General features: G+C 41.6%; 2 protein-coding genes and 1 pseudogene across 11 annotated transcripts; 1 reads left to right on the top strand and 2 right to left on the bottom strand.

Moving 5' to 3' along the window:
- Positions 1-16,136: 16,136 nt before the first annotated feature.
- Positions 16,137-107,183, bottom strand: EXD2 (exonuclease 3'-5' domain containing 2). Of its 6 annotated transcripts, none has more exons than XM_063651728.1 (10): positions 106,841-107,183; positions 67,157-67,378; positions 49,013-49,392; positions 29,430-29,686; positions 27,900-28,026; positions 23,479-23,810; positions 22,361-22,467; positions 21,971-22,106; positions 20,585-20,941; positions 16,137-17,616 (listed from the first exon to the last, which is right to left on the bottom strand). In XM_063651728.1, exons 3-10 carry the CDS (start codon positions 49,343-49,345, stop codon positions 17,400-17,402), a joined length of 1,866 nt encoding a protein of 621 aa, XP_063507798.1. In that variant the 5' UTR covers positions 49,346-49,392; positions 67,157-67,378; positions 106,841-107,183; the 3' UTR covers positions 16,137-17,399. The 6 variants fall into 6 exon arrangements, with proteins under 6 accessions (XP_063507798.1, XP_054303391.2, XP_063507799.1 ...); XM_054447416.2 differs by having other exon boundaries at positions 106,883-107,082; XM_063651729.1 differs by lacking the exon at positions 67,157-67,378 and having other exon boundaries at positions 106,883-107,155.
- Positions 107,184-107,371: 188 nt separating this feature from the next.
- Positions 107,372-210,599, top strand: DCAF5 (DDB1 and CUL4 associated factor 5). Of its 5 annotated transcripts, none has more exons than XM_054447411.2 (9): positions 107,372-107,444; positions 138,055-138,198; positions 141,197-141,233; positions 142,150-142,289; positions 143,941-144,070; positions 168,536-168,749; positions 184,992-185,058; positions 199,000-199,127; positions 205,895-210,599. In XM_054447411.2, exons 2-9 carry the CDS (start codon positions 138,087-138,089, stop codon positions 207,647-207,649), a joined length of 2,583 nt encoding a protein of 860 aa, XP_054303386.2. In that variant the 5' UTR covers positions 107,372-107,444; positions 138,055-138,086; the 3' UTR covers positions 207,650-210,599. The 5 variants fall into 5 exon arrangements, with proteins under 5 accessions (XP_054303386.2, XP_054303382.2, XP_054303383.2 ...); XM_054447407.2 differs by having other exon boundaries at positions 107,372-107,623; XM_054447408.2 differs by having other exon boundaries at positions 107,409-107,623; positions 142,153-142,289.
- LOC129012093 (ATP-dependent RNA helicase DDX18-like) lies at positions 174,992-177,017 on the bottom strand (annotated as a pseudogene).
- Positions 210,600-231,655: the final 21,056 nt, after the last annotated feature.

The raw sequence follows: 231,655 nt of genomic DNA, 5'->3' as shown, positions 1-231,655 counted from the left end.
ACGACACTTAGACAAGTCCAAAAGTGACCCAAGCAGCAATGGGACCTAGAAAGAAGAGAATGCACAAAAGAGGGCCTCACAAAGGGTCTACACAAGTAGCAGGGAATTTCAGGCATAAGGTGTGGCAGTCACAAACAACAGGGGCAGGAGTGTGGAGACGCCAGATGCTCTTCCAGGTCTCTCTCCCCTGGGGAGTTTAATAAGACTGCGCCAGGGGCCAGGGCTTGTTTGCATAGATGGAGAAAACCACGGCCAAGCCACCATCTGGTTTCCACAGGAATCACGGGGCAGATCCAGTGGTCATGCCATTTGTGGGAGGCCAGGAAAGACCTTGCTCCTTGGGAATCAGGCTCCACAGGCCTCTCAGGTCAACCAAGAAAATGTAAGGGAACTACCCTCCTGGTGCCCCCATTTTCACACATCTCTCAGGTGAGCCAGGTGAAAACTTGGGGAGTAGCCCTGTTGTCATAGGCTGCTCCCCTCATCCCAGCCTGGTCTGTGCATATCTAGTTGCCTTTGGATGTGGAATCCAAAGACATCACATCACCTATCACCTCCTGGTAAAAGGCTCCAAACTCACCCCTCGGCACAGGGATGAAGCTGGACCATGCTGACTGAAACCAGGCAGATGGGGCTTCTGGTGACTCCAAAAGGAAGGCTCCATGGGGGGAAGGAGGGAGGGGTGGGATGGGCTGGAATGTGGCAGGGTTTCTCACATCTCACCACTTACTGCCCAGGGCTCAGTGGTGAGGATGCTATATATCTGCCCCAAATGGTCACTCCTGGTAGTTCTGTCCCTGAGAGAAGGTTTGCTTGGCCCCCACCACCAGAAAGACTGCACAGAAGTGAAGTGTAGCCTCTCTAGATGACTTCACCACAACTATTCCTTAGTTGGGCACTTCCCTGGGGGATGATGGGGGTGGGGTGGGGGTAAGACAGCAAGTAATTACCATGCTTATTTGACTGACAGGAATTCCACATAGACAGAGGTGGAGTAATGTGCCTGAAGCCATAGGCACTCTGGCAGAGCTAAAGACCAGGAATTGCCACCTTGGCTACAGTCTGTGGTCTTTGTTTCAGATTGTAATCCCAAGTGGGTGCAGAACTGGCCCTCCCTGGGATAGGTTTCAATGCTCAGAAACGACAATGAGTGTTGTTTCCTCTCTGGTACTAGGAATGGACTCCAGCAGCATCATAGAATCAAAGCAACACCTAAGGAATTCACTGTTTCTTCATATACTTTGAACTTTGAAAACAAGAGTCATCATAATAGCTACAGTTTACTCAGTACCTACCAGGTGCCAGCCACTGTGCCACCACCACTTCACCTATACTGTCTCTAAAGCCCCTACAACCCTGAGCTAAGGATGATCATATCCCCAACTGCAGATGATGACACTGAAGCTCAAAGGCTACTCAACTTGCCTGGAATCCTACAGCAAGTAAGTGATGAAGCTCGGTTTAAGTCCTGTGCCATTTTCAACGCTTGTGTCTGGGTATGAGTACAGGGCTTCTGAGGCCACTGGGAAATCTGCAGTGTGGTCTGAATTTCTGTATGCAGGAGCCTCACTTCCCCTGCCCACAGTTCTCCATTTTCTCATCCATAAAAGGAGGGATACAAGATGTCCTGGGGGGGGGGTCTCACCAACTGTGCCACTTCGAACTTGCATTTCCTCCTTTTCAGGATTTATCTTAGGCACAGTTCACATTGTTTTAAAGCTGTCAAAGCCAGCACTCAGGGTAAGCTGGGCAAAGTTCCACATGCCCCTGGGGCTCCCAGATGCCCCAGGGAGCTCTCCGCCTCTGGGCCTTTGGTGTGGGGGTTGTGGAGGAGTGGATAACTGAGGGGGAAAGGGTACAGCTCAGTGTAAGGCCCTGGCTCTGGAGTTAGACAGCCTGAACTTGAATGCTGATCCTGTCACAAATTAAGAGAGTGGCTTGGGCAAATTCTTAACCTCAGTTTCCTCAACTGCAAAATGGGGCACTGACAGCTCTTACCACACAACTTTGTTGGGAAAGATAGGATGAAATAAAGTCATGTAAAATCCAGTGCCTCGTAAGCACCCCCAAGGGGCTCTCTCCTGCAGGCTGTTGCTGGCTGCTGGAGGTGAAAGTGGCCTCCTGAAAGGGATTGCTCACTATTGCTGCCAAGAACAGACCTGATGCCAGCCTCTTTGGCCATGGCTAATGTCCAGCAGTCATAGACTGTCCTGCCCGTGGGTGGGTGGCTGCCTCTTCCAGAGCCTCTGCTGAGCAGGCAGGAGGCAAGGCAGGGGAGAGGCACAGAGCAGGGCCCCAGCCTCCCATTTGAGGTGCTGGGCCAGCTCAGAAGCTCTTGCTCTGTCCGCAGCAGCAGGGCCCAGAAGGTAGGGAAGGGACCTGATTGGATACCCTTACTGGTCCATGTCTGCTCTAAGCAGGAAAGAAGGCAGGGATGGTGGACAGAATGTATGTTACCAAGCAACAGGCAATGTGCTGATACACGATCTCAGAATACTCACAACGACCCTGTGAGGAAGGCGCAATCATCCCCCTTCCACAGGGGAGGAGACTGATGCCCACGGAGGTGCCAGCATAAAGTGGAGCATGCGCTGCCCACTGCCAGCTGAGCGCACTCAATGCACCAATCGTCTCTAAGGAAAAGATATTTATAAGGTAGTTTCTATAAACCATTATAGATGGAGGAAAGGACTTAGCTCTTTGAAAGGAACTTGGCAGTTTTCTTATTGTCAATCCTCCTCCTCCTATTTGTCTGATAACCCTGGTTTATTACTTATTAGTTTCTGCCACTGGAGTTTAAATTCCAAGAGGACTGGGGTTCTTGTATATTTTCTTTACCACTGTTTCCCCGGTGCTTATAGTAGTGGCAAATAGTACATGCTTGTTAGTGTATAGTATTTGTTTTTTTGTTTGTTTGTCTGAAGCCCTTGGAATGCGATCGCATAGGTATTTGTTGATGGAAGGAAGGGAGAGGAAGAGGGAGGGAGGAAAAAAGGCAGTGTAGCTCTATGAAAAAATGCACTTCTCTCTTAAGCACTTGAGAAATGAATACAGGACTAGAGCACAGACAAACGGGGTGACTCATCTAGGGTCAGGGCGGGCCAGTGTAATGAGTCCCCTGCCGGTGCTTCCTCCCCAAGTCATGGAGCCAGGGCCAAACCCTCCTGCCCCAGGATGAGGGGGGAGAGAAAGTCCTTTGTGGTCCCATGAGAAGTAGCAGAAGGAATGACCCCAATTCTGGTGGACAACTGCAAGAACCATAAATGTTACTAGGGATCATGAAATAACCCAGGTGTTGCATTTGGGAATAACAGGATTGCAGAGGCTGCAGGCTAATTAGAAACGTGTCAAATGATTTTCATTAACAAGCAAGGAATCTGTACAAAGGAGAAATACATAAATAAAACCACTCCTCAGCAGAATTGATCCCAGAGGCAGAGCCCTTTCCAAGGCCTCTCTGACCTTCCCATCTCCACTAACTTCTCCTGAGCCCCTTCCCCTTCTCCGTAGTCTCTGCAGAGCTGGGTGGCCAAGGTCCTCAGATCAGACTACATGGCCCAAGATGCCAGGTTACTGCCTACCACATGCCTGTCTCTCCCTTGAATGGGAGCTCCTCTGAGCAGAGCCTGGCAGCCTCCTTTTATGTATCATGAGTTTCTAGCACAGTGTTGGGCATCTTGGCAGCACTCGCTAAATATCTAGGCAGAGTAAATGAATGAATGAATATTGAGGGTGGCAGCTGCTGCTACTCCCCATTCTGTCCCATGAAAATGCCAAATAGCCCACTCAGACTGTAAAGCCAGTGCTTGATTGCCCATTGGTGTGGAATTTCCAGTCCCTTCCTTTCCTTTCCTTCTTGAACACCTACCATGCCAGGCACTTCTAGGTACTGGAGATACAAAAATTAATAGAATCTGGTTGTAGCCTCTGAAGAGTCCAGTAATTGACAATGGGGAAATACATATAGATAATCACAAGATGAGTCCGGGTGTGGTGGCTCATGCCTGTAATCCTAGCACTTTGGGAGGCCAAGGCAGGAGGATTGCTTGAGACCAGGAGTTCGAGACCAGCCTGGGTGACATAGTGAGCCCTCATCTCCATTAAAAAATTAAAAATTATCCGGGCATGGTGGTGCATGCCTGTAGTCTTAGCTATTTATGAGGGTTAGTGGGGAGAATAGCTTGAGCCTAGGAGTTTGAGGTTGCAGTGAGCTATGATCATGCCACTGCACTCCAGCCTGGGTGACAGAGCAAGACCCTGCCTCAGAGGAAAAAAAAAATCACAAGATGATATAATAGAGCTCCACAGAAGCACAGATTAGAGCAGTAACACTGAAGCAGGAGAGAAAGAGGGTAGGATTTGGTGGTCAGTTTGAGGTGGATGTGAGAGAAAGGATTTGAGAATAGCATGTAAGTTTCTTGCTTAGGAGACTAGTGCTTGGGTGTAATGTAACCATTAACTGAAATGGGGAATATATATAGAAGGAGGAGCCAATTTGGGAGGTGTGTTCAGTGAACTTGAGTTCTCTGTGGTCGGTCCAGGAAGGCATCTATAAATCCAGATCTGGAGCTCAGGGAGAGTAGACGGCGCCAGTCAGGTAGAGATGAGAAAGCCAGAAACACAGCTGGGGCAAATATGTTGCTGGGTGGCTGCCTATGTCCCCAGCACCTAGGCATGGCAGAAAGGCCATGTTGTCAGAGATGAGGGCTTCTGGATGCCTCGTGTGAAGATGGAGAGACAGAAAACTGGCATTTTTTTCTGCCTCTGTCAGATGCCTTAATTCAAGTCCCTGGACCCAGTCTCTTAGGAATACTCATTGCTTTATCAGGAATCTCATCTGGTACATATCAGGATGGACCCCTTGACCTAGGGTTTGAATAAAATTTGTCTCCATATCAAAAAGGTCAGGTGACAAGACCAAAGAGAATTTGAAGAGAGACCCATAATCCTGGTCCTGCATTTCCTTCAGTCTAATGGTGCTTACAATTGATATCTCCATTTTCCTTGTGAAACCGGGAAGTAGAAATTAAAGCAATGTTCTCAGGATTGGTACATATTTTGAAGCTCTCAGCAAGGCTGAAAATATCCATCGATATATTTTGAAGTGTAATTTCTACTCCCTTACCAGTCAAAATAATTGAACGGATAGAAAAAGCTGTTAATGCAGGAGGCATATAACATCAGATCTACATTGCCTGGAAATTTACCATTTCAAAGCAATTGAAGGCTTTTACAGCCAATGTTTACAGTCCTACATGTCCCCTTCTCACTGAAGCCACCCTCTGAAGCCATCAAAAGGCCCATCAGTCTGGTTTGGACACTGAAATTGCTCACAGTGTCTGGAGCTGATGCCAAAACAGGGAGGATTTTAAAATATCATCCTGCCATTTTATCAGCATGTAAATTTTATGGAGTTTCCTCCTGGTAGGTGGTAGGAAACAGCTGGGGCTGTCTATCAGTGCTCATGGAGCCAGTGGTGGCAGAGCTCCATGGTGGCATGGCCAGGCACATCCTCCCCACGCACAGCTTGTCTTCTTAGTTGTCTAGTCTAAGTTGACATTTATCCCTTTTGTCCAACAAGAAAATACCTGCCCAGTGACAGTAAGCCAGAGGGCTGCAAGTTTTTTGGCAGAGGGATGGCGCTATGCTGCCTCTCACAGCCTCTGCCTGGACCCTGAATCTCAGCCCGGAGCCCAGCAGGATAGACAGACAATAGACTTTGTCGGCAGCCATCTTCTGTCTTCTGCCAGTACTTGTGTATGGGTGGGTGGGCGGGTGCATGTGTGTGCATGCTCTGTTTTCAATTGGAATTTGACTTCAGGCTTTTCCTGGAATTACTCATTTCTTTCCTCCTATTTGTGTCCACCGGAGGAAATTTCTAAATCCATGTCTGATCATTTGTCTTTCCTTCCACCTCTGAATCACTTATCTTTACAAAGACCACTACCTAAAGATGGAGCACACAGTATTTTCTTGGGCAACTGGGACAATTGGGAGATGGGAAACCTGGGTTTTAGAAATGACACTTCAGAATATATCGATGGATATCTTCAGCCTTGCTGAGAGCTTCAAGATATATACCAATTCCAGGAACATTGCTTTAATTTCCACTTCAGTAGCTGATATGCTGTCAGCTAGCATGGTGACCCTGGAAAAGTCACTTATCTGGGCCTCTTCCTCATGTTTATGGGGAGGGCTTTGAAAAAAAAAAAGGAAAGAAAAGAAAAGAAGAAAGAAAAGTACTTGGAACGTCCTTTCAAGTGCTAGCATTTTAGAATTCTATTTACTTGTTTTAATGTTTTAAACCATTCCCTGCCTCAGCAAGAATGATGGGCGATCAACTAGGATACAATTTTCTTTATTATCATTTGATTCCCCCCTCTATATCTTACACACACACAGACACACACACACACACACACACATCCCAACAACTTAAAATAGTCCATTTGTTCAAGAATCTGGAAATTTCTGGATTACAGCAGACTAAAAAAGGAGAAATTGGAAGAATGTACAAGAAATTGGTACATCTGGGGATGCCTCTGAGGAGGGGAATTTGAGGGGAACATGAGTAGGAGAGAGACCTTCATTGTATACCTTTTTGTGCCTTTTCAATTTTTTCTACCTCTTTACCTAAAATTTTTTTCCAGCAAGAAAAAAGTTTTCCTTCCTCTTTCTTCTACCTCAGGCCTCTCTGCAGCTCAGTGCCTAGGGGAAGAGGAGCCCAGTGACTGAGCTGGAGTCACACACTGGAAGCTGCCTTCAGACCAGGCCCTTCCTAAGGCAAACATCCCTCTCTAGCCAGGCTGGCCAACAGCCTTGCTCCCCTGGCTGCCCCATGGGCCTGGAGGGGTTCTGTGGGTGCACACCCGCTGCTGGCTACCCCTGCCGCTAGCACTCATCTGAGCTGTCAAGCTGTGTAGGGATTCCATTCAGAGTGCTCCAGTAAGGTGCTGGCCCCATAGCTCCAGCACCAGATGGGCAAAGAGGCCTAAGAATTTAGCAAAGGGGGAAGTACATCCAGCCTTAAATTCTCCAGGCTGTGCCATCCCCTTTCAAATGCAGACTGCCTTTGTTTGTTTTCTACTACTAATATAACATGACGACAGGCTCATAAAAAAGAATAAAAGGGCGAGAGATGAGTAGGAGACAGGGTCCTCACAGATCCCTTTGTTCCTGGCCTCATCCCCAAACTGCTTGCCTCCATGTGGCAGAGCTGAGCTGCAGGGTCTCTGGCAGGGTCCCACTGCCCTGGTATCCCCAGTGCCGGCTCCTCATCCACTTTTCCTCCTGACATCCAACCTCCACCTGACCTTCCTCTTTTGATTCTAACCTTTAATGGGTGCTGGCCCATCACTTGTGTGTCCTATGTTCTCTATGCCCCTCCAAGGATTTCTGATCCCCCTCATTACCTGTTTCGCCGACTTATGGCACTGCCACACTGCCAAGAAACAGCCGTCATCACTGAGGTCTGCTTCCTAGTCTGGAGCTCTCACTTGCCCCACAACCAAGATTGTTGGAAGTAGGAGCCTCTACCCTCTATTCACATTCCCCATACCCTACCTCTTTCCAGAATCAACACAGCCAATCTCCCCTTAGCAAATAAAAAATATTCATGTCCTTCCTTTGTGTGACCCTTACTGGGAATCCAGAGATCATGATGCTTAGGTCTTGTAAGTGGTCTCTGTGGATAGGGTGGGAAGAGGCCACATTGGTCCTCTGAAGTCCTAACCCTCTTTGCTAAAAGATACTGTTCTGAAAATGGCTCTGCACGCTGCCCATGCGCAATCTGGGGTGTCCTGGCTGTGCTGGAGCACTGACTGCTGACCTCACATTGCAGGCCCCAGTGTTTGCCACTGCAATGAGCAGCCTCTCCTGCCTCCCCAACTGCACACAGGCCCAGGTAGGGCTGGGCTGTCCCCTAGCAGGCCACGGGAAGGTGGAGGCAAGAAGATCATTGGGAAGCCATGACAGTCAGACAAGCAGCAGCAGATGGGGATGTGCACTGGGTGGAGTGGACAAATAGCACGAGGAAAATCAGCTTTGGGGACAGAAAAAGCCAAGTGGGAAGTGTAATAAATACTAAAACCAGAAAAGCCTGAAGACAGTCCATCTAGGGAGCAGCAGGAGGATGGCTAACATCACTGGAGTTTAGGTCGGAGGGGAGGACGGCAGGAGGGGCCCAGATGGTCAGTATTCCAGGGGCTAGGGACAAGAGAAATGGCACAACGTAAGTCTCTCGGGAAGGGTCACTCACCTTCCAAGCTGTTGGGCTCATTGGCTGCCACAAGAAGAATCTATTTAAAACACACCAGGCATTTTGCCTCGTTCTGTTTCCCTGACCAGAAAAGGCTGGAGCCAAAGGCTGAGGGAAGGATTCCAGCATCAGGACCCTGCACGGATGACATGGCTGAGACCATTCAGGATGGGGAAGATCCCTGCTCCATCCTGAATGATCCACACTTACATCCCCCACCCCCACCCAAGCTGCCAGGCCACTAAACTCCTCGCATATTGAACACAGTCCCAAAGGCAGCTTGTGGTACCATTTCCACTGGGAAATACTCAATGGCTTCCTTCATCCTGTCTTCAAACTTGTCAGAAAGCAGATGCTGCTCAAATCTGACAGCTGCTCTTAAGGGCATGCTCAAAGGGCACTCCCTGACCAGTGGGAATATTCTTAATGATGACTGAGAGGCCTTGGGTGTTAAGACTATGGCAAGACAAAGGAGCGAGCATGAAAGGGCATCAAGGGTAAAATGGCCCTAGGGAAACCATACGGGACTTGAATTGGAAAACACCAACAGCCTCGCTCCTTTCTCTGGACTGTGTATCTTCGGGAAGTTCTAATTTGGAGAAGACCTGACTCCTTATCCGCCAGCCACAGAGAAAGTATTAATAAAATATAAGGCTAGGGTCTAGAAGAAGTGGCCCAGGAAAGCCATCTATGCAAATTTTGTTTCCTTCCTACTTGAGAGGGTTGGGGATGAGAGGTCCGTCCTTCCCTGGCTCATAAGCTCATGAGTTGTGTAGAACACTGTTCAAGAAGGCAGAATATAAGCCCTCTGTTGTGCATGAGATTCATATTCTTGAAAGAATTAGTCTATAAATCAAATTTTACCTGCCAGAGAAGCTGGCTTTTCAAAATAAATTTGAAGTCAATCCTATGTTTAAACAGAAGGATGGCTTGTGAAGGTGAATAACCATCCTAGGTCACATTTGCAAATTGGGAACTCTGAATGTCTGACTTGGATGGTGGGGCAGGGGGTTTTGTCTAGAGATTAATCTACGGTTTGCTTTTAGGTTGCAACTAAGCATTACTTTAAAACAAACAAAAGACTGAGTTTTTAAAAAACATTTTTAATGGAAAATTTCAAATATATATATAGAGAGGGCCCAATATAATAAACACACAGCTTCAATGGTTCTCAACCCATGGCCAATCCTGTGAGAAACATGAACTTTTGAACCAGCTGACAGATATAGGGGATGAACTTCGTGGTACAGAACAAAAAGAATTAGTCCTACTGAGGCTGCAGTATCCAGAACGTTTCTGCATAAATGCCCTAAACTAGAGCCTAAAGTATGAAACAAAGGGGTGGAGAATATTATTGGTTCGCAACCAAATAAGAAACCTGGGAATTAAAACACAAAACAAAACCACACACACATACAATCTCTCCGAAGGATGCAAATTAATAGTAACACTGGTTGCTTTCAAGGAGGGCAGAAAGACAGGAGCGATTTTCATTATATGTTTTTTAAAAAATTTATACTATGTGCATATTTTACCTATTTTTTAAAATTAACTTATTAAAAACAAATATGAAGCTTTGCAATAACCAAATCCACTAGATGTAACAAAAGGGAAAACAGCCTGGATTCAATATGTAAGAGGGCTTATATTCTGCCTTCTTGAACAGTGTTTCAAGTGTTTTACACAACTCATGGGCTTATGCCAGGGAAGGACGGACCTCTCATCTCCAACCCTCTCAAGTAGGAAGGAAACAAAATTTGCATAGATGGCTTTCCTGGGCCACTTCTCCTACACCCTAGCCTTATATTCTATTAACACTTTCTCTGTGGCAGGTGGATCTTCATCACATTTTGATCTGGATTTACTGTTTTATAGTAATTTTCTCAGCTAGAAGAATGCACAACCTTCCAATCCCAAAACGTACATCATTAGAATAGGTGCTTCACATAATATTAAAAACACCAGCCCTGGTGGTTATATGGATATATGCATTTGTCAAAATTCATTGAGTTGTATTCTTAGATGTGTGCACTTTATCATATGCTACTTATACTGCACTTTAACAAAGTATTGCTAAAAAAAAAAAAATCACAGTCCTTGTGGACAAATAAGCCAAAAAATCACCACTTAGAGGTTTGTTGGGTTGATGGTTCAGAGAAAGCTGCTGTTATGAGGAAACATGATGTGGACTTTTTGCAAAAACTTACTCTTTGGAAACCACCACTACAGCATGTGCTTTTGGTTAAGCATTCCATGGCTGAAACGCAACTCTATGCTGAAATGCCGAGAGGATGAGGCAAAATCTTGGCCAAGGTCAAGCTCTGTTGATGGTCTGAGAGGGGGATGGCAGCCAAGTGCTCTGCACTTGTATAACATTTAAAAAAGAAAAACTAACCTAAGTCATCTTCTGTTCCTTTTTGTAGCCAACTTTAGTCCTGCTCATTGTGTCCAAGAACTCAGAGGGAGCCATATGTGCAACAGCTCAGGCTTACCAAACCTCCAGGGCCAGACATACATATCTTGATTAAAAAGAAACGAAGCCAGCCAACAGGGCTTTAGTTGATTCCATGGGATATAAGGAGAAATTTTAGAATTTTAGATAAAGTTAGGGTCCATCAAGGAGAGGGCAGAGAAATGTAGTTGAGCTTCCTGTTTGGCTAGCTGCCTACTTTTTCTGAAACAAACAACAAAAGGACCCCAATTTGGTAGAAAGCAGGGGCTCATGTCTAGATCTAGGTGATTATTGTGAAAAGAGCTCCAAGATGAACACATTTGATACAAATCTGTGTTACACAATGAAAAGCCAATCCACTTTGGGACTGAAACTAAGCACAAGGATGGACTAGAAATTGTGTTTTCTGTCAGATCACAGGGGATGGATATATAGACAGAAATGTCTTCAGCAGCTTATAAAATGCAAACTTTACATTTTGCACGTGTCTGTCTAGCTGATGCCCAGGCAAAGGCAAAGGCAAGCAGGACAAAGTCCAAGGCATGTCAGGGTTATACAAGACAGGCTCCAGAGATGCTTCCCTGTCTCCCTGTGAGTTCTTCATGTCTTAGCACTCATGGATGGGTAAGAACGTGTTAACACTTTGGATGCCTCCAATATTCTTGGGCTGTCACAACACCACACACAAAACACAGAAAGAGTATTTTTACTTATTGGTTTAAGGTTTTTTTTTTCAAAGTACCCAATTCAATTCTCCATTACATACATATATACACACATATACATACATATATACACACACATATGTATATATGTGTGTATATATACGTATATATGTATATGTGTGTATATATACGTGTGTGTGTGTGTGTGTGTGTATATATATATATATATATAAATCTTAATTTCTTTATCCTTAAAATGAGAAACAGTCTTTCCCCACTCAATATCCTCCCATCTACAACACCTGGCACACTTGCCTCATTTCCCTTTTACACTTATCTCCTATTAAATCCTACAACACTGGCAATGTGGTTAAACATACAGATTTCCCTTCTCTCTTTCTGATTATTCAGTGAACTGGGCGATAGGGAAATGTGAGTTCCCTAGAGCCACACACAGACATCTCTGGTAAGACAAGTATTCTGACACCAGATGGAGAGAGCAGGCTTCTCCCTAGTCAATGAGGCCATGGTGTGGCACCCTGCTTCCCTCATTACCCTTCTTTCCATGCAGTCTCCATTCCCAGCACTGGAGGTGGGATGAGAGTGTGCAACAAAGCAGAAAGTACACAGTACTCAAGGGAAAGGGCCACATAAGGAAACAGTGGGGTGGATTATAGAATGCTACAGCTAGGAGGGCCCGTATGGCACATCTAATTCAAACCTCTGTAGATACAGAAAGGGGCCCAGAAAAGTGATCTGTCCAAAGGCACACAGCTGGTGGCTGGAACCAGAACCTCAGTCACCAGCACACTTTTTTCTGATCCTCCAATACATGACAGAACTAGGTATGGGAAAGAGCAAAATTTAAAGTTCAGTTCATGAACAAGCCCCCAGCCCACCCCATCCCCACTAAAGAAATAAACATACCTCCTTTAAAATTATCCATGTTTCAGTCTCATTCCTTTTCAGCCCCCTGTAGCTTACTAAGCTCAAAATTCTGTTTCTTACCCAGGACTTAACAGATACCCTGGTGGCCTGAGTGGCCAGAATCTCAACTCTGCCCTGGCGTGCTGCAGCCTGAGAAGGGAGATCTTTAGGAAGCAGAAGTAGGGCCCGGGTGCGATGGCTCACACCTGTAATCCCAGCATTTTGGGAGGCTGAGGCGGGCAGATCACCTAAGGTCAGGAGTTCGAGACCAGCCTGACCAACATGGTGAAACCCCGTCTCTACTAAAAATACAAAAATTAGCCGGGTGTGGTGGTGCACGCCTGTAATCCCAGCTACTTGGGAGGCTGAGGCAGGAGATTCGCTTGAACCCAGGAGGCAGAGTTTGCAGGGAGCCAAGATTGCACCACTGCACTCCAGCCTGGGTGACATGAGCAAAACTCTGTCTCAAAAAAAAAAAAAAAAACAGCAGCAGCAGCAGAAATAGATTCTAAGTAGCCATTTCAGCTCAGGAATAGTCTGAACCCAAACATCACGCTTATAATAATGCTGCCTGTAAACTCGGCAGCTTTTGAAGCTTATGCTGGGAGAAAGGCAACAGGCTACCCGTCCAGCAAGAGAGAAAAATTTGAGAATAACAAATAGCAAAAAGCAAATGCTTTGAGTTCAGTCTGGAGGGTATGACATTATCTCCATTCAGTCACAACACAAAATGACCTTTGAGGCAGCCTGCACCATATCAGAAAGGGGTACAACCCAGGATGCATGAACTAGGTCCTTTGACAACTCTATTCCTCTGCAAAGGCAGTTCTTGATTATCTCTCAAATGATTAACCATTTGGTCCAGTTACCCAGTTTCTAGGGGCCTTCAACCAGAGTTGGCCACAGATAAAGCTGGTTAGAAAAAAAACAATGGTCTAATGTACTTCCCACCTTTCTAAATAACATGTTAGCATTTAAGCAAGGCCTTGCTTCCTCAAGCAAAAGGAGTGACTAATACATCTCCTAGCAGGCTGGTGGAATAGGTACTTTTGAATGCATGGGCTGTGTGGCTGCACGTCATCCCTGCTCCATTGCCTGATAGAAAACTGCTCCAGGACTGGGACAGGCAGAAGGTGCTGGGCTCTTGCACAGGGGCATCTTGGTGAATGCCTGAAAATTATACCTGAATTCCAAAACAAAACTATCTGGGGGGCTGGGCACAGATTACAGGGCTCATACCTGTAATCCCAGTACTTTGGAAGGCTAAGGTGAGAGGATGGCTTGAGGCCAGGAGTTTGAGACCAGCTTGTGCAACAAAGCATGACCCTATCTCTACAAAAAAATTAAAAAATTAGCCAGGCATGATGCCACAAGGCTGTAGTCCCAGCTACTTGGGAAGCTGAGATGGGAGGACTGCCTGAGCCCTGGAGGTCGAAGCAGCAGTGAGCCATGACTGCACCACTGCACTCCAGTCTGGAGTGAGAACCTGTCAAAAAAAAAAAAAAAGTATTGGGGAGATTATGTATTATTTTTATGTTATTCAGATCAATCAATAGTTAATCAAAACAAGAATCATTCTTATACCCTCTTTTAGTTTATCTCTTCCAACAGAAACTGATTCTCAGTGTACTCCTAAGGGGATTAGGTACTCTTGAAAAATGACCATCTTATAATAGGAAACATAAAAGACCAGAAAGAAAGATTCATTTAAAATACATAATAATTAGTAAACTAGCAAACTGAGAAACTATCTCCTTTAAAAGAAAAAATGATACTTCTTATAAGGCTGAGACATAAGGAAGGGGAAAAAAAGGAAGAAAGGATAAATAAATGAATGAAAAATTGAGAGGCAGGGTAAACTAAGAACTTAACTTACAGACAAATGTTAGGGCCCCAAACTAATAGGCAGAATAGGAAGGTGAACAAAACCTCCTTCTGCCTGCTGGATTCTTAAGAGTCTAAAATGCAGGATTAAAATGGCTTTATTTCAACAGAACACATTTTGTCATCTGATCTCTATCCGTGACATGGATAACAATAAGTAACTTATGGCTGTGCTCTTAAGTGGTAACAAATCCCTGAATATTGTGCCTCATTCACTTTGGGATAGCAAATCACTAATTGTTTGTGTAGCAGGGAAAAAACATCTGCCTATAGTCTATATTTTAAAATTTAAAATTTTATTTTTTTACCTTTTTTTTACATTTTTATTTTAAAATAAATATAAACAGTGTTTCCAAAAAACATTGACTACAAGGGGGAAATGAGGCAATAAGGTTGGAAGATGGGAAGGACTCAAGAAGAGATGCTGAACCTGCAAACACAATGATCAGGGAGCATGCAGAGAGGCCCTTGCTGTGACACTGTCCTCTCACTGCTACTCATATGAAGCCCAGTGACTATGCTGGGACACTGGAGCTAAAGGGTCAAAGAGAAGCATTTCATTCCTAAAAGGTGATGTCAATTTGTACTCAAGCCCAGCAATGTGAGTCCCCCTCTTCACAATCCAATTCTAAGATTCTATTCTTAAGAAATTACCAAAGATAGAGCCAAAGAGATATATACAAGAAACTTCATCACATCATCATTGATAATAAAGGTATCTGAAACAACCAAAATTTTCAACGGTGTGGGGATGGATAAGGTAGAACCACTAGAAATCTATTTTCAAAGATTTAAAAACATAGGAAGTTACTCATGATACCATGTTAATCAGTGAGAGGGTAAAGTTAGGATACCAACCTGTATCTATGTATGACCTTCAATTTTGTGTAAATATCATACACCTTATATGCACTTTTTAATACTGAAAGGAAATTCATAAATATATCAGCAAAGTTTAGCTCTGTTTTAGATGGAGAGATGATGGCTAATTTTTATTCTTTGTTTAGACTTTTCTGTAATGAGCATTGTTACTTTTATATCAGAAAAATAGACATTTACCATAAAATAAGTCTACCCTCAAATCTCTGATTTAAGACGACAATTGTCAGTCTTAGGAAAAGCCTGCTAAAGTTCAAAGCAGACTCAAAGAAAAAAGATTCAAATCTACACAGTAACTCTCTCCTGAAAAGGATGAGAAATCTTGTGTGACGCAGTCTGGCTTTTTCCTCTACTTTGCTGCTGGCTCTATTTCACTGCGCCTCACAGAAAGCTCCATGAGAAAACTCTTTCCTTAGCACCTTAAATGACCTTAAGTGTTTCTCACCTCTTGGCATGAGGATTAGAAGGAAAGAAAATGAAACAGCCCTACTCCCTTGTTTCAAAGGAAAAATTTTTCTTGCAAAGCTATCAAAATGACTTAAAATCAGCTATGCAAAATTTGAAACATAAGTCATGAGTTACGTTCAGTAACCAGTCGTTTTTTCTCAAGAATGAATATAAAAACAAATCTATGAGTGCCCTCTTGTGGCAAGCCTAACTATTACCACAACCCAAGTACCAGCCTCTCCCCGTCTATTTCCACGGCTCTCCTCCACTCCTGGGCTCCGCATAACACAGCCAGGAGGCAGAGACCCCATAATAACCCACTATAGTGAATGCACATTCCTCAAAGTGGCTGATACTATTTGTTTTCAAGGATTTCTAGTTTAGATCCCAGAAATGCCTGCTTGAAGACAAGTGGGAATGAAGGGTCAGAGGAGCAAGATGCAGGATGTGCACGTGGGTTCATGGGCTGCTACTGATGGCCGATGGTGACTGTGTGTGGTATATCCATGCACACATACCACGGCACTGCCAGGAGGCAGGGGCCTGTAGGATAAAAAGCCCCTCCCCTAGGAACGCTTACCAGTTTTATAAAGCCATGAAGTTTTACATTTACATCCAGTGAGCCTTGTGCTTACAAGTAGATTTATTATCAATTTTAGAGTAAACATCACCAACTTGGGCACAATTCCAAAATAGAGCTCTTGTTGGATTCTGGTCATAAAATTCTTTTTTAAGCTTGTTAAGATCTTATAAAATAAGAAAGTTTTCCCAATACTTTAGAAAAATTACTAATCATTAATAAGTCGATTTTATACTCAGAAAAGTGATGGCCTAACATTTTGAAAGATGAAACAACACTCCTCTTTTGAACATCTAATGTATTAAGTAAGCTCAGTGTCCCAGGCTTCAGAGGAGACAGAGAAGTCCTCATATTGCAACCTGACCAGATGACTCTGGGAGTGAATTAAATGCTTAAAAGAGGTCAGTCTTGCAAATTCGATGAAGCACAGAATACAGGGGAACTGATACTGATTCTGATAAAAGATAACATTCCTCTCAGAAAGGGGTGAAGCTAAAAATCTTGCAGTTCTGGGGCAGGAGGAGTGCAACAAGCAGGCAACAAACAGCATGAAAGGAAAAGCTGAGTGAATTTCAAAGTTCTATTGGGAGATGGAGTTTGTGGTTCTTTCTGCCCCACCCAGGTCAAAGGCTCATTTCCAGAAAAGGATTTCTCCCAGTGATAGGGTGGAAGCGTGTGGCAGGAAGTTGCTGTTTGGTCCTGGAAGTGTAAAGGAAAGCCTTTTCAAGTATGTGAAGTAGACTGAAGTGACCCAGATGGGATGGATCCCAACCACATGAGTTATGGGAGAGTATGAAGCCAAAGAAATGATAATTATGAAGTTGAATTGGGAAAATAAATTTGACTCCTTGTTCACATCTCCAGCCTTTGGAAGAACTTTTTCTCCCCTCCTAACGGTACCGATATACTGGACAGCCCCTGTTAGAGATAAACCGAGGCACTAGACAAGGAAGAAATGCATTAAAAACATTTTTTTAAAGTCTTGACAAGTCACTTCTGGGAGAATTCTTCATTTTTCCTCTGCACAGGGACAGCAGAAGAGGGAGAGTAAAAATAAAGGCGAAGGCCTCTCTTGTCCACAAAAATAAGAGAGGAAAAAAGACCCTGCCCGTTTAAAATCCAAAACCATAAACTCTCCTTCAAACAATATCTTTGCTCCAGCAGAAACATCCTGGGATTAGTCTAGGTTAGTATTCTGAGTTGTGTCACCCAGGCTTTGCCAATTAATGATGTACTAAAATGGGAAGAGGCGACTCTTCAACCTTGGCTCCAGCTTCCCACCTGTGCTAACTGGGAGGAAAGCAGCTATCACGACAGCTGGATGGGAAGATCTTCCCCGAATTTCCGGAGCAGCTTCTGATGGTTGTGGTCCACTGACCACTGCTGGGGCAGGTGCTTGGGCTGCATGGAGTCCAGGAAGTGCTGACGCCAGCGGCTCTCCAGCTGCATGAGGGAGCGCAGGCCACCCTGGCTGTGACACTGCACTACCTTCAGTCCGTGAGGAACATAGTTTTCGTTGGAGATTCTGCCAAGACATGAAAAACAAAGGGTCTGAGGGAAACAAGCACAGGATGGCCTCACAGACAGCTTCAAATGCTGCGGGCCAAGGGTAAATGGGGAGGTTGAAGGACTCCTAAAGGGTTAGTTACTTTGGTGTTTTCGAAACATCCTCTTTCTTATCTCTGCCCTTTTTATAGTCTGAACATACGACTCGCAATCCCAACAGAATGTATTTGAGGGTTCTGAGCTCTACTGACAGGAAAGCCACTTCATAATGTTCAGCTCCCACGAGAGGGGCACTACCATCCAGCTGATAATGGATGAAGAATGCTGGTCTTCCATTTCTTCCAGGATTACCCAGTGACCAGTTCACCCCTCTTTTAAGTTGTTCATTCTGGGACACAGTATTTATATGAGGCTGTTAAACCGGCCCACATGTTACACTTTTTCACAACACAATTTAATAACCGAATGTAAAATGCAAGGTTGCATATTTCTTTAGAGCCTTCTTTCTCACAAAAAGATGCCAAGCCACAGTGGTGAGAAGTGTTTCGGTCACAGTGAAATGCTACTATGGTTGCTCAGTTGTGCAAATGGTGCCATTAAATGAGAAGATGAATCCCTCCCTCCTTCCTAAGCAGAGTCCTTAAAAACTGCTCCGATGCCGTGTGAATGGTGCTTTCACCTCCTGTGAATAAAGATGACCTTCCTCAAGGAAGTACCCTGCCCACACACACTCTCCTCTCCCTACATCCATACCCCACTTTCAATCCTCCCTCCCAAGACGCCCACCACCCCAGCAGTGTTGGCGTCTCTGGGTATCTGCAGACACTTTATTATTAATATTTAGCTCATGTGCTTCCCACTAACTTGCCTGTCTCCAAACAACTGTTCTTCTCAGTCACAAGTCCAGCATTCATCTACCCAATTCAGCAAGATGAATTTGTTAGAAAAGTCTGTGGCTGAAAGGGGAGGTTTAGCTGCTTTAGAAAACATATTGGTAGCTGGGCGTGGTGGCTCATGCCTGTAATCCCAGCACTTTGGGAGGCCAAGGCGGGAGGATCACTTGAGGTCAGGAGTTCGAGACCAGCCTGACCAACGAGGTGAAACCTTGCCTCTACTAAAAGTACAAAAATTAGCCGTGTGTGGTGGCACACACCTGTAATCCCAGCTACTTACAAAACAACATCTATTCTACAACCTCACAGAATAGTTATGGGGATAAAATTCTATAATTCTTTTAAAACTCTGAAAAATTTTTTAAATTTAAGATATAATAGCAGTTAACCAGTAAGAAATCTAAATCCTACTTTGTCAGGTTGTCATGAGAAACAATTAAGGCAATTTATGTGAAGTTTATTAGCTGGTTTGCTGCAAGATATAGTATATCTATAAATATCTGTTCAATAAATATTTGCTGTATCTGTAATGGATCAGTAGTAATGGATCAGAGTACAAAAATTTTTTGTTTTCTAAAAAAATTAAATATTTGCTTATAATTGGAGTTACTTTTTTATTTTTCAGTTAACAAAACCCTATAGGCAACCAGCATCACTCTCAAGGTTTTGTGAACTTATCAGTTCCCTTATTTCAACTCCTAGTACAGTTGGAAAAAGTGACAGTTGGGAGGCAGAACTGCGCATGGTAGCCCAGAGCTCTTACCATCTGAGCCATGTGCCCATTCATTTCTCATTTCAGAATACTGCATTGTGTCACAAGAATTCAACTATGTACTCACGGAGAAGGAGGGAGAAAGCAAGGAAGGAAAAAAGAAAAGTAATTTACATAGTAACCGCAATTCTGCTCAACATTCCATTCAGTGAGCCGATACCCTGTAGTGCAGGTGAGATAGGAACTATGAATTCATTAGTCACAGTTCTCACAGACCTGTATAAAGTCAGAGACACAAAACCACACATAGAATTGGCCCTCCATCTTTGTGGGTTCTGCATCTGTGGATTCAAACCTCAGATCAAAACGATTTGGGGCCAGGCACAGTGGCTCATGCCTGTAATCCCAGTTCTTCCAAGGCGGGTGGATTGCTTGAGGTCAGGAATCTGAGACCAGCCTGGGCAGCCTGGTGAAACCCCATCTCTACAAAAAATACAAACATTAGCTGGGTGTGGTGGTGCATGCTTGTAGTTCCAGCTACTTGGGAGGCTGAGGTGAGAGGATCACTTGAGCCTGGGAGGTGGAAGTTACAGTGAGCCAAGATAGTGCCACTGCACTCCAGCCTGGATGACAGAGCCATATACTATCTCAAAAAAACAAAACAAAACAAAACACAAAAAACCACAAAACTATTTGGGGAAAAAAAAAAAAAACTATCTGTACTATCTGTACTGAACATGTACAAACCTTTTTCTCATTACTTCATAAAGAATAAAATACAAAAGCTACTTACATAGCATTTGCATTGTATTAGGTATTATAAGTAATTTACAGGTTATTTAAAGTATACAGGAGGATGTGTGTAGGATATATGCAAATGCTATGCCATTGTATATCAGGCACTTAAGCATTGGTGGATTTTGGTATCCAAGGGAGGTCCTGGAACCAATCCCCCATGGATACTGAGGGGTGAATGTACTATATCTCATGGGGAACTTCAGAACTTTGAGGGTGTTATTGGACTATTATTTCATCTCATGTGCTGGCATGAGGATTTACGTCTGCATAGAATGTGTAAGATGCAGCTCCACCACAACTGCACTCTCATGCTAATCACAAAAATGACCGAACTTAAGTGTATGATCTTTAAAAAGGTCAAAGATAAGCACCTCACAAAAAGCAAGTTTCCTATGGAAAGGAAATCCTCAAGTAGATTTTTCTATTCCACTTCCAAGGTATCTTAAACTACTAGACACCTACTAGGTGAAGCATGAGGCTAGGCACTGTGCCTAAGCAGCCAATGCCCCCTCCCTGGCAAGCATTCTCACTAAGTAACGAGGGTTAATGTCCCTGGTACATCCCACAATTCCTGTGCTTTGTACCTGGTCTCCAGGCTAGCAGCCTCTTGAAGTATCTCCTCTGTGACTGTGTCTGCGTTATAAAACTCTCTGAGTGCTTGCAGCAGCTCCTCCTTCCGATGAGCAGGCAGGCTCTCCGCGTTGAGCAGGGCCCTGGCCCCAGAACGCACCTGCCGGCGCTCAGGATCTTCCAGCAGGCGCAAGCCCTCCTCAGAGCCGATGGGGGCCTGGAACTCCTTGGCCAGCTGCTGCTTCAGATGGTTGTCATAGTAGTTGGAAATGGCATGGCAGGAGGTGCAGAGCAGCAGCACATCGTGGGAGTTGTGGTCCTTCATCTCGATGGGGAAGTGCTTCCGGTACTCATGTGGAATCACGTTCTTCCTGGAACAAGCCCAGCCGGAAGGCAGCGCTCATAAGTGTATGACAGAGCACATGGAAAGACAGCAGACAGGCTATTGGGGTTCTAACTGGGGCCCAACCATGACTGGGAAGCCTTGGGCACCACCGCCCAACACAGATCACAGAAAGGCAGTATCACCTATTCCACTCAGCCCATCTGTGTCTTAGCTTCCTCTCTTCTGCCAAGTAAATACAGACCACCTGCTGTGGGCTTCAATGGAGGGCCAGCATAGTGAGAGGTTAATAACAACCTCTGAGAAGGCTGTGCTCCCAGAAGGCAAAGTCTCAGAGAACTGAAAAGATACTCTAATGGCCTTTGACACCTGGAAAACAACTCTCTCAAGAAGGCCTAGGAACCTGAAAAAGCCAATTTCCTTCATCTGAGGAATACCTTACTCTATTTCCCTGGTTCACCAGGTTCATCATTATTTTCTAAGGAGAACTAAGCTCTCAGGAAAAACTCTTGGCAGCAATGACTTTGTCTCACTTTGCAGGGGAGAAAGGAGGAAAGTGAGTGACTCCACAGAAGCCAGGGAGAAAGCCCAAGTGTCTGGGCACTCAGACGTAGTCGGCAGCCTCACCCTCACGGTGCAGGGACCCTGATGTGAAACAGTATTACAGCACAGAGCAGGCTTCAGGACACTTGGATACTCCATGAATAAAACCATGGCTCAAAAAGCTGGTGAGCCAGTCAAGAGAGGATGAGAAGGACACAACTTCTGAAGGAACTGGTCTTCAGTCTTTCATGAGCAAAAGGGAACCACTGTCCCCATGACAGACCATTACTGAGTATGATGTTGCACTCCAGAAACTGGGAAACGGCTCAGGAGGGGTAAGGGCCACTATAGCAAGGGCAGCAGAATACCAAAGCTCTTGGGGAAGCTGGATGCTAGGAACAAGCCTCTCAGCCAAAGTGGACAGACAGCCACAGCCCCCAAAGGCTCTGCATATGGCTACAAAAGCAATTTCCATCTGCCACAGACAACCAGGGTGGCCCAATGCCACACTCACCGAATGTAGGAGTCTCTCTTGCCACACACTACACACAGGTTCTCTTTAACCATCAAGTAATAGTCTCCAGGAGATTCGGGCCTTCCTGCAGGTTCAAACCGTAGCTTCACCACAAAGGGCTCTTCACTCACCAGCTCTTAAGAGAAGAGACATCAGTGTTTGACTGTTCCCCCTGCCCCCACCACCACACCCAAGAAGCAGCACTACCTTCACTGTTCTCTGCTATGGCCTGGCAGAGAACACGATTTCTGGGTTGTGTCTACCCAGTCCCATGCATCTCACGGTCTCTCTGCCTTCTTCTATCCCTCCCTCTTCCTTACCTCACTCCCCACTCCTGCCAGCATCCAATGCACCTAATTAGAGATAAACAAGGACAGCTGAATCTCATACCACCAATGCCTTTGTCCAGGTACCACTGAGCTTTTCTTCTATCACAAGTGCAGAGAGGCTGTCCATCAGGAGCATGGAGAAAGCAGTTATCATAAAGAGGTGATTTTCTGCAGGGAAAGGAAAGAGAATTCTCAAACCAGAAGCTAACTGTGGGTCAAAATGTTGCCTTCTCATGCTCTCTTCTTAGTTACCCAAACTTCTCAACACTAAGGTCAAACACACCACTATGGAAAAAACAAACAGAGTGAGAAACCATGTTTAATCCTCACCTGCATTGGGCTAGGAAACAGAACTAAAAATGAATGAGTTTATGCCTCTAATTTTTACACTTATGGACTAGGACATTAGGGAGTGTGTCGGGTGGTTTACACACAGCTCTGCTGTGAATGCAAAAAAGAACCAAGCAACAAGAAAACTGCCAAATCACTGGATTAAACAAAGTACATTAAAAATTTAAAAGTTCAAGCCAAAGTAATGAGGGCCATGTGGATTTACTTCTAACTCACATGCAATAACACTTCCTTCAATTTAATCATCCAATTAATTCCTAAAGGCACTTTGCTACAGGGACCAAATTTATGCTCCAAAGTACTTATTAGTCATCTTCCTACAATAGAGGAATAAGTTATACAGGACATTTTTCATTGGCTAGAGGGTAACATTTTCTTGGAGCTGGATGTCATTCTAAATAATCAAATAACATATGAACAAGAAATCAGATAATCCATTTCTCCTGAAAAGTACAAGGCACTATGTGTTATTTATTTTCCACAGCTAGCCTGAAACAAGGAAGGAATGATAATTATATCCCCATTTACAGTTGGAGAAGTTAAGGCCTAAGGTCACATCAGGGTCAATGACAGAACTAAGCTAAGCTTTCCTCATTTCCACTCCAACTGTCAATAAATAAAAAAGTAAAAGAAGGGAAAAGGAGAAAAATACACAAATAAAGCAAAGGAGAGATCAAACGTCTCTGATGGAAAGAAAAAGCAAGATTAACCCCTGGAGAGCTGCTGCTCCCCTACTACAAGCCTTCTCCCCAGACCCCAGGGAAGCATCACACCCTTTGCTAAGGCTGGGCCACTGACTCTTTACTAGACAGGGAGTGACTCAGTTACCTGGCAGAATAGCCCACCCCCAGGGGCTTTCTTTTATGTTTTCTGGGGTCTCTCCCTTGGTGGTTGCCTGGCACCATCCCATCCATCTTAGACTTCTTATTTCTTGGCTTCTGCTGAGATTCTGTTGCTTCCCCATTAACCTCTTCTCCCAATCTGCTCATTCCTTTGCTTCGAAATGGGATGTCGACCACACCCTGGCATTTTTCCAAGACTTTTCTCCAGCTACTGTGGTCATCGTTTTTTTCTCCAGGTGAATTCCTAGAGAAAGGGTATCCAAGAAGATGAAGAAAGAGAGCCACTGAAATCTGGGCATCCCTGGCAGCATAAATTACCTAAAGAGAAAAGTCAGAGATCAGTGGAATCTGGAAGGCAAACCAGAGAGAACAACTTCAAAGTCAATCACAAAGAAATAGATAACTCTTAGGATCCTAATTCAAAATGTACGACAAGCTGGGCACCATATACTTCCTTAAAACTTTTTATTATAGAAATTTTCCAACTACACAAAAGTAAATTGAATAGTATGATTAACTCTCATGTTCCCTATGTTTTTAACTAAAATAGCTAAAATAATGACTTACTCTAAATGCTGGAAAATCCTCACCTATATAAATCAGTGAAGTTTCTATCTGCTACCAAATTGCTGGACAGATTTCTCTCAAGTTTGGGGGAAGGGTAATTAACAAAGGCCTGATAACTAGTACATGAAATTCACTTTGGAGGCAGTCATCCTCTGGGATGGCTGAAATCATGATTCATTAAGAGGCCTGTGTGACTGTCAATCAGAAATGACCTGCCATATCTATTAATAAGATATTGAAAACAAAGAAAACAAATAGGTTTCAAACATGGGCCTCAAATCAAAGTCACAGGGCCCATTCCTGGAATTTATTTATTTAATAGTGGTAAGTCATTCTCCTAAGCAACTGGTGATAGCCAAGCTGGTCATAAAGAAAAGTACTGTGGGCCAGGTATGGTGGCTCACACCTGCAATCCCAGCACTTTAGGAGGCCAAGGCGAATGGATCACCTGAGGTCAGGAGTTCGAAACCAGCCTGGCCAACATGGTGAAATCCTGTCTCTACTAAAAATACAAAAATTAGCTGGGTGTGGTGGTGGACGCCTGTAATCCCAGCTACTCGGGAGGCTAAGGCAGGAGAATCGCTTGAACCCAGGAGGCGAAGGTTGCAGTGAGCTGAGACCATGCCACTGCACTCCAGCCTAGGAAACAGAACAAGACTCCATCTCAAAAAAAAAAAAAAAAAAAAAGTACTGTGGTCAAAACTAAAATTCGGCTGGGTGCGGTGGCTCACGCTTGTAATCCCAACACTTTGGGAGGCTGAGGCGGGCGGATCACTTGAGGTCAGGAATTTGAGACCAGCGCAGCCAACATGGGGAAACCCCGTCTCTACTAAAAATACAAAAAATCAGCTGGGCGCGGTGGCACGCGCCTGTAATCCCATCTACTGGGAAGGCTGAGGCAGGAGAATCGCTTGAACCTGGGGCTTGAACCCAGGAGGCAGAGGTTGCAGTGAGCTGAGATCGCACCACTGCACTGCAGCCTGAGCGACAGAGTGGGACTCCATCTCAAAATAAATAAATAAATAAATAAAATTAAATTTTAAAAAAACTAAATTAAATTTTAAAAAAACTAAAATTAATAGCTTTTCCCAACAAAAAGTGTAAGGACTTTAAAATTCTATTAGTTCACCTTTAATAACCAAGCCAGTGAATAATTCTATTAGTAAGGATCATTTATACTTTTAGAGTAAAACAAGTTTGGATAAAATTTTCCACCTAGATCCAACAATCTACATTATCTATTAGCAGACTGTTTCCCACAGAAGAATGTGTGCTTGAATGAGAAGACTTCAGAGTTCTCTTTAACACATTATTTTCTAATGATGAAGAAACAAATGGTACTAGGATGACTGGAGGTCCACATGCAAAAGAGTGAATGTGGACCCCTACCTCACAAGACACACAAAAATTAACTCAAAATGCATCACAGATTTAAATGCAAGAGCTAAAACTATATGACTTTTAGAAGAAAATATAGGAGCCAATCGTCATGACCTTGGGTGAGGCAATGATTTCTTGACTATGACACCAAAAGCATAAGCAATTAAAGGAAAAGATTTTTAAAAAGAAACTGATAACTGGAGCTCATCAAAATTAAAAACTATTGTGCTTCAAACAACCAGTGGTAGAAAATACTTTATAGATCATCTATCTGAAAAGGATCTAGAATATACAAAGAATTCCTAAAACTCAAAAATGAAATAACAAATGACCCAATTAAAACATGGGCAAAGGATACGTATGAATAGACATTTCTCCACGGAAGATATACAAATGGCCAATACCCACATGAACAGATGCCCAGCATCATTAGTCACAAGGGAAATGTAAATCAAAACCATAATGAAATACCGCTTCATACCTACTAGGATGGCTCTAATGGAAAAGACTGACAATAACAAATGTCAGCAAGGATGCAGAACCCTGACACCCTCATACACTGCTGGTGGGAATACAAAATGGTGTAGCTACTTTGGAAACCAGTTAACATTTCTCAAGGATGAACAAGTGGTAACTGACTCGGCAAGCAAGGTTGAAACTAGGCCTATGCAAGTGGTATGGCAAAAAGCCTAAGTTCAAATGAGTTTGAGCCACAGAGACCAGGAAAGCATAAGGAATGGAGACACCAGGTATCTGTGAAGGCAAGGGCGAAAACAGAAGGATAAGGTGAAATCTCTATAGAGAACACTTACACCCTGATCTCCTCCTGTACAGCACAGGGCCAGACAACTATCCCTCCCCTAGCCCAAAAGACAGTAAAAGTTTAAATCATATAATGGTTAAACCACAGAGGATCTGGACCTGGTAATACCAGGCAAAACTGAAGGGAGGGACAAAATGTCACCTGAAGAAAGGGGGATTAAGGGAGAGATTACACATTGAATGTTAAGACCACTGGCACCTTTCCCCCACTCAGTGACTGGAATATAGGCAGTGGGACTTAGACTTCTTGAATAGAATACTAGAAGATTCATCTGTGGAGAAACTAAGTCACCTAAGAGAAAAGACACAGTTACTGACTTTGTTTTTTTTTACTGCTCATGCTCCCTTTCTCAAGAAGCTGTTTTGAATGTACTCTGCCAAGGCAAGAAAGGAAGAAGACATGGAATTTAAAAAACAGAGGATCTACTATGAAAGAGAAAGGTGAAGGGAATTCCAGGCTGATGGTAAATGCAAATTCCAGGGTGAGAGTTGGGCAGCAGGCCTAGAGTGCAGTTTGTCCTGGGAGGAGCCAGATGATAGAGGGCTCTAGGAGAGAAGGCTCCAAGGGAAAATGAAACAAGTAAGTGACCTGACGTGTGTCTGAACCAGCCCAGAGGAGATCCATAGTTCTGATAAGGAGTCTGGGGTGGAAACAATAGGTACATGGAACACTATGCAAACAAAATACTAATTATTAATCCTGGGAAATAAAAGTAACTGCAGTTTACTATGTGACTCAGATATAAACAATATAAATACTGGATATTAACCTGATAAAAATGATGATTTACCTAAATTGGGAGGATGGGAAAGAGAAGTATTTGTCTAGGGACAGGGGAGCTGCAAGAGTACTAAACCGTATCTTCCATAGTATGATGTCAAAAGATAATATAAATAAATAAGAAAGAATAACGCATGCATGTAATTTAGAAGTATAATGATAATTACCAGAAAGAAATGAAAGTGGTTGCCTCTGAGGAGAAGGAAGAAGGATTAGGAATGGGGAAAGGTAGTGCAGGGAACTACTTACTGCTTCTTAAAATAAGTTATAACTCCTACACACTTATAACACTATATTTTTTTTAAATTATACATTTGTATTCATTAAAAAAAAATCCCTTATTCTGAAATGCCCAACATATAGTAAATGCTCAAAAAAATCAGGATTCTTGGCCGGGCACGGTAGCTCACACCTGGAGGTTGAGGTGGGTGGGTCATTTGAGGACAGGAGTTCGAGACCAGCCTGACCAACGTGGTGAAACCCCGTCTCTACTGAAAATCCAAAAATATTAGCCAGGCGTGGTGGTGCACATCTGTAATCTCAGCTACTCAGGAGGCTGAGGCAGGAGAATTGCTTGAACCCAGGAGGCAGAGGTTGCAGTGAGCCAAGATCGTACCACTACACTCCAGCTTGGGCAACAGAGTGAGACTCCATCTCAAAAATAAAACAAGCAGGACTCTTATCTTTTATTTAAGTGATTATTGTAGACCAGTTAGCTGGAGTATCACCAGAGAATGAATCTATTTTAAGGCATCTCCATCCAATACTTATACTATATTTGAGAATTTGAATTTTATAAACAGTTATACTTCAGAAACAATGACCTTCCATTCTTCAACTACTCTGATAAGAAGTACCTGGTCCTCTGTGAGAGTCTCAGCATCCCAGTTGCTGCAACGAAGTAGAAGGGACTTGTCAAGCGGAAAGTTCAAAACAGTCTCAGCGAGGGATTTCAGGCTAAGCCCATTACAGAGCAAATTGTTTCTAAAAGAAAGAAACAAACAAAACCATGCATCAAAAACGGGCAAAGGACATGAACAAGAAAATCAAAAAAGACATATAAATGGCCAATAAACAGAGATAACATACTGAATCTCACTAGACATCAAAGAAAATGATAATTTGTTATCTATTTGTGAAACACTTTATAAATCCTTTCTGTAGTTTAACTCATTTAATACTCACACCAACCCTGTGAGGTGGCTACATTATCATCTCTACTTTACAGATGAGGAAACTGAGGAACAGAGAGGCTTAGTACTGTGCCAAAGGTCATACAGCTGGCAAGTGGCAGCACCGAGACTCCTACCCATGCAGTCAGCTCCCGAGTCAGCTTTTAGCCTCTATCCACACTGCCTCTAACAGCACACAGCGACAGTGGCACTCTGGGGAGCTGGTGCCAAAGAAAGGAGGGCCTGATGAAGGGAGGCTTTTACTGTTATACTCCATAGACTTTCACAGAGTTTTAATTTTCACAGCAATATCTTAATGTATTACTTTAAAAAATTATACTTCACTTATAAGAGCTTTATATAAGCCAAACTAACAAACTAAAATAAAATTTCATTTTATACTAAAAAATTGTGATAAGTACAGATTTTAATCAGGACTTCTCTTAGTTTACCAAATCTCCAAACTTTTAGTGACTGTGTCACTTCAGGCAGGGCAAGAGGCTGTTTCAGTCCATGTTGTTATAAATGAGGACCCATACATAAACATGAGGAGGTAATTATGACCCCCCGCCCCGAAAAGACAAGCTGAAATCAAATTTCCATAGGAATAAAATTCTAAAGGAAATCTCTCTTCCTCCCAGATAAGGGCTGGTCTACCATCATTTTTGGCCTAAAGCAGGCTCTGCAAACTCAAAGGCTTATCAGGAGGAGCCAGGGTTACAATGGGAATGGTGGGGACTCTGGCAAACTGAACAGAGCATGCTCGTCTAAAGGGCACATATGCTACCCAGCCAAATGCTGCCATCTAGAACTGTAGACTCAGTGTAGTCAGATTACCTAATTTCAAGAGAAGCCAGAAATACAGATTTTTACATTAAATCTTCTTGATTTAAATAAAAATTTCCAAAAATATCATATGGGAAAAAAGAAAACCAAAAACCCTTTGCAGCCATAATTTAGCCAGTGGGACCACCAGCTTTTAGCCTGTAGCTTAGAGAGATACCTCAGTAATGTTTGATCTAAAAAGGCCAATTCTAGGTAACCAAAGTTTCACAGAAGTTGGAATGTCTCCTCACAAATTCAATATGCATCTTAGAAGACTCTAGGCTCCTATACAATTTCACATGTTTCACTACTGAGTCCCAGGCATCTACAAATCTGGCTAAAATATTTGTCCCGCAGCTACAGGAATCCCAGTATTCATACAAACCACACCTCTGCCGCATGGCTAAGTATCGGAGGTCCAGGCACCCCCTAACAACGAGGCCATAATCCTGCAGAAGCTTGCTGGCATCTTCTGAGCATCCCACTCCAACTTTCAAAATGGTGCCATCTGCCAAAATATCCAATAACGTTCTTGGTAGTGTTTTTCCTCCACAGATTAGCTTGGGCAGGCGAACCAAGACACAGAGGCCACTTGGGGAGGCCATTTGTAGAAGTGACAGAGGGCTGGCTTTGCCTTCCAAATTTACCTGCAACAGAGGAAGACAAGGTGGTGGTTCACACCTGAGCACAGCAGCGAGCATAACATATAACTGTGACAAAAAAGTCTAAGAGGTACATCCTTAACTTCCCAAAGGGAGCATCTGACCAGGTTTTGGTTTGCATCTACAGATAAGCCTACAGTAACAAATGCAATGGACTTTGTGAAGCAGCGGCCTAAACAAAGGTTACCTAGAACCCCAAACGCCAAGGCCTGAAATATAAGTCCATCAACAGCGACCAGCCGACACAGGGGAGCTCTGGGACATACACTGGCAGTCATATGGAACATGCTGGTTTTAAAAGGCTAAGGAGGCCGGGCACGGTGGCTCATGCCTGTAATCCCAGCACTTTGGGAGGCCAAGGTGGGCAGATCACCTGAGGTCAGGAGTTCAAGACAAGCTTGGCCAACATGGCGAAACCCCGTCTCTACCAAAAATATAAAAATTAGCTGGGCGTGGTGGCATGTGCCTGTAATCCCAGCTACATGGGAGCCTGAGGCAGGAGAATCGCTTGAACCTGGGAGGCAGAAGTTGCAGTGAGCCGAGATTGCGCCACTGCACTCCAGCCTGAACGACAAGAGTGAAACTCCGTCTCAAAAAAAAAAAAAAAAAAAAAAAAAAGGCTAAGGAAAAAAGGCCAAGGAGTAGAGTGCGAAATGATAAACATCCTCTTTTTTTAATCCAGCCTCTCTAATGTACACGCAGGTAACTCTAGTCATTTACCTTATCATCACTGACTCAAGATCCAATTTTTAAAAAGAGGTAGAAGATAGAGTACTGTAAATAAGTGGTACCTGATAATATAATAAATCCTGGTAGCACAAAGTGCTTTCTCAGCATTTTCTAGTCACAAATGGCATTCATAAAAAGAAAAAAAATGTATATTGAGCATGTTAGGGCCTTTAAATCTTAAAAGATATAAAAAACTTTATACAATAAGTGATCGAGGTTTAATCTTTTTTCTTTTTTTTAGACGGAGTCTGGGTCTGTCGCCCAGGCTTGAGTGCAGTGGCTCAATCTTGGCTCACTGCAACCTCCGCCTCCCGAGTTCAAGCTATTCTCCTGCCTCAGCCTCCCGAGTAGCTGGGATTACAGGCATGCACAGCCACACCCAGCTAATTTTTGTATTTTTTGTAGAGATGAAGTTTCACCATGTCGCCCTGGTCTCGAACTCCTGACCTCAAGTGATCCTTCTGCCTCGGCCTTCCAGAGTGCTGGGATTACAGGCATGAGCCACTGTGCCTGGCTGAGGTTTAATCTTTTTGGGGTCATAGATAAGTTTGAAAAAATGCTGAAAGCTAAGGATGTTATTCCTAGAAAAATGTACACACAAAACTCACATACATTTTCAAGGGATTAAAATTTCCCTAAAGCTATCCACAGAACCCAGATTAAGCACCCAATAAATTCCAATCCTTCTCACTTGTCAGGAGAGGAATATAGGTGAATCAGTTTGACCAAATATGGTGAGATCATGGGAAAGCTAGGACTATCACACTATCACCTAAATTTCCCAGTCCCTAGAATAGTAGTTCTCAATTGAGGGTAAATTTGTACCCCAAGAGACATTTGGCAATATCTGGAAAAATTTTTGGTTGTCACAAGTGGGGAGGAAGTACATAGGCATCTAGTAAGTAAAGGCCAGAAGGCTGCTAAACATCCTACAATGTACAAAAAAGAATCATCTGCCCAAAATGTCAACAGCGAGGAGGCTGAGAAACTCTGCTCTAGGGCAATGTGGTCCTTTCGCTACTGTACTAGCTACCTGCTGGGCCTGCAGTGCCACAGTTGCATACAAAGTAATGGAAGAGAGCGTGCTGATTTAAGGAATTTATAATCTTATAGGAGGAGTAGGAGGGATACACATAAACAGAAGCTCACACACACAGAAAATGACATGGTAAATGCCAAAGGAATGTTTCAAGCAAAGTGTCACAATTAATCAGAGGAGGTACATTGCATAATTGAAGTGACCAAAATCACACAGAGGAAACAGTCAAGATCACAAAAGAACTGCTGTTAAAAAAAAAAATTGGGGAGGGCTCTGGCCCTCAACTTTTTTTCCAAGTCTCGCTCTGTTGCCCAGGCTGGAGTACAGTAACGCAATCTCAGCTCACTGCAACCTCTCCCTCCCAGGTTCAAGCGATTCTCCTGCGTCAGCCTCCCGAGTAGCTGGGATTATAGGCGCCCGCTAACACACCCAGCTAATTTTTGTATTTGTAGTAGAGACAGGGTTTCACCATGTTGGCCAGGCTGGTCTCAAACTCCTGACCTCAAATGATCCACCCACCTCAGCCTCCCAAAATGCTGTGATTACAGGCGTGAGATACCATGCCCGGCCCTCTGGCCCTCAACTTCTTTTCTAAGGCGGAGTAAAACCATGATCTAACTCACAAAAGACTTAGGCTTCCTTCTTAGGCACTGCTTTACCAATGAGGGCTATTTTCATATCCTCACACGAAAGCGCGCCAGTTTGATCTCATTGTCTATTTCTTGAGGCTCAGCCAAGGTTACAAAGACCTATGAAAAACATGACTACTGGGGTTCCTGTTCTCTAATAATTCATCTGGATGTGACCAAATCACCTTTTTAAAAATTAATGAGTAGTTCTTTCCCTCTGTGATATCAGCTTTCTCCAAGAAAAAGCTATAAATCTCTACTTTTAATAACTAGTACTGCTAATTTGACATAAAACTCACTACAAATTCCTAAGGTTCGATATTTGTACCTCTTTAGAGTCAGGTCTCATTTGTCTACCATACATTAATTTCCTTGTTAATATAGTGGTGAGTAAAAAGAAAAGAAAAAGATAAAATACATTAAATAAATAACTAGATAAATAGACAGATAGGTAAACTGAGTTGTCTTTAATGTTTCTGGATTGTGCTTAAGATCCAATATACTATAATCAAAGTTTTCTCACTAGGAATCCAAATGTTTATGATTCCACTAGGTACATAACTTATATTGAATATATAATTGGAAGAATAATGTTTCTAGGAGAGTCAGTTTAGCTTAAAGAATAAGATATCTAGTCTCTATTTCTCATATTTCCCCCTTTTTGCTAATTTCTTTTTGCCCTGACATCACTACTCATGGGAAACAAGAAACCCTTGGTTTATCAACATTATTAAAAAGTGACACGTTTTAATTTCATTAGCATTATTTAAACCAGTGGTCTTATTAGCATTATTTAATCTAGGGTTTTTAAAATTAGTCAAAATATATGAAAATGTTTGAGACATATACTATATATATTTATAAATTACACACATATAATACTGTATTAATGTGTTATATATACACAAAAGTACAAAGTTTAACTGAACAATACCAACAATCATTACAGATACAATTTCTAACACTCTGCTGTTTCAGTGATTCATTTAGAGAACATTGGGTTAGAGTCCTCCTTCCAGGAGCCAGGGGATAATCCATTTTGGCTTCAGTATTGGAAATCATCATTCTCAGTAAACTATCGCAAGAACAAAAAACCAAACACCGCATATTCTCACTCATAGGTGGGAATTGAACAATGAGAACACATGGACACAGGAAGGGGAACATCACACTCTGGGGACTGTTGTGGGGTGGGGGGAGGGGGGAGGGATAGCATTGGGAGATATACCTAATGCTAGATGACAAGTTAGTGGGTGCAGCGCACCAGCATGGCACATGTATACATATGTAACTAACCTGCACATTGCGCACATGTACCCTAAAACCTAAAGTATAATAATAATAAATAAATAAATAGAAAAAAAACAACAAAATAAAACAGTATTCATAAAAAATAATTTCTGGAATGGCCTGTGATTCTTTAAATGACTTCACGAAGGGTGCAGAGAGTAAAGAATGACATGGGACCATCTTCTGGGCTGGAACAGGTTAACTAATGAGCACCCCTAGTCTGTGGAGTTTATGTATCAGTTAAATTTTGACCAGGGTTTTGAGATAGGAATGAGTTTACCCTGTTCAGGCAACAGAACTAAGGCCCAATGTGGCTAGATGCTGATAAGAGTAGGATGAAAAGAGAGCAGGAGGAGACAAAATCAGAGATGCTGAAAGAAGCTACAGCAAGTAAGACCTTAAGAGCATGTAGGTAATTGAGACATCTGCGTTTTATTCTTTTTTTTTGAGATGGAGTCTCACTCTGTTGCCAGGCTGGAGCACAGTGGTGTGATCTCGGCTCACTGCAACCTCCGCCTCCCGGGTTCAAGTGATTCTCCTGCCTCAGCCTCCTGAGTAGCTGGGACTTCAGGTACTCGCTACCACACCCAGCTAATTTTTGCATTTTTAGTAGAGACGGGGTTTCACCATGTTGGCCAGGATGGTCTCGATCTCTTGACCTCGTGATCCACCCGCCTCGGCCTCCCAACATGCTTGGATTACAGGCATGAGCCACTGCACCTGGCCATCTGCATTTTACTCTAAGCAATGGAAGGGTTTTGGGCAGAGGACTGACACAATCTAATTTGCATTTTTAAAAAATATTTTGGTGACTGTATGGAGAAAGGATTGTACATGCGCAAGAGTCAAAGCAGGGAGGCCAGTCAGGGGAAGATTTGCAATAGGTGAGAGATACTTGAAGCTTGGACTCAGGAGGTAGTAGGGGTGTGATATAGTTTGGATCTGTGTCCCCACCCAAATTTCATGTTGAATTCTAATCCCCAATGTTGGAGGTAGAGCCTGGTGGGAGATGATTGGATCATGAAATGGAGTTCTTATAAATGGTTTAGCACCCTTCCCCCTTGTTACTGTATACTGAGTGAGTTCTCACAAGATATAGTTGTTTAAAAATGTGTGGTGGCTGAGTATGGTGGCTCATGCCTGTAATCCCAGCACTTTGGGAGGCCAAGGTGGACGGATCACTTAAGTCCAGGAGTTTGATACCAGCCTGGGCAACATGGGGACAGGTATGGTGGTATGCGCCTGTAGTCCCAGCTACTCCAGAGGCTGAGGTGGGAGGATCGCTTGAGCCTGGGAGGTGGAGAGTGCCGTGAGCCAAGAATGCGCCACTGCACTCCAACCTAGGTGACAGAGTGAGACCCTGTCTCAAAAAAAAAAAAAGTGTGTGGCACCTCCCCGCCATCTTGGTGCGCTCCTGCCATGTAAGACGCCTGTTCCCGCTTTGCCTTCCACCATGAGTAAAAGCTCCTGGAGGCCTCACCAGAAGGAGATGCGGCCATGCTTCCTGCACAGCCAATTAAACCCCTTTTCTTTATAAATTACCCAGTCTCAGCTATTTCTTTATAGTAGGCCAAGAATGGACTAATACACTGGGTCTACAGGATGATGGTTTTGGGAAAATCACCTTGCTCAGCCTTTATTGCACCAATTATTTGTACCTGTTATGCAAGGAAATATGTAGCCAGAGTCTCCAGAAAGGACCAGGCAGGAGTCAGGAGATCAAAAAGGTATTTAATGTCTCCACCTGCCTCAGGAGAAGGGCAATAATAGCTCCAAAAAGATGACAGAATATTCATTTTGTACAGGTGATTTATCCACAGTTACACCTCATTATAGGTAACTCAAAGAAATCTATACCTCTTTGTGATAGCATGCTGTTATTTCCTGCTTTGTATAACCACTTCTTTGGATTTGCATATATTTTGCCATTAAAGAAATTTAACATATACTATCTGTTTATTTCTGACTTTCAATCATATCACCATCCTGTTGGACAACCCACTGAGAGACGAATGTCTCACTGATTTTAATCTTAAAGGTGGGGAAGACTAGGGATAACAAGTTTGGGAAGAAAAATCAAGAATGAATTCTGTTAGGAATGTGTTAAGTTTGAGATGACTATTAGACATTCAAGGAGAGATGTCAAGTAGGCAGGTGAATATGAAAGGCTGGCATTCTGATTTTGAGAGTAATCACCATATCAATGGTATTTAAAGCCATACAATTAGATGGGAATACAGGAAAAGAATGTAAATTAGAAGACATAAATTAGTGGCCCACGGATCCATCTGCTGACTCACAGACATGCTTTTATTATAATATTATTTTTGGTCTCCACGTATTTAAAAACTTATGCCAGAATTTTTAAATTAGTAGAGTTCACATTTTAAAGAATCCATACTCCAAGTTTCTTTTTAAAGAACTGGACAATCCAGTAACAGTTGGTTTGAACTATATGGCAGCTTTTTCATTTATACAAGGCATGAATTCTCTAATTCACCATAATGTCTTTTCAACTGAAGCCAAATGTCGTCTTCCACTTACCATCGTATTTGTAACCACTATTTTTCTAATACAAAGAAATATTTCTCAGGATCCATACTGCTAGTAAAGCTACAAAAATGAAAGATAGACCCTAGAGGCTTTATGTTTAAAGAAAAAATGAAAAGTAATACATTTCCTTATGAATTTAAGAACATTCCTATGTATTAAAAAATGCAAACAATCACTCTATATCATTCATTTACAGAACCTGCTTGGCTCTTGTAGGCATCTGAGTTTGCAATATCTGGGGTGGATACAGAAGAGACCAAGCCTGACCCATTTCAATATTTAGATATCAGGTAAAACAGGAATCAGAAAAAGGAAAAAGTAGAAAGGATAATAAGATAGGAGATAGAAGAATGTGAGTGTGATGCTTTTGAGAGCAAGAATAACGAGTCCAAATAAGCGTCCACTGGACTAAAAAACAAGAAAGCCATCAACTTGATCAGTTTCAGTGGAGTAATATGGAAAGATGTCAGATTAAAGTTGGTTGAAGAATAATGAAGACTAAGAAATTATACCCAAGAGAACAGAAGGAAAGAAACAATAGAAATAAGAGTAGAAATCAATTAAACACAAATATAAAGAAGATCAACAAAGCAAAAAGTTGGTTATTTGAAAAGACTAATAAAATTGATAAACCCATGGAAGGAATTATGAAGAAAAAAGAAGCACAAGTAAGCAAAGTCAGGAATGAAAAAAGAGACATTCCTAGATATCTACCAAATGGGGTAAAAATTTTCAGAGGATATCATAAACAAATATATGCCAATAATTTTTTTTTTTGAGATAGAGTCTCACCCTATCACCTAGGTGGAGTGCAATGGCACGATCTTGGCTCACTGCAACCTCCACCTCCCAGCTTCAAGTGATTCTCCTGCCTCAGCCTCCTGAGTAGCTGGGATTACAGGTGCGCATCACCACACCTGGCTAATTTTTTTTTTTTTTTTTTGTATTTTTAGTAGAGACAGGGTTTCACCATGTTGGCCAGGCTGGTCTCGAACTCTGACCTCGTGATCCACCTGCCTTGGCCTCCCAAAGTGCTGGGATTATAGGCATGAGCCACCTCACCCAGCCAGCCAATAATTTTTTTTGGAGGGGGAGACAGGGTCTCACTCTGTTGCCCAGGCTGTAGTGCAGTGGCGTGATCATAGCTCACGGCAGCCTTGAACTCCTGGGCCCAAGCCATCCTACCACCTTAGCCTCCTGAGTATCTGGGACTACAGACTCACACCACCATGCCAGGCTAATTTTTTAATTTTTTTGTAAAGACAGATTCTCATTGTGTTGCCCAGGCTGGTCTCATACTCCTTGCCTGAAGTGTGATCCTCCCGCCTCAGCCTCCCATAGTGGTGGGATTACAGGCATGAGCCACTATGCTTGGTTTATGCCAATAATTTAAAAATTTTAAAGATAACATATTTAGATGATAGATGAAATATATAACATCAAAACTGAGACATTAAGAAATAGAAAATATTAATAGCTCTATAACTATTCAAGAAATTATATCCATAATTCAAAAACTTCCCTTAAAAGAGAACTCCAGATGGCTTCACCAGTAGATTCAAACTAAACATTTTAAGTAAAAAAGAATGACAATCTTATACAAACTCTTCCAGAGAACATAAAAATAGGAAACACCCCTAATCTGTTGTATGAAGCTAGCATAACTTTTTTTAATCAAAGCCTGACAATGGCCAAGCACAGTGGCTCACACCTGTAATCCCAGCACTTTGGAAGGCTGAGGCAGGAGGACTGCTTGAACTCAGGAGTTTGACACCAGCCTGGGCAACATGGCAAGACTCCCATCTCCACAAAAAAATTAAAAGATTAGCCAGGCATGGTGGTGTGCACCTGTAGTCCCAGCTACCTGGGAGGCTGAGGTGGGAGGATCGCTTGAGCCCAGGAATTTGAGGCTGCAGTGAGCTATGACTGAGCCACTGCACTCCAACCTGGGCAAAAGGACAACTCTATCTCTTATTGATTGATTGACTGAGAAAGAGTTTCACTCTTGTTGACCAGGCTGGAGTGCAGTGGCGCAATCTTGGCTCACTGCAACCTCTGCCTTCCAGTTTCAAGTGATTCTCCTGCCTCAGCCTCCCCAGTAGCTGGGATTACAGGCACCTGTGACCAAGCCCGGCTAATTTTTGTATTTTTAGAAGAGACGAGGTTTCACCATGTTGGCCAGGCTGGTCTCAAACTGACTTCGTGATCCGCCCACCTCGGCCTCCCAAAGTGCTGGGATTACCGGAGTGAGCCACTGCACCCAGTCCAACTCTGTCTCTTAAAAAAAAAAAAAAAAAAAAAAGGCCCAGCGCGGTGGCTCACGCTTGTAATCCCAGCACTTTGGGAGGCCGAGGCAGGCACATCGCGAGGTCAGGAGATCGAGACCACGGTGAAACCCCGTCTCTACTAAAAATACAAAAAATTAGCCAGGCATGGTGGCGGGCACCTGTAGTCCCAGCTACTCGGGAGGCTGAGGCAGGAGTATGGCGTGAACCCAGGAGGCGGAGCTTGCAGTGAGCCAAGATCCTGCCACTGCACTCCAGCCTTGGGTGACAGAGCGAGACTCCGTCTCAAAAAAAAAGAGACAAAACACTTGCTGAGAGAGATGGTGTCTGAGACTGGCATTCAAACAGGAGCAAGAGTTGTCCAGGTGCAGGAGCCAGACAGGAGGAGGGCATTTATCCCAGGAATTCAAAAATCAATGTATTTCAACACAATAACAGAATAAAGAGAGAAGATATATAATTATCTCAAGAAGTGCAGAAAACATTTTATTAAATTCACCAACCATTCATTATTAAAAAAAAAAACTCTTAGCAAACCAAGAATAGAAATGAACATATTTAAGCTGATAAAGGGATCTACAAACCTACTGCAGATATTATACTTCAAGGTGAAATGTTAAAAGCTGTCATTTTGAGATAGGGCATAAGTCAAGGATGTCCACTATCACCACATCTACTGAACACTGTACTGTGATCCTAGCCAGGTACACCAAGGAAAGAAAAGAAAGAAAAAATGTCAAGGACGGGAAAGAAAGAAAATTGTCATTTTCAAAGATAATAGTCTACATAGAAATCCAAAAGAATCTACAAGCAATTAGAATAAGTGAGTTTAGAAAGATTCCTTAATACAAGAGAAATATGTAAAACTCAATTGCATTTTTCCATGTACCAGAAACAGAAAAATGTTTAAAATCTCCATTTATACTTAAATTTAAAAATCACAGAAAACTATAAATACATTATTAAAAGAAACTAAAGGTCTAAACAAACACTTAGATTCAAAAACTCAATATTGTGGTCTAACAATTCCACTACTGGATATATACCCAAGTGAAATAAAATTAGTATGTCAAAGAGATAACTGCACACCCATGTTTACTGCAGCACCATTCATAATTGCCAAGATATAGAATCAACCTAAGTGTTCATCAACAGACGAATGGATAAAGAAAATGTGACTCAGGATATAAAATCAATGTGCAAAAATCAAAGCATTTTTATACACCAATAACAGACAACCAGAGAGCCAAATCATGAGTGAACTCCCATTCACAATTGCTTCAAAGAGAATAAAATACCTAGGAATCCAACTTCCAAGAGATGTGAAGGACCTCTTCAAGGAGAACTACAAACCACTGCTCAACGAAATAAAAGAGGACACAAACAAATGGAAGAATATTCCATGCTCATGGATAGGAAGAATCAATATTGTGAAAATGGCCATACTGCCCAAGTAATTTATAGATTCAATGCCATCCCCATCAAGCTACCAATGACTTTCTTCACAGAATTGGAAAAAACTACTTTAAAGTTCATATGGAACCACAAAACAGCCCACATTGCCAAGACAATCCTAAGCAAAAAGAACAAAGCTGGAGACATCACGCTACCTGACTTCAAACTATACTACAAGGCTACAGTAACCAAAACAGCATGGTACTGGTACCAAAACAGAGATATAGACCAATGGAACAGAACAGAGCCCTCAAAAATAATGCCACACATCTACAACCATCTGATCTTTGACAAACCTGAAAAAAACAAGAAATGAGGAAAGGATTCCCTATTTAATAAATGGTGCTGGGAAAACTGGCTAGCCATATCTAGAAAGCTGAAACTGGATCCCGTCCTTACACCTCATGCAAATATTAATTCAAGATGGATTAAAGACTTAAATGTTAGACCTAAAACCATAAAAACCCTAGAAGAAAACCTAGGCAATACCATTCAGGACATAGGCATGGGCAAGGACTTCATGTCTAAAACACCAAAAGCAATAGCAACAAAAGCCAAAATTGACAAATGGGATCTAATTAAACTAAGGAGCTTCTGCACAGCAAAAGAAACTACCATCAGAGTGAAGAGGCAACCTACAGAATGGGAGAAAATTTTTGCAATCTACTCATCTGATAAAAGGCTAATATCCAGAACCAACAAAGAACTCAAACAAATTTACAAGAAAAAACCAACCCCATCAAAAAGTGGGTGAAGGATATGAACAGACACTACTCAAAAGAAGACATTTATGTAGCCAAAAGACACATGAAAAAATGCTCATCATCACTGGCCATCAGAGAAATGCAAATCAAAACCACAATGAGATACCATCTCACACCACTTAGAATGGCGATCATTAAAAAGTCAGGAAACAACAGGTGCTGGAGAGGATGTGGAGAAATAGGAACACTTTTACACTGTTGGTGGGACTGTAAACTAGTTCAACCATTGTGGAAGACAGTGTGGCGATTCCTCGAGGATCCAGAACTAGAAATACCATTTGACCCAGCCATCCCATTACTGGGTATATACCCAAAGGATTATAAATCATGCTGCTATAAAGACACATGCACACGTATGTTTATTGTGGCACTATTCACAATAGCAAAGACTTGGAACCAACCCAAATGTCCAACAATGATAGACTAGATTAAGAAAATGTGGCACATATACACCATGGAATACTATGCAGCCATAAAAAAGGATGAGTTCATGTCCTTTGTAGGGACATAGATGAAGCTGGAAACCATCATTCTCAGCAAACTATCGCAAGGACAAAAAATCAAACACCGCATGTTCTCACTCATAAGTGGGAATTGAATAATGAGAACACTTGGTCACAGGAAGGGGAACATCACACACCGGGGCCTGTCATGGAGTGGGGGGAGGGGGAAGGGATAGCATTAGGAGATATACCTAATGTAAATGACGAGTTAATGGGTGCAGCACACCAACATGGCACACGTATACATATGTAACAAACCTGCATGTTATGTACATGTACCCTAGAACTTAAAGTAGAATTAAAAAAAAAAGAAAATGTGATATATAAATCTCTCCCTCCAAAATGGAATACTATTTGTCCATAAAATATAATGAAATCTTGTCATTTGTGACAACATTGCTAAACCTGGAAGACATTATGTTAAGTGAAATAAGCCAGGCACAGAAAGATAAATACTGCATGAGCTCACTCATATGTGGAATCTAAAAAAGTTGACCTTGGTGGGCATAGTAGCTCCCTCCCATAATCCCAGCCACTCAGGAGGCTGAGGTGGAAGGATCACTTAAGGCCAGAAATTCAAGACCAGCCTAAGAATCACAGTGAGACTTCATCTCTAAAAATAAAAATAAAAATTAGCCAGTGGTGGTAGTGTCTGCCTATAGTCCTAGTTACTTGGGAGGGTAAGGCAGGAGGACTGATTGAGCCTAGGACCTCAAGGCTGTAGTGAGTTATGATCACGCCACTGCACTCTAGCCTGGGTAACAGAGCGAGAACATGTCTCTAAAAAATAAAAATAAAAAATAAAAGAGTTGATCTGATAGAAGTAGAGAGTAGAACAGTGGTTACCACAGGCCAAGATGGTTGGGAGGAGAGGAGGATGAGAAAATGTTGATCAAAGAATATATAATTACAGTTATATAGGAGGGATGAGTTCAAGACATCCAGTGTACAGCATGGTGACTATAGTTAATGATGATATATTGTATTACTAAAATGCAAAGACAGTGTAAGTTAAGTGTTCTCATCATTAAAAAATGATAACTATGTGAAGTAATGCACTTGTTAATCAGCTAGATTTAATTATCCCACAATGTATATATGCATTAAACATTATACATAATATATACAATTTCATGTCAGTTTTTAAAAACCCTTCAATAATATAAAGAAGTCAGTTCCCTACAAACTGATCTATACAATACAATCTCAATCAAAATTTCAAGAAAATTTTATAGGACCTGAAAATTGATTCTAAAACGTATAAGAAAATGTAAGCCAGGTGTGGTAGCAGGCACCTATTGTCCCAGCTACTCAGGTGGCTGAGGCAGGAGAATGGCTTGAACCCAGGAGGTGGAGGCTGCAGTGAGCCGAGATCATGCCACTGCACTACAGTCCGAATAACAGAGTGAGACTCCATCACAAAAAAGAAAATGTAGAGTATCAAGATTATCCAAGATATTGTGGAAAAAGAACAAGATGGCAGGTCTTGCTGCCCCAGATATCCAGAGTTATTTTAAAGCAATGGTAAATAAGAAAGTATATAATAATTGGTGCAACAATAGAAAAATAGACGATCAAGAAGACAAAAACAGATCTAGACATATACAGACACTCATTTTGTGATAAAGTGGCATTGCAGAGCAATCAGGAAAGGTTTATCTGTTCAATCTGTGATTCTAGGCAGATTGGCTATCCCTTTAGGAGAAAAAATTAAACTTAACCCTACCACACATCATATACAAACACACCTAAAAAATCAATTTCAGGTGGATTGTAAATCTGAATCGCCAAGGTTAAAACCATAAAACTCCAAGAAAATAACATGGGGAGAATATGTTCATGACTGTGTATAGGGAAAGACTTGATCAACTGTACTACACAGATCTTCTGTTTATCAAAAGAAAACATTAAAAGAATGTAAAGGCAATTCACAGAATGGGAGAAAACATTTACAACACAAATTTAACTCCTGGAGGGTTCATATGCAGAATATGTAAAGAACTTCTATAAAGACAACTCGATAGAAAATGAGGCAAGAAAAAAAAAGAAAATGAGGCAAGAGACTTGAATGGACACTGCATAAAAGAGGATATCTAAATGACCAATAAAATACAAAAAGATGTTCAATTTCATTAGTAATCTGGAATATGCAAATTCAAATAATAGTGAACTATTACTACAAGCCCAACAGAATGGATAAAATTTTAAAATATGACAGTACCAAATGTGGACAAGGGTGTAAAACAAAGGCAATTTTCATATATAGGGAGGTTAAATTAGTGTAATCACTTCTGAAAACAGCTAGAAACAATGGAATCAGTCATATGCTACTGATGGGAAGGTAAATTCATAAAAAGATCTTGGTAAACAGTTTGGCATCATCTATAAAAGTTAAAGTTGTGCGTACACGTGCACACACACAAACTCCTTGACCCAGAACTCCACTCATAGACACATATGCCCAATAATGAGTGTAAATGTTCAATTGCACCATTCTTTGCAAGAGCCCCCAAACGTAAATGATACATTGTATTATACACACACACACACACACACACACATATATTTTTGAGATGGAGTCTCACTGTGTCACCCAGGCTGGAGTGCAATGGCACACTCTCAGCTCACTGCAACCTCTGCCTCCTGGGTTCCAGCAATTCTTCTGCCTCAGCCTCCCAAGTAACTGGGATTATACCTGTATGCATCACCACACCTGGCTAATTTTTGTATTTTTAGTAGAGACAGGGTTTCACCATGTTGGCCAGGCTGGTCTTGAACTCCTGACCTCAGGTTCAGGTGATCCACCCACCTCGGCCTCCCAAAGTGCTGGGATTACAGGTGTTAGCCACCACGCCCGGCCTATACTGTATTTTATATATATATATATAAATGTCCATCAGTAATAGAATGGAAAAATAAGTCATGGTATCTTTATACCATGGAATACTATATGGCAACAAATCATAGTCACACCCAATACAGGTAAATCTCACAATGTTTGGAAAAAGAAGCCAGACAAAAAAGAGCACATACTCGATGATTCATTTATACTAAATTTAAAAAACAGGTAAAATTAAACTACAGCGCTGAGGGAGGCATGCCTAAGCAGTAAAAGTATAAAGAAAACAAGAAAGTAAATATCATGAGACAGGATAATGGTAACCCTCAGAGGGCAGTGAGGGGACAATGATTGCAAGTGGGCACAACGGGAGCTTCTGGAGTCCTAGCAATCTTACGTTTCTTGACCTAGTTTCTAGTTACACAGCTGAGCTGTTCTCTTTACATAAATCATTCAGGGTTTATTTTTGTTCCAGGCACTTTTCTTGATGTGTTATATTTCACAATAAAAAAGTCTAAAAAAAAGACTCAGGGGCAGGTTAAACAGATTAGACAAAGCCAAATAGAGAAAAAAGGAATTGTAAAAGAGACCAGAAAAAATCGTATATAATGAATCTAGAGAGACTAAGATATGTTAAATATTAAATTCCAGCAAGAAAGAAGAAAGGATAAAAACAATCTTCAAAGAGAAATTTTAAATTGATAAAACATCAATCCTATTATCCAGATATTTTTCTGAATCCCAAGCTAGAAATAAAACACCTAGACTCATCATAGTGAACCTTCAGAACCATAAACTCAAAGAGAAGATCTTAAGAAGAGATATGAAAAAATTACATTACTTACAAAGAATCAAGATATAGACTGACAGTTATCTTCAACAGCAATAATGGAAGCCAGAAGGCAATGGAATACTATCCTGAAAATGATAAACTGCCAAACCAGAACTTTACACCCAGAGAAAATCTCTTTAAGATAAAAACAAAATACAGACATTTTCAAAATGACAAAGTTTATTATCAATGGGCCCTAAACTGTTAAAGAACGATTTTAAGGAAAATGATCCCCAAAAGAAGGTCAGAGATATAAGAAAAAGTAAGCAAAGAAAAAGGTAAATACAAGGTCAGGAGATCGAGACCACCCCGGCTAACATGGTGAAACCCCGTCTCTACTAAAAATACAAAAAATTAGATGGGCATTGTGGCACACACCTGTAGTCCCAGCTACTCAGGAGGCTGAGGCAGGAGAATCACTTGAACCCAGGAGGCAAAGGTTGCAATGAGTCAAGATTGCACTACTGTACTTCAGCCTTGGTGACAGAGCGAGACTCTGTCTCAAAAAAAAAAAAAAAAAAAAGGTAAATACAGCTGGGTGCAGTGGCTTATGCTTATAGGAGGACCAAGTGAGAGGATCACTTGAGGCCAGCAGTTGAAGACCAGCCAGGGCAACACAACAAGCCCCCATTTCTACAAAAAAAAAAAAAGAAAAAAAATTATCCAGGTGCAGTGGCACATGCCTGTGGTCCCAGTTACTCAGGAGGATGAGGCAGGAGGATCACTTGAGCCCAGGAGTTTGAGGCTGCAGTGAGCCACGATCATACAACTGCACAACAAAGCAAGACCTCATCTCTTAAAAAAAAAAAAAAAGGGCCCAGCATGGTAGCTCACACACACCTTTAATCCCAGCACACTTTGGGAGGCCAAGGCAGGAGGATCACTTGAGCCTAGGAGTTTGGGACCAGCCTGGGCAACACAGCAAAACCCTGTCTCTGTGAAAAAGAGATGGGATGTGGTGACTCACACCTGTAATCCCAGCTACTCAGGAGGAGGGAGGATCACAGGCCTGGGAGGTTAAGGCTGCAGTTAGCTGTGATCGCACAACTGCATTCCAGCCTGGGCAAAAGAGTGAGACCCTGTCTACAAAAAAAAAAAAAAAAAGAGAAGAAGAAGAAGAAGAAGAATACAGGAAGGTAAACACTTTGGTAAATCTAAACAAATATTGACTATAAAACAAGAACACAGGCCGGGCACGGTTGCTCACGCCTGTAATCTCAGCACTTTGTGGGACTGAGGTGAATGGATTGCTTGAGTCCAAGAGTTTGAGACCAGCCTGGACCACACTGCAAAACCCCGTCTCTACTAAAAATGCAAAAAAATTAGCCAGGTGTGGTGGCACACACCTGTAGTTCCAGCTACTGGGGAGGCTGAGGTGGGACAATCATCTGAGCCCAGGGAGGTCAAGGCTAAAGTGAGCCAAAATCCCACCACTGCACTCCAGCCTGGGTGACAGAGTAAGACCTTGTCTCAAAAAAAAAAAAAAAAGCAAGAACCATTGGAACCAAGTGACAGTGGTGGCACATACCTGTAGTCCTAGCTACTTGGGAGGCTGAGACAGAAGGATCATTTTAGAGTTCGAGGTTACAGTGAACTATGATAGTACCATTGCATTCCAGCCTGGGAAACAGAGTGACACCACCCTGTCTCTAAAAAAAAAAAACAATAAAGAAGAACAAAAATAATAATCGAATAAACATTTACATAAAAGTGAATGAAAAGGAAAGCAAAACAGGAATGGAGGAATAAATAGAGCAAGAATGGATGATTTTTCATTTTTGTTTTCGTTTTTTCTTTTTTTGAGACAGGGTCTCACTTGCTCTGTCGCTCAGGTTGGAATGCAGTGGTGTGATCTCGGCTCACTGCAACCTCCACCTCCTGGGCTCAAGCAATTCTCCTGCCTCAGCCTCCCAAGTAGCTAGGATTACAGGCACCTGCTACCACGCCGGGCTAATTTTTGTATTTTTAGTGGTGGGGGGGCGGGGGCTTCACCATGTTTGCCAGACTAGTCTCGAACTCCTGACCTCAAGTGATCTGCCCGCCTCGGCCTCCCAAAGTGCTAGGATTACAGGTGTGGGCTACCGCACCCAGCCTATTTTTGTTTTTTATTCATCTCTTAAATGTATTCTATCTTATTTTTACAAGGAAGGAAGCCATGAATGACTTTTTCATTGAGTTTTTTTATGACAGCAATCAGGAAAATGCAGTCATGCCTAAAGGGAAATGTGGAATCCAACCTGAGTTTAATACACATCAAAAGTCAAAATGAGGTGGGGTTAGATTATTTGCCACTTTAACTTATCTATGCCTCTGCTATATTAATTAAAGTGCATTATTATCAGATCAATTACTATTCACTTCAGTCTACCCTGCTGTTGCTCAAGCTATACTTCGTTTAGTTGGAATAATCCAGGTGCTTGGCACAGGTGAATTTTCCTAATCTGCTACAGCGTACCACTTAAACCCTGTTTTCTTTTATTGTTGCTGATGTAAACAGTTCTAAAATTATGTAACTTTTTATACATAATAGATTAAAATCACTGATCCTTTCTTGATGGCCCAAGGTCATTGGTATAAATGACTACTACTATTGCTGATATAAAGAAACACCCTCAGTAGCTGTGGTGTAAGGGCTTTTGTGACTACAAAGCTTGCCCCACACTGTCAGGTGTTCTCTTTTTGGTCATCACAGTGTTGGCATCTAGTAGCCTCTTCTATCAACCTGTGAACTGATTTTGTGGAGCCATTCTGCTTAGGTACTCTTTTAATTACATTTCCTGGATACAGCAAGAGAAATAGCATTAGGGGTGGAGCCTGAAGATGTTATTAACTGCTGCAATCTCATGATAAAACTTTAACAGATGAAGAGTTGCTTTTTATGGATGAGCAAAGAAAGTGGTTTCTTGAGATGGAATCTACTCCTGGTAAAGATGCTGTGAACACTGTTGAAATGACAACAAAAGATTTAGAATATCGCATAAACTTAGTTGATAAAGCAATGGCTGGGTTTCAGAGGACTGACTCCAATTTTGAAAGAAGTTCTACTGTGGGTAAAATGCTATTAAACAGCACCACATAGCAGAGAAAAATCTCTCATGAAAGGAAGAGTCAACCAATGTGGCAAACTTCTTTGTTGTCTTATTTTAAGAAACTGTCACAGGCACTCCAACCTTCAGCAACCACTACCCTGATCAGTCAGCAGCCATCAATATCAAGGCAAGACCCTCGACCAGCAAAAAGATTACAACTTGCTGAAGGCTCAGATAATTATTAGCAATTTTTAGCAATAAACTATTTAATTAATGTACTTTTTAAAGATATAGTTATTGCATAGTTAATAAACTATAGTATAGTATAAACACAACGTTTTTTTTTTCCCCCTGAGACAGGATCTCCCTCTGCCACTCAGGCTGAAGTGCAGTGGTGTGTTCATAGCTCACGACAGCTTCAACCTCCTGGGCTCAAGCAATCCTCCTGCCTCAGCCTCCCAAGTTTCTGGGACTATACAGGTGGGTGTCACCACACCTGGCTAATTTCTCTTTTTGTAGAGATGGAGTCTTGCTATGCTGACCTGGCTGACTGGTATTAAACTCCTGGCCTCAACTGATTTTCCCCATCTTAGCCTACCAAAGTGCTGGGATTACAGTCATGAGCCACCGCCACACTCAGCATAAGCATAACTTTTATATGCACTGGGAAACCAAAAAACTCATGTAACTCACTTTATTGCAAGATTTGCTTTATTGCCATGGCTAACATCGAACCTGCAATATCTCCAAGTTATGCCCATATGGTGAAAATTAAATAAAATGATGCAAGCAAAACATACAGTGCATGGCTTAGAGTAAATGGTGTTTCAAATTTTAACTGTTACCTTTTAAAATCCTAAGTAATAATTTCCATTTAAATAGAATTCCTTAGCTATTTTCTCCATGGCATCCTTATGAAAATGCTACTACAAATATTAACAGTGGCTAATATTTCATGAACACTTACTACTATATGTTCACACTGTGCTGAATCCTTTATGGGGGTGATCTATTTGAATCCTTAGAAAAGCTACTGGAGGTAGGTACCGTGACGTTCCTATTACAAACAACCAAACAAACAAAGACTCAGGCTAAATAGCTTGTCCAAGTTCACAGAATGATAAGTGGGGAAAACAGAATTCATATAGGTTTGACATAATTGTAATCCATAATTGTAAGCACTCCGCCATCCTGAGAGGAACAGCAGCTGCTTCTTCTGCTAAAATCTGCTTATAAGCAAGTTGAGAACAAGCTAATTCATTCTCCTTTAACCTTATTTTCTACTTGACTGTCCAAGGTCCCAGTTGGAAAAGCAGAAGTTGTTTTTTTTTTGTTTGCTTTTTAACTTTTGCTTTTTAACTTACCCACTCACAGTCAATTCCAAGTACTGGAAAATCTTCTAATTCACTTCTAAGCAAGGGCTCGATTTGATCCCACTCTGCCTCCTGAGACACCGTCACCACCTTTGCTTTAAGGATCCGTTCCTCCCACGAGGATCTGGGGGCACTGGAGTGCAGCTGATCATCTTCTGGAGGGGGCAGCTCTCTACTGCCCAGCACTTTCTGCTGTGGCTGTTGGGTCACAGGGCTTGTTTTATTCCTTCGGCGGCGCTGGATGCCTTTCCAGAGGACAAACCCCCCTACAGCCACACCCAGAAGGGTAGTCACTGTCAAAGCCACTAAGTTCTGTCTAGACATCTTCGACTTTTCTACTCTTTAGAAAAGCATATCACTAATCCCACAATCTGCAAAACAAATGGCAAAAACATATTTATATACAGAATATAAACCTTTACATAAACAAGTTTTCCTCTAAGAAATGTCCCATTTATAATCTCTGTGCCCACAAACGAAAACAACTGCTATAAATTTCCACATGAAATAGTAGCAATGGCAGAATTTCTTCATCTTTATAATCTCTGTATTCCATCTCTATCTCCATCCTCACCCCAGGAAATCTCCCTGCCCTCTGACAGTTCCCCATGGCTCTCTTAATGATATAAAATCGTATCAGTCAAAACAACAGGCTATCTGCAACACGAAGTGTGATCTAGGAAGAAAAAAAAAACAATAAGCTAGACTCTCACCTCTAACTGCTGATTAATGAATGAATTTTTTAGTTAATGGATCTTCTTCAAAGTATTTTGTATTTTAAACCTTTGATCACCTAACAGTTGAAGGAAAACTTCTGCTTCTCTATTAAAAAAAAATTGTAATCATCAGTCAGTTGGTAGGGAGAATTTTTTTACTTCTCTGGAAGGTGCAGCAATGAGGGAGTGGAGGAAACAGGTTTGACTCAACACTTTCTGTTGCTCCAGAAGGCTCAGTAGTTCTCCATAGAAACTGATTCGGTTATCGTAGGGTAAGGCAGGGGGGGTACAAAAGAGAAAGGATCATAAGAGCACAAGAAAAAGGTAGAACTTAGAGAGATATCCAAGGTGTATAGAAGGCGGATGCAAACTGAAGTGTCCACAGCGCCAGGCAGGTTAATGTAAATCAATGAAGCAAGCCACAAAATAGTCCCTTTTTCATTTTTCTGTAACATGTGGCTTTCTCCATGTAGTTTCTGTTTTCCTATATGTGAGAAAGAAATGAGTATACGGCACTATTTCTGTACTATTAAAATAAGAGTAAAAGTGCAACAGTAAATAGTAAGTGGCCTGGGCCGGGCGCGGTGGCTCATGCCTGTAATCCCAGCACTTTGGGAGGCCGAGGCAGGTGGATCATGAGGTCAGGAGATCGAGACCATCCTGGCTAACACAGTGAAACCCCGTCTCTACTAAAAAGACAAGAAATTAGCCGGGCGTGGTGGCGGGCGCCTGTTGTCCCAGCTACTTGGGAGGCTGAGGCAGGAGAATGGTATGAACCCGGGAGGCAGAGCTTGCAGTGAGCCAAGATCGTGCCACTGCACGCCAGTCTGGGTGACAGAGTGAGACTCCGTCTCAAAAAAAAAAAAAAAAAAAAGTAAGTGGCCTGGCCAGATGCAGTGGCTCACGCCTGTAATCCCAGGACTTTGGGAGGCCGAGGCAAGTGGATCACCTGAGGTCAGGAGTTTGAGACCAGCCTGGCTAACATGGTGAAACCCCATCTCTACTAAAAATACAAAAATTAGCCGGGCGTGGTGGTGGGCACCTGTAATCCCAGCTACTCGGGAGGCTGAGACAGGAGAATTGCTAGAACTTGGGAGGCGGAGGTTTCAGTGAGCCGAAACTGTGCCACTGCACTCCAGCCTGGGTGATAAGAGTAAGACTCTGTCTCAAAAAAGAAAAAAAAAAAAAAAAGTAAATGGCCTTTGGTCTCAGGGCCAGGGAGAAAACATGGGGTAGCGACCATTCAGCACAAGCTGATAATCCTGTGCAGGAAGAAGGCCCAGTGTGGTCAAATACTTTGCTTGTTTAAGGTAAGTCAGGTATCTGAATTTTATATGAAATGTCACCATTTTAGAATGCTGGCAATAAATTTACAGTTTTAAAAAATATTGCGCCAGCCAAACAAAAACACCCTAGGTACGCACCAGGCTACCCATCTGTGGCCTCTAGCCTAAAAGCTAAATTGCCCAAAGACAGAGCAATCAGCTGCACCCTGCCTACACTTCTCTATGGCTGAAGGTTTCCCACTGAATGTGTATGGTTTTTATTACTTTTTAAAAGTTTCATCAATAACTTTAAATTTTTTTTTTTATTAGATGGAGTCTCTCGCTGTCGCCCAGACCTGTGTGCAGTGGCATCATCTCGGCTCACTGCAGTATCCGCCTCCTGGGTTCAAGCGATTCTCCTGCCTCAGCCTCCCAAGCAGCTGGGACTACAGGGGTATGCCACCATACCCAGCTAATTTGTGTATTTTTAGTAGAGACAGGGTTTCACCATGTTGGCCACGCTGGTCTTGAACTCCTGACCTCAAGTGATTCACCTGCCTCAGCCTCCCAAAGTGCTGTGATTACAGGTGTGAGCCACTGCACTGGGCCAAAAAAAAAATTCATATTTACAATAACTTCTGGATTATAATCATGCCTATAGAGACATGTGAGTATTAGAGAAGAAAAACTGAATCATAACAATTATTAGAGTAATAATGAAAAGTGGTAATAGTTATGCTGTTTTAAAAACATTTACTTTATTCCAGAAACTGTGCTAAGAATTTCATATGTATTTTCTCCAGTGCTTTTATTGAAGAGGAAACTGAAGCTTAATGAGATTAAATAACTTGTGTAGAGAAACTTCTGATTAAGGTAATCTGAGAAGACATAGAAGTCCTTCCCTTTTCCACTCTAAACAATGCAAATGCTGGAGAAACCACTGAAAAGATAAAAATGTAAAACACAGTTAAGCCCCCAAAAGAAAGAAAGAAATCATCAGGTGCCAGAAAGGGAGGAGGAAACCCAAAGTGGGTGGAAGGCTGGGCGCAGTGGCTCATGCCTGTAATCCCAGCACTTTGGGAGGCCAAGGCAGGTGGACGGCTTAAGCCTAGGAGTTTGAGATCAGCCTGGGTAACATGGTGAAACCCCATCTACACCAAAAATATAAAAAATTAGCTGGGCGTGGTGGCACATGCCTTAAGTATCAGCTACTCGGGGGGCCTGAGGTGGGAGGATAGCTTGAGCCGGGGAGGTCAAGGCTACAGGGAGCTGTGATGGTGTGCCACTGCACTCTAGCCTGGGTGACAGAGTGAGACCCTGTCTCAAAAAAAAAAAAAAAAAAAAAGTGGGTGGGTGGGAGATGAAGCTGGGCAGAGACCAGAATTCATGCCAGCCGCAGCGCTGGAGTATATCAGCAACCCAGAGGCAGAACTCTAGGCCACAGGCCCAAGACACAGCTGGAATCCAGGGGAGTGCCACCCTATCCACAAACCAGAAGTCTTTACCCACCTTGGCCTGGGCAAGCCACCTGCCCCAGGCCAAAGGCATGAACAGAGTCCCTTGAAAGAGGAAAAATCCTCAGCTGGGTGCGGTGGCTCACACCTGTAATCCCAGCACTTTGGGAGGCCAAGGCGGACAGATAGCTTGAGCCCAGGAGTTCGAAATCAGCCTGGCCAACTTAGTGAAACCCCGTCTCTCTACTAAAAACACAAAAATTAGCCAGGTGTGGTGGTGCATGCCTGTAATCCCAGCTACTCGAGAGGCTGAGGCATGAGAATCACTAGAACCTGGGAGGTGGAGATTGCAGTGAGCCAAGATCATGCCACTGCACTCCAACCTGGGCAACAGAGTGAGACCATGTCTCAAATAAAAATAAAAAATAAATTAAAAAATAAAAGACAAATCCTCAAGCCTACACTTCGCTATGGCTCAAGCAGATACAAGGCCCAAGTTCACAATATTCTCATAAAAGGGAACCCTAAGCCAAGAAACTGAATTTAAACTGGTTCAGAACTGGTAAATTCTACTGGAACCAGGCAGAGTCTATCATAACACACACACACACACACACACACACACACCCCCCCCCCACATAGGAAACATACAGGACTACCATGAAGATCAGTCCCTAGAAGGGGGCTCACAATGAATCACAACAAAACAAAATCCTAAAGCCAATAAAAATAGCGCATACAGCCATCAAACAAAGATTTCCATACTTGAGATCTGAAAAGGACTTTAAAGAATATTCAGAGATATTAATGAAAATAATAACTAAAACAAAGACAAAAACATATACATTCCAGATATGAAAAATATTTATTAAAAATTTTTAAAAACTCAATACTCAATAGACAGGTTAAAATGTAGACCAGACATACAGAGAGAGTTAATGAATTGAAGAAAAAAATCTGAGGAAGTCACCAGAATGTAGTAGACAGATAAAGAGGGAGAAAACATACTGAGGCCGAGCATGGTGGCTCACGCCTGTAATCTCAACACTTTGGGAGGCCGAGGCAGGAGGATCACTTGAGCCCAGGAGTTCAAGACCAACCTGGACAATATAATGAGATCCCATCTTTACTAAAAAATTTTTAAAACAGAAAGAATACACAACAAAGCAGAGACATAGGGAATGGACTGAGAAACTCCAATATTCATGGAATAAAGATTTGGAATGTATGAAGGGGGTCAGATTTGGTACTATTCTCTGAGTCCCAAGCTGGATAAATTAAATCTATTCACAAAAAGACTCATATAAGAATGTTCATAGCAGTTACTTGTTTGTAACAGCCAAAAACTGGAAACAGCCTGTTGGCCTGAATGATTAATGTGTGACTGTTGGTTCATTCATTGTCTGTCCATGAGAACAGGAACCTTAACTGGCTTTGTTACCGCCATATCCCCAGTGACTAGCACGGAGCTGATGATACTCAGTAAATATTTACTGAATGAATGAAATTCAGCTCAAGGTATTATATGTTAACATTTGTATGATTAATGTCTCTAATTCAATCACCAGATTACAACATTCTGTTTATTCAAATGAAAAAGTTTTTCCCCTTATCAAGCCTTGATGTTATAAAAAGGTAGTATGGTTCAGTACTGGGTTGGGAGTCAGAAAAAAATCAAACTTTGCTAACAGTTTGCTCTGGAATCCAAGCTTTTCAATCCCTCACTAAATCTCATCAGTGAAACAATCTGTCATTCTTAAGTTTTTTATATAAATTAATTGAACATAAAACTTTTTTTTTTTTTAAGACAGAGTCTCACTCTGTTGCCCAGACTAGACTGCAGTAGCACAATCACGGCTCACTGCAGCCTCAACCTCCTGGGCTCCCACTTCAGCCTCCTGAGTAGCTGGGGGTACAGGTGCACGCCACCACACTCAGCACATTTTTTGATTTCTTGTAGAGATGCGGGTCTCACTATATTGCCCAGGCTGGTCTCAAACTCCTAGGCTCAGGTGATCCTCCTGCCTCACCTTCCCAAAGTGCTCAGGTTATAGGTGTGAGCCATATGCCTGGCTAAATATCAATGGCTACCTAATGATAGTAGGATTATGAACAACTTTTATTTTTCAAATTTTATACGAATATGTACACACTTGTAATTAGAAAAATACACTCTTTTTAAACTGGTGCTCTTTAGAGATAGGCAATCCCACTTGACAAAACACATAATCATATTCTTGGAATAAATCACACTTTAATGAGTTAAATGATTATGTATAAAGTGTTTGGAATGTAGTATATGGTAGACAACACAAGACCTAACATCAAATAGCCTAGGTTTAAATCCAGCCTGTTACTCACTAGCTGTAGCAACTTAGGCAATTTGCCAAACTTCTCTAAGCCTCAGTTTCCTCATCTGCGAAACAGGAAGGACAGTGTCCTCATCTGTGAAATAGGCATACCTATTACGTAGGATTACTGTGAGGCTTAAGTAAAATGATCAATAAAATTCACCTAGTATATTGGCTAGAACATTAGGATTCTATAAATGTTAGCTATTACTACAAAACCACAGAACTTCTATTAAAGGAAATCAAAAAATCAGAGTTAAAATTTTGGAGTCAAGTTCAGCTCCCACCCAATTCAAGAATCCTTTCCATGATAATCCCGACAGATCACGACCTAGTCTCTGACTGAATACTTCCGGTAACTAAGTTCATCACCTTCAGAGGCAGTTTTTGTTGAAAGTCGTTGCGTTCTATAAAAGCTGCCTACTTACAAATTGCCCTCTTTGACAGCCTCTGCAATGACAAGTGTTTACTCCCTCCTTAAAGCCTGTTAAATAGGTGAAAAGAGCTCTGAGACTCCCCCTATAGTCTTCCTGTGACCTGGCTTATAGACTCTCCTGGCCAAGGCCTTCTGCACAGTCCCAAGTTTGTTAATGTATCTCTTCAAATGTGGCATTCAGGTCTATACGCAATACTTGAGGCCAGGCATGATGGTTCAGGCCTGTAATCCCAGCACTTTGGGAGGCTGAGGTAGGCGGACTGCTTGAGCCCAGGAGTTCAAGACTACCCAGGGCAACATGGTGAAATCCCATCTCTACTTAAAAAAAAAAAATTTACAAAAAACTAGCCAGGCATGGTGGCACGCACCTATAGCCTCAGCTACTGAGGAGGCTGAGGTGGGAGAATCACCTGAGCCTGGGAAGTCAAGGCTGCAGTGAGCTGTGATCATGCCACTGCTGTCCAGTCTAGGTGACAGAAGTGAGACCCTGTCTCAAATAAACAAACAAACAAACTTGAGACACGGTCTAACTGATGCAGGCTACAGTGATACTATTACTTCCCAGCAGCTGGACCCTATATTAATGCTGTATGAAATGATGTATTTTTTAGTAACAGAATCTCATTGTTGGGTCATATAAAGCTTGTAGTAAATTAAAATTCACTGATGCCAAATCAAGTTCTCCATTTTATATATTTGTAATTTATATTTTGTACTTAAATCAAAAATCCTTCTTTTAAATTTCATCTTGTCTGTTTCAGCCAAATGTTTCATCTATTGAGGCCAATCTGCATCTTGATTATGCTTCCCTCTCAAACATAATTTTATATACAAAACTGAATATTTGTTTTCAGAGAAAATAACATCTCCTAACATACGCTTTTATTAATTCATTTTTATTTGGAGAGGTTTTGTGAACTGCATGTTTTTTTTTCTTTCCCAGCCAAGGGATTCATTCAGCAAACTTTTACACAACACATTATATAAGTCAGACACTGATAGACCCCAGGTAAAAAGAGTCGAAAGACACAATCTGCCTTCGAAAAATTCATGATTTAGCCAAGGAAAAATACACGTAATGAACAGGTTGCAAAGAGTGAGATAACACCAACAAGTGAAGCACATACAAGTACACGAATGGCTTGGACTTGAGGAAAGAGTGGGGATATTGTTTTTATTTTTATTTTTTTTGAGACAGGGCCTCACTTTGTCACCCAGGCTAGAGTGCCGTGGCATGATCTCAGCTCACTGCACCCTTGACCTCTTGGGTTCAAGTGATCTTCCCACCTCAACCCCCCAAGTAGCTAGGACCAACCACAGGCGCATGACAGCACCCCAACTAATATTTTGTATTTTTGGTAGAAACGGGGTTTTGCCAGGTTGCCCGGGCTGGTCTCAAACTCCTGAGCTCCAACACCCGCTAATATTTTATATTTTTGGTAGAAATGGGGTTTCGCCAGGTTGCCCAGGCTGGTCTTGAACTCCTGAGCTCAAGTGATCTGCCCACATCAACCTCCCAAAGTGCTAGGATTACAGGCATGAACACCACACCTGGCCGAGTTGGGGTATTATTAAGAGAAAACATGGCTGGGTGCGGTGGCTCACACCTGTAATCCCAGCACTTTGGGAGGCCAAGGCAGGTGGATCACCTGAGGTCAGGAGTTCAAGACCAGCTGACCAATATGGTGAAACCCCATCTCTACTAAGATTACAAAAATTAGCCAGGTGTGGTGGCGTGCGCCTGCAGTCCCAGCTACTCAGGAGACTGAGGCAGGAGAATCACTTGAACCCGGGAGGCAGAGCTTGCAGTGAGCCAAGATCGCACCACTGCGCTCCAGCCTAGGCTACAGAGCAAGACTCTGTCTCAAAAAAAAAAAAAGAGAGAGAGAGAAAACACTTGCTGAGAGAGATGGTGTCTGAGACTGGCATTCAAACAGGAGCAAGAGTTGTCCAGGTGCAGGAGCCAGACAGGAAGAGGGCATTGCAAGTGGAGGGAATAGCTTGTGCACAAATGAGAAGGGCAGGAAGCACCACAGGATAGGTGAAACATTTAAACAAATGTAAAATGTAGGCAGGCGCAGTGGCTCACGCCTGTAATCCCAGTACTTTGGGAGGCCAAGGTGGGAGGATCACCTGAGATCAGGAGTTTGAGACCAGCCTAGTCAACATGGTGAAACCCCACCTTTAACAAAAATTCAAAAATTATCCAGGCATTGTGGCGTGTGCTTGTATTCCCAGTTACCCAGGAGGCTGAGACATGAGAATCACTTGAACCCAGGAGGCGGAGGTTGCAGTGAGCTGAGATCATACCACTACACTCCAGCCTGGGGGACAGAGTAAGACTCCATCACAAAAACAAAAACAAACAAAAAAACCAACATAAGATGTATTATACATGTAAAATATACACCAAAGTTTTGAATACTTACTACAAAAAGAGAATGTAAACTTTTTATAATTTCCATACTGATTTTTTTTTTTTTTGAGATGGAATTTTGCTCTTGTCACTCCGGCTGGAGTGAAATGGCGCAATCTCAGCTCACTGCAACTTCTGCCTCCCGAGTTCAAGCAATTCTCCTGCCTCAGCCTCCCAGGTAGCTAGGACTACAGGTGCCCGCCACCACACCTGGCTAATTTTTGTATTTTTAGTAGACGCACGGTTTCACCATGTTGGCCAGGCTGGTCTCGAACTCCTGATCTCAGGTGATCCACCCACCTCGGCCTCCCAAAGTGCTGAGATTACAGGCGTAAGCCACCACGCCTGGCCTCATACTGATTTTTATGGTGACTTCTTTATTGTGGTAAAATATATATAACATAACATTTACCATTTTAGCCTTTTTTTTGAGACAAGGTCTGGCTCTATCACAGAGGCTGGAGTGCAGTGGCGTGATCTTGGCTCACTGCAACCTCCACCTCCTGAGCTCAAGCCATCCTCCTATCTTAGCCTCCCAAGTAGCTGGGACTACAGGTAGTCCCCACGATGCCTGGGTAATTTCTTTTTTGTATTATTTTTGTAGAGATGGGGTTTCGCAATGTTGCCCAGGCTGGTCTCAAACTTGTGAGCTCAAGCGATCCTCTAGACTCGGCCTCCCAAAGTGCTGGGATTACAGGCCTGAGCCACCACACCTGGCCCATTTTAGCCATTTTTAAGTGTACAATTCAATGACAATAAGTACATTCACACTGCTGTGCAACCATCACCATCCCCCATTTCCAGAACAACTTCATCCTTGCAAATAGAAACTGTAATTCAACAAGAATTCCCATTCTCTTCTAACCCCTGATAAGCCCTATTATACCGTCTATCACTATGAATTCCATATTGATTTTTTAATATTTACGTTGAAATAATGTTTGGAATATACTGGGTTAAATATAGTCATGTGCTGTATAACAATGTTTCAGTCAACAACAGACCACACATACAATAGTTCTACAAAATTATAAGATTACAATGGTGCAGAAAAATTCCTATTGCCTAGTGACATCATAGCAATCCTAACCGTCCTAACGTTGCTGCACAATGCGTTACTCACAAATGTGTGTAATTATGCTGGAGTTAACGAACCTACAGCACAGCCAGTCGTATAAAAGTACAGCACATGCAATTATGTATAGTACATACTTGATAATGACAATAAACGACTATGTTACTGGCTTATGTATTTACCATATTTTTTATTTTATGGTGTACTCTTTCTACTTATAAAAAAAATTAACTGTAAAGCAACCTCAGGCAGGTCCTTCAGAAGTTATTCCAGAAGGCATTGTTATCACAGATGACAGCTCCATGCCTGTTATTGCCCCTGAAGACTTTCCAGTGGGACAAGATGTGGAGGTAGAAGACAGTGATATTGATGATCCTGACTCTTTGTATGTCTAAGCTAACATGAATGTGTGTGTTTGTGTCTTAGTTTTTAACAAAAAAGTTTAAAAAGGTAAAAAAAAAATTTTTTTAAGTTGAAAAGAGCTTATAAAGAGATAAACATTTTTATACAGCTGTACAACATATTTGTCTTAAGCTGAGTGTTATTACAAGTCAAAAAGTTAAAACAATTAAAAAGTTTATAAAGTAAAAAAGTTACAGTAAACTAAGGTTAATTATTGCAAAAAAAATTTTAAATAATTTGAGTGTAGCCTAAATACACACGTGTTTATAAGATCTAAAGTAGTGTACAGTCATGTCCTAGGCCTTCACATTCACCCACCACTCACTCACAGGTTCACCCAGAGCAACTTCCAGTCCTGCAAGCTCCATGCATGGTAGATACCCTACGTAAGTGTAACACTGTTTATCTTCTCTGGAGATGGAGTCTCGCTCTGTTGCCTAGGCTGGTGTGCAGTGGCGTGATCTCAGCTCACTGCAAACTCTGCCTCCCGAGTTCAAGCGATTCTCCTGCCTCAGCCTCCTGAGTAGCCAGGGCTACAAGCGCGTGCCACCACACAAGGCTATTTTTTAAATTTTTAGTAGAGACGGGGTTTCACCATGTTGGCCAGGCTGGTCTCGAACTCCTGACCTCAGGTGATCTGCTCGCCTCGGCCTCCCAAAGTACTGGGATTATAGGCGTGAGCCACCATGCCCGGCCCACTGTTTATCTTTTATACCACATTTTTACTGTACTTTTATGCATAGGTATGTTTAGATACACAAATACCACTGTGTTACAACTGCCTACAGGACTCAGTACAATAATATGCCGTATAGGTCTATAGCCTAGGAGCAATAAGCTGTACCATACAGCCTAGGTGTGTAGTCAGCTATGCCATCTAGGTTTGTGTAAGTGTGCTCTATCGTGTTCATAAAATGACACATTTCGCAGAACAGATCCTCATTAAGTGATGCCATTACTACAGTTCACCTTGTTTCTTTTTATATCTTTAATGTGGCTACTAGAAAATTTTAAATTGGGGCTCACATTCTACTTCTAATGGACACTACTGTGCTAAAATATAATGTGCAAGTAAGGAAATAGAGATGATGCTGGAATGAGTAGATACAGGACCAGTCATGAGGGGGCCATGCATTATCCTACAGGACACCGGAGAGCAAATAATAGACTTATAAGGAGAGTGACAGGATGAGACCACCATGGTACTAATGTGGGTGCTAGCCTGGAGGAGGGCAAGGCTGTAGGCAGAGAGACCTGTTAGCATAAAGCAGCATAAAGCTGAGCTGAGAGGCAAAGAATACTCGAATTATGGCACAGGAAAGTAGAATGAAAAAGAACCACAACTCCTAAACAGAATGACTGCATCACAACCACCTGGAAAAACAACAAAGTCATCAACCAATTTTTAGAAATTATATGATAATTCAGAAAGTCTGATAAGTACAAAATCAATAGCTTTCCAAACCTATTATAAAAATGTGAAAAAATAAATCTCATTCATAAGAGCAATATATCTGTACACTATTTTAAAACTACATAAAAAAACACAAAATCACATACACAAGTCTAGGAAAGAATTCAACAAGAAATGTGTCAGATCAATACAAAGAGAAACAGAAAACTTTAGTGAAGATCTAGAAGAAGACCAGAAGAGTGGAGATCTATGATAGCAGCTGTCAAACAGGATCAATCATGTGCCAGGCACTTTACATGTACATATATACTCACGTTAAAGTGTTCATTTAATCCTTTCAATAAGCCTATGTGGGAGGTACTATAATTATCCTATTTTTGATAAGAAAAAATGATTGTTTTATAGAAATACTCAAAATAATATGTAAATTCAATACAAACTTCATTTTAAAAAACTTTTTAAAGAATGAATTGACTGTGTGCAGCAACATGGATCAGCTGGAGGCCACGACCTGAGTGAATTAATGCAGGAACAGAAAACCAAATACTGTGTGTTCTCACTTGTAAGTGCAGCTAAACATCCAGTACACATGGACATAAAGACAGGAACAACAGACACTGGGGACTACTAGAGGGGAGGGGAAGACAGAGAAGGGGGCTGCAGGCTGAAAAACTACCTATACCCAGTACCTGAGTGAAGGACTCATCCATACCCCAAACTCCAGCATAACATAATATACCCATGTAACAAACCTGCACATGGACCCCCTGAATTTAAAATAAAAGTTGAAATTATTAAAAAAAAAAAAAAAAGAATGAATCGACCATCAAGAAAGTGAAAACACAACACACAGAATGGGAAAAAATATTTACAAATCCGGGAAGGGTGTGTATCTAGAATATACAAAAATCTCTTACCACCAAATAATAAAAAGACAAATCAATTTAAAAACTGGCTAAGAATCTGAATAGGTATTTCTGTTCTTTATTTTTTAATATATTTTTTAGAGACGAGATCTGTCTCTGTTGCCCAGGCTGCAGTGCAGTGGTGCAATCATAGCTCACGACAGCCTCAAACTCCTGGGCTCAAGTGATCCTTCTGCCTCAGCCTCTTGACTACAAGTGTGCTAACTGAACAGACAAGTCCAGCTAACTGAATAGACATTTCCTGATAGAAGGTATACAAATGGCCAATAAGCACTTGAAAAGATGTTCAATATCATGAGCTGTTAGGGAAATGCAAATCCAAACCACAATCAGATACCACTTTACACCGAGTAGGATGGTTCTATTCAAAAAAACAAATAAGGCCAAGTATGGTGGTGCACACCTGTATTTACAGCACTTTGATCCAAGGTGGGAGGATCACTTGAGGCCAGGAATTTGAGACCAGACTGGGCAACATAGTGAGACCCTGCCTCAAAAAAAAAATTAATTAGCCAGGAGTGGTAGTGTGCCTATAGACTTAGCTACTTGGGAGGCTGAGGCAGGAGGATTGCTTGAGCTGAGGAGTTTGAGGCTGCAGTAACCTTTGATCACTCCACTGCACTCCAGCCTGGTCAACAGAGTAAGACCCTGTCTCTTGGAAAAAAAAAAAAGTGCTGGCAATAATGTGAAGAAATTAGAAATCTCATGCATTATTGGTGGGAATGTCAAATGGTGCAGCTGCTCTGGAACACAGTCTGGCAGTTATATAACCTAGCAATGCCACTGGCAGGTATATACCCAAGGGAAATGAAAACACATGCCCGTACTAAAGTTCATAGCTATTCATAATAGCCCAAAAGTGGAAACAACCGAAATGTCAATTAGTTGATGAACAGATAAATAAAATGTAGCTCCGTATGAGTTGAATTGTATTCCCCAAAAAGATATGTTGAAGGTCTAACCCCCAGTACCTGTGAATGTGACCTTATTTGAAAATAGGGTCTTCGCAGATGTAATCAAGTTAACATGAGGTCATACTCAAGTAGGGTGGGCCCTTAATCAACTATGACTTCTGTCCTTACAGGAGGAGGAGAAGAAACAGGCTTACACTAAGGGAATCCAATGTGCAGACAGACACACAGGGAAGGTGACCATTTGAAGACAGAGGCAGAGACTGGAGTTGTGCAACTGCAAACCAAGAAATGCCAAGGACTGCCGACAACCACCAGAAACTAGACGAGGCAAGGTAGGATTCTCCCCTAGAGCCTTCAGGAAGAGCACAACCCTGCTGAGACCTTAATTTTGAACTTCTAGCTTCCTTAACTGTGAGAGAATAAACCTCTGTTGTTTTAAGTCAGCAGTTTGTGTTACTTTGACCACAGCCCTACAAAACAAATATAACATAGGATGAAATTTCATTCAGTAATAAAAAGAAGGAGGGACTGAAACATGCTATAGCATGGAAGAATCTTCAGTACATTATCCTAAGTTAAAGCAGCCAGTCACAAAAGACCACACATTGTATGATTCCATTTACACAAAACACCCAGATCTAGAAAGACAGAAATATTAGTGGTTGCCTAGGGCTGGAGTCAGGGATAGGGAGTGACTGCTAATTGGTATGGGTTTCTTTTTGGGGTGATAAAAATGTTCTAAAATTAGACTATGGTGATGTTTGCACAACTCTATGAATATACTAAAATCATTAAATTGTACACTTTGAAGAATTGTATGGTATGTGAATTACATCTCAATAAAGCCATAAAGCTGTGCGTGGTGGTTCACACCTGTAATCCCAGCATTTTGGAAGGCCAAAGCGGGTGGGTCACTTGAACCCAGGAGTTCCAGACCAGCCTGCGCAACATGGTGAAACTTCATCTCTATAAATAATACAAAAATTAGCCAGTGTGGTGGTACACACCTGTAGTCCCAGCTACTTGGGGGGCTGAGGCAGGAGGATTACTTGAGCCCAGGAGGTCAAGGCTGCTACTGCACTCCAGCTGAGTGACAGAGTGAGACCTCATCTCTCTTTTTTTTTTTTGAGACGGAGTCTCACTCTGTTACCCAGGCTGGAGTGCAGTGGTGCAATTTCAGTTCACTGCAACCTCCGCCTCCTGGGTTCAAGTGATTTTCCTGCCTCAGCCTCCTGAGTAGCTGGGATTATAGGCACACACCACCATGCCCGGCTAATTTTTGTATTTTTAGTAGAGATGGGGTTTCACCATGTTGGCCAGGCTGGTCTCGAACTCTTGACCTGGTGATCCGCCCGCCTCAGCCACCCAAAGTGCTGGGATTACAGGCGTGAGCCACCGCGCCCAGCTCCCATCTCTTAAAAGAAAAAAAAATTGACAAGTTGACTGTAAAATTAATCTGGAAAATAATAATAACCAAAAATATTGTTTTTTAAATGAGAGTACATGAGCTGATATAGTATATGACTTCCAATAAAATAATAATCATGATGGAGTATTTACCCTATTAGATGTCAACATATAACATATAATTTAATATACGATGTTGTGGTATTGGTCCAGCAAAATAGAAAAGTATGCCATAGAACAGAAAACAGTCTAGAAACAGATCCTGTATGATCAATGAGTACATGAGGCCAGGCAAGATGGCTCATGTCTGTAATTCCAGAACTTTGGGAGGCTGAGTGGGGAGAATCTCCTGAAGCCAGGAGTTTGAGACCAGCCTAAGCAACATAGCAAGACTCATCTCTATCTCTACAAATAAAAATTAAAAAGAAAAAAAAGAAATTAGCACATGGTAAGTGTGGCATTTTGGATTAATGGTTCAAGAATGCACTGACTAGGCCAGGCGCGGTGGCTCACGCCTGTAATCCCAGCACTTTGGGAGGCCGAGGCGGGTGGATCACAAGGTCAGGAGATCGAGACCATCCTAGCGAACACGGTGAAACCCCATCTCTACTAAAAATACAAAAAATTAGCCAGGCGAGGTGGCGGGCACCTGTAGTCCCAGCTACTCGGGAGGCTGAGGCAGGAGAATGGCGTGAACCCGGGAGGCAGAGGTTGCAGTGAGCTGAGATCGCGCCACTGCACTCCAGCCTGGGCGACAGAGCGAGACTCCGACTCAAAAAAAAAAAAAGAATGGACTGACTATTCGAGGTGACAGTGTTTGGAAAACAACAATTACACACACACAATTCCAGAGGAATTAAAGAAAAAAAACTATTCCCACAAGAAGAACTTCTAGGAGAAAACAGAACTTTAGGAGAAAACCCTCCTCTCTCTAAAAGCAGAGAAGGATTTTTCAACTTCAGCACAATTGACATTTTTGGCTGGTGAAATTCTTTCATGTGGAAAGCTTTCTCGTGCGCTGTAAGATGTTCACCAGGTGCTGTAGGATGTTTAGCAGCACCCCTCGCTTTTACTCACTAGATAACCAATAGCAGCACCATCCTAGAGGAACAAACAAAAAACGTTTATAGACATTGCCAAATAACCCCAAGAGCAAAAATCTGCGATTTAAGACCCACTCGGATTGGGAATGATAGCCACAAAATACAAATACACACAGAACAGACTGATAAATTAAAACCTAAAATTTTAAACTTTGTTTCAACAAAGATGCCATATAGTTAAAAGACAAGCAACAACTTAAAAAAGCAATAAGCAGGGAGTAAATATTATAAACACATATAAGTAACAAAAGATAAAAATCCAGAACATATAAAATACTATTATAAATCAATAAGGAAAAGACAATCTAATAGAAAGAGATGTTTCTCAAAAGAGGAAATACAAATGGCTGACAATCATGAAGATGTTCAATCTCAATAGTAATCAGGGGAATGCAAATTAAAACAGCAATGAGAAATCACTTTTCCATCCATCAGATTGGCAAAAACAAAAAAGACTGATACCATTAAATGATCAAAAGAGCATGAGGGGGGCCAGACACGGTGGCTCACGCCTGTAATCGCATCACTTTGGGAGGCCGAGGCAGGCGGATCACTCTAGGTCAGGAGTTCGAGACCAGCCTGGCCAATATGGTGAAACCCCGTCTCTACTAAAAATACAAAAATTAGCCAGGCGTGGTAGCGGGTGCTTGTAATCCCAGCTACTCGGGAGGCTAAGGCAGGAGAATCGCCTGAACCTGGGAGGCAGAGGCTGCAGTTAGCCGAGATCACGCCACTGCACTCCAACCTGGGCAACAGAGCAAGACTCTGTCTCAAAAAAAGAAAAAAAAAAAAAAAGAGCATGGAGGAAACTATTATCCACCGTGGGTGGCAGTTTGGCATTCCTAAATCCCCATACTCTCCCACCCAGCAATTCCACCTGCAGGTACCCACCCTTGAGTAATGCTCTCACATGGGCACACAGAGGTGTGTGGGAAGGATGTTCTCCGCCACACTGTGTCTAACAATGAAAAACTGGAAACAATCTATGGAATCTTACATAACCTTGGAATTTACACAGCAAGTAGAAAGAACAGGTAGATCTCTGCGTACTGACAAAGAAAAAATTCCAAGACCCGTTTTTAAGCATAAAACGTCAAGTTGTGTAATGCATAAAACACACATATTTGTAAAAGTTTAAAGCGAAATCTTACAAACATACATCTTATACGTACACACACTTGTCAAATAAATGCAAAGAAAAATACACACAAACTGACAACAGTTCTTATTTTGTGGGAAAGGGACTGGTAAAGAAGGTGGAGATGGAAAAAAAAAATCAAAGAGGATCTGTCTTCCACACTCCCCACCCTCACCACCAAGAACATCAAGCTAAGAAAGATGTCTTGTTTAAAATTTTTACATAATTTTGTTACAAGGCTTTATGCACGGACTATAACTAGAATATTTTAAAAATACATTTTTAAAACAAGCTCAACTTGACCAAATTTAATCCATCTTCCCCCTGCGCCCCGACCCGCACTTCCTAATTCCTATGATTAACAAAACCTTTCAATTCCTTCTATCCTTGGAACAGAACTAAGAAAATAAATAAAGTATAATTTCAATTTTGTGTTTTTGAGGAGAGGGTATATAAAGGAGTTTGAATGTTGGAATCATATCAAAAGCTTATCGAGGGATGGGTTTGTTTGTATTTTAAGGAGCAGATGTCAATTTTGTAATAAATAATGACCAAGGTTCTTAGTTTTGATCCATCCAGGGATGTGAAAAGCGAAAGGGGTGGCTCCCGGCAAGGCCCAGAGCAGGGTGTGGTCTGGGAGGACAGGGATGGTAGCGGGGGTGGCGGCTCACACGAATCCAGGGGCGAAAACAGCAGCTGTGGCCGCGTCGAACCCGCAGCGCCCGAGGAGCTACCAGGTGCCGCGGGCGGGGCCTCCCTTTTAGCTGACTGGGACACGCAGCCTCGAAGGTCTGGTAGGGTCTCCCAGGGAGAGGGTAAGGGGGTCGGAAGGAGAGGCCCAAGGACGGCGTGGGAGGACGCGGGCAGGGGTGAGGCCCTCCTTGCGCACCTGGGTGCTGAACCGCCCCGCCGTGTGCAACGGGGGCGAGGGGGTCACGCCGAGGGGCGGGGAGAGGGGCAGGGCCAACTCGCTCCGGGACAGCGGGGTCCCCGCAATGTCACCCCCGTACACGGTAATATCCCCCCGCTCCACGACCCCTCTTGATCTGCACTGAAGCACCCCCTGCCCCGCGCACAATCCTGGTGCAAGGCCTCGCCGGCTTCTGAGCCTCACTTACCTGCTGTCTCGGACTGGGCCGCACACCTGCAGCGGACTCACGTTACAGACCTGGAACCTGTGCGGCCGCCTGCGCGCACCCACCCGGATTCACTACAGCCGTAACCACTTCCGTTCCTGCGGCAGGCCTGGAGGACGTAATCCCAGCTGGGGTGTGGGAACGGGCAACGCCATCTTGTACGGAAGCTACTGGGGCAGGTGATGCCTACCCAGTCTCTCTCCTCTGTTGAACAAAGGATCTGTTAAAATTGGAAGGGCTTAACGTCTTCTTCGGAAAAGTGACGCATTTGTTACTGGGATGGTATGTTTGTGTTTTGGTTTTGGCTTTGAAGGGAGAAACCTCCAGAACTCTCACAAATGTAATATGGGACATCGAATTTTCATTCTTTAGTATCCTGCGTACTGTTTTTCTGTTAAACGATAACAGTAAATAGAAGGAAAGACACTGTATTTAAATAATGTAGTCTTCATTAGCAGTACACATTATCCTATAGCCACTATAATAATTTTATGTACCCTCCTTTTTTTTTTTTTTTTTTGGTAGAGACTGTCTCCCTACGTTGCCTAGGCTGGTCTCGAACTCTTGGGCTCAAGCGAACCTCACAACTCGGCCTCCCAAAGTGCTGGGATTACAGGCGTGAATGCCCAACCTATGCCATCTTTTATAGCGATAACCACAGTACTTTCTGTTTATATATTAAATCGTTCATCCAATCAGTCTTTATTAGCAATTATATGTGAAGCAGTTAATGTGTGCTACATGCATGCTTTTCCTTTCTCATGGAATGTGTAAAACAGAAGGAGAAATGAGATGTGCATAAATAACCAATATAAGGTATAATAATAGCTACCATTTGTTGACTTTGTGCTCACCTGTTGCTAGGAACTTTGCAAAGCATTTTACTTATTTTTTCTCTTTTAATCCCCATAACAATCCTGTGAGGCAGTACTATTATTAGTGCCATTTTACATAAAATAGAAAAAGGTTAAATAACTTCCTCAAGGTAATTCAGCAAGTAAGCACCAGAGTTAGGAATCAAACCTCATATGTCTGATTGCAGAGCATGTGGCCCCATCCTTTATACTATATTGCCTTCAATACAGGGGCAAATGTTTTAAATTCCATTGAATGAGTACCCATGGGGGAAATTTCCAGCTATTATAGAGGATTAACTCCCTGAATTTTTATCTGCTCCATCTTGAAACACTTAAAAGACAAAAGATAAAGAGGAAATGCAAATTAAAACCACAATGAGATATAGCTAAATGAAAAAGAGAAAATATCAAGTATTGGCAAGATTGTGGAGCAACCACAACTCTCATATGCTCCTGAAGGGAACATAAATTGATGCAATCACTTTGTTTAACTGTTTGGCGGTATCAACTGAAGCTGAATATGTGAAGACTTTGTTCCAACAATTTCACCCCTAGCTGGGGCACAGTGGCTCAATGTGTAATCCCAGCACTTTAGGGATTTTCACTGTGTTGCCCAGGCTGGTCTTGAACTCCTGGCCTCAAGCGATCCTCCCACCTCAGCCTCCCAAAGTGCTGGGCATCATGGTGCGCACCTGTAGTCCCAGCTACTCCAGAGGCTTAGGCAGGAGGACCTCTTGATCCCTGGAGTTTGAGGCTGCAGTGAGTTGTGATCACACCACTGCAGTCCAGCATAGGTGACAGAGCTAGACTCTGTCTCGAAAACAAAAACAACAAAAAACAATTTTACTCCTAGTTATATATATCCAACTGAAATGTCTGCATGTATTCACCAAAAGGACATGTACCAAAAAAAAGCTCATACCCATACTTTCAACAGCCCCAAACTGGAAACTACCCAAATATTCCTGCTATTAGAAGTCACTGTATATAGTGATTAATCTTAGGGTAGTAATAACTGGAAGGGAACATGAGGAGGTTCACGAAGTGCTGATAATGTTCTATTTCTTAATCTGAGTGCGGCTTTACATGTGTGTTCAGGTTATATTTGTGAGCACTTTTCTGGATTCATATATACTTCGATAAAAGGGTTTTTTAAAAATGATAGTAAAGGAGTGAAAAGTTTGTTAACCCAAAGAAGAAAGAACAGGAAAGGACATAATACCAAACTAAAAAAAAAGATACAATTTTAAAAGATAGAAATTAGATTAGAATGGCAGATACATTGTATGCTTGTATTAAAATATCTCATGTACCCCATAAATATGTACATCTACTGTGCGCCCACAAAAATTAAAAATTAAAAACAAAAAGAATAGCAAAATATTGACATTTGGAGGATTTCATAAAGAGCTGACTGGATTCACAAGCAATCACTCTACATTAAGGCCCAGTCAACATGACTCATCTGTGCATACAGAATTTCTAATCAGCTTTTAAAATACAGTTTCTCACTTTTAAATATGAGAAGACATCCAAGAATCACCAGTCATTATGGGAATGTCTGACATAATTAATTAACCTTTTCTAAGGAGCATGTATAGAACTATGTATAGAACCCTCCATTCCTGAGGAAGACAAAGGAAAGAACTATGTCCTCAATGATGTGAAAACACAAATTGTTCTCACATTTACAGGGAAGATTTAAGAAAATTAATTTTTATTTAGGCCATTGATTAACAGGTTGCTGTTTTTTAAATCAAATAATTTTTTTAAAATGTAGGCTATTGAGCAACTTTTTACAAATTGCAAAAATTGCTGTCATACAGATCACATTCTCTGACTACATTGCAATTAAGTTAGAAATCAATAATGAGGCTGGGTGCGGTGGCTCATGCCTGTAATCTCAGCAGTTTGGGAGGCTGAGGCAGGTGGATCACCTGAGGTCAGGAGTTCAAGACCAGCCTGGCCAATACGGTGAAACCCTGTCTCTACTAAAAATACAAAAATTAGCCAGGCACAGTGGCTGATGCCTGTAATCTCAGCTACTTGGGAGACTGAGGCAGGAGAACTGCTTGAACTCGGGAGACGGAGGTTGCAGTAAGCCGAGATCATGCCACTGCATTTCAGCATGGGCAACAGAGCGAGACTCCATCAAAAAAAAAAAAGAAGAAGAAAGAGAGAGAGAGAGAGAATGAAAGACAGAGAGAGAGAAAGAAAGAAAGAGGGAGAGAGGGAAGAAGGAAGGAAGGAAAGGAAGGAAGGGAAAGAAAGGATTATTTTTAAAACTCCATGTACTTGGAAATTACGTCTGTAATCCCAGCACTTTGAGAGACTTAGGCATGTGGCTCACTTGAGCCCAGGAGTTTAAGACCGCTCTGGGCAACATGGCAAAACTCCATCTCTACCCAAAATACAAAAGTTAGCTGGGCGTGGTGGCACACACCTGTGGTCCCAGCTACTCGGGAGGCAGATGTGGGAGGATCGCTTGAGTCTCGGGAGCAGAGGTTAAACAATGGCTAAAATCCAAAACACTGCCAACACCAAATTCTGCTAAGGATGTGGAGCAACAGGAACTCTCATTCATTGCTGTTGGGAATGCAAAATGGTATAGCCACTTCTGAAGACAGTTTGGCAGTTTCCTATAAAGGTAAAGATAGTCTCAGCATGCAATCCAGCAGCCACACCCTTGGGTATTTACCAAAATTTAGGACCACACATAAACTTGCACATGAATGTTGACAGCAGGTTTATTTATAAGCTGGAAACAACCAAGATGTCTTTCAGTAGGTGAAAGAATATCCAAACTGGTACATCCTTACAATGGAATATTATTCAGAACTAAAAAGAAAGAAGTTATCAAGCTGCAAAAAATAATATGGAGAAACCTTAAATGTATATTGCTAAGTGAAAGAGGTCAGTCTGAAATGGCTACATACCGTATGGTTCCAACAATATGACATTTTGGAAAAGGCAAAGCTGTAGAGATAGTAAAAAGATCAATGGTTGCCAGGGATTCCAGGGGAGGAGGAAAGGCAGAATAGCTGGAGCAAGGGGGGATTTTTAGGCCAGTGAAACTATTCTGTGTGATACGGTAATGGTGGATACATGACAATACGCATTTGTCAAAACCTATGGAACTGTGCAACATGATGAGTGAACTCTAATGTAAACTATAAACTTTGGCTAATAAGGTATCAGTATAATTTTGTAGCAAATGTACAATACCCATGCAAGATGTCAATAATAGATGAAACTGCATGTGGTGAGGGGAGGTATGTGGGAGCTCTCTGCACATTCTGTTCAAATTTTCTGTAAACCTAAAACTGCTCTAGAAATAAAGTCAATTGATTTTTTTTTTTAAAAAAAAGGTTATTGTGTGAACTATCTAAAATACTTTATTCATTTGTTTATTCATTCCAAGGACAACCTGATGTCAAGCACTGGGCTAGGGATTCATGGGACATCATGTGCAGAAAATTCATGAGGAACTGTGGCTGGAAGTGCTAGTTGCCCACCTAGTATCCATTCTCCCTTTCCACTTAGGGGGCATTAAACAATTGCATTTACAAAATACAATTTTCTGTCTTCATTAGGAGTAGGTGTGGCCATGTGACTAAGTTCTGGCTAATTAGTTATAAGCAAAAGTTTTTGCATGGGACTTTTGGTAATGTTTCTAAAAAGGGGACAGGCTGGGCACGGTGGCTTATTCCTGTAATCCCAGCACTTTGAAAGTCCAAGGCGGGCGGATCACTTGAGGTCAGGAGTTCAAGACCACCAACATGGTGAAACCCCATCTCCACTAAAAATTCAAAAATTAGCTGGATGTGGTGGCACATACCTGTAATCCAAGCTACTCAGGAAGCTGGAGCATGAGAATCACTTGAACCTGGGAGGCAGAGGTTGCAGTGAGCTGAGATTGCACCACTGCACTCCAGCCTGAGTGACAGAGGGAGAGACTCTGTCTCAAAAAAAAGAAGAAAAAAGAAAGAAAGAAAAGAAAAAGGGGATGAAGAGGACAGAGCTGGGTGTGGTGGCCCATGCCTGCAATCCCAGCACTTTGAGAGGCCAAGACAGGAGGATCACTTGAGCCCAGGAGTTCAAGACCAGGCTGGGCAACATAGGGATACCCCGTTTCTACAAAAGAGTAAAAAATTAGCTGGGCATGGTAGTGTGTGCCTGTAGTCCTAGTTACTCGGAAGGCCAAGGTGGAAGGATTGCTTGAGCCGGGGAGGGCAAGGCTCCCAGTGAGCCATGATTGCGCCACTGTACTCTAGCCTGGTAGATAGAGATTCTGTCTCATAAATAATGAGGGGAGAGACAACTCCCACAAGGCCTCTTTTGCCTTTTGTCATTGCCCTTCCCCTTCTTCCTTGCTTATACTAAGACCTGATAGCTGAAGCTCCAACAGTTCTCTGCCATCACAGTGGCAATTTAAAGTGAAATCCAGGTGCTTAGGAAGACGGAGTGGAGAGGTAGATGTAGCCTGGATCCCTGATGCCTTCTGTAGTTTCCATACTAACCCCGAGCAACCTACCTCTGAACTTTGAACTTCTTTTTTTTTGAGATGGAGTCTCATTCTGTTGCCCAGGCTGGAGTGCAGTAGCACAATATCGGCTCACTGCAACCTCTGCCTCCCAGGTTCAAGTGGTTCTCCTGCCTCACCCTCCTGAGTAGCTAGGACTACAGGTGCATGCCACCCCACCTGGCTAATTTTTTATATTTTTAGTAGAGACAGGGTTTCACCATATTGGCCAGGCTGGTCTCAAACTCCTGACCTCGTGATCCACCTGCCTCGGCCTCCCAAAGTGCTGGGATTACAGGCGTGAGGCACCGCACTCAGCCTGTACTTCTTTTACATGGGAAAATAAACCTCTAATTTTCTTAAGCCACTGCAGTCAATGTTACTAGTGGTAGAATCCAATCCCTAACTGATATGGAAAACAAAAGATATTAATGATAAATGCATGCCACACCAGTCAACTAAAACCTATTTAATACAATGCCCAGCACTGAAGACACACAAAAAAGGTAGAAGATAATGATGGAGGTCAAAATTTAGAGGAATCGCTGCCTGATAGACTATTTCTGAAAAATCTTTCCTTCCATTGATTTTTTTTTTTTTTTTTAAGAAACAGGGTCTTGCTCTGTTGCCCAGGCTGAATGAAGTATAATGGCATGATCCTAGTTCACTGCAACCTCAAACTTCTGGGCTCAAGCAATCCTCCCCCTCAGCCTCTCAAGTAGCTGGGACTGCAGGAGTGCACCACCACACTCAACTAATTTTTTAATTTTTAGTAGAGACAAGGTCTTGCTGTGCAGCCAAGGCTAGTCTCAAACTCCTGGCCTCAAGCAGTCCTCCCACCTCAGCCTCCCAAAGTGCTAGGATTACAGGTGTGAGCCACTGTGCCCGGCCCCTGCCGATGATATTCTTTTTTTGTTTTTTGTTTTTTTTTTTGAGATGGAGTCTCGCTCTGTCACCCAGGCTGGAGTGCAGTGGCGCGATCTCGGCTCACTGCAAGCTCCGCCTCCTGGGTTCACGCCATTCTCCTGCCTCAGCCTCCCGAGTAGCTGGGATTACAGGCGCCCGCCACCACACCCGGCTATTTTTTGTATTTTTAGTAGAGACAGGGTTTCACCACGTTAGCCAGGATGGTCTCGATCTCCTGACCTCATGATCCACCTGCCTCGGCCTCCCAAAGTGCTGGGATTACAAGCGTGAGCCACCACGCCCGGCCCTTCTGATGATACTCTATCCATCCTTTCTACCCACTGATTCCTTTCGTCTATAAATTTGGGTAATATTATTAGGTACTATACAGACTATAAAATATATAGCTATTGTCTGTGCACTCAAGAAGCTCTGGAGCTACTTGGAAACACAAGAAAGAATGTTTGTTAGCAAATGAGAAGGGTTTTTGGTGGTTTAGAGAACTTCTTTGTTTCTGTAATAAGTGGTGTGTTTGGGGCAAAATGAGGTGCCGAGCTGAATTGCTTTGTAGGGTAAAAGGATAAGGAATTAGAAAGCTCAGTGAGTCAATCAAAGATTGAGAAAGGAATCAGCAAGGCTCCAAAATTATTGGAAAGAAGATATCTACAGAGGAGAGACTTTAGGGGAGAAAGAAATGTTTAAAATGTTTGGGGAGTTGAATTTAAGTTGCTACGGGGTTTGTGAATGTTATGTAACTTCATCTTCTATCTTCCACAGGTAAGGTTCAGCAAAGTCTATGTCATTCTCTAATGCTTTTGATCCAGCGGATTCTTGGGAAGAATTTGAATACATATTGGATTTTGCATCCAGGTTTGCAAGAGGAAAATACAAAGGTGACTTCTGGGCCTGCTGGAGGTGGAGGGTAGAGGATGGACAGCTGACATCTAGTCACAGAGGAAAGAACACAGAAAGAGATCTCCAGTTAAAGCTGATAGATTGAACCACACACAACCCACCTCCTTCTAAAATCCCTCTAGAACAATGGTTTAAAAAAAGTACTTTCACATAAAACTTCAAAATCAAAAAGATAAGGAAAATGATGAAAACCACTCAGATAAGAAGAGAGGATATTTATGCAGAGGCTGCTGTCGTTGGGAGTCCACCACCATACCACCATACTTTGGTGAGACTTGAAGGCAGGCAGGGAGTGGAAACACTTTATGCTGTAGTGAAAAAAGGGGAAGGCTTCGGTATGCTCTGACTGGAGATCATTGTCATGGGGAAACTGCAGGTGGGCTAACTAGAGGCTGGGCTTCTTGTGTAATGGTTTGGCTTTCTCTGGTTGGTCCTGTGTTGAAAATAGGGGCAAAATATAGGGAAGCTGACTCATTGACAAAGCCCTGCCCAGGCTGGCTGATTGCAGAGGTTGTGGGTCAGAGTTCTATTGTCATATATGGTCTGGCTACTGTCTGTTTATATAATCCGTCTCTCAGAGGACAGTAGAGGAGATCAAATTATTAACATTTTGGAAGCTGGAAAGCAGGAGGATAGTGTGAACTGAATTAGCAGACTTGCCATCTATCAAAGGGGATAGCCAAAAGCAAGCCAGATTTGCCCCAGAGAACCACCAAAGGTTCAAGAATTGGCAGCACCAGGTACCCCCAGAAGCAGGGATAAAGAGGGGGCTGAAATTGGACAGTTGGTTCAAAGTCTATTTCAGAAGCATTAGACCACTGGATTTCTTCCCTAGCTCCCAAATGACTACCTGGTGCAGAAGACTCAGGATTGATTTCCTGGAGAGGGTAGATAGTTCTTTGTCTAGTTAAGGATGGGGTGCCATAACAAACATGCCAATTCAGTGAAAATACCTACTTTCAAGACTCCTGCTTGACTCCCCTAAATCAACAGCCAATGTTAGAAGCCAAGTGTTAAAGTTTTTCAGATAATTTTGCTATAAGCCTGTGGGGAAATTTCATTACCATCTCATAGCAAGGCCTATAGTAGCATATGGGGGAAAAGTCTAAAAGACTTTGAAATGGACCAAAAGATTATTGAGAAATGGAAAATTGCATTGTTTTAAGTATCCCTTTCCAATTTATCAGATTCTGTGGGGTTTATACCTTTCATTGTCTTTGAGGTATTTAACAATTCTGAAGAGATAGACTCTAACTTGTAGAAAACTAAGAGTAACATAAATAAATATTATCGTCTTTAGATATACAAATAAATTCTGTTCTGAGAAGTTTCTGTTGACTTCCCTTTCTCACTGTTCTATTCAGAACGTTGATTTCAGGTCGGGTGTAGAGGCTCATGCCTATAATCCCAACACTTTGGGAGGCCAAAGCAGGAGGATTGCTTGAGCCCAGCCTGAGCAACGTAGCAAGATCCCATCACAGCAGAAAAAACTTTAATTAACGGGGCATGGTGATGTGCACCTGTAGTCCCAGCTACTAGGGAGGCTGAGGTGAGAGGATTGCTTGAGCCTAGGAGTTTGAGGTTACAGTGATGTATAATGGCACCACTGCACTGCAGCCAGGGCAACAGAGCAAGACCCTGTCAGAGAGGTGGGGGGTGCAGGAGAGACAGAGAGAGAGAGAGAGAGAGAGAGAAAAGAGAGAAGGAGAGAGAGAGGCTGGGTGTGGTGGCACACACCTGTAATCCTAGCACTTTGGGAGGCTGAGGGGTGGATCACCTGAGGTCAGGAGTTCAAGACCAACCTGGCCAACATGGTGAAACCCCCATCTCTACTAAAAATGCAAAAATTAGCCAGACCTAGTGGCTCACGCCTGTAATCCCAGACACTTGGGAGGCTGAGGCAGGATAATTGCTTGAACTTGGGAGGTGGAGGATGCAGTGAGCCGAGGCTGCACGACTGCACTCCAGCCTGGGCAACAAAGCAAGACTGCCTCAAAAAAAAAAAAAAAAAAAAGAAGGCCGGGCATAGTGGGTCACGCCTGTAATCCCAGCACTTTGGGAGGCCGAGGCGGGCAGATCACGAGGTCAGGAAATCGAGACCATCCTGGCTAACACGGTGAAACCCTGTCTCTACTAAAAATACAAAAAATTAGCCGGGCGTTGTGGCAGGTGCCTGTATTCCCAGCTACTCGGGAGGCTGAGGCAAGAGAATGGCGTGAACCAAGGAGGCGAAGCTTACAGTGAGCCGAGATCGCACCACTGCACTACAACCTGGGCGACAGAGCGAGACTCCGACTCAAAAAAAAAAAAGAAAAGACTATTTGGTAAGTCACTCACTGGACTCTTAACTGAAAAGTAAGTGGGTGGATGACTGGTTTCTTAGAAGTTTTAATCCCATTAATTTATTAGAAATTTGTGTAGGCATTTTACTAGAAATCCTAATTTCTTCCTAGAAGGAAGCTTTCAATTACATCATGCAAAAAGATTGCATCCTAGTCCAGGTTTGGAATTTTTTTCTTTTGTAGGATGATGACTCTCAAATCTCCAGTCCAAAGCTGTATCTCTAAATACTTACTATACCAGTGCTATTCAGAGTACTAGGATAAAGTGAGATAAGGACCTCACTCCAGAATGTAACTCAGCATTCTGCTTCCTTCATTGAGAAAAAGAAAATCTTCCTACAAAAATGCTAAGGGAACTAAACCTGGTGTTTAGTGACACAGTTGCTTTACATTCTGCGACAAGCTTTTATCTTGTTGAGGACTGGTAACAAATTGCATAAAATGTGGAATAAATGCACAATGAAATATTACTCAGCCTCAAAAAGGAATGCAACTCTGACTCATGCTACAACATGGATAAACCTTGAAGATATTATGCTAAGTGAAATAAGCTAGGAACAAAAGGACAAATATTGTATGATTCTACTAATATGGAGTACCTAGAATAGACAAATTCCTAGAGACTAAAAGTAGAATAGTGATTACCAGGGCCTGGAGGGTGGAGTTCGTGTTTAAAGGGTACAGAGTTTCAGTTTAGGATGATGAAAAAATCTGGAGACAGTGGTGATGGTTGCACAACAAATGTGAATGTACTTAATGCCACTGAACTATATGCTTAAAAATAGTTAAAAGGGGCTGGGCATGGTGGTTCCTGCCTGTAATCCCAGCACTTTTGGAGGCTGAGGAGGGATGATCACTTGAGCCCAGGAGTTTAACACCAGCCTGGGCAAGATAGGGACATCCCATCTCTACAAAAAATTTAAAAAATTAGCCAGGAGTGATGGCATCTGCCTGTGGTCCCAGCTACTCAGGAGGCTGAGGTGGGAGTATTGATTGAACCCAGGAGGCTACAGTGAACTATGATCGTGCCACTGCACTGCAGCCTGGGTGACAGAGGGAGACCTTGTCTCAAAAAAAGTTAAAATGGACAATTTTACTTCATGTGTATTTTACTACAATTTTTTTAATTGCAGACTGGCCAGTAAAGAGGCCACATTTTGAATTGTGCTATATTAGAGTCCAGGCTCTCTAAATATATCAACTCTGTTGGGGTTGGTATATTTACAACCCCTACAAACTAGCTCTTCCCTACTCCACATACATTTTACCCCCTCTCCACTTTTCATTTTGTTACTAAAGCTAGAGACCTGTGAAATGTCCTGACTCTTGCTTCTCCCTCATGTCGTTGTATGTAATCTGAACAATGATTGCCTAACTGTGCTGGTTATAAAGAAATTGTTCTGGGCTGGGCACAGTGGCTCATGCCTGTAATCCCAGCACTTTGGGAGGCCAAGGCAGGTGGATCACCAGAGGTTGTGAGTTCGAGACCAGCCTGGCTAACATGGTGAAACACGGTCTCTACTCTAAATACAAAAATTAGCTGGGCTCCTCCTTCAAGTGTTTGGTCCCAGTAATCTCAATCTTGACCTTTTATTTCCCCTGTCTACTTCTTACAGTCACTACTTCTTTGTTCCATTTTTCCTTTTTAATTCTCCAGTACCTGTGATATCTCTAATAATTCTTTATATTAATTTTCTCAGTTAAGATTGGCCAGGGGGAAGGGGTGGCTCACACCTGGAATCCCAGTACTTTGGGAGGCCAAGGCGGGTGGATTGCTTGAGCCCAGGAGTTCGAGGCTAGCCTAGGTAACACAGCAAAACCCTGCCTCTACCAAAAAAACAAAAAATTAGCCAGGTGTGGTGTTGTGCACCTGTGGTCACAGCTACTTGAGAAGCTGAGGTGGGAGGATCACTTGAGCCTGGGAGGCAGAGGTTGCAGTGAACCGTAATCATGCCACTGCACTCTAACCTGGGCAACGGTGCAAGACCCCATCTTAAAAAAAAAGAAAAAAAGATAACTGCTATGATATGGCAGTTCCTTCCAGCATTCCACTTCCGGGTATATATTCAGAGTCAGAAGCAGGGTCTCAAAGAAGAGATGTTTGTTTTTGTCATGCCTGTGTTCATAGCAGCATTATTCAAAATAGCTGAAATGTGGAAACAACCCGAGTGTACACTGACAGATGAACAGATAAGCAAAGTGTGGTATATACCTACAGTGGAATATTATTCAGCCTTAAAACGGAAGAAATCCTGACACATGGATGAACATTGAGGACATTATGCTAAGTGAAATAAGCCAGCTACCAAAAGACAAATACTATATGATTCTACTTATATAAGTTAGGACAGTCAAAAATCATAGAGACAGAAAGTAGGATGGTGGTTGCCAGGGACTTGGGGGAGGGGAAATGAGGAGTTATAGGGTTTTTTTTTCTTTTCTTTTGAGAAGGAGTCTTGCTCTGTCCCCCAGGCTGGAGTGCAGTGGTACGATCTCGGCTCACTACAACCTCTGCCTCCCAGGTTCAAGTGATTCTCCTGCCTCAGCGTCCCAAGTAGCTGGGACTGATTATAGGTGCCTGCCACCACGCCCGGGTAATTTTTGTATTTTTAGTAGAGATGGAGTTTCACCATATTGGCCAGGCTGGTCTCGAACTCCTGACCTTGTGATCCGCCCACCTCAGTCTCCCAAAGTGCTAGGATTACAGGTGTGAGACACCACTCCCGGCCGAAGTTACTGTTTAATGGGTACAGAGTTGCAGTTTTACAAAATGAAAAGTTCTGGAGATGGATGGTGGTGATGGTTGCACAGCACTATGAATATATTTCATACTACTTGAACTGAACACTTGAAAATGGTTAAGATGATAAATTTTATTATGTGAATTTTACCACAGTGAAAATTAATACATTTTATATTGAAAAAAAATAACTCCTATGGCTTCCATTTCTTCATTGAATCCTGACTAATACAGCAAATGGTTTTCCAGGAGTTGTTCCAGGGAACAGACTTTCAGATATAGGATTTATTATAGGAGTTTATTTGGTCATATCCTTAAACTCAAATGCAATGTTGAGCCACTTGTCAATGGGAAATGGAATGTAGTGGCATCACAAATAATCAACTTATCATCTGTAATCAACTGTGTCAAAGTGCCTACTAAAGCAAGTAATTAGGAGCCACATTTGACTTTGACAGTGATATCTACAACAACTCTAGGTTATTCATGGCTTTATTTGAATGCACCGAGGAACTTATTATAAATTAAAAGTACAGGTTATTAAGCATTCAGTTCAGGCCAGGCTCAGTGTCTCGCTCCTGTAATCCCAACACTTTAGGAGGCCAAGGTAGAAGGATTGCTTGCACCTACGAGTTTGAGATCAGCCTGGGCAACATAGTGAAATACAAAATTAACTGCACATGGTGGCCGGTTTGTACCAGACTCTTTGGTAGTCTCCATTACTTAGGAGGCTGAGGTGGGAGGATCGCTTGAGCCCAGGAGATCAAGACTGCTGTGAGCCATGACTGCACCACTGCACTCCTGCCTGGTCGACAGACAGAGTGAGACCCTGTCGCAAAGAAGCAAAACAAACGAACAAACAAACAAAATTCAGTTCAAGTCACAGAGTACAAAAATTCTACAGCAGCCCTAAAAGAATTCCTTATTTCCTGTACCTCCAGACTTATCTTTCTAAAAATCAAACATAAAATTTAATTGTGCAATTTTCAGAGTTACAATATAATTTGATCTCACATCCTTGCCAGATATCTCTAGTGAAAGATAGGGCACTGACTGGGAAGGGCATAACACTGAAACTGGGAATGGGAGTATTGGGTTGACTCAAAGAAAGTCGAAGTTCTACGATGTCCAATCTCTCTAAACTTCTACAAGGCCAGTAGAAGCAGTCCTTCTTCCCTTAAAGGCACTAGAATAACGTTATTTCTGTCAGGCATGGTGGCTCACACCTGTAATCCCAACATTATGAGAGGCCAAGGTGGGAGGACACCTTGAGGCCAGGAGTTCGAGACCAGCAGTTCAAGACCAGCCTGGGCAATATAGCGAGACCCCATCTCTAAAGAAAAAAGAAAAAAAAATTTAATCATTTGAAGGATGTCTACTTTCCTCTAGTTTCTTTTTCTTTCTTTCTTTCTTTTGAGAAGGAGTCTCACTCTGTCACCCACGCTGGAGTGCAGTGGCGTGATCTCGGCTCACTGCAACCTCTGCCTTCCAGGTTCAAGCGATTCTCCTGCCTCAGCCTCCTGAGTAGCTGGGATTACAGGTGTGTACCACCAAGCCCAGCTAATTTTTGTATTTTTAGTAGAGACGGGGTTTCGCCATGTTGGCCAGCCTTGTCTCAATCTACTGACCTCAGGTGATTCACCCACCTCGGCCTCCCAAAATGCTGGGATTACAGGTGTGAGCCATGGCGCCCGGCCTACTTTCCTCTACTTTAACTCCAACCACCCATTGTTAACTGTAGATCAGGATTTCTCAACATGTTGGACTGGATAATTCTTTGTGGGAGATGTCCCATGTGTTGTAGGATATTTAGCAACATTCCTGACCTCTACCCACTAGATCCAGCAGCACCTTCCCCTCCAAGTTGTGACAACCAAAATTGTCTCCAGACATTGCCAAATGTACTGTGGGAAACAAATCATCCCCAGTTGAGAACCACAGCTCCACATTTATAGCTAGGGTTAGATCCCGGCATGTTCCACAGTGTGGCTGGGAAGAAATAACTTATTCTTTCAATATTTTGCTAATTTTTATCTGCAGAAATGTGAAGAACATGTGAAAGGGAGGATTCTTCCTTTCCAAGAAGGAAACAGACCAAGAAGACAGAATGTAACACTGGATTTGGTTGAATTGTTAGCATGGGTGCTTTTACCACAAATTCTGGTTTTAATGTGTAGCTTGTGCAGCTGGAAACCTCTCTAATAGTTACTTGGTTGGTTGCCTGAAACTTTATTTCAGCAGTAGGCTACTTTCAATAGTGTTGAGATGCCAGAACTTAGTGGCATAATTTAGAAGAAGCAATCCCAAAGTTTAAGGAGATAGAAATGTTGGAGTGAATCTATAATATATGAATGGCCACCCTCTCACTATATCACCTAAGAGATCCCAGAGGACATGCTCTTCACTAAAGCACTGAGAAATACATTAGCGGATGGGCACCAATGTCCTTGTAAACGCTATGGTCGCTGTTTTCTGTAGGTAGATATGATAAAGGAAGACGTTATAGTTGAGATGGGTTCCCTGATTTTGATGGCAGTGATGGGATCCTGGGGTAACAGAGGAAAAAGACAATGTGGGTCAAGAGACAATGTATAGACTCCCTTTCAGAGTATAATATGAAAAGAAGGGGATAAAGAGTGGCTTTACAGTGTAGAAACCTGACAAACACTACTTATCAAGGCGATAAGTCATGCTGGCAGTATGTGTAGTTGATATGATTTCATGAGCATGGCATTTCACCTCTATGGCTTTCCTCCCAAAAACACATAACCTCAGTCTAACAATCAAATAAATATCAATCAAAACTCAATTGAGGTCAGATATGGCTCACACCTGTAATCCCAGCACTTTGGGAAGCAAAGGTGGGTGGATCACTTGAAGCCAGGAGTTCAAGTCCAGCCTGAGCAACAGAGTGAGACCTCCTCTCTATAAAAAAATTTTAAAAACAATTAGCTGGGCATGGTGGTGTGTGCCTGTAGTCCCAGCTACTTGGGAAGCTCAGGCAGCAGGATCACTTGAGCTTGGGAAGAGGAGGAGGAGGTTACAGTGAGCCAAGATCGTGCCACTGCCCTCCAACCTGGGCGACAGAGCGAGACCCTGCCTCAAAAAAAAAAAAAAAAAAAATCCAGTTGAGTGACATGCTACCAAATACTTGACCAGCACTCTTCAAAACCATCAAAGTTATCAAAAGCAAGGAAAGTCTGGGAACCGGTTACAGCCAGGAAGAACCTAAGGAGACATGATGACTAAATGTAATGTGACATCCTTGATTAGATCCTGGAACAGGAAAAGGACATTATGTAAGAGATAAAGTAATCTGAGTAAAGTATGAACTTTAGGTAATAATAATGTATCAATAGTGGTTCATTAATTGTGACAAATGTACCATACTAAGATAAGATATTAATAATAGAGGAAGCCGGGTACAGTGGCTCATGCCTGTAATCCCAGCACTTTGGGAGCCTGAGGTGGGCAGATCACCTGGGGTCAGGACCAGCCTGGCCAACATGGTGAAACCCCATCCTTCCAAAAATCAAAAATTAGCTGGGAATGGTGGCGGGTGCCTGTAATCCCAGCTACTTGGGAGACTGAGGCGGGAGAATTGCTTGAACCCAGAAGGCAGAGGTTGCAGTGAGCCGAGATCACACCATTGCACTCCAGCCTGGGCAACAGAGTGGACTCCATCTCAAAAAAAAAAAAAATAGAGGAAATTGGGTGTGGGGGTATATGGAAGCTTTCTATACTCTCATTGCAAGTCTTCTGTAAACCTAAAACTATTTTCAAATAAAAATTTCATATAAAAAATTAAAAATACAATGTGGGCATCATAATGAGCAAAAGGAATGAAGTGGCATTCAGAAAGTTCTAATATATGAGACTCTTTGGCAGTGTTGATTGATCCTGGTGTCCGTAGTTAAATGGACAGCTTGAGAAAATGTTACTGGAGTTCACTTATGGTATGTCCTACTAAGCCCCTGCTGGACCAAATACAAACTGGACAAAACACACCAGAAAATAACTCTCTGAATGCACCGGAGAATGAGCCAAAGTAGATAGATTCTGACAGGGAGTTAACATCTAAAAGAAAGCAATAGCATGGGGTGAATTTTCCATCTTTTACCATCTTTAGCTTGAGGGCAGGCTTCAGTCAATGCTACCTGTGGTGCTAAAACACTGCTTTTAAAAAAATCTACAGTATTTCTGGCCAGAAAAAACAGAGGCAAGAATTGGGGAAAACTAGCTGCTGGACAGTGAGAAGGAATTCAAGAAAGGAGAGACCCAGAGAAGGAGAGCCATATTATTTGCATTTTAATACTGTTCAACTTTCTGGAGAACCCCTGAGACACACATATTTATGGTACACCTCAAGTAACCCAACCAAAGATAAAAGAACTGAACTGAGATTTACTGTGTAGCCCAGAGTCAGAGTTTGCAATTTGAGTCCATCTAAATTAATGGCATGCTAAAAAACAAACAAACAAAAACACCTAACAGGCCAGGTGTGGTGGATTACACCTGTAATCCCAGCACTTTGGGAGGCCAAAGCGGGTAGATCACCTGAGGTCAGGAGTTTGAGACCAGCCCGGCCAACATGGTGAAACCCCATCTCTACTAAAAAAAGACAAAATTAGCCAGGTGTGGTGGCACATGCCTGTAATCCCAGCTACTTGGGAAGCTGAGACAGGAGAATTGCTTGAACCTGAGAGGCAGAGGTTGCAGTCAGCCAAGATTGCGCCACTGCAGTCCAGGCTGGGCAACAGAGTGAGACTGTCTCAAAAAAAAAAAAAAAGAAAAAGAAGAAAAAGTTATTCAACTTTCTGGAGATCTGGAGAACCCCTGAGCCATACATGCTTTGGGTACACTGCAAGTAACCCAACCAAAGATAAAATAAGTGAGCTGAGATTCACTCTGCAGCCCAGAGTCAGAGTTTGCAATATGAGTCCAACCAAATTAATAGCATGCTAAAACAAACATATAACAACAAATCAACACTTTTTTTATTTTTTATTTTTTTTAGAGACAGGGTCTCCCTATGTTGCCCAAGCTAGAATACAGTGGTTATTCACAAGTGTGATAATAGTGCACTACACTACACTCCTGGGCTGAAGCAATCATCCTGTCTCAGCCTCCCAAGTAGCTTGAACTACAGGCGTGTGCCACTGCAACTGGTTTCAACTCTTTAAGGAATGTAATAGTATCTAGTGTTCACAACTTAACATTTGCAATGTTCAGAAAACAATTCAATTATTTGACAAATGGCTGGGTGTGGTGACTTACACCTGTAATCCTACTGCTTTGGGAGGCTGAGGCAGGAGGATGGCTTGAGCCCAGGAGTTTGAGACCAGCCTGGGTAACATAGGGTGACCTCGTCTCTAAAAATAATTTTAAAAAATTAACCAAGCATGGCGGCACACACCTGTAATCCCAGCTACTCAGGAGGCTGAGGTGGGATGATCACTTGAGCCCAGTGGTTTGAGGCTGCAGTGAGCCATGATTGCACGACTGCACTCTAGCCTGGGTGACAGAGGGAGACCCTGTCTCAGAAATAAACAAAATTATTTGACATATGAAGAAACAAAACTATGTAGCACATCTTCTCAAGAGAAAAGATAATCAACAGAGACTGACACTGATATGACATAAATGCTGCAATTGTCAAGATTTAAAAGCAGATCTTGCAACTACATTCAATGATGTAAAGGAAAAAATGATCTTTCCACATGCCTCATTACCCAGAAGCATCTAGCCGGGTGGAATGATGGATTAGCCTACTGATGGCTTGGTTTCAGCACCAGCACCTGTTGAGAGATAGCATCCTGAAAGACTGAAGTTCTGTCTTACAAAATTCCATATATATTCCCGTATATCATGCTGTTTCTCCCACAGCCAGAATGCATGGGTCCAGGAATAAATGGTTGGACATGTAAGTGACTTCTCATTCTTACACCTAATAACCAACTTGTGGGATTTTTACTTCCCACCTCTGCAACTTTGAGTTCTGCAGGTTTGATGAACTTTGTTTCCACAGAGAAATGCTTCTATCATGAAACACACCACTAGCTCCATTGAATGAGAAGTTGAGATACCACCTGGCCATTTTGGGCTCTGAGGAGCCACTAAACCAATAGCCAAGAAGATATTGCTCAGCTGGCTGAAGTGATTGATCCTAATTACCGAAAGGGAATTGAGTCTCTGTTACACAATGAGGACATGCACCCAAGAGTGTCTCTTGAATCTAAGAGATTCTCTGGGAAGCCTCTGAGCACTTCCATGTTTAACAGGAAAGATTAATGGAAAATTAAGGCAACCAGAAAAAGGCAGAATGCTGAAGAAAATTTAGATCCTTCAGGAATGAAGGTTTGGTTCCCCAACCAGGTAAAGAACCTAGACCAGAAAAAGAGGTTCTTGTGGAAGATAAAGAAAATAATAAGTGCAGAACAAACATGGTGGCTCACGCCTATAATCCTAGCACTCTGGGAGGCCAAGGCGGACGAATCACTTGAGCTCAGGAGTTGGAGACCAGCCTAGGCAATATGGTGAAACCCTGTCTCTACAAAATATATATATATCACACACACACACACACAGATTAGCTGGGCATGGGCTACTCAGGAGGCTGAAGCAGGAGAACCGCTTGGGTCCTAGAGGTGAAGGTTGCCAAGGAAATGCCAAGGTCGCACCATTGCACTCCAGTCTGAGTGACAGGAATGAAACCATCTCAAAAAAGAAAAAAAAAAAATAATGAATAGTGGTAAACAACAGTTATAAATGTCAACTATGACATCATGAACGCTTAAAGAAATGAGCACGCTAACATCTATGCATATGTTCTTCCAACTTTTTATGTGTGTACAAAAAAGGTAATCTCTCTTCTGATTTCCCTTATAGTTTTATAGTAGTGATTGCTGGTGATGATTGACTTGACAATTTGTCTTTAGGTTTCAATATATTCAGGTAGGACCTTGACTGAATTTGAGAAGTATTAGCATTGCCTATATATGGATACTGCAACTGTGACTCAATGGCAAGCATTCTCCTGCCTCAGGACATTTGCACTCAATGTTTCCTCTGCTTGGAAAACTCTTCCCTAGATATCCATGAGTGCTTCGCCCTCACCTCCCTTAAATCTTTATTCAAATGTCACTTTTCTCAGTGACATATTCCATAACCACCCTATTTAAATTCCATAGTACTTATCACCATCTAACATATTATAGGCCAGGCACAGTGGTGCACTTTGGGAGGCTGAGGCATGCAGATTGCTTGAGCCCAGGAGTTCCAGACTAGGCTGGCCAACATGGTGAAACCTCAACTCCACTAAAAATACAAAAAGTAGGTGGGTGTGGTGGTGCAGGCCTGTAGTCCCAGCTACTGGGGAGACTGAGGAAAAACATATTATATGCCAGGCGCGGTGGCTCATGCCTGAAATCCCAGCACTTTGGGAGGCCAAACCGGGTGGATCAATTGAGGTCAGGAGTTTGAGACCAGCCTGGCCAACATGGGGAAACCCTGTCTCTACTAAAAATACAAAATTAGCCTGGCATGGTGGGACACACCTGTAATCTCAGCTACTCAGTAAGCTGAAGCAGGAGAACCACTTGAACCCAGGAAGTAGAGGTTGCAGTGAGCTGAGATTACACCACTGCACTCCAGCCTGGGCAACAGAGAAAGACCCTGTCTCAAAAAAAAATTATATACTTTTACTTGTTTACCTTAGTTGCTTTCTGTATCCCACTGCCTTTAGAATATAAGCTTCTTAAGGGCAGGGAATATTATCCATCTTTGTTCAAGGCCATATCATCAGGGCATAAAACAGTGTGCTCAAGAGATATTTATTGACTATGGGACACTATGCTATGCAGGAATTTAAAACAATGAAGTAGATATAGATGGTTTGGCTCTGTGTCTGCACCCAAATTTCATCTCGGATTATAATCCCCAGAATCCCCACGTGTTGAGGGAGGGAACTTGTGGGAGGTGATTGGATCATGGGGGTGGTTTCCTTCATGCTGTTCTCATGATAGTGAGTTCTCACGAGATCTGATGGTTTTATAAGTGTTTGACAGTTCCTCTTTCACACACTCTGTCTCACCTGCCTCCATTTAAGACGTGCCTGCTTCCCCTTCTGCCATGACTGTAAGTTTCCTGAGGCCTCCCCAGCCATGTGGAACTATGAGTCAATTAAATTCTTTATAAATTACCCAGTCTTGGGTGTCTCTTTATAGCAGTGTAAAAATGGACTAATACAATATATAAATGCTAAACTGTTAATCATGGTTTCCTCTCAGAGGGTAAGTGGGATTGGGAGAAGGGGTAAATATGAATTTTAACTTATTACCTAAGTTAAAAAATTTTTTTTCAATGTTGGGAGACACTTGATAAACTTAACAACTTAAGGAGAAAGGTTAGTAGCACTGGAGTGGATTAATGTATAGTAGAAAGTGGGGATAACTGATGGAAGGAGTTAAAGATAAAATGAGAAAATAACATGAGATGGTTCTTGGATAAGATGGTACTTGGATAAGGAGTTTTGCAGTGGAGATGACACAGGGCAGGCGAGCTCCATAGTGAATCTTAGCCTGCAAAGGTTCTTGGCTTTGCTCAGGAAAGAATTCAAGGGCATGCCAGAGATAGAGGAAAGTAGCTTTATTGCAGAGGCAGTGTTACAGCTCTGTGACTGCTCCTTCCAAGCAAGCCTACCCCCACAGGCAGAGGAGCAGCCCAGGACAGTTTTGCAGTCATATTTATACCCACTTTTTTTTGGCGGGGGGAGAGAGAGAGTCTCACTCTGTCACTCAGGCTGGAGTGCAGTGGTGCAAGCTCGGCTCACTGCAATCTCCATCTCCCAGATTCAAGTGATTCTCCCGCCTCAGCCTCCCGAGTAGCTGGGAGGCACCCGCCACCACGCCTGGCTAATTTTTGTATTTTTAGTAAAGACGAGGTTTTGCCATGTTGGCCAGGCTGGTCTTAAACTCCTGACGTCAGGTGATCTGCCACCTCAGCCTCCCAAAGTGCTGGGATTATGGCGCCCCGCCTATACCTACTTTTAATTGCATGCAGATTAAGGGGTGGTTTATGCAGAAATTTCTAAGGGAGGGGTAGTAATTTTTGTGTCATTGGGTCATTGTCATGGAAAGGAGTGGTAATGTCAGGGTGTTGCCATGGCAACAGTAAATTGACATGGCATACTGGTGGATGTGTCTGATTGAAAACTGCTTTCACCCTGGCCCCATTTCAGCTAGCCCTCAATCTGGTCCAGTGTCTAAGCCCTATCTCTGGAATTGAGTCCCGCCCCCTGCCTCAGAGAGACCTGGTTGGAGTCCTCAACTCATGGCTTCCATGATCCTTGTGAAGCAGATGGGGAGCTCAAGGCTAAGGGCTAGAGCTTCGGTAGTATGCTCAATTTCTGAGGGTTTAGAAAAGTTATTATGGTCCTATTAACAAAATTACTTTATGTAATCCTTGCTCAGTTCCATGAGGTGTCATTATCTCTACTTTACAATATTATTCTACTCTACAAATGTAAAAACAGAAGCACAGTGATTATACAATTTGTATAAGACTACTCAGCTGATGAATGATGGAGCCATTTTAGGAAGTTCTAACCCAGGCCTCTCTGACTTCAATTTACTGACCTCATGTAGGCTTCATGTTCCTCCATAATGAAGTACAAATAGTCCAGTGACCCCATTTTCTAACACAAGGGTCCCACAGCAGAGTGGGATGGGCATGTCCAGGGTATGCATGATGATCCATTAGGGCACTGGAAGGCAATGTTAGATTTCTATTTATATTTTTTAAATCTAAAAGAAGTTCAGCTTTGCTAGTATTTAATATGCAGATAGACACTGGCATCCTTATTTGGTCTGGATGCCAGCTGGTTATGAGTCATTTCAATATCTTGAGAGAGACATAGGAGTTCCACAGCACAGATGGAATGATAGTGGTGCTTCCCCATATTATATTTTTTGTGCCTAAGGGATGACATCAATATGCTAATTTTGTAGAAAAAAGACTTTTACGTAGCAGAATCTATAATACAGTAGTCTATGATGAAATGGTGATTGATGATGAAGATGTTTGACTTCACTCAGAGGTTTGCTTGGTCTTTCTTGTCAGAGTATTAAAAATAGAATCTATAAATAACTTGCACTTTTCTTTGACAAAAAGACAAGCATTCAAACTGTGTTGCCTTTTTTGATGATAATAAGGTGGCTGTCAGTAGTATGCTATTTACAGATACTAATAAGCGATATTTTAAAATTCCATTTCTTTAAGGTAGGGTTGATAATTTGACAAGTGGGGAAACAATTGCTTTTTGGGAAAGCTATTGCAAAAGAGTATTTCAAAAAATTATATTTGGAAGCGTTTCCATTTTGGTGTGACTTTTTTGCTAAAAATTATATAAGTATGTAACTTATAGAAATGCTCATATATAAAAATATAGTGTTTTCTGATTAATTGCAAAGACAGCTGACTATCATGGAGGATAAAAATTAGGTGAATTTCAGTAAAAACCTTCACAAATTGGTGAATGAAATTGAAAAACTAATTTCATTGTTGAGTAAGCCTAGACAATAATTCCTCAATTTAGAGTTCATATTTTTGTCAGGTTTATTTCCATCAAAACCAAGTAATAAACTAAACAGATCATAGAAACACGCCTTTGAAATTATTGTTATTATTACTGAGATTGAGTCTCACTCTGTTGTCCAGGCTGGAGTGCAGTTGTGCGATCTTGGCTCACTGCAACGTCTACCTCCCAGGTTCAAGCAATTCTCCAGCCTCAGCTTCATGAGTAGCTGGGATTACAGGCACGTGCCACCACACCCAGCTAATTTTTTGTATTTTTAGTAGAGACGGGGTTTCACCATGTTGCCCAGGCTGGTCTTGAACTCCTAACCTCAAGTGATCCACCTGCCTCGGCCTCCCAAAGTGCTGGGATTACAGGCATGAACCACTGCGCCCGGCCGCAAATTATAATATCGTAATGTGCTAAACCACGATTTCAGAAATAAAGCAGGGTCAATAAAGTTGCTCTTAAAAATAAATTAGTAAGAGCAGAAAAAAAAAAAAAGGTTTTCTTAGGCTGGGCAGGTGGCTCACGCCTGTAATCCCAGCACTTTGGGAAGCTGAGGCAGGCAGATAACCTGAGGTCAGGAGTTCAAGACCAGCCTGGGCAACATGGAGAAACCCGGTCTCTACTAAAAATACAAAAAGCAGCTGGGCATCGTGGCACACACCTGTAATCTCAGTTACTCAGGGGGCTGAGGCAGGAGAATTGCTTGAACCCATCAGACAGAGGTTACAGTGAGTCGAGATCACGCCACTGCACTCCAGCCTGGGCGACAGAGTGAGACTCTGTCTTAGAAAAAGAGGGTTTTCTTTGTACAGATAATAAACGTAATTTTTATATGCATCCATAAGTGTGTATATTTTAAGTATTTAAAGAAACAGGTAACAAATATATGCATCAACATAGAAATAAAAATTAGAATATAGATGATTTTACACACAATGTTGTAGCACTGTCTGCCAGTCTGTGGTGGTGGTTCTTCATGCAGGCAAGAAGGAAACATATATATATGTGTGTATGTGTGTATATAAATATGTTTCACACATACATCTATCTATATATTCACACACACACAAATAAATATATATACTATATAATTACATATATGTATATATAAAGTAATATACACAAATATATGTATAAAATATAGCCAGGCAGGGTGGCTGGCACCTGTAATACCAGCTATTCAGGAGGCTGAGATGGAAGAATCACTTGAGGCCAGGAGTTCTGCAGCAGCCTGAGCAACACAGCAAGAACCTGTCTCTTAAAAAATAAATAATAAAATAAACATAATGCAACAAACACACACACACCAACACACATGCAGATGCACTTACATTTATACTAGGGGCTCTCTTGCCACGCGCTGGCAGGGAAGGGGGCCAAAATGGCCATAGGAGTCTTTCTCTGTCAGTTCCATGTGACCCCATGCTGCTAGCAAACACGAGGCCACCGGCTTTTAACTAGAACCAGCCCAGGTGGCATCACCCTCCAGTGGGAAAGCTGTTCACTTCTCTTAGATCTGTCAATCAGTACAGGTGGTCTTCTCTGGAACACTTCAGGTGGGTCCATACAATGGTGTCCCAGTTCGGGTGAGTGGAGAAGAGGCTTTCTGTACAGAGGAAGGAAGGCTAGGTCTGAGGCCTCAGGATATACTGGGGGCAGAGTGAGTGTGGGTGGGGTAAAATGGTACCAGGCTGGAGGGACAGTCAGGCCAGGGTTAGACTGCACTGATAGCCACTAGAGGATTTTGGGGGCCAGGAAAATGAACCTCCGACACTGAAGGCTACACAGTCCTCAGTAAGCCTGTTCTGGCCAGTTCCAGCTGGATCTACAGGACCCTCCAGGGCTCCAGCAGGGCCAAAGAATACTTGGATTAGAGAAACCTGAGGAGATAAGTGCCTGAGGCCTCTTCCACAAGTTTGAGAAGTACGGAAAACAGGTATTTGGCTTGACAAACACCTATGGACTCCAAAGTAGGTGTCAGACAAAGAAATCTAATTAGAAGCAGACCACTGGGCCCTGCCACCCCAAGTCAATGGATGACGCCTATTCCCAAAGTAGGGCCTGGCTTGTAGGGCAGGACAGGGCCATCATACACAAAATGTTATATTTTAAAATACTGTGTTTATTTCGGCATCATCATCATTTTGTCCTTTAACTTTAAAACATTTTTGTCATTTTAAAAGGTACACAACATATTAGGACTGTATTACATGCTTCTAATGTATGAATAACTTAGGGTGCATGTTGAAAAATATTTAAAGGAAAGTTTGTGATTCAATAATGTAGAGATCATTGTTCGAATGCAGGGTTTCTCAACCTGGGCACTATGTACACTTTGAGCTGGAGAATCTTTTCTTGTGAGGAGTTTTCCAGTGCATTGTAAGATATTTAGCAGCATTTTAGGCCTAAACGCACTAGATGCCAGTAGCAGCACCCCCTCCTATACACAGTTTTGACAACCAAAAAGTGTCTCCAGACATTGACAAATGTTCCCTTAGGTTAGGAATGCCAGATTTAACAAAGTAAAAACAAAAAATCAGAACACATTTACAGAAAATTATTATTATTATTATTTTTGAGACTGAATCTTGCTCTGTCGCCCAGGCTGGAGTGCAGTGGTGTGATCTCAGCTCACTGCAACCTCCGCCTCCTAGGTTTTAAGCAATTCCCTCTGTCTCAGCCTCCCGAGTAGTCGGGATTATAGGTGCTCACTACCACACCAGGCTAATTTTTGTATTTTTAGTAGAGACGGGGTTTTGCGATTTTGGCCAGGCTGGTCTTGAACCCCTAACCTCAGGTGATCCATCCGCCTTGGCCTCCCGAAATGCTGGGATTACAGGCGTGAGCCACCGCACCCAGCCAAAAACTTCTTTATTCCAAATGTAACTGGTTGGTTTATGTCTTATATGACAACCTTGAAGGAGAGGTGAAGAGGGGCAACATCCTTCCCCAATTGAGAAGCGCCATTCTTTTTGCTTCTTCTTCTTCTTTTTTTTTTTTTTTTTTTTGAAATGGAGTCATGCTCTGTCGCCCAGGCTGGAGTGCAGTGGTGCAATCTTGGCTCACTGCAACCTCTGCCTCCCGGGTTCAAGTGATTCTCCTCCCTCAGTCTCCTGAGTAGCTGGGATTACAGGTGTGTGCCACCTCACCCAGCTAATTTTTGTATTTTTAGTAGAGATGGGGTTTCACCACATTGGCCACCAGGCTGGTCTTGAACTCCTGACCTCAAATGATCCACCCGCCTCAGCCTCCCAAAGTGCTGGGATTACAGGCATGAGCCACCGCACCCAGCCTCTTTTTTCTTTTTTTAAAGCGATGAAGTCTCACTACATTGCCCAGGTTGAAATGCAATGACTATTCACAGGTGTGATTATAATGCATTGCAGTCTTGAACTCCTGGGCCCACGCAGTCCTCCTGCCTCAGCCTCCCTAGTAACTGGAGCTACAGGCATGTACCACATCTGGCTCAAGAACTGCCATCTGAATGAATTATCATGCCTATAATATTCCCTATAACATTACTTCTCTCCCAGCCTCATCCTACCTTCCCTTCCCTCCCCTTCCAAATTCTTCCACTGTGTTCTCTGGAACTAATGATCCATAACCTGCAAAAGCCCCTGCCATTCTCAAGCATTTCCCCCAATTTCTTATCTTTATTAAAATCTGGCACTCTCTTAAAGACATTTTCTCTTTTGCTCACCTAAATGGTAGCTTTTTATGCGCTCAATTTTCACATACCTCAAGGATGAGAAGTGTAAGGAAATTTGGAATAAGCAAAAATGTAACTGGCATTTCCAGTGGAAAACTATACATTCTTTAGAGCACACCTTTCCAAGGTATCTGATTCTACCCTTTTATTGCTTGTGAGGTATTTTACAACTCTGTAAATGGTAAATAACTGACAGCAGAGTGCAAAATAATTCTTATCTATAGACATGCAAGTAAATTCTGTCCAGTGGCAGTTGAATTGACTTGCCTCTCCTACAGTGGGATGAAGCCAGTTTTACCTACATTTTCAAGTTCATTTCCATATGCCTGATCTATAAATGTGGATTATTTTAAAATGTACAATTACATTATTATTGACTATAGTCACCTTGTTGTGCTAGTAAATAGTAGGTTTTATCCATTCTTTCTAATGATTTTTTTTTGCACTCACTAATAACCACCCCCACCTCTCCTGCTCCCAGCCACCTACTACCCTTCCCAGCCTCTGGTAACCATCCTTCTACTTTCTATGTCCATGAGTTCAACTGTTTTGATTTTTAGATCCCACAAATAAGGGAGAACATGCGATGTTTGTCTTTCTGTGCCTGGCTTATTTCACTTAACATAATGATTCCAGTTCCATTCATGTTATTGCAAATGACAGGATCTCATTTTTTATGGCTGAATAGTACTCCATTGTATATATGTACCACATTTTCTTTACCCATTTATCTGTTGATGGGCACTTAGATTGCTTCCAAATCTTAGCTATTGTGAACAGTGCTGCTGCAAACATGGGAGTACAGATACCTCTTTCATATACTGATTTCCTTTATTTTGGGAAAGAAAGGAAATCAGTATATGAAAGATCCAGCAGTGGGATTGCTGGGTCACATGTTAGCTCTACCTTTAGTATTTTGAGGAACCTCCAAACTGTTTTCTTTTCTTTTTTTTTTTTTTTGAGACAGAGTCTCACTCTGTGGTCCAGGCTGGAGTGCAGTAGCACAATCTTGGCTCACTGCAACCTCTGCCTCCTGCATTGAAGCGATTCTTGTGCCTCAGCCTCCTGAGTAGCTGAGTTTACAGCTGTGCACCACCATGTCTGGCTAATTTTTGTATTTTTAGTAGAGATGGAGTTTTGCTATTTGGCCAGGCTGGTCTCAAACTCCTGGCCTCAAGAAATCCACCTGCCTTGGCCTCCCAAAGTATTGGGATTACAGGCATGAGCCACCACACCCGGCCCTCCAAACTGTTTTCCATAGTAGTTGTACTAATTTGCATTCTCACCAACAGTTTACTAAGGTTTCCTTTTCTCCACATCCTCACCAGCATTTGTTGTTGCCTGTCATTTGGATATAAGACATTTTAACTAGGGTAAGATGATATATCATTGTAGCTTTAATTTGTATTTCTCTGATGATCAGTGGTGCTGAGCACCTCTTCATATGCCTGTCTGCCATCTGTATGTCTTTTGAGAAGTGTCTATTCAAATATTCTGCCTATTTTTTGATCAAATTATAAGAATTTTTCCTACAGAGTTGTTTAAGCTTCCTATATATTCTGGCTATTAATCCCTTGTCAGATGGGTAGTTTGCAATTATTTTCTCCCATTCTGTAGGTTATCTCTTCACTTGATTGATTGTTCCCTTTGCTGTGCAGAAGCTTTTTAACTTGATGTGTTCCCATTTGTCCATTTTTGCTTTGGTTGCCTGTGCTTGTGGGATATTACTCAAGAAATTTTCGCCCAGAGCAATGGCCTGGAGATTTTCCTTAATGTTCTCTTGTAGTAGGTTTTATAATTTGAGGTCTTAGATCTAAGTCTTTCATCCATTTTTATTTGATTTTTGTATACAGTGAGACACAAGGGTCAAGTTTCATTCTTCTGCATATAGACATCCAGTTTTCCCAGCACTATTTACTGAATAGACTGTCTTTTCCCCAGTATATGTTCTTGGCACCTTTGTCAAAAATGAGTTCACTGTAGGTGTGTGGATTTGTTTCTGGGTTCTCTATTCTGTTCCGTTGGTCTATGTGTTTTTATCCCAGTTCCATGCTCTTTTGGTTACTATCACTCTGTAGTATAATTTGAAGTCAGGTAATGTGATTCTTCCAGTTTTATTCTTTTTGCTCAGGATAGCCTTGGCTATTCTGGGTCTTCTGTGGTCCCATACAAATTTTAGAATTATTATTTTTTATTTCTGTGAAAAATGTCATTGGTATTTTATTTTGATAGGGATTGCATTGAATCTGTACATCGCTTTGGGTAGTAACAGTATTGACTCCTCCAATCCATGAACATGGAATATTTTTCCATTTTTTGGTGTCCTCTGAAATTTCTTTCTTCAGTGTTTTATAGTTTTCATTGTAGAGATCTTTCACTTCTCTGGTTAATACCTAGGTAATTAATTTTATTAGTGGCTACTGTAAATTGAATTACTTTTTAAATTTCTTTTTCAGATTGTTCACTGTTGGCATATAGAAATGCTACAGATTTTTATATGTTGATTTTGCATCCTGCAACTTTACTGAACGTATCAGTTCTAACAGTTTTTTTTCATGGCATCTGCAGGTTTTTCCAAATATAAGTTCATATCATCTGCAAACAAGGATAATTTGACTTCTTCCATTCCAATTTAGATGCCCTTGATTTCTTTCTCTTGTCTGATTGTTCTAGCTAGGGCTTCCAGTGCTATGTTGAACAACAGTGGTGAAAGTAGGCCTCCTTATTGTGTTCCAGATCTTAGAAGAAAGCCTTTCAGTTTTTCCCCATCCAGTATGACACTAGCTGTGGGTCTGTCATACATGGTCTTTATTATGTTGAGGTATGTACCTTCTATACCCAGTTTTTTGAGGGTTTTTAGCATGAAAAGATGTTGAATTTTATCAAATGCTTTTAAGCATCAATTGAAATGATCATATGGCTTTTATCCTTCATTCTCTTGATATGATATATCACACTGATTGATTTGCATATGTTGAACCATCCTTGCATCCCAGGGATAAATCCCACTTGGTCATGATGAATGATCTTTCTAATGTATTGTTTAATTCAGTTTGCTAGTATTTTGTTGAGAATTTTTGCATCAATATTCATCAGTGATATTGCCCTGTAGTTTTCCTTTTTTAATGTGTCTTTGTCTGGTTGGTATCAGGGCAATACTGGCCCCATAGAATGAATTTGGAAGTATTCCCTCCTCCTCTATTTTTTGGAATAGTTTAAGTAGGATTGGTATTAGTTCTTCTTGAAATGTTTGGTAGAATTCAGCAGTGAAGTCATTGGGTCCTGGGCTTTTCTTTATTGGGAGACTTTTTATTATGACTTTAATCTAATTACTTGTTATTGGTCTGTTCAGGTTTTGGATTTCTTCATGGTTCAGACTTGGTAGGTTGTGTGTGTTTAGGAATCTGTCAATTTCTTCTAGATTTTCCAATTTATTGGCATATAGTTGCCCATAGTAGCCATTAATGATCCTTTGAATTTCTGCAATATCATTTGTAATGTCTCCTTTTTCATTTCTGAATTTATTTGTATCTTGTCCTCTTTTTTTCTTAGTGTGGGTAAAGGTTTGTCAATTTTGTTCAACTTTTCAAAAAACCATTTTTTTGTTTCATTATCTTTTGAATTGTTTTCTTCCATTCAATTTCATTTATTTCTGCTCTGATTTTATTATTTTTTTCTTCTACTAATTTTGGGTTTGGTTTGCTCTTGCCTTTCCAGTTCTTTAAGATGCATCATTAGATTGTTTAAGTTTATTATCTTCTTTGATGTAGGAACTTATAGCTAGTAACTTCCCTCTTAGTACTGTTTTTACTGTATCCCATAGGTTTTGGTATGTTGTGTTTCTACTATCATTGGTTTGAAGAATTTTTTTATTGTTTTTTTTCTTTTTTTTTGAGACAGGGTCTCACTCCATTACCCAGGCTGGAGTGCAGTGGCTTCATTTTGGCTCACTGCACCCTCTGCCTCCCAGGTTCAAGCAATTCTCCTGCCTCAGCCTCCTGAGTAGCTGGGATTACAGGTGCCTGCCACCATGCCCAGCTAATTTTTGTATTTTTAGTAGAGATTGGTTTTCACTATGTTGGCCAGGCTGATCTTGAACTTCTGACCTCAAGTGATCTGCTTGCCCTGGCCTCTCAAAATGCTGGGATTACAGGTGTGAACCACTGTGCCTGGCCCAGTTTCAGACTTTTTAAAATTTCCTTCTTAATTTCTTTATTGACCCGCAGTAATTTGGGAGCATGTTGTTTAATTTCTATGCATTGTGTAGTTTCCAAAATTCCTCTTGTTACTAATTTCTAGTTTTATTCCAATGTGGTCAGGGAAGATGTTTGATCTTACTTCAGTTTTTCTGAATGTTTTAAGACTTGTTTTGTGATCTACCATATGGTCTATCCTTAAGAATAACACATGTGCTAAGGAAAAGAATGTGTATTCTGAAGATATTGGATGAAATGTTCTGTAAATGGCTATTAGATTTGGTTTATAGTGCAGATTAAGTCCAATATTTCTCTGTTGATGTTCTGTCTGGAAGATGTGTCCAGTGCCAAAAGTGGAGTGTTGAAGTCTCCAACTATTATTGTATTGGGGCTTATTTCTCTCTTTAGCGCTAATAATATTTATGTATACATCTGGGTGCTCCAGTGTTGGGTTCATCTATATTTAAATTGTTATATCCTCAAGCTGAATCAATCCCTTTGTCATTATGTAGTGACCTTCTTTGTCTCTTCTTATAGTTTTTGTCTTGAAATCTATTTTGCCTGATATAAGTTTGGCTCCTCCTGCTCTTTTTTGGTTTCTATTGGCATGGAATATCTTTTTCCATCCCCTTAGTGTATCTTTATAGGTGAACTGTGTTTCTTGTAGGCAACAGATCAATGGGTCTTGTTTTTTCATCCATTCAGCCACTCTGTGTCTTTTGATTGGAAAGTTTACTCCATTTACGTTCAAAGTTGTCATTCATAAGTAAGGACATACTCCTGCCATTTTGGTATTTGTTTTCTGGTTGTTTTTATTTTTTGTGTGTATGCATTGCATGTTTTTTGGTTTGAGGTTACCATGAGACTTGCAAATACTATCTTATAACCCATTATTTTAACATGATAACAACTTAACACTGTTTGCATAAGCAAACAAGCAAAAAGAAAACTACTGAAAACTCTATGCCTTAACTTCATCCCCCCGTTTTTTAACTTTTTGTTGTTTCTATTTATATCTTATTATACTATGAATGTCTCAAAAAGTTATTGTAGTTATTACTTTTACTGGTTCATTGTTTAATCTTTGTACTTAGGATAAGGGTAGTTTACACAACACAGTTACAGTGTTATAATACTCTGTGTTTTTCTGTGTACTTACCATTACCAGTGAGTTTTCTACCTTCAGGTGATTACTTGTTGCTAATTATCATCCTTTTCTCTCTGTTTGAAGTAACTCCTTTAGCATTTCTTTGGCTTTTTTGTTTGTTTGTTTTTTTGAGACAGAGTCTTGCTCTGTTGCCCAGGCTGGAGTGCAGTGGCATGATCTTGGCTCACTGCAACCTCCGTCTCCTAGATTCAAGCAATTCTACCTCAGCCTCCTGAGTACCTGGAATTACAGGCGCCCGCCACCATGCCCAGCTAATTTTTGCATTTTTAGTAGAGATGGGGTTTCACCACATTGGCCAGGCTGGTCACCAACTCCTGACCTCAGGCAATCTGCCCACCTTGGCCTCCCAAAGTTCTGAGATTACAGGCATGAGCCACCACGCCCAGCCCCCTTTAGCATTTCTTGTAGGACAGGTCTGGTGTTGATGAAATCCCTCAGCTTTTGTTTGCCTGGGAAAGAATTTCTCCTTCATGTTTGAAGGATATTTTCCATGGTTATACTACTCTAGGGTAAACATAATATTCCATTTTAAGTAATTAGACAAAGAAGACTAAGACCAAAGTGAGCAGGAGGAAGGAAACAGTAAAGGCCAGAGCAGAAACAAATGAAATAGAGAAAAGAAAAACAATAGAATCAATAAAACCAAAAGTAGGTTCTTTCAAAATATCTACAAAATTGACAAACCTTTAGCTAGACTGACCAAGAAAAGAGAGAAGACTCAAATTACTAAAATTAGGAATAAAAGAGGTGACACCACCACTAACCTTACAGAAATAAAAGGGATTATAAGGGAACACTGTGAACATGAAAACAAATTAGATAACCTGGATAAAACAGACAAATTCCTAGAAACACACAAACTACCAAAACAGAATAAAAACAAATAAAAAATCTGAACAGAAGTATAACAAGAGATTGAATCAATAATCAAAAAATTTCCCACAAACAAATGCCCAGGGCAGATGGCTTCCTTTGTGAATTTTACCAAATTTTAAAAAAGAATTAACATTAATCCTCCACAAACTCATGCAAAAAATAGAGGACGGACTTCCCAACTCATTTTATGAGGCCAGTATTACCCTAATACCAAAACCACACAAAGACATCACAAGAAACAAACACTATAGACCAAAATTCCTTATGAATATAGTCACAAAATGTACTCTACAAAATACTAGCAAAGTGAATCCAGCAACATACGAAAAGGATTATACACCATGATCAAATAGGGTTATTTCAGGAATGAAAAATTGGCTTAGTATATGAAAATCAATCCACATAATGTACTATATTAATAGAATAAAGGATAAAAATCATATGATCATCTCATTTCTATACACAAAAAACACTTGACAAAATCCAACACCTTTGCAAGATAAAAAAAATTCTATAGGAATTGAAGAAAACTTCTGCAACCTAATAAATGGTATCTATGTAAAATCAAAAGCTAATATAATAATGGTAACTAGAAGACTAAAACTTTCCTCAATATCAGAAACAAGGCAAGATGTCTGCTCTTGATACTTCTGTTCAACATTGTGCTAGAGTTTCTAGCCAAGTCAATTAAGTAAGAGAAAGAAGACATCCAGATTGAAAATGAAGAAGTAAAACTATTTCTATTAACAGATGACATGATCTGGTATATAGGACATTTAAGGAATTCATAAAAAACAATTAAGATTAACCAATGAGTTAGGCAAGTTTGCAGGGTACAAGAGCAATATACAAAAATTTGTTGTATTTCTATACATTTAGCAGTTCAATGGAGGAAAGAATCATCTCCTAAACAAGTGGTGCTGGGATGGCTGGATGTCCACATGCAAAATAATGAAGTTGAACCTCTACCGCACACCATACACAAAATTAACTGGATCATGGACATAACTGTAAGAGCTAAAAAGTATAAAACTCTTAGAATAAATATAGAAGTAAATATTTGTAACCTTGGATCAGGCAGTGGTTTCTCCTTAAAAAAACTGACCATGGATTAGGCATCTGATACCAAAAGCACAAGTGACATAAGAAAACAAGATAACTGGAGCTTATCAAAATTAAAAACTTTTGTGCTTCAATGAATACAATCAAGAAAGTGAAAAGACAACCCAAAGAATGGGAAAAAGTATTTGCAAATCAAATATCTGATAAAGGACTTACATCTAGAATATGTAAAAAAACTCTTACAACTCAGCAATAAAAAGACAATTCAATTTTTAACGTGGCCAAAAGGTCTAAAGAGACATTTCTCCAAAGAAGATACACAAATGGCAATAAGGCTGGGCTTGGTAGCTCATGCCTGTAATCCAGCACTCTGGGTAGCCAAGGCAAGTGGATCACTTGAGCCTAAGAGTTCCAAACCAGCCTGGGCAACATGGTGAAACCCCATCTCTACTGAAAATATAAAAAATATCCGGGTGTGGTGGAACACACCTATAATTCCAACCACTTGGGAGGCTGAGGCACAAGAATCGCTTGAACCCAGGAGATGGAGGTTGCAGTGAGCCAAGATCATACCACTACACTCCAGCCTGGGTGACAGAGCGAGACTCCGACTCAAACAAACAAACAAAAACAAATGGCCAATAAGCATAAGAAAAGATGCTCAACATCAATAGACATCAGGGAATTGCAAATCAAACAATAATGAGAAAGTCCTTCACCTACTAGTATGGTCATAATTTAAAAAGTTGGACAATAACAATAATTGGCAAGGATGTAAAAAAATTGGAACCCTCGGCCAGGCGCGGTGGCTCATGCCTATACTCCCAGCACTTGGAGAGGCTGAAGCAGGGGGATCACAAGGTCAGGAGTTCAAGACCAGCCTGACCAACATGGCAAAACCCTGTCTCTACTAAAAATACAAAAATTAGCCAGGCGTGGTGGCACGTGCCTGTAATCCCAGCCACTCAGCAGGCTGAGGCAGGAGAATTGCTTGAACCTGGGAGGTGGAGGTTACAGTGAGCCAAGATTGCACCACTGCACTCCAGCCTGGGCAACAGGGTGAGACTCTGTCTCAAAAAAAAAATAAATAAATAAAAATAAAAATAAAAAAAAATAAATAAATAGGAGCCCTCATACAACCTGTGGAATGTAAAATGGTCAGCTGATATGCAAAACAGTTTAGCACTTCCTCATAAAGTTAAACATAAAGTTACCATATAACCCCAAAATTGTCCTACTACATAAAATACCCAAGACAAATAAAAACATATGCCCAAAGTTGTACACACATATTAATAGTGGTATTATTATTCATAATAGCCAAAAAGTGGAAGCAGCCCAAATGCCCATCAACTAATGAACAGATAAACAAAATATGGTATATCCATATAGTGGAATATCATTTGGTCTAAAAAAAAATGGAGTATTGATACATGCTACAACATGGATGAACCTTGAAAACATTATGCTAAATGAAAGAAGCCAGATTACAAAGACCACACATATTGTATGATTTCACTCCTATGAAATATGCAGAATATACCAGGCATGGTGGCTCATGCCTGTAATCCCAGAAATTTGGGAGGCTGAGGCAGGTGGATCACTTGAGGTCAGGAGTTTGAGACCATCCTGGCCAATGTGGTGAAACCCCGTCTCTACCAAAAATATAAAAAATTAGCTGGGTGTCATGGTGCACACCTGTAATCCCAGCTACTGTGGAGGCTGAGGCAGGAGAATCGCTTGAACCTGGGAGGTGGAGGTTGCAGTGAGCTGAGATCATGCCACTGCACTCCAGCCTGGACTACAGAGCCAGACTCTCTCAAAAAAAAAAAAAATGCAGAATAGGCAAATCCATTGAGATAGCAATTAGATAAGTGGTTGTCAGCAGCTGAGAGGAGGGAGGAATGGTGAGCGACTGCTAACGTATATGGGGTTTCTTTTTTGGAGTGGTGAAATGTTCTGGAATTAGATGGTGATGGTTATACCACTTTGTGCATATATTAACAACCCTGAATTGTACACTGTAAAAGGGTGAATTTTATGTCAATTATATCTCAATAAAGTTATTAAAAAGTGAAAAGCTATATGTCCTATGGATCTTGTTGAAGAATACGAATTTAAGTAAATCAGTTTCTTTTCTCCCCAACATTAAAAGTGACTGCTGTCTATTTGAGATGACCAATAAATAATGTACCTTTTAAAATTTAAATGTTGACAGGCCGAGGTGGCTCATGCCTGTAGTCACAGCACTTTGGAAGGACAAGGGGGACAGCTTAAAGCCAGGAGTTCAAGATCAGCCTGAGCAACAAAATGGTAAAACATTTTTTTAAAAATTAGCCACGCATGGTGGCATACACCTGTAGTCCCAACTACTCAGGAGGCTGAGGTGGGAGGATCACTTGAGTCCAGGAGTTCCAGGCTGCTGTGAGCTATGATTTTACCACTGCACTGCAGCCTGGGCAACAGAGAGACCCTGTCTTTAAAAAGTTAAAAATAAATGTTACAGTTAAATCATATATATATTTGAGGCATCGATCCCTGCACGAATTAACATCTCTTTTTATGAATAGTGGTTTATTTTAAAGTTGAAAATATTTTGAATAAAACATTTCTGAGCATATTGGTATCCATATGTGGTACTCAATATGCTGAGGTTTAATAAAAGTTTCAGAAGGGCTTAGTATTTTCTCAGTTAAAAAAACAAAACAAACAAACAAACAGCCAGGCTAGGTGGCTCATGCCTGTAATCCCCGTACTTTGGGAGGTGAAGTCTGGAGGATCATTTGAGCCAAGAGTTTGAAATCAGCCTGGACAACATGGAGAAACCCCATCTACAAAAAATACAAAAATTATCTGAGTGTGGCAGTGTGAACCTGTAGTTCCAGCTACTCAGCAGGCTAAGGTAGGAGAATCACTGGAGCCTGGGAGGTCAAGGCTGCATTGAGCAAAGATCACACCATTGCACTCCAGCCTGGGTGACAGAGCCAGACCCTGTCTCAAAATAAATAAATAAATTTTAAAAACACAGTTTCTAATGTTTGAGCATTTCCTTAGCATTCAATCCGTTTTTAAAGACTCCTTACTCTTTCTTCAGCAATATTGGAGTCAAACAAAATAGAAGTCAAAGAGTAAATACATTTCTGGGAATTCTACATTTGACCAGTATTCAACCCATGGTGAAGCAATTAAGAGTTCTTGGGTTAAGCAATTTCCATATCTTTGTTTTTCCAGAATGAATTTCCAAATCAGTGTTTCAAGGCTTCCTAAGTATGAATGTTAATACACATAAGTTTCTGGGTTTAGGAAAGAAAAATATGAGTTTTTCACTCTTCTCCCTTCTCCCTCTTCCTCCACACATTCTCTGCAGTGGTTCAATTTACTCAGTAGTAATTTCATTTGCTATTTTAAAGCTAAGTACACTGGCCTTTATAAATGCCTATATGAAAAAGACAAAGCTCATGTGGTCATCAAAGCTGATTAAATGTTTGTGGTATTGCAGTTTTGTTACAGGTGTGGTGAAAAAAAAAAGTTTGCGGTATGTAGTTATGTACCATATTATTAGTTTGCAATAAATGACACAAGGGACTATGTTAAATTCCTAATAAAAGCAAATTGATATCATGGAGTTTGATCTTTTGAAGTTGGTTATAAGTAGGTGGCCAGATTGAGCAAATAAAAAATTCAGGATGCCCAATTCGAGTTTCAAATAAACAATAATTAGTATATCTCAAATATTTCATGGGGTATACTTACACATTCATTGTTTATCTGAAATTCATACCAAATTGGGTATCCTCCATTTTATCTGACAACTCTTAATTATAGGAATAGGAAGATATTTCATTCAGGCTTATAAAAATCTGGCCAGACTAGCAGTAGGATATAAACAGAGTAGGTGGTCCTACCTTTCTGTCACTGTTGGTCACCCAACAGTTAAGGAAGTTTCCAGCAAAGTCCTAGATTTGGGCTGGCATGTGACCAGATGCTGGTCTATTTTTATGCTGAGGTAAATGGGACAATTTTTCCAGGAATTCAGTAAAAACTGTAAAGAAGGGGGTATGTGCTTAAGAGGGCAGAGGAGGATGCGTATTATACACTGCCACAGTAAAGGCCACTTCGAACAACTCTCCCCCACCCCAGGCAAATAGATGTAAATGATGGCCTATTAACTGGAAGAAGTCAGAGGGGGTTTTGAACGTATGGACTGAGTATGCCAAGCAAAGGAACAGTAAGCAGAAAAACTGGCCTTGGAACAAGTGGATTCCACTGGAATGAAACAGGTCAAACTCAACATATCCAAACCGGAAAGCACGACCTTTCCCTTCAAACTCCTCCCCACTCCCTAAGTTCATTCATGAATTCAGCAAGTATTAAAGCGGCCACTAGCGCCAGCAAGTGCTGGCTCCAGGCATACACCCTTGAGCAGAACAGACGTAGTCCCTGCTCTCAGAGAACTTACAGCAGAGTGGGGAGACTCATATCATCACAAAAATAAATGATTAATTACACATTTTGACATTGCTATGACAGGAGGATGTTTGGTGCTATACATCTTTAATAAAGCTGGTATACTGCTACTAATTTTCAGGTGGTGATTATAATGAATTAACACAAAGGATTATTAGAGGCATCCTGAGGATAAAACCTTTTAAGTACCACATAGTTTCCTATTTAGGGGAACAATATTCCATTAAAATTCACATTTTTGGAATTTGATTTCTTTCTCTTAAAAATTTATGTATTTTTTGCCTTTTTCCCCAAGTTCTGATGGAATTTGGTTTCTGTTTAGTAATGTTTGCTAGAATATGTACTTTTATATGAAACACTTGCATATTTGTTATTAGTACGATTAATCTTATTGTCACTGAACAAAAAGTAGAAGTAAATAATTTTGTTTGACGGGTAAACCTCTTCCATGTTCAGCCGATCTTTTTTTTTTAAAAATTATTATTATCTTCCCCAGATCAGAGATGTACAGCCCATCTTTCAATGATGATTCTACTCAACTGCTCCTGTGCCATCTCTGGTCCAGAGGATATAATTCCTGCTAACTTGAAAGGGCAAAACTGACAAGTGCCTATTTCAGTAGCTTATTACCACTTAATGACAGAGGATAGCTTCCAGGAAAAATACTATAATACATTGAAAAGGGGACTTTTAACTGTATCTGGTAGAATTCCAAAGCACTTAACACCCACTAGGGTCAAAGCGGTGACTCCCATCTTACTGAAGTGCAGCCACTTCTGGCCTGGAGCGCAGCTGCTGGTTAACAGCTGTCCAACCTCAGCGCTCCCCACTCGAGACCTTTAAGAGGAGCTCACCGCACCCAGTTAAATAACATATATCGTTTGTTTCAAATCACGCTTCTTGTGTCGTGCAAATTTATCTGAAACGGAGAGAAGTACCTTGTACTTCTCGGGACTTCATCAACTCGGTTTTGGCAATTTTCTTCCTACTTCTTTATCCCTTTCTCTTTCTCCCCATGTACCACTCTAATCTGCCAGACGGAACAATTTAGCCTTTTTCAACTAAAGGACCGGAGGAAGGGAGAGTTAAGAGAACTGGACTTGGGGAGGAGCGGTGGTGTTAAACATTTACCGGGAGAGGGGAAGGGGCGGGTGCGCGAACAAAACCCCCAGGCAACCTTCCTCCAAGTGTGCGGCCCTACCTCTCGGTTCCCCTGCCTCGGGCAGGGCCGGACTGCCCAAGGCAGAGGCCAGCAGAGGGAGGAGGACCGGAGCCCCCGCCCGCACCTTCCCCCACTCCAGCCGCATTTTCCCCGAACTCGTACGGGCGCTGGCCTCCGGGCAGCAGCCGGTCCACGGGTACCCACGGGAGGAAGGCGAGCCGAAGCCCGGCGGCCACTCGGGTTGTTACGCGCATTCAACTCCGCGGAGTGCGGGGCGTGGGATGCAGCGGCGTCTCCGCCCGGCGCCACCCAGGTCTCCAGGCGGGAAGCGGCTCATCTGGGAAACCAGCCGGCGCCCGTGGTCTCAGGGCCGGCCGCCCGCGTTCTTCCGGCCAGCCCCCCGCGGAGGGGAGGGGCGCCGACGCCGCGTTCTCGGGGCCCCGCAGCCGGCGGAAGGGCCGCGCATCGCGGAAGCGCGGCGGCAGCTGAGGATCAGCTGCTGGAGGAGGCGGAGAGGCAGAGGGAGGAGCCTCGGGGGGAAGGAGAGGGAGGGGACCGTCAGGAAGCCGCGAACGCCGCCGAGTGTCTGCACACCTCGCTCTGCCTGCCATGGCTGGTTAAAGAACCATCCGGATCGCAGCGCGGGGGGAGGGCCGGGTGGGGGGAGCAGCGGCCGCGCGTGAGGCCGAGGGAGGGGCGGCGGCGCGAGCGGCGGCGGCGGCGGTTCCAGCATGAAGAGGAGAGCTGGCCTGGGGGGCAGCATGAGGTCAGTGGTGGGCTTCTTGTCCCAGCGGGGCTTGCATGGGGACCCCCTGCTCACTCAGGACTTTCAGAGGAGACGCCTGCGGGGCTGCAGAAACCTCTACAAGAAGGACCTCCTCGGCCACTTCGGCTGTGTCAATGCCATTGAATTCTCCAACAATGGAGGCCAGTGGCTGGTCTCAGGTAAATCAACCCCCTTCCCCTCCCCGCACCCGCCCAGCCTCCCCCTCTCGCTCTCCCCCGTCACCCTCCTCCTGCCCTCTGTCCCCACCCCCTCCCTTTCTCTACCCCCTTCTGCGGTGGGAAGGTTTGGTGTCAAATTAAAACCATTGCAGGGGGAGGGGAAGGAGAGGATGTCTTCTATAAAAAAGACCTAAAATGGTTGACAGCTCCTTAATTCGCTTTATCCCAAGTGCAAAGTGATCTCTCCTGATGCCTGCCCTGAAAGTGTAGGTCGGGGAGGGGGGGCGAGGTTACCGCTCGACAAAGTTTGACGGCAAACTCTTCCTCCGCGTACTTTAAAAGGTGCTGGGGGCATTTTGGGGATGTGGAGGGGGAGGAGGCCGAGGAGCGCCGGAGGCAAGGGGGAGCTGGAGCCCCCGTCGCCGACGTTAAGGGAAAGGGGTCTTGGGGCTGGGAAGCGGACGGTGACAGACCTGGACGCCGAGGGGCCGGGGGCTGCGACCCGGGGGCTGGCGGGGTGTGCAGAGGGGAAGTGACTGGGGCGGTCGGGTCGCTGTGGGCCGCCCCCCTCGGCGCTCTTAGAGGCCCAGCACCATCGCATTTCGTTCGGTTGTGGCCTCTTCTGCGTCTTGTTTTTAATACGGTTTCGAGAGTGGCGAGGGCTGTGGAGGCTAAAGGGCACCAGCCTGAACTTGAATGCGCAACTTGCGAGGCAGGGGGTAGGGTGGGGGACCCCCGGGAGACTTGTTGGCGGGAGCCCGGCGCCCCGCACCCCGTTTCCCGCGGCCGCTGTTGCAAGTGGTCTCTGCTTCTCCTCCCTCTCGCCCAGACGGGCCTGGTTGCCCCCGGGCTCTCCTTCTGGTTTGGGGAAAGTGGCGAAATCGAGGCCGGGGCTCCGGCCGGGCGGTGTAGGCCTCGCTCTCCCGGGGCTCCTAGCGACAGGCAGCTGAATCGATAGCCTATTGCTCCCGGGGAGGCCCGGGCCCCGCGGGCCTCGGCGACAGCTGCCCCTGGGGAGGTGCGCCTGCTGCCGGTGGGGGCGCTCGCCGCCGTCGTCCCCTCCTCCCTGGGGTCGCGGGCCCAGGGCAGGGATGGGTGGGAATGGGCCTACGTGAGGGCTAGGGGGCGGCTCCCCGAAACCTGGCTCAGGGGAGGGGGGGTGAAGACGGCTGATTGGGCGTTCCTGCTTGGCTGCTGCCCTCTTCTGTCCCTTTTTCTATATTGGGAGGAATGAAGGGGAACCCAGCACTGGACGTGGCTCTTAGCTTTACCCAGGTCGGTCCCCGAATGGCTAATTTGTGTCCGTGAGCAGCTCGCCAGAAACTTCTGGGATCTTGGCAAAGCATCTGTCTTCGCGAGTAACCGTCGGAAGTGACATGGGGCGTACAGTCCAATTTGGGGGTAGCAAAGAGAAAGGTCTTCTGTGATCATTTTATGATAAACCTTCTGGGGTCTGTCCAGAACTGACTTGACTTTTGGACCCCAGATCGTTTTCTCTTTGACTAGGTAGATTTTGGCCCTAGATCATCCTCTGAAGAAACCTGATCTTTCAGACAAAAGCCTCCTTCCCCCACACCACCATATAAAATTTTATCAAATAAATTTGAAGAGCAAAAATGGGGGAAGACCTCTTCTTTATAGACCTAGCTCCCAGTTTCCCTGCTGTTGTTTTTTATGTATTCATAAAACTCCCGATGTATTCCAACAGAGAAGTTCCCAGACACAAGTAAACTTTACCTACCGAGTGAGGGAATTTGGGGGTTCTTTTTTAGAGATAACTGAACTAATCATGTTAACGGAATTTTAAGTAGTCACACGTTGCCCAGCTTGACACACCTTTATTTATGTATTTATTTGAGACAGGGTATCACTCTGTTGCCTAGGCTGGAGTGCAGTGGGCTATCACTGCTCACTGCAGCCTTGATCTCCCAGGCTCAAGCTAACCTCCCACCTTAGCCTCCCAAGTAGCTGGGACTACAGGCAGGTGCCATCATGCCTGGCTAATTTAAACTTTTTTTTTTTTGTAGAGTTGGAGTCTCCCTGTGTTGCCCAGGCTAGTCTTGAACTCTTGGCCTCAAGTAATCCTCCTGCCTCACCCCGTAAAGTGCTGAGATTACAAGCATAAGCCACCATGCCTAGCTCACACTTTTAAAAAAATAACAAATTTATTGAGATAATTTCCATGCCACATAATTTATCTATTTGAAGTTACATTTTAAAAAACACTAAAAAGTTCCCTCCGTTCTCTACCAGTTATTACTACTTTTATCCTTGGGCAGGACGCTCCCCTGTAACTTAAATGAACTCTATTTTCTCTAGTCTTGGCCAGGTCATTTCCTTTATCTTAATTTTAGCCTGTAAAAGAGGAGGGTCATTTCCACAGAGGAGGCTCTGGCAGACCTTTCGATTCTGGGTATTTATTTCCTTACTTTTCTAGGCTTGTGTTGCCCATCTCCATCAGTACTTCCTGGGTTCCAGCCTTCTTTGCCCGTTGCTCCTCCTCCTTCCCCCCATACTCCCTCTAGCTCAGTTCTTCCTGTTTCCTTTTTATCTACTCCTGTTCCTGTTCTTAGTCCTATCAGCAGGCTATTCCACCGCTCCTCCAGTTTGGCTAAGATACACCTAGCTTTTCCTATTTGTTCCTTGAACATAGAGTTTTGGTTTAAAGCCTTTTTAGCTATTTACCTTCCATTATGAGTATACAGCTGTGTTAACAGAAAGTTCCTCCTGTTTGCTTCAGATAAGGAAGTCCCCTTTGGGAGTCCTAATATGACTTAACTTGTTAAAGCTAATTAAATTTTGTTCTGGGAAGTCCTTCAATAATTTTCTCAAGTTTAAAACTAGTGTCATGTTTATATTTTTTTCTTATCTATCTTTGTCTCTCATTAGCAGTCAACACCTGAGTGGGGGAGCACAGTATTCTGAGGCTAATGCTATGTGTCCACAATGTTGTAATGTGGTGGGATGCCAGACTCTGGGATGGTAATGAGATTACTTTTGTGCGTTTTGTTGTTCTTGTGTCTTGTCTCGTTTGGAAAGCCCTTAGAGAGCTGTGATTAAAATGATAGATTGTTCATAGTTTGTTCATTGTTTTCATTTCATAATTGTTTGGGCAGGCTCACATTTCTGATAACTGACACATACTACTTGATAGAATTAACTTAGACCCAGGGCAGAAATAATATTTGCATGATTCCTGTGGCTGGGTAAAATACTATTAGTTAATAATACATCACTTTTCTGTTCCAACAGCTATCCCCTTTTCCAGGGCACAGTGAGGCCAGCAGATATTGAGTAAACCAGAGAAAATCAGGAAGGAGAAAAGGTGCTGTGCTTGGAAGTGAAATTACGACAGCAACAAGTGGAGAAATGGTTATTTGACACGTTAAGATACTTTAACCTAAAAAGTACTTGATTTTTCTTGTTTATGACCAGAAAAGGGCATCGCTGTGATACTGTGTTAGGCAGTGTGGTATAGCAGATATGTGGTTAACATCATTGCTGGGTCATTTGTTTAATCTGTTACTTTAGTCAAGTTACTAAGCCTCTCTGAATGTGTTTTCTGAGGTATACAGTTGGAATATCGGCACCTACCTGAGGGGCTTGTTGTGAGAACTATGTTAGTCAAAGTATAGGTTGGGTGCAGAACAGAGCGCCAGGCCTTTCAGAGAAAATACTGAGTTTGCTTTCTTTCTCTTTTGTATTCATAACACATGGTGTCATTAATAACAGACATTTGTTCTTACAGTGTTGGTAATAGATCAGTGCAGATTAGGCAGACATGATAGTTTTGTGACTTTTTGATGTGGAATGTGGAGGCACAATGTGGTGTGGAAAGTGCTTGGGATTTGATGTCATGTGATTTGAGTTGGAGGCTCCGCCAGTCACAAAGTGTTTGAATTTAGGTAAGTCCCTTCACTACTCATCTGTAAAATGAGGATAACAGATTGCCCTCACTGGTAGATGAATGGGGGTAGTGAATGGTCAATGAAATGTTTTATGTGAAGGTGCTTTATGAACTTGGTTTTGAGTGAACATTACTTTTTTTTTGGGTGGTGGGGGTGATGGAGTCTTGCTCTGTCGCCCGGGCTGGAGTGCAGTGGCGTGATCTTGGCTCACTGCAACCTCCGCCTCCTGGGTTCAAGCAAGTCTCCTGCTTCAGCCTCCTGAGTAGCTGGGATTACATGTGCATGCCTCCACACCTGGCTAATTTTTGTATTTTTAGTAGAAACGGGGTTTCACCATGTTGGCCAGGCTGGTCTCAAACTCCTGACCTCGTGATTCGCCCACCTCAGCCTCCCAAAGTCCTGGGATTACAGGTGTGAGCCACCCCACCCGGCCCGTGAACATTACTTTTTATAAAGACTAGCTTATACTTGATGATTGTAGTCTCTTCTTAGAATATTTATGTGTGTTAGTCCTTTGAGGGATGGGGAACAACATTGTATGTTGAAGTGCCACTTACAAGAGATCCTAACAACATCAATGAGGTTACAGTAGTATGCATATTTAGGGGATATCTTGGGTTTACCTTTTAGGTCTTTGGTTGCATCTAGTACTCTAAATTGCTCTCATTGCCTCCTCTTATGCTTTCCTTTTTCTTAGAATGGGGTCCTTTATATGTTTGTTTAAAGTTTGTTTTTTGTTTTTTTTTCCGAAGAAAATGAACATCTTTTAGGGCTCTGATTGGATGACCAATCAGAATGTATCTCTATGTGCATTTGACTTGGATTGTTACTCTGCCTTTTTATATGTTGTAAAGGGTTTGTGCAAGTCATCTTAGTAGTAAACAAAAACAAAGATTTGGCTTTTTGGAATGAGAGTGGCTATAATATTATTTCCCCTGAATCGAGGTTTAAGGCATTGGAACTTATAGAGGTAGCAGAATAACCCATAGTATGAAGTTTTGAGTTATATTGAGAGATTAGTATCTTTTTTGTGTGCTTATGACTAAATATAGGAAAAGTACCTTCAGAAGTTTTTCAAATAGCATGAGCAACTATGATGTTTCAAAGTATTAATTATGTAGGAGTTGTGAATGGGGAGAGTCATTTAGTTGCTTGGTCATAATACTTATAAATGGGGTAACTATTTAGCCTATTTCTAGTTCAAATGGGTCTCTGACCATATTGATCATTATAAGGATCCATAATGTATATAGAGAGATTGCAGAGTATGAAGTCTGAAGTCAGACTGCCTGGGGTGAACACCAGCCTAGCTGCTTGGTACCTGGGTTGCCTTTGACAGGTCACTTATCCTCTCTTGTCTGTTTCCTCACCCATGTAATAAGGATAATAATACCCTACAGCGTTGTGGTAAAGATTGAATGAAATAACATTTGTAAAGTTCTTAGCACAAGGGCCTAACCCATGCTGTTGCTATACTGCTGCTGCAACTATTGTTGTTGTTTCCCTTGAATGTCACAAAAGGCTTTTAGGAGATTGATACCTTCAACATCTAACATATACTGCACATGGCACAGTACACCATGAAATATTGAGAAAGATCTCCATGAGGTGAACTGTTCAAAATACTTTGTGAATAAGCTTAACCAGTACTGTCATCAAAGAGTAGTTTTAAGCATTGAATAATAGCTATGATTACACCTATATGCTTAATTTGAACCTATTAATTAATGGTCATTTCCTGTTTCCCAGTCACTAGTTTATATCACATTTTATGAAATCAGTTTTTTGTAGATAAATTAGTCTAAAAGCACATTATCTGCAGGTAAGGCGTTTGGCTTTAGCCAGTTAAATAAAGCCTGACTTTATTAAAGCTGTTCATTTAATTAGAATGAATTTCTTGGTTTGGTAGTTACTTATCAGGAGAAATATGGCCAGTGGTAGAGCAGGTTTCTGACTTTGAAAAGCTTTCATAGTATAGACATTTTACAAGGTAATTGAGGAATCAATTTTCAAATTTTCTTCTGGCCTTTTCTATTTACTGATAATTCATTGCTGTGAAGGTATTTTATTATTTGGTCTATTTATTATTTCAACAAATAGTTTTTGAGTGCATACTGTTTGTAAAACAGGAGCTATGAGAACAGGGACAATGAATCAGATATAAATTATGTTTTCAAAAAGCTGGTGTTTTAGGAGTGTTCAGTTCTCATTTGTAACATTTCATGACCTTTTAAAATATATCCCCTCTACCTTATGATACTTTAATAGACATTTTTTTCTCTGGTTTGCTATACTTAATACAGCAAAAATGCTCTTGCATGTGAGATTTGGTGGGAAAGAAAGAAGGCCTGTAGAGATGGCCCTGAGGAACTTTGCTATGATAAATTATAAAGATCATGTCATAAGGATAAAGTAATGTGAATATTTATAGATACACATTATTTGTCCTACTAGTTCTTTAGTCAGCTAATTGATACCTATCAAAGGCTGGCAAATTTAGATTTATGCCTGGGTTTGTCACTTCTACTTTAAAATAACCTAGTGAGGTTTAGCTGATGATCATTAGTCACATTAAACATTGTTATTAATACATCAAAAAGTTGTCCTTGTGCTCAGTATTGTTCAAAGGATCATTTTTAATTTGATTTATGCCACTGTGTTTTTGATAGCTAAGATTTCCTAAAAAGAGCAGTAGTCCTCAGTTATGTATTTTGGCCACCACATTGAAAGGAAGTGTCAGCCCAGGTACAAGCATGTGCTTATTCACTGATTATTGATGGATTTGGTTGTAAAGTACCGTTGGAGTCATTTAGATCAGGGAAACTATTGACTAGTAAAAGTTGTCACACAAATGCATACTGCTCTCTGAATTCCAAGTTAAGAAGTAGGTGCATTTATTTTCTCATGCATGGATCAAGGCAAAGAGAGCATAAGTTTATAAGAGCACTTCCATTGCTAATAAACATGGCACTTAATTTTAATCTCTGTTTTCTTTTTATGGTCTTAAGAAAGAAGAAACTAATTGCTTTTCTTATTTTAGTCTGAATTTAGATACTCAAGGCTGGAATGAAAGTCTTTTAAAGTTAAAGGAAGTAAAATCCTATTTCAGATGAAGATTACCTAAGTTAAGAAGGAATCAGTTCTGTTTTCAATTTTTGTTGCCTCACATTATTTAAAAAATATTCTTACTTATAAAATAACTGAATATTAATTTGAATTAACCCTTACATTATTGTGGGAATATGAAATTCTATTTCTTTTCTACTCAATTCCCTGTCCTTTAAATTTTTTGATTTTCTTATGTTGCTATAGTATGGGAAATTAAAAAATTTTTTTTTATTTTCCGTTATAAAAATTAGGTTACCATTTGCCAAAGTTTGGGTATGTTAGATGAATTTAGATAATCTTTGAGTGAATATTTAAAGTTGAGTAATTTATCTTTAGACACATTAGAAAAATTAGCTAACATGAATAAAATATTTTTAATGATTTTATTACTTAAGGTAAGGTTAAATTTTTAAGTAAATTAAGGCCAGGTGCAGTAGCTCACACCTGTAGTCCCAGCACTTTGGGAGGCAGAGGCAGGAGGATCACTTGAGCCCAGGAGTTTGAGATGAGCCTGGTCAACATAGCATGACCCTATCTCTATCAAAAATTTAAAAACTAGCTGGGTATGGTGGCGTGCACCTTTAGTCCCAGCTACGCAGGAGGCCGAAGTGGGAGGATTGCTTGAGCCTGGAAGATCAAGGCTGCAGTGAGCCATCATCATGCAAATCAATTTAAAGAAAAACAATAAAGGTGTTATGTGGACATGGCAAAAATGAAAAGATGATCAAGGTTGAAGCTTGTGAAATACTGCATTAGGTAACCCTTTTATATCTTCTCTTTTCTGCATGGGATCGGAGAAATGGAAGGATTTTCATTTTACAGGAAAGGGAGCTGAGATCTAGACAGGTGACTTGCCCAGAGCTGTCTGCATTGTCTCTGGCTGTCAGGACTCTAAGTAGGACTCATTGCTCCCAGGCAGGTGCTGTTTCTCTCTTTTCCCTTTGTAGGCAGGTCACATTTTCTGGATCTGTCCTAAAGAATTGAAAGCTGAATGTTAGCAGTTTCTGGAGCACATGTACAACTCTGGTTGCTTCTCTTAAATGATAAATTATATCTCTGTGTTTTGCTGTAAATAAGGTTAACTTGTTTTACTTAAGTATGTTTATTTACTCATTAAAATATTTATTGAGTACCAATTTTGTGCCCCTTTAATTTTTTTTTTTTTTTAAATGGAGTCTCGCTCTGTCGCCCAGGCTGGAGTGCAGTGACGTGGTGCGATCTAGGCTCACTGCAAGCTCCACCTCCCAGGTTCATGCCATTCTCCTGCCTCAGCCTCCCGAGTAGTTGGGACTACAGGCACCCGCCACCACGCCCAGCTAATTTTTTGTATTTTTAGTAGAGATGGGGTTTCACCATGTTAGCCAGGATGGTCTCGATGTCCTGGCCTTGTGATCCGCCCACCTCAGCCTCACAAAGTGCTGGGATTACAGGCGTGAGCCACCGTGCCTGGCCTTGTGCCCCTTTAATCTTAATAACAATTAAAATTATTATTTAACTTTTTTTTTTTTTATCTTGTAACATATGCCAGGCCTTCTGCTAAGCACTTTACATGTCTTATTTGCCACTTGGAAAATAGCCAGTGTTACCTGTAGTGTAGAAAGGCAAGGAGATTTGAAGGTTTTGTATTAATTGTCATAAGTGAGTGCTAAAGAATCAAGGAAGGACATTGATAAATTACTGCTGAGAGTTCTATAATCCAGAGAACAGGCAATGCATTAGTGGAAAAATAGATATTAGAATTCATTATTTGTGGTTAAAATGAAGTTAAATATGGCCGGTCCAAATGCAGTGGTGCTTACAACTAATAATTGATCACAACCAGTTACAGATTTCTTTGTTCCTTCTCCACTCCTATTGCTTCACTTGACTAGTCATAAAAAAATGAAGTGAAACATAATTCTAGGGGTGAAAAAAGATTTTATTACCATGATCCATTACTTTATAGAAAATTTGGTTCCAATAACTGCTTTTCAAGTTTTTGTTCTTTTCAGGTTTAGTACTTATTAGTCACCACTGCCATTATAATATAAGCTTCCCAAAATGCAACTCTCATTGTTTCACATCCCCTGCTGATCTGCAGCACTCCCCAGTGCCTACCAAATTAAGAAGGAATGCCTTGCCCAATGTTCAGCTGAGACATTGCTGTTTGTAAAAAAAAAAAAAAAAAAAAGTTTAACAGATTTTTTAAATAGCTAATATTTGATGTCATTTATTTATCAAATATTATTTGGGGGTATTTCATGTGCCAGGCATATGTAACACTTAAAAGAATCTTTTGTAAGTTAGGGTAGTATTATTATCCTTATATTACATATGAGGGAACTGAGGCTTACAGAAGTTAGGTAACTTATGAAAGCTCCCATGGTTTATGGTGGAGCTAGATTTCCAGGCTGGGTCTGAATGTTTTCTGAGACATGCTAACTGCTTTGAAATTTTTACAATGTTATATGCATTTTTAAAGGATCTGATTTTTTTTTCTCCTTCATTTTCCTCTCTTGATGCTATCACTCTTATATTTTGCTATCTGCAGTTTTTCACTTTTATATGTAAGTGGAGGAAGACGGGTGGGATTGCGAAGATGGGAGTGGGCTTGGAGCCAGTAAGCAGGGTTCTCATCACAGCCACAGTACTTACTTCTCAAGCAGATATCTCTTGGTGCTAGCATTCACCTCACCTAGATTCTGATGTTTGCAGTTATCTAAAGTCTCCTTCTTCCTCACACTCTCTGTATTCCATACATAACCATGTGACTAATTCCCACTGGGTTTAACTCCCTACTTTAGTCTAATTAGGAGTAGGTATACTCTAGTTATCAAGTTGGTTTCTCTTGTCTGTTAGCCCATTTAAAAGTAAAAACAATACATGTGTATTTACTGAACCTATAATTTGAGTTTAATATCTGCCCAAGTCATGCTGAATGATTACATCTGTCTGAATTTCAGTCAACAAATAGGTGTCTTTCCTCATATAGTTATACATGGGGAGAAAATACCTGTCTGGGCCACAGATGAATACTGTGCTTCAGAATAAAGTGCTTTTTGGAAGAAAGTGTAAACCTAATATGGGCTGATTTGCCCAGAGAGCGCTAGTAAGTCATTTGGAAGCACTTTTTCACACACACAGTATCATAAAGGGAGGTGTAACTGCTAGACCAGATGATAAGCCTGTTTAATCCTTAATGAGCTTGAAGCATAGTGTTCTTGTAAGTAAAATTTACTTCTGTCACCACAACGTCACTCTGCTTCTGTGGAAGAGAAGGCATTTCACTTTAATGGCCATTCACTGAATGGGTAAAAAGGAAGGTTGCTCCGTTGGTTCTGGTCTTGGACTCAGTTTGCTCTTCCTATCAGTTTTCTTAAATCAGAGATTTAGGGAAAGACTTGACAATAGTAGTTTGTCACTTTAGTTACCTGATCTTCCCATGCCTTCATGTTCACTTTCCCTGCTACTTTATTCATTCCTTGCATTGTTGAATACCAGAGATTTTTTCTTTTTTTCTTTTTTTTTTTTTTTTTTTGAGACAGAATCATGCTCTGTTGCTCAGACCAGAGCGCAGGGGCAGTTACGGCTCACTGTAGCTTCGACCTTCCATGCTCAAGTGATCTTCTCACCTCAGCCTCCCGAGTAGCTGGGACTGCTGGCATGCACCATCGTGCCCAGCTAATTAAAAAAAATTTTTTTTTGTAGAGACAGGGTCTCACTATGTTGCCCAGGCTGGTCTTGAACTACTGGGCCCAAGTGATCCTCTCACCTTGGCCTTCCAAGGTGCTGGGATTACAGATGTGAGCCACCATGCCTGGCCAGAATACCAGAAATTCTATCATATACCTCTCGGGATACAGAGTTGATAATTCATAGATCAAGTCAATGTGCTCTAGTACTGTTTTCTATTAGGGCCAATTTAAAAAATGAAAGTTAATATTCCAGAGGGCTGGGATTATGTAGGAGTCATTGAGAAAATGGCGTCTGAGGAAATTGACAGGTTTATAATGGATCCACAAAGCAGAGATAATGTTGGCAGGAGGACTGATTCCCATATTCCCTTCTGCCTCTGCTGGGGCTTCTGCCAGTTGATAAGATGAGGCAAGATTACCTAATAAGGTTCATTAGGTAACTCTACGTCCCCTGCCTGCCTTGTTGACTGTTGAGATCCTTTGTAACCAAGCCGATCATATATCCTGATTTACTTGAGAACATCTGAAGCTCCCCCATTGTCCTAGTGTAATTATATTAGTGTTCCTTTCATTCTTAAAAAGGTCCTAGTTTAGGGAAGGGGAACATCACACACCAGGGCCTGTCGTGGAGTGGCAGGACGGGGGAGGGATAGCATTAGGAGATATACCTAATGTAAATGATGAGTTAAAGGGTGCAGCACACCAACATGGCACATGTATACATATGTAACAAACCTGCACGTTGTGCACATGTACCCTAGAACTTAAAGTATAATAATAAAAGAAAAAGAAAAAAAAGGTCCCAGTTTAAAGGATAAGTTATATGGTCACCTACTTAAAATCATTGAACTGTCTGGTATGCAAGTAAAACCAAAACCCCAGTCTCTTAGCTCCTTACATTCACCGTGGGATGCCTCTAGTAGAAAAGCCTTTAAGCATCCATTCTCCCTACTTCAGGTCTTTCAACTGCCACTTTTTTTTTTTTTTAATTTGAGATGGAGTCTCGCTCTGTGGCCCAGGCTGGAGTGCAGTGGCGTGATCTCAGCTCACTGCAACCTTCACCTCCCCGGTTCAAGCAATTCTTCTGCCTGTAATCCCAGCGGGATTACAGGTGCCCACCACCATGCCTGGCTAATTTTTGTACTTTTAGTAAAGACGGGGTTTCACCGTGTTGGCTAGGCTGGTCTTGAACTCCTGACAGAGTTCAGTCCCTAGGCGGGGGTGATCTGCCTGCCTCAGCCTCCCAAAGTTCTGGGATTACAGGTGTGAGCTACCGCTCCTGGACTCCGCTGCCACTTTTAAGGTACCAGATAGAGGCTGAGAAGCAGAGTGGTTAGTTAGTCACTTGCCTTTTGAAAGGGAAAAAAAAGGCTGAAACCGTTATGAACATGCCAGGTCCAGAGGCTAATGTTACTCCATCCTTTCTATATACATCATCTTATAGTTCTTATTATACTGTTTACTTGTACTTTTTTTTTGTTTTTACAGTCTTCCTATGGGTTGTTGTTCTTTGTAGAGTTGATTTTGAGACAAGGTATTTTGAGGAATGATTCTCCACTGAGTTGAAATTTTTTCTGAGGAGTGTTTAACTAAAAGTGGATGTGATATTGATATTAAAACCATGTTACAGTCATCTGTAAAATATGAATGATAAATAAGAATTAAATAAGCAAGAAAAAATGTTATAGGCTTAATTTTTTGGGATAGCTATCCAGCACCAGAGTATATTTGGAGTAAAAGTTTTCCCCCTCAAGTGGCCCGGAGAAGAATTTTCAGGGATTGTAATTTTTCAGGTATATGGCTGTAGAATGTCTTTCCTGTCTTCTCTCTCTTTTTTTTTTTTTTTAGACAGAGTCTCATTCTGTTGCCCAGGCTGGAGTGCAATGGCGCTATCTTGACTCACTGCAACCTCCGCCTCCCGGGTTCAAGCGATTCTCGTGCCTCAGCTTCCCAAGTAGCTGAGATTATAGGTGTGCACCACCATGCCCAGCTAATTTTTTGTAGTTTTAGTAGAGATGGGATTTCTCTACGTTGCCCAGGCTAGTCTCGATCTCCTGAGGTCAGGCAATCCCCCTCGTCCTCCCCATGTGCTAGGATTACAAGTGTGAGCCACTGCGCCTGGCCTCTCTGTCTTCTCTTTTCTTCCTCCTTTCTTTCCCTTTCTCTCCCTTCCTCCCTTCTTTCCTTCCTTCTCTTTCTTTCCCTTTCCCTCCCTCCCTCCCTCCTTCCCTTCCTTCCTTCTCCTCCTTTTCTTTTCTTTCTTTCTTTTTTTTTTTTTTTTTGAGACAGGGTCTTATTCACTCTGTCAGTGGTGCTGACAGGCTGGAGTGCAGTGGCGTGATCTCACTCACTGCAACCGCCACCTCCTGGGTTCAAGCCATTCTCCTGCCTCAGCCTCCTGAGTAGCTGGGATTATAGGCCTGTGCCACTACACCCAGCTAATTTTTTCGTGTTTTTGGTAGAGATGGGGTCTCACCATGTTGGTTAAGCTGGTCTCGAACTCCTGGCCTCAAGTGATTCACCTGCCTGAGCCTCCCAAAGTACTGGGATTACAGACATGAGGCACCATGCCCAAGCCTCCTTTTCTCTTTTTGTCTTTTCTTTCTTGTGAGACAGAATCTTGCTCTGTTGCTCAGGCTAAAGTGCAGTGGCATGATCATAGCTAACTGAAGCTTCGACCTCCTAAGCTTAATTGATCCTCCTGCCTCAGCCTCCCAAGTAGCTAGGACTATACTATAGGTGTGCGTCACCATGTCCACCTAATTTTTAATTTTTTCATAGAGACAAGGTCTCTATGTTGCCCAGGCTGGTCTTGAACTCCTGGCCTCAAGCGATCTTCCCACCCTGCCTCCCAAAGTGTTGGGATTACAAGTGCGAACCACTGCACCTGGCCAGACTGTCTTTTTTTCTTCTTTCTCTCTCTTTCTGTTTCTTTCCTTTTTTGAGACAGGATTATACTCTGTTGCCCAGGCTGGGGTGCAGTGGTGTGATCACAGTTCACTGCAGCCTCTGCCTCCTTGGCTCAAGTGATCCTCCCACCTCAACCTCTGGAATAGCTGGGACTACAAGCACGTGCCATCACACCTGACTAATATTTTAAATTTATTTTTTCTAAAGACGGGGTCTTACCATGTTGCCCAGGCTGATTTTGAACTCTTGGGCTCAAACAATCCACCCACCTGAGCTTCCCAGAGTGCTGGAATTACAGATATGAGCCACTGTGCCTGGCCCTAGAATGTCTTTCATGTTGTGAAATGTTTAAGTGATCTGGTTGGAGTCCTGTTTTCACCACTCTCGTTTGTGCTCTTAGGCTTCTGATGTCTCTGTAGAATCACAGAATTTTGTTGCTGGAAAGGACTAATGATTGTCTAATAGAAGTCTTTAATTTTACATATAAGTAAACAAAGGAGCAAAGAGGTAAAATGATTTGCTCAGTAGGTTACAACTAGTGAGTAGTACAATCAGGATTAAACTCTGGGTCTTCTGACCTTTTCCCTCAATAGGGAAAGTCATGAGGTTCTGCATTTAAAAAGGACTTGCTCAAGTAAAGTGTTAAACTCCTAAGTGGTTTATTCTGCCAGTACATTCTGTCAGCAGTTTGATTGCCCCTGAACATGGTTTTGATTAAATTGGTGATGCCCTATTATTTTACAGATGAGTAGGTAGAGATTTTCCAGGGTGGAGGCCCACTGTCACTCTGGTTGAGTCTCCAGTTTTAATTCTTAGCCTGCTGAGCTATACTTCCTTACTTTGGAAAGTCTTTGTTTCCTTCCAAGAACATTACTCAGGAGGAGGAATTCTTTGCAAATCCAGATGCCTGTCAAAATCTTGTTACACAACTTCCCCCATGCTGAATTTCCATTCAAGTCTTGTATCTAAATTCCAGTTGTATCTTGGTGTTACAAGTTAAAGCTAAGTGACTAATTGGAACCTTTGAGGATTGCTATGTTCCTTTTTTTTTTTAAATAGGTGTCTTGACTATGTTGATGGCTTAGCACAGATACGTCATTTATATCACTTGCTGCCACAGATGACTCAAGTGTGTGCTTTGCCTTAGACATACAGTAGTCCCCCCTCATCTGTGGGGGATGAGTTTCAAGCCCCACAGTGGATGCCTGCAACTGCAGATGGTACTGAACCCTATGTATACTATGTTTTTTCTTATATATACCTACCTATGATAAAATTTAATTTATAAATTAGGCACAGTAATACATTAACAATAGTAATAAAGTAGAACAATTATTATATTATACTGTAATAAAAGTTATGTGAATGTGGTCTCTCTCTCTCAAAATATCTTGACTGTAATATTTTCGGACCCTGGTTGACTAATGGTAACTGAAACTAGAAAGTGAAATCATGGGCAAAGGGGCTTACTGTACTGGCGAGAAACAAGTGAAGTTTGAGTGTTTGGCAGCTAGCCCCTGATTTAGTCTCAGAGTTGACACCTCTGTTTACATCTGCTGGTAGGTGGCTGGGTGTAGTGTGCATTCCTAGAAGTGTTAGGGCCTTCACTGATTCAGTCTTTTTAGAATTGCCAAAGAAGAGACAAGAAAGCTTTATTATGTTGTTAATTTTGTGTATACAAGGAATTTTGCAAAAGTCCAGGCAGACAGTGTTCTTATGTACAAAACTAAAAAAAGAATAATCAGAAATTGCTCATAGAATGGATGAAGAGTATTTGTGATATAATCAGGAGAGCATATTATCCAGGTTAGTTCTCTATGGCAGAAGAGGTAAGGCTGGAGATGAAGACAATCTGTGATCTGGAAGTACCTGGCAATGCATCGTCCACTAACTTAATAAGTTTACTGGTTTTGAGGGCCTAAGAACCCGTTTTTAGTATCCCCCAGCTCTATTTGAGGAACTTTTATTCTTTGACATGTCACTAATTCCATACTTGACTATGGAGAATTGCCTGTTGAAATCATACGAGTCATCAGCATATGGTACTTACAAGATAGGCCTCCCTCCCATTCATAATTTAAACAACTATTATGTATTAATTATAGGAAATTTGGAAAATAGATATTTAAAGGAAAAAAGAAGTAATTCCACTTATTCAGGATGACCATTGTTAATATTTGGAACATGTAGCCTTTTTGATACATTTAGTATATGTATATTAAACATATAATTGAAAGTAGGCCACCTCTGGTATTTTGTAATATTAAGATTAATATTTTAAAACTTAATATTTTTTCATATATCATTGCATATTCTTTTAAAGCAGGGTTTCTCCACCTGAACATTACTGACATTTTGGGCTGGATAAGTCTTTGTTATGAGGAGCTGTCCCGTGCACTATAGGATATTTAGGAACATCCCTGGCGTCTACCTAGTGTATGCCATTAGCATTAGCATCTTTCCAGTTGTGACAACCGAAAGTGTCACATATTGTCAAGGGTGATTTTCCCTGGGGGGAAACATCATCTGGGTTGAAAACCACTGTCCTAAAGTAACACTTCTCAAACTGAAAAAATATTAGTTTTCATAAGTGAAAAAACATTAAATAGTAAAAACAGTATATTTTCCAAAATTAAAAAAAAATAGCAAGAAGAGTGTCATTGTTACATTTTCTCAAATCTGTGTGTATCTGTCATAATAAAAGGCGTTCACATTTAATCTTGCAAAATATTGGTTTAGCTGAAGTATATAAAGAAAATTATAGGCTGGGTGCTGTGGCTCATGCCTGCAATCCTAGCACTTTGGGAGGCTGAGGCGGGAGGATTGCTCTAGTCCAGGAGTTCGAGACCAGCTTGGGCAACATAGCAAGACCCTGTCTCTACAAAAAAGAAAACAATTAGCCAGGCATGGTGATGTGCACCTGTAGTCTCAACTACTCTAGAGGCTGAGGTAGGAGGATCACTTAAGCATGGGAGGTTGAGGCTGCAGTGAGCTATGATTGCCCCACTGCACTCCAGGCTGGGTGAGAGAGTAAGACCCTGTATCCAAAAAAAAAGCTTTACACATCAGTATTTATAAAAGGGGAGAGCATGTTAATGTCTTAGATAACTGTATATTCTTCCTTAATACTGTATCAAAACAAGTAGAAATTTCTTAACGATTAGTTGCAATGTAGAATATAAAACCATATCGAATAATTTGTCATAGCCTGTTACATTGTTACATTAAAATCCATTAATCTGTCCTAAACTTTGGGTCTTTCCTCCCATGCATCGTTTTATAACATCATACATCCATCATTTGGAAAATACTGGTTCACTGAGTTTTTCAGGTTTTCCAAATCTTGACACATTTCATTGTATATTTTAAAAAGTCACATTTGTTGACATTGCCACCAGTCTCATCAGAAAAGCCTCTATGTATTGGGAAGTGGTTATGTTCACCATGGTAAATACAATTTTTCCAAAATTTTTATTTTTACTTGAAAGCTTGAATTTTATCATTGGCTACAAATACTGCCAATTATTTTCCTTGAGGTGACAGGCTCATCTTATTCATTTTTGAGAAAATATTACCAAATATCCAAGTCTGAATAACCATACTTTTTCAGTAATTTCAAGTAAAAATGTTATTTGTGAAAAAAGCAGCCAGTTCAGCTCACAATGCAAACTATCTCACAGATACTTTTTCACAAAATAGGTATTGCTTTTCAGTGTGCAGCAGAAGTGTTTTATGTGTACTTTCTGTTTTGTCATACAGAGTATTTAGATGTGTACTCTGGTTGAAATTTGATACAATTATTTTTACTGCTTCATCAAGGCACTCCTGAGTGAATGTGGCATTTGTGTCTTATTGTGAATGAGTGGCAGTTAAAGAATACACTGATGAATAGTACAATTTGCCGTTACTGCCCTAGCGCCAAGGCACCAGTGGTTTTACCCGCCATTGCTTTTGCATTGTCAGTACAGTTTCAAACAGTGAAAAAGGCAAATAACATTGTAGTGTTATTGCGAAAAGAATTTTGACTTTGCAGACCTTCTGGGGTCCATGGGACACACTTTGAGAACAACTGTTCTGAAGCATGATATCATGACATCATATCCTTTCAAGTGTCTACATCAGAATTTAACCAATTCTGTCTTGTTTCTTCTGTTTATTTTTTGCTTTTATCACAATCCTTGTAGCTAAATCCAAGGGAAAAAATATTTTCCCTTAGAATAAAATCTTTAGAAGTGGAATTCTGAGTCAGTGGGTGTGAATTTTTTTATATTTTTAAGATACATTTGATATTTATCACCCAATTGTCCTCCAAGATGGTTAAACCAACTTATTTACACTTGGACCAATGTATTATGAGACTGCATCGTGGCTACTGCTGGGCATTATTTTATCTTAACCAATTCAGTCAGAATATTGGCATCATCTAAAAAGTGTATTACGACTTCTCGTACAACTGGCCTTGATTACTAGTGAGTCTGAATATTTTAATGTTTTGGCCATTTTGTAGTCTTCCTTTAGACTGATTACAGTGCAACTCATTAGGTTGTAACTTTCTTTGTTAAAACAGTCACATTCTCCTAATTCCTTTTGAGATTATTCCCTAGTTAACCCTGTTTGCATCTGGGTGTATATCAAATTGCAGCCTCTGATTTAGAGTCCCTCTCTTAAGGAGGTCGTAAATGTGCCTGTTCTCCAAATTTCAGAAGTTTGAGCCCCACATTTTTGATTTTTGTTATATATAAGGAGTGTCACCTGTGCTATTAACATTTTTTTCTAAGTTGACTTTCCTTATAAACAGTATTTGAAAGAAACTTGACATTACTATAAAGTCTAAGTCACGGGTTTTATGTGCTAGTTGTTTTTTTCTAGTACACCTTAAAATACGTAATTATTAAAATCATTTCTCTACTGTCTAAAATCATCCAGTGGCCTATGTTTACCACACTTTATGAAGAGCAGGGGCTTTGGACTCAGACATCTTGGATTTGAATCCCACTCTGCCTGTAACTGGCGGTGTGCTCTTGGACAGGTGAGTCTAACCTCTTTGTGCCTCAGTTTCCTCACTGGCAAAATGGGGATGTTAGAAGATGAACTCTTAGGTGCCTTCCATCTCTACTCTGTGACTCTGGTATAAGGAGAAAGGGGTATTTGAATGTTTGTGGATTTCTTTCTCTGTTTCTGATCAGGAATTAGAGACATTGGCTAGGGTTAGTATTTCAAAACCCTAGCTTTATTAAACTCCACTGCTATTAGTCATCTGATTTTGGAGAAACCATTTCATTCTATGGGGCTCTAGCTGTCCAGTTAGGGTGTTGCTGGTGCTTAATACTTCCTATTTAATGTAAAGTGCTTCTAGGTAGGAGCTAAGGCAAGCCAGGACCTCACTTTTAACGTGTTTAAAATGGGGATAATGTTTCTTTTCTACTTACCTCATTAGAGACATGGAAAAATGAGATAATAGGTAGATAAGTGGACTCAGCTTTTAGCAGAAGGGTACTAGGTAAAAACAGGGTGTCAGCAGAAGTAATGCCTGTAGATGTTATCCCTATAGCTACTTCTGTAGTGAAGAGCAAAATTTGTGTGACACCACCTCTCTTATCTCTCCAGACCTGCCTGTACCCCTCCCTCTTCCCTGCCTACTGGTTTCGATTTGAGAAGTGCCATTGAACAGCAGTTTTGTGACCTTGGGCAAATCACTCAACCTTAACTTATCCATGGGCCAAAAATTGGGAGATCTGGCAACCTTGAGTCTGTATTTCTCTATGGCAGCAACTGGCTAGAGCTGAATGGTGGCTTATCTTTTAAAAATACAGATATATTCTTCAGTGTGTCACTTAATCTGGCAAGTCTGACTCATTTACTTTGCTGCTGGCCTCTTATATTTGCGAGGCTGGATTGCATCATGGTAAGGAGCATGGTTTCTGGAGCCACATTACCTAGATTCAGATCCCAACAATGACTCTTGGTAGCTGTGTACCCCTTCATATTATGTAGCTTTTCTGTAGTTTCATGTGAATTCCTACTTCGTGGGGTTGTTAAAAGGATTGGAAGGGCCACTACATATAAGACCCTTAGGATAGTCCCTGACCCAGAGTAAACTTAACTGATGTTAGCTGTTGTTTGAGTTCAAATAGCATAATAATTAGCTGACATTTATCTAGCTCTTAATATGTATCAGGCACTGGGCCAGGTCTTTTACACACATCTATCTCATTAATCCTAACGGTAACACTGTGAAAGAGGTAGTGTTGTTTTCTCAGTTTTACAGATGGAAGGACTATAATTTAGAGAAGTTAAGTAACCTGTCTAAAGGCACACAGCTAGTAAGAGCCGGTGACATTGAGAGTTGAACCTGTGTTTGTGTATCCTAATCCTGTTGGTTTTTTCTTATTATTTTTTCCTATGTCTTACTACATGGAGACTAAGCCTGTGGTTTTGAATGCTGTGCTGTGCTATGCTGCCCCACATTATATCCACCTCTAAAATAGGTCTAATCACAGAAGTGGCTGGCTTGAGTAAATAGAGCTTAGCGCTCTTAATGTTTTCGTAAGTGATTTGAGGAGAGAATGAATATGAAATTTCCCAAATTTATATATGATATTAGTTCCTTGAGGCAGTGAAGTGCAAAACAATAGGGGATAAATAAACTATAGAAAACTCTTTTGGGCTGGATGGGGTGAGTGAATAGAAAAATGGTAACCGAATTTCAGGGTAGGTACTCATGAAGAAAGATAACTCAAACTGTTTGTAGAATGATGCGCTCTTGAGATATTTAATAAGGACTTGAGAGTTATTTTAGGCTATTATTTGAAGGTTAAAAAGGCCAGCAAACATTTCACACCCATTAGGATGACTATTATCCAAACAAGCAAAGAATAAAAAGAGTTGGCAAGGATATGGAGAAATTGGAACTCTTGTACGTTGTTGGTGAGAATATAAAATGGGGCAGCCACTGTGGAAAACAGTATGGCAATTCCTCAAAAAGTTAAAAATAGAATTACCATACGGATCCAGCAATTTCACTTCTGGTTATATACCCAAAAGAATTGAAAGTAGAGGCTTGAACAGATATTTGTACATTAATGTTCATAGTGGCATTATTCACAATAGCTGAAAGGTAGAAGCAACTCAAGGGTCCATCAGTGGATGAATAGATAAACAAAATGTAGTTTGTACATACAATGAAATATTATTCAGCCTTAAAAAGGAATGAAATTGACACCCACTACAACATGGATGAACCTTGAAGACATTGTGCTAAGTGAATGGTGTCCAGAGGGAGAATGGCAGTTGTCAGCGGGAAGGGGTAGTTCTGGAGATAAAATGTGGTGATGGTTGCACAACAATATGAAAATGTGAATGTAGTTAATGCCACAAAACTCTATACTTAAAAATAGATAAAATCATTAAAATGAAAAAAAAAAAAAAAAAGCCTGGAAAGTGCTTTTCTTCCTTGTGTAAAGCACCAGAACATTCCTCATTTGGAATGCCAGGTGCTGTTCTGTCCTCTGCATGTTGGTAGAATGGATACAACTTAGTTTTAGGCTCCAGGCCAAGCTCTTTGGATTATTAGCAAGTCATTTTATCTCTCTGATACGTGTCTAGAAAAAGGGCCTACATAATCCTTACCTCACAAGTGACAATAAAATGAGATATGTATGTGATTGAATTTCTGTACAAATATCAATTATTTTCAACTTTGGAAAAATAACAAAACAGACTTATTTTCCATCCACTGACGTAGCTGGGCTGTGTGTCACACAGACTGTGCCTCTGTAATGCGCTGCAGCTTCTTGGAGCTTAGGAGAGGTATGGTTAACACAAAAGGAGGTTTGGTCTTACACAGTACACTCACTGAAGAGGAATAAATGGGCTGAGAAGAAAGCCAGGCTGAATGATTTTCCTTTAGGCTTCACAGTTAAAAAAAAAAGAAAAGAAAACACTTCAGCAATATAAAAGGGTATTAAGTAAAATTGCTATCTGCAAGAGATGACCTCTGCTAACCATTTTGTATCTGTCTTTGTATGTATAAATTTGTGTATGTTTTTGTGTAATTGTATCATACTATTGATATTCTTAATGCTACCTAAAACAAGGTTTGAAAAATTAGGACAAGTTCATGGATGATACTTTAGGGATACAAGGACATTTTGAGAGCTGTGTGCACCTAATATATATCACACTGGGCTAAGTGCTTTTACAAACATTATCTCACCACACACAACCAACCTGGGAAATAGTTGGTATTTTCTCCATTTTACAATAAAAAAAATTAGGGTAGAGGAGTAGAGTAACCAGGACACATGAATGGTGAAACCAAGATTTGAATCAAGTTCTTTTATTCCAGAGCTTGCACTTCCTGTACCCTTCTATAGCACCATCTTTGCTGCCTCTCAAAGATGAAACCCCAAGCTCTGTATCTAATCCCATTGAGTTACTTGTTAAAAGAATGTTTTGAATAATTAATACAGTCACTAATACATTATATTTTAGAAATTGTTCCATGTGAGTATAGACAGAGCTGCCTCATGCTTTTATTTATTTAGGCTGCATTGTACATATATAAGTAGTAAACTTTCTTACATTTTTTATTGTGAAATATATACAACATAAAATTTACCATTTTAGCCATTTTTAAGTGTACTTACTGTTCAGTGGTATTAATTACATTCATGTAATTAATACATCACCACATCCATCTTTAGAATTTTTCATCTTGCAAAAGAGAAACTACCCATTAAACTATAACTCCTCATTCCTCTTTTCCCCCAGCCCCAGGCCACTGCCATTCTACTTTGTCTCTGATTTGACTATTCCTCATATAAGTGGAATCATACAATATTTGTCCTTTTATGTCTGGCTTATTTTATTAAACAATAATTTTAACCAGACTTCTGTTGATGGACATTTAAATTATTATTTTTTCGCTCCTCAAACAATGATAAGTTCCAGGAGCATTCGATCCAGAATTGCAGACTGCTTTCTAAGTCCTGTGCTTGGCTGGCTTTTGAGGAAACCCAAAGCAAATCCTTACCTCAGCTTTTCTGAGCAATAAAATAAAAAGAATGTTAAATAATTACTTTTGTTATAGTGTGTTGTAAGGGCTTGCTTAGTTTCTGCTTATAGCTTGGGACCCTTTGGGAAAGGGTACTCTTTAAGTATAAAGGTTTTCTGTAACTACAAAGCTGCTGCCACAATGTGATTATAGTACATTTTTTGATGAATTAGTGATTTTAGTGCAGAATGAAAACAATCCAAAAAACCAAAATCAGAGTATGTAGTTGTATTTTCTTGGGGTTCTCAGATGAGTTGAAGGTAAGCAATTGTTTGTGAGGAAACCAGGCTTAGAAGGCCTGGCCTCTGCTTGTCTTTGCCTGGCACTGGCACTGAGAAGAAAGGCCTTGCGTTCCCTAGAAGTCCTTGTGCTCCACCTCTGGTGCCCCAGAGAGGTTGGGGCTGGGCTCCCTCTCCTGAGGCTGACCCCATTCTCATCCAACTGCCAGGCCCATGGGGCTGGCTTAAATGGTCTGAAATGATGCTAAATATTCTTCACTTGGATTATTTGCAGGTCAGTCTCTCTCTGTGGAACTAAACAATAAATCTCTGCCTTTCTGAACTGACTAGGTGATTAAGGGAGACAACTGTAGAGCTGCTTTTGCGTCTGAACTGACTTTCCCTTGCTTCACCAGCCCTCCTTTGCTTTGTTGAATCAGAGGCTTGGGCACAGCTGTTTAGCGCCCTCTGCTGGATGAAAAGCCGCCTAACGGTTTTACATTATGCCTCAATTTGTGCTGGTGGTTTTTCTGCCAACGCATACTTGAAGAGTGCCTTTGCACAGGGCTCTTAATACCTTGCCTAAAGGAATGAGGGGTTGAGTGGAGTAAGGGGGTGTGTTTAGCTTACATCTTCTGATGCTAACCTTGAGGGCAAAGTCAAGAAGCAGGCCCCATCACAGCGATGATTTTTGCCTCAGTGATTCCAATCTCCCGTGGACTTGGGCTGTCATCATCATGTTAGTTACTAAGGGCACATCATTTAAAATGATCCCAAGGCATTTAACAAATAGCCATGAATTTTGAATTACTGAGTATTAGGCAAAATGAAATCATCCTATAAATGCCTAGAATGAACATTAAAGATTATTTGTCTGGGTGATGGGTGGAGACCTTAGGCTGAGAATGGTTGAGTTGGGCACAAAGGTATAGATATTCTGGTTTCTCTTTTTTCTTTTAGTAGAGACAAGGTCTTGCTATGTTGCCCAGGCTGGTCTCCAACTCCTGAGCTCAAGTGATCCTCCCACCTCAACCTTTCAAAGTACTGGGATTACGGATCCTCCCACCTCGACCTCCAGAAGTGCTGGTGTGAGCCACTGGGCCTGGCAGATATTCTGTTTTTGGTTTTTTTGTTGTTGTTTGTTTTGAGATGGAGTCTTGCTCTGTCACCCAGGCTGGAGTGCTGTGGCACGATCTCTGCTCACTGCAACCTCCGCCTCCAGGGTTCAAGCGATTCTCCTGCCTCATCCTCCCCAGTAGCTGGGACTACAGGCGCACAATATTCTGTTTTTACTTAAGCTGCTTCAATTCAGGAGAGACTATGCTGTAGGTCTTAGTGAGCCATGAGTATCTCAGCCCATCCTGCAGAGTCTTGTTTTCTTTTTTCTTTTTCTATCATGAACATTAAACGTAATCCAAAACTCTTTATTATGGAAATGTTCAGCCAGGCTCATGCCTGTAATCCCAGCACTTTGGGAGGCCAAGGCAGGCAGATCACTTGAAGTCAGAAGTTGGAGACCAGCCTGGGCAACATGGTGAAACCGTGTCTCTAAAAAAAATACAAAAATTAGCTGGGTGTGGTGGTGCTTGCCTGTACTCCCAGCTACCCAGGGAGCCGAGGCAGGATAATCAGTTGAACCTGGGAGGTGGAGGCTACAGTGAGCTGAGATTATGCCACTGCACTCCAGCCTGGGTGACAGAGTGAGACTCTCAAAAAAAAAAGAAGAAAAAATTGTTCAAGCATACACAAAAGTAGAATAGTATAGTGTATGCATCTATAGCGATTGTCCATATTAATCATCTATCCCTCTACTTTTTTTTCTGGAACGTTTTAAAGGAAATTCCAGACATACTCCATTTCACCCACCTCAGTATGCATCTCTAATTGATAAGGATTTTTTTCTTTTTTAACGTAACCATAATGCCATTATAATACCTAAGAGATGTAACAATACTTCCTTAATATGAAGTATTTAAACAAAGTAGAGAGATACCAATCGGATTTGACAAAATGTTGATGATTTGTTAAATTTACTTCCAATATTATTATTATTACTGGTAGAAGGATTTACTTATGATGTTTTGTTTTTAAGACATTATTTGTTTTAGAGAAGTTTCAGGTTCACAGCAAAATTAAGAGAAAGGTACGGAGGTTTTCCATGTACCCCTTATTCCCACACCTGCATAGCCTCCCCCATGGTCAACATCTTCCACCAGAGTGGTAAATTTGTTAAAATTGATAAACATATACTGACACATCATAAACACTCAGAGTCCCAATGTTCAAAAAATGAACCTTAGGGTTCACTTTTGGTATTGTATATTCTATGGGTTTGGACAAATGTAATGACATGTATCCATCATTACAGTATCATACAGAGGATTTTTACTGCCCTAAAAATCTTCTCTGCTCCATATATTCAACCCCTGCCTCCAAGCCCTGGCAGTTACTGATCTTTTTGTTATCTCCATGATTTTGTCTTTTCCAGAGTATCATAGAGTTGAAGTCATACAGTATGTAGCCTTTTCAGATTGGCTTTTTTCATTTCGTAATGTGTACTTAAGGTTTCTCCATGTCTTTTCACTGCTTGATATTTCATTTCTTTTTATCACTGAAAAAGTTTCTGTTTGGTTGTACTACAGTTGATTTATCCATTTACCTACTGAAGGACATCTTGGTTGCTTCCAAGTTTTGGCAATTGTAAATAAAGCTGTTGTAAAATAAATCCATGTACAGGTCTTTGTGTAGATATAAGTTTCAGTTCCTTTGGTTAAATACCAAGGAGCATGATTGCTGGATTGCATGATAAGAGTACGTTTAGTTTTGTATGAAACTGCCAAACTATCTTCAAAGGTGGCTGTACCATTTTGCAGTCCCGCCAGCAATGAATGAGATTGCCTGTTGTTCCACATCGTGACCAGCATTTGGTGTCATCTAGGTTTTCTCCTACTATCTTCTAGGAATTTTATAGTTTTGGTTTTACATTTAGATTTATGATCAATCTTGAGTTAATTTTTGTGAAGGGTGTAAAGTCTGTATCTAAATTCTTTTTTATACATGTGAATATTTAGATGTTTCAGCACCATTTGTTTGAAAAGACCATTTTTGCTCCATTGTTTTGTCTTTGCTCCGTGGTCAAAGATCAGTTGATTATACTTATGTGGGTCTATTTTTGGCCTCTCTATTTTGGTCCATTGATCTATTTGTGTATTTGTTTGCCAGTATTATACCGTCTTGATTACTGTATATTTGTAGTAACCTGAAGTCAGGTAAGGTCAGTTCTCCAACTTTGTTCTTCAAAATCGTGTTGACTATTATGGGCCTTTTGCCTCTCCTATAAATGTTAGAATCATTTTGTTGATATGCATAAAATGATTTGCTGAGAATTTGAGTGGGATTGCATTGAATCCATAGATGAAGTTGGGAAGAACTGATATCTTAAAAATACTGAGTCTTGGCCGGGCACGGTGGCTCAAGCTTATAATCCTAGCACTTTGGGAGGCCTAGGTGGGCAGATCACCTGAGGTCAGGAGTTCAAGACCAGCCTGGCCAACATGGTGAAACCCCGTCCCTACTAAAAATACAAAATGAGCCAGGTGTGGTGGTGGGCGTTTGTAATCCCAGCTGCTCGGGAGGCTGAGGCAGGAGAATTGCTTGAACCTGGGAGGCAGAGGTTGCAGTGAGCTGAGATTGCGCCATTGCACTCCAGCCTGGCCAAAAAAAAAAAAAAGTGAAACTCCGTCTAAAAAAAAAAAAAAAAAAAGGAATATCTGTCCATTTATTTAGTTCTTTGATTTTGTTCATTAGAGTTTTATAATCTTTCTTATATAGATCTTGTAAAATCTTGTTAAATTTATACCTAAATATTTTATATTTCAAATTCCACTTTTTCATTGCTGGTATATAGGAAAGTGATGGACTTTTGTATATTAACCTTATATCTCGCAATCTTGCTAAAATCACTTCTGTATTTTTTTTTAAAGAAACACTACAGATACACTTAAAAGCCTCTTTTACTATGTGTGTTTATCCATAAACAATATAAAGTATTGTTTTGTATATTTAAAAATACATGCTTTGATATTATCCCTTTCATATCCTTTTGAAACTTGCTTTTATTACCATTAGGTTTTCAATATTTACTCATGTTTGTTTACATGTTTCTTGTTCACTTTAACTGCTGTATGATGTTCCATTGTGTTTAGACTCCACCTATTTTATATTCCAGTGGAATTTATCCATTCCTGAATTGTTAGATATTTATGTTGTATATAGGTTTTCTTGATATTATGACCAATGCTTCAGTGAACTTTCTTGTACATTCCCTTGTGCCACTTTGTGAGAATCTGTCTAAATTATAATGTACATTTCCCTGATACCGTATAGAATTTGAGATCTTCTATAATATGTTTGGTATTTGGGTTTCCTTTTCTGAATGGTTATATTCTTTGCCTCTTTTCCTATTGGAGTTCTAAGAATTATTTGTAGAAATTCTTTGCATCTTCTAGATATTAAGCCATTACCAGTTTTGTGCACTGCAAGAATTCTTATAAATTCAGGCAGTCCTGTTCTGGTCCTTCAGTTTACTCCAGGGGCCAGTTTGCTGGAGTTAAGTCAGCTTCTGTTTTTACTCCTGGGCTCCCTTTATTCTTACTTAACATTTTGGAGTTATGCTACTAAGGCAGACAATCCCTTCAACTGTCCATCAGAATGAATTTGCTTTGTCAGTTATGGTTCATTTTTTGTTCAATAAGGCAGTATAGAATAGTGGTTAAGGGTCGGGGCTATAGAGTCTTTGCTGCTTGCTTTTGAATCTTAGCTCAATGACTTTATTGTGTGATGTTGGCATATTACTCTTTTGTACTTGGCTTTATCATCTATAAAACCAACGAGGTAGAAGAACTATTATGATGACCATTTTATGTTTGATGAAACTGAGGCAAAGGGAGATTACGTCAGAAACATGAGCAAGTAGAAGAAACATGTGCGCCTCTCTATTAACTTTTTGCTTTTGCTAGAGACATGAGTATAGAGAAATACTTACCTAATTATAAAAAAATATAGTAGCAGAAGCAGTGATAAGTCACTGACTCACAGCCTCAGTATTGGGAGAAAACCATAGGAGTGGAGACTATAGAGAACTAAAGTGCCCATACCTATGTGTGTTTGTAGTGTGGAAAACCATTTGTGCATTTTTCATTAAAATAAAGTGACAAAAACCCAAGCCGTGATTTTCATGACCTTAGCTTGATGTTTTACAGAGTGGTAAATTTGTAAGAAATACATAATTTAGATACTATCCTAGGCCAGAGAAATCATAGTTGAAATAGGCCAATCATAAAGAGAACACTGTGGGCCACACTTAAGGCATCAGTTTGGTGGACAACTTGATTTGGACTGACAATGGAAGGAAGAAGAAATTCAAGAAACAAAGGAATTCAGGTAGCAAAGACAATTTCTTTCTAGGAGCAGGAGAATAAGTATGATTTGGCTTCTGTATCTTCTATTTTTTATTATAAAAAAGAAATCTTCTATTTTGCTGTGGCAAAAAGTCAAGCAGTATAGGAAGGTATAAAGTAAAAATTAAAACGTAAAAGTTTTCCAACAGTATATACCCAAATTGAAAGGAGGGACTCAAAAAGTTATTTGTACACTTGTGTTCATAGCAGCATTATTCACAATAGCCAAAAGATGGAAATAACCCAAATGGTCATCGATCGATTAGTGGATAAACAAAATATGCATACAAATATATATACGATGGAATACTATTCAGCCTAAGAAAGCAAGGAAATTCTGATAGATGCCACGACCTGGATGCACGTTGAAGACATTATGCTAAGGGAGTGAGCCAGACCTAGGAGGAGAAATATTGTGTGATTTGACTTATATGAGGTTCCTAGAGTAGACAAATCCATAGAGGCAGAAAGTAGAATAGTGACTACTTGGCCGGGCACAGTGATTCACGCCTGTAATCCCAGCACTTTGGGAGGCTGAGGTGGGTGGATCACAAGGTCAGGAGTTTGAGATGAGCCTGGCCAACATAGTGAAACCCTTTCTCTATTAAAAATACAAAAAATTAGCTGGGCGTGGTGGTGGGCGCCTGTAATCCCAGCTACTCGGGAGACTGAGGCAGGAGAATCGCTTGAACCTGGGAGGTGGAGGTTGCAGTGAGCTGAGATTGCGCCACTGCACTCCATACTCCAGCCTGGGCAATAGTGCGAGACTCCGTCTCAAAAATAAATAACAGTGACTAGGCGCTGGGAGGAGTTATTGTTTATTGGGTACAGCGTTTCAGTTTGGGATGATGAAAAAGTTATGAAAGTGAATAATGGCAATGGCTGTACAACAGCACAAATGTACTTAATGCTGCTGAATTGTACACTTGAAAATGGGTAAAATGGTAAGTTACATGTATATGTATTTTACCACCATAAAAAGTCTCCCAACACCAGCCTACCCGTTATAGTTGGCACTATAAACAGCTTCTTTTATAGCCATCTAGATAACGGCTATGCAAATACAAGCATAGATACGCGAGTATAAGCATACTGTCAGTGTTCATTCTTTGGAGCACTCATGTAGGTGCCAGGTATTTCCCAGTGAACAAAACTGACAAGGTTTCTGCTGTCATGGAGCTTTTAAAAATTCTGTTTTATGCAAATGGATATTGATGTGCATACTGTTTTATACCTCATTTTCCCCCTTAACGGGTATCTTTGGACATCTTTCTGCATTAGCTCTTGTATAGATCTGATAACTTAATGGCTTTATAGTATGCCCTTGTATGGATGTGCTATCATTTGTGGCTGCATTTTTCATTGAATGGAGTAAGGGAAGTGGAGGTGTAGAGCTTGCTATGGTTTGCTGCTGTTGTAAATTAAATTTTTATTAGGAAAATAGTATAGCCTTCTTATAAAAAGTCAATGCAAAAAAAGTAAAAGTAAAAAGTAAAAATGGGAAAAAAAAAACAACAACCAACTCAGACCCAAAGTTATGCAGAGTTAAGAGCTGGGCTGAGCCGTATTCTGTCTAGATCCTATTACTGTAAGAGTCAGGTGATTTCTTAGTTATCATTTGTATGGTGTCCCACAGTCAATGAGATCATGTCAAGAAGATTGCTTTGAAAACCATTATGCTAGAAATATGACTTTAAAGTTCTTTGATTGCAAGCAATGGAAGTCATCTCAGTTTGTTTGTTTCTATTAAACAAACGAAAAAGGACTTCCATGAAGGGGTTCTAGGTAGCAAATGAAGAAATATTTAAACAACTCTGGAAAGAGGAACAGGGTGGCTTTTGGAGTCTCAATATCAGTGCTTATCCCTTTCATTTTCTATGTCTGCTTTAGATTCAATTCCTGGGAGAGATGAATGGCCTAGAGAACATGTGCCTATCGATGGTGAAGCAGGGAGAGTCCTGGGTTTTTGTGCTCCATGCGAATCTTATGGAGTTGGGGAGGTGCAGTTTTGGAAAGGATGGGATTCGAGGCTGGCAAAACCATCTGTCAGCCTTGCGATGTCAGCTGTTTTAACCACAGATTCTTACTTCCTTCTTAAGGAGGAGATGACCGCCGGGTTCTGCTATGGCACATGGAACAAGCCATCCACTCCAGGGTCAAGCCCATACAGCTGAAAGGAGAGCACCATTCCAACATTTTTTGCCTCGCTTTCAACAGTGGGAACACTAAAGTGTTCTCCGGAGGTAAAAAGGGAGATTCTACCTTGGGAATGTCACTGTGGTTGGGATTTTAGAGAAAAGAGTGTGAAAATAACTCCTTATTTTTCTTCCTGTATTTCATTGAGCTGTGGAATTACTGGTTTCTCATAACTTGTCTTTTCTGCATTACAGCAGTATTATATATTAGGATAGTGTGTGTCTTTTCTCTTTTCTTTTCTCTTTTTTTTTCTTTTCTTCACCTGTCTTTTTCTTTATTTGTCTTTGGCAGAAAACTTTTCACATTGCAGTCTGGTACACAGAAACACACCCAGACACACACACACACACACACACACACATATATTTGAAACAATACTTAACCTTCCTATATGTGGCACACTCTGATTTTGTTTTTTATTCTATTTGATTTCGTTTTTAAAGATTATGCTGGCCATAACTCAGATAAATGTCATGACCCACAGATGGCTCCTGTTTGAAAAGTGTTGTGTTAGAGTACAATTGGAATGGCTGGTGCTCACGCCAACCTCTTGGTGATGGCTTCCATCAACCATACTCCTTCTGACCCCACATTTCTAGTTCTGACCTCTTTTCTGAGCTGCAGATTTTCCCACCGAATATCTACCTGTGTTCCAAAAGCAACTTAAATACAATAGATCTAAAACCAAGATCATTAGTCGTCCTCTGAGTGAAAATTTCTTCTTGTCTGCTGGATTTTCTTTCTCAGTTACGACCATTCACCCAATTATATAAGCTATTAGGTTTAACTTTAAGAAATTGCTGACAATTAACCATTTTCAACTTTAAAAAGTAGCAGTTTCACATGGTTCATTCTACCTATGATCTTGGAGTCATCCTCAAACCTGCCTTTCTTACATTTACACATCTAGTCTGTCACCAAGTCCTGTCAGGTCTATCTTGAAAACCTCTCATACTCATCCGTTAGTTTGGCCTGGATTTTTGCAATGGCCTTCTGTGATTTCTGTTACCACTCTCTAATCCTCCTTTGAATTCATTGCATACACAAGTTTACTTTTAAGAATGAAGACTGGACCATGTGAACCATTGAGCCTACAGTGCCTGAAGAATAAAGTCTAAACCCCAATCTATCTGTCTGGCCTGACCTCCCTTCCCTGAGTTATAAACTGTAGCCCACCAAACTATTTGTCATTTTAAGAATGCACTGCACGGTACTATTTTGCCCTTGTGCCTTTTATTCATGGTGTTCTTCCACCTTAATTGTCCAGTCCCCACCAATTCCCCTAAGCCTTTCATTGGTAAGAGTTTTGAGTTATTTGAGTTTCTCTTCAAAGGTCTCCTTCTCCATGTACTTTCACCCTGCTTATGAAGGAAATAATTGACCCCATAGCTAGATCATATTGCTACAAAGCAAACCCTCTTGTTGCTGTTAGTTGTTTGTCCAATTGGACTGTTCTCAAGTCCAATTGGAGTTCTCAAGGACAGAGTAGAATCTTATTCTTTTTAAATACCCAAGACCTAGCACTGTGCCTGATACCTAGAAGGCATTAGTATGGGTTTACTGATTTCATTGGTTTGTACCCACAATAGAATTTACAGCCAGGCGTTTGTTTAAGATGCCCTGGGGCATATCTTTACTGCTACTTTTGCGTTCTATTTAAGTGACTGTTGGTTGTGCATTTTAGCATAGAGTGGGACTTTTTTTATGTTTTGTCTTCTTATATTCAGGTTTTAATTTTTTTGCTATACAAACCATTTGAAGGCAGGACTACACGTATCATGAATACAATTTATATCCTTTGATAGAATAAGGAGAAATACAAGATTAAAACTTTCACATCATTTGGAATCACAGTCATCAAATTTTAATGCTATAAAAGATGATGAGGCTGGGCATGGTGGCTCACACTTGTAATAATCCCAGCACTTTGAGAGGCCAAGGCAGGAGGATTGCTTGAGCCTAGGAGTTTGAGACCAGTCTGGGCAACATAGTTAGACCCCAACATGTTAGATCTCTACAAAAAAAAATTTTTTTTTTAATTAGCCAGGCATAGTGACACGTGCCTGTAGTTCCAGCTACTAGAGAGGCAGCGGTGGGAAGATTGCTTGAGCACAGGAGGTCAAGACTGTAGTGAACCATGATTGCACCACTGCACTCCAGCCTGGGCAACAGAGCAAGATCCTGTCTCAAAAGAAAGAAAGAAAAATTTTTAAAAGACAGAGCAAGATCCTGCCTCAAAAGAAAGAAAGAAACATTTTTAAAAGACCATGAGGATAGAAATACTAACAAACATTTATTGGGGGCTTATTAAGTGATCAGCCCTATTCTGAATGCTTTTACAGATGTACTCTTATGCTTACAATTACTCTATGATGTTATTATCCCTATTCTGTAGGTTAAAAAGTTAGGTCATAGAAATGTTAAAGATTTTATTGCAGGTCTCATGATTAGCGAGTGTTCTGCTGAAAAAGAAAAAAAAATAAAGCTAGCAAATTGATTTGCCAATGATCATTTAGTGTTTTCCTTGATGGCCACAGTTTTGTTTTGTGTTGTTTCCCTCCACTTTTTTTTTGAGACAGTCTCTCTCTGTTGCCCAGGCTGGAGTGCGATCGTAGCTCACTGCAGCCTTGAACTCCTGGCCTCAAGCGATTCTCCCACCTCAGCCTCCTTAGTAGCTGGGACTTCAAGGGTGTGCCACCACTCGGCTAATTTTTTTATTTTTATTTTCATAGAGATTGAGTCTAACTATGTTGCCCAGGTTATAGCCACAGTTGTTTTTTTTTTACATCATCCACTGGATGATACATGTTGGGAACTGTTACTATGTTATACTTGGCTGCCATTATTTTTAAAAAATTCTCTGTAAGAATGTCCTATCCTTCTTAAATTATTTCTATAAATCTTTTTTCTAGTTAACACTTCTGATTTGTATTAGCATTGGCTTTGTTCATATTTTTTTCCCTGAAAACTTAATAATACTAAATTGTAATGTGGACAAGGGCCACCTTGCACGAATGATCAAATGTCTGCTTTTTTCTTTTGCAGGAAATGATGAGCAAGTTATCCTCCATGATGTTGAAAGGTAAATAGATTGGTGGTGTGTGAAGGTGATTGACTTTGTTTTTCATATATGAAGAGGCAAATATCTCTTTAGACTAAAATAGTTTTTGTTTTTTGAAAAAAACAACATGAAACCAGCTGTTCTTTTCTAAAAAATATTCCTACAATAGTTTGAAATAAGTAAAGTTTTGATTTAAAAAGGAAAAAGGGTTTTGAAAGTTTTGAAAGTTGGTATGAGAGTATACTTTTTAGGTGAAAATTTAAAACAAGAGTTTAGAAGAGAAGGAACCATAATATTTAAGAACAGTAATAGCTAATATTGATTGAGTTCTTACTATGTGCCAGACGTCATTGTAAATGCTTTGTACATATTCATTCATTTAATCCTCACACTCATTTTCTAAGGAGATATTATTGTGATCTCCGTTCTAGATCAGGAAACGGAGGTACAGACATGTTAGATAACAGAAGGTCAGGTGGTACTAAAACCTGAACTTAGGCTATCTGGCCTCAGAGCCATGCTCTTCATCACCATGCCAGATTGCTAGGAGACCCCTCTTCCACCCTGTTGGCATCAGACTTGGCTGCTTTAAAGCTTTCCCTTGCTTTTTGAAAATCAAGTACGACCCCCAAATCTGTACACAAGCAGATGCATTCTGTAATAAATGAAAATACAAAACTCAGCTATTGAGTCACTTTTAAATATGCTTATTTAGCACAAAAATTATAAAATCTCTAAAAAGACTCCTTAATAGTACCTTTTTTTTAACCTGAAAGTTGACTACCTACCTTTCAGGAAATATAATATTTTTTGGGTTTAGCTAGGTTGACTTTCTTCTAGAAATGGAAAAGATGGCACCCTTGGTACCAAAGTGCTGGGACTCTGCACTATGCTTGTGTGTATGTGTGTGCCTCTGTCTTGCTCTCTTATCTCCCAGCAGTGAGACACTGGACGTGTTTGCTCATGAAGATGCAGTATATGGCTTGTCTGTGAGCCCAGTGAATGACAACATTTTTGCCAGTTCCTCAGATGATGGCCGGGTTCTCATTTGGGACATCCGGGAATCTCCCCATGGAGGTAGGGTCACTGTGCAAAAGACTGTTGGACTGTGTTGAACAGTTTGATGTTAGATTCATTGAAGATGCGATTTATTACCTCAGTATCTATGTGCAAGTGATGTCAAGGGAAAGGAAATGTGAAACACTCACATGGGGGCATAAGAGGTCTTTGGAGGCCTTATCCTCCACCTAAGTACTCAGGAGTGAGGCACCTTCGCCAGTCCTTCTCCACCCTCCTGTGACTCTCCATAAACCCTTGTACCTTGGTGTTTAGTGCCCCGAGGAGCAGAAGTTGTGGTGCTGACATGTAACTATTCTTGATTATTTACAGAGAATGGGGGCGTTATGCACTTTCCTGCATCCTAGTTTCAGGCTTGTTATTTTGTTGAAAGAACCACCGAATCTCAAATTACCTGTGTATAGGATCTTAAAATGATGGCAAATAAACTCTATTTAAAGGGGATTGTCTGTGTGAGTGCCTCCTCTGAATGTGCCCTTTGACTCTCTGATGTGTAAAATGAAGAAGTTGCTTTGTTGACTTTCTCTGAAGTTCTTCAGGAAATGCATCTTCTCAGTTCATTTCCTACAGAGAGATTTCTGTAATTCTTCCTGACTTCAAAAGGCCCCTTCCTCTAGTACCAGCCTTAGTGCCACTGCCATACCCACCCTGGCCTTTAGTGCAGATTGTAATGATCACAGCTGTGTACCTAAATTTACTATCCTGCCTGCTTTGTCTGGCAGGATCTGGGTCTTTTAACTTTTCTATATTCTAAACATTTTACATTCTGGGCTGTGCTCATTATTTAGGTTCAGGCTATAAGAGAAGCTTGTTTTTAGGGTTAGGCAGGTAAGGTAGCACAAAGTAGCACCTGTGGTCGAGTCACTGTGGGCTTGGTAGGTGAAATTCTCCTTTGTCTGAACTGCCTGATGACAGATGACTGAGTGCTTTACCTGCTCAGAGACCTGTGAAGTACTGCATATGGAGGTCATAGACTGAGAAGTGCTTTCTTTGTGTTACTCTAACAGGTCCCATAGGAGTATATCCTGCTAGGTAACTAAGTGGTTTCTTCCTCACTTGGAACCTGCTAATTTTTGTAAAATGATGCAGGGTTTCTAGATGAAGTTGATTACAGACTGGCTAGATGTTAGGGAGCATTGTGAACCAGAAGAGAAAAACCACACCATTGTGTTTCACCACGTCTTAATTTTGTCATTGTTTTTTTTTTTTTTTTTATCGTCATCAAATCTGTATGTGGTTTAAAAACTTTTCTTAAACTAATACAATTGGATTAAAAGCATAATAATCCTACCAGTAATTGGTTGTGAATTTTTTCAGCTCATGTGGAATTCAGTTTTACTTACTGTAAAATGGCTTATTTTCCCATTTTTAGTGGCCGTTTCTGTTTTGTCTCAAGATCTGATAGCTGCTATATGTATTTCTGGGTGTTATAGCTTAAAATGTGGTTAAATGTGTTTACCTTGCTATGTATAGGACTCATGGGGACCTTGTGAGTAGGGGTGACTGGTGGGATTATGTGCTGTTTTGGGGCTCCAGGCCGTTGGAGTGGTTATTAAAGAGTGCTCCGACCTGTATTCACATTCCTGATTATCTGCCTGCCGGCGGCCCAGAGGTACCTGGAGTGAACTGATTATAATTTTTCTTTCCACAGAGCCCTTCTGCCTGGCAAACTATCCATCAGCCTTTCATAGTGTCATGTTTAACCCTGTGGAGCCCAGGTTGTTGGCCACAGCCAATTCAAAGGAAGGAGTGGGACTCTGGGATATTCGAAAACCTCAGAGGTGAGCCCCCTTTATTCATAAGGTGTTAAAACTTTCCCCTGCCTCATTTCTCAGGTAATGTGACCAGCCAGTAAGTGTTGTAAGGACCTCTTTGGCAGTTATCTCTGCTGGGCATTTCTTAAGATATATAGTGTCTCTCAAGCCAGGAGAGCTTGTTTCCAAGGAATAGACAGTGACAAATCCGTACTCCTTGCTGAGGAGGAATCATAAACAGTAATCTGGACTGTAGACAGGGTCAGTTTTAGGCAATTATCTGAAGTAGTCAGAGCATCCTTTTAGTATTGCCTTCTCTCTTCAGACCCAGGGTTCCCCAGATGCACAGGAGCTCTTGGTGTGGGGTGGGTGGAGGGGAGGAGGTAGAGGTGGAGATTTGCCAAACTTGTTGCTGCTGAGCCAGGGGTTCTTAAGCCTAGGTTGGAGGGGATCCCTAAGAGGGCTTAAAAAATACTGAACTGCCAAAATTATATGAAAATTTTATATTGTATATTCAAATAAGTGCATTTTCTGTTTATCAAAAGGACTAATGACCTTTATAGTGACAACAACAAAAGGTTAAGAGCCATTGCACTGTGGTGTTCAGGACCTCATGTGTTTCTCCACATGGCACTATGAAAAGAGCATACTTAAGACAATCCTGAATGATGGCATGAATCACTAATGGGGGAATCTCAGGCATCATTAAAGGATGTGGGAATGGGGGTGAGTAGCAGGCTCTTTTATGTTCCTTAAGTCCCGTGGGGGAGGGACTACTTTTTATGGCACCTGTACATAAAGTTGGCCATGCTATATTAAAAAACTTCCGTGTATTGCTAGCTAGCTCCTCTGGAAATTCTGCATAGATGTAATTTCCCACTTCGTAAAGCAGTGTTGCAGAAGAATATCATGGAAACTAAGTGATGTTATGATTTATTTCATGGGCCTCAGATGAAAGAAGTAGTTAAGTACAGAAGATTATCTTCCTTGATGATTTTTACTCCTAGGTGATTCTCTCCATGGGGCAGTAAGAGATGGTTGGAACTATTGTAGCAGATCCGTGTAGCCCAGAGGGGTGTCCCTGTCATTGAGCAGGGCTCCCTAAGCTTCCTCAGGGCAGCAGAGATTTCTCCTGCCCCCTCTGTTGCATAGGCACCTGGTTCTTGCTTTTACAGTCTATTGAAATGTGTGTAGTGGCAGGACCCCTGATGTGCCTTTGCACTATGAACTTTAGGAGGCTTGCTGTCTGCCAAGAAGACAATTGTGTTCATCTGCAGTGTTCTCTGCTACTTCAGGCTCTTTAGGAACAACTTTTCTGCCTCATCCATATTACAAAAGGCAGAATTTGGACGAGCTACACCAGCCTTCTCTCAGCCTACTATCTCTCCTACTTATAATTGCAATGAATAGCTGGCAACTGGAGTGGGGCACTGAGCTATTCATCTCCAGTGGAAAGCTTGAGTAATTCATGGTGTCTGCAGTGTCTTGAGAGAGGAGGGGAGTGTGGATATTTTAATTCTCCCAATTCTCTCCCATTCTCTTCCACCAGTTTCTTACCGTGCATTATATGGGCCCTCCCCCACTTTCCACTTGTCTCCTCACTAATAAATATAGTTTCTTTCTTGTTAAAAGAATTGTAAGTGATGATGATTATTGTATTTTTACAGTGACATTTATTGGTTTGGGGGTTTTATGCAGAAAAAAATAAAATAAAAACAAAAAAGAAAAAAGTTCCATCTCCAGATTATCTCTGTTACTTGTATGTTTTTAAAATGTTTGTCTATCAATACAATTCTGCTCCTTTCTAGTGTCTGTAGTCACTCCAGAGGTAACTACAGTGAACAGTTTCTTATCTTTCCAGAACTTAATGTATATACTACTATGCATATGCATCCTTTAAAAAAATTGAGACAGAAGGAAGCATGTAGTAGTACTCACTGTTCTCGATTTCTTTTTTAAATTAACAATATGTTTTGGAGCCTTTTTTCATACCAACACTAACAGATCTAGCCCCTTCTTTTAATGACTGTATGGCATTCAATTTATATGATGTACCCAACAACCAGGGCTTCTTGTTTCCAGTTTTTGGTCATTATAAACAATGTTACATTTAACCTGGTTATACATCTATCTTGGCCTACTTTTGCAAAAATATCTGTACGGACTTGCTGCATCAAAGGATGCATGTTTTTAAATTTTTGATAAAAACTGTCAAATTGTAGCCCCACCACCAAAGGCTGCACTGACTTACAAATCTACCAACTGTGTATAAGATTGCATGTATCTCCAGACCTTCACCAACACTTGAACTATTGCTAGTATTATGGGGGAAAAATGATGTCTTGTTTTGAGTTCTTCTTCAATTATGGGTAAGGTTTTATAGTTTCTTTGATAACCTATGGTTTTCAGAGCCCATATAGGAGAAAAGTTGCCCAGTAAGGCTAATTGGCAATCATGACTAATTTCTTTTTGGAATAAAAGAAGGAGCATAGTGCCATGGGGCCTAGGATGTTTTTGCATTTATTTCAACTCTTCTAAGGTTCTACAAGGTTTTATGGGTGTCAGGCAGAAAAGGGGGATGAAATATCCTTGGAACTCTTCTTAACTTAGCATCCACTGGAGTTTGGGGATGAAATTACAGATCTTTTCTGTTAGAATTCCCTCAGTACAAGTTGGTTTGGGGGAAGAGAGCGCCCTTTTTCTTTTCCATGCAGGATTAGTTATGCTGAGTTGCAATAGATAATTTGTCTCTTGAGCACAGCTGCCTAGAAACCCCAACCTAGATTTTGGGGCAACTCTAAATCTGATGGGAGGACAGGCCTGGAACAGGAAAGAACTTTTTCAGGGATACTTCAAGTGTAGGGAGAGATTTTAAGGAATTTGTGACTCCCTTATAACTGCAGGTAAAATTGTGTGGCTTGTGTTTCTGAGTGAACACATGTCATATTTTTTCTAGGGATGGTAGAAAGTTTTTACCAAGTTCTTGTAGAGACCCTTGACTCCAAAAGGATAAGAGTTGCTTGGTGTTCTGATTACCCTAGGTTTTAAACCTGTTGTGGTTCCTTATCAGGTTTTTAAATGACTTCTAGCTTGTAATTGCACAGGCATGTGGGTGAATTCAGGGCCTGCTGTCCTAGAAACAGATAATCTCCTTGGAGCAGTGATGAGGGTCTCATCCTGAACACCTTCTCCTTCCTGGCTTAACCTATGTATTAGTCAATGCTTGAATGATTTCCCTGTCTTACCCCAAGCCTACACTATACCTCTCCACTTGGTAGCCTGAAGGTATAGGAGGAGAGTCACTTTTGTTCCACTGCTGCCCTGAAATAAGCTGATTAGAGGGCCGGCTGGCAGAAAAAAAAAATGTCAGCTCTAAAGAAGACTTTAATTATAATATGATCAGACTTCCTCATTGTACAGATTAAGAATAAGAAACTAGCCCAGTGAGGTAAGGGGAGGAAGAAGAGCTTGATAGTTTAGTATAGGAAGTGTAGGCTCTGAAGCCATACTTCTTGGTTACAAATCCAGGTAGTACACCTTAATAGGCATGTGATCTTGAATAAGCTACTTCACCTCTCAGTGTCTCATAATAATAAATAATAACTAACATTTATTAAGCATTACTTGCCATCTGAGTATTGACCATCATATGAATAATTACCTCATTTAATCCTTATGATAACCCTATGAGGTAGGTTCTTTTATTCTTATTTTATGATAAGAAAATCAAGGCACAGAGAGGTGAAATAACTTGTGTGTTATTTGTGTGTGTGTGTGTGTGTGTATACATATATATCGTCCTTCCCCTTTCCCCTGTTTTTCTTTTTCTTTTTTTTAGTTTTTATTTTTAGCGACAGGATCTCACTATGTTGCCTAGGCCTCAGCCTCCCGAGTAGCTGGAATTATAGGCATGAGCCACCACACCCAGTTCCCTCTCTTACTAAATCCAATAGGGTCCCTGTACATTCTAGTTTTCTTTCATCTATGCCTCCTTACAATAGAACTTTTTCAGAATTCCTCTCAAATTTTTCCAGTATGGACCTGTCATATTCTGAAGTCTGAGTCCTTTAGACTTTCTGTCCCTGAAAGTTAGACCCTTTTTCACTGTCTCATGGCCTAGAACCTGTTCAAACTTCTTACCTTTTATAACCCTGGAAATCTGCATATACTATTTATTTTGCTGCAACACTTTAGAATAGAGGTTGTAAACTAGCTGCCTATAGACCAAATTCAACCCACAGAGATATTTTGGTCTACCTGATATACTAGAGTTTGAAAAATTACAAAGTAAAATTGCAGTTTCTTACATCTCTTGAAAAAGACAAAAGATCTGATATTGTTGGACCTTTATTCTCATATGGCAATAGTCAGCCAAAACCTTTATGATGTTAGTTAAGGGTCCCACCACTTCTTGATGTCTTAATACAGGTGTATCCCTCATTTACATTACTTGCCTGGCCCTGTAGACATTGGAGTTGGAAAGTTTTGCTTTAGGGATTTTACTGGTGATGAGTGGTCACTGGGGAGGAAAGGCTTGAGTGTAAGTGACTGGATAAGAGAACATTTCACACTTACAAGTGTACATTGCTTGTTCTGACAAGGTTTCATTTATTTCATTTAGATGATTTCTGCTGTTTTCACAGGCAACCTCCTTTCTCACTGCCAATGTCCCAGTTATATCTATCTTGGGCTGTTGCAGTGCCCTCTGAACAGTTTTCAGAACTGAGATCCTCTAATGTCTAGAGAATTCAGGAAAAGCAAAAGTTTCCCCCGCTCTCACTCTACTTGTCTCATCCTTTTCATTGCCGGTTTTAGCTGTCTGCTTACTCACCACCTCTCTCCCTTCTAATCTCTTTATTTTCTGTCAGGAACTGTTAGTTCTATGACAGATAACAGCGTCTTGCTTTGACAAGGATAATAAAGAGAGTGTTTTTTTTCCCACTCAATAATAAAACTGGGGCAAGCCGAGAATCCCTGTAAAGACTTACAAGATGGTGCTTTCACTTGTCGTGTAAATGATGCATCTGAAAATGGGCAATGAGAGCAAGTTCCTACTATCAGGGGAAATTGCTCTTAGGTCTTCTCTGGGTTTGGGGACCTCTCAGTTAAATGTCTGTTTTTTGGGGCCTGTGCCAATCCTACTTCTATAGAGACCAGATTAAATGAAACTCTGCCTTCTGAACAAGCCAGACAATCTCTACCACATTGCATTTGAGGGTTGCTCGTACCATTATAGGAAAATAAAGCCCAGGGGCTTAATGTCAAAGGCTGGAAAAGGCACTCATGCTCTGATGTTTGTTGAAACTTTAATGAATGAGGCTGCCCTGAATTAGCCTCCTTCCTTTCAGAATTCAAGGCCATCAGGGTAGACAAAGATTTCTTAAATTTCTTAAACAAAACCTCAGAAGCACTATACATCAAAGAAAAAATTGACACATTGGATTTCATTAAAATTAAGAACTTTTGCTTAGCAGACACCACTTTTTTTTTTTTTGAGACAGGGTCTTGGTCTGTTGCCCAGGCTGGAGTGCAGTGGCATGATCATGGCTATTGCAGCCTTGACCTCCAAGGCTCAAGCAGTCCTCCCACTTCAGCCTCCCAAGTAGCTGAGACCACAGGCTTATGGTATCATGCCTGGCTAATTTTAAAATGTTTTTGATAGAGACAGCGTCTCTTTGTGTTACCCAGGCTGGTCTCGATCTCCTGGGTGCAAACAATCCTCCTGTCTCATCCTACCAAAGTGCTAGGATTACAGATGTGAGCCACCACGCCTGGCCAAAGACACCATTAAGTAAGTGAAAAGGACTGGGCACAGTGGCTCACGCCTGTAATCCCAGCACTGTGGGAGGCCGAGGCAGGTGGATCACGAGGTCAGGAGTTTGAGACCAGCCTGGCCAACATGGTGAAACCCCGTCTCTACTAAAAAAAAATATGAAAATTAGTGGGGCGTGGTGTTGTGTGCCTGTAATCCCAGCTACTCGGGAGGCTGAGGCAGGAGAATAGCTTGAACCCAGGAGGCGGAGGTTGCAGTGAACCGAGATTGCGCCACTGCACTCCAGCTTGGTGACAGAGTGAGACTCTGTCTCAAAAAAAAAAAAAAGTAAGTGAAAAGATGAGTCAAGAACAGATCAGAAAAAAAAAAAGCATAATACATATATTGAGTAAGAATATCCAGAATTTATAAAGAAGTACAAATCAGTAAGTAAAAAAAAATCAATTTAAAAAATGAGCAGAAATGTTGAACAGGTACTTTACCAAAGAAAATATCCAAATACCCAATAAGCATTTGAAAAGTACTGAACTTTATCACTCATGAGAGCAGTGCAAATTAAAACCACAATGAGTGTCAGTATACACCTAGAGTGTTTAAAATTAAAAAGACTTATGGTATCAGGTGTTAACAAGGGTATGGACCAACTGAAACACTCATACATTTTAGGTGAGTATAAATTGGTACAACCATTAGGGAAACCTATTTGTCAGTATCTACTAAAGCTAAACACCATAACTCCATGACCCAGCAATCTCACTCTTAAGTATATCTAAGAGAAATGAGTACCTATTTCCACCAAAGACATGTACAAGAACGTTTACAGCTGCTTTATTTATAATAGCCAAAAGCTAGGAACAATCTAAATATCCATCAAAAGAAAATGGAAGATGGATAAATAAACTGCGGAATAGCCATACAATAGAATATTACACAAACGTAAATAAACAAACTATAAATATACACATTGACACGGATGAATCTCACGGTCATAATATTGAATAAAAGAATTCAAATACAAAAGAATCTCTACTGTGTGATTCCATTTGCATGATGCTCAAGAACAGGCAAGTTATGGAAGTCAGAATAGTGGTTACCTCTGGGTAAGGTATTGACTAAGGAAGGCATGAGGGAAACTTCTGGGGTTCTATATCTTGATCTGGATGACAATTTCATGGTTGTATACTTATATAAATTTTTACTGAGCAATGCCCTTAGAATTAGTGCACGTTTTACTGTATTATGTTGTATCTTTTTTTTTTTTTTTTTTGAGACGGAGTTTTGCTCTGTCTCCCAGGCTGGAGTGGCGCAATCTCAACTCACTGCAAGCTCCGCCTCCCAGGTTCACACCGTTCTCCTGACTCAGCCTTCTTAGTAGCTGGGACTACAGGCTCCCGCCACCATGCCCGGCTAATTTCTTTTTGTATGTTTAGTAGATATGGGGTTTCACCTTGTTATCCAGGATGGTCTCGATCTCCTGACCTCGTGATCCACCCGCCTCGGCCTCCCAAAGTGCTGGAATTACAGGTGTGAGCCACCGCGCCTGGCCTGTATTATGTTGTACCTTAAAATTTAAAAAAAGAATCCAAGGCCACTGTTGTCTTCAAGTGGGTATTTATCTTCTTCCCTACGATTCCAGTGGCTGTGGCAATAACACTGGCTCTTTACAGAGCTGCCTTAAAGGGACAAAAGAGAGAGTGAGAAGAGTCAGGTGGACCTAGAAATTTTGGCGGTATTATAGAAAACTGCAACAGAAAAGCTGAAGATAACTGGGATTTGCTCGTCACAATGATTAGCTTTAGTCGGGGGCATGCCTTCTGGTTATTAAGCTACTCCCTTCTTTCTGTCTTCTACTCACCCATCTTTACCATACGTAGGTTTACAGTACTCATGCAAGTGTTCTGTCCTCTGAACTCCTTAATAAAAAGCTTGCTTTCTCCCAAGCACTGTATTCCTTTCTTAAACTTCTTTGTTTTTTTATTAATGTCATCGTCTGTCTTATAATCATCCTGGCTGAAATCTCAAAGTCCATTTGCCTCTTCTGCCTCTCCCTCCCTCTGCCATAAACATCTTTGCTCTGTGTTAGTGCTTGGCCACTCTTTTCATTCCTTAAATCCCTACCCCATTTCAGACCCATTTCCCTCTCTCCATAAGGTTCTGACTGCACTGGCTCCTTAGCTTGCGTCTCTTCTCCCTTTGCGCCACCCCCCAAAACACATACACATAGAGGATACTTTCTCCTGTTTTCTTGATTTTTCTTTACATTTTCACGTCATAGTTACCAAGATCAAATGGTAATCCATCAGGGAAAACTTCCTTGCTAGATCTCTCTGTTACATACTCTCTTAAAGATGCTTTTACTCACCATGTCCCCCAGCACCTGGCACTATTTTGGCACAGAGTGCATGTTGAATGAATGCAGCTGTCCGTAACTTCTAGAGGAAAGGATCTCTCCATTCAGAATCTCTGTAAAGTACTTATGATCTGTGGCATTCATGTTGCACATTTCAGTTGCTGCTTTTGCCATCATTAGTTATTCATATGCTATGTCTTGTCTCCAGGTAGGCCAGTATTTGTCTTTGATTTCCTTCCCAGTGCTCAGGAGCTGCTTCACAGAAAGGAGGCATTTGTCCTAATCTGTATTATTACTTGTGTTTTTCTATGAATTTTTAAGGGTAGGTACGTGTTTTATTCATCTTTAATCTCTAGTGCCTAGCACAGTGCTTGGAATATTTTGGAAACTTAGTAAATATTGAATGAATATATAGTGTTATACTCATCCCAAAATAGTCAAAGCTAACTTTTAGAAAATACTTTCAAAGCTAACTTTCTATAATGTTTATGGACCTGTTAATCCCTGAGCATAATGACATGAATCCAAATGCTGTATCTCAGGAATAAATCCTTAGAGGAGGTGTAAGGTTTCTTGCTGGGCTTTGAATGCCACCGTCAATTAGATATGTGGCAGAGAGCCAGATATTCTGGTGAAGTTGCTTTGCAGCTTTTAAGCCACAAGGTGGAGGTGTAGAATCAGTTTTGTCCACTGGAGGGCACCAGGTCACTGGTTTCCTAACCCAGTGATTCTCAAACTTTAAGGGGCATCAGAATCACCTGTGGAGCTTGTCGAAGCACTCCTTCCTGGACCCTGTACCTAGCGATTGAATTGTTGGTTCGGGGTGGGACCTTTGATTCTGCCATTATTTAGTAAATACCCAGGGCGATTTAGCAATTTTGTTGGTCTTACAAGATGGAAGCTCTGGTTAATCGGAGAGGTCCATGTTGAATTTGCTCAAGTTCACTCAGACCCAGGGTCTTTGGGGTTTAGGCCAGAGATTACTGGCGTCCATTCCTTCTCATCAGACACAAATATCTTTTATGACAAGAGACTTCGCTTCAGACCAGAGCATCTGGGGAATGCCTGGTAAATGGAGGGGAGCTCTGCAAACAAGTATCATTTCATATTCTTCCTTTCGTATTCCCCAAGTCCAGTTATTCAGAAGTAGATAATATCAAAACCTAAATCAAATGGACTTTGTTATTTTATTTTTTATTTATTTATTTATTTATTTATTTATTTTTTGAGACAAAGTCTTGCTCTGTTACCCAGGCTGGAATGCAGTGGCGCAATCTCGGCTCACTGCAGCTTCCACCTCTTGGGTTCAGGCGATTCTCCTGCCTCAGCCTCCCGAGTAGCTGGGACTGCAGGCATGTGCCACCATGCCCGGCTAATTTTTTTGTATTTTTAGTAGAGATGGGGTTTCACCATGTTGGCCAGGTTGGTCTTGAACTCCTGACTTCAAGTGATCCACTCATCTCAGCCTCTCAATGTGCTGGGATTACAGGCATGAGCCACCGCACCTGGCCAACTTTCTTATTTTAAAATCAAATGTTGACTTTTTCTTCTTAAAAATTTGTATGGTAAGACTTTTTTTCAAATATGTGTAAAAGTAGGCTGGGTGTGGTGGCTCACGTCTGTAATCCCAGCAATTTGGGAGCCCCAGGCAAGGGGATTGCTTGAGGCTAGGAGTTCAACACATGCCTGGGCAACATACACCCTATCTCTACAAAAGTATTCTTTTAAAAATTAGCCAGGTGGGGTAGTGGCAGAGTCTGCAGTCCTAGATACTGGAGAGGCTGAGATGCAGGAGGATCGCTTGAGCCCAGGAGGTTGAGGCTGCAGTGAGCCATGATTGCACCAGTGCACTCCATCCTGTGTGACAGAATGAGACCCTATCACTAAAAATAAATAAAAATTTAAAAAACAGTTAAGGTGGGCACGGTGGCTCACGCCTGTAATCCCAGCACTTTGGGAGGCCAAGGCGGGTGGATCACCTGAGGTCAGGAGTTTGACCAGCCTGGCCAACATAGTGAAACCCTGTCTCTACTAAAAATACAAAATTAGCCGGGCGTGGTGGTGGGCGCCTGTAATTCCAGCTACTCGGGGGGCTGAGGCAGGGGAATTGCTTGAACCCGGGAGGTGGAGATTGCAGTGAGCTGAGATCGCAACCATTGCACTCCATCCTGGGCAAAAAGAGTGACACAAAACAAAAAACTGATAAAAGTAGAATAGTAAAAATAAGATTTACCTATTCTGGGTATTTCACACTATGTATAATTATTCAGGGTTCTCCAGAGGAACAGAACCAATAGGATATATGTATATATAAAAGAGAGTTTATTAGGGAGAATTGGCTCATACCGTTATAAAGGTGAATGATAGGCTATGTGCAAGCTGAAGAATGGGAAAAGCCAGTAGAGTGGTCAGTTCAAGTCTGAAAGCCTCAAAACCAGGGAAGCCAACAGTACAGGCTTCAGTCTGATGCCAAAGGCCCAAGAGCCCCCAGGAGGCCACTGGTGCAAGTCCCTGAGTCCAAAGGCAGAAGAACTTGCAGTCTGATGTCCAGGGGCAGGAGGAGACGAAGCAAAGCATCAGGCTTGGAAAGAGAACAAGGAACATCAACAAGCTGAATATCCCCCTTTTTCTGCTAGCTTTGTTCTAGTTACACTGGAACAATGCCTGCCCACATTAAAGGCGGGTCATCTTCTCCCTGCCCACTGACTCACATCACAGTCTTCTCTGGAAACAGTCTCACAGACACACACAGCAACAATGCTTCAGCAGCCATGTAGGCATGCCTGAGTCCAGTCAAGTTGACACCTAATATTGGCCATCACAATATGTGACCTTCTGTCTGGTTTCTTTCACTTAGCATCGTGTTTTTGAGATTCATCCACATGTATTAGTGTCTCATTCCTTTTTATGGCTAAATGATATTCTATTATATATACATTACACAGATATGAATATACACATTTTGTTTATCCATTCATCTGATGATAGCCATTTGGATTGTCCCATCTTCTGGCTATTGTGAATGATACTATCATTAACATTCATGAACAAATTTTTTTTGAGAACGGGTTTTCAATTATTTTGGGTATATTACACCTAGGAGTGGAATTACTGGATCATATGGTGATCCTATATTAAACTTTTTGAGGAACTACCAAACTGCTTTCCATAAAAAGATAATTTAAAAAAGCATAACCACAATATTATTCCACCTAAAAAGTAACAATAATTCCTTAATACCATCTCATATCTAGTTGTTACAATGGTTTTTGTGAAGCAGGACTCAAAATCCTTACAAAGCAATTGGATGATTTGACTTCTAAGTCTTTTTTAGTTTGTAGGTACCCCTGTCTCTCACTTTTTTTTTTTTTTTTTTTTTTTTAAAGACAGAGTTTTGCTCTTGTTGCCCAGGCTGGAGTGCAATGGCTCAATCTTGGCTCACTGCAACCTCCACCTCCTGGGTTCAAGCGATTCTCCTGCCTCAGCCTCCTGAGTAGCTGGGATTACAGGCGCCCGCTGCTACACTCGACTGATTTTTGGTATTTTTAGTAGAGATGGGGTTTCATCATGTTGGCCAGGCTGGTCTTGAATTCCTGGCCTCAAGTGATCCACCCACCTCGGCCTCCCAAAGTGCTGGGATTACAGACGTGAGCCACCCAACCCGGCCATCTCTCACTTCTTTTGCGTGCAACTTATGTGTTGAAGAAACTGGATTATTTGTCTTATAAATTTCTTATATTCTAGCTTAAGCTGATTGCATTCTTATACTGTAATTTAGCATGTTCCTGTGACTCAGGTTTTTCCCGTAAATTGATATTAGATCTAGAAGCTTGAACAAATTCGGGTTTGATTTTTTTAAATGGGTACAAAAATATTTCATTGATGATGTGTGTATCCATAAAGAAATTAAAAATGCCTAGTTATCTCTGTGTTTGTTTTGAAATACTTTGACAGACTTCTTAGTTTAGCTTTTTAAAATACAAGCCATGCTGGTGAAGATGTGGAGAAACTCAGTCACTCACATATTGCTGGTGGGAATATATAATGGTATAGCCACTCTGGAAAACAGTTTGTAGTTCCTTTATAAATTAAAGATGAGCTTACCATATGACCCAGCAATTTCATTCTTGGATCTATATCTAGGAGAGATGAAATTTATTTCTATACAGAAACTTGTACATGAATGTTCATAGCAGCTTTATTCCTTATAACCAAAAGCTGGAAACTACTCACATGTCCTTCATTAGGTGAATGTGGTACATTCATACCACAGACTACTACTCAGTGATGAAAAGGAACTAACTGTGTTGATACAACTTGGATGAACTTTAAGGAAATTTTGTTGACTGAAAAAAAGCCAATCTCAAAAGAGTACATGCTGCATAATTCCACTTACGTAATCCTCATTAATGATATAATTCTCAAGATAAGTACAGATTATTGATTGCCAGGAGTTAGGGATGACAGTAGAGGACAAGTTGCATGAGGGAGTCTTGTGATGGTACAGATAAATATCTTAGTTGCAGTGATTGTTACATGAAGCTATGCATGATGTACATATACAAGCTATACAAGTGAGTTTCCATAGCATAGTGGTTATCACATTCACCTAACACAAATGAATGCATGCATAGCTGATAAAATCTGAATAAATTCTGTGGATTGTGCCAATGTAATTTTCCTGGTTGTGATATTGTACTATGGCTATGCAAGATGGTGGTAACATTGGAAGAGGCTGGGTAAAGGATGCACAGGACATTCTTGTACATTTCTTATGTCTTGCTCTGAATCTGTAATTATTTCAAAAGAAAAAGAAAAAAATACAAGTAACAGGTAATAATGTTCTCCTTTTAAAACTGTCCACAGGCTAAAGCCCCCTCTGACTACCTCTTCTAGTCCTGGTCCTTCATGTTTTCTCCTGGGGGTAGTGAGTATTATGAGTTTATAATATATGCTTCCAGAACTTCTTCTTGGCTTTTATATGCTTATACATGTACCCGTAGAAAAATATATGGCATTGTTTCCATATGCTTCTATGTTTTTCACACAAATAATATGCTACTATATAATCATTCTACAACTGGACTTTTTCGCTCATGGGTATGTGTTGAGAATTTATCCATATACACGTGTGTTCTGCATAACGATGTTTCAGTCAGTAATGGACTCACATATATGACAGAAGTCCCATAAGATTATAATGGAGCTGAAAAATTCCTGTCACCTGGTAATGTAGCTGTCGTAATGTTGTAGCACAACACATTCTTCATGTGTTTGTGGTGATGCTGGTGTAAACAAACATACCGTGCTGCCAGTCGTATAAAAGTGTAGCACATACAACGATGTACAGTACGTAACACTTGATAATAAACAGCTGTGTTACTGGTTTACCTGTTTATTGTGTTTCTTATAGTTATTTTAGTGTATATTCCTACTTACTAAAAAAAGTTTACTGTAAAACAGCTTCAGGCAGGTCCTTCAGGAGGTATTCCAGAAGAAGGCGTTATCATAAGAGATGATAGCTCCACGTGTATTATCGACCCTGAAGACGTTAGTAGAACAAATGTGAAGGTAGAAGATAGTGATATTGATGATCCTGACCCTGTGTAGGTCTAGGCTAATGTGTGTGTGTGTGTGTGTATGTGTGCGCGCGTGTGTGTGTCTTTGTTTTTAACAAAAAAAAAGTTTAAAAAGTAAAAAAAAAAAAAGAATAAGGATATAAAGAAGGAAAATGCTTTTGTACAGCTGCACAATGTGCCTGTTTTAAGCTAAGTATTATAACAAGAGTCAAAAAGTTAAAACAGTAAAAAAGTTTATAAAGTAAAAAAGTTATAGTAAACTAATGGCCAAGGCGCGGTGGCTCATGCCCGTAATCCCATCACTTTGGGAGGCTGAGGCAGGGATCACTGGAGGTCAGGAGTTCGAGACCAGCCTGGCCAACATGGTGAAACCCTATCTCTACTAAAAATACAAAAATTAGCCGGGCATGGTGACATGTGCCTATAATCCCAGCTGCTCAGGAGGCTGAAGCAGGACAATCACTTGAACTCGGGAGGCGGAGGTTGCAGTGAACCGAGATCACACCACTGCACTCCAGCCTGGGTGACAGAGTGAGACTTTGTCTCAAAAAAAAAAAAAAAAGTTATAGTAAACTAAGGTTAATTATTGCAGAAAGAAAAATATTTTAAAATAAATGTAGCGTAGCCTAAGTGTATAATATTTATATAGTCTATGGTGGTAGTGTACAGTAACATCCTAGGCCTTCACATTCATTCATCACTCACTCACAGACTCACCCAGAGCAGCTTCCAGTCCTGCAAGCTCTGTTCATGGTGGATACCCTATACAGGTGTACCTTTTTAAAAAATCTTTTATACTGTATTTTTACTGTGGCTTTTAAATGTTTAGATATGTTTAGATACACAAATACTTACCCATTGTGTTACAGTTGCCTATGGCGTTCGATGTTCCATATAATAGCATATAGTAACATGCTGTACAGGTTTGTAGCCTAGGTTATACCACATAGCTGGGGTGTGTAGTAGGCTATACCTTCTAGGTTTGTGTAAATACTCTCTATAATGTTTACACAACAAAATTGCCTAACAACACATTTCATAGAACATATTCCTGTCATTAAGCGATGCATGACTGTATTAACATATCCAGATTTATCTTCTTTTGCCAGTTAAGAATTTGAGTCAACCTTTGACTCTCTGTTGCGTCAGCTTAGGTTTTTCTTCCAGGAAGTCTTCTGTGACTACTCCCACTCCTGTCTCCCCAGTAGAGGGCAGTTATTCTTCCTCTGTCCTCTCATGGCACATCTTCCCCTTATTACAGCACCGTTCATGGAAACAGTAACATCTTTGAATCCATGTGCGTGGCACAGTGCCTAAGATAGCAGGTATTCAATAAATATTTAAATGAAAGTATGCATGAATAAATGAATTACTGAATTGTAGGGAAGGGTGTGAAGTGAATGACTTAGATGAATCCTTCTGGCCCTGATGCATTGCAGTCTGATGCTGTTCTTTTTAATAGGTGGAATAATCCATCTCCACAGCATATTCTGTGAAATCTTGTTGAACCAAGAAACAGAAAAAACTTGCTTCTTCTATTTCGGCTGCTTGATTGTGTGGTCAGGGCCAAGTCATATAATTACTCAGGACCTTGGTCTCCTCCAGTGTAACATAGGTTGATGTTACCCACACTAACATAGGTTGATGTTACCCACACTGTCTATTTTATAGGATTATTGTTAAGGATTAGATATGATATGATATACATGAAAACATTTTGGAAATTAAATTTACTGAAGAACTTGTTGCTTCTTCAGGGGTATCTATGTTGATATAATCCCTTCAGTGAATTCTTTGTAGTTTAAACTTTCTATCTTGTAATTCCAGGTTTGACCTTAAGTTTTATGTGTTGGGAGTCACATATTTTAGATAGGGACTTCTTAGTATACTCTCAATAATAATCTTGGCTTCTTTTACCCATGAATTTGCCCATATATAGAAGACTTTCCAAGAACACTGCTAATGTTTCTGGATTATGCATAAAATACTTGTGTGTTTTGAATCTGTTTTCTATTCTGATCACTTAACTTTCCCATTTGTTTATGGATACTTTGGAAGTGGGATGGTGGATCTGTAGAAAGAAATAAAACTGAGTGTAGTTTCAGACCTAACTTGGTGACTATGTCCAATGCTAACCAAGGGAAACTTGTTTGGTATCTAGAAATCTACCAAAGGAGGGATATTATTTGCCCTCATTGAAAAGGATGGTAAGGGACACTAAGATTTTCAGAGTCCTTTGAAAATTTTTGTTTGAGTGTTATTATATGGATTTAAAATAATGACTGAATTTCAAATTTAGCATTTGTACCAGAATCCTATGGGTCAGTTTATTATGTGAGGTTTCCATTAAGAGGCTCTCTAAATTCCCTATTCTCATACTTTTCTCAAAGCTTTCTTCCATGGACCCTTTTTAAAAGAGGGAGTATATGTGAGAAGACATTTCCTTCTGATTATAGAAGAAGTTTATATTCATTGTAGAAAAACTTGGAAAATAAAATGAAAGCTATAAGGAAAATAAAAATGACCCAAGTTCTATAGTCTAGTTAATGTATCTTCTTATTGATATCTGTATATCCATCAGTATGTATAGTATATCACTATCTATTTTTGAACATAATTGGGTAGGACATGTATTTAATACCTGCTGAATTCACTGGTCACTTTCTGAAACATGATAGATGAATCTACTTTCTTTTAACTTGTAATTGGCTTCCTTTTAAAGCTTAATTAATTTTCCTTTTGAACTTCTTTTCTGCAAATATCAGAAACTTTTTTTTTTAATGTTATTTTATTCTTTGAGACAGTGTCTTATTCTGTCACCCAGGCTGCAGTGCAGTGGCTCAGTTGATCCTCCCACCTCAGCCTTCTGAGTAGCTGGGACTACAGGCATGTGCCACTATGCTCGGCTAATTTTTGTATTGTTTTTTTGTAGAGACAGGATTTCACTTTGTTGCCCAGGCTGGCCTCGAACCCCTAAGCTCAAGCAATTCTCTTGCTTGGGCCTCCCAAAGTGTTGGGATTACAGGCATGAGCCACCATGCCCAGCCAGGAACTTGCTTTAAAGTCTAAGATATAATTAAGATACTTGTTTACCTGTTAAATTATCTTGTTGGATCCTTACATGTAGCACATGGATGAATTTGACTCACTTAAAGGATGTATGGTGACGTCATGGCTTCATGTGAGATGTAGAGACCTGGATGGTCATTGACAAATCACTGTGGACCACAAATCTCCACCTATGCACCTATGTAGGAGGACTTTGACTCAGATGCTCTCCAAGCTTCCTGTTGTTTATCTGATTTTATGCTATTGTGCTGCTTGCCCCTCGAGATCAGGTTTCGTGGGTAGACAAATGTTAAGAGCCATGTGAATCTCGATGGAGCCTGTTTTTGCTTTGTTAGTTGTGTGTGTGTGTGTGTGTATGTGTGTGTTTTGAGACAGAGTCCCACTCTGTTGCCAGGCTGGAGTGCAGTGGTGCAATCTCAGCTCACTGCAACCTCCGCCTTCCAGGTTCAAGCGATTCTTCTGCCTCAGCCTCCCAAGTAGCTGATACTACAGGAGCGCACCACCACGCCCAGCTAATTTTTTAAATTTTTAGTAGAGACCGGGTTTCACCATGTTGGCCAGGATGGTCTCGATCTCTTGACCTCATGATCTGCCCACCTTGGCCTCCCAAAGTGCTGGGATTACAGGCGTGAGCCACTGCACCAGGCCTGTTAGTTTTGTTTTAAAAATGTTTTAAGTCAGTGTTTTTCTTTTCTTCTTCTTTTTTTTTTTTTTTTTTTTTTTGGAGACAGAGTCTTGCTCAGTCGGCCAGGCTGGAGTGCAGTGGTGTGATCTCGGCTCACTACAAGCTCCGCCTCCTGGGTTCATGCCATTCTCCTGCCTTAGCCTCCTGAGTAGCTGGGACTACAGGTGCCTGCCACTACGCCCGGCTAATTTTTTTTTTTTTTTTTGTATTTTTAGTAGAGATGGAGTTTCACCATGTTAGCAAGGATGGTCTTGATCTCCTGACCTCGTGATCTGCCCGTCTCGGCCTCCCAAAGTGCTGGGATTACAGGCGTGAGCTGCCGCGCCCGGCCAAGTCAGTGTTTTTCAAACTGCTGCTTATGATCTATTAGATTGTTCATTCAACAGCTGATTATCAAATGCCTATTATTGTCTGGCACCGTTTAAGCATGGGATACACAAAAGATATAAAAGCTAATCGTCTAGTGGGAAAAGACAAATAAGAAACAAAATAAATATGTAAAAATATATGGTATGTAAGATGATGATTGATGCAGTAGAGGAAAATGAAGTGGGCCATGGAGGAAGCATTGGAGAAGTTGTATTTCTGCATAAGGTGTCAGGAAAGGCCTAATTGAGGAGGATATTTGAATAAAGACTAAATGAATGAACCATGCTCAGACCTAGAGAGGAACATTCTAGGCTGCAGGATCTGTAAGTACTATGGCTCTGCAGCAGAAGCATGCCTGGCACGTTCTAGGAGCAGTGAAGAGGCACCATGTGGTTGAAGTTGAATAAGGTAAGAAGAGAGTCCTAGGAGGTGGGGTCACAGACATAAAGGATGAGGGTAGGGGGTATTGTCTAGGGCCTTGCTGGCATTGTAAGGAATTTGGTTTTTACTCTAGTTGAAATGGGGAGCCGCTGGAGGGTTTTCAGCAAAGGAATGATAGGATTAGATTCATGGTTCAGCATCTCCTCTGGCTGCTTTGTTAAGGATAAACTGAAGCATGGGCCAAAAATGAAAGCAGAGACAAGCTAGGAAGCTCTTTCAATAATCCAGTGGGTGGCCGGGCGTGGTGGCTCATGCCTGAAATCCCAGCACTTTGGGAGGCTGAGGCAGGCAGATCACTTGAGGTCAGTAGAGTTCAAGACCAGCCTGGTCAACATGGCAAAACCCTGTCTTTACTAAAAATACAAAAATTAGCCAGGCATAGTGGTGCCTGCCTGTAATCCCAGCTACTGGGGAGGCTGAGGCAGGAGAGATGCTTGAACCTGGAGGCGGAACTTGCAGTGAGCCAAGATTGCACCACTGCACTCCAGCCTGGGTGACAAAGTGAGACCCTGTCTCAAAAAAAAAATAATAATAATAATAACAATAATCAGTGGGTGATGAAATCAGTTTAGATGGTCACAAGTATTTCTTAAATAAAAAATATAGAATAGAAAGTGCATTGCATATAGTAGGTGCTAATTATTGTTTAATGAATTTATGCTAAATTAACGTGGGTATATGAGGATGCAGTATAAAATGTACTTATTATGAAGGGTTACTATAAAAAAATTTTAAAGCTATTGTTCTGAGGCATTCATATTATTGCCAACTAGAGGTGATTTTGGTTTTTGGACATGTTCTTAATGAGTGGCTCCTGTATGAAACAAGCTGTTTTCCTGTAATCGTGTCTCATCAGTCAGCAGTTGGAGGAAAGGATTCTTTCCTTGACCTTTCTCTCTTCTCTTGTTTTCAATTGTTTGCATAAGAGTTCTTTTTAGAAAGTACCAAATCACGATTTTTGTTTTCAGACCCTCTTCTGCTTAGGATTTTTTTCCAGACTTTTCTTCTTTCCTCTTCAGCATTCCTCTAGCTTTGTGGCCTTGTCACCTAATACTCAGTGCATCCACCCCAACTTCTTGTCTTGCCATCAGAGACTGCCTGTTTACCTGCATATCCTCCCACCCCCTCCTTCTGCACTGTTACTGTTGCTGTAGCAACTGCCATCTCAGTCTCCCTCCTTCCCCTTGCTTTTTTCCTTCTTGCCAACCACTATTCATTGAACTCTTCCCAGTTTTATGCACTGTGAGGTCAGGGCTGATACTATGTAAGGTGAAGATTAAATGGCTGTTTATAAAAATTGTTATTTCACCAGCTTTTGGGTAGAGGGCGTTTTTGAATAAGCCAGGCCATCTGATAAACTCAAATGACTAAATGTTGAGTCTCTTATTTTGTGGAAAGTCAGAATAATAAATCTGTTATTATACTGTCTCTTAATTCGCTTTGAGATCTTGGTTGGTTCTGTGGGGCTTTTGGAACCTGTGGGCCAAAAAAGTTGAAGCGTTCTGGGCTCTAGAACACATCCACTCTGGGCATGTTCCTGTTCTGGAAGATAATGATTAGAAACACTGCAATGCCCGCCATCCATATGTGCTTCATGAAAGGGCTGGATATGCCATTTGATTATATAAAGATTTCTTTACAGAAATTTAGTCAAGCCTTTCTGCCAACTTCAGTCAAACTTAAATTTATGGAGATTCAAAAAGTATACTGAATTCATCTGTATATCAAGCCAGAGAAATGTGGCAGTGAATCATGTTCTGGGGAAAATAAATGTGTTCATTCACAGATCTCAATGTGTCTTCCTTGGGCTGGTTGTCCGACAGTTCTGGTTCCCTCTGGAGGTTTCAGTCTTGGGACTGAGGAGTGCATTAGGAAAACAAAAGAGAAAGCCCAGGTTCTTCATCCCCTTTCCAACTCACATAAAATAAATGGTTAATGGATTATTGGGACTCTAAACATACTTGAATGCGACCAGTGTGGACTGTGACTCCCTGAACTTGCTGACTTTTTACCTAGTTCTAGTATCTTGTAGGATTTGTCATATTCTATGGGTTGTATTATAGGAAATACAAAACATCCCATATTCCTTATAGATCATCCTGCCTTAAATCAGAAACTGTGATGGGGAGAGACTTTCTCCCATAGAAAGGACCTTGCTTTTCCCTCTCTGCTTGGGATACGACACCAGCTCTGATGTCTGTGAGTTAGGATAGTAGTGCCTCGACTCCAAGCATTCCACCGGTCTTATAGAACTTTCACATGGAAACAATGAGGAAATTCATGCCATTGGTCTTTGGAAAATCTTGTTGGCACCACCAGGTGTATCAGATGGATTTGTTAATCATGGATTTATAGTAATCTAGGTCCACAGAACCTGATCTTGGAAGCTTTTTCAATTCCCTATGTTGTGCTAGAAGTGATACTCTCAATCACTTTCCCTGGAAACAGCCTTGGCTTGTTTCTCTTGTGTTCCCAGGCTTTAGCCTGGGCTAAGTACTTTTTTAAATGTTCTTTTTACCCCACCAGAGCAATAAAGAAGTCCAATTGAGTGGTTTTTGTGTGTGTGTGTGTGTACTTAAACAAAACAAAACAAAACAAAATAAACCCCACAGGAGACCACACTTGTGAGGAATGTTTTCCTGATATTCTGAGGTGTTCTTGCTTTTCGTCCTAGGTCTTTTGGATCACCTTGGATCACCTCCTACCTGTTCTTGTTGTGTTTTATAGCAAATCCTTGGATGAAGATAGGTTGGGGTAGATGTATTTCATTAATTTTTCTTATAAAGATATTTTTATTTGAACTCATTGTTAACATGTTTTGCTAGTTCTTTCAATATATTGCTCATCTCATTTGAACGTATTGGTAGCCACTTCTCTGAAGGAATAGAGACAGTGGCATTTTCATTATCAAGGTAAGTGTCCAGAAAACAAGTCAGGATTGAGGCATTCTTGTTTGTATAGAGGCACCCCTATTTCTTCAAGAGGAAATGAGAAATTTCTTCTTCAAGGAATGCGTTGAGGACAGGAATATAACTCTGATCTGAAGAGGAATTGGAGATCCTTCTGCGAACAGACATGAGACCATAAAAACTGCCATATTGTATGGTTAGCTTTTCATTGACTTTGATAATTTCTCTTTTCTCTGCCTTGTTTTCTCTCCACCTCCAGCCCCAGAAATTCCAAAATGGAATCATGTTTCTCACAGTGGGGTCTGAAAGTCATCTGTATCACAATTAACTGGTGTTGCTGGTTAAATTCAGATACCTGGGCCCACTTCCCAGATTGAATTAGAATATTGTGGGGGGCAGGGGGTGGGAATCCTGAGAATCTACATTTTTTAATGTATCTTACACTTGAAGCCAGAATCTTTGACATTATCTTTGTATCTTGACTATGAGGGCAAACTGCTTCCAAGCTTTGTCTTCCTGGCAAACCAGATCATCCTTATCATTCTCACCAGGAGTGGCCAGCTGTAGACCCCTGCTGATAAATTATAGTTAATGTAACTTACTTTCTGGATTTCAGGTGTCATTCCATCCCTCTGGAAGGAATGGAATTTTGTGACAAAACATGAAGTTTTCAGTGTTGGTGGCTGCTGCTCTTTAAATAGCACCCCTAAGCATTCTAGGAGCGAGATTCCTTTGTACTTTCTTTGTGTGAGAGGTCAGAGTTCCCTGCCCAGAAGCATGGGCAAGAGAAAAGTTAGTTACTATCCTGGAGCCCACAACCAAATTCCTATAGTGTAAACAGACTGCAGATGGTGGGTCAGGGAGCTTGGGTGGGGTTGGGATGGCCCACATGCCTGTCCTGGGCAGACTCCTCTACAGGCCTGACTAGAATGGGCAGAGGAAGTTCCTGTTAACAGATGGAAAGGGTGTTTGCCAGAGGCTCTAGCTTTCCTCTCAAGGATGCCTGAGCTGCTGCAAACCCCTGCTGCTATGGCTGGTGAGGCTGGCCAAGTCTCTTTCTGTTGACTCTTGTTTCCAACCCCCAACTCCTAGTCAGTCCTACAAATGCTGGTTTATTTGTGCACTCCATACTGATCTTGGATTGAAAGCCTCTCATTGTTTTTGAGTTCAGTGTTTAGATAACACCACATGCCTGTCGCAGCCGGGGCACCCTGTAAAGGAAATGCCTGGTCTCTAACAGTCCTGTCATTCATTTTCTGTATGCGAGAGAGTGTGGCCTGTATTTAGGACCATTATAAGGGAATTTCTCTCCAGGGATTACTACTTGGGGCCTGCAGGGATACCAGGCCCCTCCTTGATGTCTGGAATTCTAGGGAGGGTTTTCTAAGTCTTCCCTCTTTCCTTTCATTCCAGTCCTAAAAGGATTACAGGTTGTTTTGCCCAAGGCTTGTTTCCACATATAGCTGCACTACCAGAGCATTCCTTCCTTTGGTGAGAAGACTGCTTTGGGGGACACAGAACTGACTGGGGCTGGTGTTGGTACAGGCTATTTTTGTGACCAAGCTAGGTTGGCAGCTGCCTTTGTACTGTGGTTTCAGGGCTTCCCTTCCCATAGGATAGGATAGCTCTTTTCTTGTCCACTTAATTTTCCCCACCATTCTCTTGGCAAAAAAAGAAAATGTGTTATCTTCATTCAATATTAACTCTCTTCTGGTAATATATAGCTCTTTTTTCACTTGGTACAATGCAATTAAAACTTCTTTAAAATGTTTCAAATAAATCTGTTAGGCTCTAATATAGGCGTCTTGAGGCCCTTTTCAGGTCTGTGATTCTCCAGAATTTATAAACTTTTTTTCTCTAAAACTACTGGGGTCACTACCTATCCATGACAATAATGTCTGCATGAGACAGAGTGAGTTCTGATGTGGCACTTGTTTCTACAGTGTCCCCAACATATATACTTCACTTTCCTGCCAATAATTCAGTGCTCCAAAAATTAACCCAACATACAAAATAAAACTTGGTTTTGACATGGACTATGAGCAGTCATCCCTCTGTAATAAAATAGTGATCCTTACTGCCTGAAAGATCACACTTACCACCCCCAACAACCTTTAAAAATTAGTACTGTATATACTTGTTAATGTTCATGGCCATCCTGGTTCACTATAATATTGAAAGTACCTTCTGAGTCATCAGAAGAAATTATTTAGAACCATACTGTGTGAAACTTTTTTAAAAATGTGAATCTTACGAAACTGCAGAAGAATATTAGGTGAACCAGAACATAGTACTCTTTAGTGAAACTAGATAAATGAAGTTCTATGTATTAACCAAAGTATATTTTAAAGCTACATATAAACTTGTGGGGAATTATAAAGGAAAACAAGTCATTTTCCTTTTCTAATTGTTGCGCTACTTGCTCTGCATTTAAATTTAAGAATTATCTTTAATACTTATTATCTAATCATGCTACATAGAATATAAAAATTATTTGTGAACAGATTAAAAATTCAAAATTAAGTAATAAAATGATTATGATTGACAAATTATCCATTATAAACAAGTTTCTATTGTTCATTTTTTTTACATGGAGTCTTGTTCTCTCACCCAGGCTGGAGTGCAGTGGCGTGACCATGGCTCACTGCAGCTTCAACCCCCTAGGCTCAAGTGGCGCTCCCTCCTCAGTCTCTTGAGCAGCTGGGACTACAGGCACATGCCACCATGCCTGGCTAATTTTTTTATTTTTTTGTAGAGACAAAGTCTCATTATGTTGCCAGGGCTGGTCTCAAACTCTTGGGCTCAAGTGATCCTCCTGCCTCAGACTCCCAAAGTGCTGGGATTAAAGGCAGGAACCACTGCACCCAGCCTATTGTTTTTACTGATGGTTCTTGTATCTCTAATATGAAGGATGAATATATTGCTTAAACACTGTCCATGACTACCCAGTTAGAGTGGATACAACCCACTTCTCAGGGTCTTGACGAGTATGTTTTTGGTTGTGCAGTTAGCTTGGGTAAACAAAATCATTATTTTAATATGTCTCTTCTTTCAAGATGTTTTTGTTATCCTTTTCTTGTAACTTTACTGGTAATTCATCTTTTAGAGACTGAGAAAGAGAACTGACAATTGAAGTAACTTGTTTTAAAGTAACCAAGGAAGCGTTGCTACCCTCATTATTCTAGCCACTGCACAGAAATATCCTTTTGCTGAAGTTCAGCTATACAAGCTTGACAGGAGGTCCTAGGAAGACATGTGTTTTTCAGACTCTTGTCTAGCCTATCTCATGCCTGATTCCTGTGCCTTGTGCCTTCCAGTTCTCTCCTGCGCTATGGTGGAAACCTGTCCCTCCAAAGTGCCATGAGTGTACGATTCAACAGCAACGGGACCCAGCTCCTGGCCCTGAGGCGACGCCTGCCCCCTGTGCTCTATGACATCCATTCCCGCCTGCCTGTGTTTCAGTTTGACAATCAGGGTTACTTCAACTCATGCACCATGAAAAGCTGCTGTTTTGCAGGAGATCGTGACCAGGTAAGTGCTGTCTGCCTCCTGCATCTCACACTCATGCTTTTCTTTCTGATTGTTCTTTCTATACTGGTCTTTATTTCTCATTAGCATTATGTCAGGTAGAAACAATTAAGGGGAAACAGTGAGTGCCTGGAGATGTTCTGACTTAATAATAGTGAGTTTTTTCGTCAAGGCTGCCAGTGGGTATATACAAGGCACACACCATAAACCAAGGCTGGCCACAATATGGTTCTGAGCCACCTAGCTCTGCCAAGTTTGTGAACAGATTTTAAGATTCTAAGAATGTGCCATTTCAGAAGAAAGGAGAGGGAATCCATGGAAAATTAGCCTGCTGGTGAGAGAGACATTGAAAAAAAAAAAAACCAATAAAACACAATGATGAATGAAACACCCTAAGTACCATCCAAGAGACATGTATCTTGAATGGCCTCTTGGGATGGCATCTTTTTCTTGGATGAAATGGGGTAAGCAGCTTTGTTTGAGAGGGAGCCAGATGCTGACTCTTTTTCTTTTTACTGCCAGCATCACAACTGGAAATGGAGAGCCCAAGCTGTGAGTTTCCAGCCTTTTCTCAGTCTCACTAGGAATGGAGATGCTGATGTTGACTTAAAGCTGGCAGTTTAAGAATATACTTGGCCTTCTTGCACCTTTCTGTCTTAGCCATAGAAGTTCTGAAGTGTCAGTGACCAGTTGGGCTGGTCTGGGTAACCAAGCCGAGGAAAGACAAATCAGAAGAAAGACAAATCTAAGGAAAGATTGATCAAATAAACAAATAGAATTTTTTATTCTCAAGCACAACAAATCTTATTACTACTTCACATATAGATTGGGAAAAAGAAAAACCTTAGTCTGTTGCTAATGTTTAGTGTTCTTATCTTTGGGTCAACTATGTCAAATTTTGACTTACAATTCTTATATGCTGTACCCCACCTCTTTAGAGTTATTTTTGGCACAAAAGAAATATAAAAGCGGCATAAAAGAAAAATTTCTGTGAGAAACTGGCAAGACCTTGCTTTTTGAAGTAAAAGCTAGAATTTTTCTCCCTAGATGGGGGTTGCTAGAGGCTTCCTAATGTCATAGTTTAAGGATTAGTAAATGTAATAGGAGCGGAATAAATGCCTGTTGAATTGTCTTGCGTGTAGATAGATGAGAATGTTCTTTTAAGTTTTCTGAACTAGAGATTTCCCCTCTTATAAATACAGACTATATATCAAAATTCAGAATTTATACTCATGTTGGAGTCTTAGGGCCTACTTAGCTGAGATCCATACTGGAGACCACTAGGTGGCCTCAGTGATGTCTCCTTGGGGTGGCCACAGTACCTGAATGACTTAATTTGTATATGCCTATATGGCACTGCAGGGAATTTGTTTCTTGGGTGGGAAGAAACAGTTTCTAGAGGCGATCAGACTCTCAATAGAACAGATATGCAGAATGGTTGATTTAGCTTTGGCTGTGGAAATGACAATCAAGTCTCTCCCTCTCTTCCTTTTTTCCTTCTTTCCTTGCTTTTGTTGATTTCCCATCTTTTATCAACTTCTTAGGCATGTAATTCTTGTTTTGTTGAATAATAGAGCATGCAGTGAAGGTGATATTAATAGTTTATTAGGCTTTATTTCCAGAAACCAGAGGCTGAGGGAAAGGTTGTATTTAGCAACAAAGCCTATCTTCATGGACCTTAGACGACCCAGAACAAAGACCTCTAGCCAACATGTAAGCACCTAGACCATGGTTTCCCATCCTTATCATTGTTAACATTTTGGCTAGATAGTTCTTTGTTGTGTGGGGCTGTCCTATGCATTATAAGATGGTTAGCAGTATCCCTAGCCTCTCCCTACTAGATGCCGGTAATATCATTCTAAGTTATCCTCCAGGCAACCAAAAATGTCTCCAGACATTGTCCCCTGGGGGGAAGATTGCCCCTGGTTGAGAACCTGTGATCTGGATTATAATTACCCATTTTGCTCAGATGCATTGGGGCAGGTGTTGTCATAGGCAGAGCCACAGAAGGTATTTTGTGATAGTTCTAGGTATATACATCAAAGATATTACTGTTTCTGACTTTCGGTTTATATATAATTATAGAAGTATTGAATGGCTTTTGATTTTTCTCTGTTTAGATTTGACTAATTTATTATTTGTGACTTGTCCTATGGGAAGAGTTTTATAGGTATTTTATTCTCTCTGACAGACAAGACTTCTTTTTGGCTGGGGTAAGTGGTTTTCCTTGAAAGAAGATACAAAGTCATTGAATCTAACTTTGGGTCAGTTAACAGAGTTAAAGTCTTAAAAGTCTGTTCATATTCCCGAAATAGTTAGAGGTATATAAAATACAGAGATTTATGTCTGGCTTTTTTGTTGACTCCTTAGGGACTAAGAAATGTAGCTAATTCATCATTGTCTTGTCTCCAAATCCTGGCACACAGTGAGAACACAATAAATTTGTTGAAGTAAATCTTGAGTACTTTGATCAGTGTGTGGTATTTAGCTTTGGGGGCCTAAGTCTTCTCTAAGTGTAAATCAGGATTGATAAGTATGATTTTTCCTGTTCAACTTGCAGAGGCCTGGAAGGATGGATGAATTAAATAATTCATCCAATTAGGAGGATGAATTAAATAATGGATTTATAGTGGAACTAATCTCCTGAACTTATAGTTTTTTTTAAGTGTTGCACAAGAGGTCAGACTTACTGTCCCAGTCCTAGAACAAGTCTCAAAGGTGATTTATAGGCTCTGACTTTCCATACTCAAGGATAAGGCAGCAATTGTCACAGTTACAGTGTGACCTGCAGGACTGACATGTATATTCTTTGATGAGTTAGACAGAATCTTTTTTTCTGCTTTTAGTTTCCAAAGCCTGCCTTTTCCTTATATTGGGCTTTATATTTGACCTCATTCCTGTATGCTCTGAGAACACCCACAGCCTGAGGCTCTGTGTTCTGGAACTCTTCATTTAGTCATAGACTGGGTAACCATCCCAGACAGGAATCTGAGAATTTCCATAATAGGAATGAACATGGATAAGAAAAGCAGTAAGAGATCCTATTTATCTGAGACAGTCATCTGGCTTTTAATTATGAGATTATTCAGTCCGTACAGATGGACCCAGGTATTGTTCAGAGTACGTGTACTTCTTTTTAAACTATCCTAGGTTCACTAGGTAATTCATTAGCCTCAAGATAAAATTAACATTTCAAGAAATTATACTTGGGGAATAAAGTGTGAAATATCTGAGCCTCCTTTGTGTCTCCCTCATGCTCATTGCCACCACTGTGGATGAATTCTAATTATAGAGCTATTAGAGATCATTTTATACAAATCTTTTCTTTTACAGTTGAGTAAACTGAGTCTCAGAGAGGTCACAAGTCACAACACATACAAGTTTGTAGGCAAACCAGGGCTAGAACCCAGATTTTTGCGCTCTCAATAGAGACCCCTTTTCACTGTACAAATGATCACAACTTGTTGCGGACAGGAGCAAGACAGGCAGCAAAAATAAGTGGATTGGGCTGGGAGTAAACATTAAGGAGTGGTGGGGATTGTGGAGAGCCCACATCCCATCTAAATGGGTCAGCTTCTATACAGCTTTAGCCCGTTATTGTCAGGGCCTCCGATTTTTTTCAAGAGAGGACAGAAATGAAGATTTTTATGTAAGGTCTCTTGGTTTTAAAATATTACAACAAATTCATACTTTATTGTATAGATGAAACAAATCTGTGCACCACACCTATGCTGCTCTAGATCCACCAGTTTGAAACCTCTGTGCTTCATTCAGCAAGATGTTTTTTCTCATGTTTAGTGCCATGGTCTGTCACTAACTCATGGAGACAAGTTCCTTTTTCTTGCTTCCTACTGAAGGCTTCCTAACTTCATGTCTTTTTCCTCGCTCTATCTTTTAAAATAAGAGAGCATATATTTACTGAGCATTTACTGTATGCCTGATGCTGTGATAGATACATTCACATAACATTGCCAGATGGTACGCTCTTTGAGATTTGCACTCAAAGCCCTGTATACAATCTGTCTTCCCCACTTTTGGCTACAAATACATAGTTTGTTTCTTTCTAGTGTATTATAATTATTCAAGTTTGATAACTTCTAGCATCAGATCAGGTGACAAAAGTGACATCAGGTTGGCTGGGTATCAACAGAAGCAATTAGCCTTAACTAAAGGCTTACACTTTTTTCCTTTTTTTTTTTTTTTTAAAGCAAGCCTACCTTCTAGTCTTGCAATATAGTGCGGACTCGGGCAGTAAAACAGCATTCCTTTTCTTGGAGGCTGCCTGAGCCCAAAGGTTCTTCTTGCTTTCACTTCCTACTTAGATTTTTGTTTTATTTTCTCCTTGAGGCCTGACTGGGTACATTCTGTCTTCTAAGCTTCACACACTTCGCTACATACTCAGTGAGCCAGTCTCTTAATAGGGTTAAAAAAGAATGCCAGTATTCTACCTGCTGGCTTTTCTGGCATGCACATATAAGACAGCACTTGGCTCTTGTTCCTTCTCTTTCACAATTCCTTAAATGGCTCTTGTCCTAGATTGTGAGTCCAATAGAATGGCTCAGGCTTCTGGTAAGCAAGTCTTTCAGTCTAGCAAGCATGTTTGCCTGGAACTGGATAGTCTAATCATTTAAAGTATTTCTTGCTTTAGTCTCATATGATGCCTGGTCTAATAGTCCCTACATCTTGCTGAAAGTAGGATGTACACAAAAGGAGAAAGTATAAGATTTTCTTGAAAAGGCTGAGCACTGGAGTTCCTGAGCACTGAGATCTCTTATACTGGTTTTTTGAACTTGATAGATGGCAAGGCCCCAAAAATTGTGATCATAAAATCATCCTGTCCCATTCCCTGGAGGAAAGAGCTGACTTGCACCCTATGAATCCAACAAAACGGCCTTGGATAAATGGCCTCCCTCAGACATTACATCACCACTCAACCTCTCTGTGTTGATACTATATGGGTATAGCCGAGGTGTGGAATGCACCAGTAAGTACTCTCTAGGCCAGAGAGGCCCTCTAAAGTTATAACTTTGCTTTTTTTTTTTTTTTTTTAAATAACTCCATGCACCTCTGATTAAGCCCACTTTGGGGCCTGGCATGCCATATGTTCTCCTTTATCTGAGATAAAGATATACTTTTAATGGGGGAAATTCAACCGTTGGTTTCCATCCTTTGATTTGTTGTGATTTTAGGCTACTCTTTTTTTTTTCATCTCCTTGCCATTTATATCTTACATATTTTTAGCCCTTTAACTTGTAAAGCACTTTCATGTCCACTATTATGTTTTTTTGCTGTCGTTGTTTGTTTGTTTGTTTTTAGACGGAGTCTTGCTCTGTCACCCAGGCCGGAGTGCAGTGGCTCCATCTAGGCTCACTGCAACCTGCGCCTCGCAGGTTCAAGCAATTCTCGTGCCTCAGCCTCCGGAGTAGCTGGAATTATAGGCACGCGCCACCACGCCCGGCTAATTTTTTGTGTTTTTAGTAGAGACAGGGTTTTGCCATGTTGGCCAGGCTGGTCTCGAACTCCTGACCTCAAGTGATCCACCCGCCTCAGCCTCCCAAAGTGCTGGGATTACAGGCATGAACCACAATGCCCAGCCCACTATTATATTTTAATGCTCCCAGCAACCTTTGGGTGCAATTGGACAGGTTTTATCCTCACGTGAAACTGAGGCCAACAGTAGTGTGAAACAGCAAATCGAATTGTTAGCAAAACCAGGACTAGACTCAGTTTCTTGTTTATGACTGTACCTTCTTGCTCATAGGCATGCTGCCCACTGTGTTATAGAGATCAAGCAATGATATGGTCTGGTGAGGAAGAACTGAACACAGAATGTTGTAGCAGAGGAATTCCTTGTATGTCTTTTTTAGAGCGTGAATGTTTTTTTTTGAGGAAGGGGGCAGACTTTCTGTTTTGTGAAGAGAAGGTAGAGGGAATATAACTTTTTTTTTAAAGGTACAAAAATAATTAAAACAGTAACATACATTTGTGTGTATGTGGGAGGGATATTTAAAATTAAAATATTATATCATCACAAGAAAGATCAGATATTCCTTACTCTGCCCTTGGGCAACCAAGAAAATTAAACCCTGTTTTATATCCCAAAAATAAAAGAGAGACTTGATAGAAGTAACAGTGTTCAGTGCTTGCAACCGAATTCAATTTATACTCTTGTTAGATAAGTCCAAATTCTAAAGGCTACAAAAATCCTGTTAAATCAAGGGAGGAAAAGAATCATTTTAGGACAAAGTTATTCAAGATGAAAGAAAGGCATGTCTTCAGTGAGAGAACTGCCTGCTGTTGGATGTTTGCTTGCTAATATGTTTAAAGATTTTGGACTTCTCAACTTTCTTGGTTTTCTGGTAGCCAAATTCACCACTGCCTACTCGCTTTTTCTGCTTGCCTTCATTGCTGTTGACGTTCAGATCAACAAAGGGAGGCACCTTGAAACCAATGACAGCAACTTGAGGCAAATTTAAGTTATTAAACATTAAAGATCTGTTTCAGAGAATGGGAATCGTAGGCTTGTATGTATGATTTATATGCTTCCTGAGCTGACTTATGAAAAAAGTAGTTCTTTTGAATCAATTTCTCAAGCTGAGAATGAATGTCAGAAATTTAAGACCAGGAAAAGTCAAATTCCCTTAATGGAACCTTGGATCATTTCAAGTAGTGAAGAAAACCCAATTCTTCTGGGTGCAAAATGAGCAAGGCATGCCCTCTCCCATTTAGGTCTCTGGCTGTTCTGCCCACACGATGAATATTATTCCTTAGGGTCATCCGGAGGGTCATACTGAACAATCTAGTCGACTTCAGTAATGTCCAGTTCTCTTGCTGCCACATCTGTACACAATAGTGTTCCTGAATCTGCATTGCAGAACTGGAAGAATGTGGTTGTATGCTTATTTTGCTTTTGCTTTCCATGAATGGCCAAGACGGGCAAATCAATGTAGTTCAGCAACTCATAGTGGTATTTCACGGACATACAAGATGAAAAGAAGGCCATAAGCTTCTTTTTTTGGTTCTTCTTAAGGAATGTAAAGAGTAGAAGGAATCTCTTTTCAGAAGGACAAACAACATACCCCTGCTCAAGACCATCCACTGTTGCATTAGCTTTATCATCATCAACACCAACATACAGTGGCTCCTTTTTCAGAGAAATCCTTGCCAGGCCTTCAACTTTTCAAGTTTGGATGGCAGAAAAGAGCATCGTCTGTCTACGTGTTGGCAAAAGTTTAATAATTTGTTTTAATTCCTCTTCAAACTCAACATCCAAGATACGATCAGCTTCATCGATAACCAGACACTGCAGATTTTTACACATAAACTGTGGGATATTCTGCATATGGTCCAGCAGACAGCCTGGTGTGACCACAATGATGTTGATCCCATTAGCAAGTTTCTGTGCTTCAGCAGATCTATTACTGCCACCCATTATTAACCCATAGGTATGCATGTGGTGAGACATTAGCTCCTTAAGAACACCAAAAGTTTGCATGGCTAGTTCTCTAGTAGGTGAGAGAATAAGGACGCCCGTTCCATTCCTGGGCATGAAATTTAACTTAACAATGAGTTCAACTGCAGGGATGAGAAAAGCCAGGGTTTTACCACTGACGGTTTTTGTAGCTGCAAGAAGATCCCTGCCTTCCAAAGGTGGTCTGATACTTTTATGCTGAATTTCAGTCATGTTTGTAAAACCCATTTCTTTTATTGCCTTCAGAGTGTTTTCATTGACAAGATTACATAAGAAGCAAATGAAATATCCTCAAAAGCTCCTGTCAGTCCCAGGGGCAGGCTGGGCACCTCACTGTCATCTTCATCATCTGGCTTCTCAACATTATTTTCTGTTTCTTCAGGAGTCTTGGCACTTTCTTCTTCAGATTCCCTTTTGTTTTCAGTTTTTGCTTTTTTTGTATCAGACTCAGCATCATTCACCATTTTTCTCTTTTTCTTTTTTGATTCTGAATTAGGAGACTGCATTGCTGCATCTCCATTGGTTAATACAGTGGATTTCTGGGGAGATTTTTTAACTTTTATATTTTCCACTGCTTCTTGAGACACGTTTCCATTTTGAGCATCTGATAAGCTCACATTCATAGAATGTTTTGATTTTTTAACCTTTCCACCTCCCATTGTTTCTTCAGACACATCTCTATTTTGAGTTTCGGACAGGATCAGATTTGAGGCCCCCTGCAACTTTAGGTTCCGCTGCCACAATTTGAGGTTCCACTTCTTGATCTTCTTGTGTAGGAGTTTCATCAGCAGGTGAGACATCCTGTCCAAGTAGTGTCTAGACCACGGTGCCACACAGTACAGCTACTCAGTTCCGGAATATAACTTTATTAAATCAGCCATTTATAACTCTTTTTGAATCCTGGATGTTTTTGAAGCTCTAAAAGCTAGAAACAGTCATCTCAGAAAAATGTACACATCTACATTGTTTTCCATATAATAATAAAGTGTTTATGGAACTCTTGAGACCTAGAGGCTCAGGTATTACCAATCCTGGATTAAGATTTTACCTTTGGATTATGTTGTCTTTTAGTCTGTTTACTGATGCAATTTTAGAACTTAAAAGCTTAAAAGGTTTTCGAGTATGTGAGGCCTGCTAGGTATGGTCTGGTTTATAATCGTTCAGCTGTAAAGGAACACAAGGTGACCTGGATTCTGCTTAGGAACAAGTGGAATTGATGTGATCTGGTGACAGGACATGGCAGTTCTTTAATGCATGGCTCCTGGCTAAGAGTCTGGGCCCCACTAGGAAATCCCTGGTAGATGTTAATGAAGGGGAACAGAGTATAACCTGTCTCATCCTCCTCCTTAGAAATTTTACTTTTAGTAGAAGAGCTTTGCCTCTTTTTGAGGTGGCTTTGGAGAAAAAATAATGTTACTTCCTCAGAATGCTGGAACACCTTTGCTTGAATGAAGAATATAAATACTCATATATGGACTGAAGTGAGTGCTATCATCTCCTCACTCCCCAGTCCTCACATACAAAAACTGAAGCCCATGGAGGGGGGCTAATTGTTAATGGCCCCTCATCTTGCTCAGGTTTCCAAAATGGTTTGCTAAATAAAGATTCATCTTTAAGTAACGCTGGCCACTTTGTTATAACCAGCTGTTGGTAATTTACAGCACTTTTTTCCTTTTCTGCTGATTATTTGACTGTTATTGGCTGCCTTTATGGAATATTCCTTTATTAATAGAATTTTTTCTGCACAGAACCCATGAAGGTTAGTTATTTTAATAAACTGAAAGATTCCAGAAGCCTAATGGAGCTGAAATGGCAAATGGCTCAAAGAAGCAAGAATAATGTAACTTCACTTGCAAAAATAGTGTTAATCTTATGAGTATGCATATTTGTATGCTTTTATTGGGAGGCAATGAAATTTCTCTTACCACAAATAAAATAAATCTACGGCTTTGCCCATTTCCAAAGAAAATTTGCTCTGATTGCTTTGGTTGGTATTTGTGGCAAGCACTGGTTATAAATAGTATGATCAAAGGTGTATTACATGCCAATTAGCAAACCTTTTTCTGGAAATAGTCATCTAGAGAGCATATCACAAAGTTTCCAATCACATTGTTTTTCCCCTTCTGACAGAAGGTCAGGGGAAAATAAGAGCTGTGTTTGATTTAAATTTAAATAGCAGTCTCTCTGCTGTTAACTGATCAGGCTAGCGAGCCATCTGGTTTTTCTGTCCTAGTCAATACAGCTAATTAGACAGGCATGCCATTTACTGGAGAATCATTAATCAATTACTATGGAAGGAGCCTTTGGAGAGAACTGGGTAAGTTGATCAGTACTCAGTGAATAGTAACTGATTGATATGTTTCCTTCTTCATTAACAGATGTTGGAGAAGATCAAATCCTGTGTAAGCATGCACCACAAACACACATATACACACAAATACACACACACACATTTTCTATAAAGGTCAATGGATTGACAGAGGACATTTGGGTCAGTGAGACAGTGACAAATACCAGTCAGTAATCTTTTCAATGTTGTTCTTGGTGGTGGTCATGATGGTGGTTCCTTCCTGAAATCTATTGAAAGAGTTGTTGATCTCTTCCTATGCTCGAGCAAATTAGTATCTCCACACTGACAGTGGATTGGATGAAACACCACCATGTGCTGACCTCAGGTTAACCCTACTTAAAATGTCTAGATCAGTAAACATTCAGATCAGTAAATAGCTTGCCCTCTTGGACCACAGAATGAATGAAAAGTGAGGTGAATCAGAATGTGGCCAACTTTTAACCTTTGTGGCCAGCTGGGAAAGATTATGGATAATGTGTATCCACACAACTCATGTTCATTTTAGCATTGAAATTTCCCACAAAACCAAACAAAAATTAAATATATCTTCCACTCTGATCTAATTGTAGTCTATGGATCTCCTACCTCCCCCTCAACTCAGGGTGTTTTGGGAAATGGGGACTTTATTGCCTAGATAATGAAGTATTTAAAACATTCTTTCTTCCTCTTGGAGCCCCGCCCTGTTCTTCTCAATAGAGTATAAGATAAAAAAAGGCTGTGCGAAGTGAGTTTCATTTTTTTGTTTTTCATTTTTTTCTTATATTCTTTTAAATCTTATTATATATTTTTTGCTCTTACATTTGTTATTGCCTTTTTTTAGTACAAAAGCAGAACATGAAGTGAGTTTTTAATTTGTGGTTTCCCCCTCGTCATGTTTAGAATGACGTTAAAAAAAAATAACTTAGAGAAGGCAATGAATTTTTCATATTCATGTCCCCATTTGGCCACAAACTTCATATCACCTTATTTAGTTTTTGCCTTTCTAAAGTTGAATAGTAATTTTTAGTTTTTTTCACAGTAGTGTATTAAATATGAATGTTGGTTGTGAAGTCATACATCATAAAAGGGAATAAAAAATATGAAACATAGGAATTTTGGGTAACCAATTTTTCTACTATGTTTCTGTAGCTTGCCTATTTTTGTAGGAGTATCTGCTGTTGAGCCTTTCTGTTATCTAGGCCAGAAGCATTTTACTCCAGGTCAGCTTCAGACCCCAAACACCAGATTTCCTGGATGAGAATGAGCAGGTACTATTTGAAATTAGATCATCAAGATAAAAAAAGAAAAGACAGAGAGAAAAACCTGTGCCTCCAATTTCACCACTTGAGGTGAAGTTCAGTTTTCTGGTTAATTGAAATAATTACTGTGTTTCTTAAGTTTTAATACAATGAAGTACTTTGGGTTTGTTTCCTTTGGTAGTGAAACAGTGCCACTGGCACTGTTTGGTCTTTGTTTTCTTGCTTATATTTCCTTGTATCCCACAGCAAATATTTGTAAGATGGCCCGCCTAGACCTGCAGTGTCCTGGTGGTCCTCTTAAGCACTAACCATCAGCAGGGCCCCACTCAGTGGCCCCAACCAGTCCGAGTCCAGGAGGGGATGACCCTTTCAACATAGCTTTAGAAGACAGGAATCTTTCTAGCTGCTCTTATGATAGTAAATGTATCTCTGTACTCAGCTCACTTGAAATAGTCTTTATTTCCACAAAGCTTAAAAAAAAAGACAAAAGAGCTCTTAATAGCTACTTTATATTTTAAAATAGCCAGAACTCTGTCTGCTCTCCTGGAATACTCTTCTCCCAGATATCCGCATAACTTGCTCCCTCATTTCCTTCAGGGCTCTATTCAAAATACCATTTTATCAAAGAGGCCTTCTGTGGCCACCCTCTGTAAAACGGAAACGAACACCCCAACCCCCAGCACTCCCTGTATGCGTTAACCTGCTGTTTAATTTTCCTCTGTAATATTTGTTACCACTGGACACATTATATATATATGTATTTTTTTGTTTAACTTTTTTTTGCTTTACCCACATTATGTATGTCTATAATATTTTCCCCTTCCCATTAATAGCATGTAAGCTTCATGGGACAGGAACAGGGTCTCTTTTGATCAACTCTGCCTTCCCTTCCCTGGAACAATGCCTAACACATATTAGACATTCAATAAATATTTGTTTAATGAATAAAGGAATGACCTCACTTTTATTTCCGTCCTTATAGTCAGCAGTACCCCCAGGCAGCCAACTTTTAATGCTAGAAGGCATCCAGCAGACAACCGTGAAATGCCATAATGAATTCTGCAGGACAGAGTTGTGATTCCAGAGTGTGTGAACACTTAAATGCCCTCACTAGACGGCAGCGAGGCAAGACGCCCTCCCTAAAAATCATCCTGAGCTGTTCTTTTGTGGTGGGTGGAAGAACAGTTCCAAGAGGAAGAGAGGTCAGGAGTTGCCTTTATCCCTAAGAGGAAGCCTGTACATTCTATGCATTTTCTGCGTATTTTAGGAGCTGTCATATTAAACCCAACAGGCCTTAACTCTGGGAGAGTTTTCTTCCTTCTAAGGCAGTCTTCTGAGTCAGCATTCTGTCTGGGAATCCCGTTTTCCCTTCTCATGGCTTTGCCCTGATGAACAGCCGAACAAATAGGAAAGCACTGATGCTTCACGATGAAATAGTAAAACCCCTGATAAGCCCACTGGGCTCACTCTTTTTAAATATTATTTTTTGTTTGTTTAGTTTGCAGTGGTATGGGGGGCAGGGTAGCAGGAATTCCACATGAAGTTCATAGCCTCTTTTAAACGTGTAACAGGTAACAGGAAATGGTGATGCCCACCTGTAGTCCCAGCTGCTGGGGAGGCTGAGGCGTGAAAATTGCCTGAGTCCCGGAGGTGGAGGTTGCAGTGAGCCGAGATTGCACCACTGCACTCCAACCTGGGCGGCAGAAACTCTGTCTCAAAAAAAAAACAGTGTACATTAAATATATATGTACATTTACATTGTTGTGTAACCATCACCACCATCCATCTCTAGAACTTCTTCTTCGTCTCAAACTGAAACTCTGTGCCCACTAAACATCAACTCCCCATTTCCCCTCCCACTAGGCCCTGGCAACCACCATTCTACTTTGTGTCTGAATTTTCGTGACTACTCTAGTAGGATCATACAGTATTTGTCTTTTTGTGACTGGCTTATTTCAGTTAGCATGATGTGATGTCCTCAGAGTTGATCCTTGTTGTAGCATGTGTCAGAATTTCCTTCCTTGTTAAGGCTGAATGATGTTGATGGACACATAGGGGATTGATTCCACCTCTTGGCCATTATAAACAGTGCTGTTATGAACATAGGTTGCAAGTATCTCTAATCTTGTTTTCAGTACTTTTGGATATATACCCAGAATTGGAATTGCTGGATCATATGATAATTCTATCTTTAATTTTGGGGGGAACTATTTTCTGGGTCTTTGTTTTATTTTTCATAGTAACCATTCTAATGGGTATGAGGTGGTATCTCATTGTTTTGATTTGCATTTCCCTAATGATCAGTGATGTTGAACATCTTTTCATGTGCTTATTGGCCATTTGTATATGGCCATGTTCTACTTCTTTGGAGAAATGTCTGTTCAAGTCCTTGGCCCATTTTTAAAATCATGTTGTTTTTTCTTTGTTGTTGTTGTAGTTTAGGAAACTTTTAAATTAAAGTTTAACAAGACTGGCCTTATGAGTTTCCTTGTCTTGAGCATGTTTGTGGAGTGACTTATCAAATCACTTGGGCTGGCAGCTTAGGGACTTTTCAGGTCTAATCCAGCCTCCAACATTCCTTCACAGTGTAATCATAGAATCTTAGAATTAAATGAGCCTCACAGAGCCACCAGTCCAGTTCTCTCATTTTGCAGATAAAGAAACTGAGCCCACTGCTTTTTCCACTGTGCCCTGATTACCTAATCCCTATAGATAGCATTTTCTTCATCTTTAAACCTACCTGTCTTTGCCTTTTTTTTCATGTTCCTACAAGTGTTTTGAAGGCTAGGAAATTGATTTTAAATGATTGCACAGTATTTAGTAATTTATGTTAGGCAGGAGGTTGTGTGTATGTTGGACTTACACTTTTTAGGGATATTCGATGTCATTTTCAAGTATGACATTTTCTTTAGAAAACTCTAGACCTGGCTAGGCATGTAGCCTATTCCTATAATCCCAACACATTGGGAGGCTGAGGCAGGAGGATCACTTGAGCCCAGAAGTTTGAGACCAGCCTGGGCAATGGAAGTGAGACCCCTGTCTCTATAAAAAATTAGCTGGGTATGGTGGTGCCTGCCTGTAGTCCCAGCTACTTGGGAGGCTAAGGCAAGACGATCATTTGAGCCCAGGAGGTCGAGGCTGCAGTGAGCAATGATTGTGCCACTGCACTCCAGCCTGGGTGACAGAGCAAGACCCTGTCTCATAAATAAATAAATAAATAAATAAATAAGCTATGTGTCGTGGTGCATGCCTGTGATCCATCTCCTGGGGAGGCTGAGGCAGGAGGATCACTTGAGCCCAGGAGGTCGAGACTGCAGTGAGTAATGATCGTGCCACTGCACTCTAGCATGGGCAACACAGCAAGACGCTGTCACATACACACACACAAAAGGAAAACAGTAGGCCTTTCTTTTTCAGGGAAATGAGCAGATGGGGGCAAAAGACAGGAAGAAGTAATGCTGACCTCACCTTAAAGTAAAACACTTACGTTAATTGTTGGAAATAAATGAACTCTCAAAATTACTCTCTGGTTGCTGTTAGACAATGTTAGACAATGCTTTTATGAGTTCACATTAGAGTAGATCTGGCACAGTGTCCTTTTTGAGATCAAGCAGTTTGGAGCTGCCACATAAAAGACCACTGCTTATGCCCAGGCACTAATTCATGGCTATGTTAGTGATGGCTTCCTGCTCAAAGATATCAGCTGGCAGTAAGGAAGTTCAGGATACTTGGCCTTACATAAAAGATCTCTGGGAAGTTCCTAGTTTTTATATTCTGTATTAAAATTTTTTTTAATTGTGGTAAAATATACATAACATGAGATTTACCATTTTAACCATTTAAAAATACACAGTTCATGGCATTAAGTACAATCACATTGCTGTGCAGCCATCACCACTGTCTACCTTCAGAACTTCTTCATCATCCCAGACTGAAACTCCCCAACAAACGCTAACTCTTCATTCTCCCTCCTCTCAGCTCCTGGCAACCACTTGCTGTTTCTGTGAATTTTATTACTCTAAGTGCCTCATATAAATGGAGTCATACAATGTCTGTCTTTTTGTTTCTGCCTTATTTCATTTAGTATAATGTCATGGTTTATCCATGTTGTAGCATGTGTCAGAATTTCCTTAATTTTAAAGGCTGAATAATATTCCATTGTATGTATTACCACATTTTGTTTATCCATTCATCTGTCGGTAGACCCTTGGGTTGTTTCCACCTTTTGGCTATTGTGAATAATGCTGCTATGAAAATGGGTATGCAGATATCTCTTAGAGTCCCTGCTTTCAATTCTTGGATATATACCTAGGATTGTAATTGCTGCATCATATGGTAGTTCTACGTTTAACTTGTTGAAGAATTGCCATATTGTTTTCACACAGTAGCTGCACCCTTCGTTAGTCATTCCCACCAGCAATGCACAAGGGTTCCCACTTTCTCCACATCCTTGCCAATACTTGTCATTTTTTTTTTTTTTTGGTAATAGTCATCCTAATAGGTGTGAAATAGTATTTCATTGTGGTTTTGATTTGCATTTTTCTAATTATTAGTGATGTTGAGCATCTTTTCATGTACTTACTAGCCATTTGTATATTTCTTTGGAGAGCTGTCTAATTTGCCCCTTTTTGAATTAGGTCATTTTTTGTTGTTGTTGTTGCTGAGTTTTAGCTAACATGCCTTTTGATTTGCAGGTATTTTTAATAGGATGTTTGCTGTGTGGTGCCTTATAAATATATGCCCATTTGTCTTGTTTATTTAAAGGAAATCTCTGTACAGATAGATATATTAAAAATCAGTATGTTTAGGCCGGTTGTGGTGACTCACACCTGTAATCCCAGCACTTTGGGAGGCCAAGGCCAGCGGATCACCTGAGTTCAGGAGTTTGAGACGAGCCTGGCCAACGTGGTGAAACCCCATCTTTACTGAAAAATACAAAAAATTAGGTGGGTGTGGTGGCGTGTGCCTGTAGGCCCAGCGACTTGGGAGGTTGAGGCAGGAGAATCACTTGAGCCCAGGAGTCGGAGGTTGCAGTGAGCTGAGATTGCACCACTGTATTCCAGCCTGGACAACAGAGCAAGACTCCATCTCAAAAAAAAAATTAATATGTTTATTGTTATATTATATATTGTATTTATTCTATATTATAATATATAATGTTATCTGTATATTTTTTGTTCCAACAGTATATCCTTTCAGGCTCTGATGACTTCAACCTGTACATGTGGAGAATTCCTGCAGATCCAGAAGCAGGCGAGTATATCCTTCTCATGAATGTACTGCTATTGCTGGCTCTGTTGACCTTTGGCATGCTGTGCCCTGAGGGACAGATCTTTAGCAGTAGAGGACAACATTTCTCTTCTAACATAAGCTGTGACCAAAGGAAATTTAAAAATAAAAATTATAAACCAGATTAAACTATATCCCTCAGACATAGCCTTATCTGACATAAATGATGCTTAGATTTTTTTTTCCTCCTAAAAACCTTTCTTCAGACTTCATAGAACTCCTTTATGTCCCTTATTTCCAATCTCCTCCTATTTCACACCTGGATTTTTTTTTTTTTTTTTTTTTTTTTTGAGACAAAGTTTCACTCTTGTTGCCCAAGCCGGAGTGCACTGGTGTGATCTTGGCTTACTGCAACCTCTGCCTCCCTGGTTCAAGCGATTCTCCTGCCTCAGCCTCCCGAGTAGCTGGGATTACAGGTGCATGCCACCACACTGGCTAATTTTTTGTATTTTTAGTAGAAATGGGGTTTCACCATGTTGGCCAGGCTGGTGTCGAACTCCTGACCTCAGATGATCTCCCCTCCTCAGCCTCCCAAAGTGCTGGCATTACAGGTGTGAGCCACCGCACCCAGCCCACACCTGGAATATTTTTGTCTTGCTTTTACATGCTTTGCTTTTATTATCCATCTTCATATTCTTGCTTATTACTCTACAAACAGTTAGTAGGGCTCTTTCTTTCCTTTGTCCTCCGTGGTCATGTTAACTAAAGGGAGGCTTTCTTTGTTGATGGACAGGTATTTTCCCTGGGGCTTTGTTGACCCGGGACGTCAAAGAAATTAGGAAGAAATATTTTTACATTTGCTATAATTGTATTCTGAAAAAAGGCTGCAGCTTTCCATAAATTTGTATTTTAGCCATCTGAGCTTTCAAACAGTGTGGATCATACCTCTTCATTCTTTTTACTTAGTTTTTTTTTTTTTTCTTAGGATGGTTTGTTTCTTAATCTTCTTCATTTTTGATAATAGTGTCTTCATGTGCTCAATGAGTGTTACCTAATGGTAATAGTGTCTTCATGTGCTCAATGAGTGTTACCTAATGGTAGAAAAATGTCTGTTTTTAATACTCAAACAGCTCAATATAGCCATCTGTTCCAGGTGATACATGACATTAAGCTGGAAAATGGCCTTTAGGAAAATTAGAGGACTATGCCAAGTATATTACACAAAACGTGTCTATAGTAGTGCTCAGAGTTTAGGGAAGTTCTTGGCTGTTGCTGAATTAACAATATTCTTACCAAACATCTGCCTTTCAAAACCTGTTGAGGCCTACTTTTGGCATAACTCAACATTTGCTGTGGTCTAGTTACTAAACAAGTTACAAAAGGACTTTTCCCCTTCTAGAATTTAGAAAGCATGAGTGAAACAGCTTACCTTTGACACAAGCAAATGGAACAGCAGTAGTCTACCTGAACAAAGAATGATGTTCTAGCACTTGAGGTGGTTGTGGATACAAGTGTCCCACCCCTGTAAATCCTAGCTTGATTCATTGAGAAGTAATCTTTGGGTTTAATTGTATCTTTTACCTGATCTTGAAAAGCTTTTAATTTGTTAGTATGACTTTAAAAATAGAATGTGGATAATCCTTCTTCTCCCCAGGACTATTCTCTGGAATCTTTTTCACGTTTGAATAGAGAGAATAGGAAAGAATTATCAATAGTATTGTAGGTTTTTTTCTTCTCCCTGCTGCTTTTTTTTTTTTTTTTTTGTAAGAGACAGGGTCTCACTCTCTTGCCCAGGCTGGAGTGGAGTGGCATGATCTTGGTTCACTGTAGCCTCAAACTTAAGTGATCGTCCCACCTTGGCCTCCCAAAATGCTGGGCGTATAGGCATGAGCCACTGTGCCCGGCCTCCTGCCGCTTTCTTTACTGATTTAGGATGTCGACCATCTAGTCTGCCAGAGCTGCAGTAACAAAGTATCACAGACTGGGTGGCTTAAACAACAGAAATTTATTTTCTCACAGTTCTGCAGGCTAGAAGTCCAAGATCAAGGTGTTGGCAGGTTTGGTTTCTCTCGATGTCTCTTTCCTTGGCCACCTTCTCACTGTGTTCCCACTTTTCTCTGTGCACGTGCATCCCTAGTGTCCCTTCCCCTTCTTATAAGGAATTTCTCATGTCATCTTCTAGATGTTCTCCAGAGATAGTACCCCTAAGTTTATTTAGTAGTTCCTTAAAAAATAGTTATGTCAATTCCTCTGCTGTACTGATTTTCTCTCCTGAATTTGTTCTGCCCCGTTTATGGATTAACTGAATACATCTAGCAGATTTAGTCTGACCAGGCCGGATAAGAATCTTTGGCTGCTTTATTCTAAAATGCACTATGCAGTGTTTCAGAAAGTACACCCAGTGTCACATAAGCTGTTTTAGAGGCCACAGAACCCATGATCTATTAATACTTTCCACATGGGCTATGGTTGGTTCTGCATCCCCATCCTTTACTTGGTACTTGGGCTTCTTTGTGCACAAGGACAGGACCTTATAACTATCCCTGTTGTTGGATTCACTGTAATTGAGGGTTTGTTTTCTCTGTATCACTCTTCAGCATTACATCGTTAATCACAGCAAGTCTGTCCCTTTGATCATCATCTTGCTCTGTATGTAACTAAAATATCTTGTAAGATTATTTTTGGCATGTCTTGACTCATTTGGGGATTCAACCCTTCTGCCACTATTCTGACAGATCATACCCAGATTTTTTTTCTTTTCTTTTTTTTTTTTTAAAGTCAGGGTCTTGCTATGTTGCCCAGGCTAGAGTGCAGTGGCTATTCACAGGCACAATCATAGTGTACTACATACAGCCTTGAGCTCCTGGGCTAAAGCAATCCTCCTGCCTAAGCCTCCCAAGTATCTAGGACTACAGGTGTGCATCACTGTGCCTGGCCTCTTTTATTTTTTCTTATTCATGAATCTTCTCTTTTTCTTTCTATTCTTCCTTCTTGTTCTTTTTTATTACCTCCACTATTTTTGTAATTAAGTACTTCTTTTTATCAAAGTAATACAGCTATATAATTTTTAAATCAAATAATATTATAAAGCTTATTTTTTAAAAGCACAACAGTCCCTTTCTCTACCTTTGTCTATAAGATGCTCATAATATTTTTGGATTTTCAATATTAGACATTCTCTGTTGACTTTCTACTATTGAAATCAGTCAGTTTCCCAAAAAAGGAATCTTCATTCTCCTACCTAGAGAGTATTTGCCTGGTAATTAAACTATGGCTGTTAAGAGCCAAATAGGGAAATGGGGCTGTGGGTCTTACAGATCTATATGAAGACTTTTGTTTAATCACACCCCCAGCTGTGCCTTGTATTGCCAATCTAAAACCTCTTTGGGTCAGTGTCAATTGGCAACCCCCAGACTTCTGCTTATATGGGGAAAGGATGGTTTCCTGGCCACGTGCATGGTTTTAACTCCCCCTGTTTTCAGCCCTCCTCTTCAGCATGGCTTCAGGACTATTTGGTACCTCTCATTTTTATATGTAATACCTCAATTTTTAAATGTTGGCAATTAATGCATAGCTATAAAAAATATTTAGCAAGGTTCAGCAAGCCTAACAAGATATCTGTGGGCTGGATGCATCCCTTGAGTTCTAACTTTGAATGCTTTGATGAGGAAAATCTTGTCAGGAAACTCTTAATCCAACCTAATGTCTTTTTGACTTAAATAATCATGGGCCAAGGATAAGTGCGTACACATTCATTCATTCATTCATTCATTCATTCATTCATTCTCTCTCTCTCTCCGCCCCCCCCCCCCATATTCTCTGTGTACCTATTGGATATATGATTCTAAGGCAGGCTAGTAAGGGAAAGCTGGTTTGCCATTGTATACCTAATGGCATAATCAGAACTAGACTCTAGATGACAAGCAGTCAGCATTTATTTGATGCCTGCTGTGTGTTTCATGTGCATGCCGAGTGCTGAGAGAACGAGATGGAGAGTGGTCCTGAGTGTGGGCCAAAGTCAAGGCCATCTTTTTCTTCTGCACACTCCTGCTCAGGAAGACTGTTAATCAGTCTTTGTTTTTTTGCTATACAAACTCCAAAGAGATGAAATTTATTTACTGTATAAACAATACTATATAAGTCTTTCCAATAGGACTTCCTCGTGGGCTGACAAGATCATTTCAAGATGTAAGACCTATATCTACTATAAAACTTGCTACCAGGGAAGATCAGGTCCAATTTTTTAGTAATTTCAAACAACTCATTCTAAAAATCCCTTTAAAACTTAAAGGAAGGGGCCGGGTGCAGTGGCTCATGCCTGTAATCCCGGCACTTTGGGAGGCTGAGGGGGGTGGATCACTTGAAGTCAGGAGTTTGAGACCAATCTGGCTAACACAGTGAAACACTGTCTTTACTAAAAATTCAAAAATTAGCCAGGTGTAGTGGTGCACACCCATCATCCCAGCTACTCGGGAGGCTGTGGCAGAAGAATCACTTGAACCCGGGAGGGAGAGGTTGCATTGAGCCGAAATCGCACTGCTGCACTCCAGCCTGGGTGACAGAGGAGACTCCATCTCAAAAAATAAAAACAAAAAAAAAAAAAAGAAAAATAAAAGTTAGAGGAAGGAATAGAACTAGAACTGGGAATTTTGCTGTGGCAAAGAAAAAGTCCATTGGAATATGTCTAAGACCTCTAAAGTAGGTAGGAAGGGCATCTGTTTTTATGTGGTAATTCTGAAAATAAAATAAATGGACCAGCAGTTACATATAGAGCCAGTGTTACATATTGAAAGGAGCATTAGACTTAAAATCATACCTGGATTCAAGTCCTCTAACTTGAACTTAACTACCACTAACTACATGTCTGATTCTTAGCAAGTTACATGATAGTATTTGTCTGAGCCTCAGTTTCTTATATAAAACGTCTCCCACCTCTACCTTATATTGTGTGATGATTTAATAATCTTGGAAGCTTTCTGAAAACAATGTGTATTCAAATATAAGACATTGTTACTGCTATGTATAGTAAGATCAGTGTAGATCCATCATTTCCAAAGCATTTTTTCCCTAGTAAGTTAGGTATGGAAGTAATGGATTTGGCAGTGTGTGGGGAAGGTTGGTAGGTGTCTCTTGAAAATATTTATATTGCCTTTCCCTGAATTCTCGTTAGAAAGGGCTTTAGGGTTTTTACAGGTCGAGTTGCTTTTCCTGAGCTACCTCTTACTCTAAGACCTTCTTATTTATGGAAAGAAACATAATGTGATAGAGTTGTTGGGAATGGCTTTAAATTCCTGATCCATTTATCTTCCAACTGGGGGCTTTGGAAAAATTTCCTAATCTTACCAAACTCCTGTGAAATAAGGATAATACCACCACCAACAACAATAATACCTTCTCAGGATTATTGTGAGAGTACTTAGTAGCTACTCAATGACTGTTATTCCGCACTAGGAAAGCCTTCTCGGCTGGGCACAGTGGCACATGCCTGTAATCCCAGCACTTTGCGAGGCTGAGGTGGGAGGATCGCTTGATGCCTCAGGAGTTTGAGACCATCTTGAGCAACATAGTGGGACCCTGTCTTCACAAACATTTTTTTTAAAACTAACTGCTGCTAGGCACAATGGCTCGTACCTGTAATCCTGGCACTTTGGGAGGCTGAGGCAGGAAGATCAGTTGAACCCATGAGTTTGAGACCAGCCTGAGCAACACAGCAAGACTGTGTCTCTAATAATAATAATAATAAAAAGAAAGAACAAAAGAACAAAAGAAAGAAAGAGAAAAGAAAGAAAACTGGGCATGGTGGCATATGCCTGTAGTCCCAGTTGCTCAGGAGGCTGAGGCAGGAGTATTGCTTGAGCCCAGGAGTTTGAGGCTGCACACTTCAGCAACAGAATGAGACTCCGTGTCTACAAAAGAAGAAAAAGAAGGCCTTCTCCCTTTTTAAACTCACCTTTTAATAACTCCTTAGAGATCAAGACATTGTCCTTCCTTGCTACCCACCTGGAATGGTTGATTGAGTTGTTCTTGCATGAAGGCTACCCTTGACTCATCAGTAGTTCAAGAGGGTTCTCTTATGTGACAAATTTTTCCCTGAATGGAAGGGAAAAACATGTGGTTTTACTGCCAAGTCACTGTAACCACCCCCACTGGCAGTAGGCTGATGAAGTAGGCTGGAAACAGCTGTAAATGCATTTTTATGGGCCTGCATATGTTTGTGTGCTCTGTCTGTCTTCTTTTTCTAAACATGTATTCATTCTCAGTGACTTAGGCCTAGGTATCTGCTTTTTCCTCCCATGTAATTGGAAGAAACAGCTGTTTTTAATTGGTTGCAAGTAGTTGGTTATAAACACATGTGAGGCACATATGATGAAAGAAGAACTCAGCATAACTGACTTTTTTGTGCAACTAAGCATTGATGCCTGTGGAGCTCTTTGAGCTGTACTGACAGCATTGGCTGTCCCCATCTGGCTTTTCTCATTTCTTAAGTAGTTATGTGGTCTCCAGGAGGCAGTCACTGCTCTGTCTGTATTGTCAGTATCCTTGATGGTCCTTCTCTTTATGGTTTGAGACTGGAAGACCCTGCAACTGTTCACTTCGGCCTTTTTGAAATGCTAAGAGGCTTGGATACCTTTTTTAGATGTACCAGGAAAAGAAGTAGTCTATGCCTTGCAGTAAACTTTTTTTTTTTTTTTTTTGAGATGGAGTTTCATTCTTGTTGCCCAGGCTGGAGTGCAATGGCACGATCTCGGCTCACCGCAACCTCTGCCTCCTGGGTTCAAGCTATTTTCCTGCCTCAGCCTCCTGAGTAGCTGGGATTACAGGCATGTGCCAGCACGCCCAGCTAATTTTGTATTTTTAGTAGAGACAGGGTTTCTCCATGTTGATCAGGCTGGTCTCGAACTCCTGACCTCAGGTGATCCTCCTGCCTCAGCCTCCCAAAGTGCTGGGATTACAGGCATGAGCCACCACATCTGGCCCTTGGAGTAAACTCTTAATTCTACCAGTGGAGTCAAGAATGAAACAGATTGTCTTAAATCTACTTACCAAACCTCATTTTAGCAGATAACTTTAACTTCAAGCTTTATTCCAGAGAGGATGATGAGGGCTTTAACTTCAATTTGTTCATTTATTGAGTATCCTCAGATAAGACATCATGTAAAGCTCTATGGGCCACTGAAAAATGAACATTTTTTGCCTTCAAAGAGTTTCCAATATAACAGATGACAAAAAGGATGTGCATGGGCACACCCACAGACACATGCACTCGATGTAAAAGTGGCTTCTGAGGCCCATAAAAAAGATAATGAAGGAGGTCTTGAAGAGATTTGGGAAGATTGGTAAAGTTCTCATGCAGTTAGCATTTCAAAGGACCCTGAAGGATAGATAGGATTTCAGCCCCTTTATTTCTCTGCTCTTACTTAACTACATTATAGTAAAAATGCTGTAAAAGAATATCTGGGCCAGGCGCAGTGGCTCACGACTGTAATCCCAGCACTTTGGGAGGCCAAGGCAGGCAGATCACGAGGTCAAGAGATTGAGACCATGCTGGCTAACATGGCGAAACCCCATCTCTACTAAAAATACAAAAATTAGCTGGGTGTGGTGGTGCGTGCCAGTAGTCCCAGCTACTCGGGAGGCTGAGGCAGGAGAATCGCTTGAACCGGGGAGGCGAAGGTTGCAGTGAGCCGAGATCACGCCACTGCACTCCAGCCTGGTGAGACTCCGTCTTAAAAAAAAAAGAATATCTGGGCTGGATTAGGTGGCTCACACCTGTAATCCCAGCACTTCGGGGGGCCAAGGCAGGAGGATTGTTTGAGCCCAAGAGTTTGAGACCAGCCTGGGCAACATGGCAAAACCCCATCTCTACAAAAAATACAAATAATTAGCCAGGTGTGGCGCCATGTCCCTATAGTCTCAGCTACTAGGGAGGCTGAGGTAGGAGGATTGCTTGAGCCTGGGAGGTGGGGGTTGCAGTGAGCCAAAATCATGCCACCGCATTCCAGCCTGGGGAACAGAGTGAGACCCTGTTTCAAAAAAAAAAAAAAAAAAAAAGATATGAAATTGGCTGCAGGAAGATGGAAAAAAAGAAACACTTATTGGGTGATGGAACCCATATGTGAAGATTTCTTTTTTCCTGCGTACTTGTGTTCCACCATCTAATACACTCACATCTTTAAATTTCATCATATATTTATTAAAAACCTTACTATGTGCTGGGCACAGTTCTAGAGACTTGGGATACAGTGGAGACAGAAGCCCTGCTAATCATGGAGCTTATGTTCTAGCAGGGGAAACAATGAACAATAAACATAGTAAATTATGTAGTATGTTTAAAAGGTTAGAAGTGCTATAGAAAAAGTAGAACAGAGGAAGATAGGAAGTGGTATTGAGGACAGTGTCCTAGCATGATTGATAAATTGGTATTAGACCAAGACATCAAGAAATCTTGACCACATTGCTTTCAGTTTTTGAGTCAAAAACATACTCATTCTTGGAGGACTTCATGAAGCAAATGAACTTGACACTAAACAAAAGCAACTGAAATTGACTAGAAATGGGAATAGTATTCTGGCTCTTCAAAGGCCTGAGGCAATAAACCCCTGGCTGAATGTTATGTAAGTGGGCCATAAGTAGAGAAGGGAGGGAAATTAGGACATACACATTTCCCTTAGTCTTCTCTAGGGAGACATTTGGCCTTGGCGTTTAGAAAGATCTTTATCTGAATTTTGAGCAAGGTGTTTTCCCCTGGAATCCTGGGGTCCCCTAAGGTAGTAAGTGGATTACTGATACTGAAATTCTGTGAGATACCTTGTTCTCATTTTCTTTTCTGAGATCTTGCAATAGATATGGTTATAGTCTTCCCTACCCTGCTACCATCTCTTCTAAATCAAAGAAAGATTAATATATGGGGACTTTGGCCCCAACTTAGGAACTAAACTTAAAAAGGAGCGTCAGCTGGCCAGGTGCAGTGGCTCATGCCTGTAATCCCAGCACTTTGGGAGGCCAAGGCAGGCAGATTATGGTCAGGAGTTGGAGACCAGCCTAACCAACATGGTGAAACCCCATCTCTACTAAAAATACAAAAAAATTAGCTGGGCATGGTGGTGTGCACCTGTAAGCCCAGCTAGTCAGAAGGCTGAGGCAGGAGAATTGCTTGAACCCAGGAGGCGGAGGTTGCAGGGAGCTGAGATTGTGCCACTGCACTCCAGCCTGGGCAACAGAGCGAGACTCCATCTCAAAAAAAAAAAAAAAAAAGTGTCAGCACATTTGGCTAAGCCAACCAAAGCAGATGGCCCAGAGAAATGACTGTTGGCTTATACAGATTTTATAAATAGCAGCTCAGGAATGAGATCCTTTTTCCTGGGTATGTGGTATTTTATTTATTGGTACCCATCATTAGCGATTCGGTCAGGACTTAGTTCAGCAGCCAGGGGGTGAAGTTGATCCTTACCTGGGCCCTTACCCACAGTCTTTTTTTTTTTTTTTTTTTGGCATCTTAAATGGGGATTTATTTGTTAAACATACAAAAACACAATAGAACATTTCATAGACCACTTTACGCAATAAAATAGAAAATAATAACGTTATTTTTGCAAGCATAAACAGGTATACTAATGACAGTTGCATGGGTATAACAGTTATAAGCAGATGAAACACATCATAAAGAAATAGGACAAATAATGAAAAATATAAATGCATATGAATGCGGTTGGTAATTGCATGTACCCAGCTTTATAACTATAATCACCTGAAATACTTTGACAGACAAGTCTTTTGACAAGATGGATCAAAAACTATGATGGGTCACAATCACATATGCAGTCACTAAAAGAGCTGAACTCTTCAGAAATTTTATCTTTCATCAATCCAGATGTGCAAAAAGGACATCTCCATATATTGAGGAAGTTTCAACATTTTTATATACATGCCCAATGCTTATACGCAAAGTCAATTTTCTGATAATGCACTTCCATAGAGTTAAATTTTCAAAAAATACGTAAAACAAATTAGAATCCTCTAAACATCTTTACCTCATTTATACCTTCAGTATTGAAAATGGTACAAAGATGAAATACATAGCATGGGTAATTATTTATTTCTAATGCTGACAATTTAAAACAGCAAAAATTAAAAAAAAGAGAAGAAAGGAAAAAACGTGAAAAAAACCAGAAAAACTAATGCCAACTTTAACATACGAAAACAAAAATGTATTACAGGAGTAGATTATGGGCAATGGCATAAGGGTAGTCCATAAAAGCTGGCTGGCTTTTATCATCCTTACTATATTTTAAAGTCTTGCATTGCAGTAAGTAGCTTCTTTTATTTGAAGGGATGGCTACTTTTGAATTCATTTTTATGTGGCATTGATCTTTTAGAAATGCTTCTATGATTGGATATACATCCATATGATCATTCCTTCTTAATGTTTCCATCTTCTGTGCCATGCTTCTATTTTGTTTTGGGTGCATGGAAATACATTTCTCTCATGCATTCTTATACAGACCACAAATTTGGAGTAAACAATACTGTTGCTCTAACAGCAATATTTGCATGTCTTCTTATCCTACTACCCACAGTCTTAAGAGATGACCCTGAAGGGAGATTATGTGGGTTATATAGTTCTTGGTTAAAAATATGCCCTTCCTCTCTCCTTCCAATTTGATACTACTATTGACCAGCACGGTCTGATTAGATGACAGAGGAAAGATTCTTTCTGATATTTTGTATTTTCAAATTCAAAATTTTGATTCTTTCTGATATTGGCATTTTGACTTTAGCTATTTCAAATTAAAGGAGAAGCTATCTGGCTTATACAAATTTCTAGGACAAATCTCAAAAAATTATTGTATGTAAACTGTTCAGTAGCAGCTATATTCAATAATCTCAAACCTGGGAACCAGGAAAGAAACTATGAAAAACCTCTCTGAAGCTATTTATTGCTATGATTGTACACAGTCTTGGTTACCTTAAACAAATGGCCACTATAATTCTGCCTGTACCTATTTTCACCATCAGTCTCTGGGTTTATTGGTTTCCTCTTCTTTTTCAGATTTCCTAGGTACCAGCATGGGTGGAAAGAAGGGCAAAAAAGGCCTTGTGTTAAAATTGCTACCAAGAAGAGAAATCAGGGTTGGGCGCGGTGGCTCATGCCTGTAATCCCAGCACTTTGGGAGGCCGAGGCAGGTGGATCATGAGGTCAGGAGTTCAAGGCCAGCCTGGCTAAGATGGTGAAACCCCGTCTCTACTGAAAATACAAAAATTAGCTGGGCGTGGTGGTGGACACTTGTAATCCCAGCTACTCAGGAGGCTGAGGCAGAGAATTGCTTGAACCTGGGAGGTGGAGGTTGCAGTGAGCCGAGATCGAGCCACTGCACTCCAGCAAGACTCCATCTCAGAAGAAAAAAAAAAAAAAAAAGAGGTCATATTGCATGAAAGTGCAAGATAAACAGTTTTTCCATGGTCTGAATTTTCAGGCATTGATAGCCTTCAATTAGTCTTTAGATCTGATAGTTACTTTAATTGTGTTCCAAGTCAGAAAGGTTGATTTGGTTGATGCACTTTAGTTCTATGATAGCTGATTCTTTATAATATGAGACCTTCTGGCTGTCTTCTTTTGACATACTTATTCTAAAATTGCTCTCTTTTCAAACACTATGCATTCAGCAAGTATTTATGCACCTGGTGGACTTTGGACATTGCACCCCAGGTTCTAGGTATGCAAGAGTAGGTAAGACAGATCCAGTTCTGTTCTCATCGTGTACTCAGTGTCAGTGATGTGATGAAACGGCTTATGGTAATGCTGTAGAGCTTGTGCTCAGGATACCATTGAATACAGTGCCCCTCCTTTTAATTTAGAACTTCAGAAGAAAACCACCTATCTAATAACTGCCAGAAAGATTTAGAAATCTAAATCTTTTGAATGTAAGCTTCTAACTCCATTCCTATTCAAACTCTTCCATCTTCCAAAGGCAGCTGCTATGGTGGAAAGCATATTAGGCATTGTAGCCAGACTCTGGTTCAAATCTTGGCTCTGCCATTTTCTAGCTTTATGACTTGGGATAAGTCACTTAAATCCCCTTACATCCCCCCCTTTTTTTGAGGCAGTAGGATTAAACAAGAGACTGTTACTAGATTTAAATCAAAGTTTCTTTGCTTAACCACCCCAGTGGGAGTAGAGGTAGAAGTAGGATGTTAAAAAAGTAAAATTCAGAGGAGACCCATGAGCAGAAATGCTACTTGTCATAATTAACAAGAAGAAATAGACCCAAAGGAACTTTTTGGGGATGGTAGGATCTCTCTGTCAAGACAACTATTTTTGGGTTCTTTAGATTCCTATTTATCCCTCTTCCCTAATTCTCTCTAGTTTATTTTCATTTTGACTGGGCCCAGCTTCCCTTTCATCCCACCTTAGGAACCCAGTGCTAGGGGTTCCCACCATGGCAGTCTGTGTCAGTGCCTAACTTTTCCTCATCCTCTTTCTCCATGAAAAATCCACTAATCCTGTGTCCTAGTCCCTCTCTTTTTTTATGGTTTATTAGCAAACTTGATGTTGGGCTGAGATATGAATATGATAAATATATTTTCCATTCTGGACAATTCAAATATTATTGTCAAATATGGAGAAAAATTTTGTCACCCACCAAATAGATTGAGCGCCTAAAGCTGGCTGAGTGAGCAGATGGGTGCAGTCTGGAACCTTTTGCTGTCATAAAAAAGATATGTACGTGGCAATAAGGAGGTATCTCTTCCATGAGACAAAAGAAGAGTTGTGTTGGGGGCCAAAAGCAGAAGATACCCCTAGAGCCATATTATTTCTGGGGAAGGGACATTGTTGTAGTCATTTTCCCTCCAAACACAGACATTGAAAAATATTTGGAGTGAGTGTTTGAACAAGGTGGAGTTGGGAGTGGAAGGAGGCACTTGAAGCAGAGACTGTCTAATGATACTTTGTGGCCTAGTGGCGCCATGCTCCTCGTAGGGATTAAGAGGGGATCCCTTGAGTAGATAAATGAACACTCATTTGTTTGTGTCTGGATGCAACACGTTTTGCCAATTAGCCAAGGGCACATGTTTCTCTGTGTGTACTGTGTTGTCTGATTGCTCAGAAGGAACTTGATCAGAATTTATGTGCATGTGTTCTGGATGAGTATGATACCATTACCAGTGCAGTGGAACCTTTGAATTTATCCCAAGTTCATAAATGATAACATGTTTATCTATGTTACAAGTTCCAGGCCTCTGGCACTTTTCTCATTCACTGAAGAAGGAAGCCTACAGGATGGTCCTTAAAATACAGCTTTCTATCAATGTCCTCTTGACTTTAATCTGTACATGATATCTTTAAGGCCCACTCTCTAATTCTAATTTTCACTACTTGGACCCTGCTTATTATGAAAGTGATCCAAATTTTTCTTTCTTTCTATATCCTTAGTTCTCCCTGCTATCAGGGGGAAAAGTATTCTCTCTATTATTTCCCCCAGTGGTTTTGGTTTTTATGGGGTTTTTTGTTTTGTTTTGTTTGCTGTCTTCATCATAGACACGGAGGGCAAATGGATTAGAGATGTTTTTTGTACATTTAAGTCATATGCTTCTGGTTCTGCATGTCCTTGATTCAGCTGCCTAACTATTCCCAAGCAGTTCAGTCTCATTTTGCTCATGGTTGGCCTTTTCTAAGGTAACACTTGGCTTCCATCTTGGGGATCAAAAATTTGAGAAATGTTTTAAGTGGCTTTGGTTTCATTGACAATGGAATTGCAGTGGGTGAGTGTGGGCAATGCTTAAAGGCTAAATAAAGGCTCTTCATAAGAGCACATATGCTGAGAGGTGTTTCATCTTCTCTCTTTCCATAGCAACTTTTATCCAAAAATCTTTGCTCCCGTTCAGAGCTGTTTATCTGCCATTACTGGAACCTATTTACTTTCATTCATTTCATCATCTGATTTTTGTTTCCTTCTGTTTTCCCAGGTGGCATTGGTAGGGTGGTCAACGGAGCCTTCATGGTGCTGAAAGGGCATCGGTCTATTGTTAACCAAGTCCGATTTAATCCCCACACCTACATGATCTGCTCTTCTGGTGTAGAAAAGATTATCAAGGTGAGGCACCTTCCCCTTCTGTCCTTTTAGAGAAATTCTCACAATTTATAATTAGAAGAAACTAGAACAATTTATGTAGGACCTCATATTTAAACATACTAAAGGTCTATCAGAATTCTCAGATTTTAACATATTATAAAATATTAGAAAGCTGATATTAAAAAGTGATGCCAGCATAGTGACAGTACCTGTAGTCCCAGCTACTTGGGAGGCTGAGGCAGGAGGATCACTTCAGCCTAAGAGTTTGAGGCCAGCCTGGAGAACATAGCAAGACATCATCTTAAAAAATAAAATAAAAAATAAAAATAAATAAATTTTAAAAAGGAAGAAAGAAAGGTGATTTAAAATACTCTTTTCAGAACCATTTAGTTTTTCATTTAAAAAATTTTTTTAGAGACAGGGTGTTGCTGTGTTGCCCAAGCTGGACTCAAACTTCTGGGCTCAAGCAATCCTTCTGCCTGAGCCCCCCAAAGTAGCTGGAACTACAGGCATGCACCACTGTACCTGGCTTGGAACCATTTTTTTACACTAATCACTAGGCTTTGAAACAGAGGTTGTCTTCTAGACACTACCTTGTATGCTGCAACATTTTCAAAAGCCTTTGGCCTTGAGTATAATGAATTCTGTTTTCCAAACCTCATCTGGAGGTTAGGAGAGCCACTATCCCCTCAGTTACTTTGTATGTACTTTGCATTAATTGCCATCCTAATATGGCATGGATAAAACTACTGATTGCCAGAATCATAGTTAAATTGTCTCAGGATATATCACAAAAACTACTGCATGTGGTTGTAATTGAGGCTACTTGGGTATGAACACTAAATACTTGGATCATTTGCACATTGGCTGAATGAACTTACCTCTACCAAGAAATGTTTTTATAACTGCAAAAGTGGGTCCTAGCCTGGCCTGTGTCCACAGAAGGATGACCCACTGCCCATCACTTGTATTCCAGTTGCTAGTACCATTTTTTCCACATCTGAGAAAATGAGAATTCAGGGTAAATGATTAATTCTTGAGGTCCCTGAGATAATGACTTTTAAGTAAGAATAGGTGATGTTCCTGCCAAAAGCTAAAATACCTCGATTTTGGCTGGGTGTGATGGCTCACACCTGTAATCCCAGTACTTTGGGAGGCTGGGGCAAAAGGATCACTTGAGCCCAGGAGTTTGAGACCAGCCTGGGCAACATAGTGGGACCCAGTCTCTACAAAAAATTTAAAAATTAGTGTATACCTGTGGTCTTAGCTACTTGGGAGGCTGAGGCTGACGGATTGCTTTAACCTAGGAGGTCGTGCTACAGTGAACATGTTCCCACCACTGCACTCCAGCCTAGGCAACAGAGTGAGACCCTGTTTAAAAAAAAAAAAAAAAAAATTCCTCAATTTTTTTATTAAAATGACTTTGAAAACCTGAGAGTTTTCAGAGAAAAAAATAAAAATTAACTTGTGATTATTTTATTTCATAATTTTCATTTTCTTTTGTTCTTAAAAAAAATAACTATCCAGAGCTAAATCAAGTTGTACTTCATGGCAGGGGGCAGCTGTCAGAAATAAAGAGGCCAGGCGTGGTGGCTCACGCCTGTAATCCCAACACTCTGGGAGGCTGAGGCAAGTGGATCAGCTGAGGTCAGGTGTTTGAGAGCAGCCTGGCCCAAATGGTGAAACCCTGTCTCTACTAAAAATACAAAAATTAGTCGGGTGTGGTGGTGTGTGCCTGTAGTCTCAGCTACTCAGGAGGCTGAGGCAGGAGGATCGCTTGAACCCAGGACGCAGAGGTTGTAGTGAGCCAAGATTGCACCACTGCACTCCAGCCTGAGTGACAAAGCGAGACTCTGTCTCCAAAAATATATATATATAATATTGGCATGTAGGTCAGTATTTTTTTGGCCTTAGTCCAACTTCCTTGATTTAGGCTTTGCTGGTCCTGTGGATCAGAGCTGACTTTCATGGCAGCACACATTTCCCTGTGGGGCTAGAATGAGGAAATCATTTTTACTGACTTTTTCTTTTTACAGATGATGAGATTTAAATTACAAATTAACTGTCCAAGGTCACACAGCTAATTGGTGGCAAAGCTAGGATAGAGCCCTGCCCTTTGTTCTTCCCAGTCACCACCACATTTGCCATGCTGGTGGGAAAGCAGCAAGCAGCCCAATTCTGCTGCTAGATTCTATCCTTTCAGTAGGGCAGTCATTGAAATGGCCTAGTCCCTTGCATTGCTTTCCCCTCTCCTTTGGCCGATGACTAATGGGTTGACTCTGTAACGTGTCCTCTCTGGGCCTGTTGACGTCATTCTCTTTCTCAGAGAGCTTTCTGCTTGGGCATCTCCTTTACAAGAGGAATTCCTGTTTGAGTGTGCACTCTGGGATGCTTCTGTGATAAGTCTCCCTATTTATTGTTTAGTCAACTGAAGTCCTTGCCCTAAATGTCATATGTTGCAAACTAGCCAAGTTCTCAGAGAAAAAAATGTTTTCTCTGTGAGGTTGTACAGACTGAACTATGGAGCTCACTGCTCCCTGGTTTGCATGGGATCTGAACCCTCTTCCACCAGGAGGCACATTTAGCCCTTTGAAACATTAAGTATGTACAGATGATCATAGTGAGAAGGAAAGCAAAAAGCTCTGGAGTCCTCAGCTTTGCTGTCTCACAGGTGTCATCCCCATTCACAGTCTGGCTGGGAATGGCATGGCACTAAGAATTGCAGGAAGGGAGGTGGTAAGGAGAAGGATGAGACCAATGGCCATGCTGGCCTCATCTCAATTGGAATTACTGCCTCACCCTGCACTTACATTATCCTGAAAGGCCGCTGAGTCTCGACCCTTGGTTCTGTCTCCCATCTGGAAAGTGAGGGTGCTAACGGTGCCTTACCACCCAGGAGTGCCTTGTGAATTACCTGTGCCTGACTCCTATTTTAATAAATGTCACTTTCCTGCCTGCTATTTCTGAGAGGATCAGTGGCTCAAAGAGCATTAGCCACCACGTTCTGGTCCAGCCTGAGACCTGCTTTTCTCTCTCTACTCCCCCTTCTCTCTGTCCTTGTCATTTACTGCCACCTTCCGCTAGGAGAAGAGTCCCTGTTGTCAGGGACAACACAGGGAAACCCCATCTCTACGAAAAATTTAAAAATTAGCCAGGCATGGTGGTGCCCGCCTGTGCTCCCAGTTACTCAGGAGGCTGAGGTGGGAGGATCACTTGGGTCCAGGATTGAAGCTGCAGTGAGCCGTGTTCATGCCACTGCACTCCAGCGTGGGTGACAGAGTGAGACCCTTTCCCAAAAATAAAAGCGTATCATGATCACTTGTGTAACTCAAACACTTGTCACTTAATTGCTTTCCATTTTTATGATGTTTGAATAAGAATTGAACTGCATCCTTTTTCTCAGCAGCCCCTTAAGCTAAACTTCACTGTGCATGGAGAGGAAAATACTTGTCTCATCTCTCGTCTTGTCTCTTCACTTCTTTTCTTTCTTTTCCTTCTTTTCTTTTTTCTTTTTTTTTTTTTTTTTTTTTTGAGACAGGATCTTACTGTGTCACCCAGCAGGCTGGAGTACAGTGGCACAATCATGGCTCACTGCAGCCTCAACCTCCCCAGGCTTAGGTGATCCTCCCACCTCAGGCTCCCGAGTAGCTGGGACTTCAGGTGTACACCACCACTCCTGGCTAATTTTTGTATTTTGTAGAGACGGGGTTTTGCCATGTTGTCCAGATTGGTCTCAAATTCCTGGGCTCAAGGGATACTCCTGCGTTGGCGTCCCAAAGTGCTGGGATTACAGGTGTGAGCCACCACGCCTGGCTTTCTCATGAACTTTGCCCGATGATGAGACATGTCGAGCCATATATATATATGTATTTTTTTTTTTTTTTGAGACAGGATTTCGTTCTTGTCTCCCAAGCTGGAGTGCAATGGCGCAATCTCGGCTCAGTGCAACCTTCTCCTCCCGGGTTCAAGCAATTCTCCTGCCTCAGCCTCCCGAGTAGCTGGGACTACAGGCACCTGTCACCACGCCCAGCTAATTTTTGTATTTTTGGTAGAGACAGGGTTTTACCACGTTGGCCAGGCTGGTCTCGAACTCCTGACCACAAGTGATCCACCCGCCATGGCCTCCCAAAGTGCTAGGATTACAGGCTTGAGACACCACGCCCGGCTGCCACATTTAACATGTAACAGGAAGTTGGTTTTTCATTGATTCACTTCTGAGTTGTTAACTTTCCAGTGTAAAGAGATTACCAATTTCACAAATGGTTGGAATTTATATATTAATACTAAGGATTAGGACCAAGATAATAGGGATGGTCAGTACTTATAATGTTCAGAAGTTTCTCTGAGGGTGGGTTTTAACATTCTGGTTGAGGCATTCAATTGCCAAATGAAAGAGAAAACATCACATTTATTGGTGTTGGGTATGGGCTTTGGTATAATTTCTCATTTACACATATGAGAAACAGGCTTTCAAGTGTGAGGTCATTTGCTCAGGGCCACAGGAAATGACAGGTCTGGGGTTCCTACCTGCTCCCCTTACTCCTGAAGCGCTGTACTGTGTGTCTGGAGTGAAGGTTTTGTTTTGCTCTGAATCTTAGGATTGGATGAGACCCATCTAATTTACTGTTCAGAGGAAGGAGCTGCGCATCACCCACTAACTAGGAGTCAGTGGAAACCCACACTCAAGACTCCTGCCTCTTAATCCTGCATTTCACTCCATTACTCCAGGCTTCAGGAATGAACAGTCTACCTCAGCTTAATACATTCCAGAGCTCAAATGCAAACTAACTTTCAGTGTTATGACTTTTCATTCCTGAAGGGAAAATGTAGGAGCTGGGTAGTAATATACTGAAACTTAAAAATGGGCTTGGTAAGGAGTTAAGCCAGCATCTCACTGTTGTTATTTTGTACTTTTGTTAACAAATTGTGAGTTTCTGTGAGGTACAAATAGATTTATCTTCATATTAGAGAACATGGTTAATGACATTTTACCACTTTTAAACTGGAGAGGTGAGAGATTTGGCTCAGAATTACGAATAAGATGCAAAAAAAAAAAAAAAAAAATCCTAAGGGCTTTCCCTTTTGGACCACTCAGCTTCCTTTCTAAGCCACCAAGCTCTTTTATTCCCTTAGACATCTGTTTGCAGAGATAGTAATTATAGCTTAAGCCACATGCTGGAGACCGTGTTTAAACCTTCAGATAAACCCTTTATTTTATTCTACTTATTTTATGGTAACTGTAGTCTAGTGTTTCTCAAAAGTTGGTCTCCCTACTTACTCATCCCTTGAGTGGCTAAAAATGCATGGTCCTGATACCTGTTCATGACTTACTGAATCAGAACCTCTAAGAGTGGGACTGAGGAATCAACATTATAATTGCTCTTCTGATGATTCTTGTGCACTCCAAAGTGAAAACCAATCCCTTGAAACTCTCTAGGGTAAGATTATGAAGCTGGAGAGGAGAGAACATCTGAGCCACATCTAGAGTTATGGATAGGGAACAAAGTTGAAGTTGGGAACTGGTGGAGAGATGCTAATCTAGAAGGTTTCTTCAGCCTCTTTGGAACTGGGGGTTCCTCTGCAGAGACACCACCTCTCAGGAATTGCCAAGTAAAGCATGGCAGGAATGGGACTCAGGAGAATTCCCACAGGGAGGTACATTTGTCCTTAGATAGCTTTGAGGAAATGAAGTCTTGGTCTAGATGAAGGATGGGGAATTAAGGGGCCACTGTTCTCTGGGTTGGATGCCATCTAAAGATAGACACCAGCCTGTCAGGCAAGAAGATTGCCTGGGATTTCATCTGAGTTGCCATGACTACAGGCTGATGTAACTGGGCTGCTCTGTGCTGCTGTGAACCAGTCTGCAGTCAGGTGGAGCTAATCGTTCTCATTTGCAGTGACAGCTTAATTACCTTGCACTTGATTTTGCATAACAGTAAAGTTAAGCCTTTAAGTCAGGCAGACCTGAGTTTGAGTCCTAGCTCTGCTGCCTTTTAGCTATGAGTCCATGTCCCTGACCATGGAGTGGAGGGGTATTATGAGTGGGGCTGCAGTTACCTGTCCTTGGGGCATGTGTCCTACCTACTCCTATAGCTAACAGACTTGTTGGGGAGCAAGCCAGCAGCTCCCTGGTTAAGAGAACCCAGTTTCCTGGGTAACTGGTGCCTGTATGTCCAAGAGGGAACTGCAGTGTAGGCAGTTGGCTATTCTTATCAAGCTCCAGTGAGCAATTCCCATTAGTTAAAAATAGGAATGTTGCAGTTGGGCAGAAGTGGAGCTATAGGCTCAGATATTAACTACCATAGAGGGCTGAGTGCTGGGTCTGTTTTCATTTGGGAAAAGTGGTACCTCTCTGAGCACAGCTTCGGTCTTCTGAAAGTCTTTAACACCTTGGGCAATCTTCAAGTCATCCTCTATCCTCCAGGATTATTATTATAATGTCCAACTACTAATAGATGAAACTAAAAGGGAGGAAGATTCTGGTGGAGAAAGTATGTGATTACCCTGGGCCTAGAGACAGGACTTAGGTAGGTCTCTTGACACTAGGCTAATAAATACTGTGTTCTAGAGCATGCATTTCCCCACATCTGATTCTAAAAGCCTCAGTTTTCATACACAGCCCACATGATCCAGTCTGGTAAAGAACTTATTTTTAAGTTGGTTAGCAAGTCCTAGTTAAATTACAGGGAGGGTCTGGGGAAGTTCTGCCTTGGTGTTCTTTATCACCACCAGTGAAAGAATACTTTCCAGTTACTCCTTGTTGCTTTTGTTTTTCATTTTCTGTTCAGATCTGGAGCCCATACAAGCAGCCAGGATGTACTGGAGACCTCGATGGTCGGATTGAGGACGATTCCCGCTGTCTCTATACCCATGAAGAGTACATCAGCCTTGTGCTGAACAGTGGGAGTGGCCTGTCGCATGACTACGCCAACCAGTCGGTCCAGGAAGACCCCCGGATGATGGCCTTCTTTGATTCCCTCGTACGCCGAGAGATCGAGGGCTGGAGCTCTGACTCAGACAGTGACCTCAGTGAGAGTACTATCCTCCAACTGCACGCAGGGGTCAGCGAGCGCTCAGGCTACACTGACTCAGAATCTTCAGCCTCACTGCCTCGCTCCCCGCCTCCCACAGTAGATGAGTCTGCCGACAACGCCTTCCACCTGGGGCCCCTCCGGGTCACCACCACAAACGCAGTAGCCTCAACTCCACCAACACCCACGTGTGAGGACGCAGCCTCTCGCCAGCAGCGTCTGTCTGCTCTGCGGCGCTACCAAGACAAACGTCTCCTGGCCCTTTCCAATGAGTCCGATTCTGAGGAGAATGTCTGTGAGGTGGAACTAGACACAGATCTCTTTCCCCGGCCACGGTCACCCAGCCCTGAAGATGAATCCAGCAGTTCTAGCAGCTCTAGCAGCTCTGAGGATGAGGAGGAGCTGAATGAACGCCGAGCCTCTACCTGGCAGCGGAATGCCATGCGGCGCCGACAGAAGACAACCCGAGAAGACAAGCCCAGTGCCCCGATCAAGCCCACCAACACTTACATTGGAGAAGACAACTATGATTACCCCCAGATCAAAGTGGATGACCTCTCCTCCTCCCCAACCTCGTCCCCTGAGCGGAGCACTTCCACGCTAGAGATTCAACCAAGCCGGGCATCACCAACTTCTGACATAGAATCAGTTGAGCGAAAAATTTATAAAGCTTACAAGTGGCTCCGCTACTCTTATATCTCCTACTCAAATAACAAAGATGGAGAGACCTCCTTGGTGACCGGGGAGGCAGATGAAGGGAGAGCAGGAACCAGCCACAAAGACAACCCAGCCCCTTCTTCCAGTAAGGAAGCCTGTCTAAACGTAGCAATGGCCCAGAGGAATCAGGACCTGCCACCTGAAGGCTGCAGCAAGGACACTTTTAAAGAAGAGACTCCTAGAACTCCCAGCAATGGCCCAGGCCATGAGCACAGCAGCCATGCTTGGGCAGAGGTGCCAGAGGGTACCTCTCAGGACACTGGCAATAGTGGCTCTGTAGAGCACCCTTTTGAAACCAAGAAGCTCAATGGAAAGGCCCTGAGCAGTCGGGCTGAGGAGCCACCTTCTCCTCCTGTCCCCAAGGCATCTGGCTCCACTCTCAACAGCGGGTCTGGCAACTGTCCCAGGACCCAGTCTGATGACAGTGAGGAGAGGAGCCTCGAAACCATCTGTGCCAACCACAATAATGGACGCTTACACCCTCGTCCCTCTCACCCTCACAATAACGGGCAGACCTTGGGGGAGCTGGAGGTGGTGGCCTACTCTTCCCCAGGACACTCAGACACTGACCGTGATAACTCGTCCCTGACAGGGACACTCCTACACAAAGATTGTTGCGGGTCTGAAATGGCCTGTGAGACCCCCAATGCTGGAACAAGAGAGGACCCCACTGACACCCCAGCCACAGATAGTAGCAGGGCTGTTCATGGCCACAGTGGCCTCAAAAGGCACCGAATTGAATTGGAAGACACAGATTCAGAGAATTCCTCCTCAGAGAAGAAATTAAAAACATGATAAATACAAAGGGAAAACAAAAAGCTACAAAAGTAGCCTTACAAAAAAAAAAAAAAAAATTTGTTTAGTGAATACAGAGGAAAGGAAAAACAAGTATTAAAGGCACATGAAACCAGGGCCTGAAATTTTGTGTCTGATGCTGCTCCCTTCTATCCAACATTCAACAACGGGTCTGAATGTCTAGCTGGCCGTTGGCTTGTGCTGTGTTAAGAAAGGGAAAAAAAAAACAACCCAAGTGACTCCTTTCTAGTGAGACGTGAGCGTAGTGTGCCGCGCAAGGCTCTGTGGAAGTAAATCTTTGTTGAGACGTTCGACTTGTTCTTGTGTACGCACAATGGCACGTGTGCGCTCATTGTCTCATAAGACCTTTCTTTTAGTTCTCCATCAGAAAGGACCTATGAATTTGTACTTTTTGCCATCTCACCCTGTTTACATGCCATAGGTGTTCTGGTCTGGATGATGGGTGCCTGTTAAATCAGGTTGTGCTGCCAGTGAGTTGTAGATTTATGCTGGAAGAATGGAGAATGGAAACAGGCCTTCAGCCCATTGGCTGCGCTGGAGAGGAAAGCATGGTTCCTTTCTTAAAGAAATCTTCCATGTTTTCTCTAAGTAACACTTCTTTATTGAGCATTTAATGTGGACATACTATAAAAAGAGAATTTTTAATGCTAATGAGAGGTTTAGCACTTAAGATCAGATTCAAGAGAATATAGATTCCTGATAAATTTCACTGTTTGCAAATTGAGCAATGCTGCAACATGTACTGTATGAAGGCCATAAAATAGAGCTAGTCATGGATAACAGACTTTAACCAGTTAGGTGCTAGATCCTAAGAGGCACTCACAAGGCCAGCAGGTGCTTCCTTGGCTCCCACGATGGATTGAGGCATAGTGAAAGAAGGGCAAAGACAGCTTTCCAGAGCTTTGTGCTCAGGCTACTAAAGTAGTTGTTATAGGTGTGTTAATGAAGAAGCTTAGTGAGGAGCAGAATGTGGTACTATATTCATTTAACTCAACCCAGAACCATTGGTCAGAATTGGTGGGACTGGCATCTTCCCTCAGACTTGCAGTTGATAGAGGCTGTGGTGTTCTCACTAGACTTTGCAGAGCAGTAGGCATCTCAAGGTAACAGATTCTTATTGAGTAGGTCTATTAGGAGTCAGAGGGTATGCGGGAGGAGTCTCTGGCTTATGACTTCTGGTTCCCATTAGTCTTAAGTCTTCTGGTTCCCATAAAAGACTCAGTTTTATTGAGGTAGATACAGGTTTAGAAGAGAAAAGAGCAACAGATTTTCAGTGTTGCAGTCACTTGGTTATCTATGAAGGGTTGTGCAAAACAGGAAGGTCTAGGAATGACTAGATATCTTGTTGGCATAAATGTTATGAAAAGGCAGAATACTGGCAAGAAATAAGGAAGAGAGAGAAAAATAATATAACTTTCTTGAGTGCAAAGGTGCTAGACAACTAGGAGCCCAGCTGGGATTGGTGTAGGGAGGGCCAAACACTGACTAGTGTGGCCTCACTGCCCCAGCCTTCCTTTCAGAGGAAGGCCTGTCCTGCTGGAACTGGAGCCAAGGGGAGGCTGCCTATGAAGGCAGAAGACATGGATGAATTCAGGCACTGGGGGTGGGGGGGGGGGTTATTTATAAACACAAGGTGGTTGGTTTAAGCCAAAAGGAGATACCATCCTGATAAGCTCTGTGAAAGAGAAGATGTGCCTGGTGTGTGTGATGCGGCTGGGGTATGAAAACACTGAGAAGGAGATGAAGGAGTGTGTGTAGCATGGGGGTGTGTACAACTTAACACCTGGACTTTTACTGGGGGAGTGGGTAAGTGATTCTGTAACCAACATTAGAATTACTTTGGATTTGTAATCAGATTGGTTCTATGATTTGTCTTTGACTATTCACAGATAATTGTAAATGCTGGTTTTATAAGCCCAAGTCATTTTGCATTTGCTTTTCCAAAATGTATTAAATTGGAATTTTTTAATCCTTTATATACAAAAAAAAAAAAAATACGATCACTCAGTGTGTGTTTCTCTTCCCCTTCTGAGTCAGCACACCCAGTCCTTTATTTTATTCTATTCTATTTATTTTATTTTAATAAGCACATAGCCTCTTCTGACTTCTCAAAGGACAATCCACATATCTTCCTGAAAAGAAGTAGTTAAAGTTCCCTTGGGAACTAGCTACTTGGTAGTTACAGTTCCCAAATGCAGAACTTGGTCTTTTCATGTTAAAAGGCTTAATCTCATTTGGGTACTCAAAAGAGAAGTCAGAGTTTATTCTGGTTAACTTGAGAAGCCAAGAAAGATCATTTTTAGCAAGTATGCCTTCCATCCTTGGCAGAGGCTTCCCAGCATCCTAGGCTCAGCTCACCAGGTGATAGGCCCCATAAGACACACACATGAGCAGGGTGAGAAATGCTTGCTTTATAGCTGCTCCACCCTCATCTCCAGAGATTTTGTGTCTATGGTTGTGGGTCTGGAAACCTGGCAGGAACCACTTCTAGAGTACCTTTGCCTCAACTCTTTCAGAATTGAGGCCCCAACTTTGACGGCGCATTTAATACCCAATTTCTTCCATAATAGATATTTTTAACAGCAGGACAGATGGCACTGATTAGATCAAGAACTATTTGGAAGTGCCTCTTATGTTTTTTTCCTGCATCCTGTACATAAAGTTTTAAGTGGCAGGTCCAGATATATAAAATAATTTCTCTCTATTTTCCAGCTGGTTTTGTTAATGATTCTCTAGGACAGCAGGTAAATGAGTTAAGTTGTTGGCTTGGGGCAAGTGAAGTTTGTGACTATGCTTGATTTAATAAGCTGAGAGTCTCTTGTTTGTCTGTCAAGGTGCCTTCCTCTGCTGAAGCCTTACCTCCTTCTCACCCAGCAACGGTTAACTCTTCTCTTGTGTATATGCAAATAAACCTATTATTCACTTCTCACGTCTTCCTCTTCTCTTCCAGGGAAGACTTGGTTGCTTAGACACCTCTCCTTTATTTCTTTTTTGTTTTATTTCTTGCCTAGTTGGAAACTTGATTGAAAGCTATGCTGAAAACTAGAAGAAAAACTGCAGTGTTCCACATCCATGACAATGGTCATTGTCACTTTTAGGTATTGGGACAAGGTCACATCTGGACAACAAAATGCAGGATAGGAGAAGGTATTTATTTGGTCTCCTTTACCAGGTTTAAAGGGACTTAAGATAGCGAGACCCTGGAACTGATAATTTTATTAGTTGGAACACAGAGAACAATGCAGTGAAGTGACATTACAAACGGCTCCCAAAGAAATATTTTCTGATGTTTCCAAATACCAAATTGCATTTCCTGCCTTGCCCCAGGCATGCACTGCAAACTTTTTTCTAAAAAAAAAAAAAAGCAAAACTCGTATCTCCTGCCCGTAAAGCTGCCTGCTACAGTTAACTGAAAAATTCTTGCCAACCAAGGCTTGTCAGGAAAACAGACGCTTCCAAAGGAAGACTGTCCTTCCCCCATGACCTAAGCAAGACAACATGCCACGATTGAAACACCAAGGTGAAGTAAGGCTCAGTGAGTCCCAGCCTTGCAGCAGCAGGGTAGTGGTTTTGAACAAACTGTGTGGTTCTTAGGTGGGATATTCCGATCTGAGTGCTCAGTTGTCCTTGAGCACTCATATTGGAATTAAATTACATGAATTCAAATAGTTAAAAGCAATTTTGAATTTCTCAATGATGTTTCTCACATGCAGTAGTGCACATGGATCCAAAACCTGTTTGAATCCTAACTGCATTTCATTGTTAGAACAGTGGTGGTAAGATGCTTCTCAGAATGGAGGCTTAGAGGCATAGCTTAAACTTCCCTGTGCCCTGCATTTAACATTGCCCGGATAAGGAAGAGGAGTTACTCTGTTCAATTCACAACAGGATTTACTCGAATGTGCAGAGGATCTAGCAGTGCTTATCTGCAAGACGGTCACGTTGTAAGGAAATAGGATATCTAATGTTTCAAAATACTGAAGTTGGGAAATGACTCCTTTGGGCTTATGGCCCAAAGCCATGAGCTTGTGGAATATTCCAGCCAAAGTACAGAATGCTAGCTTAGAAGTCTGTCTGCCTTTGTGAGTTCCCCTACTAAAGCTAGGAAAGACAATAAAGCCCCTAAGATATGCAGGGGCTCACCCAGACTCCTTAGGCATAAGGGAAGTTTTTGTTATCTAGGGAAGCTGGGAGGGAAGTCATCTGGGGGAAAGGGGATTAGGAAGACTGCAAGGGAAGAAATAAAGTGCTAGGTGGGTCCATTAACTTTCTGGATCCACAGAACTAGCATTCAATGTGCCACGGGACTGGCCTCTGAAACACTTGGTCATCAAGATTCTCCAACCAAAATCCCCCAGTACATATGCTGCTCAACTTAGGATGGGGTTTTATGTCTGATAAACCCATCATAAATTGAAAATGTTGTAAGTCGGCCGGGCGCGGTGGCTCACACCTGTAATCCCAGCACTTTGGGAGGCCAAGGCAGGCAGATCACGAGGTCAGGAGTTCAAGACCAGCCTGGCCAACGTGGTAAAACCCCGTCTCTACTAAAAATACAAAATTAGCCGGGCATGGTGGTGCATGCCTGTAATCCCAGCTATTCGGGAGGCTGAGGCAGGAGAATCGCTTGAGCCTGGGAGGCAGAGATTGCAGCGAGCCGAGATCGTTCCACTACACTGTAGCCTGGGCAACAGACAGAGACTCCATCTCAGGAAAAAAAAAGAAAATGTTGTCAGTCAAAAATGCATTTAGGCCAGGCGTGGTAGTTCACGCCTGTAATCCTAGCACTTTGGAAGGCCAAGGCAGGTGGATTGCTTGAACTCAGGAGTTCGAGACCAGCCTGGGCAATATGGCAAAATCCCATCTCTTCAAAAAATAGAAAAAAAATAGCCAGAAGTGGTGGTGCACAGCAATAGTCCCAGCTGTTCAAGAGGCTGAGGTGGGAGGATCACCCGAGCCTGGGAAGGTAGAGGCAGCATTGAGCCGTGATGGCACCACTGCACTTCAGCCTGGGCAAGAGAGTAAGACCCTGTCTGAAAAAAAAAAATTTTTAATGCATTTAAAACAAACCACTGTTGGCTCACGCCTGTAATCCCAGCATTTTGGGAAGCCAAAGCAGGCAGATCCCTTGAGGCGAGGAGTTCAAAACCAGACTGGCCAACATGGCAAAACCCTGTCTCTGCTAAAAACACAAATATTAGCTGGGTGTGTTGATGCGTGCCTGTAATCCCAGCAACTCAGGAGGCTAAGACACAAGAATCACTTGAACCTGGGAGGCAGAGGTAGCAGTGAGCCGAGACAGTGCCGCTGCACTCCAGCCTGGGCGACAGAGTGAGACTGTCTCAAAAAAAAAAAAAAAAAAAAAAAAAACATGAAAAAGCCATCTAACCTACTGAACATCATAGCCTAGCCTACCTGAAACGTGCTGAGAACACCTAGCCTGCAGTTGGCCAAAATCACCTGGCAACACAGTACACTGCAGAGTATTGGTGGTTTACCCTTGTGATCAGTGGCTGGCTGGGAGCCAAAACTTGCTGCCACAGCCCAGCATTATGAGCAAGTATCTTAATGCACATGTGGCTAGCCTGGGAAAAGATCAAAATTCAAAATTTGAAATACTGTTTCTACTGAACGCATATCACTTTCACACCATCATAAAGTCAAAAAATTGTGTTGTGAGTCAGGGACTGTATAATAATAATAGAGGTCAAAAAATGCAAGATTGAGGCCAGGTGTGGTGGCTCACACCTGTACTCGGAGCACTTTAGGAGGCCGAGGTGGGCAGATCACTTAAGGTCAGGAGTTCGAGACGAGCCTGGGCAACAAGGTGAAACGCTGTCTCTACTAAAAATACAAAAATTAGCTGGACGTGGTGGTGCATGCCTGTAATCCCAGCTACTCAGGAAGCTAAAGCACAAGAATTGCTTGAACCTGGGAGGCGGAAGTTGCAGTGAGCCAAGATCGCAGCCTACGTGAAAGAATGAGACTCTGTCTCAAAAAAAGAAGAAAAAAATGCAGATTAGTTTGGGAGAAATTACCTTTTCAGACCTCTTTGCTAGAATGCATAAATGCCATTAAAAAAGGATTGTATTATAACCCTAACATCAGCATATGTACTTAAACATGCTCCTAAAACAGGTGAGTGTGTGGTTGTTGGTGACTGGCATAGGCTTTCATAGGGTAACATACATCTACGTGCTTGCCTACTCGTAGACTGGTTAGTGACAATATTTGGGTCGTACCCCTATCTCTTTCTTTTTTTTTTTTTTTCTTTTTTTGTAACTTTCTTACCTTATTTTCTCTTCATTTCTCAGAGTCAATTTTTTCTCTCATCTCTCCAAGACCTTGCCTTAAATAGTTAAGGCTAACTTCTGTTCCTTTCTCTTCTTCCCAAGAGAACTGTGAATTAGGTGGAAATAGCATTGAACTAGCAAGAGAAGTGGATCCTATGCATGTTCTCCCGTGGAGTTGCTGCATGAGACTTGGGCAAGTCACTCAGACTCTTGGGAACTGTGAAACAAATCCCTCTCAACTCAAATCCCAATTCCTTCTGTTCCAGCTCCTCTATGTGTCCCTCCTGGGGATCAGAGGGCTCTCTGGCTCTCACTCTGATGAGCTGTCATTCTTAAAACATCTCTGTAGTGCCCACCAGAACCAGTGAGCCAAGATCTTTGGCAAGTGTACAGCTGCTCAGAGCCTCAAGCTTTACCTCTGTAAAATAGGTTCAGCACATTGTCAAGAGATCAAATGAACAGATATGTATATATATGCTATATATATGTTATATAATATGCAAACTATGATAGAATAATATACAATGATTAATTATATAATATATATAAGCTATACATAGCTTGGGACAATGCCTGTTATTTAGAAAGCACTGAAATGTTTGCTATCATTAGTACATTCTCTCTTGTTTGCTTTCATTGCTTGTTGATACGAGTGTGCACACCATGTAGAAGACTTTTTTGGATGGGGTCTGCTGAGAAAGTAACCTCTCCTTCTGAGAGAGAAGATACTGTACCCCAGTAAGTCTTAACCTGAAAACAAAAAAAAGAGTAAATTATTCCCATTATGGTGGACCTGACTAAAGCAGAGTTTGGGGCCTTGGACATGACCTCCGACTTGGGGAGCCAACTGTCTAGAGGCTCCACCTGAAGCCAGGCCTGGCTGACAGAGGCCTCTCAGCTCCTTGCTTATGATGACCCTTACCATGAGTGCCTGACCTCCTGACAGCCTCATTGATTCCTGGAATTTGGTGCCAGCTCTCCACTTTCTGCAAGTCTGCAGGGGTTGGGGTGAGTAGTGGCAAATTTTATTAAACTATAGTCTTAATACGGTGGTGCTGAAGATGACAGGCCTCAGAGGCTGGGACAGCAAACTTCTCTCCGGCCTTCAGAGCTAAAAGTTTCCTATCTGGCATTGGGCCAGCGCTAAGAGAATCAGGAAAGTGGCAAGCCATGGAAATGCTCTGCGTCTCTGCCAAAGAAAAGTTTTGACCAGAGTTTTCCATGCAGGATTGGTGTGTGGGTGTGCATGCACACGTATGCATTCGGTAACATCTGATTCAAGAAGAAGCCAAACCGTAAAACAAAAACAGAGAAGTCTGACTAGGCCAAGGGGAAGGAGGGTCAGAGTGCAATCCTGGCCCACTAAACCCTCAGGACAGATCTAGATGGAACCTGGATCCCAGGAGCACATGCGCGGCACTTGGAGAGGCAGCAGAATGAGAGAGGAAGGTTTTGAATTGCTGGTGGAAAAGAGGCAATGGAATTATACTTATGGAAAAAAGGTTTTCAAACAAGACACATCTGCCAGAAGAGAAGCCAGAGCAAGGGTGGGGACATGGGGAAGGCAGAGAAGAGTCCAGGCCGAAATAAGCATTTCTGAGCTTATCCTGAAGGAGAGGGTGTGGTTAGCTGCATCACCCAGTTCAGCTGCCTCATTTTAGACGTTGAGAGGCAAGGCCAGTGAGAGGCTGGGCTTGGCCTTTGAGGTTATGCTCTCCGCACATGTTGCTGCTTCCTTCACTAAGATGTGATTCTTGGTTGGGGAAGTGCTTACCTTGACCTCCCCACCCTCACCCAGCATGACTCCAGCGGGGACTCTGAAGACAACATGCAGCAGTAGCAAGGAACTGAATATGGTCTGTGAGGAGGCAGGGTGAGGGTGGAGCCTTTGGCAAAGGAAAAAACAGGGTCAGCTGTGCTTGGATCACCCTCACCCCTAGAAAATCATCACTCAGACTAACGTGACTTGTCTCTGCACCTTGCTTAGCAACTCTAACCACTCCCAGGTTGCTGAATGCTGTCCTGGTGTTTCAGCCCCCTGGAGATGTAAATGAATCCTTTGGATGACTTTTAGAGAAAAGCAATGAACGTGTTGGGGTACTGGAAGAAAAGACAAAAGGGACCAGAGGGTGGGAGCTGAATCATTAGGTTTTAGGTATGCAGAGGCTTTAGAATGGGAGAAGACCTTTCAAGTTGTAAGCACCCAAGGGCCAGAAGAGGAAAGGACAAGTTTTAAATGGAATATGCCCAGTTGCAGACCCAAGAAGACTGGCTCAAATTGCTGTTCCCTTCTTGCCTGTTGGGTCCTGGTAAGGTCTTTTTCCTAAACTAGCTGTGATAAGCAGCTTATAGCTCATATCCTGTTATCTTTATCCTCGTTTTAAACGTCCCTGCTCAAAGCAAACTCAAGCACTTTGTTTCTCAAGCAGCTGCCTAGGTTGGAATTCTATGGGCCGAAGCTGCCAAGTTTAGCCTCAGTGGGGAAGGCTGGTCAGCGCCAATAGGTGGAACAGCTGGCCCAGACTGTCTCGTTCCAGGTCTGGCTGACTGTGGGGGCGAGAGTTGGCACAAAGATGAATTTGTCATTCTGCTCAGGCCGGTGTCCAAATCCTGCAACTCCCCCAGCTTGTCCTTCTTTGGAGAGACCCGTGGAGATGTCCCAAGCTTGGGGCCCCGCTGAACCAGGGTGTGTGGCATATTTCTCATGAGGCTGGCTGAGTCAGCAGTCACATTTGATCTACTGGCCCTCCCTCTTCTCTCCTGACTTGGGGTCCAGTAGGCAACCTCACTCCCTGCTAAGACCAGCAAACATGCTTGAGCGATCACTGAGGGGTAGGAGTGTGGACCCTCTGTCTGCTACACACTACACTGTTTCTGCCGCTTCATCCCTTGGGTCAATATGGGTGGCTTAAAGAATTCAGGAAAAGGTGAGTTCTTGGATTTCACTTGGAAGGAAGGAAAGAGTTGGCTGGACTGATTCTAATGCTGGTGCACTAGGGAGAAGGGGAGACAGGAGGAAGGCTGGGGGCCCTGAAAAGGTGGAGGACCAAAGGTGAACGTGCCTCTAGGGTCTCCTTGGAAAAGAAGTCAAACTTACTGGATAAACTGGAATTGCCAGGACAGCAGGTCTAAGAGGCCAAGCTAGGTCTTCATTCAAGAGGATTAACTCATTTGTGTCCAATCAGATAACTTAGACTCTCTGTTCTAATTGGAATTGACTCTGGTGATTGCTAATCCAGTAATGGATCAAGGACTCTGCACTTCAGCCATGGGTGCCTACAGGGTCAGGGACAAGTCCTTGACAGGCAGAAGGAAGATCTCTTGGCCAGGCCCTTACCACGAGCACCTGACCTAATGGCAGGTGACAGCCTCTTGGATTCCTGGAATTCCTGGTGCCAGGTCTCCACTTTCCTCAAGCTCCAGGGTTCCCACCTTCAATGTTTAGAATAACAGGAAGCTCTAAGATGACCTATGGGTAACCAAGGGCAAAACTGCTCTGTGTGTGTCTGCAGTCCATAGAGGCCACACTGTGGCCCACAGGAATGGTGCCTCCTCACCTGTGTGCCACCGTCCTGCAAGCTCCATCCAGTGGAGCAGCCAGTCCAGGAAAGGGAGGTTCTTGACCCTGCAGTTCTCCTTCCCTTCATTCACTCCCTGCTGCCCACGCTGAGGACACTCTGGGCTCTCCTGGCAGGCTTGCATCCTCCCCTGCCCAAATGCCCTCTTTCCCCTCTTCCCCTCAGGCCAACTAGCCCCAAACAGCAGGTGCAGGAGCCCAAGTTGTTGCAAAGTTGGGGTGGAGGGAAAACCTGAGCCCAGCACACATCCCTGGACCCTTGCTGAGCCCACAGTTACAGGGTCTTTCTTCTTCTTCTCAGCCCCCACTGTGACTTTAGGGGTCAGGAGGGGTTCAGCTGCCCAGTTTCCCAGACTGCTTCAAACTTACTCCCCTGAGGAAGCACTGCGGAGGTGAGGGTGCCACACTCTGCCAGGGACAGTGGGATCAGAGGGCAAGAATAAGAAGTGTCTTCCCATCGTTCCTGCTTTCTCATGACCTAATGAGCTTATTCTGGCTCTAAACTGTCTCCCTGAGCCCTGAGTCCCTTCCTGGTGCCAAGAAACCTCTTTCCCTCATGCTCTGAGTCACAGCTTAGTTGTCTTAGAAGAGCAGAAGTAGGAAGTCAGAGAAAGATGAGAGCCTTGGTGGGGTGGAAAGTGGGGGTCTCAGGTAGCATGAGGTAGTAGGAAGAATGTGATGTTTAAAGCCAGAGACTTAGGGTAAACTCTCTGCTTTGTGACATGGGCCAAGTCACTTTCTTCTTCTGACTTTGAATTTCTTCATCCACAGTTGAGACGAGGCTTACCTTGCAATGCTGTCCTGTGGATTAGTGAAAACATACACAAAGCACCTAGCACAAAGCCCAGTAGGAACTGGGTAGGAAGAGCAGCTGTTATTGTCATCATAATCCTGTCTTTTCTCAGGTCCAATGACCTGTTGACTTTGGCTCCACTGCCATGATACTGTTCTTAAGCAAAATGTTGGGTAGAAAGCAAAATAGAGGTAGAAAGTACTGGTGACTTCTCCAAAAATGTCATCTCTTCCTCCCTCTCTGCGTTTATGAGAACATAAATAGAAATGAAGCTCAGTGTTGTGAAATTCAGGGTTCCTTTTTTGTCCTAAATACTTCCGAATAAAGCCAGCCACAGGAGCCACTCTACAGAGCTGGGATTCGAAAACCAGAAGCTGGTGAGGGGAACGGAGTGGCAGCAGCTGGAGGGAGCCTGAGGCACTCCCAGCCCTGCTTCCCCTCCCAGCCGCCAGCCAGGCGCTCACAGTGACCTGCCCAGACTGTCCCAACACTGCCCAATTCACGCTCACCTCTAGCCTGTTGAGCAGGAGTATGGCTTTCACTTTAAGAAAAGCCAATTATGAGAAATCCAAACTTAGGAAACCAAAATGAGGACAAAGGGATTCACATGACATACAAATGGGTTCTTTGCAAAAGACTTCTGATGATGCCCATCTGTTGTGTAAAAAGAGGCACCCTTGGGTGTAGGGATCTAGGGTAAACTCTGAGTGAGTCCTTTAAAAAGAAATGACTTCTCTTCAGTAGACTCACAATGATGTGATAACCCGAAGGTTTGCTGGAATGATTGATTGTCCCCAAATATAGGAAGTTTCCACAAGAAAGAAATGTCTCAGGCTCTTCTGCTCGTGAGGATTTTATTTTCTCTAGGAAACAACCAGAAGTCCGAGGTAAAAGTTCCTAGCTAATCATTTGAATTCTCCCTTTCCTTTCATCTCCTTGGTGATCCTGGGTGCTGGGAAGTGTTTTAGGAACCAATTATTTCCCAGCATCTCCTCCCCAGTCATAAAACACAGAAATGTTCATTACAGGTCAAAGGGCTTTGTACCCCAAGACAAAGGAAAGTTCTTGGGAAGTAGTTTCCCTTCATAATCTTTATCCATAAGGGTTAAAGAACAACCTCCCTTAATGAGACCAGAATGTTTAAAGGGAATCAGTGCTCTAGAAACAGCAAAGTGACGTGAGACAAATAAAAAGAGGAGTCTACCTCTAGCCTTCAGTAGGCACGGTATACCTCGGCACTGAACTGAAGCTTTGCCAACCTGGATAGTGAGTGCATTTCAGCTATTATTTCTGCTTGGTAAAATGCATGAATCCATGTGTCCCTAATCTTGTTGCCTGCTGGCAGGGGAAAGATTATTCATAATCCAGCACAACTCAAGTATGCATGTTTCTATGACCCAGCAAACCACTCCTGAACATAAACTCTAGACATTCTCCCCCAGGTCCTGAAGGGGACACATGCCGAGATGGCCATTGTGGGTTTGTGTGTGGTGACAGGGAGCTGGGGGAAATGAGGCATTCATCCCTGTGGGAGTGGACGTGCACACGTGCTTGCAGCCCACCCCCTGGGGGCCACACGGCAGCTGGAAGTAATGGATCAGGAGTACTCCTGGCAGCATGGGTGGATCCTAAAAACACGGTGTTGAGTGAAGAGATTAAGACAGAATCATAGCTAAAACACAATAGCATGTATGTGAAATGTACAAATGCACGCAGGCAAAAGAGGAATACATGTTTTTCATAAAATGCGGCAAAATGAAGGATATACACTACACACACTAGAGTTGTGACCTATGTGGGGAGGAAAATGAGGGTGGAGAGTGGGGAGTTATTTATTACACATAAATAAATCAAGAGAAGAGGTGACCACCCACAACCTTGTACACTCTGTTCAGAGCATAATTATTCACAATACCCAGAAAGTGGAAACAACCCAACTGTCCATCATCTGATGAAGGGATAAGCAAAAGGTGGTCTATCTATACAAGGGGATATTATTTTTTGCCATAAAAAGGAACGAAGTACTGATTGATGCTACAATATGGATGAATGCTCACATGAGCATTTGAAAACATTATGCCGGCCAGGCACGGTGGCTCATGTCTGTAATCCTAGCAGTTTGGGAGTCTGAGGCACAAGGATCACTTGAGGTCAGGAGTTCGAAACAACCTGGTCAACATGGTGAAACCCTGTCTCTACTAAAAATACAAAAAAGTTAGCCAGGCATGGTGGTGGGCACCTGTAATCCCAGCTACTTGGAAGGCTGAGATAAGAGAATCGCTTGAACCCATGAGGCGGAGGTTGCAGTGAGCGGAGATCACACCAGCACATTCCAGCCTGGCAACAAAGCAAGACTCTGTCTCAAAAAAAAAAAAAAAAAGAAAAGAAAAAGAAAAAGAAGCCAGTCACAAAAGGACACATATGATTCCATTCATATGAAATGTCCAGAATAGGCAAATCTATAGAGACAGAAAGTAGATTAGTTTTGCCAAGGGTAAGAGGAGGAGTTCAGGGGGAACTTGGGAGTGACTGCTAATATAGGCAGTTCTCTTTTTGGGGTGATGAAAATGTTCTCAACTTAGATTGTAGCATCATTGTAACAACTACTTAGTAAATAAATTAAAAACCATTGAATTGTACACTTTAGATGAGTAAATTTTATGGTATATAAATTATAAATTATATTTCAGTAAAGATACTTAAAGCTGGCTGCAGTGGTGTGTGCCTGTTACTCCAGTCACTCAGGAGGCTAAGGCGGGAGAATTGTGCCTCTTGGGCTTGAGTTTGAGACCAACCTGAGCAACATAGTGAGATCCCTTCTCTATTTAAAAAAATAAATTAAGATGTCTAAAAAGAAAAACCAAGAAGAATGAGATAGGATGCTCACGTGAGTTGCCCTTGGGTAATTCCTCTTTGTGCTTCTGGTTTCATATGGGAACTGGGTTTCACCTACCTTAACCCTACCCATGGCCATTGCCCTCAAATGATGCACACTTGCCTCTGGTCCTTCAGGCTTGAACACCAGCACTGGCCAAGGGCTCCCTGAAATGGACTCAAAGCTGACTCCAGGGGAGGACTGACTGGCTAACTCCATAGCTACCAGCTACCAGACCACTTTCTCCTCTCCCTAAAGACACTCATGGCCAGACTGTGTTGGAGGCTTTTCTCACAATGGAAGTTGGAAGGGACATTCAGGGCCTTTGGTATTCTGTTAACTGAACATAAGTTTGTTATCAACAGCATGAGTATAAGAAGGTATTTGTTTCCTTTCTGATTTTGCCAGTACCAGCTGTGACTTTATTTTTGAGACAGAGTCTTGCTACGTTGCCCAGGCTGGAGTGCAGTGGCTATTAACCGATGTGATCGTGGCTCACTATAGCCTTGAACTCCTGGGCTAAACTGATCCTCCTACCCCAGCCTCCCAAGTTTTTGGGACTATAGGCATATACCACTGAACCTGGCTAGCTGTGTGACTTTAAAATTCCACCTAACTTCTCTGAGCCTCAGTTCCTCTCCCTGGAAAGCGGGCATAAAATTAACTAGAGCAGTTTGGGATAGTAAATGAAGTAATATACATGAATGCACCTAGCAGTGTACCTAACTCATAGATGGCACCTGGTAGGTATTTGCTGAAGCTACCTTTCCAAAACCTAATCTGCTCCTCCAAACAGACAACTAAAAATACCAATGTAATATTGAGTTTGGGGAAATTGGTAGAAGGGTCCAGATAATGGGAAGTAAAGTCTTCATCTTAACTGGAATTCTACTATGTGCCAGTCAGTGTTGGGTGCTGGGGAAACGAAGATGAATAAAATGATTTTCTGAGTCAGCTATCTTGGGTACAAGAGACAGAAACCCAACGTAAACTGGCAGCAGCTGGAAAGGGAGTGTATGGCTCCCTGAACTGAGTTGTTGGAACTTGCTGTTCTCTTCTTTTGCACCATTTTCTGTGGCTAGGTTTCTGCTGTATAGCCTATTCCTACTCCTCTTAGCTTACAGACATAGGTGGGAAACGAGGGGACTCTTCAAACATATTCCTAGTCTCCCTTCTTGTGGAAACACAGTGGGTGCATCCAGTGGTGAGTCACACAGGGTAAGACTGTAGTCACTGAGCAGAAATGACAAATCAATCTCTGATCAGGAATCCCAGCACTTTGAACCCTAAAAGAAGTCTCTGCCTATTAGAAGATGGGTGATGGCAAGTGTGTCAGAAAATGCGTCTCAAAGTACATGGAAGAATGATGATTTTTTGCTGTAAACATAACTGAAACATTCCATGATAGAGTGGCCTTAAAATGTATCAGAGTTCTGTCTCTTTCTCTGCAGTTCTCTTGGCTCTGCCCTCCATGTGTATCTGCCTTGTCTCAGGCTGGCTTCCTCCGAGGAGTTAAGGCAGCCAACATCATCAGCCAGGGCAACACACTGCCTCATTCTCATCTGGGGACAGGGCAAGCAAATCTTCCTGCAGAAAGGAAAGTCTGAAGGGTAGCTCTGCCTGGACCACCACAGCCAGGGCAATGCCCAAACTCCTGAGGCCAAGAGGGCAAGAGGTGTGGTGTGGGGCTGTTGGGCTTTAAAATCAGAACCCACCTGGAAGATTGCAGTTTGCCTCACAATGGGAAAGGGGTAGATGGACGCTGAGAACACAAGCACATGCCTACATGGGGTCATAAATCTCATTTACAGATGGGAAAATGAGCTGAAGACCTCCCAAGGTTCAACATCTAGTTGATAACAGATCAAGACCAGATAGTGGCAGTCTTGGCTACAGTCCATTCAGTTGCTTTTGAATCAGTCATGGAATAGAAGGTCTCGGTGGTTGACAAACACCCCTCACTAGGGAGGTTCAAGCCAGGGCTGATGACATCATAGCTATAAAAGGAATGACCACCCTGATCTCCAAGGGAGGAGGAATTGATGCTTTGTAAGAACAGCAGGGAGATTAGCTCACTAATCCCAGGATGGGGCCCCACAGCAAGGCAGGGAAAGGCTTATCCTGTTCAGTTTCTTGGATTTGTAATTTCCTAAGGGAAGCTCTGGCTTCCCCTCTGCCCTCTCCTCTTCCCTGCCCTATTCCCAGGCTGAGATGGACCGGCTGGGGCTGGTAATTGTGTTAGCTCAGTTTCCTCCCTGGCCCTGCCATCTCCATAATCTGATTTCAGAGGGACGAGGGATGGCAGGGTCCAGGCTCAGGAAGAGTTCTGCTCCCTCGTGTCCATCGAGCCTACTAATTTGATAGAGCCACTTGCTGAGCTTCCACAGAGCCCCCATTAGGAACCAATTTCATCTGGTTACCAAGCCCTGGAGAGCTCTCCTGGTCTCAGCCCAAAAGGAAATTCAGCTTCCAATTCGATTTCTGCATAAGGACGTTAAGGCTTCATTATCATAACAGCAACCTGTGATTAAGCACCTACTATGTGTCAGACAGTGCTGGGTGCTGTGGATCTAACGACTCATTAGGTATGATGTCACCCTTGGAAGCCCAGAGGTGCTGCCAGCGAGGCCTGGGACTGTCAACCCTTGGCTACCTCCCTTTTGTCACGCAATTCTCCCTCTATTGGAACAGACTTGCCCTTGCGCAGGAGGACTTTGACTAGTTCTTGTGTGATCCTCAAGAGCAGCCTTGTTTCCAGGGGAAGATTACTGCCCTGTGTGAAGTATGAAGTGTGAGTGTGAAGTAGGATCTGACCCAAATCTCTCCCACCCAAGGATTCCTGGTGTCTAACAGGGGCCAATAGCCACTGCAACCGCTGGAGCTCACCTCCACCATCCCGCCCCATTGCCATGACAACTGGCCTCTGTAGACCCCATTCTAAAGCCCAGCCTGCCAAGCATCCTGGAGGGCATGTACCAGGGCAGGAAGAAAGCTCTGCCTCCATTGGCTCTAGGACCTTAGGCGAGTTACCTGAACTCTGAGCTGGAGCTTCCTCATCTGGAAAGTGGGGATCATATAATCTACCTTATAGAACATGGAGCTCCCATGCTGTCTTGACACAGATTCAAACAGGCAACAAACAAAGGAGTAAATGTGTAAAGTGCCCCATAGTGACACATGCTCTGTCCCAGTAGCTGTGAGGGAGGCTGCTGGACCCACAGTTAAGGTCAGGAAAGTGATGAGTGACTCCCATGCCCTACTCACCCAGATAGACAGCCCACACCATCTCTTAGGCGACTGGCCAGCCTACCGCCAGAATCAGTCTGGGTACCCACAGCTACAGCCTGCATGGCCCTCTGCCCTGGGAAGCCCCTTCTCTCAGGCTGTTTCTGTAGCCCCTGGCTCCTGCTGCCAGCATTCTTGTGAGCACAGGAGCTGGCCAGGCCTGGGGACTCGTTTGGAAACAAGGTACTATCTCTCACTCCGAGAGCAAGCCAGGCCATTCTTTCCTGGGCTTGCTGCCCCACCTCATTCAAATCTGCCCAAATGTCACCTTTCTCAGCAGGGCTTCCCTGACCACCTGATCTAGGTTAGCCAGCCCCACACACAGCCCCCACTCCACTTTCCCCTCCTGACTGCTTTGTCTGTGGAGCACGTACCACTGCATGGTATGTTCGCTCATTCATTTGTCTATCTGTGTCATGAGAATGTGAGCTCCAGGGGGCAGGGCCTTGGATCTCTTGTTCACTGCTCTGTCCCTGTGCCTAGAGCAGTCCCAGGCACACAGTGGGCACTCGGTATATAATGAATAAATGAATAAATGAAAAGATTATTTGTTAATGTTTTATAGATAACTTAATTTTAATTTTGATTTTATCTCCAGGGGTTATTTAAATGTGTTTCTTAATTTTTATACAATTAAAATTTGGGGAATCATTTTTGTGCCTAATTTTATTGAATTAGGATCAGAGAATATGGCCCACTTAAATCTCTATTTTTGAGGCCAGGTGTGGTGGCTCTCACCTGTAACCCCAGGACTTTGGGAGGCTAAGGTGGGAATATTACTTGAGCCCAGGAGTTTGAGACCAGCCTAGGCAACATGGCAAGACCCCATCTCTTAAAAAAAAAAAAAAAAAAAAGAAAGAAAGAAAATTAAAAATTAAAAAAACTTCTATTTTTAAGTTTTTACAAAAGTTTTATTTGTACCTAAGTATATGATTGATCACTTTAAAGCATTTTATATTGAAAACATTCAAATATGCACAAAAGTAGAGAGAATTCTCTAGAAATTGAGCTCTAAGAAAAAAAACTGGAGAGAATATTAGATGAAGTTTAATTTCCTTATCACCTAACTTCCATGATTGTCAACTCATGGTCAACCTTTTTTCATTAATACCCTTTCTATTATTTTGAAACAAATATCCAACATGATTGATTTTGTTAAAAATTGATTTTGTTTTCCCTTCATGATCAGAGGGGAAAAAATGCATTCTATTGAATAGATAAAAAAATGATATATGTGTATGTGTTCAATTGAGTCTTTTAATTGTATTATTTAACCTGTTATAATTTTTTTTAAAAGATAAGGTCTCACTCTGTAACCCAGGCTGGAGTGCAGTGGCATGATCATAGCTCACTGTAGCCTCAAACTCCTGGGCTCAAGTGATCCTCCCACCTCAGCCTCCTGAGAAGCTGGGAATACAGGTGCATACCACCACTCCCAGGTAATTCAAATTTATTTTTGAAGAGACTGGATCTCACCATGTAGCCTAGGGTGGTCTCAAACTCCTGGCCTCAGGTGATGCTCCTCAAGTGGCGATCCTATAATCTACCCTATAGAACATGGAGCTCCCATGCGCTCATGACACAGATTCAAACAGGCAACAAACAAAGAAAGGAGTAAATGTGTAAAGTGCCCCATAGTGACACATGCTCTGTCCCAGTAGCTGTGAGGGAGGCTGCTGGACCCCCAGCTAAGGTCAGGAAAGTGATGAGTGACTCCCATGCCCTACTCACCCAGACAGATGGCCCACACCCTCTCCCACTTTGGGGCCTGCCAAAGTGCTGGGATTATGTGTGAGCCACTGCACCCGGACTAATTCTTTTTAATGACTAGTTCATGCTAATTATGGAAGAGTTATACTAAAACATCTCACTTTAATTTTTACAAACTTCTCCTTGCATTTCTAATAGTTTTTGCCATCTATAATTAGCAGCTATTTGTTTGGTGCACACAGGTTTATAGCTATTCACAGGCTGGTATTTATTGAGCATTTAGGTTAAAAATGGGTCTAGAGAGAGACCCATTCTGCTCTCAGGCCTGCTGATGAAAAGTTCCTCATACTATTTGCATCTAGAATGAGAACATCTCAGCCCAAATGGTGATGGTCTCAGAAAATTACCAGACCTTGAAAATGAGAGTGGAGAATGAAAATGCTATTTCAGCCCTAACTGAAAAGAATGAAATGCCAAAACCCTCCATCCAGATTCCATGGACTGACAACAATTAAACTATGTCAGAGGAAGCTAATGGCACCAGGAAAGGTTCCCCACAGCTTTCAGGATCCAGAGCTCCCTCAAAAGGCATGGTTCTTGAGGCTTTGCGGCCCATGGGCCAGGAGAGAGGGCTAGAGACTCACAGGTCCTGGAGGCTTCCAGACCCACGGGGCTGTTACCCTCCTTTCAAATTTAAATTCTCAACTTCAGTATTAGTTAAATTTCTTACTTCAGGGTTAAGGGATAAGGGAATGCTTTTTTTGGAAGGGCTGGTCTTTTTTTCTTTTTTTGATAACAAAGTTAAAAATTTTTTTTGCATTTTGAAAACTTTAAAAATGGAGTTATATTACATGGACATTGCATAATGAAAAAAATTGAGTCATAACTTATATACAAAATGCACTAATCTTCAGCGATGCATTCCAGTGAAAATGTCAATGAATTTTTACATATTCGTACACCCATGTAACCATACCATACCCCAAATCAAGATGTGGGGCACTCCTACCACCCCACTCCCTGTACCCTTTCCTGTCCTAACCACCATCCCCTTCACCCCCAGCCTGCCAGGAAACCACTCTTCTGACTCCTACCATCATCACAGATTTCTTTTGGCTACTCTTTAACTTTTCAATATGGATGTAATCTGCTGGGGGACTTGGCTCTGACTTTCCCTGGTCACTACACGGGTTGAACTCAGGCAGACCAGTTGTGCAGACAGCTGGCTTGATGAAGACACAACCCAGTGAGACCAGGGCCTGTCCCCACCCCTCCTGCTCTCGGTCAGGTGGTTGCTGACCACCAGGCCCTCAGGAGAAAAGCAAGTGTGATGGGGCAGGACAAACTTACCTCTGCCAGGAAGGCTCAAAGTCATGTGGAACTGGAGTCCAACGCCCTGGGATTTTGTCCTTCTTCTCTAGCTGTGTAACCTCCCCAGTTTATTTGTCTGTGAAATGGATGTTGTAATGATACCTCCTTCACAAGATAATGGATATAAACTATCAAGTGCCAGGTCGGGTGCAGTGGCTCACACCTGTAATCCCAGCACTTTGGGAGGCCGAGACAGGCGGCTCACGAGGTCAGGAGATCGAGACCATCCTGGCTAACACGGTGAAACCCTGTCTCTACTGAAAATACAAAAATTAGCCAGGCGTGGTGGCGGGCACCTGTAGTCCCAGCTACTTGGGAGGCTGAGGCAGCAGAAAGGCATGAACCCAGGAGGCGGAGCTTGCAGTGAGCCGAGATCACGCCACTGCACTCCAGCCTGAGTGACAGAGCGAGACTCTGTCTCAAAAGAAAAAAAAAAAGAAAAAAAACAGAAACTGTCAAATTGTTTTCCAAAGGGGTTGTACCACTTAACATGCCTACCAGCTTTATATCCTCGACAACACTTAAGTAATGTCAGTATTTTTATTATATTATTATTTTTTCTTTCCAAACCCAGGATAGTCTATGTAATTGTCAGTATATTTAATTTTAGCCATTCTAGTGGGTGGACAGTAGTATCTCGTTGTGGCTATAACTTCTGCCTCCCTAATGACCAATGATGCTGAACATCTTGTCATATGCTTCTTTGCTGTGCATCTGCTTGGTGATGCCTGAAGCCTTTACCTATTTAAAATAAGTAGTTTGCCTTCATGTTTTTGTGATGTAAAAGTTCTTTATGTATTCTGCATATAAATCCTTGTATTTTTTGTAGAGATGAGGTTTCACATGTTATCCAGGCTGATCTTGAACTCCTGGGCTCAAGGGATCCACCTGCTTTGGCCTCTCAGAGTGCTGGGATTACAGGCGTGAGCCACCATGCCCGGCCTGAAATTTTCATAGCAATTTTTTTTTTAATTGAGATGGAGTCTCACTCTGTTGCCCAGGCTGGAGTGCAGTGGCATGATCTCTGCTCACTGCAATCTCCCCCTCCCAGGTTCAAGCGATTCTCCCACCACAGCCTCCCCAGGTAGCTGGGATTACAGGAGCCCACCACTACGCCTGGCTAATTTTTGTATGTTTAGTAGAGACGGGGTTTCACCATGTTGGCCAGGCTGGTCTCGAACTCCTGACTTCAAATGATCTGCCCACCTCGGCCTCCCAAAGTTCTGGGATTACAGGCATAAGCCACCACGCCCAGCCCATGTTGTCTTTAATAAGGATGGTTTTCTTTCCAATCTGGATGCCTTTTATTAGTATTACTGGTCTTACTGCACTGTCTAGGTCCTTCAGTAAAATGCTGAAAAAAAGTGACAGATATTTCTGCCCTTTTCCCTATCTTGGGGTAAAGTATTCAGTCTCTCACCACTAGGTATTATGTTAACTGAAGATTTTTCATAGGCATCCTTCACCAAGTTAAGAAAGTTTCCTTCTATTTCTAGTTTGCTGAAAGGCTTTTAAATTTTGCCCCAAATTTTTTTATATCTCTAATGAGATATTCATAATTTTTAAAAAATTGTGTTAGTATGGTGAATTACATTGACTGATTTTCTAATGGTAAACAAACCTTTTATTCCTAGGATAAACCTGATTTGGTCATGCCTCATTTCCCTTTCTAGCCATTGCTAGATTTGATTTGCAAAAATTTTGTTAAGCATCTATGTGTCTATGCTCATTAAGGATTCATTTCTTTTCTTGTAATCTTATAATCAAATTTTTTTTCTGATTTGGGTGTCAGGGTAGTGCTAGCCTAAAAAAATAACCTGGAAAGTGTCCCTTTTTCTCTCATCTTCTAAAGAAGTTTGTGTAGAATTGATCTTATTTCTTCTTCAATGTTAGGTAGAATTTATCATTGAAGCCATCAGGACCTGGTGTTTTCTCTATGGGAAGATTTTTAAAAATCTGATTAACTTAAAAATATTATTTTTATTGAGATAAATTCAACGTAAAGCAAAAGTCACCATTTTAACCATTTTAATGTTTACAAGTCAGTGTTTTTTTTTCCCCTACACTCACAATATTGTGCAATCGTCATCACTTCTTCCAGAACATTTTTTTTTTTTGAGATGGAGTCTTGCTCTGTCACCCAGGCTGGAGTGCAGTGGCGTGATCTGTGCCTCCCGGGTTCAAGTGATTTTCCTGCCTCAGCCTCCCGAGTACCTGGGACTACAGGCACACACCACCACGCCTGGCTAATTTTTGTTTTGTTTTTTTGAGATGGAGTCTCACTCTGTCACCCAGGGCTGGAGTGCAATGGTGTGATCTCGGCTCACTGCAACCTCCACCTCCCAGGTTCAAGCAATTCTCCTGCCCCAGCCTCCTGAGTAGCTGGGATTACAGGCACGCACAACTATGCCTGGCTAATTTTTGTATTTTTAGTAGAGACAGGGTTTCACCATTTTGGTCAGGCTGATTTCGAACTCCTGACCTCGTGATCCGCCTGCCTCGGCCTCCCGAAGTGCTGGGATTACAGGTGTGAGCCACTGCACCCGGCCTTAATTTTTGTATTTTTATTAGAGATGAGGTTTCGCCATGTTGGTCAGGTTGGCCTTGAACTCCTGTCCTCAGGTGATCTACCTGCCTTGGCCTCCCAAAGTGTTGTGATTACAAACATGAGCCACTGTGCCTGGCCCCAGAACATTTTTATGAGCCAAAAAAGAAATTTCATAACCCTCAATTTCCCTTTTCTCCCCTCCCCATTAACCACTGATGTACCTCTGTCTGTGTAGATTAGCCTATTCTGGACATTTTCAAATAAATGAAATAACACAAGATGTGGCCTTTTGTGTCTGTTTCTTTCACTTGGCATAATATTTTCAAGGTTCATTCATGTGTGCCATGTGTCAGTACTTCATTCCCTTTATTGCTGACTAACCTTTCCTTGTGTGGATATACCACATGTTGTTTATTCGGTCATCAGTTGACGAAAACTCAGGTTATTTCCATTTTTTGGCTATTATAAATAATATTGCTATGAACATTCATGTACAAGTTTCCATGTAAATATATGTTTTCAAGTCTCTTGGGTACATACCTAGGAGTGGAATAGCTAGGTCATATGGTAATTCTGTTTAAGATTTGAGAAACTGCCAAACTGTTTTCCGACGTGGTTGGACTATTTTACATTCCCATTAGCAATGAATGAAGGTTCCAATTTCTCCACATCCTTTCCAACATTTATATTTTCGATTTTATTTATTCTTGAGACGGGGTCTCATTCTGTCACCCAGGCTGGAGTACAGTGCTGCGATCTTGGCTCCCTGTAAACTCTGCCTCCCAGGTTCAAGCGATTCTCCCACCTCATCCTCCAGAATAGCTGGGACTACAGGTGTGCACCCACCATGCCCAGATAATTTTTGTATTTTTTGGTAGAAATGGGGTTTCGCCATGTTGGCCAGGCTGGTCTTGAACTCCCGAACTCAAGTGATTTTCCTGCCTCAGCCTCCCGAATTGCTGGGATTACAGGTGTGAGTCACTGCGCCTAGCCTTCAGTTTCATTTTTATTTTTTTACTTTTTTATTTATTTATTTATTTATTTTTTATTTTTTTTGAGACAGAGTCTTGCTCTGTCGCCCAGGCTGGAATGCAGTGGCGTGATCTCGGCTCACTGCAAGCTCCGCCTCCCGGGTTCATGCCATTCTCCTGCCTCACCCTCCTGAGTAGCTGGGACTACAAGCGCCCGCAACCACACCTGGCTAATTTTTTGTATTTTTAGTAGAGATAGGGTTTCACCTTGTTAGCCAGGATGGTCTCGATCTCCTGACATCGTGATCTACCTGTCTCGGCCTCCCAAAGTGCTGGGATTACAGGTGTGAGCCACTGCGCCTGGCCTTCAGTTTCATTTTTAAAAGGTATTTTCACTGAGCATAGACTCTTCAGATTGTCATTGTTTTTCCCTCAGCACTCTGAAAAAATATTATTTCATTGTTTTCTGGCATGTATAATTTTTAAATAGTTGCTCTAGATTTTAGAGTATACATCTTTGATTTACCACCATCTACCTTCAAGTAATTCTCTATCACTTCAT

This window comes from Pongo pygmaeus, chromosome 15 (assembly GCF_028885625.2).
Source record: "Pongo pygmaeus isolate AG05252 chromosome 15, NHGRI_mPonPyg2-v2.0_pri, whole genome shotgun sequence".
Taxonomy (NCBI): domain Eukaryota; kingdom Metazoa; phylum Chordata; class Mammalia; order Primates; family Hominidae; genus Pongo; species Pongo pygmaeus.
This window is presented reverse-complemented; position numbering and strand designations above follow the sequence as displayed.

Coding starts and splice junctions, on each gene's coding strand:
- DCAF5 (XM_054447407.2), top strand. CDS start 107,410: ATGAAGAGGAGAGCTGGCCTGGGGGGCAGCATGAGGTCAGTGGTGGGC. Junction 138,199..141,196: donor CACTAAAGTGTTCTCCGGAG/GTAAAAAGGGAG, acceptor TTTCTTTTGCAG/GAAATGATGAGCAAGTTATC. Junction 142,290..143,940: donor CCGGGAATCTCCCCATGGAG/GTAGGGTCACTG, acceptor TTCTTTCCACAG/AGCCCTTCTGCCTGGCAAAC.
- EXD2 (XM_063651728.1), bottom strand. CDS start 49,345: ATGTCTAGACAGAACTTAGTGGCTTTGACAGTGACTACCCTTCTGGGT. Junction 28,027..29,429: donor TACTTAGCCATGCGGCAGAG/GTGTGGTTTGTA, acceptor TCTTTCTTTTAG/AAACAATTTGCTCTGTAATG. Junction 17,617..20,584: donor GCTGCTAGCCTGGAGACCAG/GTACAAAGCACA, acceptor ATGTCTTGGCAG/AATCTCCAACGAAAACTATG.